Raw genomic sequence first — 267,448 nt, 5'->3', positions numbered from 1 at the left:
ACATGGATGGAATCACACATCACGTGTCCTGTGTCTGGTTCTCTCACTGAGCATTGTGTGTTCAAGGTCCGTCCACGGTGTGGCTGTGTCAGGGCTTCACTCCTTTCATGGCTGTGTCATGTTCCAGTGTGTGGATGCGCATGTTGAGTTTATAGCTCCACTACCGACCGACACTTGGGCCGTGTCCACTTGGGGCTTCAGTGGATGGTGCTGCTGTGGGTGTGCACGTGCGGGTGTCTGTGGACGTGTTCTCGTTTCTCCTGGCTCATACCTGGAGCGGAGTTGCTGGGCCAGCTGGTAACCCTGTTTAACCTTCTGAGGAGCTGCTGGCTGTCCCCGCACTTGCTGGAGGGCCCCTCTCCTGTGCAGACTGTTTGGAGAGATGGAGTGTCAGGAGCCGTGTTCAGAGCAGGCAGTGCTGGGCTGGCCCTTGTCATAGGCCGGCAGGCGGGGGCGCTGTGGCTTCTGTTCTGGCAAGACCAGTTGGGCCACTTCCTCCCCGTGCCTGTTCCCGGAACAGCCGTCCATCCTGTGGGGTGCGGGGTGCAGGGTGTGGGGGAGAGGACAGGAGTCCTCTTGGAGACGCTCTGGCTGTGGCTCAGTGCCAGAGGCTTCACTCCCTCGGGGTGCTGGGGGGCGGGCACTGCGGGCCTTCTTGTGTGATGGGGCCCCGTCTCCCGCACGCAGTAGACGCTCGTCTTGCTGTCCCTGTGCTGCTGTCGCCGTGGTCTCTCATAGAACAGCAGTGTCCCTCCTCCGTGAAGATGGATACAGAGTGTCCTGGTTGTGTTGTCCCCATCCGAGCCCCTCGGCTTGGGCAGCGACTCTGGTGCTGAGCTCAGAGGGCAGCAGCTCAGCCTTCCTGGCTCTCCTGGCGCCCGCCCACTGCTGACCTGGCGTGGTCTCTGACCACGCGGAGGGCGCGGGGCATCCTGAGCACACGGGGCGCCGGCTGTGGTCCCAGCGGGTCAGCTGACGCGCTGTCCTCTCTCTCCAGGGAGATCCAGCTCCTGAGGAGGCTGCGGCACCGGAACGTCATCCAGCTGGTGGACGTGCTGTACAACGAGGAGAAGCAGAAGATATATCCTCTCGGGGCCTGGGCCGTGCAGGGGTGGCTGGGCTGTCCTGGGAGCATCCTATCCATGGGGCTGGGCGCCATCCTCCTGACCTGACCCGGGGTGAGTGCCCTGTCAGCTCTCGAGGCGCACCACCCCCGTCAGGGTGCCCTGTGGGCCGCTCCCAGCTTGCAAGGTCCGGCAGTCAGCCCTTTCCAGCCAGTGCCCGCGGGCGTGGCCGTGAAACGCCCGTCCATTTGTCCAGTTACTCCGGAATTAGCCCGCGGGTCCACGTATTGTCCCCAGACCTGCTCTCGTGCACGTGCTGGGCCCACCCATGCCCCGTGCCCCAGAGTGGGGGTCTGGGTCTGGACAGAAGGCTGTCCCGGCCTCAGTCCGGGTGACCATGCATTTAGGGGCCGCGTGGTGGGCGCGCTCCCTGCCTTTGGCATTGGGGCTTAGCCTGTAGTGGTGGAACCCAGTTGGGGGAGGGGGCGGCGTGTCATTCTGCAGGAATGCCACACTGAGAGTGTCCTCGGCCGAGCCCTTTACTGCAAGGGACAGGCCCCATCTCCGGGGGCATGGCCCTGGCTGGCTGTGGCTCCGGGCAGCGGGTGTGTGGGGGCCGCGGGTCCCATTGAGGGGCCGATGTCGTTCCACAGAGGTGCCATCACTGACTCGCTGGGCACAGGGTCCTGGGGTTCGCAGCGCGAGGCTGCTCTTCACATGAGTCTCAGGGCCCGGCCGCCCCCAGTCTCCTCCCACCCCTGCCTGAGCCCACGGTGGTCCCCCCGAGGGGCAGGCCCGCCGGGTGGGGTCTCTGAGCGTGGCTTCCTTAGCGTGGCACGTATATGGTGATGGAGTACTGCGTGTGCGGCATGCAGGAGATGCTGGACAGCGTGCCTGAGAGGCGGTTCCCCGTGTGCCAGGCCCACGGGTGAGCACACCAGGGCCCCACGCCTGCCCCGCCCACGTGGGGCACCCATGGGCCCAGGGCCTTCCGGGATCCGGCCCTGTGGTGCTCAGACAACTTTTTCTGATTATTGGTGAAACGAAAGCTCTAGTGTGTTCTAAAACTCGGAGCTCTGGGGCCCTGGTTTGCGGTGCCTCAGCTCACCCGCTCCGGATCCCCCGCTGACAGCCCCCAGCCGCTCCGCTCTGCGCGCCTTCCTGGCCCACTGTGCCCGCTGGCCACAGCTTTGGGGCCTCCTGGTCCTTGGGAAGCCCCTGACAGTGGCCTGCACTGCCACCGCACAGCTGGCCCTCTTGGGGAGTCACAGCCCCTTCTCCTCTTTGCTGCAGGACCAGCTGGCCTGTGGCACGAGGAGAAGGGAGGCTGGCAGGGCGAGCCTGGGTCCCTGGCCCCAGGGAGTCCACGGCTGGGTTCAGGCCAGTGACCCAGGGGACAGCACAGCCCCTGGGCTGATGGGGGTGCTAAGCTAGGGCTGCCCGGGCCGGGAGCCCTCCTGTGCCCCCCCCAGGTGGCCCAGGTGGGAGTGACCACAGCCCTCGTGGGCCCGGGAGCAGCTCCGCCTGGCCCTCTGGTCCTGAGGGGCCGCCTGTCCCGTCATTTCTGTTTGCCCGACTCCGACGGCTCCTGGGCTCTGGCCTCCTGTGCTTGGTCCTGGTGGGTCACCCTAGGTGGCCTTGGTGCCAAGGGGACCAACGGAGGCCGTGCCCCACAGGTACTTCTGCCAGCTGGTGGACGGCCTGGAGTACCTGCACAGCCAGGGCATCGTGCATAAGGACATCAAGCCGGGCAATCTGCTGCTCACCACCGGCGGCACGCTCAAGATCTCCGACCTGGGCGTGGCCGAGGTAGGTGCCGCCCTGGGGACCCGGGGGCGGGGCCCCGAGGCCTTGCCCTGAGGGCCGCCTGGCATTGCCGCAGGCCCTGCACCCATTTGCCGAGGACGACACCTGTCGGACGAGCCAGGGCTCCCCTGCGTTCCAGCCGCCCGAGATCGCCAACGGCCTGGACACCTTCTCTGGCTTCAAGGTGGACATCTGGTCAGCGGGGGTCACGCTGTAAGTGCCTGTGGGCCCTGGTCTCCCGCCCTGCCCCAGAGGCCCCTCCTCTGCCCACCCTGGCCCCGGCACCCCACCCTTCCCACCCTGGTCGTTTGGGCTGCCTTCTGTCTGGGTCACACATGGCCACGTTAGTTGTTTTGGGGTGAGTGTTTCTGTGCCGACGCTTCATGCTGAGAATTCTCAGATGCAGCAAGTTGAGTGTTGCTCGGCCCACCGCCATGTACCCCCCACCCCCCATTCTGTCACGTCCGTCCATCCGTGGGGCGCTTCCCCAAGCACTTGGCATAAGCAGCTGAGTGGGCTCAGTGTTCTCCAGAACCTGCCTCACTCCTGAGGTTGAGCTGACGCTGCAGAGCCGAGTAGCACAGGCCCCGTCAGTCCAAAACCTTCCGTCCTGCCCCTGCTGGGCGTTTTATGTTGTTGGGAGACAATTCGTGTACCACGTGACCCACCTGCTGAAGTGTGCGATCCAGTGGTTTTTGGGGCTCCGGAGTGGTGCAGCCGCCACTGCATCTGTTCTGGAATGTGCCTGTCACCCCACGCGGGGCCCTGGGCGAGGGTGGTTGAAGGCCGGTTCCAGCCGGGCCGCAGGAGAAGCCCCGACCAACAGTCTCTCTTCTCTTGGGCGAAGCTACAACATCACAACGGGCCTGTACCCGTTTGAGGGGGACAACATCTACAAGCTGTTTGAGAACATTGGGAAGGGGGACTACACGATCCCGGGCGACTGCGGCCCCCCGCTCTCGGACCTGCTGAGAGGTGAGGCCCTCGGACGGCGACCGCCAGGCCCCAGGGGAGGGCAGGCTGTGGTGTTGGTGGGCTGCCAGCAGGCAGTCGGATCCTGGAGTTTTTCTGCTGACCACCGGCGTCTCGAGAGCTGGGTCTCTGCGCAGCCCCCACGCCCCGCCCCTCTGGCCCGTCCCCGCTCTACAGGTGGGGCGGGGAGCGCAGCGGTGGAGAGCTGAGCCCGGAAGGTGCTCACGGGCTCCCTTGGGCTCCAGGCTTGCTTTGGGCCTTTGTTCCACCCTGTTCTGACCCCCCAACGCCCAGGGAGAAATGGCAGCCTGGACCCCAGCCCGCCTGCTGCGTCGAGGTCCCTGCGGCCATGGGCCTGGTCTCATTGGCCTCTTTCTGCTGCATTTCATGGGCGGTGCAGCAGGTGGCGCTGTCTGTCCAGGCCAATGGCCTGTGCAGGCGTGGGACCATCCAGGCGTGGGTCTGTTCAGGTGTGGCCCGTCCAGGTGTGGTCCCGTCCAGGTGTGCCACGTCTAGGTTTGCACTGGCCACTGTTTAGCATCTAGACTCATAACTGACAGCTGGAGAAGTGGGTTTACTTTCCGAGTTGCTGCAAACACATCCGGGGTTTCCTAATACCAAGTCTAGCTGGTTCTCACGTTTGACTTAATTGAAGTGAAATGAAACTACAGTTGGGCTCATTTCCAGTGCTTGGCGGCCCATGTGGCCTGGTCCTCTGGGCGAGGGCCCCGGCACCTCCTCCCCGCCTAGGCCTGCGTTGGCAGCCGCCCCAGGACCCTCCAGGAAGGCGGCCGGGCGCTCGGCAGGCAGCCGGGTTATTCTTGGAACGTGGGAAGGAGCGGGCTGTTGTTTCCACTGCGAGCTGCCACCCCACCAGCTGGCTCAGGCCCGGTCTTCTCCCTGTCCTGATGGGACGGGGCCGTTGTGAGTGCTCTACCCCCGTGCTCGGGCTGTTCCGTTCCCGGTTGTCTCGCCCTGCAAGGTGGCTGCAGAGGCCTGTGTTTTGGGCTCTCCTTCCCTCTGTGGGTCCTGGTTGGTTGGCGTTTTCTCTAAGCGAAGCTTTCTTTGCTCGTGTCTACAATGAGGATCTTTACTGCCCCTGCTCTCAGTGATACTTGAATTGGCCCAAGTTGGGCTGATGAGATGGCAGAGGACATCCACGTCTCCAACCCCTGATCTGGCAGGGCAGCCCCGTCCCTCATTTCCTTTGCACAGCCAGCGCTGGCCTGGAGGCTCTTCCCGGCTCTCCCTCAGCCGGGCAGGTAGGCCACCTCCCCAGGTCTCATCGGCGCCACCCTGGCCTCAGGTCTGGTGTCCCCCCTCCCCGTCCCCCCAGCAGCGAGGTCACAACCCCGGATCTTTCCTCCTCTCTAGCACCACTCAGATCTTCAGTTCTTTGAGCCACAGATCCCAAAACTGCTGCTCGTTTCCTAACAAAGCCACCTTCCCGCTCGAGGCATTGGGAGCTCTCAGAGCTGTGCTCCCTCCTCTGCGTCATGCTCGGGAGGCACGACTCCCAGTGTGTTCTGTCCGCCCACGGGGAAGGGGGTAGGAGAAGCGGAGAGCACAGGCTCTGGGCTCCCTTGCGGCCCTCAATGTGGCGATGCCGCCTCTCACTGGGTTTGCCACTTCAGGCAGGGCCAGCCCAGCCAGCCTGGGGGGACCCGCCCGAGTGCTGTGCAGAAGGCCCTCGCAGGAGCATCCACGACGTGTTGCCCTGGCGGCCTCTGGTTGTCTCCTGCTGCCGTCTCGGGCCTCAGGGCCCTGGCTAGAAAGGCTGGGTGTTGGCTTCGCTGGCCAGAGCTGGCCAGGCGCCGCTGAAGGGCCTCATGAGCCTCGTCCCCCTCAAGTGTGTGGACGGGGTGACGTCCCTGGGGGGGACTGTCCGTCTTGCGTCCTGGCTGTTCTGGGCTCGGTGTGAGCAGCAGCCTCGTTCTCCCGTTGTCTGCCCAGCCTTCGTGGTTGTCCACCAGGCAGCCGTGTGCAGCCTCGGTGCCTGGACGGCCCTCGTGTGGTGACCGGGCTGTGGGCCGCGTCTGCCTGTGTTCACACACCTGTGGGCTCAGCGTCTTTGCCCCGGTACCCTGGCCGCCTGCTGCTGGCGGCCAGGCCCTGGGGAGGGGCGCCTTGGAGCACTCTGGGCGCGGGGCTCTGCTCCCTGGGGTCCTCCAGGCCAGGCAGGGGTGGGCGGGCCGGGCCTGGGGCTGTCTGCCCACTGCTGACGCGCTCTCCGTGCGCCGGTCTCCCCGGCAGGGATGCTGGAGTACGAGCCGGCCAGGAGGTTCTCCATACAGCAGATCCGGCAGCACAGGTGAGCTGCCGGCCGCGGCAGGAGGGCCGGCCCCACTCCCACTCGGGGGTCTCAACAGCCTGGCAGGTTGTGGCATGGGGGGCAGGGGCCTTTCTGCCTTCTTGGTCTCTCCGGGCCCCCCTACCCCTTCCTGGCGGTTTTCGGCGGTGGGCAGGCACCCCTGTCCTGAGCACGGGGCCCGCGTGGGGAGCTGGGTGAGCCCCCGGCTGTCCTGACTTGCTGGCGTCTGCAGCTGGTTCCGGAAGAAGCACCCGCCGGCCGAGGAGCCGGTGCCCATCCCGCCGAGCGCGGACTGCAAGGACCGGTGGCGCGGCATGACGGTGGTGCCCTACCTAGAGGACCTGCACGGCTGCGCCGACGACGCGGACGACGACCTCTTCGACATCGAGGACGACATCATCTACACTCAGGACTTCACGGTGCCCGGTGAGTCTGGCAGCCGCAGCGGCTTCGAGGCCCGGCCTCGACGACCACCAGCTGTGGTGCCAGAGCCCCCGTCCCTGACGTCCCCAACGTCCGCGAGCCCTCGGGCAGGTCTGTCCACACCAGTGCTGACCCCAGGCCCGACCCTGACGCAGAGGGGCTGTTGAGGGCACACAGTCAGCTGAGGGGCAGGGCCGGCGCCCCCTCCCCACAGGAGCAGGTGGGGACCCCGGGTCGGAGGCCGCCCAGGGCTGGCCCTGTGTTCTGGGGAGTGCGCACTGCATCAGTGGCACTGCGAGACAGGGGAGGCCCCTGGTGGCTCTGAGAGGGTCCAGTGGCCCTCCTGGTGCTGGCCGCCTGCCCTGACGCACTGGCCTTGCTTCCCCAGGTGGCGAGGAGGCGTCTGAGGCAGGGCTTAGAGAGGACAGAGGCGCGTGGACAAGCCAGTGCTCAGAACTTTCTGGAGAGGAGGCTGAGGCCGGGGGCGTGGAGGAGCTCGAGGCCTTAGTGTAGCCCTGACCCCGCCCCCGCACTGCCCCGTGCCCTCGAGGCCAGGCCGCGGCACCATCCCTCGGGCCTCCCTGCCCCTGCCCAGGTGTCCGAGGGAGGCCGGGGCGGCTGCCCCCGCTGCCGGCACGCGCCCCACCCCCACTGCGTTGGCCCTGCTCTGTTGCGGGGCCAGCCGCGGCTCCCGAGATAAAGGTCTGCCCCGTGAGCGTGCGGTGCTGCTTTCTCCCGTCGTGGGCTCGCTGGCGGGTGCAGGTTCCCACCGTAGGAAGAACTGCAGTGTGGGGGCGTCCTGCGGCTGGGCAGGCGCCGTGGTGCTAGGCCCAGAGCTGTGCCTGTGGCAGACACGTGTCCCTGCGTCCCACTCTCAGGGGGGCACGCTTGGCGTCTGCGGCACCATCACAGTCGGCCGCAGGGTCAGCCGGGAGCCTGGGGAGGTGACGCGTGTGTGGTGCCCCCGGCCCTGGCTGAGGCCTCTTGGAGCCTGTGTTTCCTCCGTAGAATAGGAATGGGGCGTCCTCCTTTTCAGAGGCTTGGGGCCCCGAGACGGGTGCTGGCCGTGACCCTGGTGGCCAGCGGCCTGCTGTCCCACAGGGCCGCGTGAGGACCTCGCCAGGTCTCTAGAGCCTTGCCGGGCACTGACCACACGCTGTCCCTGGCGCCTGCGTTGGCTCATGAGTGTCCCGCAGGCCCGTGTGTGAGGCCAGGGCTGCCTCTCTTGGGGGCGGAGGGCTCGTCTGAGGGCTCTCCGGGCTGGAGCCAGATCTCCGAACAGGGAACGTCTCCCCTGCCAGACGTGGGACGGTCTCGCCTTGAGGTCAGGCAGCCACTTCTCTCTGACCTGCGTGTGGGTCAGCGACGGGCCGTGCTGGAGCCAAGACCCCACTTCTGGTCCCGGTCGTGTGGTCACGCTCAGAGGCTCTCAACTGCTCAGCCTCGCTGGACTGTCCCTACCGGGGGTCCTGCCGCCCACTCTTAGAGCTGGGCGCTGGGCCTCGGGCTGGGGTGTGGGTTGTCTGCGGCACACAGCTCCAGTGCCTTGAGGGCGAGTGTGGCAGATCGTGCCCGCTGGCCGCCCTCCCGCCACGGTCTCTGTGCTGGTGGTGGGGCTCCTGTGACGTGTGGAGAGCTGCTTGGCGCCCCCCTCGGCCTCCCCCATCTGAGCAGGGCGCCTGACCGCCCACGTGTTCGCTCCAGGGGGAGCCTGTGAGCAGTGCCTTCTGTGCACGTGGGGGGACTCGCGGCAAGTTCTGGAAACTGCTGAGTTGGGCACTGGACATCCTTGGTGGCGTGGGGGCTCCGCACTGGAGAGGAGGTGGGCTTGAAGCAGTGGAGGGCCATTTCTTGCTGCCAGCGCAGGAGAGGGGCGCGGGCAGCAGCCGGTGTGCAGTGTGTGCTAACAGAGCGGCGCGGGCTCCTGGCGGAGGCGGCGGCCGTGTCTCGTGCGCCGCTTCCCCCACTCTCAGTGGGAGCACAGAGCCCAGGCGGGCATGCAGCCCCAGGCCCGTGGCCCCAGATGCCGGTGAGCACAGGCAGCCAGCCCAGGAGGCGGGCACAGCAGGCCCCAGGCTCCGGTCTCTCCTCTGGTGCCCACATGGGAGCCGAGGCGGTCTGTGAGGGACAGACGGCATGTCTCACACCACCGGCCTGAGCCCAGCCTGTCCCCAGTCCCTCAGGGCCCGGCCAGGTCTGGTCTCCGCACAGGTGAGAGAGCTGGGTTCAGGGCGCCCCAGGACCCTGCTCCTTCACCGTGTGCTGGGCAGAGGGGGAGCAGGGTGGCCCGGGCCCGCCTGACACTGACCCCCAGCTCACACCTGAGTGTGGGCTGGGCCCCCATCCTGGCCAGCCAGCTGTCCCTCCCCCCGGTTAGGGTCTTGCAGACAGGGCCTGGGCAGGGCAGCTGGTGGCGGAGCCCAGGCCCCGCTGGCTGGAGAGGCCCCGGGCCCCAGGGAGCAGGACGGCCTGGGGGTGTTGGTCTCGGGCCCCAGTCAGCCCCCGCTCGCCCTCTCTCCCCTAGGACAGGTCCCGGAGGAGGAGGTCGGTCAGAACGGACAGAGCCGGGGCCTGCCCAAGGCCGTGTGCATGAACGGCACGGAGTCGGCCCAGCTGAGCACCAAATCGAGGGCGGAGCGCCGGGCCAGTGCCGCCTCCAACCCTGCCCGCAAGGCCTGCTCAGCCAGCAGCAAGATCCGCCGGCTGTCGGCCTGCAAGCAGCAGTGAGCACGGCTGCCCGCAGGTGGGACACGGTGGGGAATGCCCACCACGGCCGGGTCTGCCCCTCACGGTCCTGTCGGCGTGCGCTCACCACCACCAGGGTCTGGGTGGGGGGTGGAGGAGGTCACTTTCCGCAGGACACTGGCCACTCAGGGAGAGGGCGGGGGCCCGTGTGCAAGAGAAGGGCCCCTCCCGCCAGCAGCCTGTCCTGCAAACCCCAGGGGGTCGCCCCTGCCCAGCCCTAGGCAACTCCCGGCACAGGGTGGTGCTGGCCAGGCCCAGAAGCACGGGAGGCTGCTGCGTGGGTGGGGGGAGGTTAGGAGGGCCTGAAGGGGCCGGGGCTGTTGGCCTGGTCACTGCTCTGCTCCTGCGTCTGCCTGCCGCACTCTAGGAAGCGGGAATGGGGCCCAGAGGTGCTGGAGACCCTGCTGCCCACTCAGGGTGTGGGGAGTGGGGCGAGGGCCTGAGGCTGTGGCCCCAGCGCAACCACATCCCCTCTCCCAGGGAGCTGCCCCTGGACCACCTTGCGGCGCTTGTCTGCCAGCATCAGAACCAGCTTGGAGGGAGGCCCGCAGGCAGAGGTGGGAGCAGGGGGTTGGTCCCACCAGGCGGGGAGACTCACAGGGCAGCCCTCGCATCAGCGCAGCCTTTCCTGGGCTCCAAACGGCTGACGGCCCCGTGTGATCCCGCCTCAGTCTCCCCGCTCCACAGTGGGCCTCGAGGATGCAGAGCGTGTTGCTGGGCCAGGAGTGACCCCTCTTCTGCCCCTGTCTACAGCCTGTCTCCAGGAGCCCCAGCCAGGCGCCACGGCCTGGGTCCTCCTCCGTCTTCCTGCCGACTGCTGGCCCACCACCCAGGAGGGCCGCCACACTGTCCATGCCGACCGCCTGGGGAAGCCGGGGGTCCTGGAGGGTGGGGCTGGGGACAGCAGGGACTGGGGTCCGGCCCCCCTCGAGGCCTGTGGACATGACCCCCTGTTGACTGCAATCCTGTGCTGAGCCCCTCCCCTGGCCGGGCGGAGGGCGAGGGCCCGGCGGGGGCCTGGAAGCCTGCCACGCACTTTAAGTCCAGACTACTGGTCCCGCCGCCCCACTTCTCTTCTCACTGGCCGCCTAGCACCTCCCGCCTAGTGAAGCGTTCAGACACAGCCAGCCCAGCCAGAGCCGGCGAGGAGCAGGCCTGTCCACTGAGATGCATGCCCAGCGCCAGGGAGCCTGCGGCCATCTTGTTTTTGTTGTTTGGTTCCTTTTCCCTTTTTTTTTTTTTTTTAAGAAAAAATAAAACAGGTGGATTTGAGCTCTGGTTGTGAGGGGTATTTAGGAATCGTGGGGTGGCAGGTGTGCTCCCAGTGGGCAACCTGATGGGAGCCTGGAGGCCCTGTGGACCCCAGCGCGCAGGGGCTGGCCGGGGCTGCGGGGCTTGCCGGCGGCGCGGCGGGGCCTGGGCACCTTTCAGCGGGTACCTGGCCTCCCCGGGGCTCCAGGGCTGGCGGCTGCACGGTGCGGGGGTCAGGGCCTCTCCCCCTCGAGGCCCCCGTGCTCCCGGGTCCCCAGAGAAGACCCGGGGCGAGCAGGAGTATGCAGTAAATATTTATAACCAACCAGAAAACAGAACACGACAAAAAACTCCATCGCGGGGGGGGACACGGACGGCATGAAGCTGGGGGCGGGGCGCGGCGCCCCATCTTTTGGCAATAAATAAAGCTTGGGAAACTTGACCCTTCGCCGCTGGGTTCTGTGCGAGTGCGGCGGCTCTTTGGACGGTGGGCTGCAGGGCGCGGGACAGCTCGCATGCGGGGGTTGGGCGCGGGGGCGTGGACACGGAGGAGGGTGGCGGGAGGTGTCTGGGAACCGGAGCAGCAGCGGCGGCGGGCGCGGTTATTGCTCGGAGGGGGCGCGGACTGCCGCGAGCACACGCCGCGGTGAGGTAAACGGCTTCGGGGGGTTGGCGGCCGCGGCCTCCAGCCAACCTCCCAACCTAGGACCGGCGAGCTCTTCGCGGATCCTCAGCGCCCCGCGGTCCCTGCCCATGCGGGCTCGGCGCATGCGCCCTGGCGCGGGCAGACCACACGCACTTCGAGGCTCAGTTGGCCCTGGGAGGGCCGTTCTGCGCATGCACCTCGCGCAGTCGGCCTGCTCGGTCTTTGGGATGCAGGCCCCGCGCATACAACTCCTGTCTATGCGCCCCAGACGCGGTGCGGTGCGCACGATGGACCCCGCCACCACCCAGAGGCCGCTGTCTGGGGTCCAGGGCAGTTGAACGTGGTCCTCAGGAGCCCGAGGAAGCCGATCTGCCACGCTCCCTGCAGTCGACCCAGGGTCCTTGAGCCTCGCGATGCCGCAAGGACCCAGCCAAGTGCTCGGAGGAGACTGTGCGCGTGCGCACCTAGGGCCGGCGCGACGACCTTGTCGCAAAGAAGTGCACCTGCAGGATGTGCGCCTGCCCACCCGGGGCGCGACAGGCGTCCGGGACAGTGCGCAGGCGAGCAGGGACCCCCCCCCCACACACACACACCCACACCGCGGTCCCAGCGCATGCGCGCCGGGCTTCGCGCCCCAGGTGCGTCCCGCTGCAGGGGCCCCGCGCGGCGCCGGCGAAGCTGACAGGTGGGCGCGGGGCGCGGGGCTTAGGCCGGGCTGTGGTCGGGGGACGTGGGCGCGGCGGTGGCCAGCACGGGGTCCGCGGTGACGGGCTGCATGAGGCGCGGTGGGAAGAGTCTGTCTTCGAAGCCGACCGCCAGCTTGTCCAGCAGCGCGCCCGGGGGTCCGGTGCACAGGCCCGAGCCAGGGCAGCCACCACCGGGCTCCTCCTCGATGGCGGGGATGGCGGGGGTGGCCGGGTCGTCCGCGCGGCCATCGGGCGGGCAGTCGACGCTGTCCCCCCGGCGCAGGGGCGCGCGCACGGGCCGGGGTCGGCGCCCGGGTGGGCCGGGTCGGAGCGCCGCGCGCCGGGGTCGCTGTGCTGCCGCCGCTGCGCCCACTGTTCTTGCGCGCGTCTTAGTGCGGGTGGGCGTCTTGGTGCGGCGTCTTGGCGATGGCGCCTGCGCGGCGAAGCGCGTCGTCGGCGCGGGTCGTGGCGCAGGAACTCGTGGAAGAGCGCGTCCGTCTTCTCGTCGATGCTGTAGTCGCGGGGAGGGGCGCGGCGGGGCCAGGCGCGCGGGCTGCGGGGCCTGGCAGGCGCCTCGGGGGGCACCTCGAGGGCAGAAGTCGCGGCCACCTCGAAGCTACCGCCCACGGTGGCCACGCGGCCGGCGCTGGTGAAGGAGGAGCGCTTCTCGGAGGCGCTGGGCGGCCCGTCGTCGCCCGCGCCGCGGCCCTCGATGCTGGCGTAGCCGCTGTCCATCTGCAGCAGCTTGCGCGGCCCGCCTGCCTCGCCGTCCGCAGGCCGCGCGCGTGGGCGGCGGGGAAGGCGGCGGGAAGGTGGGCGCCGCGCCCCCGGAGCCCGAGCCCGAGCTGTCGCCGCTGCGCACCGAGTCTCGGTCATTGCCGCTGCTGCTGTGGTCCGAGGCGGCGGCCGCGTGCAGCTCGAGCGACGCGCGCAGGCTCCAGATGTCGTGGTAGATGGTCTGGGCTTGCTCCGGCCCCGCCTCCCGCTCACCGTCTGACTCCTGCGGCTGCTGCTGCTCAGGCCCCGCGCTGCCGCCGCTGCGCTCCGGGGGAGACTCGGGGCTCACTCCTCCCGCGGCGCCCGCCTCCTCCGCCGCCTCTAACCTGCAAGCCAGGTGGCAGCGTCAGAAGCCTGTGCGCCCCCGCACCCACTCCCCGGCCACCCGCCTCTGGGTCGGAGAGGGTGGGCACGGGTGGGGACCTTCCGGGCCTGACTACGTCCTGTGAGAAATTTTTGAAAACGCTGCCTGTCTTTTGTGCAGGAGATGCTTTTTGGATAAACCTTGAACTCTCCTGGCACCTGCTTCTCAACCAGGGCGCCTCTCATATGTATCTGACCCAAACATCCACTCGCACTGAAGGTGGCTGGTCCGTGGCCCAGAGTTAACACTCTCTTTGGGAGCCGCCTTCTTTCTAATATCTTAGTGTGGGAGGTGGTGGTCCTGGAAGGACTGCACCAGGTGGAGTCCAGCTCTGCCCCTAACCCTGGGTGACTCTGGGGTAAGCATTTCACTTCCCATCTTGATTGATGAGGATCCAGGAAAATGACACAGAAGGATTAAGTGCTCTGGATCCATCCCCCACCCCAATGACGTCCCCTCCCCAGTGACACTAGCTCACAGCTTTGGGATAGTTGCCCTTGGGCTGGGGGCGGGGGCCTACTCGCAGAAGTAATCACAGTGGTTCCTGAGAAAGGGTGGTCCAGACCTCAGGAGCACGGGCAGTCAGAAGGGGGCCTGGGGCCACAGCAGAGCCTTTCAGGCCTTGAACCACACCAGGAAGCAGCAGTATGCGGGTGGGCACACCCCCCAGTGGCCCTGTCTGGGCAGGCATCCCGTCTTGGGGACCCTGGGGCCATCGTCCGGGGCCCTGCCCGCCTCTCCCCCCTTACCCATCTTCCCCCTGTTTCCCTCCTCCGGTCCATGCTGGAGAGGTGGCCCCAGCCAGGCAGCCTCCGGGAGGAACGAAGCCGCCTGTCCACAGGGCAGGGAGAGCACTCTCTGGGCCACCTAGGGGGGACGGGTCGGGGCAGGGGCCCACAGGTCCACCTCTAGTACCTCTATCTACTGAAAAATACCTGCCGAGAGCGGGGGGCGGGCTGGTGGGGCTGGCCAGAAAGGGGCGGGGGGGTGGGAAGGCCACAGCGTCGCCTGCGCTGGCGATGTATTGGATGAAGTCCCCCAGGGGGGCGTCCCCGTCCTCCTGCTCTGTGCTCTCGCTCGCTGCCCGCTGCCTCTGGAAGTGGTGTCGTTTGGGGGAGCCTGTGCGGGGGAATTCGGGTGAGCCGGCCTGAGCCCCTCCCAGCCCCACCCCAGGGCAGGCCCCAGGTACACATGTGTCCTGCTGTGCGGATGGAGAAACCGAGGCACAGAGAGCAGAGAAGCCAAGGCTACAGTAGCTGCCCTGAGAGGCCCCAGCAGACAGGTGTGGCCAGAGCAAGGCCTTGCCCTGGACACCAAATGGCAGAAGCCAAAAGGTGTGTGGGGGGGGGGACAGGCTCCTGGGGGGCCAGTGAGGTGCAGAGAGGAGGCACTCTCGTGCCAGCTCCGCCCCTGTCGTGGGCCCCCTGGGAGGCCTGGGAGAAGCCTAGGTGGGGAACAGTCACCCCACAAACAGGTTCTGGGTGCTTCTTTGCTTGTGTGTGACGGTAATCATGCTCAGGAATCTCGGCTCCGCAAGGGCTCCCACAGGTGGTGGGACCAGCCTCCCCCTCCCACCCTCCCCCGGGGCCAGGGGCACCCCAGCCAGACCTGACGCCCCTGCTCGCTGGCTGGAGCCAGGCCCCAACAGGGAGGCTTGTGCTGTCACCAGCCACATGCCATCCCTTTCTCTCCAACACTGCTTGTCCCCTCTCCCCGCCTCTCTTGGCCCTGGGACCCGCCACCTCCTCCTCCCCTGAGGCCTGGCCGTGCTGAGCTCCCGTGAGCAGGGGCGTCACAGCTGTCAGTGCCGACCCGTCGGGGCGGCCACCTCCCCACTCCCTACACATGTTCCTGCTGTGGGCTGAGGGTACGGAAGCCCTGTGTCCGAGGTCCCATGTGACTAGGAATCTGCAAGATTGAAGGGCTGCTGTCCTCAGTCCAGGGTGGGCACACAAGGGCTCACAGGCCAAATGGGTCCCCCACCTGTTGTTGTCAATAAAGTTTTATTGGCTCATGGCCCACATTTACACACTGTCTATGGGTGCTTCCGTGCCACCACGGCAGACAGACTGTGTGACCACGCGGCCAGAATGCTTCCATCTGGCGCTTCATAAAACAGTTCACCTGGCCCCGCTCCAGCCTGACAGGCCCCTGCTTTACTGGGCCCCGGCGTGTGGCCCAACCGGATGTGAGACCTTGGGCAAGATGCCCACTGGCCAGCACAGGGCGGGTGCTGGGGCCCCCCCGGGAGCACCGACCCCTCCCCGGGTGCAGAGCCTGTGCCCTCTGGACCTCGCTCCCCACCGGGGGGCCGCCGCTCACCTCTCGTGTCCAGACTGGATGCTCGCTGGCTGGGCTCCAGCTTCCACTTTTTGACCCTGAAGTATGGGCTCGCCCCGTCCAGGCTGGCATGGCGCCGCAGGCGGGTGAAGAACTGCAGGACGGGGCCCGCCCCGGAGCCTGGGCTCGTCTCCCCCGGCCCCGCTGCGGCCCCCGGCCCGCCAGCCTTGGCGCTCTGAGCAGCCGCGTCCAGCTGGGAGGGAAGAGGGGCCTTCTCAGGCACGCAGACCCCTCCCTGCCGCCCCCGGCGCTGGCCCAGCCTGGGCCACAGCTCTGTACCCACGGGAGCAGCTTCAGCCCGGCAGGTGGAGTGCAGAGGGGAAGCAATGGCTTGAGGTGGGTGACAGCTACGCTAAGCCCAGGGGTCTGGACCTCCTCCCCTGAGACCCCCAGAGGCTCAGTCAGGCACCGGCCAGCCCTGCTCTCCCCAGCCCCGGACAGAGGAGATCAGAGGGGATCAGAGAGTGACCATCCAAGTGTGCTTCCCCCCATGGGCTAGGTCCTGCGCGCCCTGTGCATGTGTGAGCACATGCAAACGAGATGGCTACGCAGAAGTCCTCTGTGTTGCCCGCCCCCCTTCCTCCTATGTGGGAGGACCAGACCAGGACAGAAGACCGTGGTGGGCAGGAGGCCCAGGCTGGCCCATCCTGGAGTGGGGTGGTGGGGGGACGCTCTGGGACCTCACCGAGGTGCCTTCCCCAGAGTCACTGGATGCCGAGGGGCTGATCTCAAAGTCGGCAGGGCCGGCAGCCGAGTTGTAGGGATCACCTGGCAGGGCGGAGCTGGGGCCCACGGAGCGGCCGGTGAGGGCCTTCCCCGCGGGCTGTGGGACAGAGCCAGGGTGGGGGAGGAAGCAGTGACAGGTCAAAGAGCACAGGTGGGTGAGGGGGCGTGCGGGGCCCAGCCGCCCTCGGTGCCCACCAGTTGGGCCCCCTCCTTGCCCTGAGATGAGGGGCCCGGCCAGGTGGGGGTGGGGGGTCCCACCCGCTGAGCCTGGGCCAGCTGCTCCCTACACTCACCTGGAATATGGCGAGGCTAGCCTTGGGAGTGGCCATGGGGTGGGGTGTGGTGGCCGCGCTGGCCTCACCCGAGTCACACTCGTGGATGGTGACGATCTTGAGCGGAGGCAGGTGCAGGTGGGTGAGGCGGGCGTTCTTCAGGTGGTGGAAGTCCCCCTCCGTCAGGGTGTACCTGCAGCCAGCACACCTGCCGTCACCTCGGACAGCCCTGTCCCCCAGCCCACGCTCCGCCGCCCCCTCCATCCCCATGGTGCCAGGTCTTGGGGGAGCAGGCAGGACCAGGCCCCTAGCAGAGGCCAGCCTGCCAGCAAGCTTGGTCTCAAGTCATGCTGGGACTCTGAGTGGCAGTGCCCCCCTGCCCTGCTCACCGGCGGCCCTTGTCATGCGTCTTCCGGCTCTGCTCAAACAGAGCCGCCTCATTGAAGGACACACGGCGGCCGGTGGAGCCGGTGGACAGGAAGCGCTCCGTCTCGGCATCTTGGCCCTCAGGGTCCTCCCCCCTGAAGTCGGGGTCTGTGAGGAGAACCAAGAGAGGGTGGGCCTCGCCCGGCGGGCTGCTGGGTGGGGTGGGTCCGGGAGGGAGCTCTGGCTGATGGACAGACCGCCAGGGAGACTGACTGCTGGGGACGGGAGGGGCGGGGGGGGCGGGCACTCGCTCATCCGCTCACACACTCACTCGCTCGCTCAGCACGCGCCTGTGCGCACCTACGCGTGGGCTTTAAGGAAACAGAGATGAGTCGGAATCGAGCTGCGCCCAGTCTGGTGGGGGAGACAGACAGACACAGACGGTCAGGTGGCCCGAGGGGGGCGGGCGGGCAGCAGAGTGTGGACGGGAGGGCGGGGCCCTGCCAGCGCCTCACCTGGGGTGGGGTGAGCCCCGTTGTCCAGGTAGGTGGTGGTGGTCTTCTCTGCCTCCTCCATGGCTCTGGGGGGGGCAGAGGAGAGCAGGTGGGCGAGAGGACCTGGATAGCACCACCCATGGGGTCCCTGCAGGGCTCATGCCTGGGGGAGCAGAGTCCCAGCTCCCAGGAGCCCACCTGCTCCGACCCGACCCCCCGCACAGACACCCGGCTTGCATACACACATAGACACCCATTGCACTTGCACACGTGTGCACCCCTGCTGCTCCAGGCACACTCTCACGCTCACCCGGCTGGAGCCCCGCCCCCGCAGGCAGGGGGCCCACACACCTGTCCAGGCGCCGGTGCACGGCCCAGCAGCGCCTGCACAGCAGCAGCACGCCCGACAGCACCACGAGCGTGCCCCCCACGAACAGCGACATGACCACCACCAGCAGCACGTAGTTGTCCAGGATGGGGTCAGGCTCCGCCTGCGGGTGGCAGGGTCAGGTCCTCCCCGGGGACTCACGTCGCTCCGCCCCCCCCCGCCCTTCCCACCCGCTCCCCCTCCCCGTCACTCACGGTGGGGCGGCTGGTGGCGTTGTCCCAGGTCGTGCTCAGGGCGGCTGTGGCGATGGTGGTGGCGGCTGTGGCCATGGTGGCCGTGGGCTGCATTTCCACGCTAGGAGGAGGGGCCTGGAGAGGCAAGGCCTACTCAGCTCCAGCTCCTCCGCCGCGCGCCCCCTCCGGCCTCCCCGGGTGCGGGAGCCCACCCAGGGCAGTGGCTCACGGGGAGGTGGGGGAGCCCCAAGCAGCCCCCCGCTCAGGTCAGCGCCGAGCGCTGGGGCCTCTCTTTCCCCATCGTTAAACGCGGGAGGTGTGTGCACGTCAACCGCCTCCCCAGCCGGTGGGGCCGGCCCGGCGAGGTAGTGCAGGGCCCAGAGTCCTCCCCAGGACGGGGGAAGCAGCCCCGTCAGGAACGGGGAAACTGAGGCCGTCAGCTCAGTCTCGCGGGGACCCGGGTCATCCCTGCGGCCGTCCCCCGCGGGAGGGGCGGCGGGGCCGAGCGCAGTGGTCCCGGGTCACGACTCCGGGAGGTGAAGGTCCCCCCTCCGCCAAGCGCTAGTGGGAGTGGAGAGGCCAAAAAAGGCGCATCTGTTCCCAGCCCTGAAGAATCCGGTTCCCATGGCGACATAGCGGCGGGCCGAGCTGGGGGGGGGGGGCGGGTTGCCAGGGAGCCGGGGGGAGGCGAAGGGATGGGGGAGGGAGAGCAGGGAAAGGGGAAGGGGAGGCCTCTTGCAGGGCGGCGGGCCGGCCCCGGGCGCAAGATGGCTGCGCCGCCTCCCGCCGGTGCCCGGCGCGGCCAGCTCGCCTGGCCTCCGCGCCTGCCTTCCGCCGGGGACGGAGGCCGGGAGGGGCTGCCGGGACACTGCACCTGAGCGCGTCCCCGAAGCCCAGCTCCTCGCGGCGGGAAGGAGCGGGGGGCGCTCCGGAGTCGCATGGAACAGAGCCCGGGGCCGGGGTGACCAGCAGCCCCGGGTCGGCGCGGCGCGCGCGCGGTCCTTCCCCCGAGAAGAGGAAAAGCCTGTGCACAGGCTCCAGCGTCCCCAACCCTCTCGGGCTTTGACCCCACTCGACAACGGGGGAAACTGAGGCTCAGACAAGTGGGGGCGCTCCTGGCGAAAGCCAAGTGTCCTCAGCGCTCCGGGTCAGAGTCTGGCCGCGGCTCCTCGGGGGGAGGGGGCGCGCATATGTAGGTCGGAAAATGAGTTCAGGCTGGAGAAGGAGGGGGCAGGGACGATGACAGGCGGGCAGGAAAGATGGCAGGAGACCGAGGAGAAAGAGAGGTGGGCTCTTCGGGGGTAGGCGGGGACGGCAGCAGCCGAAGGCGGAGGTTCCCCACGGGCCGGCCTCCGAGGTCCAGCCAGGCCTCGGCTCCCCGAGCGAGCTCGCCACCGCGCCCAACCGCGCGCCCCCAACCGGCCCGGGGGTGGGGATGGCGAGGGAGGAGATGCAGAGAGCCCGCCTCCGGGCGCATCTCAACCTCGGGCGAAGCCAGGAGGCGGAGACGCCATCGCCCTGGCTGGATCTTACAGGGGGAAACTGAGGCCGGGGGAAGTGTGGGCGGGGGTCTCTCGGCCACCGAAGGGGGATGCCGAGCCCCGCAGATGGGCCCCCACACCCGCTCTAGCGCCTGCGCTCCCTCCGTCTGGCTTCTCCGCCTCGCGGGGCAAGGCTGGGGGTCCCGAGCCAGAGCGGGCCCCGGAGCCGACCCCGATCCCCGCCGCGCGCCCCGGCGCGCCCCCCGCCCGCCCCGCTGCAGCCCCGGGCCCGCCGCGCCTACCTTAGCGCCGGGGCGCGCGGCCCATGGGCGGCGGGCGGGCGGCTGCGCGGCGCTCCCGGCTGGCTCGGGCACCCGGCGGCCGCGGAGCAGGCGAAGAATTTATGAATGGAGAGCGCGGCGCGCGGGGGAGGCGGGCGCGCGGGGAGGGGCCGCGCACGTGACCGCGTTGGCGGCGAGCCCGCTCGGACCCGCTCGGTGCAGCCCGGTCCCGAGCCGGCCGCCCCCACCGCGCTCGCCGCCCCGTCTGGCTCGCTCCGCGCCGGCCACCGCCTCCCCTTCCCTTCCGGCGAGGGCGGGGGGCGGAGCCTGCGCTCCCGGGCGCCCCCTCCCCACGTGGAGCCACCCTCTCCCGCGGCAGCTGAATCTCCGCCCCCGGCCCCCGAGGCACGACTCCCGACCCTTCCCGGTCCCAGAGGGAGGGGGGACCAGGAGGGGTGCTGGGAGGCACGACTCCCCCAGCCCGGGGTCCTAGAGTGCATTGACGACTCCTTCGCTTCCTCCAATCTGGGGGTCCCCAGGGTGCACAGCCCAGGGGGTCGGGCACACGTCCCCATGCGGGGGGGCGGCACTGTCGGGGCTCACCATGCGCCCTGCCTTGTCGAGACGAGCAAAGATAACAGAACACAACCTGTGCTGAGTGCCACCAAGGCCTGCCGCGCCGCGGGACATCAGGACTGCCCCGACAGAAACCCCATGCCCTGTTAACCCAAAAGTTCCCCCTTCTTCCTCTTGGACAATTGTGCCTCATTCTTCTAGGTGCTTAGATCACCAACCTGCCACCAGCCTGGTCCAGGTCCCATCCAAGCCCGCCTGGCCCTGTGCTCAGCAGCCCGCAGTGGCACCCCTTTCTCCTCCACTGAGTCAAAGGCCCCGTTCAACTGCAGGGCCTTTGCACCTGCAGGTGCTGAGCCTGGAACGCTCTTTATCAGCCTCAAGATTTCCTCCCTCACCTCTAACTCTTACCCAACGGCAAAATCTCCGTGTGTCTCCTCTTGAGTGCCTTTGCCAACATCGCAGCTCCCGCCCCACACTCCCATCCCCCGCTGCACTTTGCTTCTCTCCGGGGCCCCGCACGTTGTCTGTTACTTGCTCCTGTGTGTGGTGTCCCTACTCACCCCTGCCCCCACTACACGGTGAGCTCCAGGGATGGGAGCACAGGTGACACCTCTAAGGGAGGGCAAGGGGTAGCCAAGTGGACAAACACCCCAGAGAGCTGGCTCCGAGCGAGCGGGAACTGCATGTGCAAAGACGCTGAGGTAGCAAAGTGTGTTAGCAGAAGAAGCTCAACGTGTTGGAGGGAGCACGGGAAACCATCTTGCGGTTCCCAGCAGGTTCCTCCGACTGTGGGCGAAGACATCCGTGGTGAGGCCAGCGGAGGAGACTGGGGCCACCCAAGCCTGTGATGGCAGCTGCAGTGGCCGAGCTGGGTGGGTCCACCGAATTCCAGGACAACCCCCGGTCTGGGACTTGAGTAACCACCGTGGAATGGGGATTGGAGAGAAACCGTCCAATGGATGGGTTTGAGAAGCCGATTACATGAGGCCTCCATATGGGGTCCGGGCTTAGAGATCAGGGCTGAGCACAGGACTCCCTTCCACCCCAGGGCCAGAATGCCCAGGGCATTGGGACTGACGCCCCGAGTGCCCCTCACAGTGCTGGCCCAGAGGAGGGGTGTGGGCGCCAGGCCGGGGCCTCCTTGGACTGCGCGGGTGCTGGGAGGCCGGAGCGCGGGGCAGCGCCTCGGGGATCGGGCAGGGAGCCGGGCGCACGCTCCCTGGGGTCGGGGGGAGCAGCTGCAGAGCACCTGCCCACCCGGGCCCAGCCGTGACGCCGCTCCCCTGCGCCCCGCACCCTGCGCCCCCCGCTCCTCCACCCGGTGCAGCCCGGACTCCGCGTTTTCCCGGAGCCCGAGGTGGGGGCGGGGGCCCGGCCCGGGACGCGGACCTGCGTGAGCGCGGGGGCGGGGCGGTGACGCCAGCGCCGCGAGCGAGGCTGCGCGGGCCGCGGTGACGCCAGCAGAGCCCCGGGCCGCCCGCGCACGCGCCCCTGCGTCAGCCGCGCGCGGGGGTGGCGGCCGGGCGGGGCCGCGGCCAGCGCATCTCCGGACGCGGGGCGCCCTCTGCCGACACCTGTGGGGATTGCAGCCGAGCCGTGCCTGCACCGCCGGGCGCTTGCCCCGGTTGGATCCGCCGCCTGGGATGCCGTTCCTGGGAAGCCTGCAGCTGCTTCATCGCAGCCTGCCCCAATCTCCCCCTCCACTCTGCTTCTTTTTTTTTTTTTTTTAAAGATTTTACTTTTATTTTCTCCCCCCAAAGCCCCAGTAGATAGTTGTATGTCATAGCTGCACATCCTTCTAGTTGCTGTATGTGGGACTCGGCCTCAGGATGGACGGAGAAGTGGTGCCTGGGTGCGCGCCCGGCATCCGAACCCCGGGCCACCAGCATCGGAGCGCGTGCACTTAACCACCAAGCCATTAGGCCGGCCCTCTGCTTCTTTTTTTTTAAAAGTATTTGTCAGTTCGTAACATACTATAAGATTTGCTTATTTATTACTTTGAATGTCCATTAAATGCCCCCACCGCCCCAAACCAGAGCAGGAATCTTGAGATTTCCCTGATGCAGGTTTCTCCAGTGCCTGGCATCCAATGAGTGCCTCCAAAATATTGAATTCAACTCAAGTGTCTTCTCCGCCGTGCAGGCTTCTGGTTCTCCCAATGCAAAACCTTCTAACCTGCCTTCCACGGGACCACCAGGTTGGGAGCCGGAAGGAAACTACAACCCCCAGCAGGCCGCGCGCCCGGACGCCGCGTCGTCGTCAGCGTCGCGCGCGGCCCGCCGGGAGTGGTAGTTCGCAGCTGCGCTCTCGCCCGGACTCCTTCTCCCAGACGTCCCCGCGCGTCGTCCCGCTCGCCCTCCAGGCCGCCCGCGTCTGGCCGGAATCTGCCCGCCGCCGCCGCCGCCATGCTGCCCGCCGCGCTGCTCCGCCGCCCGGCCCTGGGCCGCCTCGTGCGCCAGGCCCGCGCCTACGCCGAGGCCGCCGCCGCCCCGGCTCCCGCCGCGGGCCCGGGACAGATGTCTTTCACCTTCGCCTCCCCCACGCAGGTTCGGACACCGGCCGGGCTCGGGACCCCGCCGCGGCCGCCGCCCCCTCTCCAGACCCCAGACCCGCGACCCTCTCCTGCGTGGTCTGGGATCCGAGCCCCCCAGCTCCCGGGTCTCCGCCGTCCATTCCTGATCCGCGCCCTGTGCCCTTCCCTCGTGTGGTCCATGATCCCAGCCCCCTAACCCCCAGGTCACTGCCCCCCATTCCTGACTCGCCTCCTGTGCCCTTCCCACGTGTGGTCCGGGATCCTGGCCCCCAATCCAGGTCACCAACCGCATTCCTGACCCCGCTTCCTGTGCCCCCTCCTGTGTGGTCCCGAATCTTAGCCCCCCAACCCTGGGTTGTGGTCCCCCATTCTGAACCTGCACTCCTCTGCCGTGTGGTCTGGGATTCAAGCCCCTCAACCCCCAGGTTGCTGCCCCCCCATTCCCCACCTCACTTTTCATCCCTCCCACCTGAGATCGAGAATTTAAACTCCTGGACCTTCCACCTGGAATCCCACACCCAAGGGCGGGAGCAGGGCCAGAGTCCCTCGCACCTCTTCAAAGATAAATTCCTCGTGTGCCCCCCGGGCTGGCACACTTTGCTGTTTGTGCCTTTGGAGCACGTTGGTGTGCAAGGGTGGCTCAATTTCATCTGTTTCTTGTGGACAGAGAGTCTAAGGCCCTGCCCAGAGACCAGAAGTAAAGCACCCAGCCCAGTGGTAGTTCCCAGGTCATTTCACTGCAAGGGACACTGAGTCCAGGCTGCATGGGCCTGGCCTGCGGTGACCCATTCCCGGTGTGTTCTCTGCAGGTGTTCTTCAATGCCGCCAACATCCGGCAGGTGGACGTGCCCACGCAGACAGGAGCCTTTGGTATCCTGGCTGCACACGTGCCCACCTTGCAGGTCCTGCGGCCGGGGCTAGTCGTTGTCCACGCGGAGGACGGCACCACCTCCAAATACTTCGGTGAGTCCAGTGGGAGGGCAGAGGGGCGGGGCTGGGCAGGGGCCACAGGTCCAGGAAAGTCTGTCCTTATCTCAGTTGAGGCCACAGCGCAAGCAAGCCCGACTCACCCGCATTCCCTTGGTCCTGGCTGTGGTTAAGTAGCGTGTTGTGGGGTGGAGAGGGACGGATGCCAAGAAGAGAAGTAAAACTTTGTCGGGGCAGCTGGTTTAAAAGAGGAAAGAGGCCTGTGTGGGAGGAACCACTCTAAAAAGGCGTGCACCAGCATTTTGTTCACTCGTACAGCCGGTTTTGAACCCAGGTCTTCTTCACCCCAACCCCAACTCAGCTGAGCGACTGGTGGGTGAAGGAGCTCTGTTCTCTGTGGATTTCCATCCCCCGTGCTGGACCCCAGGGCCACCCTTTGGTGCCACTCTCGTGGCTCTGGGGCTGACCGCATCCCACGGGCCTGGATTCGGAGCCCTCACTCCCCACTTCTCCCGCAGTGAGCAGCGGCTCGGTCACCGTGAACGCGGACTCCTCGGTGCAGTTACTGGCCGAAGAGGCTGTGACACTGGACATGCTGGACCTGGGGGTGAATATCCCGGGGAAACTGAGGCACTGAGCAGGCGGGCGCTCCCAGGGTGTGGGGGAGGGAACTCGAGGGAGGGGCAGGCACCAGCCCTGGGTCCCTGCTCCGTCCTCACCCGCCACCCACCCCCCGCAGGCAGCCAGAGCGAACTTGGAGAAGGCGCAGTCGGAGCTGTCCGGGGCGGCGGACGAGGCCGCCAGGGCCGAGATCCAAATCCGAATCGAGGCCAACGAGGCTCTGGTGAAGGCCCTGGAGTAGGCGGTGCGTGGTCCTCGCCGGCAGGGAAGCGGAGGGGGGAGCTGGATATGGGCGGCCAGGGTTGGTGGAACCCACTCCTGTGGGTCCAGACTGGAGGGGGGTGTCCTTGCAGAGGAGGCCACCAGGGGGCAGTGCAGGGCCAGGTTCTGCTCAGAGCGCACCCCCAGGGCCCTGTTCCCTTGTAGGCTCTGGCCGGCCTGGGGGTGGGAGTGACCAAAGAGACCTTGCCCTGTCCTTGGGGGGACTGTCACCCTGGGGGCTCTCATCCCATCTCCCAACATCCCCCAACCTGACCTGCCACCCTTCTGCTCCTGCAGAATCCGCCGAAGAGACTTCTGCTCCAGCGTCCCCGTGGGACAGCCTGCCCTCGGCCCATGCCCCCATTAAAAGCTCGGGACCCGCCTCGTGTGCGCTGGTTTTGTCTCCTGCTGGAGGCCGTGGGCTTGGAACCGGCCTGGTCTCTCCCCTAGCTCTCGGGTTCTTTCTGTGAGGTGGGGCGATAAACATCAGCTCAGCCTCAGCGGTCCAGAGGCTGTGGCCACAGAGGTCCTCGGAGGTCTGCAGCAAACCGGAGAGTGGGGGTACAGGGGGAACAGCCAGTGAGCCCAGGCCGGGTAGTGGGCGGGCTGCCGGCCTTCAGCCAAGAGGATGTGGGTGGGCAAAGGTGCCCGCCAGGTCTGGGGACAGCGGGGTTGGGGGGGTGGCGTGGTTGAGCTCCTGCTGGACAGACATCTGGGGGTCTGCCCTCCTCCCAGCCATGACGCCTGCCCCTGGGCTCCCGGCCGCCCTAGCGTGCTGGGAAGGGGCGGGTCCTGCTTGCTCCCACGGAGGCCCCGCCCTGTGCTCACCCCGCCTGTGGGTGGCCCGGGCTGGCCTGGCGCCTGATCCCCGGTGCTGTTGGCACCTCCGTGGCACCCAGTCCCTGGGCCGGCCCCAGATGGGGTGGGGCGCTGGGCGGAGGCGGCTCTGGCACGGCACAGCCCCAGTGCTGCCTCACCTCCTCCCGTTTGCAACTGTGGGGGTGGTCAGACGCTGGCTCCAAGGGTCCAGGTGGCTAGCAGGGCACTTCAGGGCTGGGGGTCTCTTTGTCCTCCTCCCCTGTTCTGGGCTTGAGCAGGGCTGATGGGGGATTCCAGCGGGGTGAGTGTGAGGGAAAGCCTGGGCCACCCTGTGTGTCACGGGCAGCCAGGAGGTGACGGGAGGCCACCCTGGGGCACGTCATCACGGATGGGCTGTGCACTCGTGTGTCACGGTCCCGTGTGAGTGACTGTTCCTTTGCGCTTTCAAGGCTGGACACGATGGGAGACGCATGCGGGGGCGCTGAGGCAAAGTGGTAGCTGTGGGGCATCTGTCTGGGTTCCCCTTAACTCTTGGCCACTGAGGCCCAATCAGCCGCCTCTAGATCCCCAGGAACCCGCAGCCCCACCCCTCCCCGTCCCGGGCTCTAAGCCCAGGTCCTCGAGTTCCTGGCCACCCCCGGTGCTATAAATAAGACCAAGGACACTGCTGGGGGTGGGCGGGGGCCTGAGGGGGGACACCCTCACCAAGTGGCAGGACCAGTGCCCCCCAAACCAGGCACCCCCTGCCCGCACCCCCGTGCCCTGAGAGGCCTCGGCCCCTGGCTGGGGGACATAGCCAGATGCAGTTAGGACCCCCCAGCACAGCACAGGCCCCCTGGGGAGGTGTGAGCCTAGGGGACACGCACATCTGACGTGGGCTGGTGGGAACAGCCCGTGCTAGCCAGGCTGTGTCCCAGGGCAAGAGAAAGCCAGGGTGGGGCACCTCACAGGGCCAGGAACCAGAGGTCGTGACCCCTTCTGCCAGGGCAGACAGGCGCCCGAGGGTTCGTTATCCTCCTGGGAAGGGGGGCCCTCGTGACTTGTGTGTGCTCACCCTGGGACTGCCCGATGGAACGTGGGGACACCAGGCGGGAAAAAAAGTAGGAAGCGTGTCAACTTAGCAGGTTTATTCATTGGGCCTGTAGCGCCAGGCCGGCCCCTGCCCCTACCCCAAGTGTGACCCAGGAGGGCCACCCCCCTCCCCCAGCAACCAGAGGTACAAAGTCTTAGATCCCCTGAAGCCACACAGCCCTGCCGATCCCGGAGCCCCTGCAGCGTGGAGTGGACGTGCTCCGGCTCCAGGAAGCAGGGCAGACCTGGCTCCCAGGCCCCTCCCAGGCCCCCAGGCACAGCCCCTCAGCCTGGCCCCCGGTGTGGCTCAAGCACCCAGAATTTCAAGGTGGCTGTTCCTGCTTCCTGCAACCCCATCCTCTTTGGCAAACTCCTATCTACCCCTCAACCCCTGCCCCAGTGATCCCCCCACTCCCAGGGTCTCCCCCAGCTCCTCCCTCCGGCCCAGCCCTGACTGCGAGGCTGGGAGTGTCTGGGTGTGCCAGTATCAGGGTGGGGGGCCAGAGGCTGCAGGAGCGTTGGGTGGGAGCAGGACGGAGGCCTGGAAAGGAACACAGCCCTGGGAGGGGCACCCAGGGCCAGGGTGGGGGTGGAGGTGGTCAGGCCAGATAAAGGGAGAAACCAGATAAGTGGACAGGGGGTGGGGGATTAGGGCTGGGGACCCCCTCCTCTGGGCAGAGGGCACAGGGGGACCCACAGGGCCCCACCCCAACCAGGATCATTCTCCACCAGAAAGCCCCCTAACCCAGGGCACCCTGCAGGGACAAACAGGACATGCCAGGTTTCCTCTGCTGCTGGCTGCGTTGCCTCAGTTTCTCCATCTGTATGATGGGTAGGGTGGTTGTGTTCACCTCAGAGGCTGGGTGCCAGCCTGTGAGCATGCGTTAAGGAGCAATGACAATGTCGCTGGGCCTAGGGGAGGGCCCTACATCCCCAATCCCCAGAGTGAGCCCTGCTGGACTCTCGTTTGTTTCATTCCACGCCCTGCCCCCCACCCGGCTGGAGAGACTGAGGCTCAGAGAGGCTAGTGTGCCCCTAGGTCACACAGCCCAGTGAGTCGTGCTCGCGGCACACGGCAGGCCTGGCGCAGGTTAATCGCTCCATAAATGCCCTCTGAGGTCACCGTTAAGGGATGCAGGAGGCCGGGCTGCTGGGGCAGCTGGCAGGGGCACCCCCACTCCAGGCAGGTGACTCCGGCCTGTTTTCCTGGACCGCAGCCGCTGACTCAGGACCCCCTTCCTGCCCCCCCACGCGGGCGCCCCCAGGCGGAAGCACCAGGACTGGGACCGCAGGAAAGGGGGTGGGGCAGGGAGCTCGGCTGTGCACCCCGAAACCCTGTCCCGGGGGCCCCAACAGGGGTGCGTCCGAGTGGTCGACGCGGCCGACCGTAACTGCGGGTTCACCTGCATTCAAGGAGCGCCCCCTCTTCCACGGGCGAGGCTGGGGGGGCGGACGGCCCAGGCGCCAAGGCGCCCCAGGGCCCTGGCCCGCAGGCAGGGGCGGGGGCCGGCCTGCGTCACCGCCCGCCCGGCCCCCCGCCCCCTGCCCGCCCAAACTCCACCCCGAGCGAAGGCGGCGCGGATAAAGGCTCGGGGCCGCCGGCTCGGCCCCAGACCGGCCCCGCCAGCGCGCACTCGGCCCGGACGTGGGTTCGCTCAGGACCGTGGGGACCTCGGACTAGCCGCGCCCGGTGAGTGCGGGGCGGGACCTGGCGGCCGGAAAGGGGGGGGTCTCCACTCCAGGCTTTAAGGGTGTCCCACTTTTCTTTGTTCTCGGGGCAGCCACGGTTCGGGGTGTCTCCAGTCCTGGGCAGCCCCCCAGGGGGTGGGGTGGGAGGAGTTCGGCGCAGCCAACGCTGCCCCGACAGGACCTCAGCCCCCGCCCCGCCCCCCGGGCACTCCACCTCCCCGAGAGTGACCTTGAGCTAGTGGCCATTCCGGCCTGAGCGTCCCCGGTTGTGCGGCCCCAGTCTCCTGACTTAGACGGTGCACGCTCCTGGCGAGGCTGCCCCCACGCCCGCAGCCCGTCGGCCTCCCCCGGCACCGGGCAGCCCCGCGCCCCCTCCCCGGTGCCCGGGCAGCGCTCCCGGGCAGCGCTCCCGGGCGGGGCCGGCAGAGGGCGCGCCGGCGCTGCTGACTCACCGCAGCCCGGAGCGGCGCGCGCGGGCGCAGCCGGGGACGCCGCGTCACGTCACGGCTCGGGCGGGCGCGACTCGGGGAGCGAGCCGGCCCGCGGGACGGGGGTGGCACGCGAGGTGGCACCGGCGCGGGAGGGGTCCTCCCGGCACCGGCCACGTCACCGGGTCGCAGGCCCCGCCCCTCGCCGCGATCTCACGCCCCCCGGGTAGGGGCGCCGGCCAGGCCGACCCGCCGGCGAGCCGTCCCACCGGAGCCCGGCCACGAGGCGCGGGGGTCGCCTCCCGCTTCCGCTCGCGGCGGCTTCCCGGACGGGCGCGGGGGTAGGCCCCGCGGCTTCCTGCCCCTCCGGGCACGGGGACGACGCCCGCGCCCTCGCCACGCCGCCAGGGCCGGGGTCCCGTGCCCCCGGCCGCCCGCCCTTTGTTGCGGGCGCCGGGCCTTATGAATGGCCCCCGGCGCGGGCGGGGCGCGGGGGCGGGCGGAGCGGCGACGGCCCCGCCCCCGCCGCGCGCTCCTTGGCCGCCGGGCGGGGGGCGGGGCGAGGGGGCGGGCCCGGCGGCCACGTGGGGCAGCGCCGCGGCGGCTCCCATTGGCTGGCCCGCGCGGCCGACTGGGCGGGCGGCGCGCGCCCATTGGTCGGCGCGGCGCCTCGGAGTAAGTAGTGAATGGGAGGGGGCGGCGCCCCGCCCCTCGGAACGTTGATACATTATAACTTTTTTTTCTTGTTACTTTCACCCCCAGATCCTCGGAGCGGCGGCGGCGGCGGCTGTTGCTAAGGGAGGGGACGCGCCGGGAAGCGCGGCCCGAGCGGCAGACGACCCCGAGCGCGGCCGGCCGAGCGGCGCCCCCTCCTCCGAGACCCCCCCCGCGCCCGCCGCCCCGAAAGGAGCCGCGAGGGCAGTCCCCACCCGCGGAAGGCGCCCGGACGAGCCGCCGCGACCCCGGAGCGCCGCTCGGATTTTTGATTCCTGACTTGCCTTCCGTTCCCGGGACCTTCTCGACGGGGGCGCGCGCTGCCCCCCGCCCCCAGGGACCCCGAGGACCCGCGTGTGGGGAGCCCCCCGCCCTGCCCGGAGGCGCGGCGAGGATTGGCGGCGCCCCGCGGACCCCAGCCCCCCAGCGCGGGCCGGGGATGGAGCCGCAGCCCGGCGGCGCCCGGAGCTGCCGGCGCGGGGCCCCCGGCGGCGCCTGCGAGCTGGGCCCGGCGGCCGAGGCGGCGCCCATGAGCCTGGCCATCCACAGCACGACGGGCACCCGCTACGAGCTGTCGGTGCCCCCCGACGAGACGGTGGAGGGGCTGCGCAAGCGCCTGTCCCAGCGCCTCAAAGTGCCCAAGGAACGCCTGGCGCTGCTCCACAAAGACACGTAGGTGCCGCGCGCCGCTCCGGCCCCGCGCCCCCGGCCCGCCGCCCCCTCGGGCCCCGGCCCCCGGGCGGGAACAAAGAGCGCGCCGCTCGGGGAAGGAAGGGGGCGGCCAGACGGGGGGCGGGGGCGCGCCGCGCGCTCTCGGGCGCCCTCTGCTCGGCCTTGCCTGCCGCGGCCCCCTCCCCCGCCCGGGGTCGCTGCACAAAGGCGGCTGCGAGGGCGCCCCCGGCTGCGCTTAGGCAGCACCCCTCGCGGAAGGCAGGAGTCCCAGGCGGCGCGGGGGTCCCGGCTGCGGGGGTGGGGTGCGCGGCCGCCGCCTCCTCTGCCCGCGTCCCCGCCGGCTTCCGCATCTGCTCGGCGGCCCCCTCTGCGTCTGGCTGGCTCTCCCCCTACTTGCGTCTTCCTGCCCCCCTTTGTTCTCGCCACCGAGCGCTCCCCGCAGCGTCCCCCTCCCCCATGGTATTTAAATCGCCTCCAGGCCGGGGAGCCCTCCCCCCGCGGGCCTCCAGGGACATGCAGTGTCCATCCCCAGCGGAGGGGCCCCATGGGGGAGGGGCGGGAGGAGGAGGGTCTCCTTTGTCTGAGCGGCGGCGGCCTGCGCCGGGGAGGGAGGGAGAGCGGGAGCCGGCCGGGGAAGACCCGAAGGCTAAGCCCTGTGGAGCCCACAAAGACGAGCCCAGGGCCGGAGTTGGTGATTTACAGGCAGGGCTGGCCTCGGGCTGGGGGGAGGGTGGCACTGGGTGCATTGGTACCGGATGATGAAAAAGTGCCTTGCTGGGGTGCAGAGGGGGTGCCCCAGTGCCGAGTTGGGGTTCCTAGAGACAAGGGGTCTGAACCACCAGGATGGGGGTTCCCAGGGCCAGACCTTGAACCTCCCCCGCCGCTTGCTCAGAGCCCTGGATCTGGAGGCCAGGAAGGGGTGTGGGTGGGAGCACAGCCCTCCCTTGCGGCCTCCGCTTCCGCGTCCCTGCCTTGTCTCCGCATAGCCTCACCCTCTTCCTTCCTCCCCCCAGCCGGCTCGGTTCGGGGAAGCTGCAGGAGTTCGGCGTGGGGGATGGCAGCAAACTGACGCTCGTCCCCACCGTGGAGGCTGGCCTCATGGTAAATGGCTGGGGCAGTGAGCTCTGCAGGTCCCAACGCAAGCGGGTAGCCCCCTTCCATGCGAGCTCGCTCCCCATCACATATGTCTGGGTCCCCTTCCCCACCAGGGCAGCCCACCCCCGCAGGCAGGGCCCTCCCCACCCTGGTGCCCCGGCCGTGCGGCCACAGCCCATGCTCAGGGTCTCCTTCCTCTGTCTTTGTAGTCTCAGGCCTCCCGGCCAGAACAGTCTGTGATGCAGGCCCTGGAGAGTTTGACTGAGACGCAGGTGAGACTCCAGCCCGCCCCTCCTAGCCCTGGGGGGGGTGGTAGCAGGCCCGCTGCCCGGCCGCTCTGGGGAGCCTGGGGGTTGTTTGTGCTCCCAGGAGGCCCACGGGGAGGGGAGGGGAGGGGAGGGAACGCGCCGCCCCGCCTTAGTGCCAGCTTGGCCTGGTCACCCCGCTTCCTCTTCCTCCTCCCCTAGCCCTCACCACCTGACCTTGAGAGCCTTGTCTCCCACGGTGGCCGCCATGGGGGAGGGGGCTGGGCTTCCACAAGCCTGCCCGCGGGGTGACCTTGGCCCACGCTCCCACCCCGGCCTGCGTCCCCAGCCCCACTGCTCCGCTGCGGAGCCCCTCCAAGACTGATGTGGTTTCCCCAGAGTGATTTTTTTTTTTAATTTTTGCTGGGGGGGAGGGGAGAAGGAGGGGCCAGCTTTCCTGACACTTCTTCCGCCTTCGGTGACCCCGTTGTGAGGGGTGGGGAGCCGCCCCTCCCCCTCCTCCTTCTGGCCTTTGTTCTCTGCCCCAAAAGGGGGCGGGGGCGGGGCCCCAGGCCCCAGGGCCAGCGCGGCTGGGACAGGATGTTAGGAAAATATTTAGTAACCTGCCAGGAGGGAGGCCGGGGCTGGCCCACACCCGGCTTCCCGGCTTCGTTGCTGCCTTTTTTTTTTTTCGTTCCCAGTCCTTTCCTCATTTTTCTGGTGGCGGGGCCCTCCGCCCAGGAGGGTGACACAGGCCTCAGCTATCCGCCTGCTGTCAGGGTGGGGGAAGCAGGCTGCTGCCCGCCCCGGCAAAGGGGTGGGCGGGTTCCCGTCCTCCTTGGCTGGGCTGGCCCCAGGAAACCTGCTCAGCCGCTTCCCTTCCTCCTGCCCCGAGGCCCTCGCCCCCTCGCTGGCATGTAGCATCCTGCCCTCTCCAGCGGGCTGGCTCGGAGGAGGGGGCCGGGAGCTGGGTGGTCTGCCATCTTTGGGAGAGCCGGGGGGTCCCGGGAGCCGGCTTGGTGCTGCACGTGATTTCCTGGGGCAGCCGAGAACTGAGCGTCCTGCTCCTGGGGGGGCTGTGGTTGGTAGGGGGGCCCGGGGCGTGTTTGGTTCACATCCGCCCCAGGGTGCCTGCGTCAGGACGGGGGCGCTGGGCGGAGTGACGGGCTCCCAGGGCTGCCTCCCCGCCGAATCATGCCAGCCGGTTCACCCTCCCCAGGGAGGAAGTTGTAGGGCGGCGGCAGGGGGTGGGGGGGACACCCCAGCTGCTTTTGGGAATCTACCCCAGGCCCTTCTTGCAAGGGGTGTCTCTGGGGTGGGGGGCTGCCATGCAGCCTGGGCTTCGGGGTGGGGGGCGCACTGCCCGCCTCCCTCGCCTCCTCCCCACGGCCCCCCGAGCAGAGAAGGTTACGCCAGCCACTGCCAGTGGAGAGCCGGGAGGCGGTGGTTCTGACTCATCCCGGCCTGTGTCACTTCTCAGAAACCTCCGCCCCCCCATCCCGGCCCCTGGGGAGAGCTTGGTGCTGGCCAAGCCCCAGAGGAGGGCCAAGTGCAGCTTGGGGTCAGATGCACCCCCTCCCCCGCTGTGAAGGGAGAGCCAGATTTGACGGTTCACGTCTGTGTGGGCCGTGTCCAGGCCCCAGGGGACCAGTCAGGGCCCCCCCTCCTGCAGTGGCCAAGCCTCCCCCTCAGCCTCCGCCCCGCCCAGGACAGATAAATATTTATCTTGAGAAAGCAAAGGTTAGGAGGAAGAATTTGTCCAGGAATTCCACCCACTCGCGGCCCGGGTGGCTTCACTGGGAGGGGGCTGAGCTAGATCCCCCTCCCATATTCACAGGCAGGCAGATTGGGGGCCATGGGAGTGGGGGAAGGTGCGAGGTGAGGGTTATTAGAGGGCAGTGACCGATGGCTGGGCCCCGCCCCCTCTGGCCTCAGTTTCCCCTTGAAAGAACCAAGCTGGCCAGGGAGGGCTAGGCCCCCCGTCTGACCCGCCTCTGTCCCCCACAGCCCCCAGCGGCGCCCGGGCCGGGCCGGGCTGGCGGAGGCGGCTTCCGGAAATATCGATTCATTTTATTTAAGCGTCCGTGGCACCGACAGGGACCCCAGAGCCCAGAGCGGGGCGGCGAGAGGCCCCAGGTCACACAGCGCGGGGGGCCGGGCAGGGCCGGGCTGGGGGCGCCGCGGGCTGGGGCCCCGGGGCTGACGGCCGCTCTCTGCAGGTCAGTGACTTCCTGTCGGGCCGCTCGCCGCTGACCCTGGCGCTGCGTGTGGGTGACCACATGATGTTCGTCCAGCTGCAGCTTGCCGCCCAGCACGCCCCGCTGCAACACCGCCACGTACTGGCCGCCGCTGCAGCCGCCGCCCGCGGGGACCCCAGCATCGCGGCCCCCGTGCCCTCTCCCTGCCGGCCAGTGTCCAGTGCCGCCCGCGTCCCCCCGGTGCCCACCAGCCCTGCCCCTGCGTCCCCCTCGCCTGTCACAGCTGGCTCCTTCCGATCCCACTCGCCCTCCGCTGCCTGCCCTGAGGTGAGCCAGAACCCGGAGGGCCGGGACCCGGCCGCTGGCGGGTCCACCCCGGACCCTGATCTCAGGCTGTCCTCGAACCCCCAGCTCACGGACCCCTTCCTCTCCTCAGCAGATGGACTGTTCCCCTCCCGCCAGCGCCAGCCCCACATCCACCCCCGGGGGCAGCCCCGCCTCCCGCTCACGCAAGCCGGGCGCTGTCATCGAGAGCTTCGTGAACCACGCCCCCGGGGTCTTCTCCGGAACCTTCTCTGGTAGGTGTCCCAGCCCCCAGGCGTCCCTGTGAGCTGTCACGTGTACACATCAGGGGGGTCACAGCCTCCCCAGTCCTGTCCTGGGGTCTCCGTGCACACGCGTGACTGCATGGCAGGCCACGTGCCTGGGTGAGAGTCCCCGCGTTGTCCGTCACTCGCTCCCATCCTGGGGTCCCGCTGTGCACATGGACGGCGTGCACTTCTGGCCCCGGTGTCCCCCGCTCGGGTGCTCACTGGCACCCCCCACGCCCCCCACAGGCACGCTGCACCCCAACTGCCAGGACAGCAGCGGGCGGCCGCGACGCGACATCGGCACCATCCTGCAGATCCTCAACGACCTCCTGAGCGCCACACGGCACTACCAGGGCATGCCCCCGTCGCTGAGCCAGTTGCGCTGCCACGCCCAGTGCGCGCCCGCCTCGCCCGCCCCAGACCTCGCCCCCAAAACTACCTCCTGCGAGAAGCTGGCGGCCACGGCCCCGGCCTCCCTGAGCCAGGCCCGCGTGTGCAAGCCCCCCGGTAAGCGCCTGCTGCCCCCCACCCAGCCTCGGCTGCTCAAGGCCCCTCTGTGCGCTGCTGGGAGCAGCTGACCCATGGGGGGCCGGGGGGGCTGCCAGCTGCCGATCGCCCTGCTCTGCGTGAGCCCGGAGAGAAGGGAGCGTGTGTGTCGGGTGCACAAAGTGTCCTTGTGCCCTCCCAAGGGGGGTCCGTCCTCACTTCCTCCTCGCCCCCCTTGGCACCTTCTCCAGATGGCGTGCGGGGCCGCTGTGAATGGCCAAGTCAGGCAGAGGAGGGGGCCGGACTTCCCCTCCCACGTGAGGGCAGGCCGTGCCCCCGATAAATCCAGAGACGGGCGGAATCAGGCGGAACAGTAACTGTGTTCAGCCTCCCCGCCCGGGTCACAAAGGGGAAACTGAGGCACAAGCCCGAAAGCCTCTCCTTGGTCAGGGATGCAGCCCAAGGGCTCCAGCTCCAGTTAATTCCCGCGGTGGCCGCGTCCTGCGAGCGCTGCCCTCGGAGCGAGCTGGGGCCGGAGACTGTGAGCTTGTGGGTGTTAATAACCTCACAGCCCCCAGGCGGCCCGATTCAGCGCGTGCTCTTGAGCCCCCACTGGAGCGAGTGTCCAGGCGGCTGCGCCTGGGTCTCGGGGTCATTTGCTGGGGGTTCTCCTGTTTGGGGGTGTCTGGTCTCTCCAAGGGGGCCTGGGAGTCACGGCCACCGTCTCCTCTGCAGGGGACCGGCTGCGGCAGACGGAGAACCGCGCCACCCGCTGCAAAGTAGAACGGCTGCAGCTCCTGCTGCAGCAGAAGCGACTCCGCAGGAAGGCCCGGCGCGACGCCCGGGGCCCCTACCACTGGCCGCCCAGCCGCAAGGCCGGCCGCAGCGACAGCAGCAGCGGCGGCGGGGGCGGCGGCCCCAGTGAGGCCGCGGGCCTGGGCCTCGACTTCGAGGACTCCGTCTGGAAGCCCGAAGTCAACCCCGACATCAAGTCCGAGTTCGTGGTGGCCTAGGAACCGCGGCCCTCGCCCCAGCCCGGGTGGCCGCACGCCTCGCCCAGCGCAGGACGGCAGGCGGTGGTGGTGGCGCAGCCGGAGGCCCCTCCCTCCCTGGCCGCCCTCCTTCTGGTTTTCTTTTTCATTTCACTTCTTACCATGGTTTCCCGAACTCTCTGTGGACTTGCGTTCCTGCCTCCTCGGTTCAGCTCACACTTCCCCCCACTTCCTCCGTCACCCCATCCTCGCCTCCTGTCCCCGGCCCGCGCCCGCGCCGGGTCCCTCCCCGCCCACCTTCCCCAGCTCGAAATATGTAGCAGTCTTTCCAGATGGTTCAGCGGAGACGAGGAAGCCGCCCCCAGCCCTTCCGCTCCGCCGCCCTGCCGCCCTCCCTCACCCTCTTCAGGTTTAAGTTGAACATGTAGATGCCTCATTATGCACTTTACAGCCGAGGGGAGGGGGCCGCGGGGAGGAGAGCCCCCTGCACCCCGGCCTGGGCTCCCACACCCCACTCTCGGGAACTGCAGGTGCACCCAACCGACCAGGGACTGTTCCTCTTCACGTCTGTCCTCTTTTCTCTTCTTGGTTTTTCATTTCCACTTTCCTCTTTCCTGGAAAAGAAAAGGAAAAGCCCTTTCCGGGCAGAGGCTGGCCAGAGCCTGCTTGGGGTTCGGGTCGGGTGTGGGGCCCTTTCCTGGCAGGAAAGGGGGGCAGGGCGCAGGCCCGCCGCCAGCCTCCGCCGTCCGCGCACTGTGCGATTTCCTCCGACGCTGCCCCTCCTTTCTGAGCTGGGGGTATTTATAGACTATTAATTTTCTGACTGAGCCAATAGTGGTTGGGAATCTGTTGAAAATTCGGGAGAGAATTGGCTGGGGGGCGGGGGAGACGCCCCCAGCCCTCCTCCCGGCCCAACCTGAGGGATCTGGGCCTGTGGACTGTCTGGGGGCCCTCGGCCCGGCCGCCGGGAGTGGGGGGTGCTGAGCTGTGAAACCCCCGGCAGGGGCCACACTGTGTAGCATTAACCCCCTTGGGGGGGGTTCGCTGCTGGTCTAATTTGGACCCTCCCCCACTCATGCCCATGGTCCCCGGGGCAGAGGGACAGACCCCCTACTGGGGCCATTTCAGTGGGGGTGGAGTTTTTTTTTTTTTTTTTCATTCACTTTTATTTTTTACTGATAATGGAGATGTTTGGGCCCTGCCCCCCACCTGTCAAGTCTTGTCCTGGCCCCACCTGTCTGTCCTGCGCGACACCCCCCACGCCCTGCCTGTCCCCCTCCCCATCCTACTCGTAGGTGAACCCAGGTCCTCACCCCCCCCATTATATGTTAATGGTTTCAGATGTGAACATCATGTGTTAACTGTAGCTCTGTAAATTTTTTTGTGGGGGGGGTGGGCAGGGAGGGGTCAGAGGGTAGGGGTCAAGGATTTGTTTTTTTGTTTTTGTTTTCCAAAAAAAAAAAAAAAGAAAAAAGAGGCGGGTTTGTTTTTGAAGAACTGTCTTGGAGATCTATTTAAATGTGTGTTCTGTTTTTTTAACGATTTTTAAATAACGTCTGTGCCTCCGCGGGTCCAAGGGTGGAGGCCCCAGGCAGGAACCGGCCCGCCCCCCTCTGCCCTCCCCAGGGCCCCCTCCCCCAAGAAAGCATTACCCGCCCCCAGGGGTCGGGCTGTGGGGTGTCCCGGCACCTTGCGTGAGTTTACTGTGTGAAAACATAAAATTGGAAAAGAAAAAAACTTTCAGCGACACCGTGATTTCAAGGAATAAACAGAAAATGAAACTCAAGTGAATGTCCTGCCTGCTCGCCTGGGGAGGTCTTGGCCATCACAGAGGGGCCTCCCAGTTTGCTAGATGGTCTCACAACCACTTCAGGGAGTGGCCTGAGGGGCCTTTCCGAGGAGGAGCCTGGGACGGGATGCTGGGGTCCCCCACCATTTCAGGAAATGGGAGGTGGAAAGTGGGTCCTGGGGCGCCCCGTCAGGTGGTGGGGGTGCGTCCCAGAACAGTTCCCACGCCCCCTCCCCGGGTTGGGGTGAGGGTGGGCAGGAAGCCGCCTGGTGGGGGTGGGAGGGGCCGGCCACTTCCCAGTACCCAAGGCCGGAAGTCCTGCAGGGTGTGGGCACGGGGCTGCCCGCTTGCTCTGTGCCCTGGGTGGGGCCTTGCCCTCTCGGTTCCTGGCTCTGTGAAGTGGGCTGGGACTTGCCCACGGGACTTCGTCTCCAGGGAGACCTGGCCTCACGCTGTGGGCCTTGGTTTCCCCAGCCAAGGAGAGGGGGTGGCGGCTCCTACAGTCTGCCCACCTGCAGCACCAGCCGTGGGGGCACCACTTGGGTGGGCCCCTGACCAGAGCCCCTTCCCTCCCAGATGCCACCAGGGCCCCCCTAATAGGCCGCCAGGCCTCCACAGCCACCAATCCTCTCTGGCCCCGAGTCAAGCTGGGGGCCTGGGACTGGCGTTCAAGGCCTCCTGGCTTGGCCCGGCCCTGGGTGAACTCGGCCCCTCTCCCGCCTCACCCCAGCCTTGCATTCCAGCCCTCCCTGGCCCTGACCTGACCGTCAGGCTTCAAGCGGCCAGGCCTTTGCCCGGGCCTTGCCCTACCCAGCAACACCCCTCTCCCGCCGCCCCTGCTCGGCCTGGGAACTTCCTCCGTCTGTATCTCCCACCCCTGCCCGCCCGAGGGGCTCCCTGAGGGCCAGGCCAGGGGCGAGTCCTCTCTGGGGTCCCACCTCCACGCACTTGGGGCTGGGCAGAGACAGAACAATTGTAATAACACTTAATGCCATTTTACATGTATTTCCTCACTTAGCGAGCACCGCCACGGTAGAGTTAGAACTAATTCTACTCCCATTTGATGAGAAAACTGAGGTCCAGAGAGGAGGACTGGAGTTGTTTGTACAATTAGTGACAATCGGCCGCTTCCCGGGCCGATTTCTGATGGGCCAAGCCCTGGCTCCAGGGACCCCATGGAAAAGGGAGACAGGTACCTTCCGGGGAGTGTCCTGGAGGCCTCCTGCGGAGGCCCTTCTGCCCCTCCCGCCGCCCAGTCACCCCCAAATCATCGCACGCCCACGGCAGGTGGATAGGACATCCAGGTCAGGCTGACCCCTCCAGACCTCAGTGTGGGGGACGCGAACAGCCCCGCGGGGTCGGAGGCCCACACGGTGGAGGTGTGGGTGGGACAGCTCAGGTCGAGCCCCGCCCACGCAGCCGGGCCCGGGGTCAGGCCGAGGGCTGCGCGACCGGGGTGGCCGCCGCGGGACTGGGCGCGGGCTGCGGAGGGAGGTGTCGCCCGAGCACCTGCTGAATCACAGGGGCTGTGCCTGCGCTGCAGGGTGTGCGCTGCGGGGCGGGGGCCATGCCCTGCAGCCCGGAGCCCACCCCAGTCCGGGGTCCGAGGGTCACGGCCTGGCCCGGGGGTTCTGGGAAGACACCATCGGCTCCTCCCCCTGCGCGGGTCCGCAGCGCGCACACCTGCAGGGCGGTGGGGAGGGGGGCTCGGCCGAGCGGGCACAGCGGCCGGGGTCCGGGGCAGGCCGGGCCACGTGGGAGGGAGGCACAGAAAGGTAAACTGAGGCCGGGAGAGGGCGGGGACTGGGGGATCGCGGGGGCGGGGTCAGCCGTGCACAGCCCCCTTCCCCCATTGAGGAAAAGGCTGAATGGGAGGGAGGGGGCGGCCCCCGGAAACCCGCGGGGATGAAAACGCGGTTTCCAGGGCAACGCGCCGCGAAACGGGCCTGACGTCACCGCGAGGCGGGCGCTCCGCCCGCCCCGGCCGCGCGTCAGAAGGCACAGGCCCCGCCCACCCCACCCGCGGACGTCTCATTGGTGGCCGCGCCTTTCGCTCCTCCGCGCACACCAATAGCAGCGCCGGGTTGCCACCCGGAGGGGGTGCTGCGGCGTGGCCCGGCTGAGTGCGCAAGCGCGGCGCGGAGGCGTGCCCCCCTCCACCCCCCCCCCTCAGCTGCTGGTTCGCAAGCTTGGGGGCGGGAGGCACGCCGAGGGTCTGACGGCGGCCGCGCCGGGACGGAAGAGGGGGTGTAGCTGAGGGTGCCGCACCTGGACCCCCCCCTCCCAGTACCGGCGCGCTCACGTGCACCGGTCTTCCACGTCCGAGCATTGCCCGCTGCCCCTTCCCCACGGCCGCGTGTGCGCGACCCCCGGGGTGGGAGAGCGCTGCAGCCCCCGGGATGGAGGAGGGCACTTGGACTGAGGCTTTGCCGAAGGAATAGGAGTTGGCCAAGTGTAGGAAGAGGGGCCCCAGCTGGGGGACACGGTGTGTGCAAAGGCCCTGAGACCGGAAAGCGGATGCATGGGGGGTGGCAGCCGGGAAGCCAGGTGGGGAGGATGAGGAAAAGGCGAAGGCAGGGACCCTGGAGGAGCAGGTGGAGAGAGCAGAGGCCAGAGCATCCAGGAGGTGGCTGGACGCCCTGCCTGGGCTTAGGAGCTGGCCTGAGGTGGGCCAGAGAGGCATCTCCCCTCTGGTTCACAGCGAGGTGGTGGGCAGGGGCCTGCAGGGAGCTGGGAACCTGGAGGGAGGAGAGAGAGTTGCAGATGCCCCTATGAGCCCCTGGCCAGCCTCTGGGCCAGGGGCAAGAAGAGATGAGGACCCGGGGGAGAGATAAGGGCACCAGGAAGTCCACTGCGGCCTGGCTGTGGCTCAGTTTTCCTCTGTCCACGCAAAGAAGGCAGCAGTCAGCGTGAACAGCAGTGGCTTTGCCACGTGGGGACGAGGGGAGCCCCAGCCTGGGCAGAGGGCTCGAGACTGAGGCAAGGGTCAGGGCTGGCGCTGTGGACACGCCTGCAGCCCAGGCTGGAGGCCTGGGTCCCAGTGGTGGCTCACAGGTGGGCCGCGCTCCTGGGGTGATAAGGCAGCTGTGGGCGGACAGGAGAAGGTCACTGGGGTCACAGCTTTCTGCTTGAGGTCAGAATCCCCCGGGCGTGGCCAAATGGGTAATTGGGGCTGACTTCAGGTTTCTGAAATGCCAAAGGCCGCGCTCAGGGGGTGGCTTGGGGTGGACAGCAGGGAGGAGCCAGGCCCCTGGCCGGGAGCCAGCAGGGGAGCTGGGAGTGAGCGCTGCCCTGGCTGGCCAGCTTCTGCACCCCCAGCACTGGGCAGGTGCCCTGGGCACAGCCGCCCCCACCTGCCTTCCTCTCCAGGCACCTTGGGAACAGGAGTTACCACGCCACTGCGGCCAAGGGCGCTGGGGCCCAACCCAGGAGTCTTGACTCCAGCCCCACCCACGGCCGCCCAGCCCTGGGAGGGCAGAGGACAGGCAGCCTCTAGTGTCACTAGGGCCAGGTGAGCAGCCCAGCCCGTGGGTGGGGGCGGGGCCGCTGTCACCTGGGGCCCTGCCTGGGCGACTGTCCTCCCACTGGGCCTCTGTCCCCCGCCATGTCTGCCTACCCCTCTGTCAAGTTCTCTTCTCCGTGCCCTTCTCTCTGTTTCTCTTTCTTTTTGTCCCCTTAGTCTCCGGGCCAGTCACTATTTCGCTCTGGGTCTCCATCTCTCTCTGGCCGCCTCCCTCTATTTTCGTCCGTCTCTGTCCCGCCGGCTCCTCCCCCGCCCCTCCCCCACTTCCGCCCCCTCCCCCACCCCGGCGCGCATTCCAGCCTCCACCCCGCCTCCCGCCCTTCCCTGGGGCCAGCTGCTGCTGCGTTGGGTGCCCAGGACGCAGGGAGTGGGCTTGCAAGGGGGTCAGAGGTCGAGAGCCGGCTGTGGGGGCCGGGGAGGGCACCCCCTGACCCCTCTGGAATGTGGGCGGGGTCCCCCGGGGGCAGGCGGAGCTGAGGGCCGAGACAGCTGGCTACAACTGCATTGCACACACCCCACACCCCAGACGCTGCCCGCAGGCCTGGAGAATCAACACAGCCCCAGACTGCCTCACAGGGCCCCTTAGAGCCCCAGACACACACCAAGGCGCAGACAGCCCTCAACAGTAAGCAGGCCGATACCAGTCGCCCCCTGAAGGCTGGGCTCCTGGCTCTGCAGCACCCCCACGCAGACACACCCCAAACCGGCCCCAGCCCACACTTTGCCACCATCACGACCTCAATCGACTGTGCGACCCTTGAAACGAACGGCGCCCCTGTTCTCACCCCGGGCCAAGACCTCCCATTAGAAAACCACAAAATTGAAAGTCACACCCGGCAGCCCGGACTCACATCCTCGGAGGCGCTGTGCCAACCCGAGGCAGCACGCTCCCCCAGCACGCCCCGTTGCTCTGGCCGCAGACACTGCCCACACGCCCATCACGTCCTCCTGGCTGCAGGCTCCCCCAGAGCGGAGCCCGGCTGATCTGAGCGGTGACAGGTGCAGGGGGGTGTGCACGCCCTCACTGCTCCATGGCTGTTGGGGACATGAAGAAGGGGGCCTTCTTTATGCTCACACACAATTCTCTGTGTGTCCTGCGACACCAGGAAAGATAAAAATGAAGAGCCAGGAGCTTCTCCTGTCACTGGCTGTCCTTCCCTCCCACACACTGACCCCAGGAAGTGCCGCTGCTATGCCCACTTCTCAGATGAGGCAACTGAGGCCCAGAGAGGGGCCTGGGCGCTGCCTACCTGCATAGCTGGGCACCTGGGCCGTGGCTGACCCCCAAGGGATGTATCTGCCTGCTCCGGGGTGGGGGCTAGGATGTGCGCACGTACCCACTGCATAGGGAGGTGTCTTCCCTGAGCCCCCCCCGCAGCTTCCCCAGAGAGGGGGCACTCGCTCTCCATTTGTGCCACGCCTGTGTTCCCTGGAGATGCCACAGCGCCAGGCAGGGGTCCCTCTGCACCCCTTTCTGCCTGCAGGGAGCCTGTGTGTGGGTGACATCCTGTGTGTGGTGCCAAGGTCGGGTGAGTGGACAGGGCATGGGTGGGGTCACCTTCTCCTGCCCCTGCAGGTGGGGGCTGTGGCCTTCAGCCCTTCCCCAGGTTCAGACACCCAGTGGGTCGCATGTCCCCAGCCTCCTCAAGGCAAGCCTTGGGGTTTTCATGAACCTGCAGGGGCCTCTGTGCATGTGCAAGCTCTGGCATTTCAGACACCTGGTAGGTGTCATATGCATGAATGCTTGTTCTTGTTGTGTGCTCACCCGTGCCTCAGTTTCCCTCAGTCCAAGGGGTCACCATCTGGGTCTCTCTGGAGCATCATGAGTAGGAAAGAGCAAACACACGTGTGACCCGAGGGGCAGGCACGTGGCTCCCACAGGCCTTCTGCCTGGCCACAGGTGGGCCTTGAGCACACGACGTGTGTGTCTCCATGTGTCTCCGTGTCCCACTCCACGGCCGGTCGAGTGTGCGTGCAGTTGGCAGGGACTGTGGTCACCAGCACGGCCCATTCATGGCCCGGCCTTGGCACTCCTGGGATGGGGGGGCCTAGGCAGGAGCAAAAGAGTGGCAGCCTCCGCCTTCCTGGGCTGTGAGTCACAGGGAGCGCTGCCAGGTGCCCCCTGCACTGCATCTGCATGTCCTCCCCCACCGTGGAGACCTCCTCCCAGGAACAGGAGGGACACTGAAGCCAGGGTGCAGCCTCATCTCGCTCCTCTGTGGACAGGCAGCTGAATCTCCTGTGTTCACAGCTGGCAGCCACCTGGGGCCTCCTAGAGACCTCAGAAGTCCCCACCTCCTGGTGCAGGTGTGAACTGGGAGGGGTAGTTGAACTCTTCCTCCTCTGGCTTCTGGCCTCCTGTAGCTCCCCACCGCCTTCGAAGGCACTGGCCGCTGCTGACACAGCATGCCTGCGTGCCACCCCAGGGGCGTGAGTCACACCACCAGCCATGAGCACATATGCTCTGGATATCCCGGCCCACCGGAGTCACGCACACCCAGCCCTGTCCCCGGCTGCTCCCACATCCACATCCCGATTATGCACACACTTTGGGGTCCACGCACAACCCCGTGTTCTTGCACGTGGGGCACCGTGCAAACATGTTCCCATGTGTGCGCATGCACGCACACACCTCGGCACCAGTTTGCGCACACACACAGATACGTGCGAGTTCCAGGCCCACACTTCCACACCCGTGCGCACATGCGCACAGCCCCATTTTCGTGTCCACACAAGCACCTGTCCCCAGGAATCCCTGTTTCTCCATCTCTGTACCCCGACGAGTCCCCTGCCGAGGGGCACACATGTGCACCACACCTGGCAACGCGCACGCACGCACATCCAGTCTCCGCTCCCCTCACTCTGGCTCTGGGCCCCGCGGATTTGGGCGAGGCGGGCGGGCTGGGGTCTCTGCAGGGCGGTCCCACTTCCCCGCCCCCGCCGGGCGGCCGCCAGGTGCACTGTCCCGGCTCCCGCCTGGCCGGCCGGGAGGGGGCGGTAATTACGCGGCCCCGGGGTCCCCCCTACACACGCGCCTTTCATCCTGGCCACGCCCGGCCCAGGCCCAGACGCTCATTACTGCCTCCCGCCCGGTCATTAGCCGGGGTCGGGGGAGGACCTGGCGTCCGGAGGGCCCGGCCCTGCCGGGAGGGCTGAGGGGCGGTGCGGGAGCGAGGTGGCCCCACCCCCGTCTCCATGGCGACACCGGCGCGGGGGCGGGGCGCCCGGCGCGGGGTGGTCCAGGAGGCGGGCGCCCCCTCCGCCCAGGCGGCCTCCTGGGGAGGGGCGATTTGTGAATGCGCCCACGGGGGACCTCCTGGCCTAATCCCAGTTCCCGCCAGGCAGGCGGCGAGCACCGCGTCCGGGCCGCGAATAGCAGCCTCGCCCCCGCCCGCAGCTATTTTGAGCCCCTTCCTCCCCCGCCACCCCCGGGCGCTCGGGCCGAGGCGCGGGGGCAGGCCAGGGGCCCCCTCCCACGCTGGGGCCCGCGGCCGGCGGTTGCACCGCGGGGCGGGATCCGGAGCCCCCAGCCAGGCTGACCGCGAGGCCGCAGCGCCCCCTCGTGTCGGCGGGGAGAGCGCGGTGCAGCGGCCTCGGCTGGAATGAAGGTGGTCCCAGCCCCGTGAGAGCGCCCCACGGGGACGCACGGCTCTGGTTCCACACCGAGTCACAGAGACACGCAGAAACACAGGTGCGAAGACAGATAACACACCTGAGACGCAAGCACAGAGTTCCCACACAAGGCCCGGTGCCGGCGCACCTGGCGACAGGTATCCACAGGTATGGGGCCACGCCATGATGGAACCCAGGACAGTCGTGGGTACACGTGGAGCCTGGTACCCAGCAACTGGCTCCCGTAGTAAACGCTTAATGAATGTGTGCCGGCGGGATGAATGAATGAATGAATGCACCAGGGCACTTCACAAAACCAGGAGAAGGCGGACTCAGAACCACAGAACCGTGGGGGCGGGGCGGGGGGCAGAGAGTGATAGGGCCGCCGCGGCTGCAGGGACCCCCTGGGCTAGGCTGGGGCGAGGAGCCGGCGCCTTAACTTTGCTGGGAGAGCAGATCAGAAAGGGTGGGCGGGCATTGCTCCTGGACTGGGCACGCCTGACCCCAGGCGCCGCCATGGGCGGCCAGCGGAAGGGGGGAGCTGAGCACCGATGTCTCTCTCTGCTCCTTTTAATAACCACCCTGCGTGAGTGGCTGACGCAGCAGCAGGCTGCTGCTGACGGGGAGTTGTAGGGGGGGCCGCGGCGTGGGGGGGCGAGGTGCAGAGGAGGCAGCCATGAGTCATGAGCGGCTGCTGGGGGAGAGGGGTCCCTGAGCCGAGGAGGAGTCCTAGGGACATTGTCACGGGAGACAGTGTCTCCCATGCCCTGCTGCATCAGCTTAGACCCACCTGAGAGTGGGGGAGAGTCTGAGGCCTGCAGTGGGGCAGGAACAAAGTGGGGGTGGGGGGGGTCTGTTCTCAAGTTCCCCTACCTCTTCTGCAGAGGGTCTGTCTTCTGAAGACTTTCTAGGGCAGGGCTATGGCTTGGGCCTCTGATCTGCGCAGGCAGGGGTCCCCACTAGCTTCTTCCATGCTCGGGGGAAGGCAGCAGGAGCTGAGGCCTGGGCAGGGGGCGAGTGATGGCCACAAGAGGGGCTCCCCAGGAGGAGCCGTGGGGGTGAGGATCTCTCTAAAGCTGGTTCTCCTGATAGGAAAGGTCTTGGGACCCCCCAGAGAGGGAAAGGACACAGGGGAGGAGCAAAGTGGCCCTGGGGCTCCCGTGGGTAGTGAGTGGGTTCTGGGTGTGCATAAGTAGGTGCTGGAGGGGGGCTGGAGTGCATGGGGGAGGGGAGGCCGAAGGCTGTGCTGAATGTTAGGGTGCAGTGGGGACTGGAGGGCTGGCGAAGCAGTGAGTTTGGGAGCCCAGGTGGGGGATCAGCCTGTGGTCTGGAGCAGGATGCACAAGTGTCTGGCCCGGTGAGTGTTGGGATGTGGACGCCTCTCCAGGTAAGGAGAAGTCAGAGTTGGGGTCGGAGTTAGGTGTGAGTGCGGGTTGGGGTTTGTAGGGAAACTGGGTCGGGTGAAGTTAGGATGCCCCAAAGTTGGGAAGCAGGAGGAATTGAGATCGTGGCAAATATTGGGGTCCACATACGTGAGGGTGTCTCAGGATGGGGTTTGGGTGGGATGTGCGGCCGATCGCGTGAAGTAGTGTAGTCATTCATTCATTCAGGATCGTTGGGGTCCTGCAGTCCTGAGTGCCGGTTATGTAGGCAAGTATATCATGACTGGGGTTAAAGTTCAGATGAAGTTGGGGTGTCTGAGAGCTGGGACTCGGGTGAGTGGGGGACTTGGATGAGGTCGCTATGTCGTCGATTGCTTGGAGCACAGCAAAGGTCGGGGTTCGAGCGACACCTGGGGTTCCCACGAGACTCGGACCCCTGGCAGCCGCGTCCGGCGGCCCTTTTGTTCCTCGCCGCAGACCGGGGGGCGGGCACGCGGAAGTGGGTCAGCCCCGCCCCGCCGGGCGCCGGCCACGCCCCCTGCACGCGGGCCGCGGGCTGCGGGCCGTGCGCGCCCCCGCCAATCACCGTGCCCGGCGCCGGAGCGCGGAGGGGGCGTGGCTGATGCAAGCCCCCCCGCCTCCAGCTCATGAATATGAGGCGCGGCCGCGGCGTCCGGGGCCAGGGATTGGCCGGCGCGGCGCGCAGGGCGGCGCAGGGGGGCGGGGCCCGGCGGCGTCGTACAAAAGGCCGGGCGCCAGACTGCCCCCCTCACTCGCGCGTTAGAAGGCTCGGGTCGTTGTGCTGCGCCGTCTTCCCGCCTGCGTCAGGGACCTGCCCGGCTCGGTGGTGAGGGCCCTGGCGGCGCCGGCTCCGCGAGCTCGGGGCGGCGGGCGGCCTGCGGCCGGCCGGACCAGGCGGGGCGGCGGCGGCACGCCCCTGGGCGGGGGCGGCGCCGGGGCGGGCCCGGGGTGGAGTGCGGCCCGCCGGCGGCGCGGGGCAGCGGGAGACCAGGCCGAGCCGCGGCCGGGGGGCGCCCCCTCCCCGGGCCGGACCCGCCTGTGACCGGGGCGCCGCCGCAAAATGGCGGCCGCGAGCGCGAGGCTGCGCCCAGCGAAATGGCGGGAGCGCCGAGGGCCCGGATGGAGTGGCGCAGGGCGCGCGCGGGGCGCATGCGCGCGGCGGGGGCGGGCCCGGGGCGGGGCCCTGCTCCCCGGTGTCCCGCTGGAGCCGTCCCAAGTTGGGGCCCGAGTCCGCGGCACCGGGCCGCCCCCTGGCCTGCGTTCCCGGATCGGTTGGGCGGAGGTTCCCCCCGCCTGTGGAGGGTCGGCCCAAGTCAGCAGCCGCCCCCAGCCCCAGCCCCCTACAGTGGTCCAAGCACTCTCTCCCCCCCCTGCTCCCCGATCCCGGTTGTGAGTGAGGCCCCCTCTTTGTGGGGGCGAGGCCCGAGGCGCCGTCAGCCGGTGGCCGCGGAGGCCGGTGCCTGCTTTCAGTGTACAGTCCCGAGCACCCCCCTGGGCGAAGATTTGGGGGCCTCCGTCTGGGCAGCGCCGCGGTGTGGCCCCAGTCTCGGGGGGCGGGGCTGGGCCCAGCCCAGGAAAGGAGCGAGGGACCCCGAGTGATCCGAGGAGTCTCTAACTCGTTTGAATCCAGCGCCAGGCGCGGGGTGGGCACGGTTCCGGGTAGGGGGGTGGTCGTCAGTGCCCCCGCGAGCACGCGCGGGGGTCCAGTACTCCGGAGGGTCAGCGAGCGCGCCGCGTGTCCGCCGCAGGCCGCCATGGCGTCGGACGAGGGCAAGCTCTTCGTCGGGGGGCTGAGTTTCGACACGAACGAGCAGTCGCTGGAGCAGGTCTTCTCCAAGTACGGGCAGATCTCGGAAGGTGAGGCCGGCCCGGCGGGCGGGCGGGTGGGTGGGTGGGCGGGCTGCCCCGGGGGGGGCGCGCTCCATCTCAGGCTCTCTCCTGGCGCAGTGGTGGTCGTCAAGGACAGGGAGACACAGCGGTCGCGGGGCTTCGGGTTTGTCACCTTTGAGAACATCGACGACGCTAAGGACGCCATGATGGCCATGAACGGGAAGGTGAGGGGCGGCCCGGGGGTCCGGGGTCGCAGGGCGGGAGCCCCCCCCCCCCCCCCCCCCCGACAGGGGGGCGCAGAGGCTGACCCTGCTCCTCTGGTCCGCAGTCTGTGGACGGGCGGCAGATCCGAGTGGACCAGGCCGGCAAGTCCTCCGACAGCCGGTCCCGTGGCTACCGCGGCGGCTCTGCCGGCGGCCGGGGCTTCTTCCGCGGGGGCCGCGGCCGGGGTCGCGGCTTCTCCAGAGGTGAGCGCGCGCCTGGGGGCGCGGTGGGCACCGCTGGCAGGAGCTGGCGCTCACTTTGGTCCTTGTCTGCAGGAGGTGGGGACCGGGGCTACGGGGGCGGCCGGTTCGAGTCCAGGAGTGGGGGCTACGGGGGCTCCAGAGACTACTATGGCAGGTGAGGCCGCGGGCCTGGGGCGCGGGGCCCGGGGGCGGACGGGTGCACTCAGCGCCCACCTGTGTCCTCCGCAGCCGGAGTCAGGGCGGCGGCTACGGCGAGCGGAGCTCGGGCGGGTCCTACAGGGACAGCTACGACAGCTACGGTAAGTGGCGCTCCCGGGGCCTGCGGCGGGAGCTCAGCCAGCCTGGGCCTGCGCGAGTGACGCTCAGACCTCGTCGCTGCGCGTGCCCGTAAGGGCCGAGTCTGCCCTCTCGGGTGTCTGGGCCAGCAGCTATGTCGCCACCGAACATAGGACACAACCAGATGAGCGAGCAGGAGAGGGAGAGCGAGGGGCGCACCGAGCGGGCAGCCTCAGTGCATGTGTGGCCCGCCCTGCCCCCGTGGGGGGTTGGTGGCTCCGGCCCTGCGAGTCCTCCAGGTCTGGCCCCGGGAGTGGAATGCTGCCTCTGGTCTCGCGCCTCGGTGCCTTTACACTGTGCCTGCTTCTTGTTCTCAGCTACACACAACGAGTAAAAATCCTTGCTGCTCGAGATCGTCCTTCCATTGGCTGTATATTTAAAGATTTTGGGAGCTTCGCTGAACCGTTAATGTGTAGTGACCACATCTCCCTGCACCCCACTTTTGTAGTTCTCTCGGTTCTCATCTTGTCAAACAGCCTGACTGCTGCAGACCCCCATGGCCCCCTCACTAGATTTTTCATTCTAAGGAAGCGCTGTCCCTTTCCAAGGCTTTTAAAAACGTTTTGGAGAGCACTTCAGATTTTGTTTTTTTCCCTTTACCGTGAGCCATGAGTGTTTAGAAGATCATCGGGGGTCATGTGGGTTTGTTTTACTTTAGGCTGTGTTGCCTTTTTGGTTCCTTTTTTCAGTGGGCTTGGTCCTGTGAACTTGAGGGCCCCGATTCGTTTCTCTTTGAGATCGAACGGATTCTGAATCCCTTCTCATTCGGAAGCTGAGGGAGCTGGGGCTTTTTCCACCTCCGTGTCCCGTTTCTGAGGGTAGCGTGGTAGGACCACCCGGGGCAGCAGCAGAGGCGCCCCACTGCCCCAGGTCCGGCCTGGACGGCCCGTGCGTGCTGTGTGACCCACAGTAAATGGGCAGATGTCCTCGGAGAGGTTCTGGAAACTGTTTATTTATATTGTCCTTTTTTACTGGAAGACGTATGCATATGCCATTGCTGTTGTATTTGAAGTGGGTAAGGAATCCTTGTACGCAGTTTTCTTTGGCTTTACGAAGCCGATTAAAAGACCGTGTGAAACGAACCTTGCTCTGACAACTGCCCTTTCATTGCACAGCACGCTCCCTGCTGCGGGCTCGCGCAGTCCGCCCTGGGCAGAGAGGGCAGCTTGAGAAGTAGGTCTGCAGGCCCTGCCGGGGCCCGCGGAGAGCTAGACGAGGAAGGCAGAGTCAGGTGACGCTGGCTGGGCCCCTGGTGACAGCTGACTGCCACGGGTCCCCATTAGATGAGCAGGCGGGTGACGGGATGGGCAGCTCGGACCACAGGACAGCCCCGGGAGGCTTCTGGTGGAGGAAGCCAGAGGGCTCGACGGGGCGGGCAGCTTAGCCGAGACGGTGGACACACGGGCACCTGACGCCGACCCGGACGGGACCACCTTAGTCTAGAGGCAGGCCAGAACGGATGGCAGCCGAGTCCCTGGGCGACCCCAGACTGATCTATCAGTAGCTAGTTCTGCTGTTGCTTCACAAGTTCTGAGCGTTCTCTGCTAGCCTGTGGAAGCTGCAGCCTCGGAGGACAGAAGTGTTGTGCGCCCAACAGAGCCTCTGAGACGCGAGCCGCTCCCTTGGCTAGCTCTTTGTGGAAATAGCCCTGTAATTGAGGTAACGCCCTTTGCTCGTGTCCGCATCCCCCTCTTGTCGAGAGCTCGTTTGAAAGTAATGTACCCGGGGAGAGTTCCTTTGACTGTTTTTTGCTTTTGTATTTTTTTTTTTTCAATCAAGTTAGAAGTAAAGTCAGACCCTGGCCATTTGCCCTTCCCGCCTGCGGCCAGGGGAGCGGCCCGGGCAGTCCCATCTCACGAGTAGGTTCGATCCGTAAGCAGGATTGGAGACCCTGAATGCCCTGCCTTTTGGCTTTTTGTTCCTGAGTTGACAGTCTTTTCCGAGCTCCCCCAGTCATGCTCCTTACAGCTTTCTCATGTCTGTTGCCACCGTGTGTTTTTGCCCAGAGCCCACGCCGCACTAAGCAGCTCCATCCCCACTGGGAAGTGGCTCTGCTTACGGGTGGACAGAGGCACAGGCCGCCCTGGGCACGCCGGCTGGGACAGCCCCGAGGACTAGGAGGCCCTCCCAGGAGCTGTGGATGGTTTCGGGGGAGGCGGGGAGGGGCAGCTGCCAGCGAGGCCAGGATGGCAGGGTAATGCTCCTTTGCTTTGGCAGGTTGAAGGGAAGCCAGTGTGACTTGGAAGGGTGGCCTGAAGGCAGCGATGACCTGGGGTCAGCGTCCCAGGAGGGACTTCACCTGGGAGCAAGAGTCAGAGACGCAGCCACCTGCCCTCGAGGCCTGTCACCTGTAAGTGCTTTACCCGGTGGGTGATGTGCGGCCCTTTGGCCCTGGCAGTGCCCGGCCCTTCTGGTGGGTTCTCTCCTGGGCCCTGGCAGTGCCGGGCCCTTCCGGTGGGTTCTCTCCTGGTCTCCTGCCCAGTGGGCCCCAGCGGGGGGCAGTGTTGTTTGTGCCTCCAGGTGGAGCCAGCTCTGTTTCCCTCATTGCCTGGTCTTTCCAGCAGGTGCTTCGTGACGAGGCTGGGGCGTGGGGCTTCTAGTCGCTCCAGGAGGATGGCTATGTGGTGGCTGCACGGTGGCCAGTCCTCACCCACAACAGCGTGACAGGACGTGGAAGTCGGATTGGAATAAAGGACTGGTGTGTCTACCCAGAAATCCGACTCTGGTTTGGGGTGTGGCTGTGAGGGTGGGCCCCTGATCCTCGGGGAAGCTGCGTGGGACGAGGTGGGGGACGTCCACTAGGGAAAGCCCTTTTGGACCTTTGTTCCTGGCATGAGCTGGACCCAAACCATTGACCAGCGGGTCATTTCATTGTCCTTTCGGCCACTTGTCTTGGGGTCCGAGGGACATAGCCTGAGAGGAGGAGGAGGTCTCTGGGCCCCTCATCTGAGGTGGGCATCGTCTCCCAGGGCCCTGGCCGAGGTCTCGGCAGAGTGACCCCTGGGCATCTTCCTCTGTGCCGCCCTGCAGGCTGAGTTCGCTTCCCCGTCTTGGGGTGCAGAGCGTTGGAGTTGAGCCCTGGTTGTGCTGCCTTGGGCCCTGGGCAGGTCACTTCGACTGCCACGGGGTGGGGCAGACGGTGGTAGGGCGTACAGGACCCAGTCGCTAAGCTTGGTCAGGACGGCGACGTGGCCAACTTTTTCCACCGGTTAGGTCTGCTGGGTCCTGGCTCGGCGAATGCCAAATTCTCTGGCCCACGGGACACGGGGGCCGCCTCTCGGGGACGGCCCAGGCCACAGCAGGGACACTTTGCTGGTCCCACCGGCCCCCGGGGTGCACAGGGGCTGGGAGGACAATTTCCGACCGACTGCAGGAAGCACGGAGCAAGAACAGCATTTCCGGGCCCGGACGGGAGGGAGGCCTGGGGTGCGGCGCCGAGCCGTCCTGCGTGGCCGGGCCTCGCCTCCGCTGTGCGCCCCGGGGCGGGGACCCTGCGGCCCGCCGTCCGCCTAGCAGGGGCCTTCGCGCTCCGGGCGGGGAAACGGTGCAGCCGGGCGGCGCGGAGCACGGTGGGAAGTGGCCGGGGGCGGGACCGAGCGTTTCCGGACAGCAGGCCCCGCCCCCGTGTCCCATTGGCCAGCACCGCCCCCGCGCCAGTGAGTGACAGGCGGGGCGGGCGCAGCCTCCGCTTCCGCCTGGCCATGGGGCCGCGTGAGCTGCCGCCGCCGCTCCTGCTGCTACTGCTGTTGCTGCCAGCGCTGCTGTGCGGAGGCCAGGAGACCACGTCTTCGCGCCCCGCGCAGACCACGCTCTCGTCGCCGCCCGCCGCGAGGAACGGGAGCCAGCCGGGCGCGCCGCACAACGGCACGCACCCGCAGCCGCCGGCCGCCTCGGGCTCGCCGCTGTTGCGCTCCTTGTACGTGCTCACGGGCCTCTGCGGCCTGGCCGCGCTCTACTTCCTCATCCGGGCGTTCAGGTGCGTCGGGCGCACGCCGCCGCCGCCGCCGCCGCCCTGGCGCGGCCAATCAACGCGCGCCTCGCGCCTCACGTGCTGGGGCGCGAGAGCCCCGCCCCCCCGGAGCGGGCGGGGGCGAGCGGCGCGTGGTCGTTACGTGGCTGTGTGGGTGGTCACGTGACGCCCCCGCTGGTTTATGAGGCCGCGGCGCAGGTACGGGTTTTGCAGACGGGGCCGCTGCGGGTGGTGCTGCCCGCTTGTGTCGCTGGCTGCTGTACCCACCCCCCCCACAGGATTATTGGTCTGTGTTGCGCCACTTCTCCTGCCCGGCGGCGGTGAGCGCGGCCCCCGCCGACCCCAGCGGGGTCTCGACCGCGCCGTCAGCCTCCTCCGCTTTGATTAGTCTCCGCAGCCGGGGAGGGGAGCGGAGTTGGGGGCCAGGCTGGAGCCCGCCCCAGCGCTGGCCAAGATGGGTCTCCGTGGTCTCCCGTGCTCCCCTAAGAGTGAGAACTTCTTCCTTTCCGCGGCCTGCACGCCCTGCCCGGGTCAGGCCGCCGTGGCGCCCTGCGCAGGCCCCTGACCTCCGCGTTGGCATCCTCTCTGGGGCTGGCCAGAGGTGTGACGCCTTTGTGGCACAGCTGCCCACGTGCAGACGCTGTCCAGGGGCCCTTCTGTCCTTCACTGACGCTCCTGTGGGTGCCCAGCTCTTTTCTCTCTTACGAGTCTGCTGCTGCAGCCGCCGCAGAGGGAGCCTCTTCTCTTCCTACTGGGGGCGGGGCGGGGGGCTTCTGTGAGACAGTCCTCCATTCGATGTCGCTGGCAGACCCTCACCGCGTTTCTGAGACGCCACGTTGTTATCAGTAAAGCAGAATAAAGCACTCTCTCGAGGGTTCCTGGCCCGGGGGTCTCCGCCCGGGGTATTTGCTTCCTGTTAATGAGAAGAGAGCAACAAATTGTTGTGACCGTTATGACGCCAAAGAAACGCGCTCTTAGACCAGGGAGCTTCGCAACAAGGGTTGGGGGTCGGGCAGAGGAGGCTGAGTGCCGGGACTGGGGGGGGCAGGGGGAGCAGGACCGGCTGAGACGGCCCTGAGCGCCTGGGCCTGCTTCCAGGTTGAAGAAGCGGCAGCGGAGGAGGTACGGCCTCCTGGCCAACAGCGAGGACCCCACGGAGATGGCCTCGCTGGACAGCGACGAGGAGACAGTCTTTGAGACCAGGAATCTGAGATGGTAGCGCAGCCCTACCCCCCCCCCCCCTGCAGGGGGCTCCGCCTCGGGGGAGCTGTGGGGGGCAGGGCTGGAGAGGCGGGAAGACTCCCAACCCATGAGGTAGTTGGTCATCACAGGGCACGGCGCGATCGGGCCTGGAGCACTGGCTTGGCAGTCACTAGCTGTGTGGCCTTGGGCAAGGCGCTCCCCCTCACGCGCCCAGGCCTCAGTTTGCTATTTTTTTAAGATGGGAGTGGGCCACAGCGCTTGAGTCTGGGCCCAACGGTGAAGGCAAGATCGATGTCAGAGATGGAGAATTAGTTGCTGGGTGCTGCTGAGGGGGCCCCGGAAGAGCACCTCAGGCACAGGGCTGCAGGGAGCAGAGCTGGCAAAGGGGGAGCAGACAGGGACGGCCTGTTCAGCTCCAGCGTATTGGGGGGGTGCCGGCAGGAGGCGGCGAGACCAGGGTATGGTTCTGACTTCCCGAGCTACCCGAGGGAGGTGCCGGTGTGATTTGGGAACTCCTCTGGCTCCCCACCTCTATTGGCGGGGGGGATCCCCTTTCTCTGCGCCAGCTGAGGGAGGTGGACCTGGGGCCCGGGCTGCGCAGGTTAGAGCTACTGCTGCCCTTTAGGAGGGGGAGCCTCAGGCACACGCAGGGGCAGGGGAGCGGGCGGGCCCCTCAGTCCACGCCTCTCACACCTGTCCCTCATCTTCCAGATGCTCAGGGCGAGGAGGTGGCGTTTTCAGCCGTCCTGGGGGAAGAACAGACACAGGGCCTGTGCCCGGTGCCTGGCGCACCCCGTGATTCTCCTGCCGGCTTTGCTGCACCCTGAGAGCTCGTGTGGGGCCTGCCCAGCCTGCCCGAAGCCGCTTCAGTCCCCAGTTGGACGGGACACCCAGGATGCCAGGCAGAAGCCAGAGAGGCCCTGGCAGGCCTCCCAGGACTGAGGCCCCTCGCTGGACCGTGACTCGGGCTGCTCACCCTCCCCCGGGGGCTGCAGCTGCCCTGAGCTGAGGGGCCGGTCTGGGAGCACCTTCCCCCTGGGCTGGGGACAATAAAGGCACCAGTGGCTCTCGAGTTGGCCCCCAGCTCCCCACTGGGCCAGACCCGGCGTCTTGGCTCACGTCCTTGGGGCGGGGGGGCAGCAGAGCGGGGCTCCATCCTGGCCTGACTTCTCCCACCTGTGACCAAGCTGGCTTCTTCGGCCTTGCCCCCAAGTGTCCAGACAGTCCAGTGGGGGATCCTACGAGCTAGACGGAGAGGTGGGGGAGACCTGCCCACACCTGCCTGGAGAAGCTCTGCTGGTCATTGTTTCTGGGTCGAGACAGAACTCATTCATCCGTCGAAGTCCTTGCTTGAGGGCGTTCCTCTGTGCTGTTTTCAGCCTGGGGTTCTCAAGGGCCAGATCCTCTGGGATCCTTGTCTTGCCACACTCATACCATCAGCACCTTTGGGGGCGTTTCTCAAGGAGCCCTAAGGATGTAGTGTAGGGGAGCTGGAGCTTCCTGCAGCCTGAGGACCCCTGTGCCCACCATGTTCTCCCCCGTGAACCTCATGTGGAATCATTAGTGAACCTGAGCCCCCATCCTGGGCATCAGAGCACCTGAGGCCTCATGGGACACCTGAGCCCCCATCCCAGGCCCCTGATCTCCATCCTGGCACCTGAGCCCCCATCCTGGACACAGGACCCCCACCCCGGGTACCTGACTTCCATCCTGGTACCTGAGCCCCCATCCTGGACACGGGACCCCCACCCTGGGTACCTGACCTCCATCTGGGCACCCGAGTCCCATCCCCTGGCGCTGGACCTGCATTGGAGCACTTGAACTGCCATCGTGGGTATCTGAGCTGCGTGGGGACATGGGAACCCCCATCCCCTGCGAGGGGCTCGATGGGTTCTTCTGGGGTCCTTGTTTTCCCTGTAAGTTGCTGTTTCTGGGCAGAGTCCTCCCCCGTCACCTGTAGGTTTGGAGGGGAGGGGGCTGGCTAGTGGTGCCGGGAGCCTGGGGTCTCCCTCAGGCCACCGACCAGACACGACAGCCATGTCATTAGGAGGAGCCGCCACCAGGTGGCAGCCATGCGCCACTGGCCGGCTGGGCCCAGGTGTGGCCTGAGCCTTCTCCCCAGAGCTAAACGTGGTCCAGGTAGAGAAGTAGGTCCACGTAGGGCCGGATTTCTCACTCTCTTGAGCCCACTTTGTATCCTTGTCCACCGTGGGAGGGGCCAGCCTGCTGCCCACCTGGGAGCCATTGGCTCTTGGGGCCATCCACCCCTCAGCCCGCTGACCTTCCCTGCTGCCCTGAGCCTGGGTCCCTGCCCACCAGCAGGGTGCAGAAGAGCTGTCTCTGTCGGGGTCAGCTGCTCACCCCCTTGTCTAGCCAAGGTCGTTTGCACTGCTCCCCAGTCTGCTTCTTGAGAGCCTCTATTGGCTCCCCAACCCCAAGTTTGCTCACACTGCCCCTTATTCCTCTGGTGTCCAGCTGCCGCCTCCAGGAAGTCCTCCCTCACTGCTCCTGCTTTTTTGGGAGGGTCATGCCCTGAGGGGCCAGCAGTCTTCCAGGGAAGTTGAGGTGAGGCCAGAGTCTTTGGGAGGCCTCGAGAAGTCACTCCTAGGTGAGCCTGTCCCTCGGGCTCTGGTTGTTGTCTCTCTGTATCTTCCCCCTGTGGATCTCTCTTTGTCTCTGCGTCTCTTTCTCTGAACGCCCCCTGCCCCCTGTTGGTGTCTGTCTATGCTGCTCCTCTTCCTCCATCTCCGTCTGTCTTTCTCTGTCTGTTCCTTTCTCCGTGTCCGACCCGCTGGGACACGTTTTTAGCCGGCGCGCAGCCCCGGCCCGGCCCCCGTCTGTAATCTGCGTCCCCTTCCCAGAGCTCTGAACGCTGTCTCCAGCTTCAAAAGGCACGTTAATTACTCTAATGAGGTCAGGAGAGACCCGCGCTCTGCCGACTGGATCCGGGAACTCGCTGCCCACCCCCGTCGGCGCGGAGAGTGCCCGCCGCCTCCGGCCCAGCGCCCATCAGCGCCCGCGTGGGGGGCGGCAGCCGGTGGCCCCACCGAGGTTAACGCGCCGGGAGCGGGACGCTCTCGTGGCCAAGAGCCGGGCGCGGGGCTGTGGGCGCGGGAGGAGAGGCCACGGGTCCCGCCGCTCCAGGGCCGCGTGTGCGCACTGGCGAGCCCGGGAGGGCCTTCCGGCACCTTCAGCCACCTTGCCACTGCCTTGCAGGCACAACCACACACATGGCCACAAGGCCGCGTGACACACGACACCGACAGTCACGCACGCAGGGTGGACGCGGGACCCACGAGCACAGGCCTGCACGCGCGCGCACACACGGGTGTCGCCTAGAGCCCACCCCAAGCCCGGGGCCAGGTGGCGGTGTGCAGACCTGGCGCCTTGAGGCCCCTCCCCCTCCTCCGTCCCCATGGGCCGTGCCCACTGGACACGCAGCGAACCGGTCCCCTGGGCTGGGGGCCTCGCTGTGCCCCCCGTTCTCCATCCCGGGAATGGGGGCAGCTGGGAGCTGGAGAAGCTGCATGCCTTGGCTCATGAAAGGGGGGGCTTGTGGCCGGCCTGCCTCGGGCCGGTGGCCGGCCGTGGTGGTCGAGGCGAGGCGATTTCCTGGAAGATGGGAGGCTGCTCTGCTGGTCCGACATGCCCAGTACCCAGCAGAGCCCCGTCCCACCACCTGGGGTCAGCAGGCGGGGCGGCTGTGGCCTCCCTGGGGTTCCCAGGACCCCTGACTCCTCTAGGCCCCCCAGCGCCCCATCTCATCCTCTCTGGGGTTTCTGAGCTGCAGCCCCCCACTTCACGCGGCCTTCGGTGGCCTGGTCCCAGGCGAGTGTGCCCGTGCAGGTGCCCAGGTGCAGCTCTGAGAGGCTGCAGAGGTGCACTGCCCAGGATAGTAGCCACGGGGGCCTCTCTATACGCAAACACGCGAATTAAGAGTACGGGAAGCTCGCAATCCTGTTCCTCGTGGTACTGGACACACTTCTCATGCCCAGGAGCCACGGGAGCTGCTGGCGCCTGTTTTGGACAGCCGTGGTCAAGTCCCCAGACTGGCGGGTGGTCGCCATGGGAGGACAGGGTCTGTGTCCAGGCTCTGAGGCTGGGAGGGTGGGAGGGGAGGAGGGAAGGTAGGAAGGGAGAAGAGTGAGGAGGAAGGAGGGAGAGGCCGGAGGGGAGGAGGGTGGGGAAGAGGAAGGGAGGAGGGAGAGGTGGGAGGGGAGAAGAGAGGGAGGAGGGAGAGGGAGGGAAGGAGGGAGGAGGGAGGAGAGGAGAGTAGGGAAGAGAGACAAGAGGGTGGGAAGGAGGGAGGGTGGGAAGGAGAGAAGGGAGACAGGTGGGGAGGAGAGTAGGGACAAGAGAGGAGGGTGGGGAGGAGGGTGGTGAGGGCAGAAGGGAGGGGAAATAGCAGGGATGGGGCGCCTGTTCCGGAGGTCGGGGGCTGGGGTGGGGGGTGCAGGAGTCTTGAGTGGGGGCTGAGATTTCAAGGGCCTGGCTGGACACTGGACACGAGAGTGGGAATTTTAATTCATCAGCAAGATAAGGGACACATTTTCATTTTCAGTGACAACTATCGACAGCTTCGGGCCTCTCCCTGACACCCCCGCTCTCTGGCCCCGGCTCTAGTGAGGACTCACCCCAGCCTGGCTCTGACCGGCTTTGACCAGGACCAGTGGAGCCCCAACCCGCGGAGGCCCCACCCTCCCCGCGACCCCTTCCCCGCCTGGTCCCCGCCCGGCGGAGCTGGGGCTTCTGAAAACCGCCAGCGGGTTTGGTCCAATTTATTCTGTAATGAGAAATTTCTCCCCGAATATTTTTAGCTTTCTCCGCAGCCCTGTGGACTTTGAAGGCTGAGGGACACTGGACGCTGATTCTGAGCCCTGGGGACTCGCCCTTCGGGCCAGGGTGGTGGGCAATGGGTGGGGGGTGTGGGTCAGGGGCCAGTGGGCGGCGGGTCAGGGGTCAGAGGCCCGTGGGCGCGGGCAGCAGGGCTGGGCCAGGGGCGCTGGGCACAGCCTAGGGGCTGGACGTGCGCCTGGCCCGGGCAAGACCCTCCTGGAGATTGGGGCAGACCCTCGAGCCCAAGAGTGTAGACCAGGAGGGATGTGGACAGACCCCTGTCCGGAGTCTGAGCCTGGGGCTGACAACGACCCTGGATGACCCCTGACCCTGACTGAGCCTTGAACCCAAGACTGACCCCTGTCCCAAGCGTGAGCCTGCTGTCTGACCTTTGACTCCAGAATGACCCTTGGGCTCAGCTGATCCCTTGCCGCTGAGCCTGGAGGCTGGGACGGCCACCAGCCGTGGGAGGAGACAGGGCCTCTTGGGTGCCCACAGCCGCCCCCCATGGGGCAGGGGTCCCGGTGAGCAGCGGGGCAGCTGTCCCCGCGCCCCCACCCCGCCTCGCCCTGGGCCAGGCCTCAGAGCCGCCCTGCCCTCCCCCCGGGGCCGTCCCGTGGGAGCAACCGCGGGCTCCGGGAGGTTGAATGGGGCCGCGCGCCTTTGTTCCTGCCCCCGCTCTGGCTCTGACCTTGAGAGAGACGAGAACAAGGAAAACGGAGCTTCTGCTCAAATCTGCGCCGCGGCAGCGGCGGTGGCGGCTCTCGCCTCGGTGGCCCCTGCATGCAAATGAGGCGACCCATCGCCAGGCCTCTGCCGAGGCGTCCCCGCCGCCCGCCTGGGGTGCCCTGCCCGCTGGCTCTGTGAGGGCCAGGTCCTGTGCGGGGGGGCGGGGGAGACCCCCGCCCCCTCTGGGAGGCCCCGTAGAGCAGAAGAGGGATCTCGTCCAGGGCGGAGGGAGCTTCCCGAAGGCTCCCCTTTGCTGGGCAGGATGCTGGGCTGGCCAGGGCCCCTGGGCTCATGGCCACACTGCCCGTGCCTGGGTGCGGGAGGAGCCGCCCTCCGGGAGTGGCCGCTCCCCTACTCCCCAGAGAGCCGGACCAGCCTGGGCCGAGCGGGGCCTCTGTTGCTGGAACCCCGGGCCCTCGCTCCAGGGGTGTCCACAGGGTCTGTTGGAAGGCCCTGCCAGGTGCCCCCGGGCCAGTTCTGGTCTTCTCTGGGCCTCCTGGGCCTGCCTCGGCCACCAGCTGAGGACAGGTTCCCGCCCTTCTCTGCAGAGCCACCCGGGCCAGCCCAGGACTTCAAACTCGGGCGCCTGCAGCTGGGTCCAAGGACAAGACCCAGAAGCCAGAAGGCCCAGGACCGACAGGCGGAGTGCCCCAGAGTGCAGAGGACAGAGAGCCTCGCCCTGCAGGGGGAGGGGGCTCAGGGTGGGACAGGCCTTGAAGGACGAGCAGAATTTTAACGGGAAGAGAAAGGAAAGGACTGCCAGACAGAGTACAGGATACAGCCCAAGCAAAGGTCGGGAGGTGTAGCAGGAGGGGAAATGGGGGGAGGAACAAGCTCAGGGAACACGTGCAGAAGCCCCACCACATCAGAGGTGTGTAGCTGTGGTGGGTCCATCTGGCGTCCTCGCCTTGCTGGAGTGAAGGTCAGTTTACCAATCTCTGGCCTCTCACGGTTCCTGGGAGGAGTTTCGACAGTCGCTCACATGGGGAGCCTCCAGTTCAAGAGCTCCTGGCTCCCGGAAGCTGCACCAAGCCTGGCCACTGAAACAAACCCAGCCAGCACTTGGTGACAGCGTACCTCCACAGGCTCAGAGTCTGGTGAGGGAGGCTGTGGCATGAACAAAGACAAAAGCAGAGGACGGGCCCCCAGTTCCTTGCCTGCAGTCAGACCCCCAGGAGTGATCACTCTGAGTCCCCTGAACAGATCGGGCACTCGGGGTGTTTGCTCAAGCCTCACCCTCTGCCCTAACGTCCTTCCCATCCGCCTCCCCGTTGGACTTCCCCTGCGTGTTCACTCATCTGCTCTTGGCCTGGATCCCATACCGGGCTGCTCAGACTCAGCATATATGGAGCACCTGCTGTTTGCCCAGCACCCTTAGGGCCTGAGGTGCGGACTCCTATTCTATTTCCCAGATGAGGAAACAGAGGGTCAGAGAGGAGAAGTGACTGCACTGGGCCCCCAGGGAGGCAGCAGTGGACAAGCCCTTTGACTCTGGTCAATCCAACTGCAAACTCTTCACCAGGCGGGCCCAGGAGGCCCGGAGTTGGCCCGCCTCGGTTAGGATTTGGGGGTCTGGGTTTGAATGAGGGGGTGAGACAGGGTGAGTCATGTCTGCCTTCCACTCCTCGCGTGCGCCCCCAGGCTCTGCAGACCGGCTTGGTGGTGGTCGTGGAGGTGGTGGAGAGGAAGAACTGGGACCCTCCGCCAGGCCCCGGGGATGACGAGGGGGGCGGGCGCACAGCCCGCGGAGTTGGGGGTCGCCGGGGGGACGGGTCTGGGCCGGTTCGGCCGGGGTGGGGGGCGCGAGGGAGGCAGGAGCCCCCCCGCCCAGCACCGCGCGGCCGGGGCACGGCGGGAGGGGGCGCCCGCGGCCCTCCCGGCGCTCGGGCGGGACAAAGGCCGGAGGCCCGGCCCCTCCCCGGCGGCGGCGGCGGCGGCGGCGGCGGCCCGCGCTCCGAGAGTCCGCGCGGCCGGGCCGGCGCCCGGGGCCACCCCGGCGCCCCGCCCGCCGCCGCCTGACTTCTCGGCGCCCGAGGTCGCGCGCGCCCAGGCGGGGGCGGCCGGGGATCTCCAAGCGCCGGCGCGCCCTCCTCCCGCCCGCCCCGCGCCCGCCCGCTCGCGGCGGCGGAGGAGGCGGAGACGGCTGGCAGGCGGCGGCCAGGCGAGCGCGGCGGCCGGACCGGGGCCATGGCGCCCGCGCAGCGCCCGCTGCTGCCGCTGCTGCTGCTGCTGCTGCCGCTGCCGCCGCCGCCGCCCTTCGCGCGCGCCGAGGACGCCGCCCGCGCCAACTCGGACCGCTACGCCGTCTACTGGAACCGCAGCAACCCCAGGTGAGCGCGCCGCGGGCGGGGACCGGGCGCCAGGGGACCCCGGACGCCCCCCGCCCGGGCCGGGCCTCCCCCGCGCCCGAGCTCGGCGCGCCCCCCGCGCGCGCTGCTTCTGGAGTGGGGGCGCCCGGCTCCCGTGGGAGCCCTCGGGGAGTTCCAGGCCCCGGAATTCGGGGGACCCCGCGGCTCGTGCATTCTCCCTCAGGGCGCCCCACTGCCGTGCAGACTTGGGGGACTTGCGCCCGGCGTGCCCCAGAGCGCGCCGGCCCCCGGAGTTTGGGGAAGCCTTCTGGCACCCTCAGAAGTCGTGCAGACCTGAGTTTCCTACCCGGACTTGGGGGACCCCCATTTTCTGGCCTCTCCAGGGACCCTGCCAGCTTTGGAGTTGGCGGGGATCCCCAGGAACGTTGGCGCTGAGCTGCGCCCGGAGGTGGGGGCCCCCCGGGGACAAGGGTTCCAGGGATGCGTACTGCTGGTGGGTCCCCAGATGAACTTGGGGAAGTTGGAATGTCCTTACCAGCCGAGCTGCCTCTGCCTTTCGCTCTCGAGGGGCCCTGGTCCCGGCTTCGTGGGGATGGGGAGACTGAAGCACCGAAGGGGCTGGGGACCAGTCCTGAGAGTCTCCACCGAGCAGTGTCCTCTCCTGTTCTCCTGGCACTGATGGGGAAACTGAGGCGCAGAGGGGACGAGTGGCTGGTTCAAGGTCACGGCGAGGGGAGCAGAGCTGGGGCAGGGACCCAGGTGGCCTCATGTCTAGCCTGCCACGCCCAGCCCAGGTGCCCCGCCCGCCCACACAACATCTTCAGTGCCGGGTGCTGAGTACAGTTTGGGGGGCAGCAGAAGCCCCCATTAGTCGGATCAAGAAAAGTTTGCTGGTGGCTGACCACATCCTGGACATCGGCAGAAGCTTCTGGGCCATCCCGGGGTCTCGGATGCCGGAGCTGTCTGAGGGTCCCGTGGGAGATGGGGCTCCAGGTTCAGCCGCATTCAGGGTCACGCGGTGTTCCCGTGGGGGCTGCGCTGCAGACCTCCCCGCCCTGCTCCTCTGCCACCGGTCACTTTCTCTCCGCTCTCAAGCGCCGGCTGAGCTGCCCTCCGGAGCCCGCCGTCGTTCCGCTGTCCCCTGCCGTCCCCGGTCCTGGGCGGAAAGTTGCATAAAGGGCCATCTTTGAGGCGGGCTCGGGGACAAGGGTGGCCAATGTCCGCCGTGGGGGCAGGGAGCGCGCCCAGACACCCCCCTTGGCCGCCCGGCTGTGGGGTTGGCCCCGGGGCCGAGGGCAGAGACCCTGGGCCGCGGAGGGACGGCCGGGCCACCTCGGAGCCGGTCCCCCGCACAGCCCGCCCTGCTGGTCACATGTGGCTTTGATTAAGGCTCTTCCCTGCGGCCAAGCGGGGAGCCCAGCGGGCAGCGCTTCCCCGGCCCAAGTTTTTGGTTTCAGCTGTGGAGTCTCCGTCCCCAGTGTGGCCTGTCCTTTGTTCTAGCAAACGCCACACACGAGGAGCCTGCAACGGGGATGGAAGGGGGTCGTTCAGGCCGCCTGCTGCCCCCCTGCCATGGAGCCACGGGCCGCGGGCAGGACCCCGGGCAGGAGAAGGAGGCGGCCCCGGTGCCTGGCTCTGGCCGGCTACTCGGCCACCTCCTGTTGCTGACTCGACAGCTCTGCTCTGACCAGCTGCCCGAGGGGACGGCCTTGCTTGTCCGGTGCAGACCCTGGCAGCCAGGGCCTTCCTCACCCTCCTTTCCTTCTCCCACCTGGGGCCTGATGTCCCTGACATCTTGTGATGGGGCCCAGGGCCCAGGTGATCACCTCGCCTAGGAAGCCCGGATCGGTCCAGAATTGGGGCTCCATTTGTCACCGAGGTTGGGGGCTCTGCCACAGGGGGCCTCGGCGACCCGGGGACCCCTCCAGAGGTTTCACGCCTGGGGTGGCTGGACCGCAACCTGCGGCCGGGCGGGGAGGGAAGGGTGGCGTGGGCCTCGGCATCTGGGGCACCCAGGAGTGGAGATATCCCGAGGGCGCCCTGTCCCGGAGACACTGGCTGGGGGAGAGGCGCAGGGTGGGTGAGGAGGCCTGACGCGGAGGCGGCTCCACGGGCAGAGACAGAGACAGGCCTGGGTGGGGAGAGACGAGGATGGGGTGGAAACAGAGAAATTGGTGGCGGCGGCAGGTGGAGGAGAATGCAGGGACAGAGGGCCGTGCCTGGGAGACCGTGCACACAAAAGGCACCGGGGGGAAGGGGCAGCGCCAGAGTGGGCAGCTCGGTGTGGGGAGAACGGGCAGTGAAGGACCTGGAGGGATGGACGTGCTCGGATGGGGACATGCAGGCACGGGCGGTGCCGCACTGAGGCTGGCCACTCTCGCCGGCTGGCCTGGTACCTGCGGCGAGGTAACGAGTATGTGACTGTCTCCCAGATCGCATCCTCCTGCTGTGCCAAGCATTTTTACGCACACGCGGCTGGCGGGCGTCGCTGGGGGAGCCCCATACCCACCTCATCCACCGCCAAGGGGTGGGGATCCATCACCTGGTCCAGCCAGCGGCCCTGGAACCCCCACCGGCCAGCTGTCCAACCATCTGTCTGAGCCGCCCCTGCCTGGGCTGGGCACCCCTGGGCCGGCCGCCGGGCATCTCTGGGCCTGTCCTGAGCCAGGCTGGGCTGGGCCGGGGGTCCCGGTCCAGCTGCCCTCACCGGGTCCGGCCTCGGGGCCGAGCGTGGGGTCGTGTGTGCATATGCATATGTGGGGGTGCGGGGGCGACTGGGAGCCTCCCTGGGCTGCAGGGCGTGTGTGCACATGTCGCCGCGTGTGCTCGTCCGTGACACGCGGGGGTCCTGGGGACCCCAGGAGGTGCGCGTCTGTGTGTGGTGCGCACGCGTGTGTGTGTGGCAGGGTGATGCGTGTGCCTGCTGCTGCATGGTGGCCTGGCGTGTTGGCACATGTGTGTGTGCATGCCTGTGCCTGGAGTGCGTGCGTGTGGAGGGTGCACGCGCACGTTTGCAGGAGCGAGTCTGCGTGTGGAATGCATGTGGTGGTATGTCTGCGTGTGGAAGGTGCTGGCGTATCTGCGTGTGCATATCTGTGCACGGGGAGCACGTGTGCGTCTTTAGCGTGTCTGTGCACTCGCGTCTGGTGTGCAGCTTGCCTCTGCCTGTCCGGGGCCTCCGTGGGAGAGCGGACGGTCCACATCGACGATGGCACAGCCTGCCCTCCCTGGCCGGCTCCTCCTTCACGCCCTCCTCTAGCTGGGTGGGTCCCTGCAGGGGAGACGTGTCCAGGTCCTGTGGGTCCCGGGCTGCCCTTGGTGCAGAGGGGCCATCGAGGCCGGGAGTGGGCACCACGCGGGGCGCCCTCTGTCCCTGAGAGTCACCACCCTACTGGAAACCCGCAGCCCAATGGACCCAGCCGTGCTGACCCGGGTGGGGGCTCTGCGCGTCTCAGGCTACGGCGCCTGCCCCCGGACCCCCGCAGGCCCATCCCCCCCGGGTGCCCCCTGCACAGCGGTCCCCTCTCCGATGACGGGGACATAAACATGGCACCTCGGGAAGCCTTTTCCCCGTGGTGGAGGTGATGGGGCGTCATGGGTCCCCATGGCCCTGCCTGCCTTGCCCGCCTCCGGGGGACCGGCTTTGAAGGGGCGATGGCAGGTTTTGCTGCATGAGGGTTTTTTGTTTTGTTTGAGAGAAGCTCGTCCACCCGGCTTTGGGGGCTTGGAGAGCGAGGCACGGCAGGTGTGGGGGACTCGGGGCCGGAGAGTGGGGTCTGGGGGGCTGTGCGGGGTCCAGGCTCAGATTTGGGGGTCCCCGAAACCTGGGGGTGACCCCAGGTGGGCGGCTCGGCTGCCCGGAGCCCCCGTGTCTTCTCCGTGGAGTGGGGCCGGCGGGCTGTGCCGCGCGGCAGGGCCCGGGGTGGATGGGCAGGCGCACGCCTGCTCCGGGGGGCACAGAGGGAGGCTGGCAACGGAGAGGGGAAACTGAGGCAGCTCCTGCGGGCGAGAGGAGGGTCTTCTGGGCTTGGGCCTCCCAATCTGTGGTGACAGCGACGTTCCAGCCCGACCCACACACCAGGGGCCACCAGCAGTGCCGGGGGCTGGGGGTCTGGCTCTGAGACGCCCCCCCAGGAGGCTGGGTCTTCCTCCGTGGGGTCTGAGCTGGGTGTGCAGGCTGCCTGGGCTCTGGTGGGCGGGCGAGTCTCTCCTGTCCCCGGCCTTGGTCCTCCCGCCATGAACTGCCCTGGGCGGCCTCCATGGTGGATGCGCCGGGGGACCCTCAGCCTCCACCTGCCTGGGGGGCGGCCGGGAGGGGCTGGCCGCCTGTGACCTCCGGGCCCCCAGCAGATGTGTCCGCCACAGGGTCACAGGTGGAGGTGACGGTAGTTCTCGGGACGGCAGGTGCGTTAACGGGGGGCTGGGAGGCCGTGTTTTCTCAGGGCGATGACTTCCTTTCATCGACGGTTCCTCAGCCCCTGAGCCAGGCCCGGGGAGGGGGCCTCCCCCCACGGCCGTGTTTTCTCCGTGACCCCCCTTGCCCTTCTCTCCTGCTCGGGGTTGGGGACACGGCCGACTGCGCCCCTCGGTGTTGCTGGGGGACTTTTCTCCTCGGGAGATGGGTCCGGAGGGGGAGCCTGGCCGTGTCCCCACCAGGTGGCCATGCCGGGAGAAGGGGCCAGAGCCACCCCCAGGCCGCCCCATCCCAGACACGCGGATGAAAGCCCGGTGCGCGTGCGCGCAGAAACCAGCGGGGTCTTCTTTCCACCTCGACCAGACTTTGGACCCTGCGGCCGGGGGCTCGCGGGGGTGCTCAGCGCCGTGCCTCAGTCTCCCCGTCAGGCCCGGAGGCCTTGGTTTCGAGGGGCGCCGTTCACCAAGTGGTCCACGTTACCCCTCAGTCGCCCCACTCCAGCCAACACGTGGGTCCCGCATTATGCCCCCGTTTCATGGACCCCGATAAGGTGACTCATTCACGGCCACAGGGACAGGGGGCCCCATCGGGGCGGCCCCCTCCTCCAGGAGGCAGCACGTCTGGGGCCGTCCGAGGAGTGTCAGGGACACTGCGAACGTTGTGGGGGCGGGGGAGACAGGCGGCCCTGTGGACTGTGTTCCCAGCTGCGTCTTGCTGGAGACCGAGGCCCCGGAGTGGTGGGGGGCTGACCCTGCGGCCCACCCTCCCTTTTGTGCCCACCCTGTTCATTCTTTCTCTGTTGCTTCAGCGCTGGATCTTGCCTCAGTTTACCCCCTCCACCCACAAGGCCATACTTGATCTTTCTCGGGTTGACCCAGCACCGCCCTGGGGGTCCAGCTTTCCCTGGGGTCCCGCCTGGCCCCCCACAGGAGGATGACGGCTGGGCGTCGGATGGGGAAGTGTCTTCTTGGCCCCTCAGAAAGCTGAGGGTGGGTGCCGAGGCCTGGGGGTCCACTGCCCCCTCGGGGGGCCAGCCTGGGTTCGTGCTCTGCTGGGCTCTTCGCAGGCGTCTCGGGCCCTTGCCTGGGAGCTGTGAAGGGGCTCAGAGCCAGAACACGAGAGGCCCGGACCCCCCTGGGGGCAGGATGGGCGCACAGGGCCCACCCGTGCCTCAGTTTCCAGTCTGGGGAGGCGGCACGGCCCCCTACCCCCATCCTGGGTGAGACTCCTAATTAGTTGCTTTGCTATTAGCGTCTAATGACTCAACAGTTGCCCAGTTGGAGCTAATTAGCTGCGGGCCGGGGGGTTGCCGGGAGAGGGTGGCTGGGGAGGGCAGGTCGGGGAGCCCTGATGGGCGGGCGAGGGTCCGTCGGGGCTGGGAGGGCTGCCTGGAGGAGTGGACACTGGCACGAGGCCAGCAGGGCAGGGTGAGTGGGGGCAAAGGTGTGGCCGGCGGGGGCGGGGAGCCCTCTGTCTGGGAACCATCCCGAGTCAGTCATTAACCCCTTAGTGAGAATTTCGATCTCTATCTGCCACTCCCGCGGAGCATCTGCATATCGGGCTTTGGCACTGATGGAGGACACGAGGGCTTTGTCTCCCTCCTGCCGGGCTCGGTGTTGGGCTGGGCCCCCTTCAGCGCACAGGCGCCACCCCGAGTGGGGGCGAGGCGCCTGCCCCTGGCTCCCCCGCCAACTTGGAACCGAGAATGCCAACGCAGCAAGGCTGTGGCTATTTTAGAGCCGGGAGGGGAGAGAAATGGCCCACTTAGGTGGCCAGAGCTTGGGTGGCGGTGCTTCTCCTGGGATCTCCCTGCCTGGGGTCCTTGCCCCCCAATGTGGCGGCTGCTCTCTGCTCCCCACAACTCTAGTGCCTCCAAGATCTGAAATCATCGGCTTTTGTTTGACCAACAAACATGTATTGAGTGCCATTGTGTACGGGGCCTGTGCTGGCATGGGGGCAGGAGTGGAGAAGGAGACCGACCCCCACAGTCCCGGAGGGCAGACAGCGGACTTTGTAAAGGTATAAATGTGATGATGTTGGAAGGAGATATGTGATGAGGTGGGGGAGGCAGGGAAAAGCATGCCAGGCAGGGAACAATGTGTGCAAAGGCCCTGGGGTGGGAAAAGGAACAACCAGGAGACTGGTGTGGCTGGAAGGGGTGAGCTGGGGAGACAGAGAGTGATGAGGGTTGGGGCCGCAAGGCCACACGGGGCTTCATGGGCTGGGTGTGAGTTTTATTCTGAGCGATGGGGAGCTAACGGGGAGCTTTGAGCCAGCGGGTGACAGGATCTGACTTATATTCAGAAGAGCGAGCTCTGGATTTTGGGAGGCCAAGAGTATGGCCAGCCTGGTGGGGCCGGACGTCCAGCCTCTGAGCCAGCAGAACAGCCTCGGTCTCTGCTGTTTTTCAGAAGATGAACTGGGACGGGGGATAATGGTGGTGTCGGATGCAGGCGAGGGAAGGCACGGTAACCGGGGAGACACAGGCAGAGGCTGCAGGCCACCCTCCGTCCATTCCCATCTCGAGAAAGGCCTTAGAGAGCCCAGTTCTGCTCTTTCAGGCCGAGTGCGCGTCCCCAGGCATCATGCCAGGGACGAGAGGGGAAACTGAGGCTTGGGGGGGGACGGGGGCTGGGACGGCGGTGCCCCCAGCTCAGCCCCTCCCCCACCCGCGGCTCCCCCATCGTGGCCTCCCCCGCAGAGCCCAGCCTGGGTGCGGCGGGTCCCGGGGGCGCTTGGCCGCGCCATCATCGATCGGCTGATCAATGGGGCTTTCAGTGGGGCCGGGAAGGAGCAAAGATGACTTTTCAAAAAGCTTAGAGCGGCTCCTGCATCGATCGCGCCCAGGGAGCCGGAGGACGCAGCTGGTCAATGAGACACCTGTGCCAGCCGGCCGTGGGGCAGCCAGAGGGATGTGCAGGGTCCGAGACTGGTCGGGGTTCCAGCCTGACCCGGGGCCACCCCGCATCTGTGCAGCGCCTGCTGTATGCACGCCCAGAGTTCTCCCGTCAGCCTTGAGGACCGTCCCCACTGCACAGAGTGGAAAACTGAGGCTTTGAGTTTGGCTGAACCGAGAGACCCAGCTGGGCTGGAAAGCGCCTCTGAGCCCAGAGCGACGCGGTTCCTCGCCCCCTGCTGACCCCGCTGCCCCCGTCTCACTCTCAGACATGTTTATTCTGCAGACACCTTCCTGCCTCCGTGGGAGCGGGGTGAGCTCCCCATCCTGGGGCGACCCCGACAGAACCGGGAAGGGGCTGGGGGCGAATCTGCTCCCCCGACTCCCGGACGTGAAATTCTACCAGCCTCGACCTCAGCCACAGACTCGAAATCATCAGGGGATTTCTGGTGACTAGTGGGGAAACTAAGGCACGAGTGAGCAAGGTGTCCTGTCTGCCTCACTCCCGCCTCTGGGACCCAGGAGCCCTCGCCTCCCCCCGCCCCGGCGCGGCATCTCGGGCGGCGGGGGCCAGCCGATGGGATCTGATCATCCAGCCGCCCCCTCAGGTGCTGGCTGTGCCAATTAGTGTGCCCGGCATGGGGGCTGCGCCGCGCTCCCTCCCGCGGGCTGGGCGGCTGGCACGGGGGGTGCAGAGGCAGCGGCGGGGCTGGGATCCGAGCAGCCTGCGCCCTCCCTGCTGCCGACCCCGGCTGGGCCTCAGTTTCCCTGCCTGTGCAGGGAGGGAGGAGGCGGGGGCAGCCTGGGGAGGCTGCCCCCCAACCCTCCGCTGCTCGGGCCTTTTATGTGCTAATAAGCCCCTCTCGGGAGGCCCCCCTTGTCCCCCCTTGGTCCAGGCCGCGTTTACATGACAGGGCCCCGGGGGACCACGTCTGGGAGATCTGAGGGCTCCTGGTGCCGTAGCCCGAGGCAGTGATGGGAGGGGAGGCGCCGGTCCCTTGCTCAGCTGACCTCCATCCTCGCCAGACGAGGCTGGGTCGGGGCGCAGGCTGCGTGAGAGTCGGGGGGACTCCGGGGCCAAGGCTGGGAGGCAGGGCTGGGGGGCGGAGGTGTCAGGGTGGGGGGACCTGGGGGTAACCAGGAGCACGGGGAGCAGATGTGGGATTCTGGAGGCCCCCCAGGGAGGGCATGGGACCTGCTGGGGTCACACAGAATGGAAGGGTGTGGCTGGGGGTCGAACCCAGGGCACCGCTGAGCTGAGCTGAGGGAGGGAGGGCCTGAGGGGGTTTTTCATGCCAAGCCCCATCCCCTGTGGGGAAACTGAGGCTAGGGGTGGGGGCAGAGCATGCCCCAGAGGGGCCTGGACCCCCGGGCCTGTGTCCCCACACCGCCCTGGGCCCTCTGGGCAGGCAGATCTGCAGAAGGAAAGCTAAGGTGGCTGCATCAGGTGGGCAGCATGGGGGGCTGCCTGGAGGAGAGGACGTAGAAGTCAAGCAGTAATTTCCTGGGAGATGGACTTCCTGGTGGGGGAACACCTTGTGCAGGGCCTGTTGCCACAGAGGGGCCCTGATGTCGGGCCTGCTGGGGTGGGGGGTCACGAGAGGCCTGTTCCTTTGCATGCGGTTACCCAGCATGCCGGGCAGCCGCCCCTCCTCCCCCAGCGCCCACCACCTTGTGGGCCGGGGGCTCAGGGCTCACCGGAACCTGAGGCATCTGCTGTGGCCTGGGGGGTGTGCCCGGCAGGCTCCGTGGGCTCGAACCCTGGAGCCACCCTGTGAGCAGGGTGTCCGCCCAGCGGTCCTGTTCACCTGGTCCCCTCCCCAACCCCTCCCCGCATCTCCTGGCCTGCCCCCTTCCCCTCCTGTGCTGACCCCCCCCCCCCCGCTGACCCCATCCCTGCCCACCCCCCCCGCCGCTGACCCCGGCCCTGCCCCCAGGTTCCGCGCGGGCGCGGCGGACGACGGCGGGGGCTACACGGTGGAGGTGAGCATCAACGACTACCTGGACATCTACTGCCCGCACTACGGGGCGCCGCTGCCGCCGGCCGAGCACATGGAGCACTACGTGCTCTACATGGTGAACGGCGAGGGCCACGCCTCCTGCGACCACCGGCAGCGCGGCTTCAAGCGCTGGGAGTGCAACCGGCCCGCGGCGCCCGGGGGACCCCTCAAGTTCTCCGAGAAGTTCCAGCTCTTCACGCCCTTCTCGCTCGGCTTCGAGTTCCGCCCCGGCCACGAGTATTACTACATCTGTGAGTGGGGCCACGGGGCCACTGCCTCCGTGAGCGGGGGGAGACACGGGTGCCACCGCATCCGTGAGGGGGGAGCGTGGGATGGGGCCAGACCCAGGAGGGGCGTGGGCCTGGTGCCGGCCTCTCGTCCAGCGCTGGCCTCTATCCCCAGGGGTCAAGCTCTCGGATGGTCTATTTGTCCTCTCAGCGAGCCCCGCGGGCCCCGCTGTCAGAGTCCCCATTTTGCCGACGGGGAAACTGAGGCTCAGAGCCAGCTGAGACCCCCCACACACACCCAGCTGCCTGTCTGTGACCTCCGTCCCTGGATCAGGCCACTGGGCCTCTGGGCTGTGGGAGCCGATGCCCCACTGGTCAGCTTGTCCCACGCTGAGACCAGGGCGCCCACTCCCAGTGCACTGGGGAGGGAAACTGAGGCATATGGATTCTGGCCGTGAGGGGAGCATGGTCAGAGCCCTGGGAGGGGGTGCGGGCAGACCCCGTGTTCTGCCCAGCTCTGCTGGCCTGGGCAGGGGTCTCCCGGGCCCTCCCCATCACCCGCCCACCCCGAAATTCCCCGAGGGCCGTGGAGGCTGCTTCTCAAGGTTGCTTGGTAGCCTGGGGACACGCGGGCACCACGCCCCCACGGTGGACGGGGCCGGGGGTGGCTGCCCCCCAGCTGTGCAGCTGGGGCGTCCCGGGGGCCCCTATTTCCTCCCCATGAAGTGCAGACGGGGCAGGGTGGGGAAGGCAGGTGCAGCCGCGTCAGGCCAGGTCGGCGTCCGGCTCCGCCGCGTCCCCGGCGGCCCCTTCCGCTCCGGAAGCTGGGCCAGGATCCGGGGTCGGGCATCGCCCCGCCAGGATGGGGCATCGGGGAGCCCGTCTGGGATCCTGCCTCCACAGGATTGTGGGGTCCCCTTTCTCAGCGTCTTAGGGGCGGGTAGGGAGCGGGGTCTACCCACCGGGGCTGCAGGGAGGTCCCCTCTGCTGTGTCAGATTAAACTCGAAGCCCCCCTTCCTCCTTTCTCTGCCCCATTTGGATTTTTTCCATTTAATTCAGGGAAGAAGCAGGCGGTGGGGGGGGAAGGTGTTTAAATTAAGTCCCCGGAATGTAAGAAAAATTACATTTTTCTTTCCGAGATGGGAGTTTCATAAAGATAATTATTGGAATTATTCGTCCTATCTCTGTGATGAATGTTATTTTTATTACGTGTTTTTTATCTTCATCTCCCAGCATGAGGGGCTTCAGGGGGCGAGCGGAGGTGGCGGCCGCCGAGGGGACAGGCCGAGGGGACAGGTGGGGACGGGCCAGCCTGGTCTGCGTGGGTGCCCACGCCTGTTCAGGGGTGCGAAACTGCTGGCCCCGCCAGGCCTCAGGCCTCCCTCCCCGTGCCGTCCTGTCCCCGAGCCCCCGGCCTCCTGACTCATCGCTGACACGGTGGTGCCCCCGCTCCCCGGGCGCTGGCCGTGTGGCCCAGAAGCGGGGAGCAGTAACGGTGGCACGAGGACCGAACGTCTGCCGCCTGTGTGTGAGCCCCGGCAGGGCGGGCCCCTCTGTGGGTGACGCAGGAAGACTGCCCCCCCCCCCGGAACTGGTTCCCGTCACCTCCCAGCTGGACATCATTTCTGAAGCACCTCCTGTGCGCAGGATGAGGCCCAGACAGGCAGTGACTTGCTGACAGGCGCCCGGAGAGCGGGGATTTGACTCCCGCTTAATCACTGGGTTACACTGATTTTTTTGCTCATCAATTGAAAACAAACGTATTTTTGTTCGTCACCTCTGAACCTGGCCCTGTGCTGCCCTGGGGTGCAGTGGAGCCGGACACAGACACCCCAGTCTCTGGGGTTAGGGTTCGGCAGAGGGAGGGGCAGGAGAGATGTGCAGGGGGACTGCTGGGGAACAGGGGGCATGGTGTCTGGGGCTTTGATGTATGATTAGGAGTTTTATCGGTGGTTCCCTACCTGGGGTCAGGGTTGAGTCACTACTGTGGGGAAGAGGGTACAGCCCCAGGAGGTCTCGGGCACCAAGAGCCCCCACCCCACTAACTCCCAGCCCCTCTCTGGCAGCTGCCACGCCGCCCAATGCTGTGGATCGGCCCTGCCTGCGGCTGAAGGTTTACGTACGGCCGACCAGTAAGTGCTCAGGGGGTGGGGCAGGGTCCAGGACCCCACCCTTGTGTCTTCAGCCCTCAGGACCCATTGAGTGGTCGGTAGAGTCACAGGGTGGTCCCCGCACAGCCTCAGGAGTCCCCTAGCCTCCGCCATGGCTGGGGCAGGCCCTGCCCCCCAGCCTCGGTTTCACCATCTGCAAAGGGGGCTGACATTTCAGTCCTTCAAGGGTGAAGGTTCAAGTCCCCGGTCAGGCCCCCCTACTGAGGCCACCGCCCCCTCACCCGGAGAGCGGGCACAGAGATGGACCGAGCACCGTGTTCTGAGCCCTCGAAACATCACAGCCGCACTCGAGAGGAGAGGGGGCCCCGCAGCCTCGCGCCTTCACCCAGGCGCCAGGCGTGCATGCGTTGGGCGCCTGCTGTTTACCACGCTCTGCGCTGGAGGCACAGCCCCACCAGGGTGGACGGAGTCTCCGGGCCCGGGAGGGGCAGCCGATCCTGAGGGCAGGCCGTGCCGGGCTCGAGGAAGCGGCCGCCTCGGGAGGGGGTTCCGGGCCGCCCGCTGACCACGCGTCTCCGTGTCCCCCCAGACGAGACCCTGTACGAGGCCCCGGAGCCCATCTTCACCAGCAACAACTCGTGCAGCGGCCTGGGCAGCTGCCGGCTCTTCCTCAGCACCGTGCCCGTGCTCTGGACCCTCCTGGGCTCCTAGTCCGCCCCGCGGCCGCCTCCGAGACCAAATGCCCTCGCCTCTCTCCCGCGACTGGTGCTGCCCGCCGCGCCCGGGCCCGGCCACCCGCCCCAGGACCGGCCCCCGATGCCCGACGGGCCGGGAGTCGCCGAAGCCCCTGGCCGAGCCCCGCGTCCGGGGGCCTGGAGAACTTCTCCGAGATGGTTTTTTTTGTTTTTGGTGCGTTTTTCATGGTTGGATCAGAAAGACTTGAGTTTTTATTTAATTTATTCCTTGCTGTCTCCGGTGACTTTGGGAAGGAAACAGAATGGCAGGGTAGGAGTCCCTGGCCCCGTGGGGGACAGGGATCTGGGACCCCTCGTCTGGTACTCCATGTGTTGGGTTCTGGCTGGAGCCCCCTGCACCCCCCCAGGTGTCCCGGCCTGAGGCTGGAGGGGCGAGTCCCCCCTGAATCTGGTCCGGGCACCTCAGACCCCCCACCCTCCTCATTCCTGGTGACCGTCTCCTGGAGTGGAATCCCACGACGTGCCACCCGAGCCCACCGAAGAATCTCAGTGCCCACGTCTCAGACACCGCGTAGGCCCCACCCGGTCCCCCCAGCCTTGCCCGCTCGCCTCCGAGGCCGAGAAGACGTCACATTTCTGTAAATAGAGCCAGCAAGTATATACTGTGATTTATTTTTACTGTATTCCTGAGGACGGACTGGAAATTTTCCTTTTTTTTTCTCTCTCTCTCCTTTGTAGGGGGGCTTTTATTTTGGCGGGGGGGGTGGGGTGGACTTTTTAGAATAGAAGCCGCACTTCGCAATAAGCTCGTTCGTCTGTCGGAGCCCCTCCCTCTACTCTGCGACCTGATGATGTTTATAAGAAAAGAGTAAACAGGACGAAACAGGATGGGGGCGGGACCGCCACCCAAAACAGACCCCCCCCGACACTTAAATGAAGCAAACAGCGCATTTGTACAAATTTCATATTTCTACCCGCCTTTCCTGCTCTGTGTTTTATATATATTATATATAAAAATGTATGGCGCGAGGCCTCCGGGAGACGGCCGGGCCCAATGGGGGGGCTTTTGTAGGGGTCGGCGCGGGCGGGCCACGGGGCCTCCCCCCTCCCATCACACTCGACTTTGGATTCTGTATTTTTTATAATAAAATGAGCGGAAACCTCGGGGGCGTGCTCTTTGTTGGGGTCTCGGGGGGAACAACGGGAGTCGGGTCTGGAATCCGCGGGGAGGGTGGGGAGACCGTCCGGGGACCATCATGGTCAAGTCTTCAGTTCTGCACATCATTTGGGGGCTGGGCCCTGGAATGAGCATTTAGGCGGCACCCTATCCTTCACCCTCCGTGTGCCTCAGTTTCCCTCCTGGGCGAAGGAAACAAGCCTCCACCCCCTGGAGCAGGTGGGCGGATGCCAGCTCTGAGTACACAGCAGGGGCTGAATAGATGTCCGTCACCCGACTCACCTGAGCACCTTGGAATCCTTGAACCCGGGGCCAGTGGAGGCCCCCCGTCCCCTCCTCCATGTTTGGGGGGTCCTCGGTTTCCATGATGGGTCTCTCAGGAGCCAACCAAATTCTGTGACATCTCCGTCACCAAGCTCCACTGCTGTGACTCAGTTTCCCCAGCTGCCCCAGGCCAACTGGGGGCCAGTCTGTCGTCTCTTCATCCCCTTCTGGCTTTGCAAAAGGCATGTGTTGCTGGGTTCCGAGGTCCCGGTCTCCACCCGGCCTAGCCCCGGGTGGAGGACAGAGAGGCTGCGACTGCCTGGCAGGGCCGAGGGACTGGGGTCCTGGCGCTGCCCGACGTCCTGGTGCCACCCGCTGGGCCGCAGCGTCACGGGACAGTTAGTGAGAGGAAGGCTCGCAGCTAATTAATTCGGCCGCACTGGCCCGGAGACGGGGGCTGCCTCTCAATGAGGCCACCGAGTGCACAAAGACCCCTGTGTGTGCCCTGCACGGGGGACGGCGGCAGACACTGGGCTGTGAGCCACGGAGGGCCACCCAGGGGTGCCCGTGCTGCGGCGAGGACCCCGGGGCTCAGAGAGGGAGGGGACCTCCCCGTGTCTGCTCTCCCCAAGACCCCACGTCCAGACAGCCCAACCCAGCCGCGGGGACACGGGAACTGGAGGGGGAATTAAATGCAGGGCTCGCAGGGAGGAATTTTGGCAGCTGACTTGTATTTTGTTATGAAAAATATTTTTTATTGAGATATAATTCATATCCCACGCAGTCCATCCGTTTAAAGTACAATTCCACAATTTTTAGTACATTCACAGAGTTGTGCAACCACCACCTCTATCTAGTTCCAGAACATCCCATCACCCCAAAAGAAGCCCCATCCCCATCAGCAGTGACTCCCCACCCTCCTCCCCCAGCCCCTGACAACCACGAACCCACTTCCTGTCTGTGGATGTGCCTGTTCTGGACATTTCACATCAATGGGATCACACACCATGTGTCCTTCTGTGTCTGGTTCTCTCACTGAGCGTCATGTGTTCAGGGTCCGTCCACGGTGTGGCTGTGTCAGGGCCTCACTCCTCTTCACGGCTGCATCATATTCCAGTGTGTGGGTGGAGCACACTGTGTTTTTGCATTTATCTGTTGATGGACGTTTGGGTTGTTTCCACCTAGCTATTAAGAGGATTTTATTTTTTTTGACCCCAAGTTTTAACACACATGTGACCTGGATGGATGGGTAAGTGCAAAACCAGCTTTGTCCTCACCTCAGGGCCTTTGCACATGCTGTCCTCCCTGCCTTCCTGCAGATCGCTGCTCGGCTCTCCCTCAGCTCCTTCAGATTAGGTCAAATGTCCCCTCTCGACCTCCCTGTCTGAGAGGCGGCTCACCCCATGCCCCTCACTCTCAAATCTCTGATTCTTAACTTGTCCGTCTCCCCCCCGCCCCCCGGGCTGGGCATCCCTGTAGGGCAGGGGCGGGTCTGTTTCGTCATCACTGGGACTCGGTGCCTGGCCCGCAGTGGAGAGTCTTCCCTGGGACTTTTCCTCTGCCACACGAACAGACACGTGTGCACGAGTGTGCGGAGGGACCGAGCAGCCGCAGGCGCCATGCTCACCCCTGTACCATCCACTGGCGTCTGGGGCCCGGGTCTCTCAGGAACCACCGGTCACTGCCTCGGGGACCACCATCAACGCATGGCGTGGCCGCTCACTCCCGGGGCCGTGCTGTGCACAGCCAGGGCCCCCATGGCCCCAGCTCAGCTGAGACCCCGACTCTGCTCGCTGCCCCCCGGGGGGGCGGCCATGGGTATTCGGGTCCCGCGCGCAGCCTCTCCAGGCCGCAGGTTCCAGAGGAAGTGATTTCCCTCCCACGGCCCATTACTGCCGCCTCGGTGCCCAACGGGCAGGGGGTCCGGGAGTGAGGGGTCCTGATGGCTGCTTCGGGAGGAGCATGCCTCCCCTCTCGGCCCCCCTCAGAGTCCTGGCCGTCTTGGTTTGGGGGGGCGTTTATTCATCACCCTCAGACACCCCCCATATTGATCTTGCTTCTTGTCCGTCTCCTCCTCCCCACTGTCAGCTCCCCGAGGGTGGGGACTTTTGTCTGTCTTGGTCCCCGCTGTGTCGCCAGTGCCTAGAACGTGCCTGGTACACAGTAGGCGCTCAATAAATGCTCACTGAATGAATGCATGTTGTATATATATTTACACGGAAGCTGCACGATCAGAAAAGAGAATATACCATGAGAATTGTGTTTCCCGAGTCAATGCCAGCGCCCCCAGCATGCCTTTAGTGAGCGCCTACTGTGTGCAGTCAGTGCTGGGCCCTCCCTCGGTCGCTGGCGTCAGGGTGAGAATGGTGGGGCTCGCCCCAGTGGCCTCCGGGCCCCGTATTTGGGGGACTTATGGGCCACGGAGGGGGCCACAGCATTGGGGACCCTAGTTCAGGTTGCAGGTGGCCGGGCGGCCACAGATGGATGAATAAAAAGCGCGTTCACGGCCTGGGGCCCCTGAGGAGCCATAAATCACTGTGAGATGACACTCAGGCTGGAAATTAAGTGGCCGGGGCTGGATGTGGACCAGGAGGGAGGGGCCTCGTACACCAAGCACAGGGCAGGTGGCAGGACCAGACTGAATTTGATCTCTCCCCTGTCTTTATGGAGGGGGCAGGGGGCTGAGGGGGGGCCCGATGGCCAAGCAAGGGAGTGGGCAGAGCAGCCACGGGGGCTTTGGGGCGGGACTGGAGGCCGGGGAGGGGGCGAGGACGCTGGTGGCGGCTGCTGAGCCGGGGGCATCCAGAGGCCGCTGGACCCTTCTGTGCCTCCTCTGTCCGCACTGTCGCCTGATCCTCTTCACACGTCTGGGCTCACTTACGGGAGCCAGGAACCGCGGGGCAGCGTCGGCGTCTGGGGCGGGACCCCTCCCTCTGAGGCTAGAGAGAGAGACCCCCTGGGGGCCGCCCCCACCCCCCGACAGCCCCCATCGATCCGGAAATGGAGGCCCAGAGGCTGTCGATGGCCCTAATGGATGGTGCGGTCTGTGGTGGGGGGGCACCGGGCCGTGCGGGAGACACCTTCCCCTGTGCAGATGGGGAAACCGAGGCCCCAGCAGGCCCCACGGGTCCTGGGGTGAAGCCACGGTGAGCCCCGCGCCTCCGTGGGATCAGGAACTGGGCGTAGGGCAGCCCGGGGAGGATGAGACTGGGGTCCCCCCACAGCAGCCGGGGCCTGGGCGGAGGGGGCCGCCCTGCACGCCCCGCCGCCAGGAAATGTGTGTCCACCCACCAGGCTGTCGGGGCCCCGGGGCAGCCTTCTCCCCAAGCTCTGATGTACCCGCATGGGTTTGGGGATGTCCGGGTTCAGGTTCCCGCACCCCGGGCTGTGGGGCCCCCCTCCCTGGGTCTGGGGTCACAGCACCTGACTCCTGGGAATGGGAGAAGCTTCTGGAAGACAAGCTGTGAAAGTCGTTTCACAGGATCCCCCTGCTGGCACCCTGGAGCCCCAGCCCCCAAGGGGCATTGATGGAGAGCAGGGGGCCGAGGGAGGGGGGTCATTATTATTAATGGGCCTTCTGTGAGCCCCCAGGCCTCCCTCTCGGGGCTGCCAGGAGTATTTTCATGATCGGTCACTGACACCTCAAGGGGCTGCCACTGTGGGAGGAGAGGGAAACTGAGGCAGGCATCCGGCGCGTCGTCCCAGCCAGGACGGCTGTCCTGGGGGAGGAAGGGAGGCCGGAGGCGGGGTACCGGCCCTGGGGGATTTCCGGCCGGGCAGGCTGCAGAGCCAGCCGCAACCTCACACCAGTTTGCAACTCTAAGTGCTTAAGAGCCTCCTGCGGCCGCGGGGACCACGGGTGGGAGGGCAGGGGACGGGCAGAAGGCTGAGGGGGGGCCCGCCCCAGGGGAACCCCTAAACCTGAGACAGGGGAACCCGGGGTGTCTGCGGCCCCCACCCCACACCCCAGAGCACAAGTCTCACATCCCCCATCCCTTCCCAGGCTCCAACCCCTGCAGTGCCCCCCACCCCCACCCCCACCACCGTGCCCTCAGCGCCCCCAGGCCCCCTCCCCACCCTCCCTCAGCTCCTCTGCGGCAGCTCCAGGCCAGTCCCCCCACTGTGGACTCTTCCCTGCGAAGGAGCATCCTCTCACCCTTCAGGTCCCAGCTCTGCACCTTGGGCCTCAGTTTCCCCATTTACAAAGCAAGGGCGTGAGCTCTGGTCTCCGAGGAGCCGGCCAGGGAGGCCTGGTTTCTTCCTTCCGCCCTTTGGCTGAGCTGCCTTACCCCTCAGGGACTCAGTTTCCCTGAGTGTGCAGTGAGGTGCGAGGCTTGGGTTCCAGCCCCGACTCAGGGTGGGGGGCGTTTTCCTTTCTGGGCCTCAGTTTACCCCTCTGAGACCCATTTCACAGATAAGGGAGCTGAGGCCAGAGGAGGGGCGGGCCAGCGCAGACCCACAGCCGGGACCGCACGGTCGGTGCCTGAGCTGCCCGCACAGCAGCAGGTGGCGAGAATCAGAGCCCATTATTATCCTGCCGTGGGGTGGGCACCCTGCAAGTGCCCCCCTCAGACAGCTTGGCCACACCCACTGGCCACTCGCAGGGGAGAGTTCAGGCCCGCTGCCCGCCAGGCGCGCCAGAGTTGTGGTTTGCAATACCCCGGCCCCCTCCTGGCCGGTGTTAATGATGGCACGGCTGCACCCTCAGCACCCCCGCATGCCCGGGGGCCATTATTAGCATTGTCCATCGTGCCCGCAGCCCAGCTGCGTTCTAGACGCCCTGTGGCCAGGAGGGGAAACTGAAGCACAGAGCGGTTAGTTTCCCCCCGACTGAGGGCACAGCTGCAGGGGTCCAGCCCTGCCTCTGCCTCCTACTTCATATATTTTTTTTTTAAATGTTTCATTTTATTTATTTATTTTTTTTGTGAGGAAGATCAGCCCTGAGCTAACATCCATGCTAATCCTCCTCTTCTTGCTGAGGAAGACATGCTCTGCGCTAACATCTATTGCCAATCCTCCTCCTATTTTTCCCCCAAAGCCCCAGTAGATAGTTGTATGTCATAGTTGCACATCCTTCTAGTTGCTGTATGTGGGACGTGGCCTCAGCATGGCCGGAGAAGCGGTGCGTCGGTGCGTACCCGGGATCCGAACCCAGGCCGCCAGCAGCGGAGCGCGCGCACTTAACCGCTAAGCCACGGGGCCGGCCCCTCTGCCTCCTACTTCAGACGAGCCCCCCACTGTTTGCAGAGCCCTGGTTTCCCCATCTGGAGAATGGTGCCACGGTGGCACACGGCGGGGCCTCAGATCCTGGGGGTTCTCGATGACCGGAACGGCAGGCCCCACGAGGGCGGGGCCTTTCGTTCTCCCCTCCCTCTCTGGGGCCCCGGTGTCTGGCACAAAGTCAGCCCGCCCTCAGTGAATGTTTGTTGACTGAATAAGTGTGTTGTGTGCACAGACTCCACATTGAGTGCTCCTTCTCACCTAACGGGCGGGCGAGGCTGGAGGCGCTGGCCTCATCCTCCGGTGTCCACTCCTGGGAGAAGGTGGGGGTGGGGGGTGGCGGGGAACAACTTCTCTCGGAGGAGGGGGGACAGCGGGGACTCCGCGGGCGTCAGCCGTGCTGGCTGGCAGATCTTTAAATTAAAATATATATATATACACCAGATAAATAACGCGGCCCACATCCTGGTGACAGGAGGAATTAAGTTGCCGGGTTGGGGACCCAGCGGCAATGGTGGGGTTGGGGGGCGGGGACACATCACAGGGTCCTGGCCCCCAACCGCCCCCCATTCTGTCGGCAAACATCCCTGCACCCCTGCAGCCTGGTGGGGGCCAGGGGAGGCACTTAGGGGGTCCAGGAGGGAGATCTGGGGTCCAGGACCTGAATTCTGAGCCCCAGCGTGGGAGCCCAGGACATGGTCCCATAGACCTGGGCTTGAGTGTGGCCAGCTTCTCAGCCGGGGGCCCCTGGGTGGGTCACGTGCCCCCATCTGAAGCAGGGAGACCCCTGGCCCCCCAGGGCTGTGGCAGCATTGGGCGTGGGGCGTGGGGCGTGGGGCATGGGACAGCCGGGTTCGAGTCCGAGCTTGGCCCCTCAGGCTGGGCGGGCAGCAGATCTTCCCGGTGAGGTCCTGGCAGCCAGGGAGACCCCATTCGAGCACACGGGGAGCCCCCGCGGGGCCTGCGCAGCTTCGGGGTACCCCCGGCCCCTTCCCTCCACCGGCGCCCGGCAGAGAGGGGCGGAGGGGCGGGAAGGGAGTTTTCAATTAAGGAGCAGCTAATCGCCCGGCGAGGGCCGTTCTGGGGCCCGGTAAATCTATTATGAAAAGCCTCTAAATGTATGTAAAACCGGCCTCCGACAATCCGGGGATTAGGCCTCCGGGAGGGGAAACCGAGGCGCGGGCCGGCTGGTGGATTAGCGGAGCGGAGTCCCCTGGAGGGCTGGGGGGAGCGGTCCCCGGGGGTCGGGGCAGAGGGAGACGGGCCTTCCTCTGCAGAGCCCAGCACCCGTTTTATAGCTGGGGAAACTCAGGTCCAGGTGGGCCCAGACTCAGAGTGAAGGGTCCCCGCCCAGGGCGTCCCACAGGGGACCCCGTCCAGAGACGGTCACGAGCGCCTTCCACGGCTGTCCCTTCCCTAGGTGGATGTTCCCACAGGTGGCAAGGTGGGTCTGAAAGATGGGGGACCAGACACGGGGGTCTTTGTCCTGACACAGCTGCCAGTGAGCCCAGGCCCCAGCCGGCAAGGAGGAGCCGCTCGGGGAGGGCAAGGATCTGGGGCCGTGATTTCAGGGTCCCTGGACCCAGTGGACGTTGCCGCGGACGTGCCCACGCCTTTCGCTCAGCGTTCCGGGTACAGCAGGTGGAGGGACCTGCCTAAGCAAAGGCCCTGTGGCCAGAGGGAGGACTGGACACAAGACCTGAGGCCAGGGTGGGAGGAGAGGTTGGCAGAAAGGGATCTCCCCTCACCTCTGAAGGTGACAGGGAGCCCCGCCAGGGTTATTAGCCCATGTAGCCCTGGCCTCCCTCCCAGCATCCCTTGCGGGTACATTAACCCCCCCCCCCACCGAGGCCACCGCCCTCTGGGGCTCAGTTTCCCCAGCCTGGCCCCACACTCCCCCAGCCTCCAGCCGACCCTCGTGGTCCACGGGTCTGCTAAGTATCCTGCCCCAGGCCCTTGCCCCAGCTGTTCCATCCTCCCGCACGCCAGCCCCACCTGCGGAAGTCCTCCAGGTGCCCAGTGTGGGGAGGAGGGACGAGAGGCGCCCTGTGCACCTCCATCCAGCCGAGAGCAGCCCTGACCGCCGGAGAGACCGAGGCTCGCGGCAGACGGCCGTTTCCCCGGGCTGGGGGCCTTCCCGGGGCACCCGTCTGGCTCTGGTCCAGCCACCTGTGCGTGCCTGACGCTCAGGTCCCGGGGAATGAACAGGAGGCGAGTGATTCGGGGACTCAGCCGGGCCCAGGCCCCCAGATTCCTCCAGGTCATGGGGGGCTGTGCGGCCGTGGGGGCTGGGGAGGTCCCCGTGAGGCCCACCCTGCGGTCTGGGCCTGGGTGGGTGCCTGGCCCTCGCCATGCGACGTGGGAGGATATGTGCGCCTCCCCATGACTCAGTTTCCCCATCATCGTCGTCAGCGATGGCTCAAAGCTGTCCCCAGCACTGGGGGGCTGCTGGGGGGCTCCATTCCCCCCCACCCCCGCCCGGCCGTCAGTCAGGCCCTCGGGCCCCTTCAAGTCGTCACGGCCCAGCGATGTCTCAGGAGGGATTATTCCGGCCTGTCCAGGATGGACTCATGTGGAACCAGGGCTGACGAGCGGAACGCACCCCGGCGGGCCCGGCCTGCCCGCCTTTGTCCACCGCCCCCCGCCCGCCACTGTCACGGCCACCGCCTCCAGTGCCGTCCGCCCCGCCGGGGCCCCCGCGCGGCCCAGGCCGGCACAGGACGCCACCAGACCCTCAGCGGAGGGCCTTTGCAGCCTGGCAGCCCCTGCTCTGTCCCTTCCCAGCCTCAGTTTCCCCATCTGCAGCGTGAGTGCTCCGTGTGGCTGCTCGCTGCTCCTTTGAGGACCCGGTGGGGGCTGGGGGGGCAGAGACCGCCCCTGAGCTGCAGGTTTTCCCAGGGGTTCAGGGCCGGCCCCCGCCTGCTCCCTCCGCCCAGCCTTTGTCCAGGAAATGCGAGGTGGCAGGGAGAACGGATCTGCTCGCGGCCAGAAAGGAGCCGAGGCAAATGCTGTTGACCCCCGACCCCGGCCCCCTAATCCCGGGTTGAGACCCTCGCCGGGAGGGGCCCTGAGAGATGGGCCGGGCTGCGACCCCCGCCCCAGGCGCCGAGGGGGGCTTCCGGGTCAGGGGCGCAGGGCCTTAGAGGGAACATGGTTACTCCCCTGGCCACGTGTCCGGTCACCACCCCGCGGAGGCCCCGGGAGAAACTGAGGGCAGGCAGGGCCCTCGGAAGCCCCCAGGCCCTGGGTGGAATCGGGCCCTGCCACCTCCAGGCTGGGTGACCCCGGGCCAGCAGCTGCCCTCTCTGAGCCTCAAAACAGGAAGTTCAAGGGAGGTCTGGCTGGTCCTGGAAGGCAGCCACAGCCACGCTGGGCATCTGGTGTGGGGGATGGCTAAGGGGGTACACGGCCCAGGTGTCCCCACTGAGAAGGCCCCGGGAGACCCTCACCCGACTGCCCTCCCCTGCTCTAGACTCTCCATAGCTCCCACCATCTTCCATGCAGTTTTTCCCGCCTGGACACGGACAACAGAAATAATGGCAAAAGCTTCTGCCCCGGGCTTCTCAGCTCCCCCTCTCCGGGGGCGAGTCCTCGGGCGAGCCCTCTCTCCTCTCTGCGCCTCCCTCTTGGGACAAGGATGTGAACAGCACGGCTGTTGGACACATAAAAGGAGGAACCACATTAACCAGGCTGAGCCCTGCATACAGCAGGCGCTCCAGAGATGCCACTCAGAATGGGTGGACTCCAGCCCCGGCTGTGGCCCCTCTCTCTGCTTCCAGCGACCCGGCAGGGCTGGCGGAGGAGGGACAAAGACAGCATCCAGGTTCGCACACGGCGGTAAATGCTCCAGGAAGAGAGGGGTGAATGAACGAATGAGAGAGGAGGTGTCCTCGCTGCTGCCAGCTGCGGCGACTTAGCCCCTCGCCCCCCTGGCTCCTCGGAGGCTGCCGCTAGAAGCTTCCACTGAACATTAAACGATTCTCCCTCGCTGGCCGGGATGCATCGGCACGCTCGGGCACCCCTGCGCTCCCCGGCGGCCGCGTGTCTGTTCCACCCTGCCGAGCTGTTCCCCATGATCAATTTCAATTTGGCCTGGTCTCTGCCTCTGCAGCCTGGCCCTCCTCAGGGGCTGGGGGTGGGGAGGGGGAGGCGGGGGCTTCCTCAGCCTACCCCACCAGGTGACCCGAGGGCTCTGCTGTTGCTGCCCCTTTCTGGGCCTCCGTTTCCCCGGAATCATGGAATGAACGGGTGGGGAGGGGCGGTCTGGGGCCAGCCCTGTTTTCATCCGACCTCATGCGTTTCTTGAGCGCCTGCTGTGTGCTTGAGCCGGTGCCGAATGCTGGGGACACAGGGGGAACCGCAAACAAACTGCAGGGGGAGGTAGTCAGGGTAAGGGGGAGGGAAGGGCGTTCCTGGCAGGGGGAATAGCCCGTGCAAAGGCCCTGAGGCGGCAAGGAGCAGAGTGCCCTGGGGAACACAAGGAGGCCTAGGTCAGGAGCAGGCAAGGAGAGGGGAGACGGGGAGGGGGACGAGCCCTGGTGACAATATTACTCACTGGTAATCAACAGCCTGCATTTATCTAATGCCTACTGTGTGCAGACATCGACCTTCCCCTCCCTCACCTCCCTGGACCCTCAAAAATGTTCTATGATTACACCCATCTTACCCACAAGGAAACTGAGGCCACGGAGACCAGGTTGCTGGCCAAGGTTCCTGAGAGGGGGGTTGGCAGAGCTGGGGTTGGTCTCAGCTCAGATCTGTCCTCAAGTCCAGCATGACGGCGGTGTGGACGGCCCCCTCCTCAGCATGACTGACCACCTGGCCACACACACCCCTGCCTCCCCCTTCGCCGGCGGCTCCAGGCCCCTCTGTGTCCCTGGGGTGAGGAGTGGGGATGTAAATGGGGTCCTGAGTTCCTGGAGTTTGGTTTGAACTCGCCTAACCTTCTGTGTGACCTGAGGGGGCAGGCCTGTCCCCTCCGTGACTCAGTTTCCCAGCCTTGTAACAAGAGACTGTGACTTTTCCCTGTCAGACTAAGGTGCGCAGGGGTGGGGTGAGGCCCCACCTGGCATAGCTGTGCGCCCCCGGCGGCCCCGCGCCCTCTCTGGGCCCCGCGCGGCTCCGGGCTCCGGCCGCCGCTAGGTGGAGCGAGGAGGCCAGTGGAGACGCAGCGCGGGCAGACGCGCGCTCCGGAGCTGCGGAGGCCGTAAGCGGGTGGGTCGCGCGGGCACTGCGGGGTGGATGCCTGCGACCCCTTGGGGCTCGGGCCCCGCAGACCGTGGTCGTAAGAGAGAAGCACTGCCCGCGTGCCAGACAGCCTACGAGGGGTACGTGGGGAGCAGGAGGGGCGGCGTCCAGAGGGCACCGTGAGGGCTTGGCCTTGACCCCGATCCCTGACCCAGCTGCTGCGCGCAGAGGCTGGTGCCAGACCGAGTTCAGAATCGCCAGCTCCCGGGCGCCCAACCGCAGCGTGGCGCCTGGGGAAACCGAGGCTTGGTGCCTGGCCTGTGGGTGGGGGCTGAGCGCACACGGTGAGTTAGGGCACTCCTGGGGTGGGTGGGACTTCTCAGGGTCCTCAGGATCCCCTCCCCACCCACAGGCATGACCCAGTGACATGGAGGACAGGTGGGCTTCTCGGAGGAGGTGACGTTTCTGCTGAAACCTAACGTCTGAGAAATACTGGGCGGTGGTGAGCATTCTGCACCAAAGGGACAGCTTTGCTGTGGCCCCGAGGTGGGGCCCAGCATGTCGAGGGGACTGGACACTAGGTGAGAGGTGGGACAGGGCCAGCCCCCACCCCCAGGCCTTTGTAGGCCAGGGGAGATTGAGTTGTATGCAGAGGGCACTGGGGAGTCATGGTGGGTGAGAGCAGGAGATACGATCCACATCACTTGGTCTCCCAGCTCCCTGGGGCTGCCCGGGGACAGGCTGTCGGGCAGTGTGGAGGCCGGGGAGGACCAGGGAGGAGGCTGGGTGGGGTCCAGGTGGGGCCTGGGCAGGGAGCAGCGGGGCCGCGGTTTGGGGGCAGAGCAGGAATGCTCAGAGACGTGGAAGGCCTGCGTGGGCTCGGGTGCTAGTGAGCCCCAGGCTGTCGCCTGCCTACCGGAGCCTCAGAGCGGGATCTCACCCCGGACGGGAACCCCAACCCGCTCTGTGCCCCCTCCTGCCTCTGCCAGCTCCTCAGTTGCTGCTTGAGGAGTGGTTTCTGGCTTCATACTCTTGGGAGACCCATTTTCCAGAAAGGAAACTGAGGCATAGAAAGTCTGGTTACTCACAGCACATCTGGGGCTCCGATCTGTGAATTAGCACATCTGGGGTGCCATTATGTGTAATTAGCACATCTGGGTTCCCTTCTGTGTAATTAGCACATGTGAGGTCTCCTTCTGTGTAATTAGCACCTCTGGGTCACCCTCTGTGTAATTAGCACCTCTGGATCCCCCTCTGTGTGATTAGCACATCTGGATCCCCTTCTGTGTAATTAGCACATCTGGGTCCCCCTCTGTGTGATTAGCACCTCTGGGTCCCCTTCTGTGTGATTAGCACATCTCAGTCCCCCTCGGTGTGATTAGCACATCTGGGTCCCCTTCTGTGTGATTAGCACATCTGGATCCCCTTCTGTGTGATTAGCACATCTGGATCCCCTTCTGTGTGATTAGCACATCTGGATCCCCCTCTGTGTAATTAGCACATCTGGATCCCCATCTGTGTAATTAGCACCTCTGGGTCCCCCTCTGTGTGATTAGCACCTCTGGGTCCCCCTCTGTGTGATTAGCACCTCTGGATCCCCTTCTGTGTGATTAGCACCTCTGGATCCCCTTCTGTGTGATCAGCACCTCTGGGTTCCCCTCTGTGTGATTAGCACCTCTGGGTCCCCCTCTGTGTGATTAGCACATCTGGGTCCCCTTCTGTGTGATCAGCACATCTGGGTTCCCCTCTGTGTATTAGCACTCTAGCACATCTGGGTCCCCCTCTGTGCGATTAGCACCTCAGGGTCCCCCTCTGTGCGATTAGCACCTCAGGGTCCCCCTCTGTGCGGTTAGCACTCTGGGTCCCCCTCTGTGCGGTTAGCACATCTGGGTCCCCCTCTGTGTATTAGCACCTCTGGGTCCCCTTCTGTGTGATCAGCACATCTGGGTCCCCTTCCGTGTGATTAGCACATCTGGGGGCCGTTTTCTGCATCCTGGACCACAGACAGGCCACAGTGCCTGGGACCCCACTCTTGTTTTCATTGTGGGAGGTGCCCCCGATGCCCCTGGTCCAATCCTCCCTCAGCATGTCGTCCATTTTACACATTCACATGCCCTTACAACACCGTGGGGACTGAGCTGACTTGAGGGTCCAGTCCTGGGTCAGATCCAGCCCTGAGGCTCTGGGAGCCAGGGGACAGCCTGAGGCTGGTGGGTCCAGCATCTCTGAGCCGTCCTGCTCTGTCCCTGAACCATGTCCTCGACCACTTTTCCCATATGGGCTCAAGGCACCAAGAGTCATGAATCCAGCCCCACCCAGCCCCCACAGGCCCTGTGCGCCCGGCCCTGCCCCTCCCCACGTGCTCCCTCCGACCCGGCCACCCTGTTCCGTCTTTGGAACAAATCAATCCTGTCCCTGCCTCAGGGCTTTTGCACAGGCTGTTCCCTTCCCCGTGTGCCAGCCCCTGGCCAGCCAGGCAAAGAGCAGCGTCCCCCACCAGCTGCCCACCTGTGGCCAGTGCACCCCCCTACCTGTTGGCACCCAGTGTTATTGTCACTTCAGCAATATTTACTACAAATGGATCAGCTGGTGTGCTCCATGGCTGAACGACACGTGGTCCCTTCCCTCCTGAAGTCACAGTTGAGTGCAGGAGACACACATGTTTAAAACTGGACTGGCCTGTACACACACGGCTAGGACAGACAGATGAGTTCTTATCTGGGAGAGCTGGGGATTCGTGTGTGTGTGTGTGTGTGCGTGTGTGTGCGTGTTTTAATTGAGATGTAATTCACGTACCGTTAAGTTCACCCATTTAAAGTGGTTTTTAGTGCATTCACAGGGTTGTGCAACCATCACTTGTATCTAATTCCAGAACATTCCATCACCCCAAAAGAAACCCTGTCCCCATGAGCAGTCACCCCCCCACCTCCCTCCCCAGCCCCTGACAACCGTGACCCCACGTTCTGTCTGTGGATGTGTCTGTTCTGGACATTTCACATCAGTGGGATCACACACCGTGCGTCCCTCTGTGTCTGGTTCTCTCACTGAGCGTCGTGTGTTCTGGGTCCGTCCACGGTGTGGCTGTGTCAGGGCCTCACTCCTCTTCATGGCTGCATCATATTCCAGTGTGTGGATGTTCCCAGTGTGTTTGTCCTGCCATTTTTCTCCACGTTGCTCAGGGTCCTGACGAGGTTCACACTGAACATCGTAGGCAGCCGAATCTGGCCCTTCCTCACTCTGGACCGGCCCCCCGGGCTGGGGTCTGACCCCCCATCTGTCGCAGCCTGTACAACACTCCTGGCGCCTGCCCACTGCCCCCATGCCAGCCTCTGCTCTGCTCTGGGCCAGGCCCCATTAATGGCCCCACGCTTCCTCTTTCCTGGGGCGACCAGGGAGACTTCAAAACCTCAGATCACACCGTGATCCTCCCCTGCCTGAATCGTCCTGAGGCTCCCCGCTGCTCTTGGGGTTAGTCTGAATTTCGGGGCACGGCCGGACACCCCTGCTGACCACACGGCGAGGCTGGGAGATTCTCTGGAGGGTCCCGGCTCGGGGAGGAAGGGGGGAGTGGGACGGTCCCCACTTTCCGGGCTGGGGGGTTAAGGTGTAAGTCGGGGCTCCGGTGAGCCATGTCCTCAGCCCCGTGAAGCCGTGTCAGCTGAGGACGCGCAGACCCCGCTGCCCACCTGGGGTTCCTGCTCTGGAGGGCAGGGCCCCGTGGGCGGCGGGCGGGGAGGCGGGAGGGTCCTTGTCAGAGACCCTCTAAGACCTGCAGGAACGTCGTCGGCCTAATGAGCGTCCCCGGGGCCCCCGGCCGGCCCGGGCCGGGAAGAAAGGCCGCGTCTTCCATTCCGCTGTTTCTCCGCCCCTCACCGTAATAGGATTGGGACTTTTGAAGTTCATAGGCAACAAGGAGGCTCCCACGTAGAGAATACGAGCAGAGGGCTTAGAGGGGCCTTTGTGAGCCGGGCCGGCCGTGATGAAAGCACCGTGAAATGCACGGTGTCACCGATAACCCGCGACCATGACGGGCCCCTCGACTTGATGGGGAGAGGGCGGAAAATGCCCCAACAGTTCTGGGTGTGCGTGTGAACGTGCATGTGTGTGTATGCAGTGCCCGGCCGCGGCAGAGCCCCGAGGTGCCATCTCAGCCGAGCGCCCCTGCCTGCTACCCCCATACCAGGCGGGAGGGTCGGAGACGTCGGGTAGCTTTAGCAGCCAGGAGTTTCCGGGTTTTCCATGCCGGGCCTGAGAATCAGAGGCCGCTCGTCACCAGGGCAGGGAGCCCCACCCTGGGCTTGCTGCTCGCTGCTTGCATGCCTCTGGGGACGGGAGGCTCACTATCCTGCAAGGCTTCCAGACAAGGCTCCCTTGGGTGTGACCCAGGGGGAAGGTGCAGTTGTGCCTTACGTGGGGGTGCACTTCCAAAGTCAGGGGGGAAGGGTGACTTGGGGCAGGAGGGAATGCCGTGGTTTTTTTTGGTGAGGACCATTGTCCCTGAGCTAACATCTGTGCCAGTCTTCCTCTAGTTTGTACGCAGGACACCACCACAGTGTGGCTTGATGAGTGGTCTAGGTCTGCGCCCGGGAACTGAACTCAGGCCACCAAAGTGGAGCGGGCCAAACTTAACCACTATGCCATGGGGCCAGCCCTGGGAATGTCGTGTTTTTAAACAGCTTTGTTGAAATATTCGCATACCTTATGGTTCATTCATTTAAAGTGTATGAATGATTCCAACACAAATGATTCCAGAACATTCCATCACCTCCAAAAAAACCCCGACCCCATCAGCAGTCACTCCCCATCCTCCTCCCCCAGCCCCTGACAACCATGAACCCACTTTCTGTCTGTGGATGTGCCTGTTCTGGACATTTCACATCAGTGGAATCACACACCGTGTGTCCTTCTGTGTCTGGTTCTCTCACTGAGCGTCGTGTGTTCAAGGTCCGTCCACGGTGTGGCTGTGTCAGGGCCTCACTCCTCTTCATGGCTGACTAATACTCCAGTGTGTGGATCCATTCATCCATCGGGGCAGTTGGGTTATTTCCCCTGTTTTGGCTGTTCTCGAAAACCCTTTAATTGGCCCTTGTCTTGGGCATTAAACCCTCATACGAGGTCAAGGCCCCCCAGGCCAAAAACAAAGGGTGAGCTCCCTGCCCAGTGTGGGGCGACTGGGGCACCAGGGAGGAGCCTCTCGTGGGCTTAGAGGTCCGGGCCCCGAGTCTCCCCGGGTGCTGCCCCCTCTGACCCAGCGTCTCCATCTGACACTGTGACGGGCCTGATGCCTGCACCTCAGCAGCCACAGGACAGCACGGCGCACAGACCTGGTTCTCCGAGTAAAGGGAGATTTTCGGGCGGTGCCTGCTCGCATGCTCCCGCACACGGGGGTCTCACCACCGCCAGAGGCACAGGGCAGGCTGGGCCTGCAGAGAGGGTGTCCCCTTGTCCACGGGGATTCCCTCTGGCCAGCGACTTCCCTCCTGTGGTCCCCGATGTCAGAGCGGTGGTCTGAGTGGAACGACTTCCCGCCCTGCCCCCACTGCGGGGACTGGAGGGGACAGGGCAGAGGGCAGGGCGGGTGGGGGTGCGGAAGTCCGCAGCCCGCTGGGCGGCACCACAGCTCCCCTGTCCTGGGGGGCAGAGGCGGTGCAGGGCCCCTCCCTGGAAGCGCCTTGCCCTGCCCAGGGCGCCTGGGGGAGGCCCAACCTCCCTGGCCCGGGGACACGCGTCCCCTCAGTCCCTCGGAGGGTGGGGGATGGCCGGGTCCCAGAGTGGGGCCATCTCCTTCTTTTCCTAAAGCAGATCTCTGAGACAGAGCCGTGACTGCGCTAGATGGAGGCCAGGGAGGACACGGGAGGCCAAGGGTCACACGGCAGGTAGGGGACAGAGAGAGACACAGAGAGAGAGAGAGAGAGAAAGAGAGGCAGAGAGAAATAGAGACAGAGACACACAGAGAGACACAGACACAGAGGGAGTGACAGAGAGAGACAGAGACAGACAGAGAGAGACACAGAGAGACAGAGAGAGACAGAGACACAGAGAGAGAGACACACACAGAGAGACAGAGACACAGAGAGAGAGACAGATACAGAGAGAGGCGCCAGCGCGGGGCTGTGTCCGAGGTTTCCGGGCCCCCAGCCTTACCCCCGGCTTCCCCGGCCTCCCTGAGCCCACCTCCCCGAAGCCCTGGTGTGCTCGGTGGCCTCGGGCGGCCACCTGACCCCTCTGGGTCTGGGGTCAAGGGTGAGTGGATGCTGCCCGGTCAGGACACGGGGCCCAGGGGCCGCCTCACGTCCCGCTCCCGGCGTCCTGAAGTTCCGGGGTTTCCCCGGCGCTGAGCACCTGCTGTGTGCCTGGCGCGGCTGCAGGGACTCGGGAAGGGCCGCCCGGCCTGACCCTGGGGCTCAGGGGGCCCCTGAATGTCAGGTCCCAGTATTACAATCGGAGAGCCCCTGGCACTGCCCTCGGGTGCTCGCAGCATCGCCCGACCCCGAGGGGCGGATGAGGGGCCAAGGGAGCTTCACGCCGGGGGATGGAGGAGGAGGGGCCGGGACCCATGGACGTGCTGCTACGGGGAGAACTGTGTCCCCAGAAAGAGGCGTCTGGGTCGTACCCTCTATGGAATGGGACATTACGTGGAAATAGAGCCCTCGTGGATGTGAACGAGTGAAGGTGAGGTCACGAGGGTGGGGGCCCCAATCCAACCACTGGAATTATCATACATAATACACATGCATATATTGAGCACTGGCTGTGTGCTCGGGGTGCTGAGCAGCGAAAGAGACCTGCGCCCTTGGCCTCAGTTTCCACCTTTGGACATCGGGGTGACTGGGGGGTTATGGGAAGCAGTGAGTTCATCTTTGTAATGCACCTGGAACAGCGTGTGGCACAGAATCAACGTGCACTGTGTCTGGAAATGAAATGAAATGAATAAAGATAAAATAGAGAATGGTGCCTGTCCTCTGGGAGCTGGCGGTAAATGAGCTCGAAAGAACTGTCTCTTTGTCTCTGTCTCTCTCTGTCTCTGTCTCTCTGTCTTGACAAGTTCTAAGGGAAGGGACAGGAGGGCTTCTCAGAAGAGGTGTCATTTGAGCTGAGACCCAAAGGGAGAGAAGGAGCTGTACTTCTGGGGAAGGTGACCTCTAGGCAGAAGGAACAGCAGGTGCAAAGGCCCTGAGGTGGGACGCAGCCTGGTGTGTATGCAGGGCCTCTGGGAGGCCCGTGTGGCTGGAGCAGGAGGAGGCAGGTGGGGGGCAGAGAGGCCCCCCAGGGCTTGGTGGGCTGCCGAGAGGAGTTTGTTTCTTCCCCAGAGGGCACTGAGGAGCCACAGCAGAGTTTAGAGCAGGGGAGGGACGTGATGGGGCAGTGTGCCCATCAGGAGGGGCAGGCAGGGAGGGCTGCCTGGAGGCGGCAAAGGGGCTCAGGGTAGAAATCCTGCCAGAGGGAGGCTTTGAGGAAATTTCCTTCTCCTGTTCTTTTCTTTGTTTCCCTCATTGGTTGAGAAATCGGAGGGACGGGCTTGGAGGGTGGGGTCCTGCGCCCGGGTGTCGAGGGTCCCGGTGCCCGCAGCCCACTTCTAGGTGGGGACGCGTCCAGCCGAGCCAGCTGCCCTCTTCCCGCCCGGCTGACCCTTGTCTGACCCCGGAGGGACTGCCCAGGGCCCAGTGATGACCTCGGGCCTGGACGGGCATCCAGCCATTGGGAGGTGGCCTTGGCGGGGATCCCTCAGTCACTCCTTCCTGCCCTTGGGCAGGAGACTGCAGCGTGGTTGGCACAGTGTGACAAGCGGGTCCCGACACCGTGGCCTGGCAGTGGCCTCGGGTTCAGGGACCTGCCGGTCACCTCTGCCCGCTGGGCCGTTGCAGCATCCCACCTTACAGATGGGGAAACTGAGGCTGAGGTGCAGATCTTCGCCGACCGAGGCGTTGGCTGACTTCCAGGCCCCCCGGCGGAATGTGCGTTTCTGATGCCCTCTCCGGGAGGCACGCCGTCCCTTCCCCAAGTTTTGGGAAGCCTGAGCCGCCCGGATTGAAATTCTCGGGCCGTGCGCGCCGCGCCGGCAGAGAAATCCATAATGCATTGTTTAGACAGATGCCTTTAAACCGCTCCGCGGCGGGGGGGCGGCGGCGGGGAGGGGACTGCGTCGGGAAGGTCACCCTTTATTTCTGCACAGGGGTCAGCGCAGACCGTTGCCAAGGCGACGGCCGGCTTAAAGATGGAGGCTTAAGGAGAACAGACGATTCCCTCCCTGCGATGCTCCGAGCGAGGGGCCCGGCCGGCCGCGGGCTGGGGGGCTCGGGGGGCTGGAGCAGAGTGGGAGGGAGTGGGCGACCTGGGAGGGACGTGGTGGCCAGGTCTGGGGCCCTGCCGAGGCGGCCATGCGCCTCAGTGTTCTTGGCTGTGAAACGGGAACAGTGTCCACCCGGGAGTGGGAACCTGCTGGCCGGCCTGGTGGTGGGATCACTGCAGAGTCTTGGGCCCTCCCGGGGGCTCCGTCCAGGTATCCCGCCGGCCACAGCATGTATGGGCAGCACCGCACAAGCCTGAGATGGGGCATGGGGGCGGCCAGGGTCCCCTGTCCCCTCCCGGAGCCCGGAGCAGGGACTCAAATCCCCTCTGGGTCTGGACCAGGCCTGAGGCTCGGATCTGCAGACCGAGGCAGCCGTCCCCGCGGAGCAGGCCCCAGGATGGAGGGATGGGGTGGGCCTGAGACCCTCGGTCAGAGGCCACCTCTCACTCTGCGGGATCTGAGGATCTTTACAGCCACCAGGGGGCTGGACGCGAGCTGACCTCTGCTTTGGGGACCAGGGGCCTTTGCTGATGCTGCTTTCCAGCAATTACATAAAAATGGCATCGCCCACACAGACCCGCTCCCGGAGGGGACTTTGAACGCTGGTGGGTCTCCATCGCAGGCTGGACTTCCATGACCACGTCAGTGAACAGCAACCACGCCTGACTTTTGCGTTATAAAGATCGGAACTAGGAAGGTAACTTTTTCATTGACGTGAAATTCACATAATGTAAAATTAGTCCCTTTAAAGTATACAATTCAGTGGCATTTAATTACACTCACAGAGTTGTGCAATCATCACCTCTGTCTTATTCCAGAACATTCCATCACCCCAAAAGGCAACCCCATCCCCATCAGCAGTCACCTCCACTCCTCCCCAGCCCCTGACAACCACGAACCCACTTTCTGTCTGTGGATGTGCCTGTTCTGGACATTTCACATCAATGGAATCACACACCGTGTGTCCTTCTGTGTCTGGTTCTCACTGAGCATCGTGTGTTCAGGGTCTGTCCACGGTGTGGCTGTGTCAGGGCCTCACTCCTCTTCATGGCTGTGTCGTATTCCAGTGTGTGGATACAGAAAGGTATCTTTTTTTTTTTTTAAATAATTTTATTTATTTATTTATTTTTCCCCCAAAGCCCCAGTAGATAGTTGTATGTCATAGCTGCACATCCTTCTAGTTGCTGTATGTGGGACGCGGCCTCAGCATGGCCGGAGAAGCGGTGCGGCGGTGTGCACCTGGGATCCGAACACTGGCTGCCAGCAGCGGAGCGCGTGCACTTAACCGCTAAGCCACGGGGCCAGCCCAAGAAAGGTATCTTTTTACAAAAATCTCTGTTTGGACGTGCATGCACAGGCTGATAGCACCCTCCACCCGGCTGAGTCCTGGGTGTCTCAGGGGAGCGGGGGGTGCCCCAGATGATGCTCACGGCCACAGGTGTCTGGGCCTCTGCCCCAGGCTGTCCCAGGCTGGCTGGCCCTGTCTGGGGCTTGCAGGTCAGCGGGTGGATTAAGGCGGAACAACAGCTGGTTCTTGGATGTTTACTGACCTTCTACTATGGGCTGGGCCTTGCGCTGGGCGCCTGGAAATCAGGGCGGCAGGGCCGCTCCCCCTCTGGAGGCTGCAGGGGAGGATCCTTCCTGCCTCTTCCAGCTTCTGGAGGCCCAGGTGGCCCTGGGCTTGTGGCCGCCTCCCTCCAGCCTCTGCCTCCGTCTTCACACAGCTTCTCCCCTGTGTCTGTGTTTGTCTCTCCTCTTCCTCTGTCCTCTCGTGAGGACACTTGTCATTGGATTTGAGCCCCACCCCAATAATCCAGAATGATCTCATTTCGAGATCCTTGACTTAATAACATCTGCAAAGACCCATTTCCTAAATAAGGTTGCACTCACAGTTTCTGGGGTTTACACCATGGACATATGTTTTTGGGGGTCACCATACAGAGCAGAGAGAGGCCGGACACACAGGCCTGCGTCCCTTGGGGGTGGCTTGTGGCCAGGTATGTTTCGGGACGCCCTTGGCCCCTCTCTAGTCCGTGGGCAAAGGCTCGGGCCGGGCTTGAAACTCCCAGCTGTTTGCGGCCTGATTCCCGGGGGCGCGCTGTCTCGGCCGCCACCCCAGCCTCGGCCTTGGGACGGCGCGGACACGCAGCAGCACTGTTTCTACAGCTCCTGGGATTCTCCGCGTGGCCTGTAGGGACCAGAGAGCAGAATTCCGGGCGGTGGGTGTTTAACTCGTGCTCTCCAGGCAGATTGCCGCCTGAGCGGTTGGGGACACCAGGTGGCCGAAGCACCCCTGCCGAGCAGCCAGCCCACCCCTTGGACACGCGGGTCCAAGCTCCTCCTTCTTTTTCTTTCTTTTTTTTTTTTTTTAAAGACTTTATTTATTCATTTTTTTTCCCCCCAAAGCCGCAGTAGATAGTTGTATGTCATAGGTTCACATCCTTCTAGTTGCTGTATGTGGGACTCGGCCTCGCGTTGGACGGAGAAGTGGTGCCTCGGGGCGCGCCCGGGATCCGAACCCGGGCCGCCAGCATCAGAGCGCACGCACTTAACCGCTAAGCCACAGAGCCGGCCCGCTCCTTCTTTTTCTACTTTTAAAAATTGTGATAAAATACACATAGCATAAAATCTACCATTCTCACCATTTTAAGCGCACAGCTCTGTGGCATGCAGCACATTCACATTGTTGTGCAACCATCCCCACCATCCGTCTCCAGAACTTTGTCATCCTCCCAAACTGAGACTCTGTCCCCAAGAAACACTGACTCCCCGTCCCCTCCCCCAGCCCCTGGCCCCACCGTCTACTTTCTGTCTCTGTGGATGTGACTCCTCTAGGCGCCTCCTGTGAGGGGATCACACAGTGTCCGTCCTTCTGTGTCTGGCTCATGTCACTGAGTGTCATGTCCTCAAGGTCCATCCACGCTGGAGCAGGTGTCAGAATCTCCCTCCTTTTTAAGGTTGAGTAATATTCCAGTGTGTGGATGGACACATTGTGTGTGTCCATCATCCGTCCGTGGACACTTGGGGTGTTTCCCACCTTTTGTCTACTGTGAATCATGCCTCTGTGAACATGAGTGTGCAGCTATCTCTCCATGTCCCTGATTTCAATTCTTTTGGGCATATCCCCAGAAGTGGCCTTGCTGGATCATATGGTGCTTCTCTGTTTAATTTTTGAGCATCCGCCATCCTCCTCTCCACAGCGGCTGCCCCATGCACATTCCCGCCAGCCGTGCACGACGCCCCCCTTCTTCCTCCGAGCCCCAGATCCAGAGTCAGCCTCGCTTGGTTGCTGAGCCTTTATCTGCTGTTTCATAACCAGTGTGGACGTGGGGGACTGGCCCGCAGGGGTGTCTGGAGAGCCGCCTGTGAGGGACTCCCTCTTGGAGCTCCTGTGCGATATAGCCCGTCGGAGTCCCTGGCCCTCGCCTAGTGGCCCTCCCGGCGCTGTGCGCCCAGATCCGTCCTGAGTGCCTGAGTGTATCCGTTTCCCAGGGCTGCTGCAGCAAATGACGATAAACTGGGTGGCTTTGAACAACAGGAATTTATTTCCTCACGGTTCTGGAGGCCGGAAGTCTGGAATCAAGGTGTCGCAGGCTGTGCTCTCTGGAGGCTCCAGGGGAGGGTCCTTCCTGCCTCTTCCAGCCTCTGGTGGTGGCTGGCAATCTGCGGCGTCTGCCGGCTTGGGGACGCATCCCTCCAGACTCTGCCTCCGTCGTTACATGGCTGTCTCCCTGTGTGTCTGTGTCCAAATTTCTCTCTCTTATAAGGACACCACTGGAGTAGGGCCCCCCTCTCCAGGACAACTTCACCTTCACTCAGTCAGATCTGCAGAGACTCTCTTTCCAAATAACGTCACGTTCACAGGTTTTGGGGGTTGGGACGTGGGCTTGTCTTTTTTGGGGGACACAATAGAACCCACAACGCTGAGGGATGAGAAAACGCGCATTCTAAAGATTAGAAATAATTTGTGTAAATGCCACTGGGAAAAAAAACAAGCGGATTCTTCTATCACAATAAGTTCTGACCAGAGGAGCCAGGCGAGACGTGACAACTGAATGCAACGTGAGATCCTGGATGGGATCCAGAAACAGGAAGAAGATGTTAGTGGGAAAGCTGGTGCAAGGGACGAAGGCTGGTTCCTCCACAGTGGTGCCCCCGCATCGGACAGGGGGACCGCCTCGGGGGGGCTGGTGTTTGGGACTCAAAGTTGCTAGCTTTGCAACTTTCCTATAAATCTCAAATCATTCCAAAATAAAAAGTTCACTTAAAGAAATACATTCAACCAAAGTATGATGATGTCCACCTGAAATTTATACAATGTTACAAACCAATGTGACCACAATAAAATTAAAAAAAGAAAAAAAATTTTTTAAATACATTCCAGGGTCATTCATAGAACCATAAAGTCCTAGAAGAAATTCTGGATAAATATTTTTTTAAATCTTGGGGTGAGGGAATCCTTTCACATGCTCTAAAAGCCAGAGCACGTAAAGAAAAAAAACAAACCTTCAGAGGTTTGACCACTGAAAAGTTCAAAACAAATTAATATGTGTTACAGTTGGGATGCACAATTAATATTCTTCGTATAAAACACCTGTCAGGAATCAGCAGAGACCAACGACCCAGGAGGAAAATGAGCCAAGTCTGTGAAAATGCAGTTCTCGGCGGGAGAAACACAACAGACAGGAAGGGACGGTCAGCCCCGATAACCAGGGAATTCACCCGAAAGGAAATGCCTTTTTTGTTGTTTTTTTTTGGGGGGGTGCGGGGGGTGCATGCATGACTGATAGAGATTTAAACAGGCTACAATGTTTATGTATATATCCTTCATATACTATATAAATGGTATATATTGGTAAAAAAAAAAAGCTTAATTTTTTACCAATGTCTGTATCATCTATTTTTAAAACATTATGCCGGGCCGGCTCCGTGGCTTAGCGGTTAAGTGCGCGCGCTCTGATGCTGGCGGCCCGGGTTCGGATCCCGGGCGCGCCCCGAGGCACCACTTCTCCGTCCAGCGCGAGGCCGAGTCCCACGTACAGCAACTGGAAGGATGTGAACCTATGACATACAACTGTCTACTGGGGCTTTGGGGGGAAAAACTGAATAAATAAAATCTTTAAAAAAAAAATAAAATAAAATAAAACATTATGCCGACTGAAATAAATCAGACAGAGAAAGACAAATACGGTGCGCTGTCACTTCTATGTAGAATCTAAAACAAAAACCCGAGCTCATAGATACAGAGAACAGACGGGTGGTTGCCAGAGGCAGGGGTGGAGGGTGGGCGAAATGGGTGACCGGGGTCAAAACGTACAAAATTCCAGTTATAAAATAAGGAAGCGCATGGGGGCTGGCCCAGTGGCATAGTAGTTAAGTTTGCGTGCTCTGCTTTGGCAGCCCGGGGTGGGAGGGTTCGGATCCCAGGCACGGACATACGCACCACTTGTCAAGCCATGCTGTGGCAGGCGTCCCACATATAAAGTGGAGGAAGATGGGCACAGATGTTAGCTCAGGGCCAATCTTCCTCAGCAAAAAGAGGAGATTGGCAACGGATGTTAGCTCAGGGCTAATCTTCCTCACCAAAAATAAAAATAAAAAATAAGTCAGTCCTGGGAATGTAATGCACAGGGTGGCAACTGTAGGTAACACATTGTATCGCATATTTGAAAGTTGCTAAGAGAACAGATCTTAAAAGTTCTCACCACAAGAAAAAAATTTGCAACTATGTATGGCGGCAGATGTTAACTAGACTTATTGTGGTGATCATTTTCTAATGTATACTTGTATCCAAACATTATGTTGTACACCTGAAACTAATACCACGGTGTATGCCAATTATATCTCAATTTACAAAAAAGGCAACATAAAAAACAAGTTGAAATTCACGGGAGGGCACGGGGCATATGTATCAACAAGAATCTGTACGTGTTTGCAAGAGTCCGGGCCCGGTGGTTCCACTTCTAGAAACGCATCATCCGACAGTGGCGGTATTCCAGGGTGCCCTCTGTGTGTCCCATGTGGCATCCCCCTCCTGCAGCCAGAACAACCTGCGCGCTCCTCTTCGGGGAATCTGGGAGACACCGCCGCGGGGAGAGATGCCTAGAGGCCACTATACATGAGAAGGCACGTCCTCCTCCGACGATGGGGCACGCTGTCCCTGATACACTGGAGGGGGAAACAGCTCACCGAAAAGCGTGTAGAACGCTTAGGCCGTGACCCAGCAAATGCCATGTTTATCCCCAACATTCATCCCAGAGGAATGAAAATTCACATCTACCCCAAAACCTGTGCTTGAAGGTTTACGGCAGCTCTGTTGCAACAGCCTGGAAGTGGGAACCAGCCCAGGCGCCCCTCGATAGGTGGCTGCTAAGCCAGCTGGTACACTGTGCCGTGGAATATTACTTGGCGTGACAAAAGAACAAATGATGAGGACGGCGGCACACTGGTTGCACCCCGGGATGGTGCTGAGTGGAGAAGCGCATCTCCAAAGGCTACGTGCTGCAGGATCTATAGAACATTCTCAAGGTGGCAGAACGACAGAGACAGAGAATAGACGCGTGGCTGCCTGGGTTAGGGAGACATGGGGTGGATGGGGAGACTATTGGGGCAGCTGGAGGGAGATCTTTGCGGTGATGGAAATGCCCTGTGTCTGACTGGGGATCGGTACGTGGGCCTACCACGGGGTGCGAGGGCACGGGAGTCACACACGCTGTATCAGCGTGGCTTTCCTGGCTCAGATGTTGCATCAGCTCCGTGAGATGTAACCATGGAGGAAGCTGGGCCGTGGGGACAGGGGGCCTTTCTGTACTGTCTCCCCAAGTCCCCGTGAATCTTCACCATTTCCAAATCAAAAATTAAAAGAATTAAAGCAGCATAAAAAGTACAATCCCATTTGTGTAAAAACACACGAACTCCCCAGCGGGATGTTCCCGGGGCGCTGACACGGGTCCACCTCTGGGGATCGTCTCCTGGTGTCTTTTTCTTTCTCCTTTGTCCATTTTCTGAATTTGAAAAAGCATTTTCTACAAGGATGGATTTTTACAATACACAAAAAAGCAGTTTTTAATTTGGGGGACGTGCATGCCTACATTTTGGAAGCCCGTGCATTTGGTTTTCCAGCCCCGAGTGAATGAGTGATCACCGTCATGATCTGAGGTCCCCCCTGACACGACAGTCTGTGATTTTACAGTTGTCACCATCGCCGAGGAGGGTCACAGGAGGGCAGCGCTAACCCCTGCTCCGACACGGAATTAGTGTCAGAGCCGGGCCGGGCGCGAGGCCGGCTCTCGGACACCTGCCCATCGTCTCCCGTGCCGGCGAAACCCAATCTCTCTGTGCCTCGCCGCCGTCACAGAATAGGACGCCGGCATGGTGGAAAACACAGAAAAGCACCCAAACACAACCGCAAAATTCTCACCCCACACGTCTCCCCCCAGAATCCACGGTGGCACCGATCGGCGCATCGCCTCCGCGTCTCCGCCCGTCTCTGTGCTGGAGCTGGGCGCTCACTCAGCCACTTGTCTCTCCCCAGACAGGGATGGCGTGCCTGCAGGTTTGTGACTCATTTGTCACTTATTGGTGTCACGATCACGGCCCTCTTTTGGCCAGACTGTTCCTGTGGGACACTGTCCCTCTGGTCGGGCCATGACTTCTCCCGGAGGCAGACGGCCCCAGGTGGGCTCGGGACAGCTGTCGCCTGCCTGCCCCGCCGGGAGGGCGGTGCGCACCCCACGGAGGACGGGAGAGCCCTGCTCCGCGAGGCTGGGGGCTGATTTCGCTTTTCATCTCCGGCCAATTTGAAAGGCCCTCAAGGTAGGTCACGACTGTAACTCGGGTGTGACAGTGGGAGACGCTGATTTTTCTTTCCTCCCCGCCCCTAGGTATTTTTAGTCATTTGTGTTGCTTTTTGTCACCTGCTGCCTCGTCTCGGGTCTGTTTTAATTTCCTCTGGGCTCTTTGTCTCCTCTCTCCCGTCCTGGGCCGAGTCCTCTCGTCCAGCTGGACGGAGGGAGTGAGGTGTCGTGTGTTTGTGCGAGGCACGGTTTGGGGGTGGTGGGGGCCGTGGGCGCACATTTTGCCATCTTCCTCGATGGCCCTAGACACTGCGGGCTGGACGTGGCCTGTATTTGGAAGTGGAGGGGACGAGTGGCCGAGGGGATACACGTTGGCTGCCCACCCTTGTCCCTACCCAGGCCTGAGAGCCACCTGCCGCCCCTCGCCCACCTGCCACTCCTCCTTCAGACGAGCAACACTGTGTCTTGTTCTGAGTTTTTTTTTCTCTTTGACTCCAAGCAAAATGTTGCTTCCTTTGACCTTTTGGAAAATTCCCCTGCAAACTGTATTAAACTCTCCCCAAAAACCGCGCACACAGTAACCCACAGAAAGCAGGCAGAGCCTTCCTGATCAGCGCTGACGGGAGGGAGGCCCTGGTGGGTTCAGAGGGTCCGAGGTCAGGAGAGTGGGTTGACTGGCCTGCTGGGGCAGACCTGCCACGGCTGGTGGTGTGACACGCAGGTGAGGCCCAGGCCGCCACGTCCGACCCCGGGAGCTCACTGTGGGGTCCCTGTCTGCACCCCAAAATGCCCTGGGCCCCAGCTCTGACCCTGTCGCAGCTGCGGGGCTGTCGCTCAGCGGGGCCGTTTCCCAAACAGCTGTGCCGACGCCCCGCGGGGTCTGGGCCTTAGGAGTCCTGGCGGGGGCTGCGGTGGGCCGAGGTGGGGAGGCAGGGACACAATGGGCCGGCTCAGCTCTCCCCCGGGGTCCGGTTCTCCGGGAATCGGGCAGACGCTGCAGAAAGCCGCGGCCTGTGGCTCGGGGAGGCGGCGGGGGCACAATGGCGCTGTCGCTCCGAGTTTTCTGCCCGCCCTCCTGTTGTCTGCAGGCCCCAGGGCCGCTGTGGAAATGGGGGGCTGAGACCCCCTCCAGGCAGGCTGTCTTTGTCGCCGTTTTGTGCAACCCTTTGGGGAGACAATAGGGAACACCTTCCTTTCCACCCACTGGACAAGGCCGGTGACAGCTCTCGGCCAATGAGGTCACGGTCGGACCCTCGTGCGTCCGGGCACTTGAGGGCTTTATGGGGAGGAGGGGGAGGGCCTGCTCCCCGTCCTCGCACCCGCTCTGACCACTGTAGGCTCTGCGGGCACCGGCCACCCTCCCGCCCAGCAGCATCCTGAACTGTGACCGGCGCATCTAATTCCCCGTGAGGGCACCGGGTCCCCCCCAACGCCGACCAGCTCCAGAGGGGCTGGCTGCAGCGGGTGGTCTTGGGCTGAGCCACAGATGGAGCTGGCCCGGTGGGTGCCCCCAGATGGGAGGGGGGCCCTGAACCCACAGCCCAGCTCAGGGCCCAGCCCTCGGAGCCGCGCCGTGCAGAATTACAGAAAATGCCACATTCGGCCAAGGAGAAAACAGCGTAGAAAAGAAACCAGGGCAGATGCAGCTCTCGTGACTGCTCCAGGGCAAAGACGGGCGGCGATGAGCTACAGAGCGTATTTTTTTTTTTTTTTTTAAATAAGAAGCCTGCTCCCCCTCAACAGCCAGTTCCGGAAATTACCGGGGTTGGCACATTTGCCAACCAGAGCTCGTGGTTCTGGGGGCAGAATGGACGGTGGGCGGCCGCGCTCGGGAGGCGCCCGTATTCAGGAGCGTCGGCGGCTCTGCCTCCCCGACCTCTGAGAGCCCTGCGAGCATCGTGACCACAGGTAACCGGTACTTTCCATCCTCGTGCCCGCCTCGCCTTCCCTGCTAAAAACGGTAATGGTTACACGGAGCCCAGAGCCATGAATAAAACACAAGGCCGCGCACCGGCGTCTCCTCTCCCACCTTGAATGCATAATCAGGGCACAACTGCGGTGCTGGGCGGGGGGCTGCGCATCCCAGGCAGCCGCGCCCAGCGACAATCAGTGATTCCTTCGTCCTCTCCTAATTGCCTCTCAGTCGGCCCTGCTCTGATGCATCTGACGGGACCAGGGGTACCTGGGTGCCCTGTGGCCCCCCAGAGGCCCAGGCTGCGTCCCCCTTCCCCAGGGGTGGTCCGTACTTCATCCAACTGGGGGTGCGAGTCAGCGGGAGGAGAGGAGATGCTGGGTGCGTGGGACTTACTTGCAACAGGAGCGATTTCTGCACTGAGAGGTGGTGGCGGTGTCTGGAGGGGGGCTGCGTTCACACCCCTGACAGCCCCCGTTTTCTGTGAAGCCTCGTGGGGGTGTCAAGGCTCCCCACTTGGACCTCAGATCGCCCTACTTGGGAGGGCGGCTGGTGTCCCCGATTCTGGGACAAACTCCCTCTCTAAAGTGGACCCTGATTTTTTTTTTAATGGAGGTGAAATTCACATAACATAAATGTAACCGTTTTAAAGGGAACAATTCAGTGGCGTTTAGTGCATTTGCAAGGTTGTGCAACCACCACCTCCGTCTAGTTCCAGAACATTCCATCACCCCAAAAGGAGACCCCGTCTCCATCAGCAGTCACTCCCCGGCCCCTGTCAACCAGTGATCCACTTTCTGTCTGTGCATCTGCCTGTTCTGGACATTTTGCATCAATGGAGTCACACTGTGTGGTTGTGAATAGTCTGAGCATAAGTGGGTCCCACACGCTGCACGGCACATACTTATCCTAAGGGTATTTGCCATTTCTCTGGAGCTCTCTTTCTGTTGGCTGTCCTGGGTTCTTACTTGCTGCATCGGCGGCCCATCCGGGCAGGGCTGGGGGCCTGCACACTCCATGGGCTCAGGCCTCTGCTCACCGTCGGGACCCCCCTGGCCTGTCTCTGTGCCACGAGTGGAGGAACGACCCTGGGACCTGCACCGTCCATCCAGGGACTGTCTTGGCTGCAGGAGGTCATTCCTGTCGGCCATGGGTGTCTCTTGCTTTCTTAGAGAATCCACCAGAGAAGGCGCAGGCGTGAGGCCGAGGCCAGCCTCGTTCCCGTCTTCGGCATCGGTCAGGGCTGCTAGGACCGTGCTCTGTGCGCCTTGGGGAGGGAGACCTAACCTGGGGGAAGCAGATGGCTCCCGGCCGCAGGGCCCTGGAGCTGCTGCACTGTGTGAGCCTCCAGCATAGAGCAGGCATCCGCCGTGTGGACAAAGCCTTCCAATGAGCCTGGGAAGGAAGATCCAGGCTCCGGCCCCCAGAGCTCCCCAGGTGCGCAAACAGTATGAGGGAAACCTGCCTCTGAACCGCACGCTGAGGGAAACCATCACTTCCTGGAGGGGAAAATGTAAATGGTTTCAAAATTGCATCGGGCGGCAAGGGAGACAGACACCCTGCGTGCCGCCGGGGCACGACCCTGGTGCCTGTCGTCACAGCGGGAACCCCGACTCCCAGCACAGGCCTGGGACTCCACCCCACCCCGGGTCAGGGTGGCCCCTGGTCACCTGCAGGGGCGGGCGGGCGGCCTCCGGTCCTAGGAAACAGGTGTGCAGCACAGGCTCGGTGCCCACGGGCCCCCAGAAAGTGACCCCTCGGCGGTCCCCGGGACCAACGGGGCTGACGGCTTCACAGGCCAGGGAAGGCCGTGCTTCTAAAGCATTTTCTGGATCTTTTATTGTTATGATTGCTATTATTAACGGAGTTTATTTTTTAGAATGGTCTTAGGTTCACAGCAAAATTGGAAAGCCAGCACGAAGGTTCCCGAGTGCCCCACGCCCAGCTCCCTGCGGTTAACGTCTTACGTGGGTGTGGCACGTGTGTCCCCCTGATAACCACTATCAACACATCCTTGTTAACTAGAGTCCATGTCATATTCAGAGTCCTCGGTCTCCCCTGCTGTCCTCTGTCCTGGGACCCTATCAGGACCCCACGTGCGTCCCTCTGGGCTGTGACAGTTCCTCAGACGCTCCTGATATCCTGGGTCATGAGGGGGACAGGGCAGGAGGGTGGTAGGACGCCCCTCTACTGGGGTTTCTCTGAAGTTTTTCTCATGGTCAGGCTGGGGTGATGGGATTTTGGGAGAAAGACCAACACATTGTACGTACCAAGGGTCCACAAAACATTTTTTATTTTTTTTAAATTTAATTGATTTATTAATTAATTAATTTGCTAGGAAGATTCTCCCTGAGCTAACACCTGTGCCAATCTTCCTCTTTCTGTATGTGAGCCGCCACCAGAGCATGACCACTGACACGAGTGGTGTAGGCCTGTGCTGGGTAACCGAACCCGGGCCACCGAAGTGGAGCACGCCAAACTTAACCACTAGGCCACCAGGGCTGGTGCCACAAAGCATTTTTTAAATTATAAAACTTTTCAGTGATAGGAATTTTTGAGACAATAAATCTCAGAAAAGAGAGCAAAAAATATCCACTAATTATATGTATACATACATACATAAAATATACACATATATGTCTATATTTTTAAAATAAAATATATAACAAAAAATTGAGACCATATATCATCATACCGTTTTTTTTTTAAAAACAGTTTTATTGAGGTAGAATTCACATACCATATAATTCACCTGTTTGGAGTGTACAATTCAATGGTTTTTGGACTATTACATTATTATTTTTTTAAACTGTGGTAAATATATGTAACATAAAACGTGCCATTTTAACTGCTTTCAGGGGTACAATTCCTGCACAAGTTACAGTCTCAATGTTGTACAGTCACATAAGCCTGTTTTCCAGCCTGTTTCTCACTGACAGACATTGCGAGCATTTGCCAGTAACGCATCGACACCAATTCTTGAGATTTATAATTTTATTTATTTATTTATTTTTCCCCCCAAAGCCCCAGTAGATAGTTGTATGTCATAGCTGCACATCCTTCTAGTTGCTGTATGTGGGACGCGGCCTCAGCATGGCCTCAGAAGCGGTGCGTCGGTGCGCGCCCTGGATCCGAACCTGGGCCGCCAGCAGTGGAGCGCGTGCACCCAAACGCTAAGCCACAGGGCCGGCCCTAATTCTTGAGATTTAAAAAAAATTTGACAATTTGAGGTTAGCCTCTTTTTAAAATTTGCCAGAGAGTATAAAACCCTTTTCTCCCGAGTTTATCAGCCATTTGTAAGCCTTCTCTGAATGGCCTCCTGCTAATCTTTACGGAGCGTCCTCCTTTTCCTGGGGATCTGATGGAGTGCTCCGGAAGGGGGTTATTAAGCTCTTCCCAGCGAAAACCTGCAACTGCGTTTCCCGGGCGGAGAGCACCGAGAGCATCTGTTACCAGCCCTCCATGTCCCTGCAGCCGCCTCCCAGCTCCCGGGAAGTAGGCCAGGGTTTTAGTTCATGGTCTATTTCCAAGGACTCTCTGAGCTCGTCAGAGGGTGGCTGAAAAAAACAGCAACTTGGAAACCGGTGGACCAATCAGCGTTATCAGTTTCTCGTCAGGTCAAGAGTTAAGTCGGGGAGGAAAGGAGGCTGCCTGCCCCAGCCACTGTGCAGTAGGGGGACGGCGTCTGGGCGGGCCCCGTGGGAACCCCCCGAGGGTCTCGACCACCCACCCAAGGCCCCCGACTCGCGGCACCCCTGCAGGGTCTCCCTGTCCCCAGCGCGGGCACAAACATGTACAGACCCCCCACGAGCAGGCGCTGTTCTTTACTGTCTAGGACAGGCTGCGAGAGGACCATTGGGTCCTTGGACCCGGAGGGAGCTCCTCGTGGCTCCTCAGGCTCTGTTCTCTGCGGAGCTGCTGTGTCGTTTTCCTATACAAATCACCACAAACTCGGTGGTTTCAAACAACACACGTTTGTCATCTCACGTTCTGGGGTCAGAAGTCCTGAATCCAGGTGTGGGCAGGGCTGTCCTCCCGGAGGCTCCAGGGAGAACCGTCTCCCGCCTTTTCCGGCTTCTAGAGGCTGCGTCCTGGGCTCGGGGCCCCTTCCTCCGTCTGCACAGCCCTCAGCGCAGCATCTCCCGTCTCTCTCTGCCTCTGACCCTCCTCCTCCCTCTGATGAGGACCCTGTGATGACCCTGGGCCCCCGGGGATCCAGGGTCGTCCCCCATCTCATCCCCCACCTTGACTTAATCCCACCTGTGAAGTCCCTCTGCCACATGAGGTGACACGTCCACAGGTCCCTGGACCAGGACGGGGTCATCTTTGGGGGCCGTATTCTAACACATCCACTCAGTGAAATGCGAACCTTCTTTCTTTCTGTCTGGGCTCGCTAGCATCCATCTCCGTGGCCCCGAGACAAACTGTATAAATAGGTTTTTATGAGCCGGGTGGCCAGAAGGGTCTGGGGAACACTTGGCTTGGCCTGGGGGCAAACACAGAGAACCCCTCCAGCCCTAAGCCTAGTCCAGGGGCCCAGACAGAGACCCGGGGCGCCTCTGAGAGGAGGCTCCACGTCAGGCACCATAGGACGGGCCATGGTGAGATGAGATGGGGCAGCTGAGCCATTCCCGGGCCCAGGTCCACACAGGCCACCAGCTCTGAAAAACCAGCTTATAGAAAAGCTACATCCCCCTGTGGGGGATCAGGGAGATGCTGCAGAGGTGCCCAGTGGCTGTTCGAGGAGGAAGCTGCCAGTGCTGGGGCCTGAGGTGGGTGATCCAGACCACCAGCCTCTGCGCCATCCTCTCTCCTGTCCTGCGCATGGTTTTAGGCATCTTTCCGGGCTGTTCCCGCCTCGCTGCCAGCTGGAAATGGGGTCATTGCAACAGGAGCCGTCTGAGGGGTAGGACCCCGGCGGGGGCGTGGGGCGTCAAGGTGGACCGGGGACCTCCAGGACCAAGATCACGCACGACGCCGGGGTGGAGCACCCAGCGGAAAGGCCGAGCTTCCCAACGGGGCCCTCAGAGCCCACGGCGGAAGTCCACGGGGCAGCCATTGGAGAGGAGCACACAGGGCATCCAGCAAGCGGCTTGGAGACCGTGGGCGAGACACCTACGTCCCATGGGTGAGAAGCCACGCGGCCCCGTGGAGCTAGGAAGACGGGGCCTTGAGCCACGGGCCGGGAGGCAGGGGAGAGAACGCTTCTGGGGCACGCAGCCCGAGCTGGCCCAGACTACGTGTGGGTCTGCATCCTTAGAGCTGAGTTGTGTGATGGGTTACATTGTGTCCCCTCAAAAAATCATAAGTTGAAGTCCAAGCCCCCAGCACCTCAGAATGTGACCTTATTTGGAAATAGGGTCTTTGAAGATACAATCAAGTTCAGATGAGGTCATTAGGGTGGGCCTAATCCAATGTGACTGGTGTCCTTATAGAAAGGGGACATTTGTCACAGACACACAGGGAGGCCGCATGAAGACAGAGGAAGAGATGGGGTGATGTGTCTATGAGCCACAGGATGCCAAGGGCTGCTGGTAACCCCCAGAAGCTGGAGAGACACGGGACAGATTCCCCCTCTCGGCCTCAGAAGGACCCAGCCCTGTGACACGGGACTGGGAGAGCACCTATTTCTGTTGTTTAAGCTGCCTGGTTCCTGTGCTCTGCTATGGCAGCCCCAGCAAAGGAACGCAGGTATTTATTTTATTGTTACTGCAGAAGTAAGACATGCTCATTGGACACATTCGAACTCCCAACCGAGTCGAGATGAAAGAAATCTGCCAAGTCACTGCCATCCACAGAGGGTGTGTAGGCCCCGATGTCCTTTCACGGGGAAACACACTGACATGGCTGGATCAGAGCCACAGTGAGGGGGCACAGCCCCCAAGGGTTACACTGCACGGATCCTTGGACCCAGCCCTGCCCCACGCCCACTGCTGGGTCTGCTCACCGCCCTCTGCCATGGAGGCCAAAGTCCTCCTCTGTCGGGACTAAAGAAAGAACATTCCGGCAAACCAACCCCGGGTGTGAACGATCCACCGACGGACAGCACGGGACACTGAAAAGGTGCCACCCTTATCAATGCTGTGCGATGGCCTGATGGGCTCCCCAAATGGAGAACTGTACCCAGTCCAGACCCGGCCTCCCTGGGAGTGCCCTGAGGCCACACAGCCCGTGCCCCTCCGGGGGTGGCCGAGTGCGGTCCCCGCAGGTGCATTTCCACCTAGGCTCCCACTGTCCTCGCATCTCCAAGATGATTTCTCAAGGCCAACTCAGTTTCCTTGTTGCTTTTGAATAAGTTTTTAATTCTAGAGCGATTTCAGATTTACATCAAATCCTGAAGACAGCACAGAGTTCCCACGTGCCCCCCCACCCCGTGTCTACGTGGCCGACCCTGGCGTTAGTGGGGCACAGCTGTCATGGTTAATGAACCGATGCTGATTCTCCATTACTAACTGAAGTCCGTGCTTTATTCAGATCCCTTAGTTTCCCCTGATGTCCTCTGTCCCGGGACCCCATCAGGACCCCATGTGAGGTTCAGGTGTCGCGTCTCCTGGGGCCCCTCTGGGCTGGGATGGTTCCTCAGCTGTTCCTGACGTCCTCGCCCATCATGAGGGGGAGGGGACAGGAGTCTGTAGGACCCTCCGCTACGGGGGCTCCTTTCCTGTGTTTCTCACGGTCAGGCTGGGGTGGGGGTTCAGGGAGGAATCCTCGGCCCAGGCCAGTCTCCGAGGTTCTTCTGCGAACTTCTCGGGCCTCGCCTCCTGCTCTCCTGGATCCGGGTCCTGGGGGAGGTCCCGGAGTACGCTCACCCCCTCGCACATCTCATGTTGCCAATAACGGGCTCTTCGGTCTTCTAAAATCATTTAGCTTTGGAGTTTTGTGTGTTTTACTCATATTTCATGACCTTTACACACTAAAGGACACTACCTGTACCCATAATCCTAAACGAAATGCCTTGGTTTGAATTCTGAATAGAAGGAATCAGACGCTGAGAAACAAAAATTAAAGGAAAACCTCAGATCGCAGGATCTGAAAATAAAAACTAACATTTTTGTGTCCTTAAAAAAAAAATTCTCAAGGCTTTGGTCATTCACATTTAAAAAAAACAAGTGTCCTTTCTTGGATTTCAGAAGGAAATACTTCTTTGAGTAGTTGGTGGCTTCTCTCTAAGACAATTTTTTAAGAAATTGTAGGGCTGGCCCCGTGGCTTAGCGGTTAAGTGCGCGCGCTCTGCTGCTGGCGGCCCGGGTTCGGATCCCGGGCGTGCACCGACACACCGCATCTCCGGCCATGCTGAGGCCACGTCCCACATACAGCAACTAGAAGGAAGTGCAGCTATGACATACAACTATCTACTGGGGCTTTGGGGAGAAAAAAAAAAGGAGGAGGATTGGCAATAGATGTTAGCTCAGAGCCGGTCTTCCTCAGCAAAAAGAGGAGGATTAGCATGGATATTAGCTCAGGGCTGATCTTTCTCACAAAAAAAAAAGAAATTGTATGTTCTTTGTACGTGAAAAGGCAGCGCCTCAGCTGAGACTCCTTGGATAGAGATTCACCCACAGCAGGGTCTCACTGGGTGATTCTCCCCAGTGGACACTGGGGGACATCTGTGGTTGTCACACTGGGGGTGCTCCTGGCTTCGAGTAGGTGGGGGCCAGGGATGCTACTCAACCCCCCACAGTGCCCAGGATGGCCCCCCACAGGATGACCCCCTGATATCACAGTGCCGGGGGGGAACCTACCCTACCCTGACCGAGCATTCCCCTGCGTTGGGGTCTCTGTCTAAGTGTCCCCTTCTTATCAGGACATCATCATATTGTGTCAGGCCCACCTCACTCCAGTGCGACCTCATCTGCGCTAATTACACCTGCAGAGACCCTCTTCCAGATCAGGTCACCTTCTGAGGTCCTGGAGGCTGGGACTCCACCAGGCGAATTTGAGGGTCATGATTCAAGCCCTAGACCGCCTTCTCTTTGTACATTTGAGGCCCTGCCGCCACCGCAGTGCGTCTTTAACTTGTCAAGGTCGTCCGGATTCCAGTTCTGTCCTCCGGGGGCATCTTTGTGTCGGGACCATTGGCTTCAGGAGGCGGGAGCGGCGCTTAAAAGCTGCCTTTCAACTCGGCTCCTCCATCCCGGGGAACTGGCACCGCTTTTGGGAGCTGGGAAGGGCTGTGAGCGCTCGGAGGGCACCGTCCTGCCGCAGCGGCCTCAGGCCCCTCGGGCCTTTCATCTCTGCTGGGAGCCTGGAGCGGCCCTCACCTGCTGCCGGTGCTCCCCTGGTTCTGGAGAGACGGTGTCCTGATGGGACGGGCTCCTTTGGGGAGCCGCACCGCAGTCCCCATGCTCTGCAGCTCCCAGGCCCTCAAAACGAGGTGAGGATGTGGCAGCCGAGGGCCCCCCGAGTGGCACAGCTGTCGCCCCCCCCCCGCCCGGAGTCCTGTGGGTTCTGTCTTGGCTGCGTTTTCAGAAGAGCGTTTCCCTGTTGCTTCCGGAACTGCCGGTTGCCCAGTGGAATATTAACACTCTCCTTCGTGCTCACAAGGACACGGGGCGTTTGTCTCTGCACAGGTGACTCTGGTCTTGACACGGGTTTGCAAACACACAGTGTGCTGCGGGGTTTTTAAATACATTACAGGCTCCTGTCCCCGCAGAGCTGGGGCCCACGGGTCCGAAAGCTTCCCCGCCAGTGAACACCCACAGGCCGGGTCCCCTGAGCTCGTCACTCGTGTGTCTGGGCGGGGGCAGACGTCCTGGGAATAGTGAGGTCAGGAGGGGCCTCTGGGGGGGTAGCTGGGCTGCTCCGAGACCCCTGAGGTCTCCCGGACAGAGGAGAATTCGTCCTGACTCTAATGGGGTGTGGGGGGGACACAGTCAGGAACAGCGCTGCTCTCCAGGCGGAAGGCCCTGCCGGCGTCCCCACAGCCTCACCCCACTCCCCACCCCGCTGTGGGGGGCTCAGAGGCCTCCACACGCTGTGTGGCCACACGGGCGCCCACTTGCCTCTGTCCACAGTGCGGCCCCGCCGGCTGGGGAGAGAGCTGATTTCCAGAGCACTTCCTTTATATCTGTTTTTTAATGTAGTTTTAAACCTTTTATTTTGAAATACAGTCATTGAAACGTGCAAAGAAATGTACAGGAAGATTCGATGCACTCTTCACCCAGCCTCCTCCAGTGGTAACATCTCGTACATAGAGTAGCCAGATACTAGGGTACTTAGACACTAGGGTAACCAAATGCTAGAGTACTTAGATACTAGAGTAACCAGACGCTAAAATCCCTAGATACTACAGTGCCTAGATACTGCAGTACCTAGATACCAGAGTACCTAGACACTGGAGTACCTAGATAGTAGAGTACCTAGATATCGGAGTATCAACTCCAGGACCCTGGCGTTGGTACAGTCTCTCACCAGTTTTACACGCACACATCTGTGTGTGTTTCAATGCCATTCCATCACACAGGCAGATGCGAATCACTGCTCCTGTGGTCAAGTTACAGGAGGACGCCGTCTCCCTCCAGCCCTCCCTTCATCCTGAGAGGCTTGGGAGCCACTTTTGGCCACGAGTGCTCCGGGGACAAGGCGAATTACTGAGCGAGCGGAGAGCAGCCACACATCCCTGATTTAGGGACATCCAAATGTAAGTTGTACCAAAAAAAGTTCATTTTTATTATTTTTCCTTCCATTTCCCTCACTGCCTTAGATTTTGATGTATGGCGCTGTTGAAAGCAGGTGTCAGAGTCTAGAATTTTCAGACAACTAAGAAAAAAAAGGGAGTGTTTACGGAACATTTACAGCTCTAGCGTACCAAGAGAGCGGCGCGCGTCTGGAAGGGCTGCGTGCAGGCAGAGCGTCGCGTTTGATGTGTGAACCTCCCTAATGAGGACAGAGGGTCCTAATGATGGGAGGATGTTCCACAAACAGACCCAATGCGGCCCGGGAGACGGGGGACCCCACCACCAGTAAACAATGTTTCTCTTCCTGACATCCTCATCTTCATATGGGAAACTCGACTGTTTCTCCGGCTTTTATCACTCTGACACGGAGATGTGAGTTTTTTCTATTTTTTATTGATCAGTTTCACATTCACAGGATGAAATGCTGGATGGTAGGGAGACTGACACCTCCCGACAGCGCCTTCCACTTCGTTTTAGTAAGATTGTAAAGTGAATTCATGTGGTCCTGATTCAAAGCGTTAAAAACCGTACACACACTACGGCTCCCATCGCGAGCTGACCCATGGACCACGATGAATATAAAATATGAGTCAACTAAAATAAATGCCTGCAGTTTTCATTTCTGAGCCAGATCCGTGATGGAACTGCTCTGTCTGGACGGGAGATGCGTAAGAACACGGAAAGGAGAACACAGGTTTCAAAATGCCCCGTGTCTGAGGGAGGGGATGGGAGTCAGTGTTTCATGGGGACAGAGTCTCAGTTTGGGAAGATGAGAAAGTTCTGGAGACGAATGGTGGGGATGGTTGCACAACAGTGTGAGTGTGCTTCATGCCGCTGAGCTGTGCACTTAAAAATGGTTAAGATGGTAAATTTTATGTGTATTTTATCACAATTTTAAAAACTGCCCGTGTGAGAGAAGTAGACATAGAAAGAAACAAGGTTCCTTTGAATCCACATCGAGTCCACACTGCAGAGCCGAGGTGCATCCGCCCCGGTGAGAGGAAGGCGACAGTCAGTATGACTCTGCACAGAGGGTTTGGTTCACGGCCGGGGTCCAGCCCAGGAGGGAGAAGCCAGACTGTGGGCACCATCAGTGCTTCTGGGAATCTCCACGGAGCCGTGCGCGCGTGAGTGGGGGCCGGGGCTCTGGGGCACTTGGAAAGGCAGAATCCAGGTTTCCACTCAGTGTGTCCCGGACGGAATCGAAACAGGGTTGGGCACCCCTGGGACATGTGGGTCCTCGGTGCCAGGTGGGCGCTCGCTGGGACCCCGGGGTTGGGGGGCCTGGCAGGGGTGGGCGTGCGGGACGTGCGCGTTCGTGTGTGAGAGTTTGACAAAGAGGAAAGTTACTGCCTGGGAACAATGAGAGATGATACGATAGAGGACCTTGAAGAAAACAAATAAAAGACGGTTGTAGATTACCGACGTCTGGGAGAAGAACAAGGAAACAGAAAGAAGGACGAAAACAAATCCTCGCAGCGGCGCCTGTTTGAAATGCAGATGGCACCGCGCGGGCTGCCCTGAAATGCCTAATAGTGGAAATGAAAGGCTTTTTAAAAAAAATCAAAGGCAAACAGGATGGAAACTCAACGGGGCCTAATCCTTGACTCTTTGTTGAAGAGACACTGCAGCGCGCCCCCCTCTCCTGGTCCCGGACAGCGGGTCTCAGCTGAGTGGAGGACGCGGCGGCTCCGAGGACAAGTGGAGGAGGCCGGCGGCGGGTCACGTTCCCGGTGGGGTGTCTGTCACCCTCTGATGCGGACAGCGAACACTTCAGGAAACGTCCCACACGGTATGGGAAATGCTCGCTTGTAGGGATGGGTTTTTATTTATTTTTTTTGAGAGAAAGATCAGCTCTGAGCTAACATCCATGCCAATCCTCCTCTTTTTGCTGAGGAAGACTGGCCCTGGGCTAACATCCGTGCCCATCTTCTTCCACATTATATGGGACGCCGCCACAGCATGGCTTGCCAAGCAGCGCGTCAGTTCGCGCCTGGGATCCGAACCTGCAAACCCTGGGCCGCCAAAGCGGAGCGCGCGCACTTCACCGCTACGCCATGGGGCCAGCCTGGGGTGGGGTTTTTTAACAAAAAAATTTTTAATGTGTGCAACAAAATTCACCATCCTCACCATTTTAAGTGCACAGCTCAGTGGCATGAAGCACATTCACACTGTTGTGCAACCATCCCCACCGTGTGTTTCCAGAACCTTCTCATCTTCCCAAACTGAGACTCTGTCCCCATGAAACACTGACTCCCCTCCCCTCCCCCAGCCCCTGGCCCCACCATCTACTTTCTGTCTCTGTGGATGTGACTCCTCTAGGGGCCTCCTGTGAGGGGATCACACAGTGTCTGTCCTTCTGTGTCTGGCTCACGTCACTGAGCAACGTGTCCTCAAGGTTCATCCACGTTGGAACAGGTGTCAGAATCTCCTTCCTTTTCATGGCTGAGTAATGTTCCAGTGTGTGGATGGACCACATTGTGTGTATCCATCATCCGTCCATGCACGCTTGGGGTGTTTCCACCTTTCATCTACCGTGAATAATGCTGCTGTGAACATGGGTGTGCAGATATCTTTTTGAGACCCGCTCTCAATTCTTTTGGGTCTATACCCAGAGGTGGGATTGCTGGATCATATGGTCATTCTAGGTTCAACTTTTTGGGAAACTCCCAAACTGTTCTCCAGAGCAGCTGCACCGTTTTACATTCCCACCAGCAGTGCACGAGCCTTCCAATTTCTCCACGTCCTCGCCAACACCAGTTATTTTCCGTTTTTTTTCTTGATAGTTGCCATTCTAATGGGTGTGAGGTGGTATGACGTGTTTTTGAACTGTGTTCTTTTATAGTATCACCATGCTTAGTCTTTTCAGTATTTACAAAGGTAAATCAGAAGTACCTAAAATGGGAATTATGAGAAAGTTTGGATAGTTTTCTTCTTATTCCAATGTCCACAGGTATAATATTTTCAATGTCTTTTTTTTCATAATTTTATTTATTTATTTATTTTTCCCCCAAAGCCCCAGTAGATAGTTGTATGTCATAGCTGCACATCCTTCTAGTTGCTGTATGTGGGACGCGGCCTCAGCATGGCTGGAGAAGCGGTGCGTCGGTGCGCACCCGGGATCCGAACCCGGGCCGCCAGCAGTGGAGCGCGCGCACTTAACCGCTAAGCCACAGCGCTGGCCCAATATTTTTAATGTCTTAAAACAATACACATTTATTCTTTGACATTCTGGAGGTCAGAAGTCTGACGCAGGTCTCCTGAGGTTAAAACCCAGGTGTGGGCAGGGCTGATCCTTCTGGAAGCTCCAACTTCTAGAGGTGCCCACCTTCCTTGGCTGGTGACACACTCGTATCTTCAAGGCCAGCGATAGCTGGTTGACTCACCAGTGTAATTTTTTTTAAATGGAATAATCTTTTTAATTTCAGTAAAATACACATAACATAGACTTTGCCATCTTAAGCATTTTTAAGTGCCCAGTTCAGGTGTGTTAAGTATATTGACACTGCTATATATCGCCAGAATTTTTTCATCTTGCAAAACTGAGACTCTATAAACAGGTATAATTTTTAAGGTGAGTTTATTTTTGCATCATTTATTTTTATTTATTTTTTTTAAAGATTTTATTTATTTATTTTCCCCCCAAAGCCCCAGTAGATAGTTGTATGTCATAGGTGCACATCCTTCTAGTTGCTGTATGTGGGACGCAGCCTCAGCATGGCCGGAGAAGCAGGTGCGTCGGGTGCGCACCCGGGATCCGAACCCGGGTCACCAGCAGCGGAGCGCGAGCACTTAACCGCTAAGCCACGGGGCCGGCCCTATTTTTGCATCATTTAACAGGTGAATGCCTAGCTAACATCCCCGCCCCCCCCCGTGCACCCCGCCTGACTCAGGAGGCTCCCTCCCTCCTGTGCAGCCAACCCCATTCCCCAGTGGCTGTTTTAAGATCTGCCACCTGGCACTGTCACCACAGGTGGGAACACGGCCCCCAGAGGCCCTGGGGACAAGCCTGGAGGCCACCGGGCATTTGTGTCCTTCCACATTTGGGGGACACTGTCCCCCTAACGCAGCATGTCTCGTGGTGGCTCCAATGTAAGGAATGTTGATGGAGTTCCAGGTCCAGGCGACGAGGAAGGCCATGTTGTCTCCTGCTCTCCTCTCCCCAGATGCAGGCAAAGCCGCTTGGACGGAGAGCAAGTGCGGCCACCATGAGTACAGAGCAGGGCCGTCGGTGGAGCGCAGCCTGGCTGCGGTGGACAGGCCGTGTCCCTGGGAGGCGTGGGAGGGCCACTCTCCGCGCCTGCAGCTCAGCTCCCGCCGGGTCAGCAGAGGGTGGACTGCGGGACTGTGCGTGTGCACAGCATCCCCGGGAGACCAGGGGCATAGTCTCTGGAGCGCTGAATGGGAACGGCCTGGGGACAAGGACTCCAGGCGAGGGGAGGCCGAGTGGCAGCAGGGACAAAAGAATACGTTGGTTTTAGCCACCTCCGGCTGCTGTATTAGTCTGCTTGGGTTGCCAGAACATAACCCCACGGACAGGGGGCTTGAACGACAGACACTGGTTCTCTCCCAGTGCTGGGGGCTGGAGGTCCCAGGTGTGGGCAGGGCTGGTGCCCTCTGAGGCCTCTCTCCTTGGCGTGTAGACGGCCGTCTCCTCCCTGTGTCCCCACGTGGCCGTCCCTCTGTGCGTGTCTGTGTCCTCCTCTCCTCTTTTTGTTTTTTTAAAGATTTTATTTATTTATTTATTTTCCCCCCAAAGCCCCAGTAGATAGTTGCGTGTCATAGCTGCACATCCTTCTAGTTGCTGTATGTGGGACGCGGCCTCAGCGTGGCCGGAGAAGCGGTGCGTCGGTGCGCGCCCAGGATCCGAACCTGGGCCACCAGCAGCGGAGCGTGCGCACTTAACTGTTAAGCCACGGGGCCGGCCCAACACAGGAATTTTGAGGGGACACAATTCAGCTCTTAACAGCTGCTGAAACCAATCACCACAAACTGGGTATTTTCCTAAACAAGCCCAGTTGCGACTCTAAGATGAATTCTGGTGCCAGCTGGTAAAATTAATTTCTCCCCGTCCTCTACGACATAGTAACGAATGACGTGCAGTCTCTCATCTGCAGGAGGTCAGCGTCTGGGGGAAGACGAGTACGTAGACAAATAATTACATTACGGCGTGCATCATCGAGGCTTCGCGAGGCACCGCTGCAGCGACAAGCACCCCGCAGCTCAGGACTAGCAACAATGAGGGTTTACGTCTCCCCTCCACCGGCTGGACCGGACTGAATGGTGTCCCCCCAAATTCACGTCCACCTGTAACCTCAGAACGGGACCTTGGAAATAGGGTCTCCGCAGATGTCAGTAGTTGAGATGAGGTTGTCCTGGAGGAGGATGGCCCTCATGCAAGGACTAGTGTCCATGTAGGAAGAGGAGACACAGACACGGAGGAGAAGGCTGCCCACGTGAAGACAGAGGCAGACAGGGGAGGATGTGCCCACGAGCCCAGGACTGCCAGAGCCCCAGAAGGAACCAGCCCTGCCCACACCTAGAACTCAGACTTCTCCAGAACCGCGAGATCATAAATATCTGTTGTTTGGAGCCAGCGGCTTGCAGTACCCTGTTACAGCAGCCACAGGGGACTCACGCCGCAGCCACACCGCAGTTGGTGGGGCCGGGCTGTCCATCACCATCCTCCTTACGCTTGGACCAGGCCGACAGGGCAGCCAGCGTCAGGGGCAGAGCTGGTCCCTGGGCGGACAGGACGGGGACGAGGGGAAATGCATGCTGGCCCCGGCGCCTTGCTCACGTTTCATCTGCTGAAGTGCGTGCCACGGCCACGTCTGCGTTGAGTGGGGCAGGAAGTGCAGGTCACCACGTGCCCCGTGAAGGAGAGAGAACTAAACAGACGGCACGGTGCCAGCGGCCGCCACGATTTAGGCGCAGACCAGCTGTGGGCTCAGCGGGTTTCACAAAAGAGCAGAAATTGAGCTGGGCCATTGGAGGGCGAGGTGGCGGAGAGAGCACGACGACGGAAATCGAGGAAGGTGGGAGAGGGAACTTGGTGGTTCCACCACAGTGGACGAAGGGACACCCGTGTATCTGTTCTCTGCTGCGACGTATCAAGTTATCACAAACTTAGCAGCTTAAAACAGCACCCATCTTAAAGTTTCTGTGGGTCAGGGGCCCGGCACACTGGCTGGGTCCTCTGCCCGGGGTCTCCCACGGCGGCGATCCACGTGTCGCATCGGAAGCTGGGGCCTCTTCCAAGCTCACAAGGTTGCTGGCAGAATTCCTTCCCTGGCAGCTGCATAGCTCACGGCATCCTGCTTCTCTCAGGCCCACAGGAGAGCCTCTGTGGCCTCAGGAGGACCCCAGTCCCTCCTCTAAAGGGCTCCTCTGATTGGGTCAGGCCCACTCAGGATAATTTCCCTTTTGATTAACTAAAGATCACCTGATTAAGGACCTTGATTCCATCTGGAAAATCCATTCACCTTTGCCATAAAATATAATCAGGGACACGACACCCATCACATCTCAGGTTCACACCCAAGGGGGGAGAGGGTATGAGCCATTGGGGACCCTCTTAGGATTCTGCCTGCCACATGGTCAGAGACACTGAGAGCAGGTGGGAGACCAGACGGGGATCAGCCAACAGGAGGCCTGTGGGACGAGAGCTGGAGGTGTGGCTGCTGGCTGTTGGCACCTGAGGTCTCGGCAGGAGTGATTTGGGACATGGGGGTGTCTTTCTCTTTGGGGTTTGTTCTCGGCTCCCCAGGATCACAGCGCCAGCCTTCCCTCTATTTTACATGTTACAGATAAGGGTCCCGAGTATCCAAAACTCTGCTCTGGTCTACACAGGGCTTCCCTGCACCATCACAGGGCAGCCCCATGGGGAGGCCTCTGTCTACTCCATCACTCACTCCGTCACTCCCTCGTCAACTCTTCAGGAACCCGCCCCTGGGCTCCATGCACCACAGACATCGGGGGGAAGGCCCCTGCCCCCCCCGGCTGGGCAAGGAGCAGACATGCCACCTCCTCCACCACTCTGAGAAGGGCTACGGGAAGCGGCAGCCGGAACACACGGGAAGATCCAGGAGACGGCACAGCTTGATGCCTGGCGCCGTCTCCCAACTTCACAGCGGGCAAACTAAGACACGGGCGACGAGCCCAAGGAGCAGAGCCAACCTGAATACTCAGGTCTTCCGTCCGCCCCACAGCACCTGCCTCCTGAAATGAACCCCGCTGTGCCCACCAGAGCCCCCACTGTGGGGTGCCAGGCACCGTAAGAGACACTCACGGGGAGGGCCCAGCGAACCCTCTCAACCACCCACGGGGCAAGGTGTGGACGGGTTCTGTTGTGACAGGGTTTGCTGCTATCCTCCGATATCCTTCTCCCCCGGGGAGTTGAACCCCATTTATGACTGGGCACGTGGCCCCTGGCACAGAGACAACTTTCCAGCCTGCCTGCAACAAGGTATAGCTATGTGGTTATGTTTGGACCTGTGAGACGTGGGGCAGACGTGGTACGTCCAGCGTCTAGATCATGCTTTCCACTCCCCCGTGACCCCCTGCAGTGGGCAGAGGGGCCCCAGAGATGTCCACACCCTCCTCCCCGGAAACGCTGTATATGTCACATTCCATGGCAAAGAGGACTCTGCAGATGGACTGAGGTGAGGGACCTTAAGACAGGGAGATGATCCTGGGACTCGAACACCGTGGGCTAGCTCTTGGCAGTCAAAGGAAGGCGCTCCTGATACGTGCGGGAACTTGGCTGCATCTCAGGGTATCGTGCTGAGTGGAGAAGCCAATCTCCAAAGGCTGCCTGCTGTCAGATCTATAGAACATTCTCAAAGTGGCAGAACTACAGAGATGGAGAACAGACACGTGGTTGCTCGGGTTAGGGAGATGGTGGGGTGAGTGGTGGAGACTAACAGGGGCAGCTGGAGGGAGATCTTTGTGGTAGTGGAAACGCCCTGTGTCTTGATTGGGGTGGTGGGTACTCGAATCTACACATGTGACACAATGGCACAGAAGTCACACACACACCGTAGCCACGTCAATGTCCTGGTTTTGATATTATACTACAGTAGGATATAACCTACTATATCCTATAACATAGATATAACCATTGGGGGAAGCTGAGTGATGGGTACAAGGGACCTCTCCGTACTACTCGCCACCCCAGGGCCTTTGCACAGGTCCCTAAGCTCTGAAAGCTCTCTCCCAGCCCCTCGCCCACTCAGACATCAGGATTTAGGATTAAATGTCATTTGTTGATTCCTCCTCCTCCAGATAAGGCTGTCTGTTATTCTTGTACGTCCCTGCGCTTTTCCTGTATTAACTTCGTCAGGATTTATTGACGGTGTCGTGGTCTACAGTCTGGGCTTTGGAGCTGGACTCCCTGTTCCAAATCTTAGCTCTGCCTTGGACAAGGGACTTAATGTTCTTCCGTCTTGGTTTCCTTGTCTGTAAGACGGGCGTGGTGGCCCCCAGCAAATCACATCTTCTAATCTGCTAATCCACGTGGTCTAATCCTCTCTCTCATATCTGAGCTGGCCCCATGACTCGCCCTCACCAAGAGAATAAAGCCGGCTGTGCCGGTCCCCAGCCTGTGCCTGACGAAGGCCTGGCAGCATCCACCGCTGTGCCCTCGGGAACCTTGAGCGGCCACGTAAGAAGTCCGCTACCCCGCTGGCGGGAGCAAGTGCAGAGGCCACGTGGAGACCCAGCCCGACTGCCCCGGCTCCAGCCGACCCGCCAGCTGCGTGCACACAGGTGGCCGCCGGCGAGGCCAGCAGCAGCACTGAGCCCAGACCGCTCAGCTGTGAGCAAGCAAACCTGGTGCTGTGGCTAACGGGCTTTGCAGTGCTTTGTTGTGTGGTGACAACCAAAACAACGGGGCTAATTATCACAGCGACCCGTTAGGGCTCTTACACTGAAGAGAGTTAATCATTATAAAGCGCTTCCACGTTAGCCGCTATTTTATTAAACGTCTTCTCCATCAGGCCGTGAGTTCTCTGAGTGCCGTTTTCCTCACCATTGTACACCCAGTGCCTGTCACCAAAGTCACTCAAATATTTGTTTAAAGAATAAATATATATCCCAAATCATTGGGACTCACGGTGCGCGAAAGGGTCGACTTCGCAAGCCGCACCAATGACGGGCGGAGCCGCCGGGACGACATCCCTCAACAGGATCCGGCCTCCTCGCCAGTCTGGTAGGGCTTTAACTAAAACTCTGCCCCTTCTCCTGGAAACGTACCAGAGGCGTTTCTGTTGTTACTTAACACGCGTAGAAAAACGGTTTCCACCCTCTTGTAGCTAACCACACCTCTGCTGTTGGCCATCTAGGGGACTCGCCATCTTTTCCAGGAGGTAAATAAGACGGCAGAAAACGTCGCGGCACGTCCATCTGTGCCACCTGATTACACCCCATGAGAAAGCCTTGCAGTGGAAATGGCGGGCTGAGGGTGTGAGACGTTCTCGAGGCGTCTGACAGGTAACGTCAAGTCGCTTGTCAGAAGGGTACCACTTCACGTTTCCCGGCAGCCCCCGGGACGACAGTCCATCTCAGCCCCCGCCAGGGCCAGGGCCAGGGCCAGGCCGGCTGCTTTCCTCCTCTGTTGACTCGATGACGGGCGGAAAGTGCGGTGAGTCTGTCGCCAGACCACGAACTCCAGCGGAGACAAAGGCGTGCCGCGCACCTGGCGAGCCACCCATCCACGGCGACCCAGGGCTCAGACGACTCGCCTGCCACATCCCAACGGCCTCGGAGCGACTCCACGCGGGTTCCATCCGAGGCCGCGATCAGGCCGGAGGGGACACACCGGGGACCTCGCCCTTGCTAGCAGGACGGCCACGGCAGGTGAACAGGCCAGACTGCCAGGCCCGCCCACGGGAGCTTCCCGGGCGGCCAGGGACGGCCTGGGACCCGCCATGCGACACAGGACACTCAGGGAACAAGAGGCACGGGTCCCAGCCGCGCCAGGGCCAGGCAGACAAGGGCCCGGGGGCAGGCCTGGGGACGCATGGGGACCCGAGAGGCGCTAACCCCCTCGATTCGTGTCCACCTGACAGGACGCGTCCACGCCGTCCCTGTTGGAGCAGCGCTGAACCAGGTGGGCAGGTGAAGGAAGACACCTCAGAGAGCGGGTCGTTGTGCGGCACACCTGAAACCAAGAGGGCGGCACATGTCACCTGGGTCTCAGCAAAAAGGGACATCATCGTGACAATTACGTTAAGAAGAAGAGAGGCCAGGGGGCCCTTCGACAGCGGGGTACCTGCTGCCCTGGGGACTGGACGGAGCACGGGAACACGTGCAGATGCACGCCCGCTTCGGGGCCCTGAACTCGGGCCGGCGCTCGGCGGTGAGGCGGGAATCACTTCTTCACCTGGACGCCTCAGGATCTCGAAGCTTCCGGAAAGATCTCGAAGGTTCCCTCAGCGTCTGCACCAAGCCGCGCGGGTCTGACTAGAGGCAGAAGCAGGAGGCAGCGGACGAGGGAGGCGGGTTTACAGAGAGAACTGGGGCCAAACCCGCTCACAGACGCGCGCTTGGGGGCCGGCCGCGAAGTTCGAGCCGCCCGCCCTCGCCCGTCAGTCAGTCAGTCAGCCGGCCAGCCAGCTCGCGACCGCCTCGCGCCCGCCCGTCAGTCAGTCAGTCAGTCTGAGCCCGGCCGCCAGTTAGTCTGCTCGCGACCGCCTCGCCCCCGCCAGCCTCGCGGCCGCCCGTCAGTCAATCAGTCTGCGCCCGCCCGCCCGTCAGTCAGTCAGTCAGTCTGAGCCCGGCCGCCCGCCAGTCAATCTGCGCCCGCCCGCAAGTCAGTCTGTTCGCGGCCGCCCGTCAGTCAGTCAGTCTGCGCCTGCCCGCCCGTCAGTCAGTCTGCGCCCGCCCGCCTCGCACCCGCCCGTCAGTCAGTCAGTCAGTCTGCGCCCGCCCGCCTCGCGCCCGCCCGGCAGTCAGTCAGCCTCGCACCCGATCGGGCGGAAGGGGCGGGGGCCTCGGCGCGAGCGCGCGCGCCCCATTGGTCGGCGGCAGGGGCGGGGCTTGGCGCCGCCGCGAGGCTGGCCCCGCCCCCGGCCCGCGGGGAGCGGCGGCGGCGGCAGCGGTGGCGGTGGAGGCGGTGAGCGCGGGCGCGGGCAGCTGGGGCGGCGCGGGTGCGGCCGCCGTTGGGCCGCCGCGGCCTCCTCTGCGTGCGCGCCGGGCTCGGGGACGCCGCGCTGGGCGGCCGGGCGTCCTGTGAGCCTGGCGGTCGCCCGGGCCGGAGGCTGAGGCGGCGGGGCCGTGGGGGAGGGGCGAACCCCGAAAGAGGCTCCCCCGGGGCGCTGGCCCGCGCCGCCGCGGGAACCCGCTCCTCTGTGCTGAACCCCCCTCTGCTGCCTGAACCCTCGCTTCTGTGAACGAACCCCCTCCTCTGCTGATTGAATCCCTTGCTTTGCCGCCTGAATCCCTTTTTCTGCTCGTCTGTTCCCTGAACCCCCTGCTGCCTGAACCCCCTGCTGCCTGAACCCCTGCTGCCTGAACCCCCTCTGCTGCCTGAACCCCCTCCTCTGCTGCCTGAACCCCCTTCTGCTGCCTGAACCCCCTCCATGCTGCCTGAACCCCTCCATGCTGCCTGAACCCCTCCTCTGCTGCCTGAACCCCTCCTCTGCTGCCTGAACCCCCTCCTCTGCTGCCTGAACCCCTTCTGCTGCCTGAACCCCTCCTCTGCTGCCTGAACCCCCTCCATGCTGCCTGAACCCCTCCTCTGCTGCCTGAACCCCCTCCTCTGCTGCCTGAACCCCTCCTCTGCTGCCTGAACTCCCTCCTCTGCTGCCTGAACCCCTCTGCTGCCTGAGCCCCTCCTCTGCTGCCTGAACCCCTCCTCTGCTGCCTGAACCCCTCCTCTGCTGCCTGAACCCCTTCTGCTGCCTGAACCCCCTTCTGCTGCCTGAACCCCCTCCATGCTGCCTGAACCCCCTCCTCTGCTGCCTGAACCCCTCCTCTGCTGCCTGAACCCCCTCCTCTGCTGCCTGAACCCCTCCTCTGCTGCCTGAACCCCTCCTCTGTTGCCTGAACCCCTCCTCTGCTGCCTGAACCCCTCCTCTGCTGCCTGAACTCCCTCCTCTGCTGCCTGAACCCCTCCTCTGCTGCCTGAACCCCCTCCTCTGCTGCCTGAACCCCTCCTCTGCTCCCTGCACTCCCTCATCTGCTGCCTGAACCCCTCTGCTGCCTGAACCCCTCCTCTGCTGCCTGAACCCCTCCTCTGCTGCCTGAACCCCTCCTCTGCTGCCTGAACCCCTCCTCTGCTGCCTGAACCCCTCCTCTGCTGCCTGAACCCCTCCTCTGCTGCCTGAACTCCGTCATCTGCTGCCTGAACCCCTCTGCTGCCTGAGCCCCTCCTCTGCTGCCTGAACCCCTCCTCTGCTGCCTGAACCCCCTCCTCTGCTGCCTGAACCCCCCTCCTCTGCTGCCTGAACCCCTCCTCTGCTGCCTGAACCCCTCCTCTGCTGCCTGAACTCCCTCCTCTGCTGACTGAACCCCCCTGCGCTGCTGTGGTGAACCCCCCTTTGCACAAAGGAGCCCCTCCGCGTCGTCTCCGCTCCTGTTGACAGGCAGGCCGGTCTTTCCCGTTGCTGGAGTGGACGGTCTGCAGCTGCCCCGGCCTTTCAGGGACATGGCAGCCGAGCTGTCCTCCGATTTTATTTCTCTGCTCGATTTTCTTTCTCCGCTCGGTGGTCAACTGGGAACTCCCGACGGGGGGAGGGCTGTGAACTCCGATTGTTTAGTCGCAAAGCGCCTCTTGTGCTGGGGTCAGAGGCAGGCCTCAGCACAGAGGTGATTTATTCAGGAGCCTTTTAAAAATAATCTAGACAACACCGTGGGGAGGGCATCTGGCTGTATTTTATTTATGAAAAAAATCCGGGCGCCTCCCGAGGTACCGAGGCCAGTCATTTCCTTTTGGCATCAAGCATCTCAGCGCAAGATGACGGAATTGAACCATCTACTTGAGGCTAAGCCCTGCTCACCTTTGTCCTTGAGGGCTGCCTCTGCGCTCCCGGCGCCAGCAAACGATGTTATAAACCACCGTGCAAATTTCGTTGCAGGGCACAGCGCGTCAGACCTTCAAGTACTTTGTGCCAAATCATTCCCGCTTGCCACATGAGTCTAAATCATGACGGATGCCAAGTATGTCCTCTGCAGATGGAAAAAGCGATCATGGCCTGCAAAGGTGACAGCCATTATTCTGTAATTTCAGGAATTAGAAATGACTTTCGAGTGACAAGTAAAATCTTTATCAGGAGATACCTAGGAGTTGCTTCAGTGAAATAATTGAGCCTGAACAGTTGGCGCTCGGATCTGTTGGCACTGATTCTCATTCCCCATTTAATGGGGTTTTGGTCGAGTGCTTACAGGGTTACACTTCCAGAAGTGTCTTTTTTTCCTCCACACTGAAAAAAAATTCACAGAGTCAGTTATAAAAAGGCATGTAAGGCTGTAACTCAAGGAACTTTCTGGCAAGGAGCCCTGTGATGGTAAATAATGGGAGTCTGTCAGGGAGACATTCCAGCGGCGCAATAGGAGGAGTGCTGAGCCACAAGACAAAACCCCGGGGCCTTGTCTGGGTCTGCCACTGACCTCTTGTGCCTCAGTTTCCCCACCTGCAAAATAACTGGGATTAGACAGGATATCGCTGAAGTCCTGTGGTTGTGTGCTTTAACAACAATCTGTTACATTTGTATTAATGTTGCCACTGCTTCTTACTTTGTGTCAACTGTTTGTTGTATCTTAATAAAAGGATCTTTTTTTTTTTTTTTTTAAACATAGGTTTTGGCCAGACCTAAGGCGTCAACAAAAGATAAGAGAAAAAAGGAATTTTTTCTAAATGTTCAAATACTCTCCGTAGACAAAATGTTAAGTGTTGTGTTTTTGTAATACTACTTTTTTTTCTATATGGGATTTCTGATACCGCCCCCTGTCCCCTCACCCTGAAAAAAAGCAAAGTCCACTCTTAAGGCCTTATCAACTCTTTAGTTTTTGTAACTATTAATGCTCATGATAACCGTAAGAGGAAAACAGCTGATTTTATTTTATGTAAATTTGGAAACTGAAGATCTATATGAGGCATTCTCTGTGATCTCCAGAGAGATCAGTACAAAAATGGAATAAATATAAATTATACGCAAGGTAAACTCTCGTTGGGGTTCAAATAGGGATATTTCCTTCCCACAGCTTTATTTGTGTGTCTTTTTTTAGACGCTTGTGTGACAGGCCTATCAATTTTGAAATATTTGATGTTTGGGCCTGTTCCTCTAATAAGAAACTATTATTTAGTTTTCAAAAGGCGAATAGACGATGTGGCAGCACATTACTGTTCTGCTCTTGATTATCCAGTGATGGAAGGACATAAGATCATTTAGAATGATTAAGATGCCCGGATCGTGTATGATGATGGTACGGGTATGTCTAATGGAAGAATTCCCAACTCTAAATAGAGACGAAAACCAAGCCAGCTCCAGTTACAATTTCCCTGGGTCCCCGTCCCTCTTTCTTCAGAGCTGCCTCCTAAGCTCCCTTAGTCCCCAGCTCGCACTCGCCCTGCGGCTGGGAAGGTAATTGAATACTCGAGTTGAAAAGGGAAGCACATCCTTTTAAACTAAAACACACCTGCTGGGCTGTAAACAGCTTTTAGTGACATCATCTACTCTGAAAGTCTAACAAAGGAGGTATTTGTGCAGTTGAAAGTAGGATTTGCCTCACAAAAGTCACAATTTGAATTCATTTTTACTGCTAAATCCAGCCAACCTTTTCTGTCTTAAAAGGGGAAAAAAAAAAAATCACATTCGCCAGGGTCCTTCCTGCCTCTAACCTCAGGCACGTGAATTCCTAGTCGGCTGTGACTTCTGGTTTAAGTGGGAGGTTGAGAAGGAAGAAAATGAATCTAATTTCTTTGTCATCTAAAGAAAAACATGTTTGAAAATGTCTTCCTGGCCTTGGCTGGTGGCATATAACGGTTGTTTCTGTCCCTGCAGAATTCGGGTGAAAAGCACGCAAGTCGAGATCCTGAAGAAGTCTCACATTGACGAGATTGCTGACTTATTAGGTAAGAGCACATCTCTAAGGAACCGTTAGGTTTTAACAAAGTAAGAGACAGTTTGGGAGGAGGTAAGACTCGGCTCTCCAGGTAAAAAGTGACCCTGTTCACCATTCTTCCTTTTGTGCAAGGGAACGTGAATTCCGTGAGCTGAAGGAGGGGAAGAAAATGGATCTACTTTCTTAAACCTTTCTAGAATTTGCTCCTAGAAGCGATCCTGTTCTTGACTCCCAGAATGGCCAGCTGCGAGCATCAGGATCGGCTGGTCCCATCCGTGGCCTCCGGGGTGCACAAGACGTGGAATGGGTTCGCTTCCCTGAGGAGAGGGGGAAAGACTTTTCCTCTTTTTTTTTTTTTGCTCATCCCATAGTAAGACTGTGAAATGGTTGCTGGTCTGGTCTCTGCCCAAGGTTTGAGAAGCGGTTGGTCGTGTATTTAAATTCCGTAGCTGAGCCCAGGGGAGAAAGAACCGTGTGACCGGCATCAGCATTGCTGGCCGCCCATTGTCTGCTGGGGCCGTCGTCGGTGGGGGCGAGGCCGGTCGGAAATGGAACTCAGTGACACCCACCCCCTTTGCATTTCATAGGTGAGAGAGACTTTGAGCCCAGCCACGCTGGGGACCTATCATGCACACACACCACTAGGAAACAGCAACCGCCTCCCTACCCAGTCGCAGATCTGCAAACCCAAATGTAAAAATGCTTTTTCTCTCCTCAAAGTGGGAGTGCTTATCCCATGTGCAAAGAACTGTTTGTCTTGTGAAAAGATTGACCAGAATTCCTTGCAATGGTGTGTATGAAATAGGGTCTATTTTTCTCTTGTCTTTGGAAAAACAGCTGCTGTTCAGAGCAGGGGCCACCCCCACATACCTTAGGTGGTGTCGACCATCACCTCTCGGACGCCATTGTCATTGTTCGCTCAGATCGTGTCGGGGGCTGGTTATTTATGGGTGCCTTTAATATTAAACAGGGGAAAATAACTGTGTTGATTGAGGTATTATGCCTGCTGAGTTGCGATATTGCATCTATCATCTTGTTCAAATAAATAGCACCATATCTATGTGTTGGAATGAATAAATAAAACTATTGCAGCAGGGAGGTCAGGCTGAAATCTCAAGGCCCGTGATGCTCTTTTCTGGCTTTGAAATGCCCTTGCAAAGAAGTATGGAAAATGTACCAGCCCACAATGAGTCCTTTTCATCCGCTAGTCCTCACCCCCACCCCCAGCCCAGAATACATTGGCGGCGGAGTTCTTTATTTAGTTGGCATGGGTTTTTATTGACCCTGATTGAATTTGAAATTGAAGACTGGGAGAGGATTTGCGAAACATCTGAATACATTTTGCAGGCGGTATTGTTTTGTAACCTGGAGGAATTTATTTCTGTAACCCAATCAGGTTGGGGTCAGTCAGTTTGTTTTATAAAAAACGGAGCCCCACAGCCCTGAATGAACAGCTGTTTTGTAACCTTGTCCTCCTTTGGGAAGATGTAGGTGAGAAGTGTTAGTCCTCTCTTTAGTTACAAAAACTAGCAGTCAAAATGAAATGGCCAAGCTTGTAGAGTGCTCTCTGCTAGCAGTGGCCAGGTATCCAGATGTCACCAGGCTTTGTTTATTTTCCGTCCTTCAGGCTCAAAGAATGAGGTTCGCGAGGACCCCCTGGAGGAGCTGACCTACAGACGGTCGCTTCGAGTGGCTCTGGATGTTTTGAACGAGGGAACCAATTCTTGTCAAGAAAGCTCTTCAAGGGAAGAAAGAACTGCTGTGTCTCCAAGAGAGCAGCCCAAGGAACTGGCCTCCTCGCTCTGTGATCCCAGCTCTTCATCTTTTCTCCTCAAAGGCATGTCAGGCAGTTGTGGACCTGAGAGGAGGAAACGTGTAGACCAAAGGCTATCAGGTTTGCCCGCTTGTGAAAAGGACCCCCAGTGCAAAGTGGACCACAAGAAGTGGTTTGGGAAAAGTGAAATCCCACGAGCCCTGGTGCTCTCCGCAGCCGCAGGTGGTTCTCAGGATGGTAGTGGATCAAGAATACACCAGGAAGATCGGAAGACCCCAAGTAAAAGGGGAAGAAATTCGACACAGGAGCCCAGCTTGTGTCAGAATGCACGTTTACTTTCAGAGGGAGATCCTGAAAAAGAGAGGAAGATAAAAGCAGGCAGCCCGTCGGCCCCTCGCTCGCCTCCTAGAATTGAGGAGGGTCTGAAGGCTGAAGGGCGAGACCCAGGTCTGCCTTTGGGTGGCCCCACTCTGCTCCTGGCCCCGGGGTGCCCGGATGCCCGAGGCTGCCCCTCCAAGGAGCTGTGCCCAGACGGCAGCCAGCAGCCAGGGCCAAAGGGACGCATGACTCTGCGCAGTGCTGCCAAACTCGGCCCACCTCCCCTGCAGTTCCCCGCAGAGGAAACAAGCAATTTTCACCTCCTGGAGGAAGGTAAAAGTCCGTTGGTGGAGCGTGGTGTCTCGGTGCTGGGCGAGCCACAGAGGGTGGCTGTGGTTCTCCGACGGCTGGCTTCGGAGCCGGGCACTCGTGTATTTTTAACCAGATCTCGATGAGATCCTTACCAAAATAGATCCAGAGCAGAGATTTCCTAATTCCTCGTTGTTTGTCCCTCCCACGGGGCTGTAATTACCTCAACTGCTCCCGAGCATTTCTGTCTTTATTTTTGTTTTGAAGCGGAGGGAGGGGATGGGGCAGGGGGCCCGTGGCAGAGGCTGGTGGAGCCCTGTTGTCGAAGCAGGCGCCGGGAAGCCTTGTGGCTGTAATGATGCTGCATCTGCTCCCCGGGGATTAACTCGTTCATTCTTAACTGTTGCAGAAGCGATAATGCACTCCCGTTAAATTGGCAGGAATCTCAAAAGTGATTAACTCGCTTAAAAGGCTCCTGACTTTGTGAGGATTCCCGTGTAGATACACTTTTTGTGTGGTTGCAGTCATGCGCTATGAGCTGTTCCATTTTAACAGTGTAGCATCCCACTTATTTTTGAAATGCTAATTCGGAAGTCTTAATTTCTGCGTGGTGAGGTGTCTCCGGGTCTCCTCCCCACACACTTGCCACATAGGTCTCTGCCTTTCTTCTAAACTCCTTTCATGAGGTCGTCTCCTTCAAGCATTGGAAGGCCGCAGGGGCCTGATCCGCACGCAGCTCCTTGCCATTTTCTGAAGAGAAAGTGGCTGCACTGCTGCTCACCCCGTGGTTGCACCCCACTCCCTGTGTGTCCACCGAGCGCTTCAGAGCGTAAAGGAATAGCCACACAGAAGGAGTTCCCCTCAGTCCATTCAACGCCCCGTAACTTAGGTTGCTGCTCCTAACGCTCGCCTTTCCTTTACGACGTGAAAGGCCTTCTCTGTCTCTCTCCCTCCCTCTCTTTCTTGTTTTTCTTTCTTTTAAATGTACTTTAATCGAAGCAAACCCTATTTGAATCTGGCAGTGCGAAACTCTGTGTAACACGAGAGCTTTCCCTTTTGTTGATGGTCACATATCATGAAATGTTTTTCTTGGGATGAGTCACCAAGACGATGACAATGAAAGTGTAATCTAACATTGTTGGCAGACCGTCAGTCCTCTGAAGAGTCAGTGGAGTTTAATTCCATTAATTCTCTCCTGGAGGCAGAGGAGGAAGATGAGGAGCCACCACGAATCCTTTTATACCATGGTAAGCCATAAGAAGTGCCCCGTGTGCTCTCAGTTGTGACGATCCGCTGGAAGGAAACGTGGGCTGGCGGTCCTAAACCATTTCTGGTGTCTTCAGCTGAAGGTCTCTTGCTGTTGGATTTTTCTCCTGCTGAACCGAGACCTTAACAAGTGCCGTGTTTTCGTTCCTCTGTCTGAAGGATAACCTCACAAAGGGAAGAGGGACTCCCTGGGAAGAGATAGCCCAGCCCTCCCTGTTAAGCACACTGCTTCCTCCGTTGGTCCTGTCCCTCAGTGGGAACGAAGGACACTGAGGGGACTAGATGGGCATTGTTGGGGTGTGGCCTGGTGGTGCGGTCTGGCACAGCCTCACAGGGCCTTTGGGGATGGCATTTGCAAGTCTGTCCAGAGAGGCAGGATCTCCAACCTGAGGGACCCCCACCCCCAACGTGCTGTCTGCACCAGGGCAAGACATGCGTGTAAGTGCCACTGACCATCTGCGTGGAAGGATCGGGAATAGAGACCCACAGATCCCGAAGCAGCAATGAACAGAAATCAGTTTGCTTTGTGAACTAAGGAATTTAGAACCAATTACATTTTTAGACTCACCCCTTAACCATTCATCCTACATAGTCTAGTCTCTTGTTTTTTTTTAACCTTTTTATTTTGAAATAATTATAGATTCACAAGATGTTGTAAAAATAGTACAGAGAGGTCTGGGGGACCTCTCCCTCAGCCTCCCCAGCAGCAACATCCTGCAAATCCAGGACGCTGATGTGGGTGCAGCGTGTGGGGCCTCTGCACGGGTCCCGTGCTGCGTGCATGCTCTTGGTGCACAGCTCTTCCTCCCGAACGCTGAGTGTGTTTCAATCGCTGTATCAGTGTACTTACGGGTTTGTGTTTTCCTTTTTTTAAGTTAATGACAACTCAGACATTCTTAGTGGCGCCTAGTTACTGTTTACTAGGAGAGACGGGTGTTCACATACTAAACCTCCCCCCCCCGCCGAGTATCTAGATTGTTCCTGGGGGACTACAGCGCACATGACGTGTGCTTTTGGGAAATAACTGTAGGATCAGCTCCTGGGAGTGGAGCTTACTGGGCCACAGAGAAGGGGCACTGTGCCTTCTTCCAAAAGGGCATTTCTGTCCCTGCCGCCACCAGCCGGGGTCAGGTCACCACAGCCCCGAAAAACCTGGGTGTTTGCTCTTTTCCTGTTTTTTGCTTCCATTTGGTTTTGTTTGTCCCCGGCAGCCTGAACGTCTATCTGGTGTTTCCTGGCTGGCCCCTGAACTGGCCGTCTGGGCCGTGGGCCATTGTCCTCATGGGGGCCGGCGGTCCCTCTGGGGTGATAACCCTTCACGTGTTTGCTGCAAGCATTTCCCAGTTTGCGTCCTCTTCGCTTGGTCTCGTTTTTCACCCTGTGGACCTTTTAGCTGTTAGATAGTCAGGCACTGCAGCTCCCCCTTTCTTCCACAGAGTGTCAGAGCGAGAGGATCTTGGCTCCGTGTGGAGAACAGCCTCTGTTTTCTACGAGTTTTTGTTACCCGATTTTTTAACATCTCTATTGTTTACTCATTCTGGAATTTTTTGGTTAGAAATAGTTAAATTTAGGCTGGCCCCAATAACTGTTTTTTTTTTTTTATGCACATCGGACAAGAGAACCCCAGTTTTGTGTACTAACAAATGCTTTCCTTCTGTTTAATTCTTTTTAAAAGAATATTGACTACTTAACTGTAAAAAAAAAAAAAAAAAAAAAAAAAAGAAATAGTTAAATTTTGTTCCGAAATAATTTTGTAGTTATCTGATGATTATGTAAATAATTTTTTTTTCCCTCTTAAGACTCCAGTTACTCAGACAGATGAGCTTCTTAGAAATTAGGTTCTCCTGTTGGGGCTTCATTGTGCCCCATCGTCTCCTTTCTGGTTTTGTGCCACACTTTCTAAAAAAATGTGTTTTTTTTTGTGAGGAAGATCAGCCCTGAGCTAACATCGGCCAATCTTCCTCTTTTTGCTGAGGAAGACCAGCCCTGGGCTGACATCCGTGCCCATCTTCCTCCACTTTATATGGGACGCTGCCACAGCATGGCTTGCTGAGCGGTGCGTCGGTGCACGCCCGGGATCCGAACCCGCGAACCCCGGGCCGCCGCAGCAGAGCGCGCGCTCTTAACCACTTGCACCACTGGGCCGGCCCCTAAAAAAAATGCTTTTTTTTGGAATAATTGGAGATTTCCAGAGAAGGTGCCGAGATGGGACAGAATCCCCACCTACCAGCTTCCCGTCATGTTACCACCGAGGTGACCACGGCACGTTGTCCCCACTGAGAAAGCAGCGCTGTCCCTCGCTCCCCGCCACTCAGTGCGCCCGTAATCGGCACTGGGATTCCAGCGGCAGGAGTTATGAACCCACCTTCCAGATCCTGGTCTTTAAGCGAATTGTGTCAACATCGAGTTTAAAGAGTATCACGATGATTGTGTTGTCTCAAGCTGTTGCATTTGCTGCCTGATGCGGATCTGACGTATCTGTTCTGTCTTTGTTTTTCTTTTTCTCTTTCTTTCTTTTTAATTCCAGAACCACGCTCGTTTGAAGTAGGAATGCTAGTCTGGCTTAAATACCAAAAGTACCCCTTCTGGCCGGCGGTGGTAAGAACAACTCCTCCTCCTTCTAAGGGCAGTCAGATTCCACGAGGTTTTTTCCGCTTGTCCTCAGTGCCCCACAGTTGGACCGGGCCAGTGTTCTCGCCGTTTCGTTATTACTGGAAAGAACGATGGGCTTAGCAGCAGGATTGCTGGAGACACATTTACCTCAATAAAGGGAGTTTAGTCATTTTCGCCTCCTTGAGGGTAAGGTTCACAGGTCAAATTTTTACCAAGCAGGCTCTGAAAAACCTGCCTGAAGAAAAAGTCTGCAGTTTGCTCATTTTAAATATTGTGCATTTCAGACTTTTTCCCCGTTGGAGCTTTCTAACTACTCAGATTTTAGGGTAGGGCCCAGGTGTACGTGTGAAAACAAGTATGTGAGATTCTGTCCCAGCCCCCTGGTGTGGTGGATGAGCTTAAATGCAGCCAAATTCTTGGCCCTGCTCTCTCTTACTCCTGGATGGTATAAATTGTCAGTTTATTTTCTAGGCAGAGGCACCATCCCAGCTCCTCTCGGCCCTCCGTTTGTCCCCCTGCCTCTCCCCCCGGCAGAGACGGGTCTGAGATTCTAGCTGTAGTTCTTGGCTTCTTACTAAGAGACCGTGGCGGGTAAACCCGGAAGGTGTCTGCAGCAGCCGAGAAGCTTTTGTTGTCTCGTGAGTCTGCTCTCTCCGAGCCAGCGAGGCCTGCTCACACCAACCGGCCGCAGTTCAGGGGGATGGAACACAAGCCTGTGCCGCGTTTGCTGTAAGACACGCGGCTTGAACAAGTGGACAGGTGAAGGAGATTTCAGTGCAGGCCCTGCTGCAGTCGTGGGGGACCGTTTATGGGGGCCTTGTGCTCCCTTGAGCACTCGCTTCCCAGGAGCCGCCCGTGTCCCCCCATTTCCCGGACCTTCCAGCCCTCTCCTTGTTCTCACCACTTCCCCGGGGGCCCTGCTGGTGCACTGGTCACCAACGTGACAGATTCCTGGGGCGAGAGAGTCTGCGGCCACGTTGGCCACGTGAGGCGCTGCAGAAAGGGGGGCCGCCTGAGGCCGCGGGGGGGCCGAGCGAGGAAAGGGGCTGTTGGAGTGGGGTGCTGCCGCCTCTGGGTGCCCTTGCTCATCCTGACCTTCCTGAGCTCGCCTTGCTCATCCCACACATGAGAATGGGCCTGCCCTGCGGAGCCACTGGGAAAATCAGCCGGACGATTTGGTAAAGGGGCGATGGGCAGCAGTATGCAGTTCCCTTTCTTTAAAAACAAACCACACCAGCCCCTGTCTGGTTCTGCTCAGTTGTGAATCCAGCTCGAGTGAGGCGTGGGGCACAGCTCGGGCGGTTTCTGAGCGTCCGAGGGTGTTAACGGCCTCGGTCACCCCCGAGCCGCCAGCTTTCCGGGTCACACGTGTCAGTCGTTCACCAGAACACCAAGAAGATGGTGTCAGAAGAGTGTTTTAAAAACCCACGGCCTCCTCCTGGGTTCTCGACACTTTGTTTTCTTGGATTTGCTGACAGGTCAAGAGCGTCCGGCGAAGAGAGAAGAAAGCAAGCGTGCTTTTTATTGAAGGGAACATGAACCCAAAAGGGAAAGGGTAAGCCCATGTTGGTCTCTGCTCTCTGAGGATGGCTCCCAGGTGCAGGCCTGATGCGGGGGTGCTGGCCCGGGGAGCGGGGTGCAGGACTCCGGAGCCCCGCAGGGTCCACGTGCCCCCTGTGAGCCGCCCCCAGGAAGAGGACTCCAAACACAAGCAGTGTTTAAAGGAACTGGTCAAACAGTCCAGTTTTCCAAATTTCATTTTATTATTTTTTTTGCTGAGGACGATTTGCTCTGAGCTAGTGTCCGTGCCAATCTCCCTTTATTTTGTATGTGGGCCGCCATCACACCATGGCCGCTAACAGAGCTGTGTAGGTCCACACCTGGGAACCAAACCTGGGCCGCCAAAGTGGAGCCTGCTGAACTTAACCACTAGGCCACCTGGGCTGGCCCCAGTTTTCCAAATTTTATTTGCCAGCTTTGAAAGGCAATCCAGCCTGGCACTCATTGGATCGCCCTCAGTTTCCGCAAACTAGCAAAATGTGGTCACCGCAGGGGCCGTGAGCAGTGACCTGCCTCTGCCTGAGTTCTGCCGTTTGGCTGGTTGCCCGGTCATTCTCTCCTAATCCTTAATCATGGGATGAAAATGCACTCAGATGTATCTGCCTGCTCAGAGCGGCTTTTTTAAAAACAACTGCCCCGCGAGTTTCAGAGGGAATGTGCAGGGTCGGTCTGCTCTGACCCTCTGGCACTTTGGTGTTGCCTCCGCCTCCTACCAGTGGCCGGGGGGATGGAGCGAGGACCAGGCCCGGGGTCTGCCTGTCCTGAACGGTGGCCCAGCCACATCCCCCTAGGGACCCACTCAGGGCGTCCCTGTCGCTTCTGGGGCCTGGCTCCAGGGGGCTTCCTCGGGCCGCTGGGGACCACAGTCGCGTTCGATAAATAAACGGATGCCGGCAGAGGCGCCAGGGGCCCCCACTTGTTTTATCAGAGGAAGGGGACCTTTTTTAGGTCCCGAGAAGGAGTTCATTCACGTGAACCTTTGCCTCTCTCTGTCCATCCAGTATCACCGTGTGTCTTAAAAGACTGAAGCACTTCGACTGTAAAGAGAAGCACGCTCTGCTGGTAGGTGGACCCTTATTTGTGCCTCTCTGAGTGGCTGATTCGGTGACTGATAACGGGGTCCTCTGCGTCGCCTGTGAAACCACGGCTGGTGTGTGCATGTGAAGGTCGTGGGAGTCAGGGCAGAGCATCTGCCGGGCTGGTCTGGCCGTTATTCTGGGGGATCACGGCACTGGGGTCTCACCACCGCTCTGGGGGCTGCCGGTGCGGAGCACAGTTTGCCCAGGGCCGTGGGGTAAGGTGGCGGAGAGCCCAGGCGCGAGGCCCACTCCTTCTGGCTCCTTGCACGGGCGATTGTTCTGTGGCCGCCCCGCAGGTTGGGGTGTGGTAGACCCCGGCTCCTTGGAGTGGGGGACCCCACCCCAGCCCAGTGCTGCGAGCACCATGGGCCCGCAGGTGTGCGGAGGGAACCTGAGCACCTGTCTGTGTGGGTAGCGACGGCGCCCTACCAAGAGCTCTCTGTGCTCTTCAGTGGCTGCCGCCCCCTCGGTTCTGTAATCGGCTTCCTGTCGTACACTGAGTGCACGAGCCACAGGGAGCTGGTCCGTTCAGAAACGATGTCTCTTCAGCTCTGAAATGCCAGCTTTCAACGCAGACCGAACTGGCCAGGTGGGGAGGGTCTGTCAGCCTCCGCACAGTGTGGGTGTTTCCACGGCTGGTCAGTGGGGCTCCGGGCTCATGTCATGGTGCCGCCTTCCTGTCGGGGAAGCTGTTCCCTTACGCTGTGAGTGGGATCGTGGGGCTGGGGGCCGTCTAGGGAGCCTCCTGCCGACCGGCTGTGCTGTTGCTCCAAGGGCAGCAGGCCACGGGCTTCGGGGGTGGGCTGGTGTTGGGAGGGCTGGCACGCAGACGGGACCCCAGCCTTCAGCAACGTGCGCGTCTCCACGACGTGAGCCTTGCTCCCTGTCTGTCTCGTCTGCTTGAGTTTGTTCACTGCAACTTCTAAGCCGCCACCAGCGCTGGGCGCCCAGTCCCCACCAGAATGCCGGTCAGCGGGTCTGGTTCTGGAAGAGGGCTGGTGGCGGTTGGGACAAGCTGCCACGCTCCCCGAGGTGCAAATCCATGAGCACGCGGAGCCGACAGCCCAACTTTCCGGGGCCGGGGACATTGCCCTGACTCCTCTCAGCCCCTTTGCTCTCTGGGGGGTCCGGGTAGCCACCCCAGAAGGGAGGGGTGGGCGAGAAGCAGAGCAGGACTCGTGCCTTGAGGCCTGTGTGCCTTAGACACATACAGAACATGTTTTGTCACAAAGCAGCCTGGGTTACGAGAAGATGGTGCACGGGCCTCCCTCTCGTGATGCAGATGCTGGAGGGTGTCCGCCGGCCACCTTCCTGTCCTCTGAGAAATGTTAGTTCAGGTCCACTCGTGAGGTGGGGTGCGGAGGGGAGACCGAGGGGCTGGTCTACTTGAGTGGCAAGAGCGTTGCCTCCCAGGAGGGGCTGTTCCGCCTGCGCTGGGGGTGTTGATGGATCGGCTCTTGCGTCCTCTGTGGGCCCTTGTGTGACCATCACAGCTTGGTGATGTCTGTAGGGCCCCGTGTGTCTCTTTCCCTGAGGAGCCCCACAGGGCGCTGTCCTAGGTGCCGGTCAGCAAGCCTGGCTGAGGCCCTGAGCCCCTCTCAGAGCTGCCCGCTCTGCTGCCATCCCACACCTGCGGCGACTGCGGGAGGAAGGCTGGGCTGAGGTGGCGGTACGCAGGAAGTGGGTCTCAGCTTAGCCTCAGGCCTGTGGTTCCTAGGAGCTCGTGGTCCCAGCTCAGGGATCCTCACTGGGGCTTCTCACCAGGGTATTGTCCTTGGTTTGCTGGTGAGCACCAGGAGGCCGGAGGGTCCCGCTGCGGGTGGCTGAGTGTCCCTCCCTCCTGGCTGACCCTGCCTTGTTCTAAGTGATGGGCATGAGAATGTCTCGTAGAAGGATTCATTTCACACAACTGTTAAAGTCTTTGTGTGGTTGCCACGTAGGCTGCCTTTTGGGGTGTTTTTTGCTTTCCTGTACTTAGAGTCTGCGGTTCACTCTCTCAGCCCAGAGCGATCGGCTCACAAGTGACCGTATTCTGAGCAGCCCAGCCACATACATAGGCCTGGACACGCATTTCCCGGTCTGGACTTAGGAGCCCTGAACGGGGGCATCTGCCGGGTCCCCTTTGTGGGTGAGGGAACTGAGGATGCAGAGGGAATGTGGGCAGTGCTCCCTGCAGCTTCCTGTTCACACTTGCTGTCTGGGTCTTGTTACAGAACGAAGCCAAGGAGGACTTCGACCAGGCCATCGGCTGGTGTGTCTCCCTGATCACTGACTACAGGGTCCGGCTCGGTACGTGGGGCCTGCGCGCCCTCGGACAAAGGGATCAGGCAGGGATCAGGTGGGGTCCTCCTCTGAGGACCCCCGAGCGTGAGGGCAGAATGAGGCACGTTCCCGGTAGCCGTCTGGCCTGGCCCATGACAGCCTCCTCCCTAAGAAAGGCAGGTGGGTAGGCGCCCGGGCAGAGGCCGAGATGCTGGGGAGAAGCAGAAGACGGGGTTTCCTGTGAGTCAGAGGTGGTTTCCGTCCACCCCGAGCCTGGCTGCCGGGAGTCTGTAAACCGTGGCGGTGTCAGTAAAAACGTCCTGGCCTTTCTCGGTGCCTCTGGGGACCTCGCGGCTGCTTTGACAGCAGTTCTGTGTCCCACTTGCTCTCCCCTGGGAAAGGGTCTGCTCGGGGCTTGGACTCGACCCTGCAGGTATTTCCCGGGTCTCTCCTCCTGCATGTAAACAAGGCTCTCTCCCCTCCTGCCTCCTCTGCAGGCTGTGGTTCTTTTGCCGGCTCTTTCCTGGAATATTATGCGGCCGATATAAGTAAGTCCACCAGCACCTCTTTAAAAGCATAACCGGCTTTTAGTCCTTCAGAAGCAACGGTCTTCCAGGGGCCAGCCCCGTGGCGTAGCGGTTAAGTGTGTGCACTCCGCTGCTGGCAGCCCGGGTTCGGATCCCGGGTGCGCACCGACGCACCGCTTGTCAGGCCACGCTGTGGCGGTGTCCAACATAAAGTGGAGGAAGATTGGCTTGGATGTTCGCTCAGGGCTGATCTTCCTCACCAAAAAAAAAAAAAAGGAAGCAATGGTCTTCTATGTCCCAGGCTCTGGAGGAGATGTGTCAGGCAGAGGTGATGTCGCGTCCCCAGCCTGTTCCTGGATCGCAGACCCAGGCTGTGCAACCCGCCGCAGTGTCCGCCGGGCACCCACAGTCTCGTCTCCCTGCCGTGGGGGCCGGGACGGCGGTTCCGTGTCCTCAGTGTCGACACTGCCCCCCGTCAGTGCTAGTGGTGACACGCCGAGGATTTTAAGACTGTCGCCTGGATGCTGAGACGTCTGAATGGCGGTGCTCTCCGTCTGCCTTCCCTGTGGCTTGGCATTTTCAGTTAGCTGACAGCCACTCGGTACCCCGTTCCTCTGGTCGTTACAGAGTGGACACAGAGGACGTGATGCTGCTTCGGCGGGGCTGGGGCAGGTGGGGGCTGGGCTCTGCTCTTTCGGGTCACACTTGGCTGTGGGGCAGAGCTGGGGACAGAGGTGCGGGATCCCGTCAGAGGAACGGCCCTGTAGGACTGGGGCAGTTCTGCGCAAGGGGCTTATCGCAGACGTCGAGGCCCCATGGGCCTCTCCGTCACCCCCAGGCTCCGCGTGATTGCTGAGGGCCTCACAGTGAGCGAGGGGAGGCTGCAGGGACCCGAGGCCAGGCTGGCAGTCCCACGGACGTGCGCTTCCTCTGCAGGCTATCCCGTCCGCAAGTCCATCCAGCAGGATGTGTTGGGGACCACGTTCCCTCAGCTGAGCAAAGGGGACCCGAGGGAGCCTGAGGCGGGGAGCCCCCAGGGCCGGAGGCAGCCATGCAGGAAGGTCCTCCCTGACCGGTCGCGGGCCGCCCGGGACCGGGCCAACCAGAAGCTGGTGGAGTACATCGTGAAGGCGAGGGGCACCGAGAGCCACCTGCGGGCCATCCTGAAGAACAGGAAGCCGTCCAGGTGGCTGAAGACGTTTCTGAACTCCAGTCAGTACGTGACCTGCGTGGAGACGTACCTGGAGGACGAGGAACAGCTGGACCTGGTGGTGAAGTACTTACAAGGAGTCTTCCAGGAGGCGGGCAGCAGGATGCTGACACGGATCAGCGGCGATAGGATCCGCTTCATCCTGGATGTCCTTCTGCCCGAGGTGAGTGGCCGGCGGGGGTGGCTCTGCACGTGGAGGGTGGGGGTCTGCGGTGAGGGCCCAGCTTTGCCTTGGCAGGGGGGCTGCAGCGGCCACGGGGACCGGGCGGTTTGGTGCTGAGACACTCAGTGTGTAGCCCGGCCCCCCGTGGGGTTTGAATCTCACCACCAGCGTTGGGGGGTGGGGGGTGTTCCCACAGCGTTTGCCTGTGGGAACCGTTCTGGAATACAGGGTGCTCGGGCAAAGGGGGTTTTCACTGCTCAGTGCACTTCAGGTGGGGCTCGGGCTGGGTGAGGAGTCAATGCCACCCCTCCGATTCTCTTGGAGGTTAGATGGGCACTGCTGGGCATCTATGCGCGTTAGAAAAGCGTTATAAAACTCAAAATTTGTGAACTGTATTGTTGTGGTACGTTTCAAATACATACAGAAATAAAATGACCTCATGAGCCGTTATGTGCCCGTTACTTGGCTGGAGTAGTGACCTTACTCCATCTGTACCCCCAGTCCACTCCCCTGGATTATTCTGGGGTGGCAAGGGACTCAAGTATTTTTTATCCATAAATACTTAAGTGTGTATTTCTAAAACAGGCATTCCTGCCCCAGGAGACACTGGGCGATGTCTGGGGACATCTGTGGTCCTCACGACTTGGGAAGTGCTCTTGGCATCAAGTGGTGGGGCCAGGGATGCTGCTCAACCCCCCACAGTGCCCAGGACAGCCCCCCAGAGAATGACCCGGCCCCAGTGTCTGCAGTGCCAAGGGCGAGACCCTGCTCTAAACTATAAGGACTCTAAAAATACTTTTTGACATAACCACAATACTATTGTCTCATCTAAAAAAATTAATAATGATTTCTTGATATTATATGTCTGTTGTGTATTTAAATCATGATGATTGTGTACTTTCATTCGTTTTTTTATTTATTTGTTTATTTTTATTTTGTGTGTGAGGAAGATTGGCCCTGAGCTAACATCCGTGTCCATCTTCCTCCACTTTATATGGGACGCTGCCACAGCATGGCCTGACAAGTGGTGCGTCGGTGCGCGCCCGGGACCCGAACCTGCGAACCCTGGGCCGCCACAGCGGAGCACGAGCACTTAACTGCTTGCCCCACCAGGCCGGCCCCTCATTCGTTTTTTTACAGTAAACAATTTTCAAAACCGCACTTGTTGGTTGGGGTCCTGCCTTTCAATCTCTGCTTTTAGTGACGTGGACTCTTGTCTCTAGTCCACGGATAATGTTATTGATGTAATTCAGAAACTTCGCTGTAAGCAGAGATTTCACGGATTCCGTACGTGTGTTTTGAGCCATAAACCGGGAAGTGTCCGGAGGCTGATCTGTGGTTGAAATGGGCCCCCTGCAGATTCCTCGGAACGTGCCGTGCCAGGCCCTGCCCACGGTTGACTCGCTCTGCCCTCTTACAGGCCATCATCTGTGCAATTTCTGCAGTCGACGAGGTGGATTACAAGACGGCCGAGGAGAAGTACATAAAAGGACCTTCACTCAGCTACCGGTAGGCCGCTCAGAGCACTGTTCCCAAACTGTTTGCAGTTTGTTTTCACAGGCTTGTATTTCCACACTCACTGGTGTCGTGACCCCCTTCCTGACACGCTGGTCCAGATGCCTGGTTGGTAAATGAACCACGTGAACTTGAAAATGTTTCATGTTAGCACTTGGCCAAGGAATCGCCCGACGTGAACGTTCTTTCCTCCGGCCAGCGTGGGCAGTGGGCCCAGGGCCTCCAAGCTGGTCGCAGCGGGCAGAGCTGGATGCAAGCCCAGGCCCCGCGTCGCCGGCCTGCAGGAGCGCCCGGGGCTGACCGCCGGACACGTGCTCGGGCCTGCTGTGCCTGATCCCTTCTGCAGGCGCTCACGTTTGCGTTTCGCACTTTCTCCCCCTCTTGCTCCAACGCCGTGGCTATTTGAGAAAATGCAGCAAGATTAGCAGCCGCAGTCACCCTGGCCGGTTCCTAGCTGGTCAGAAGAATGCTGTGATCAAGATGTTTCCCTCACATCGAGTGTTTAGCCACCGTTGGATTTTTGGCCCCCAGAGCCCCTAATCCGTCTCTGGGCGTGCTGCCAGGCCTGGCTGGGAACAGGCGCGGCCCGCGTGGCACTGACAGGCTGAAGACTCAACTAGAGTCACAGGCCAGGGTCTCCGTCCAGGGCTGAGTGTGCACACCATCCCGGGACGCTTGACGGTAAAGACTCATGGTTCCCAGGAGGCCTGAGTCCTTCCCGGGTGGGCCCAGGTGTGTGCCAGGGCTGGTAGGAGGCCGCCGACTGGGCTGCAGTGGATGGGAAAGCCTGCTTGACTGTCCACAGACGAGTACATTTGGCTCTGTGTGCAGGAGCTTTGATCCAGCTGAACTGACCGGACGAGAAGGGCCTTTGGAAACAGAGACTTGGCACGTCTGTTCCTAGAACTCGAGTCTGGCCTGGCACCCTGATAGACGAATAGCGAACGGTGATCCTGGCAGGGTGAGGTCGGAGCTGGCCGTCTCAGCTCCGGCCAGCCTCTTCTTCTCCCTCCCTCACGTCCCGGAAGCTGACCATTCTGCTCCGGTGATGGCGCCTCTCCATCTGCGAGGTTTTCTTTTCGCAAGGAGCCGTGTTCCAGGTTCCCCGTGTCACAAAGCGTTACGAGTCCTTCGCAGCCTCGCCCCGCTGTGAACGTCTCAAATGCACCGTAGACAGGACGTTCAGCGCGCTCTCAGAGAAGGGGATTAGATTGAACACGCAGGCCACCGTTTGGTTACCCGGGGGACGTGGGCTGAGTGGCGTGATGAGTGAGCGGCGGCTGTCTCTCCCCTCGGCCCCTGTTTCCAGGGGCGCAGTCTCTCGTCATGGGATCCGTTCGCCCCGACGTCAGGAGCCATTCGTTCACATCCCCCTTGTCCCTGTTGTAGTCGTGTACAAACCTGGCTTTATTTAAGTCCACGCTGTATGGTTGTACCGTAAGCAGTCTTGGCGCTGTTTCCATTGTGGTCATTCCTAAGGTGACCTTGTATCTCTTCTCCTGCGAGGGCACACTCGCCAGTATCTCGCCCACCGTCTGGTGTTTCTCCAGGTCACTTTCAGAATAGGTGTTCCCTGCTTGTCTCTTTCTATCCTGGGAGGGGTGGCTAGCCAAGTAATTGTTAATATAATTTTTTTTTTGACAGGGAAATTGCCTAAGAACAAGTTGATATTTCACACTCTTTTATTTAAAAAATTGTTTTTTCTTTAATTGTAATAAAATAGCAACAACGTAAAATTGACCGTCCTCACCATTAAGTGCACAGCTCAGAGGCCTTAAGCACATTCACATTGTTGTGCAGCCATCCCCACCATCATCTCTAGAACTTTCCTTCCTCCCGAACTGAAACTCTGTCCCCATGAAACACTAACTCCCCTGTTTCATGCCCTTTAAAACTGGATTAATTACTAAAATGAAGTTATCCCCTTTTGTTTCCTGAAGGGAAAAAGAAATATTTGATAACCAGCTCCTAGAGGAAAGGAATCGGCGATGCTGACACCGGAGGAGGCTGCGCCCGCGTGAACACGCCGTCTGCCGGTAGTAAGCGCTGCCGGTGCCCCGGTCTCCGGCCAAGAGCACCTTCTGGAAGTTGGGGACTGGGGGTGTGTTTCCACGGCTCTGAGAAGTCGATTTCGTGAACACGCCGAGACCCGGTTCTCTTTTCCCGGCTCTTTTGGGAAAGTACAGTTCCCAAAAAACCCGAAGGTTTTTCAAAGGACAAACGTGCATTTTATTTTGGTTTAGGTCATTACTTGTGGCTGTATTATATAGTTTAATATAAGGTACACGTGTTATTTTGTGTTAAAAAGCAGCGTATCTGATAGTAAACAGGCGTTTGAGAGAGGAGTCTGACGTGAGTGACAGCTCCAGGAGCGTCAGTGTATTTTTCGTGGTTTCCTCTCGATGGTTCCTAAATTTGCGCTGCCCGTCTTAACGTTTGTGAAGAAAACCGGTGTTTGTAGGAGACAGAACAGAAGACAAGCTGCCCTCAGGTTTTAGCGTTTGCTATGATTGCTTGTGCAGGAGGACATGGACGTCAGTGGCTCCAGTGGCCTTTCTCCGCTCCGTCCTGTGTGGGGACCCCGCAGACGCCCCGTCCCGCCTAGGTTTCCGTGCACAGCCGCGTCTCTCCTGGCGCCAGCGTTGTCACCACCCAGCCAGCCCCTGCAGTCTTGGTCATCTGCCCGGATAGCTGTGACGATCCCGCGTGCCCGCCGCTGCCACCGGGGGCAGCCGACATCACTGTGTGGCCGTGGAGTCGCAGCATAGGGGACACGAGCTCATCGCCTGGGCCTGGCGTCTGCAGAAACGAGGCCATTTTCTGGAAGGCAGGCTCGAGTTCCCGCCCAGGGCACAGAAGGCAGGTCTCCGCCGGTGAGTCGCCCGACGCCCGAGGGTCCCCAGCTTGGGCTCCTGGCCCTTGGAGTCAGCCATGTGGAGGCCCGTGACTCAGTTTTCCTCAGCCAGTCCTCAAACACGGTCATAGAAAGTCTAAGTCAGAGCCACACGCCACTGAATTCTTCTAAGCTGATGCGAGACTGTATGTGGAAGTAAACATTGGAGAGGTTCATTTTGAGAGCCTGTCCCGTCTTCTCCACCCTGGCTGCGTTGTCACGCCTGGCAGGGGTGGTGGCCCCACTGTAATGACTGGCAGCTGCGTGTGAGGAGGGACGGGGTCCCCTCACCTGACAGCCGGCACCACAGAGGAAAGTTGGAGTGAGATTCTCATGGGACGTGGTGGGGGCACGTGAGCCCCAAGAGGCTGGTGTCTGAACAGGAAGACACCGCAGAGACATCTCCGGTCGGTTCGAGACTGAGATGTTCCAGAGACGGCGTGCTGACCTCGTTGCCCAGAACCCCGCAGGCCATCTTCGTCCTAGTTGATTTTGCTCAAATCGAAGAGCAGAGCATCCAGGCACGCCCGGCCCTGGTGGTTCTGCCTCCGACCCTCCCGGCTTGGCCCTCAGGGTGTCCCATCTGGGGCCCAGGCTCGGGAGGGAGGGGCTGGAGGCGCTGCGGTGGAGGCCGCTCCCCATGGCTGGCCATGTGCAGAGCTGAAACCACAGAGGGACGATGGTTCCTCATCTGACGGAAAGGCCCCTGATGCCGCGTAGCCCGAAGCCTCAACGCGCCAGTCTGGTTGGCACCTGGCCCTGCTCTGGTCACTCTTCCTGGGACACAGAGAGAGGGCCCCATCCCCAAGGAGGATGGCCCTATTGGCGTCGCCAAAATGGGCCTTGCTTCCTTCCAGAAAAGTCCGACTACACTGTCCACCAACAGCAACCCTCATTGAAAGTGGTCGGTAGCGCGAGCAACGTCCGCCTTACAAACATGAGGGATGTTCTCGTGGGTCGTGGGTTAGAAACATCCATGAGGTTTTGTGGAAACCTAGTGGCTCGTGTGGGAATATTCCATTGTCGTGAAGTATTTTTATATCTGTTTCTTTGCTAATCTTTGCCGTGTTCCTAAGCTTTGATTGTGGAATTGAACTATTCAGGCTGGAATTAAATGTCGTTTTGGAGCCCTGGCTTTTCTTTTCTGAACCCCACACGTGGTCTACCTTGGGCCGGCTGCACCGTCCCGGTGTGTAACTTTCCGGAAGGATCCGTCCCCGGGTGCTTGTGGGGGTCTGCCCCCCAGCCCCATTCCCACATCAGCCTGAACAGAGCAGATGTCTGTCAGACACACGCTGCGCTGATCAGCTGTGCTCCAGGCTTCTGATGTGCACCCCACGCCACATCCCGGTCCTGCGCCCCAGCAGGTGTTCTCAGCTCTCGCTGTGGTACTGTTCTTGTGGACTCGGAGGGTGACTGTCTTAAAATTTTCTCCTAAGGCCACTGGGGCAGACGGTGGTGGGGTGGGTGGGGGTCTGTTGACGCTCCAAATTGATGGCTGGGCAGTAGATGAGGAAGTCAGAGCCAGCTGACCTGACTAGCATGCCAGATGAGGAATGTTCTAGAAGGGCCTGAGAGGTGACCAAGGACCCCCTGGGGAAGCCAGCACAGCTCGGCTGCTTCTGAAGCTTCAAGAAGACAGACTTCACCCAGCACAACATGGTGCAAGCAGGGCACCTCAGCCGCCCGAGCCCTCCTGCACCCCCATTCTCCATAGCGACGGCTTCTCTCCACCCACCCCTCACTCCCAGGAGCCGAGCCTGTGTCCCCTGCTCCAGGTCTGCCCCTTGGCACTGGCCGGGTCATTCTCTGGGGGGCCGTCCCGGGCTCTGTGGGGGGTTGGGCAGCATCCCTGGCCCCACCCACTCGATGCCAGGAGCGCCCCCAGTCTACAAACTGATGGTGTCTTGCCGCCTTCCCCTGTCGGTGACTCCTGCCTGCCGCCTCTGCCCCTTCCCTCTGGGCTGCCCCCAGCTGGTGTCTCAAAGCCGCCCACACCTTTGTGCAGCCTCCCTGCTGCTCCTTGTCCCTCTCCCCTTCCCAGGGCCTCACTGGGGCTCTTTCCTCTACCCTGGTCTTCCTCACCTCCCGCAGCTCTCCAGCCCAGCCCTCAGCTGAGCCTCTGCCCGTGCAGACCCCCAGCCCTGCGGAGGCTTCTCCTACAGTCAGGTTCCTCTCCCGCCCCAGCCCCCACAGCGCAGAGGCGCAGTCAAATCCCCCCCAACTGAAAGAACAGCACGCTCCAACATAACCGCTTCCCGGAATGGGGATTGTCATCGCGTGCACGTTGGCACCTCCTCAAGTCTATCGTTTATCTAAAAAATTGATTGTAAAAAATGCACAGGGCAAGGGCCGGCCCCGTGGCTTAGCGGTTAAGTGTGCGCGCTCCGCTACTGGCAGCCCGGTCCGGATCCCGGGCGCGCACCGACGCACCGCTTCTCCAGCCATGCTGAGGCTGCGTCCCACATACAGCAACTGGAAGGATGTGCAGCTATGACATAGAACTATCTACTGGGGCTTTGGGGGTGGGGGGGAAAGGAAGAGGATTGGCAATAGATGTTAACTCAGGGCTGATCTTCCTCACAAAAAGAAAAAAGAGATAAAAAAAAAATGCCCAGGACGAGAATCTCAAACCACAGAGAAGCACCTCTGCCCAAGGAACGGTTGAGCCCCCTCCTGCCCCTGATTTGCAGCCTCCCCTGCCTGAGGTTCCCCGTGCCCTCCTCTCTCCTCTCCGTCCCCCTCCCCCTCCTCCTCCCCTCCCCCTCCTCCTCTCCCTCCTCCCCTCCCCCTCCATCCACCCGTCTCTCTCACTGGCCCTTACTGGCCCTGGAGTCATGGTGAGCCCTCTGCTCACCCGATTCACCAGGCCCCGGGTTCCTGAGCCAGGCCGTCACCTCCCACCTGTCCCCCATCCAGCCACTCAGCCTGACATGCTGATTGCCCCTCCCACGTTAGTTGCTTATTGCTGCATAACAAACGACCCCAGTACTGGCGGTTGGAAACAACATTCTCATGGTTCTATGGATCGGGAAGCCAAGAGCGGCTTGGCTGGGCGGCTCTGGGGTCTCAGGAAGCCACAGTCGGATGTCAGCCGGGCTGCATCATCTGAAGGCTCGGCTGGGACTGGGGCAAGGACGGTAGGGGAAAACAGGAAACCTGATAATGTATCCACACCAGGTCCTGAATGGTGATGAAGGTACCGCACTAGCATAAAATGTTAACAGTAGGGAAGACTGGGTGCTGGGCACAGGGAAATTCTCTGCAACTTCTCCATGAATCAAACTGTTCTAAAATACAAAGTTTACTTAAATTAATAAAAAAACTCAGCTCCACAGGACAGCCAGCTGTGGGAACTAAAGGGGAAGGAGGGTTTGCGCATCCACCGGAGTTTCAGATTCCCATCAGATGCGCCCGGCCTTTCCTCTGCTCTTTTCTCCTGTGCATCGCCCTTCAGCGGCCATGCTCGGCCTAGGTGACACATCCGGTGCCCTCCCGGCGCCCCTCGCCTCTCGTTCCCAAGGGGCCTGAGCTCCCTAAGAACAGGGGCCCGGCCCTGCTCAGCACTGAGTCCCCAGCACAGAGCAGGAATTCGGTAAATACCTGGAGTGGTCCTCACTAGGAGGCCAGCCCTGTCATTCGCCCGTGTTTGCCTATTTGATCCTCAGTTTCCACGTATGTAAAATAGGCAGAACAGATGCCCAGCAGGATTGTCAAAATCAAATGGCATAGAAGCGGAAAGTGTTTTCTGCAAACTCTATTTTGCCAGTTTTGGTGTTCAGTAGAGTTCATTTTTACAGTTAGCACTGGTTCTAATCCTACCACTTAAAACATACTGGAAATCGGGGTGGGCAGAGGGGGATGTTTGGGCTGGCATCATAGTCTAGCAGTGGGGACTGGGGTTGACGGCTTGTTCTGTCTGAGCCCTCCCAGGTTGGCATGAGCCAGCAGCCCAGCTCCTCGTCTGCAGAATGGAATCACATTCTGGGGAAGAAATGTGAAAAAGGACACGTTCTGGGGAAGGGAGAGCTGGGAGCAGCTAAACAAGCCCGGAGCAAAGGATAACGATGCTCACCAGGGGCGCCAAAATGCCTGCCGAAACCCGGGATCGAACCAGGGACCTTTAGATCTTCAGTCTAACGCTCTCCCAACTGAGCTATTTCGGCCGCGCTGCAGGGGTCGCGCTCGCCTCAACTCCGCCCCGCGCCTCACCACCCGCGCGCAGGCGCAGCTCGCTCTGAGCGTGCGGGCCGCGCATGCCTCGTAGGGTCGCGCGGGGGGTCGGGCGGCAGCGCCGTCTCTGTGGCGCAATCGGTTAGCGCGTTCGGCTGTTAACCGAAAGGTTGGTGGTTCGAGCCCACCCAGGGACGCGCCGTCGTTTTTGCCTCCCGGGGTAAGGAGGGAGTGGACGGCGCACGTGCTTTTGCCTGGTTCTCCCCACGCACCCCCACGTCCTTCTCTCCCGCGTGGGGCGTCCAGGGGTGCGCGGCGTCCACGCAGGCGGAACGTCCCAGGCCCTCGTTCCGGTTTCCGCGCACGAGCCGAGCCGCTTTGGGCGACGGCCCCGGGGACCCGGAGCGCTGGAGCGGACGGACCGCAGAGGTTGTCTGAAGGCCGAGGCCAAGATGGCGGCGCTGGCGGGTGAGCGGGTCACGGACGGCGGGGTTAGGGGCCGCTCGGGGAAGCCGAGGCCCACCCTCAGAGGGTGGCCGGGGCGGGGCCGGAGGGCCCAGAGCTCGGCCGGGGAAGCTGCTCTGGACCTCCCGCGGGAGGCGGCGGGGGTCGCGGCCCGACGGGCGGGGAAACTGAGGCCCAGGGAGGGCCGGGCGGGGACGGGCCCCGGGGTGCCTGCCCCCCGCCCCCGGAAGTGACAGGGACCTGTCCTCCTCGGATCGTGATGGGACGCGTGGAGTGACACCGTGGGGTCGCGAAGGGGGCGGTCACACCGAGAGACCATCCAGGGATCGTGTCCACACCGGGGGGTGGTGTGTGGGCTCCGTCCTGGACGCCCGAGCGCCGGTCCGGCGGCAGGTCCGGTCCCGCTGGGGTGGTGGGGCGAGGACAGGACGCGTCACTCCGCGGGGACGTGTCCGTAGCCCCTGGATCGGGTCTGGGACTCGTCGTGGTTTGCGTGGGGTCCCGCTGATAGGGCTGTGGCCTGTCGGCCACTCTCGGAACTGAAGGAAGGACAGTTTGCAGTAAGGCGTTGGGGACAGCAGAGAGGGTGTTTTTCTTTCCGCGCAAGGTCACGGGTCTCACCAGTGGCCCCGTGTTAATAGTGTCCCTCTAGAGGTGCGGGGTTTTAAGCAGGGCACTGACACCGTGGGGTGCATATTCTGCAAGAGCCCTCTGCACAAAACGTTTGTTAAGTGGAGTTCAGACAGACCGAGGGTAGGAGGGAGGGTGTCCCAGGCGGGGGCCTGATGGGCAGACACCCGGAGGCTGGACCCTGCGGGCAGATCCCGGCACCTGGGTTTGTGGCCTCTGGTGCTGCCCACCGCTCACTGCCCCCGCCCTATGGTTCTCTCTGCAGCTCCCGGCCTGCTCCGCCCCATCCTTGCTCTGCGGTGAGTGCCTGCGTCTGGGACCCGGACCACCCGTCCAGAGGCCCTGGCAGGGAGGGTCAGGCAGGGGTCTCACAGTGCCTCAGGGCTGGGGGGGTTCTTGAGCAGCATCAGACAGGGGCCTGCCCGCTGAAGGTCACACGGCGAGTCACGGGCAGCTCTGGGGCCGGCAGTGTACTCTCCAGCAGCTGGTGTTCAGGCCCTCGGGGCACAGTCTGTGTCGGGGCAGAGCCTGGATTCAGACCCACGTCTGCCTGCCCTGGCACCCTCTGAACTCACTTGGTAGCTGTCGTGGAAAAGCATGTAGTGCATTTGCTCCGGGTCGGGAAAGCAGGTGGCCGCCGGGCCCTGTGTGTGAGCAGAGCCCAGAAATCAAACCCCCAGCACTGTGGGGCCAGTGAGTGGCAGATCTGAGTCAGGGCCTGCCTAGTGGAGGGGAGTTGGGGGGGCTTCAATGAGGGCTGACTCTGATAGGGCTTTTTTCCTAAGAATAAAATACATGTTTTCTGTAAAACAAGGGGGGGAATGGGAAAAATGAAAGACACATAAAATGAAAACCAGACATCCTCTAGACTAGGGGTTGACAGACTTCTTTCATAAAGGGCCAGAGGGTCACAGAGCAGCAATTACTCGGCTCCGCCAGTGTGAAAACAGCCACAGACAGCGTGGAAAGGGGTGGGCACGCCTGCGTGCCAGTGAAACTTCTATTTATGGAAACAGGCGGTGGGCTGGATTTGGCCCCTGGCCTCAGTTTCCCCATCCCTGGTCCAGGGAAGCCCCTGTCACAGCACCTCGGGGCGCCCCGGGTGCCTCTTCACGTGTCCCCTGTCTCCCCGCAGCTCCGGCGTGGGCGCCGCTGTGCAGGTGCGAGATGTCCATCCCAGCGTGGCCACTGAGGGCCCGAGCAGGTGAGGCCAGCCTTCCCCAGAGCCCGAGCGCCCCGCAGCACCCCCTCGGCACAGGAGCAGCTGGTGGTCACCGGGGCCCTCCCACCCCTGGGGGCGATGTGGCCAGGTCTCTGCCCTTGGAGCCCTACCCAGCCCCCTCCTGGGCATCCAGGCCCCTGGCTGCGCTTCCCCAAACCAGAACGGCCCTCGCTAAAAAGTGTGTCAGCCGAGCCCGTTTTCCAGATGGGAAGACCGAGTCCCTGAGAGGACAGGGGCCTGCTGGGGCCGCAGCAAGGCAGGCCGAGGCCCTCCACGCTGTCTGTCATTGCTTTGTTGTGCAGGCATGTCCTGCCCCAGATCTGGGTGCCGGGACGCCGCAGGCCCCCCGGGGCCAACCCTGGCCCCATGGCTTCTCCCAGTGCTGCCCTGGGACCGGGCCATGACCATGGCTTTGTCCTGCCTTCCGAGATGCTGCTCTGGGCCGGGCCCCGGGGTGGGGGCTGTGGTGGTGGTTGGCGCCTGCCTCGAGGGGGCGCTTGCCGGGCTAACGTCTCCCCATGTCGTGTGTCCCGTGCGCAGCACCCAGCCCGCCATGTCCCAGGCCAGAGCCGTGGTCCCCAAGCCCACCGCCCTTCCCAGCAGCCGGGGCGAGTACGTGGTGACCAAGCTGGATGACCTCATCAACTGGGTCCGCCGGGTGAGCCCCTCCCCTCCCCTCCCCCTTGGGCCCCCCCGCTTCGCGCTCACACACGCACGAACACACACACACAAGCACATGGGTAATGCACACGCACACACGGACTCTCCTGGAGGCCCCTCCACGCGGGGACCCCTGTGGTTGTCATTCCCTCTCAGGTTCACGGTTCACATCGCCCACCTCGGTGCCCCTGCCCTGCCTCCTCGTCCCTTCCTCCGCCCCCAAGGAAGATGGCCGCCTCCCTTCTGTAGCTCTCCCTCTTTTCTCTTTTTTCTCTCTTTTAATGTAAAAGTAGTTTTTTTAACTGGAAAGGTAGCTCCTTCTTGGCAGGAATCCTGATCCCGGTCCATGTCAGCCACGGAACAGTTGGCGTGTGGCGCCCCTCCTGTAAAGCGTGTTCGCATCTGTGTCTCCCGCTGGACACGTGTCCCGTGTACGGGACAGTGGCTCCTCTCACGGCCCTCGGGGGCTGGCGGGGCCAGGCTGCAGGGGACAATGCCCCATTGATGGGCGGGCGCTGTGTCTGTCTTGTGTCTGCATAACGACGACAGCAAAGTGGACACCCTACCAGACCCACAGCCCCAGGATGCCGATGTCCCCTGCGGCCTTGTTTATGACTGGGAACCCCCAGAGACACTGCATGGCTGAGGCCTGTCACCCGCGTTAGCACGTCTGTGGGTCACCGGGGCCACGTCAGGTCCAGACTCGGCACAGACGAGCAGAGGAGCTCAGCTGTGGGGGAAACGGCACCAAACGGCCGGAGGGCACAGTTGGAGGGCAGCCAGGAGGGCTTCCCGGAGGAATGGGCACCTGGAGTCCTCGGACACCAGGAGGCGTTGGGAGCAGGATCTTTGCAAGGTCTGAGCCCTAGGGTCCAGACTTGCGCATGTGGGGAGCAGCGAGGGCCCGTGTTGGACGAGGGGACGTAGGATACAGTGGGTCACGTGAACCACATTAAAACTCATCTCAGGGCCTGGCCCGGTGGTGCAAGTGGTTAAGTGCACGCGCTCTGCTGTGGCGGCCCAGGGTTCGCCAGTTCGGATCCCAGGCGCGCACCGACACACCACTTGGCAAGCCATGCTATGGCGGCGTCCCATATAAAGTGGAGAAAGATGGGCACGGATGTTAGCCCAGGGCCAGTCTTCCTCAGCAAAAAAAGAGGGGGGTTGGCAGATGTTAGCTCAGGGCCGATCTTCCTCACAAAAAAAAAAAAATCATCTCATCTGGGTTTTTTCAACTTTTTTTCGTTTCGTAACGGGGCTGCTGGGAAGTGCTGGCCCACAGGCGTCGCTCACTGCCTTCTTGCTGGGGCAGCGGACTCGGGCCGGTGACAGGGTCTGGAAGTCACACGGTTGCCCTGGGGGGCGTGGTGGACCCGTTGTTCTTCAAGAAAGGCTAGTTCTAGACTTCTCTGTGCAATCGCCCCGTTTCTTTAAACACCGTGGGCCTGGCGCCCACTCGCGGGCTAACCCCGGCCACCCCGCAGAGCTCGCTGTGGCCCATGACCTTCGGCCTGGCCTGCTGCGCTGTGGAGATGATGCACATGGCGGCGCCGCGCTACGACATGGACCGCTTCGGCGTGGTCTTCCGTGCCAGCCCCCGCCAGTCGGATGTGATGATCGTAGCGGGGACGCTCACCAACAAGATGGCCCCCGCGCTCCGCAAGGTAGGCCCGGCCCCGCCTCCCCCCCGCCCGCCCGGCTGGGGCCGCACGCAGACCTGCCGTGTCTTCCAGGTCTACGACCAGATGCCGGAGCCTCGCTACGTCGTGTCCATGGGGAGGTGAGTGCCGGGCAGGGCCGCGACACCTGGCTGTTTCCTCCCGTCTGCGTTCCGTGCGTCCCTCTGATCAAGGTGGTCGGTATACGTGACGCTCAGTCAAGTGCCCCCTCTGCAGAGAGCAGGCCGGTGGCTGAGGCGTCTGCGTGAGCGGCCCCTGCTGTGGTCACAGTGGCTCCGCCACCCCGACGCCCGTCCAGTTCCTGTCCATTTCTCCGCCTTATGAACAGAAACGCCGTCCTGCTCTGCAGAGTGCTCTGCTCTGCACCCTCCTCTGCTCTCTAACTCGCCGTCATCTCACGCTCGTTTCCCCACGTCGTTAAAAGCCGGCTAGTCACTTAGTTTTTTTGTTGAGACAGAATTCATGTACCATGAAGTTCACCCTTTTAAAGTGGGCAATTGTGTGCATTCACAGTGTTGTAAAACTGTCACTTTTATCCAGTTCCAGAACATTCCATCACCCCAAAGGAAATCCTGTCCCCATCAGCAGTCACCGCCCCCCCGTCTTCTCCCCCCAGCCCCTGACAACCAGGAACACACTTCCTGTCTGTGGCTGTGCCTGTTCTGGACATTTCACATCAATGGGATCACACCCTGTGTGTCCTGTGTCTGGTTCTCTGGCTGAGCGTCGTGTGTTGAGGGTCTGTCTCTTTGCTCCTGCTCCGCCTGGTCCCACAGGAGGCCTTGGGGCTGTGTCCTTCCTGTGGCTTCCTGTCCCGGTTCTTGCCCTTTCCTGACAGCCCGGCCCCTGCCTGCAGTTGGCAGCGGGGTGGGCTGGGCAGGGCCCCAAAAAGGGGAGGTGGGCGGCTGGCGCGGCCCTCACGGCTCTCCTCTCCTGCAGCTGCGCCAACGGAGGCGGCTACTACCACTACTCATACTCCGTGGTCAGGGGCTGCGACCGCATCGTGCCCGTGGACATCTACGTCCCAGGTGAGCCGACCCCACGTCTCGGGCAGGAAGGGGCCCGTGCCCGGTGCTCACCCCCTTCACGGAGGCCGCACGTCCCCTCGGAGGCGGCAGGCTCGCCCCGCTGGAAGGATTAGCGGATTTGGGTCCGAGCAGAAGAGTGACAGCCAGCCTTCCCCTCCACGGTCCCCCAAGGGGCTCCCCGACTGAAGTGCCTTCGATTTTATGCAGACATCAGACCACGCCGGGGTCAGGGGGCTTAGACTGAGCCATGCGGAACTGCCGATACTCGGCCGGTTTTATAGGGTTCCGCCTCATGGAAGCAAAACCAAAGAAAGGCCGTTTAACAACAGAAAAATGTTCCTGGAGGTCTGCACCGGTGTCCGCGAGTTCTCCCAAAGGGTGGGCGAGACTCTCAGACGCCGGGGTCACCAGGGGGCCCAGTTAAACGCGAACGTCAGGGAAACAACGGATGATTGCCTTTTAGTGTAAGTATGTCCCCTACAACATTCGGGTACGCTTATACTAAAAGGGGTCAGCTGGCTGGCTGAAGTTCACATCTAACTGGGCATCCTCTATTTCATCTGCCGCCCTGTGTGGCTCCCACGCCGTGCATGGCGGTCAGCCGGGGGCCGTCCCCAGGCGGCGGTATTTACCCCCGGGACAGGACAGAGAAGCTTAGCTCTTAGTGTGGGCGCAGAGAGCCCACCCCGGTCTCCAGAGAGCAGAGGACATTCAAGGTCATGATTCCGAGTCGTCCAGAAAAGTCTCAGTCACTTTCTGGCACCTCAAAAAGGTGCAGGGACAGGTTTTCACATTGCATTAGAGCTAACTGGAAAATGGTGTTGACATGTTTAGCGTTCCGCAAACATTTATTGAGTGCTTTTGCAGGCCTGGACCTGTGTTGGGCAGCACTGGGCCCCAAAGAGGTCTCAGGCTGGGGGGACAGAGGCTAACCAGCACGCCCAGCCCTGCCTGTTGGGTGGGGTGGGCACAGTGGATGGGGCTTCTAGGGATGCATAGGAGTATACCCTGTGGGCTTGTGAGCCTTGACCAGAAGCCAGATCCTTGCTCATTTCCTGCTTCTGGCACACCTGACTTCTGGCAAGTCTCCGTTCCTGTCAGAGCCTCAGTTTCCCTATCTATCCAATGGCCTGTGGTGACAGTACTGCCATGCACTGAGCCTGGAGCCTGGGTGGAGACACGAGGGTCAGCTGGAAGTAGATGACCGTGACAGTTGTCTGTCTGGCCACCTGGGGCTGTGGTTGCCCTTGCAGGCGTGTCAGGTCCTGGGCTGTTCCTCCAGGTGGTGACACGTCCCTCTGCTGCTTCCAGCTGGGGACGGGGGGCCGTGGGGGCGCATTTCTCCAGGAGGTCCCTTCTTAGCCTGGGGACTGTGTGGGCCTCCCCACCTGGCCCAGCCACTCTGCGCCTCTCATCTCCCCTGCCCGCACTCCTGTCCAGGGCTCCGCCGGGAGGGGCCAGCGTGGCCTGGGCTCCGTCGGCACTCCTCCCTAGGCCAGGTCACGGGGGCAGGGGACGGGGCAGCTTGAGCCTCCACGCCACCCGTGTCGTGGCCGAAAGGTCAGTCCTCGGGGTCACAGCTGCCAGGGTCACGAGCTCGGGTGCTGCCCACCTCGCTGGCTCCTTCCCCGCGTGGGGCCAGCCCCTGCGGCCCCGGGTGTGGACGAAGGGGATGCTGGGCTGGGGGCCCGCCTCACCCCTCCCCACCTGGGCGCTGGCCTGGACGTGCCCGACTCCGCCGGAGGGCTGGCCGGCGGCAGACCAGCGCTGGGCCTGGCGGGGAAGCTGAGGCGCGCCCGTCCCGCCCGCAGGCTGCCCGCCCACGGCCGAGGCCCTGCTGTACGGCATCCTGCAGCTGCAGAAAAAAATCAAGCGGGAGAAGAGGCTCCGGATCTGGTACCGCAGGTAGCGCCCGCCTGGCCTCCCCGCCGCGTCTGCCGCCTCATCCTTCTGCCAGACGGTCAATAAACCCGACACACCCACCTCGGCTCTGGCCTGTTCCCGTGGTGTGTGGGGAAGGGCCTGGGGGTGGGCGGGGGCGAGTGTGGCCGGGCGGGGTCAGTCCTCACTCGTCTTGTGCATGGGGACTCGGCGGCCCCGGGGGCGGGTGGCTGGCCCCGCACCGGCCCTCCTGGGGACCCTGAGCAATGGGGAGGGAGCTGGGGCCCCGCCCTCCGTCTCCCCCAGGCCCCACCGTGAATGAGGGCGTGGATGGTCCGAGAGCTGTTGTAGGGGGCAGCCAGCTAGGTTTGAGGGCTCAGGGCACCCAGAGCCGGCGTGGGTGTCCCCTGGGGCCGGGGGGTGCGGGCTGCCCCTGCACTGGGGCTGGAGGGGCGTCGAGTCAGAGGAAACGAGACATTGGACAGTGGGAGAGTCGTGGACCTCGTGGGGCAGTGTCCGGCAAGTGACACGTGGCTCGTCCAGGGGTCGGAGAGGGTGCTGGAGAGAGAGGCCGGGTTTAAAGGTTCTGCTTGATTTCATGGTTCGGCCTGAGCGGGGTTGACCAGAGACCCTCAGTGGCCAGAGGACCTGGGCCTCGGGGCTGCCCTGAGCTAGTTCAGCCCTCGGTCCCAGCTGCCCACAGGAGGGGCGGGGGGCGGGGCGGGCAGTCTGCATCGACTCCTCCACCGGTCCCGGCTGCCTGGGGAGTGACCGGTGCCATCTGCCGTGGGCACGCGGGGCCTGGGCAGGCTCGGAAACTTGGAGCGGCATCGCCCGCCGTCTTCCTGAAGGTCCTTTTAACATTTTTTTTTGGAGGGGCAGGAACGTAAAGGAAGCACACGTCTGCGTCGTCCTGCTGACTGGTGAAGCAGCGTTAGGGTTTATTTCATCCTCATCCCCCATGCCCCCCCCGGGGAGGAGGCACTGGGGTCCCCTGGCAGAGGTCAGGGCTGCGTGCCCGGCCTGGTGTGGCCCAGCGGTGAACCCGGGCCGTGAGAAGCCAGAGGCAGCGGGCGGGGGCGTGGGGGTCCTGAGGCCCGGAGGCCGGGCTCAGTGCTTGGTGACGTGTGGCGTGATCATGCGCGGGAAGGCATAGTAGCGGCACTCGGCGGGCGGGACCAGCTCCAGCACCTCCGTGCGGATGTGCTCGCGCCGGAAGCCAGCCTCCAGCAGGGCCGGCACCTGCGTCTCCTGGGGCGGGCGGGGGGGGGGGGAGGTCACCCAGGAGACGCGCCCAGCGCCCACCCCGCCCCTCCTGGGACAGCGTGTACAAGTCCCGGGCCCCCCCACCCCGGGCCAACTGCTGACGAGGAGAACCCCGAAGCCCAGGTGGGGTGACTCTCCAGGTGTCTCCACTCCTAGACTTGGGCAGCGGCTTCCTGGCCGTCACCAGGTGTCACCAGGCTGCCCACCCACACATCCTCTCAGGCAGAGGGACCAGCGTGGCTGCGCCAATAATGATGCCCCCGGGGCGAGGACGCAGGGTGAGGGGTGGGGAGCTCACAGCTGGCCATGTCCCTGGATCCCGAGGACACGGGAGGGACCCTGCCTGGTTCCCCAGTGGAGGCTCAGCGGCCACCCTAGATCAGCCCCGGACCGCCCCAGGTCACAGGCGAGCCCGGGTCGCCAGGGGTGGGCGGGGCGGCGCACCTCAAACATGGTGGTGATGTCTGTGTACTGGGACTTCATCAGCTCCCCCCAGGACGTGAGGTTGCAGTAGGTGAGCACGCCCCCCGGCTTCAGCAGGCGGAAGGCGTGGGCCTGGGGGGGGACAGTGGTCAGGAGGGAGGTCCGGGGAGCGGTCAGAGGCACGGTGCGGGGAGAGGTGCCCCGCGTGTGGATGGCAGCGCCCCCGCTCTGCCGGATCCCCCACGCCACGCGCAGTCCAGTCCTACCTTGATGAAGTCGAACTGGTGCGTGTGCCACTTCTCCTCGGACAGCGGGTATGTGTCATACAGGATCCCTGCGCAGAGGGCGGCAGCCACACGGTCGGGGCTGGGCGCAGGCCCACCGAGACCGTGGCTGCAGGTGGGGGTGGGATTCGGGCCCACCCGGTGGCCCAAGACCCCAGAGGCTGCTCTGAGCTCCCTGTGCTGCCGCCTCCTCTAGGAGTTGTGCCCCACCCAGCGGCTCCTTCAGGGATTAACCACAGTCCTGAGAGCCAGGCCGCCCCACACAGGCTGTCACCTCAGGTGACACATCAGTGTGGGTTAGAAGGTCCCTCTGCCAAGGACGGGCTAATGGTGGGAATCCAGGCAGAGGCCCCCCCCACCCCCCGCTCCCAGGCCCCCTTACCATCAAAGTGACTGTCTGGCAGGGTGGGCGCCACCTCCTCCCACATGCCTTTCAAGGGAACCACCTTGGGGCAGGGGAGGAAAAAAGAAGGCTGAGGGTCAGAGAGGCCCCTAGGATTTCCCCACCTGCTGCCAGGAAGGGGCAGAGGAACTCCGGGGAGAAGACCGCCTTCCCTACCTCTGCCGCGCCCCAAGCCCCCAACCCCGCCGGGGGCAGGGCCTTGGCTTCCAGGAGCCAGGCTGACGGGGGGGACGTGCAGGCAGAGGCGGGCACCTTGTGTGGCTGCCGCGGGGCCCAGTCCTGGAGCCGCTGGAAGACGCCGTCATTGCACTCGATGATCCAGTGCTCCTCAATGGGGGCCTCCTGCAGCCTGGAGGCTGCGATGGCCATGCCGAAGCCCACCTCCAGGACCCGGCCCCCTGGGCAGACAAAGGGCCCGGGCATCACACGCCAGGCGGGGGCTGGGGAGGCTGCCTGGAGTAGGGGGCACAGGGGCGGGGCCTGGGCAGAGAGAAACATTTGCTACCAGGCCTGGAGAGCACGTCAGGACACGGGCGGGCAGTGGGAGGGAACACAGTAGCCCTGAGAGGGAACAGCATGGGTCCTGGCCAGCGGCCAGAGAGGGTGACCAGCCAAGGAGAGTGGCTTTGGGGCCCGGCCCCAGGGGGAGGTCAGACCTTGGACTTTGAGCCCTGGCCCTCGCTATTTGCACTGGTGGTGCTTATCTCTTGATTCGGTTACTTCCCCCACCCCCCAGTGAAGTTCACTAGAGAAGGGCAAGGGAGGGTTCGAGGCCGCCACCTGGAACATGGTGGGGTCTGGTCCCCACTGGGCCACAGAGGAGGCAGAGAGAAAACCCCCAACGGGAAAAGTCCCAATCTCATGGGACACGAGATGTGCCCACTCGCCAGGTGGGAACACGGAGGCCCAGAGGCCGCAGGCCCAGCCCTGAGAGACCTGGGGCGCCTCGGCACCCCTCCGCTCTGACACCGGCCGGACAGTTGTCTCGGGGCTTCAGCTTTCCCGAGCTATTCTTAGCGGGGGCGGGGACTCCGGGGCAGGAACATGCCCCACGTGCGCCCAGGCAGCGCCCTGCGCCCGCCGCCACCGCGTCCCGGACCTCAGGCCCCGCGGGTCCCGCGTCGGAGGACCCGTCCCCTGACCCAGCCCGTCCCCACCTGGGGGCGGGGCCCTCACTGTGCCCGGAGAGGAAGTCCCCGGTACTTAGGGGGCGCCCACTATGTGCAAACCCCGTGCCTGCAGCACCCGCTTTCCCCCCGCTGGCAGCCCCGTTTTCCAGGCGAGGAAACAGGCACGGAGCGGCCCCGACGCGCACCGGCCGGAGGGCCGGCTGGCCGCGAGTCTGGGCGCCCCCGGCCCCGCAGTCCCCGCGCGCCTGGCGGGTGCGGCGGGCGGGGCTACCTCTGGAGGCGGCGGCGGCCGCGAGCGCGTGCATGTAGGGGGTCTCCCAGCGCTCCATCACCGGCTTGCCCAGGATCTGCAGGTGCGTGTCCGACGCGTCGTAGGCCGCGGGCGCCGCCTGCCACGCGGGGCTGCAGTTCTCGCCGGGCGCGAAGATCGGGGGCGCGGCGCGGGCGCTCATGCTGCGGGCTGGACGGCGCGCCCCGGACTCGCTCCGAGGCTCCGGCCGCGGCCCTGCAGGGCCTTGTGGGCCGGGGGCGGGGCGGGCCGGGGCAGGGCCGGGGGCGGACCCGCGAGCGCACTGCGCGCCCCTAGCGGCCGCCCGCGGAAGGGCCGAGTGGGGTCCGGGGCCCCGGCCGCGCGCCCTCCGCGCTGACCCTCCCCGTCTCGTCGGCAACGTGCGCGCAGCCCCACCAGCTCAGGGTCTGGCCGCGCGTTCGAGTCCTCGGCTTGCCCTTCTCGTGCCTCAGTTTCCCCATCTGTCACCACCGCATGGAACCCCCGCCTTGCTGGGGTGTGAGGATCTCCTGGTTTTTCAGTCGCAGTTGGAAGTGCCTTAAGTATCTAAAATGGTTTAGTCTTCAGAGATGCTGCAGTGGGTTTTTATTAACCTCATTTTACTCATGGGGAAACTGAGGCTCCAAGAGGCAAAGCTGGCAGTCTCGTGGACACGAGGGTGGCGGTATGGGGACCTGGGGTTAGAACCCTGGCCGCCCCACTGACCACTACCCAGCTGCTTCTCCCCTTCATGAGCTCACTTCACAGCTGCATAAGCTGGGGGTCACCTGAGACCCCAGGATCCTGATGGGGAACTCGGTGCACAAAGGTCTCCAGTTCTGGGGCTGACGGCCAGTCCCAGCAGGCTCCTGACCCTCATGCCTGGGGAAGTCAGGGATATGGGGCTCACCCCTACTGCCCCACCAACCCAGGGCAGCCCCTCGGGTCAGCTGCGTCCTCTGCTTGCCTCCTTGGGACCGACCCCAAGCTGAGCCGGGTAAGCCTCCAGGCTCTGAAACGTGACTTCCCCATCCCATCTACCTGCACACGGGGCGACCAGTCCCGAGCCCTGGACATTCCATTCCTGACAAGTCTTTTGCACAATCCATTGAATATGTGGGGAAACTGAGGGCCCGAGAGGCTGAGGTCACAGAGTTTGAACCCAAGCAGCCTCCTAAACAGCTGTGGAGTTCAATCCCTTCCCTGCACCTCTGTGTCCATCTATGGATGGCTGCTCACAGCCCTGACTGGCCTGCAGACTCCTTCCCACGGCCCCTGTCCACCTCCTGCAGGGCTCCTGTGTCGCTCCTGCCCCAGGGCTTTTGCACATGCTCTTCCCTCTGCCTGGATAGCTTCTGTTCTCCCCTGGCCTGGATGCCTTCTCATTCTACTTCATGCTTGAGCCCACACCTTCTCTGGCATCTGGGTGGGGCTCACGCTGCTGTTTGCCTCCTGTGACTTCATCCTGTCTGGTTTCCCTGCCCCCAGCCACCATGGTGGGCACTTTGCAGGCCTATATCCCAGCATCCTTGTGCATCTTGTGCAGACAGCCGACACTCACTAAATGCCGCCAACTCAAGGAATGCCCTGCCCAAGATGGGAGAAGGCAGACTGTGTCTGTCAGCTACTGCTGTGTAACAAATGACCCCAAAATGTAGCCGATTAAACACCACACGTTTATTATCTCAGTATCTGCGGGTCAGAATCCAGGCGGAGCTTAGCTGGGTCCTCTGCTCTACAGGCTCTCTCGAGGCTGCTGCCAAGTGCTGGCTGGTGCTGGGGGCTCATCTGAAGGCTCGGCCAGGGAAGGGTCACCTCCAAGCTCACCCACTGGCTGTTGGTAGCATTCAGTTCCTTCCGGGCTGTTGGCCAGAGGGCCTCCTTGACATAACTTGCTTCTAGCAAGACAGAAGTCAGAATGGTTGGCAAGCTAATCACACAGGTGACGCCCCTACCCTGGCCGTATTCTGTTGGTTAGAAGCCGGGTCCACAGGGGTGGGGATCACTCTCGGAGGCTGCTGACCACACAGACCCTGAGAGGGAGCTGTGAGGGGCGGTCAGCTGGGAGCCTCCCCTGTGGCTTTGGTGCCCCGGGGCATAAGGGACCTCCCGGTGTCTGGCCATGGTGCTACCTCCCAGTGATCACCTAGATACAACCTGGGCTCCAGCCCCGAGAGTGGCCGAGGGTGCGGTGCAAGCCAGCTGGCGACCCGGCTGAGTGGTTCTGCCCCACTTTCTGCTTCCTCTTCTCAAAGGCAGTGATCACTCTTGCCCCGCTAATGGCCGCGGATGATTGACACGTGGTCCTTCCTGGTGTCGGCTCTTCCCTAGAGAGCCCGGCCTGTGCCGTTATTATCTGCGCCTCGCAGCCTGCAGACCGAGAAGCGGAGAGGGAAGGCGGCTTCCTCAAGGACACACTGAGTCGGTGGCAGACGGGATGCGAACAGGGGTGTGTCTGCCTCCAGACCACAGTCTTAAAGGATTAAAATATATATATTTATTTTCTCACTAGAAAGGTGACACATTGGATCAAAACACTGGAACGTTATAGAGCTGGCAGAGGACAGCCTGGGGGTCACATCCCTGTGCTGTTTGTTTTGGTTCATCCTGTGAGCTGAGAATGGCTTTTACATTTTTTTTTTTTTTTAATTTTTACATTTTTAAATGGTTGAAAAAAACCCAAACATTTACTATGTGGGCCTTCACAGAGAAGGTTTGCCAGCCCCCGTTACAGAGCAGTGGGTCACGGGAAGTTCATTCATTCATTCATCGAGCACACATGGAGTACCTTACTTTGGGGGCCCCAGCCTCAGCCCCCTGGAAGTTCAAGAACTCTTGGGGGATGAACAACAATAAGTAATAAGCGAGTGACATAATTACAGGTCACATGGCATCTGTGACAGAACGAAGTCCCCATGGTCCCTGCCCGATGCCCAGGTCTCCACTCTACCAGGCAATGTCCATGTTGCCATATTTTTTCTGTGTATATACTATTATATGTAATTATAGTTTTTAAGTTAAAACAGACTGTACAGATATTTACACAGCCATGTTCACAGCAGCATGATTCACAACAGCCAAAAGATAGAAACACCCCAAGTGTCCATTGACACATGAATGGATAAACACAATGTGGTCCATCCACACGCTGGAATATTACTCAGCCTTGAAAAGGAAGGAGATCCTGACACCTGCTCCAACGTGGATGGACCTGGAGGACGTGATGCTCAGTGACATGAGGCAGACACAGAAGGACAGACGCTGTGTGATCCCCTCACAGGAGGTCCCTAGAGGAGTCACATCCACAGAGACAGAAAGTGGATGGTGGCGGCCAGGGGCTGGGGGAGGGGAGGGGGAGTCAGTGTTTCGTGGGGACAGAGTCTCGGTTTGGGAAGATGGAAAGTTCTGGAGATGGATGGTGGGGATGGTTGTACAACAGTGTGAATGTGCTTCATGCCACTGAGCTGTGCACTTAAAAATGATTAAAATGGTGAATTTTATGTTCACCATTTTATATTATATATAAATTATGATATATATCATATATTACACAATAAAATAAGGAGCACACACTAAATTTTGTGATTTAGGTATGCATATTTTCATGTTGGGAGTAAATTCAGAAAAGTGTCCACACACACTTTTTTCTTGCAACATTTGCTCTGGGGAAATGAATGAGGAGGAGGGAAAACCTCTGTGTCTACTCTTTTTTAAAGAGATCTGAAGTAAACGTAACAGAACACTAACACGCGTTCATCCCAGTGGCAGGTACACGGCTGCCAGTTACTTTACCCTGGGCAGGTGTCTGTAGTTTAAAAAATACATGATTTTCACCAGTTTGTGTCTGGCTTCCTTCATTTGACCAACGGATGGACATGTGGGTGGTTTCACGTTTTCTGCTCTTCCGGTGGCGGGCTGGGAGCGTCCTGGGGCATCTCTGTCTGCACAGTGGGGCAGCATTTGGGGGAGAAATTCCTCAAAGGGGGACTGCTGAGCTCCCATCATGGGAAGGACAATGCCAGCCTGCCCTGGGCTTTTGCTCACCGGTCACCAACGTCACCGAGCTCAGCCTGTCCCCGGTGCACTCATGTCCACATGCCTCTGACATGTCCTTCCAGCTCCCCAAGCCCACCAATGGGGAGCCAGCCGCCACCCAGAGTTACTGATCTCCTTTGACCTGCAAAACTTTACTGAGTGTGTGGGAGGACAGTCCCCGGGGAGGGGACAGAGCACCTGCCTGATGCCCCCTGGGGCCACTCGTTTCTCCCCTGTTGGGCTCTCTTTCCATCTGCAGATGGGGACTAACCAATGGCTCTCCTCCGGTGGCTACTGTAACTGATGAGACGGATACCAACGTGCTTTGCAAAATGTGAAGTGGGCGAGGCAGGTGTATTCTAAATGTTTTATTTTGTACCGTAACCCTGTGCCCTCGTTCTTTCTTTGCTTACATTCATTTCATTTTCTGATGATGAATAAGTCATCTATGGGAAGGCACTAGGCAGCATGTCAACTATACAGGTCAGCTATTTCTTATCCTCAGTGTAGACCCAGGTTTCTCCTGCTGTGGTGACATGTCGGGTGGATTATACTTGGTTGTGGGGGGGGCCATCCTGCGCCCTGTAGGATATTTAGCATCATTCCTGGCCTCCACTCTAGATGACAGTAGGACTCTCCCAGTGGTGACAACCAAAACCCTATCTGGGAGCATCGCCCAGTGTCCCCTGGGGAGTGAACAATACTTGGCGCGTCGTAGGGGCTCAGTATGTTTTCATAATCACTCAATTTTCTTCCAAATGTTGGATTTGATTCCAGTTCTTCCCCTGAGTGATTTTAGGCAGGTGGCTAGCCTCTCTGACCCTCGGTCTCTTCTTCGGTGAGGCCGGAACAGCGGGAGCCGCCGAGGCGCAGGAGCGGAACGTGGTGCCGACGCCTTGCGTGGCCGCGCGCGGTGCGGGCGTGGCCTCTGCGCACGGCTGACCCCACGCGCCTCCGCCGCCTCCCACTCGAGATCGAACAAGGAAGCCGCAGCTGCGCCTGCGCCTCGCGGTGCCTAGCCCGGAGCGCCCGGTCCCGCGCGCGCACGCACGCACGCATGCCCGCGCACGCACGTGGCTCGGCCCGCGCGCTCCCCTCCGCGGGGCGGGGCCTGGGCCTGCGCGCGGGACTCCACTTCCCAGCGTGCCCCGCGGCGACGCCGGCCGCCGCCGAGGAGGAAGGCCGACGCGCGGCGGCCGAGCTGCGGCGGCGCGGACCCCGCCGCACGCCGGCACGCGGTGTGCACGCAGCGCGCACGCTGGCACTGGCGCAGGCGCGCCGGCACGCGGCACGCGGGCGCACCCCTGGCCCCGCCCCCGGAGGCCCCGTGCGGGAGCGCGCCCGGGCGTGCGCAGGGCGGCGGCGCGGGCGCGGGGGCGCGCGGTGACCGTTGGGCTGAGGGGAGGAGGCAGCGCGGCCGCCGCCGTTGCGCAGATCCGGGCCGCGGCTGAGGGGAGGGCGCCGGGGCCAGTGACCTTCCGGAGGCGGGAGCGAGCCAGGGGGCCCGGGACGCCGAGCGCCGCCGCCGCCATGAACAACTCGGGCGCCGACGAGATCGGGTGAGGACGCGCCGGGCCGCGCCGCCGCCTCGGCCGGACCCGCCCAGATCCGCCCGCCGGTCAAGGTCACGCCGCGGGGTCGGCGGCCGGGGCTCGGGGGGGGCCCGACGGGGCTGGGGGACCTCCGCTGTTTCTTGGCCTGGGGGCGACTCCGAACGGGACCCTGAGGGCAGAGGGGGGCGTCCCTGCCGCCGCCAGGCCCGAGTTTGCCGCCGGGGGACCCCGAGTTGGGACCTGGGGGGTTCAGGGGGTCCCCGCCACCGCCAGGCCCAAGTTTGCTGTCGGTGGACCCCGAGCGGGGACCTGAGGAGTTCTTGGGGGAGGGGGCCCGCTGTTTATTTGCTGCGGGGACCCCAAGCGGGAACCTGGGGTTCCTGGAGACCCCCGCTGCTTACTGGCGGGGGGGAACCTCGAATGGGAGCTTAGGGGAGTTCGGGGGTCCCCGCCACGCCCGAGTTTCCCGCTTGGGGCCCCCAAATGGGAACCTGGGGGTCTTGGGTGTCTTTGCTTCCTTCCTTACCGGGGTGGGGGGCACCCCGAACGGAGGTGAGGGGAGTCCGGAGCGCCCTGTTTCTGCGCCTGGATTTGCCGCTGGGGGACCCGGAACGGGAACCGGGAGGGTTCCGAGGCGCCCCAGCTGCTCCCGTGCTCCTCTTCAGAGACCCCCAAGAGGAACCGGGGGGCCGGGGCGCCCCCAGCCCGCGCACGAACTTGGCGGGCCGGCGCACGTGGCGGGCTCGGCCCACGGGTTCCGGTTCGGCCGCCGCCCGACTTCTCCCGCCGGCGACTCGGGGCGCCGTCCCCCTCCTTTCTGCTGTCCTCCGCCCTGAGTGCGGAGAACAAGGAAGGTTCGCAGAGCGAGGGCCCGAGGGCCAAGGTCACGGGGTCCGGGCCGGGCCGGGCCGGCGTCCACCATCTCAGCGCGCCCGCGCCACCTGACGGGGCGGCTGCGGCTGTTGTTTTCGTGCGGCTGGAGCCCTTCCCGCCCGGCCCCCCCACCGGGGGCTGTTAGAGGAAGGAGGAGGGAGGCGCGGCCGGTGCGGAGGGAGGCTCGGCCGGTGCGCGGGGGGCCCGGCTTCCGAGGGCTCCTTGCGCGGCAGGAGTTAGTGGGGGCTCCTTAGAGCTGTCTTCTCTTTAATTACAGCCCTGCCTGATGCTAAGGGAGAGGAGATCCGAGAAGTGCTCCCCAAGGAGCCAGGAACCCCGTTCTGCCCTGGTCGCAGCTGGCCTAGTGTGCTCTGCGGGGATGGGCTCCCTCGGCCCTGGCGTGACTTTACGGTCCTGTCCTCCGGGAAGAGGCGCAGCCGCCGGGCGGGCGTCCGTGGCCTTGTGTGCACTTCCCGCGGCCCTTAGTTTCTAGCAGACACCGTGTTTATAAAGCATTTCGTTTGGAGAGTTCGGTCATTGTCTGCTGGCGGGGGCCGGCCTCCCTGCGCCCCCGTCCGGCGCCAGCTGCAGGTCACACCTGGGGACATAAGATGCGTTTTGTGGGGTCCCCTTTCCAAACACCCCGCCCCGTTTAGAGGACCAGGAGGAAGGCCCTTGGCTCCGAGCCTCGTTTGTTTTGTGGAACGTGTCCAGGCACTAGAAGACCGACGTTGTGTGTTAGCTAAGTGAAAAGTGGCAGTGTTTCTGATGGGAAAGTAGGAGATGGGGAGAAGGGGCTCCCCTGAAATGGGGCAGAACCTGACAGGCTAGTTAGCAGGCCTCCCAGCCTTTCCTTCTCGCCCAGGCGAGCAGAAATGAAAGTTCGGGAAGGAAGGGAGCCTGCAGATCCCTGAGGCCTGCCCTTCAGCAGTGCCTGGCCTCTCACCCCTACAACTTGTCCCAGCTCTTGGGGGATGGCCGAGCCAAGACCCCAGCCCGGGTCTGGAGAGTGGAGACCTGCGGGGAGACCACAGGGGAGTAGCAGACCCAGAATTGGGGTTAGGGACCCTCCTGGCTGTGTTCCCCGCCCACCCCTGTCGAGTCCGCCCAAGGGTCACCTGAGTGTGGAAGTCCAAGGAACTTTTTATTGCTTTGCAGGTAAAAATCTGTTGACCCAAAAGTATTGACCAGTTTATTTTGCGTAGGAACCTTGCTTTCGTTTGGCGTGGGTGTCTGGGTCCTCTCTGACCTCGTTGTTCTGTGTGGCCGAGCTGGTGCAGTGCACGTGATCCCCGCGGGCGCCCTGACAGTGGGCCCTCCTGCAGTTTCCTGTGAGGGCAACGCAGTTGCTGACTCTAGTGGCACCACGTGCTCAGGTAGAGGCCGTGGGTCTGAGCGATCCCTGACGACACGCACCCCCATCTCCAACCTTCTCAGCCCCTGCACATGTGGCTTCCGAGGGAGCACTTCTTTGACAGGCAGGAGGGACCGCTCCCCTTTCCGCACTGGGGACTCACAAGCGTGGGTGCGGGGTCAAGGCCGTGGGGGCCCCGTCGGTCGGGAGCTGTGCTCCGAGTTGAGTCTCTGAGTGAAAAGCGTCGCCCGGTCTCCGCTGCACCTGAGCTAGTCGGAGGTCAGTGTGGAGTCTGGTGCGGGGCGGAAGTCGGCGGAGACCACCAATTTTAATGTTTTCGGCGCCCTGATGGTCGCAGTCCTCCAGGGTAGAGGGACGATAAGAGCAGTGGGTGTCATAGGTGGCCCTGTGTGGCAGACGTGTGAGGGACGGACATCCTCCCTTCTGAGCCAGGCTCAGCAGGGACCGGCCTCCCCTTGCGGGGGGGCATGGGGGCTGCTGAGTGGACAGGGCTGCGTCCTACTTTCCCTGCCATGAGCTTAGAAAGTCAACTTAAAGAAGGGTCTCTCGATTCAGATTCTGGGCACCGACGCCGATGTGGCCTCACAGGGACGGCCGGGGTCTCTCAGTGGGCCTCTGCGGGAGCCTGGCACCCTGACCGTGCTCACAGCGCAGGGGGAGGGCTCGTTCCTGGGCACAGATGGACAGAAGCACCCAGGGGCGTTTTGTTCCACCCGCCTCGGGGGCAGCCGACTGTGTCATGGAACTGGAGAGAAGTTTGTGGAAGATTTTATCTGGCACACGCAGTTCTGTTTGCGTCACCCAGGGGCTGGTGAGAGGGGGACACCTGGACGTTATCGAGAGGGGAGTCACAAGAAGGACTCAGCGGAGGGGAGGGGAGGCAGCATTTGGGTCGTGTGGGGGTGCAGCGTGAGTCCACGGCTGCTGGGAGCCAGACACCCCGAGAGGGGGTGACCTCAGCAGTCCACAGCCCCAGCCCCGGCTGAGTGATGACACGGTGCAGGATGGAGGATGGAGGCCGCAGGGGCGGTCCAGGTGCCTTCTGATGAGGAGCGGTCCCAAAGCAGCGTGCGTAGGTCCCTTGTGGTCACAGCTCTTTCCGGAATGGTTCTTTGGAGAGACTTAGAGGCAGACACTTCTGAGTCAAGCCCTGGCTGGGCTGGAAGGGTGGGAACCGGGGGCCGAGAGAGAGGACTGTCTTCATTAAATGCCTGTTTGTGCTAAGTGCCCGGCGAGGTGGGAGGGGTCGAGGTGGGAGGGGTCGTTGTTGTTTGGTTCAGAGAGATCATGATACGAAGGGGCTGTTTCTTGTGGCATAGGGGGTGGAGATGCTTCTCTCTGGGGCTCTCCTGCTGCACCACAGAGCTGTTCTGGGGCAGGGTCTCCCCCCTCAGCACTACTGACATTCGCGGCCGTCCTGGGAGCTGTGGGGTATTGCGCAGCATTTCTGGTCCCCACCCATGGGATATTAGGAGCACCTCTAGTCGTGACAACCACAGATGTCTCCAGATATCACCCAGTGTCCCCTGGGGGCGGGAACGCTGCAATGAGACTCCCTGTTTGGGAACATCTGCTCATTTCGGGCAGGTTCCCAGTGTGTCCCTGCCGCGTGCTCTCGTGGTTTAGGCTGTGTTTCCTGTGATGGGGGCTGGTTTGACGCCTGTGAAGTTGGCTGTGACGCTAGGAGGCGCTCTCGTGGACCTCCGTCTGGCTTCGCAGGTGGCAGCAGGCCGAACGCCTTGACCAGGTGCCGCGGGAGCAGCCTGCTGCTGCCGCCCCTGGCTAGAGCCCCTGCTGGGAGCTGGGCTGCACCTTCCAGCCCGGCTCTAACCCTTCCCTTGGCAGGGCCACCTGAGGCTTCGAAGGGGCAAGAGACTTGCCCGAGGTCACCCTGGGAGTGGACAAGCCTGAGCTGGGAGTCCTCGAGCCTGGTAGGAAGTCCTGTCCACTGCCCCCCATCCCGGCATCAGGCCCTCTCGGAGTTGAGAGTGTGGTTTCCTGTGGGAGGTGCTTGTGTGCCTGAGGCTCTTGCCCAGTTCCCGGGGTTGTTGGGGCGGACACGGGGTCTGTCTGGGAGAGGGCGAGGCCATGGATGTCGCAAGTTAGCACTGGGCCCCGGGGCGCTCGGGCTCATTCCACGTGCTCGTTCAGCGCACAGTACAGCCGCGTCTGGGTCCTGGAGTTTCTTAGGTGTCACTCGGCTCCCACAGTTCTCTGGGAGGGGATGGTCTGACTCGCTGGCAAGAGGGAAGCCCGGGCTGCGAAGGGCATGGGCTGGCACGGGCGGGCTCACGGCACGCAGGGTGAGGCAGGCTTTGGGGTGAGGCCCGCGCACAACGGCCGCCTTCGGGTCTTCGTGTGTGTCACAGCAGAAGGGCCTGGAAGTGGGGTGGCTCCCTGACTTCTGGGCCAGGGCTCCGCCCAGGGCTGCCTCCTTCCCTGCAGGGCATCGAGGACATACTTAGGGGGACCGGGTCCCAGTGTGCGCCCGCTGGAGAGGCAGGAGGTGCCAGCACAGGCTCTGGGTGGTGTGATCTTGAAGAAGAAAAGGGGCAGCTTGACAACCGTGATTGGTCTTGGGTCTCTGTTTCCTGCCCTCGTGAGTGAAGGTCTGCCCCACTGCTGCCTTTCCAGTGGCCGCCTCGCCCCACCTCGCTGGGGGGCACTTTCTAAAGCCTGCAGCGCACTGCCAGGGCCAGAGCCCGCGGCGCTCGGCCTGGGCCAGGGGAAGCCGCTGAAGACTGACTTTCTGGCAGAGACAGCACGAGGCTGCCCTAGAGTACACACAGCGAGAGCACATAGTCGTCCAAAAGCAGGTTTCGGTTTCAGCAGGGAGAGGAGGGTGGATATTAATCGGAGCCTGGTGCCATGGTTGCTCTGCATAGCCCCTTCCAGGAGGAAGTCACCGGCACCCGCTGTGGACGAGCTGGCCCTGGGAGCGAGTGTGCTGATCACAGACGATCTCTGCCGGATCCCCGCATGGTGGCATTGCCTGTTTCCTGCTTGGGAACCTGAGTCTGGGTCACCCCGGTGGGCCTGATAGAGCTAGGAGGTCCCCTCAAGGGTCTGTGAGGGGCCCTGACTTCCAGCCGCAGGTGTCATGACTCTTGTACCATTCAGAGCAGGGAGGGGCTGGAGAGGGGAGCCACTTGGGGTAGCTAATCCCTTAATCTGCGTGTCCCGTGTGTGCACGCCTGGCAATGCCTTAGTTCGCACGGGGCCAAGGGAGTCTGTGGGGGCCGCCCCTGGATGGCGGCAGGTGGACAGAGCCTCGCGCTCTGGGCCAGTGTGCACGTCCTCGTTGGCCGGTGATGACTCTGCTGCCTGGGTGGCGGTGGAGCCGTGTCTGGCTCGTCCTGCCCAGGGCTCCTTAGTCTCTGGGGCGCCAGGTGCCTCATCTCTCACGCCTGGTGACGTTGGCACCCAGGACCCGTATTATTTTTTTGAGTAAAAAGCCTGAGGCTCAGAGGTTAAGGCTTCATCCTGGAGATGAGCCCTGTCACCACCAGTCAGTGGGGCCTCCCTCTACCTTCCAGAACCTTCTGTCTGCAGCCCGGGGAGAGTGGAGCAGGAGGAAAGGAAATGGAAACCCGTGAAGTCCCGAGTACAGTGCTGGCACGGAGGCTGCAGTCTTTCCTTGAGTAGACAAGTTGTGTCGCAGGAGAGGGGTTCTTGCTGAGTGTCAGATGTCCTACCTGGTGAGACTGGTTTCAGAAGAAACTTCAGTCCTGCTGCTTCCTCAGCAATGAACGTTTTTCATAGCTCACCACTTTATATAACTTCAGACTTGTGAAATTACGAGAATCGTAATAAAAGCCCCATATACTCTCTGCCCAGCCATACTCTTCTGTGGCTCACATTTTGCCCCGTCTGTGCATGCCCCCCGCTGCCCCAACTGTGTGGGTATTCGAGAGTGAACAGACCCGGACCTGGTGCCCTTTGTGGAGACACTCGGTATGTTCTGCTGTCGAAGAACAGAACTGTTCTCTGCAGTGAACGCAGCGTGACCACAGAACCGCCGGGAGCACAGTGTTGGTCCCGTGTTGTTACCCCGTCCGCAGGGCGGGTCCCCGGTTTGCCAGCTGCGCAGGTGACACACGTCTGCTCTTCTCCCCTACCGTCTCATTGTGGAATTGAAGTGAGACTGGCACCTGGACTGGTCAGACGAGTCCCTTACCCCGTGGGCAGGAGGACGCCCGCTTCCTACGTTTCTGTTTGGGTTGGACGCAGTGCTCTAGAGAGGCTGGTGTTGCTCTTCATCGGTTGGCTTTGGTTTTTTGAGAAAGCTTGAGGTCTCTTTTTCCTGCTCAATGCTGCTTTTCCACAGCGAGCCCTCGTCTGTTGCCGTGCCGAAGGACCAGCAGATCCTCCGCAGCACCTGCCGGCCTCGCGGCCTTCAGTCCTGTGCTGCCCTGTGGCGCCCTGTGCCCTCCTGGGTGCCCTGCGCCAGCTGGGGACAGTGGGGCGGGGCCTGAGTCACAGCTTGCTCTGGGCTGCCCCCAGGACGGCCCTCGGGGAGTGGGGCACAGACGGAGGAGGAGGAGGAGGCTGGCCTGGTTCCGAAGGGCTACGTGGGAGACGCGACTTGAAGTTAATGAGGCCTGAATGTGTGCCTCCCTCGGCTGCGTGGTCAGCATGTTTCCCGGAGCCCATCCTTGCACAGCTCCCTGCCAGCACAGCCTCGGCCTACGCGCCCTCCTGAGTCCCCTCCTCAGCCCCCCGGCCAGCACGCCTGATAGCCTGCATGTGTTTGTTGTTGACATCTGAGGATGGCAGTGTGTGCCTGTCTGGTGGCGGGGAGACTGTTGCTCGCACAGAGTTGCCCTTCCTGGGGAAAGAGCCGAGTAGGAACGAGCCCCCACAGTCCTGCTGTCCCAGGCATTTTGCCAGGGGCTGACGCATGGAGGCTCGAGTCACCGATGGAGCAGAGGTGACGGCTACGCTGGCCACCACGCAGGGCCTGTCCTCGGGCAGAGGACGGGGTGCCCTGTCTGGCAGTTCTCTTGGTTGCTTGGGGCAACCCAGGGGGCTGTTCTGTCTTCAAGCCGGGTGTGGTGTGGTTGGCTGTGGACTTGGGGACCAAGCCTGGGCCCGTTAGCGCCCGGGTCCAGCTCCGAGGGGGACGGTGGTTATGTCCCCTTTTCCTGGGGAAGCAGGCAGGACAGAGAGCTGCCTCACTGTTGCTGGAGCCCCTCCCCTGCCTCCTGTGTCCTGCCCGCCTCTCGGCTTTCAGGAGGCCTGAATGGTGCCCCAGGGGCCCGTGTCTCAGCATGCCTAGGGTGCTATGACCCAAGCACGCAGGGTCCCTTGTGAGGCTGGGACAGCCCAAGGGTGGGGCACCACGTGAGAGGGGAAAGGGGGCCGCTGCCCGGCCCACGCTTGTGCAGACGATGGTGTGGAGCCCGCCCCAGGGGTGTGCGGACGTGAGGTGGTTAGGCTGCAGGGAGGGCAGTGGGATTCCTCTCAAAAGTTCTGGTGTGTCTGCCTGCAAGGACACCCCAGGCGGCTCTGGGATGGGGGGCGTGGGCTGGGCCCCAGTGCTGAGTCTGGAGCTGCAGGGACCCTCCCAGAGCTGGGTGGTCCTTACTCGTGACCACGTGCTGGAATCTGAGGCTGTGTCCTGTAGCCCCCAGCCCCACTGTCGTGCTCGTGGATCGCCTGTGATCTGAGGTTCTGACTCAGTCCACCGTATTCGCTGGAGCAGTAGGGCAGCCTGCCCCAGAACCACGCTCCGAAGCTGTCATGTGTTGCGAGCTCCTTTTCTCCCTGTGGCTGTGGTCAGTGTGCACGTGCCGCTCCAGACACATCCTCCTCACCTGCGCATTACAACACGCGCTCCCCTCCGTGGCCGCAAGTCTGGGAGTCATTTCTCATGTCTGCAGCCGGCGAGGCCGAGGCACCTCGTGCCATTGCCGTGACCTGGGTGTGAGTCGGCGGTTTGCACGAGCTTCCTCTGTGGCGTGGCTGCCCACTTTAGGCTGGGTTGGAGAGGCGGCATCTTTAAGGCAAGAGCCATCTTGACCCTTAGTGTTTTCTTGTTGGATTGCAGGAAGCTCTTCGTGGGCGGCCTGGACTGGAGCACCACCCAAGGTAGGTGTGGACGGGCCGGCGTGTCCGGCTGCCGGCAGGCCTGTGACCTCGGTCTCCGCTGTGTGAACTCATCTCTGGCTGCTCCCTCGGGTTTTCTCTTAATTCTTGATTTCTGGGGTGGGGGCATTTGATTACGAGTTGGCTGAGGGCAGAGAGGAGCTGATCACTGGCTCTGAGACTGTTGACGCGTCCTGTTGTTTTACGTCAGAGTTAGGGGAGAGCCGAGAGGGCAGGTTCCCGGCTCAAGGCCGAGGTGGGCTCTGAAGGCAGGGCTGTTGCCGTGCGGAGTGTGGAGGGCTGGGGCTAACCGGGCGGTCACTGAGCTCAGACCTGAGGCGAGGAGGTTTGTGATCACGGCGGCATTCGAAGTCGGCCCTTGGCGTTCCCTTCAGCTTCTGTCGTGGGTGCCCGTGGCTGCTGCTGCCCTCAGCTGCAGCCTTTCTAGTTCACAGGAAGATGTGGCACACAGGTGTAGTGTGGGACCCTCCTCCCCTGTGTGTCCCCCCCCGACCCTCTTCCACTGCCCCCCAAGTTAGCTGATTAGCCTGTTTAAAGCTTTCTAGTTCCATGCTTTCCAGCTCAGCCTGGTGAACCAGGCGCGTGTGCACGCGGGTGTGACACTGTGCTTAGCGCTCTGGTGTGTGTGTTTTGTCCGATCTCCGAGCAGAGACCCTGCGCAGCTACTTCTCCCAGTATGGAGAGGTGGTGGACTGTGTGATCATGAAAGACAAGACGACCAACCAGTCTCGGGGCTTCGGGTTTGTCAAATTTAAAGACCCGAACTGTGTGGGGACGGTGCTGGCCAGCAGACCACACACCCTAGACGGCCGAAACGTGAGTGTCCCTCCTTCAGTGGAGCTCTCCTGGCTCCTTTGCGTTTGCCCTTCCTTCAGCTCACCTCTGTCGCTGCGCTTTGATGGGTGTTCATGTTGAAAACGTCTCCCAGGGGTTGGTTTAGAAAGATTAGGGCTCTGTGCTTAGACTGGCTGTCGGAACGGGAGGCGGATGTGGGGTGAACTGACCCGGGGGTGGGGGCTGATTTGCTGGGCTACTGGCTGCTGTCGCTCTCACCCTTCTTTTCTAGAGAAAATAGCCTCATATTCACAACAGGCTCGTTTGAAACTTCCTACAGATTGACCCAAAGCCATGTACACCTCGGGGGATGCAGCCGGAGAGGACAAGGCCAAAAGAAGGCTGGGTAAGGGGCTGGGGCGGGGCGACCTCTCTGCGCACCCGCGGCGTAAAGGAAACACGTGCCTTTGATCTGGTGTTTTTCCTCGTTAAGGTTGAGAGTGGCAGAAGGGCTTCTAGTTTGACATTTGAGCAGCTGAGAATTTCTTAGATTTATCCAACGCTGTAAGTTTTTTATCTTGTAGCCAAGAAAATTCTTATTCGCCTTAAAATAAGTGGCAGCTCACACCCAGTTGTCGTCAGGAGCCTTGTGTTTCATCCTGGCTGGCTCTCCCAGCTTGCCCGAGGGGGCCGAGTGCAGCCTTGCGAAGTGTGGGAGCGCCCTCAGCTTCGAGGCTTCCACCCGCCCGGCTCTGCCAGCTGCCCTGAGAGCCTGTGCTCGAACAGCTGAGTCCAGGTCTGCAGATGTGGTGACTCTTCAGGGTCCTGTGAGCTGTGTGTGGCCCCTGGAGCTTGGCCAGCTGGAGCAGAACCGTCCTCTGTCACCCCCACCCGGGGCTCTCAGAGAAGACTCCCACCCTGAAGGCCCCGTCAGTCCTCACAGAAAGTCCTGCTGGACAGAGCTGGGCTGGAGCCTGCTCAGAGGCCCACGTGGCCCCCACACCTATCTGGGCAGCAGGGCTGGGTGGGGGCCTGAGAACCTGCATTGCCAGCGGGATCCCAGCTACTCTGGTAGACAGGGGCCTCAGAGCCTTGAAACAGTTCTTATTTTTCCAACTTTGTGTTAGGAAACTTACCAAATACAGAAAAATTGGAAGAAGAGTACAATGAACACCTAAAATACACCTCCTAGGTTCATAGTTGTTTATATTTTGCCAAAGTTACCTATATTCATGTCCACCTCTGTCTGCCTGTACCACTCCTGAACTCTGGAGCGTGGTCTCCTGAAAGGAGCTCCTCACACCTGCCGCGTCCACACCCATGCCCAGCCTCGCCCGTGTCCACACAGCCACAGGCACGGCGCTGGGGTGCGTTCACAGGCATCTGTCCTCGCCCTGTCAGTCTGGACTCCAAGCAGGGTTCCGATTCCACTTGGTTGTCAGTGTCCTCGAGTCTGAGCAGATTTATTGAGGCAGAATAGGCACGTGGGAGAACCTGGGCAGGGTGATGGATGTGACCCCGTGTGCCCCCGTGAAACCCTCACCCCCAAAAAGTGAGTCTCTGTCAATCCAAAGCAGTTAGGACATCTTAACCCATGAGCTCCTGGGAGAGCAAGAAACAAGGATCCTAGGAATGGAGACGGAGTGGGAGGAGGCAGCGTCACAGGAACGGGAGCCAAGGTCCCCTCCACCTCTGCCCCCAGGTGATGAGCTTGGGGCGAGCGTTTTCCTCCGAGGTGTGAGGTCATCCCACGGAGAGAGGGAGAGGAGGCAGAGGATTCAGGTGGCCCTTCAGTTACTAGAACTTTTTGTAGTCATCTTTTGTCACCAGCTTAAAAGCTACCACCTGAAAAACCAGTGTTGTCTGTACCAGTTTTAATCGTTGAGGCCAGTTTGTTTTTTCTTACCCTCCTAAAATCCTTAGTTTCACATTGTAGAGCTTTTTAGGTCTGTAGCTGTTGTAATTCAGAATAAGTGAACACAGGACCCCGGGCATGCTGTGTGTGAATGCATTTGAGGTGCAGTCCTGCCACGTGTGGATCCCTGTCCCCTCGGGTCTCCGTAGGAAAAGGAAAGAGAGTTGATGCTGCTTGCTGTTGGGGTCTCTGTGGACTTGCTGGGTTGTTGGAGTGTGCAGCCTGGCTTGTCGCTGGCTCTAGAACCGCTGCCGATATTGTCACACGCAGCCTGGGGAGCGCCGGGAGGGTCCCCACGTGGACTAACCGTCTTTTCCTTCTTGAAACAGCAGAAAGGACCCAGGAGTGATAACAGTAAATCAAATAAGATATTTGTCGGTGGAATTCCTCACAATTGTGGTGAGACAGAGCTCAGGGAATACTTCAAGAAGTTCGGAGTGGTGAGTGCTTCCCAGCAGCGGCGTGGCGGCTGCGTAGTGGGTTGTCGGGGTGGGCGTGGCAGAGCCGTGCGTCCACGGGGGGCAAGCCTGGCAGCTCCGCTCTTTTCCCTGATCCCCTCAGAACGAAACAAACCAAAGCCCCGTCCTTTCCTCTGACGGCCATTCACCGTCCAGGAGGCATTTACAGCTTTTCCAGGCAAATGTGCACTTGCCATGCTGGCCTCCTGGAAGGCCCCTCTGGGTGGTTGTAACCACCGCGTTGTAAAGTGCTAGATAGTGTTAGGGAGAAGTGGGGTTTGGTTTGGCCGTGGGGGCTGGCGTGCTGGCCCTTGATTTCAGGAGGGAATGTTCTAGACTAGGTCCGCCTGGGACCTTGGGCTGACTCCTCTTCCCCTAGAGGACCCAAGACAAGGTGCCCACCAATGGTGGCTGTGGCCCGCACAGGGGCGAGCCTGGCCGGGGTAGAGTTAAAGAGCAGAAGACCTTTTCTAGATCCGGGTACCAGCAACGCGCACCGCACCTGGGAGGGAGGTGGCCCGGCCCCGTGCTGCCACCCTGCCCTGGCGCCTCACACCGTCCCCTCCCCCTCAGTGACGGCAGACCTCCCCGGGATGGTTTTGTTTTCTGGAAGAGGCTAAATCCTTTAGAATGTTGTGGGGGTCGTACAGGGTGCTTGGTTCTAGTGAGGCAAACAGCAAGATGGAGGCTAGGGAGTGTCACCTGAAACAGGCACAGGTCCCCCTGGGCTCCCGCGGGGTCTCACGCCCACTCTCATTTCAGCATATTTGTCTGGTGGTGCCTGCCTGTGCTGAGGGCCTGGGCCAGGAATTAGGGGTGCCAGGGCCCACGGTGTGGCGCACTCCATGAGCCTGGGCCCGGGAGAGGGGAGTGCCAGCTGGTGGATGACAGGCGGGGAGGGCCGAGTTGAGTGCCGGTCAGCAGGTCGACAGGGATGGTGACCGTGGGAGGGCCTGGCGCACGGCCCGGCGTCTGCGCCTCAGTCCCCTTGTCTGTGAAGGGAAGGGCGCCCTGGGGGCACTGGGGGGCGGAGGGAGCCTGTGCGTCCAGGGGGCCTGAATCTCAGACCCAAAGCCCAGGAGGCCAGCCTCACCTCAGGACTCGCAGACTGCAGCCGCTCCCAGGCGCTTGCTCGGCCCGGGGCTGCTATAGCCAGAGGTGCCCATGGCCCCCGGATCCTCGAACGCCCGTGTCTCTTCCAGGTGACGGAGGTGGTCATGATCTACGACGCCGAGAAGCAGAGGCCTCGAGGTAAAAGAGATGGAGTGTGCCCCTGACCTCCCTCAGATGGCAAACTATTTCACACTTAGGTGGTGGTTGTAGCGAGCATTGCCAATCTCAGAAAGGGGCATTCGAAACACACAATTAAAGCCGAGGCTCCTCTGTGCGGCCCCTCCCGGCTGTGCTTCCCCAGGTCAGACTGGACCGTCTTTTTTTGTGGCTTGTTCTTTTGAAGTTTTTACAACTTGACATGAATTGCAACATGGTTTCTGTTTTTAAATGTGTACTGAAAGATTGGTGGTCCTTTTAAATGGTGAACCTGCTCACTCAGGACCGTCCCCTGACTAGTCCACACCAGCATAGTCAGAGTCTCGTTTCATGTTGCCAGGCTAGATGTGCCCCAGCTCGGCTTGAGCATGGACCTTCCTGTGTCCGTCCTGGGCTTCTGTCTTGTTTTTCTTGTTCTTTTTCCCCTCAGTGAGGGGGGCGGGCGGCAGGAGGGGTGAGGAGCCGCTGCAGCGTGTCCCTGCCAGGTTTCCCCGAGCTGCCCACACGTGCCGTCCAGATTGATTTCCGGGGCTGGCACTGCGGGCACACCGTTTCTGTGCCCTTGTTTTTGTGGCTGCTGCTGTTTGTCCCCACCCGTATGTTTTTTTTGGTTCATCGGCCCCTTTTGGACGGCCGTGGGAGCTGATCTGCCAGCCTGGGCCCCTCGGCCTCTGCCCGCCCCATCGGAGCCCCTAGCGGTGCCGCCCGCAGCATGCGCCCGCCATGCTGGAGAATAGTTTGCCATTTGAACCGCCACCCTCTTCCTCCTTGATTAAGTAACGTATATTCTCACTTCATGTCGATTAAGCTGTTAAGTCTTAGTCTTAATCTTAATTTAGACATACACGCTTAGTGACGTACTTAAGTGTTTCATAGTCAAGTACAGTAATGTTAAGTAAGGTGTTTTCCTTTTCTCTCTGTGAATTGTTTGTGATTAACGATATCTCTTTAGATTTCTCTTCTCCAGGTCTAAATTATATCACACAGGTACAGGCCAGTCCCGCAGTCAGAGGAGGGAACGGGCTTTCTCCAGTGGGGTGTAAACGAAGTTTCAGTGTGTTTCTGTGCCACTCCTCAGTGGTGATGTCGCCTCTTGACAGACAGACGCATCCCTAGACGCCCCGCCCCGGGCTCCTTCCCCACGACTCAGCGCCTCTTGTGCTCTAAGGACCACGCCAGCCCTGTGGTTTCAGACACTCCTGCACTTTGAGAAAATGTTCGCCCTTTCACATGCTGTTCATCACCCATGTTGTGTTCCACCATTTGCCTCGATCTTGTGAAGCCGCGGGCGCGGGAATCCTGAGGGTGGCTCTTAGATCCCCTGCTCGGCCCCCGAGGCCGTGCACAGCTGCCTGCCGTCCTCGCCCGGGCCCGGTGAACAGGCCGGGCAGGCCGGAGGTGTGTCGGGGAGAGTGCTTCGGGCTGGGCCCTGGGCCTCGCCTTCCCGTGCGGCTCCCACCGTCTCAGCCTCAGGCTCTGAGAGTCCCCTCGGGTCCCCGAGAGCCAGCACTAGGCAGGCGGAGGGTGGGAGCGATGCCAAGAGCAGCGGTTGGTCAGCCAGGGCACAGAGAGCTTAGTCCTGTTTTCTCACCTTCCTTTCTCATCTCCTGAAGGCTCTGCCCCGAGCCCCCCCTCCCCCCCTCCCCCCCATTAAGACGCTGTCCCTGCCCCCGCCCCGCTCGACCCTGCGCTGCCTCCACTCGGCTTGCGCCCTCCTCCCGCGTCCCGTCTGCTCTGCTCTCCTCTCCTCGTGTGTGTTTTGCCGTCATGGTTCAGTGGGCGCGATTCTGTTCCTTCTCACGCCACGTGCAGATTCCTTGTGCGTGTGTGTGCAGAGAGCACGTCCGAAAGCCCCAGATCCCCAACAGCCCTCCTTGCTAGTCTGTCACCCCCAGTTCTGAGCTGCCCTCTCCTGTTTCCATCCCTTCCCACCGTGAGTCTGCTGGCAGTCTTTCCACACGGTCCCAGCGGCTGCAGCCCTGGTACCCCTTTCATGAGCTTGAGAGGCCCCCGGCCCCGTGCATCTGCCACGCGACACTGTCATCCTGCGTCCCCCACGCCCGTCTTTAGCCTGTTCTCGGCCCTCGGCCCTTCCTCTCCTCGTCCCTTCTTTCCTCTTGGCCCTCCCCCTCGCCCATCTTTTGTTCTTCGGGGTCTTCCGGCAGCTGTCTGCCCGCGTGTCCCTTTGTGCTCAGAGCAGATGGGCCCCGGGGGAGCCAGTGCAGTAGCCTGAGGACCAGACATGCCACGTTAGCGGGCGGTTGCACTCACCCAGACCAACCAAACTTCGTTTATACTGCCACTTCCTCGTGTTTGGGAAATGCTAAATTTGTTTCCCCTTTAAATTTCTCTTTTGATGACATGGCGCCTCTTGTTCTTGCTGCTCACAGCAGAGTTTGACCTGCTGGAACCCGTTGTGGCCTGTATCTCTGTGTATCGTGTTTACGTAGATACGTACAGATAGATACCTGTATACATACGTACGTTATCTCGACAGGACTCCTTGGGCTTACCCAACAGTGTTGGGCAGGCTTAGCGAGGCGTTAACTGTGGTAGAGACTGTATTCCTGTCTGACGCGCTAGGACGATATATGGCTGCTGTCAGCACTAGCTGCAAAGCAAATTGCAAGCCAAGGGGGAGACTCCTGGGTTTCAGAAAAGCAGAAGCGCACCACGGCACACCCCCGACCGAGGCGGAGCCCTTGCCCTGGCCCCCTGCCTGCAGGGGTCCGCTGCAGTTCTCTCCGTGGAACGTTTTGGCACAGACACAGCGCCGCCCTGCGGTGTTGTATTTTCGAGTGTCAGCGTTCAGGCCCTCACTGTCCCGCTGTCAGGGCTGCAGCTCTCTGAGATGTGCCCCCAGTGCTTCCAGCAGCCCGCTCTGCCCTGCCCCAGGCGTCCGGGCACAGCCTTTCCTACCGCCTCGGTCGCCAATCCCTCAGCTCGGGGCCCGGCCCCACAGCCTCACACACTCGGCTTTGCTGAAACCCTCGGTCGATCCCTCGGCCCGTCCCTAATACTGTTCATCATCCTGTTTTGTGTCACAACACCCTGCTACCTTGATTCACTCTTCGTCGTTGGCTAGGTTTTGGATTTATTACTTTCGAGGACGAACAATCAGTGGACCAGGCTGTCAACATGCATTTTCACGACATCATGGGCAAAAAAGTGTGTAGTTGTAGTTTTATTTTACCTTAAGACCAAACCAAGTCTTAGGCAACTTAGGATTTCACTGGAAATGAAAATTCCTTCTCAGAAAAGGGCAGGGTGCATTGTCCTGGGATCCTCTGCTGTGTGGGGTCGGACCTGGTTCTGCAGAAGCAAGGGATCGTCCTTCCCAAGCGGGCCTGCCCGCAGCGCAGCACCTCGCCAGCTTTGCTCCCGGGGCCCCTCGCTGGGATCACCGGGGACGGGCGGGTGGGTGGCCCCGGGCCAAGGGTGCAGTCCTGGGGGGTCTGGTGGGCTGCCTCCAGTGGAATCACGGGTTGCCTCAGGCTTGGTTTCTGTGACCACTCCTTCAGATGTCTGTATCCGATTGTCTCATGGCGACCCACAGAGTGATGGGCAGCGAACCTCTGAGAACAGGTTCCGTGTAAAACTGAGAGAAACATAAACATCCTGAAGGATTGGTTTCTTAAATTGGGTCACTTACTGTGAACTCCGGTACCAACCACATGCTCTCGATAGCACTTAACTCCATGCAGTCAAGTGAGCTCTGGTTGTCTCATCTTCATACTGTGTTGCTGCCGTGGAGGCAGCTGTGTCAGAAGGTGGCCCCAGCTCCTCGTCCCACCCGGGCCCTTAGAGCTTTCTGAGAGGTCAGCTCTGAAGTGAGGAGCTGGCAGAAATTGTGCAGGTGGGGGTTTCCTCCAGTTAGCAAAGACTCGGGGGTCTGCATTTTTGCAGGATTCCTGTCTTGGTCCTTCTCAGACCTGCTCAGCGCACCCCGGCACAGTCCACAGTGGTGCCACATGGTTAGCTTTTCCTCGTTCCAGTTCAGCACGCCCAGCCCTTTTGACGAGACAGTGGCTGTTTTTGTCAGCTAGGATATTTCGGACAGAATCTGGCACCAGTAGTCCTGCCCCCTCCACCCCGGCCACCCCAGCCCCACAGCCCTGCTCCCTGGAAGTTCATCAACGCAGTCGCATGCAGAGCTGTTTTTGTATATCGGTGGCTTAGGATTTGTTGCAGGCTTAATTAATTCCACTTGAACCTGACTAAGCAGGAGACACAAATCTCACTCCGACATTCATTGAAGCTTTGAGTTTAAAATTAGCAAGCAGATTTCAAGGAACACAAGTTCAAAGGAGTCTGCAGCCGATGTTTTAAGGTACTGTGACATTTAAAACTTGGAGGACGCGTGGTCCTGCTCTAGGGGCAGAAAGCTCTGCTAAGCACATAGATCGGCTCCCAAGACGGGCAGCTGCCCCAGCCCCGGGTTTGTAGGACACGGTGCTGTCAGTCTGGTCTGCACGAGGCACAGAGTGGAGACGGAGGTGGCTTCTCCATGTGGGGCTCGACTGCTAAAGTAAGACGCCCACATGCGGACCCCAGCGCCCAGCTCCCTCCCGGCCTCGCCCAGCTCTGTCGCCCGACCTTCACTGGTGGGCTGGACATGGCGTCCCCGCGGTCCTGCAGTGCAGAGTGCGAGGGACTGCTCTGTGTTCCAATAGGAAGAGGGTAAAAGAATTTTTTTTTTAAATTACAAGGGCTTCTTTGCTTTGTAAGCAGGAACAAATTCCCTTAAGGGAAGTGTGTGAAGACTCATTAATTTGAGTTCTTTGAAACGGGTCCCTTGGTCCTGCTGTCGCATTGCCTTGAGCTAAGGGGGTTGTGTTCCCATCCGTGGAGCGTCCTTGGGGCCTCGCAGAGGTGGGGGTCTCTGTGCCTCTGCCCCACTTCCTGTTTGTTCTCTGACAGGAAGGGGTTTAAGGCAGAACTGACGGAATTTGGAATCATGGCGCTTAGCTCACCAGACTCTGAGACCCCAAGGATGGCTCCAAGTGGGTCCGTTGTCTCACCCTTCTCATTACAATTTATCATACAAACAAGAACAACTCAGGGTTCTGCAGTGCGGAGGCGGCCCTGGAATTGGGGTTTTTTGTTGTCTGTCGGCCCATAGTTTGAAGGCTGCGTGAGGGCGGGAGCTTCAGGGCAACCACAACGCTCGGCGTCAGCCAGTGGTCGCCACTGTCCCACCTTCCGCACTGTGGCCCCGACATCCACGGCCAGGAGAGGAGGGTCCTGGGCTGCCGACCGAACACAGTATGAAGATTGCTTACTGATTCAAATGTCCATTTTATTGCATGTTTGTTTACTTTTTTGTTAGATGTAATGTAAGATTCTCTTTATCACATCCATTCCCTCTGACATTATTTTGAGTTAATTGAGATTCTTTAAGCGTTAGCCTGGGGAAGGTAAGTCTTTATTTTCCATTAGACATTTTAGATAAAAACCTAAGCGAACCACTGTGTTTCTCAGGTATGAGCTGAAAGCGCAGGCGGGGTGGGCTCCCTAGAGGCCTGGGTGTCCCTTGGCCCGGCCGTTCCGAGCCGAGCCCCCTCCTCCCCGCGGGTCCCGGAGGGGCCGTGGCGAGGACTATGGTTGTAGCAGACCCTGCGCTCTGTGTCCCGGGTTTTCAAGGCTGGTGAAGGAGGACGCTGCTGTTCTGACCTGGCCCCTTGTCACGCACAAAACGCTCTGGCCCTCCTGGGTCCCTGCTCAGCAGCGGACAGGGCTTCATGTGTCTTACACTTGCATCTGTTGTACCTGAGAAACATTTTTTAAAGAAAAAAATTAAAAAATTTTTTAAGAAAACTACTGGCCTAAATAAGGTTTATAGTTAAGTATTTAGTTTTAAGTCGTAATAAGATGCTAAGTGTAGTCGTAAGTTACCTGAGGGTGTGTCTGAAGGGAAGGGGGTCCGGGACCCTTGGCGTCTTCCTAAACCCACGCTCGGTTTGTCTAGGTGGAAGTTAAACGGGCCGAGCCTCGGGACAGCAAAAGCCAAGCGCCAGGACAGCCGGGTGCCAGCCAGTGGGGCAGCCGGGTCGTGCCCAGCGCCACCAATGGCTGGGCAGGCCAGCCCCCACCCACGTGGCAGCAAGGATACGGCCCCCAAGGTAAGGCTCGAGCATCCCAGACCAGGCGGGCCCTGGGGTGACCGCGGGGGCCAGAGTCCTGAGCCGGAGAGGCAGCAGCTTCCGGCAGGAGCGTGGCTCCCTCCCTTTCCAGCCCCAAAGTCTCCTGCCCAGCAAGTTGGCATGGGTCCTCTGATGCACAGAGGTGCATGCTCGGTCCAGGAGCCGGGACTTGGGCCCTGGGCGGGGCACTTAACAGCCCCGAACTTCTCAACAAGCCCCTGGAGTAGATACTGGCACTTGCAGCTCACGGACAAGGAAGGGGGCAGCAAGGCCATCCCCGGACACCGGGTCCCTGGGTTCCGTGGTGTCACCTGGTCCGTCTTGAGGCGGTGCTGTGCTTGGGCCGTGGCAGACTTCCGCCACCTGCAGGGAGGGCGGCCGAGGCTCCCTGGGCCGGCAGCTGCAGCGAGCATCCTTACCCGAGTGCGAGCCCTGGAGGAGGGCACCCAGGTGCCTCCTGTGGCCATGCTGTTCCTTTGCTGCCCCCGGGGTCTGTGGGTGTGCTGGGGCAGGAGGACCTGGTGGACTTTGGAGGCTGTCACTGTCACCTCTGCTAAGCAGTGCCTGCAGCAGCCATCTCTGCAGACAGCCCACGCACGGTGAGGGTGGGGTGCACGGTGCGTGTGGCCCGGCCGTCTTGGAGGCTCGGAGCAGATGCTTCTGGGGAGAGCGGGGTTTCCCGCAGCCAGAAGGCGCCGCAGAGTTCTTGTGCCTTTTGGGCGCTTTGGTTCTGTTCCTGCTCCCGGGCTGCGGGCTGACGCCAGCTGGGCTGTTGGGCCCTCTGTGTGGGGTCGGCAGAGTGGTTAAGGACAGCTTGGCGGGAGGGTTGGGCTGCCCAGGGGCCCCGGCACAGGATCCAGGAGCCTCCCGCCCCGTTAGAGACCCAAAGAAGGGACAGCATCCAGGAAGGGGCAGAAGCCAGATGAGCCTACCTGCGCCCAGCGCCCCTCCAGGCTTGCAGAGCTGTCTCTACACAGCTCGAGGCTCTCACCCTGGACTCTCCAGAGCTGTCTTTTTAAAAATAGGTATTTTATTGCAAAGGACAGCACAGCGGCGGGAAACCCTTTAGTGAGATCAGACACTCGCATGTCCCCCAGCAGGTGAAGAACTAGCACTTGGCCTGTAGCCTGGCCCTGGGCCCAGCCCGCGGTCCCACGTGTGCACCTGAGTCCCTCATCTGTGGGTGTCCTCTCTAGCCCTGCTGGCAGGTTCTGTTGAAGAGCCAGGGATCTGTGACCAGGGGCTTCTCGGGAGCCTTCCCCTGTGGAGGCAGGACACACACGGCCAGCCCCTCCCAACACCCCGGCGTCTGACAGCTCTGGGGGCCGTCCCTGTGTTCCTGAGACACCACTGGGGCTCCTCGGGCGTCTCCCTGGGGCCTGGGCCGTCCTCCCTGTGCCTGCGCTGTGGCAGGACGCCTGCTCCCGAGAGTGGGGTTCTAGGAGGGCTCTGCCAGCATGGGGACCGGTTGTCGGGGCAGGAGGGCAGGGCACGGCCCCCAGTTTTCAGTGTTGAGCTGACACGGCGCCAATTCCCTTTCTGTCTCCCCATTTAGGAATGTGGGTGCCAGCAGGACAGGCTATTGGTAAGTCCTTGTTCGTGGAAAACCGGGAAAGAATAGAATTGGAGAGGTGCTGGCGCGTGGTGCCGTGCGTGCCCTGCTCTCCCCCCAACCCTGCGTCGTGTGTTCCAGGTGGCTACGGACCGCCCCCAGCGGGAAGAGGAGCCCCCCCACCACCCCCGCCATTCACCTCTTACATCGTGTCCACCCCTCCCGGAGGGTTCCCGCCTCCTCAGGGCTTCCCACAGGGCTATGGCGCCCCCCCGCAGTTCAGTGAGTCGTGGGCTCGCGGTAGGCGTGGGTGGAGGGGGCATGGCCTGTCACGGTCCCTTTGCCTGGAGGAGAGGACGGGGCCACGTGTACATGCACATCTGTTGGCTTCGGCCCCGCTTTGTCAAATGGAAGTGCGCCACGTCAGGGGGTGTGGGCCCTGTGGGTGGTGAGGGCATGTTAATTCTCCAGGGCTGGGGCATCCAGACCTGACCTCTGTCCTTCAGAATTGGGGGCTGAGGGTGTAAACGGCTCTGTGTCCGCTTCACGCTCCTCTGCGCTTTGCCTTATGACGGCAGCTCGGTGTCCCCCGGCAGCTCAGTACGAAAGGGTGCGGCCACACGCTGCTCACGCAGGTTTGCAGCAGTGAAGGGAGACACCTCACCTGCCCCAGTGTGGCTGACAGGCTGTCAGGGCAGCACGGCACTCGGCCAGCATAAGACGTCCTCCCATCTTTTTTCCCACTAAGTCTTGGGATCCAGGTGTGTTAGCCTCGGGCCACACGTGGCCACAGGACTGGACAGTTCTGTGGCCTGGACCAGTGCCCGTGGGCCACATGACGACTGTGTGGCCCTTTATAAGAAAGGTATGCCCACTCCCGGCCTAGGCCACTTCTGGTTTTATTTCTAATAAGACAAGAGGTGGGTAGAAACAGGGTATCTGACCCCAGGAACAGAGCGCAGGGGCGTGACCCCGCCCACCTGCATGGATGGCTCAGTGATTTTTGTCTTGTGCTGGGTTTTTGGTCGGGTTCTGACATCATAAACAGTGCGGTTACAGGGGCCGGCCCAGTGGTGTAGTGGTTAAGTTCGCACGTTCCGCTTCGGCGGCCCAGGGTTTGCCGATTCGTATCCCAGGCTCAGACCTATTCACCGCTCGTCAGGCCATGCTGAAGCGGCGTCCCATATAGCAGAGCTGTAACTGCAGCTCTCATACACTACTATGTAGTGGGGCTTTGGGGAGAAAAACCAAAAAGAGGAAGATTGGCAACAAATGTTAGTGCAGGGCCGATCTTCCTCAAAAGAACAAAAAACCTTTTTAATTAAAAAAAAAAAAAAGAGTGCTGTTACTCCCTCAGCGTGTTGCTGTCTCGTCCTCGTGTTGGGTGTGCATAGCAGCTCTGCCTGCGCCCTTCCAGCCGTCAGCAGTTTGCTTTTTTCCCAAGTCCGTCCTTTCCCTCGAGCGGAACCCGGGCTCTAGGCCCTCGGCCTAGGCAGTGGCGAGCCCCACATCTGTCTCTCTCCCGTTCGTTTGCAGGCTTTGGCTACGGGCCTCCACCTCCACCACCGGATCAGTTTGCCCCTCCAGGGGTGCCCCCTCCGCCTGCCACGCCGGGGGCAGCCCCCCTGGCCTTCCCGCCGCCTCCAACTCAGGCCGCCCCGGACATGAGCAAAGCGCCCACGGCCCAGCCTGACTTTCCCTACGGTCAGTACGGTGAGTGGCCGCACTTGGGCCCTGCGCTCGGCCCTGCCATCTCCGCCTCCCTCCCTCCGTCTTGGTGGCCTGAGCTGTGAGCTGTTGGGGAGCCGAGCTGTGAGCTGTTGGGGAGCATTCACGTGACCCCGGGTCAGGCACCATGTAAAGCGGGGTGTGGTGTCCAGGATGATGCCAGGGCCCCTGTGTAGGAAAGCCTCGGTCAGCAGCAGGTGCCCCAGGGCCGGTGGGTTTGGGGACCTGAGCCGGCACTGGGCCCCCGGGAGGATGGCGGGGGCTGTGCGTGCCCCGCAGCCTGGCCCTCATCTCGGATTCCCAAGTGTTTTCCGAGTGCACAGCATGGGCGGCGGGGTCGGCCAGGGGCCCTCGCTCTGGTCTGTGGCGGGCACTGGCCTGGGCATCAGCGTCGTGCTTTCCTTGAGGGGCTGGTCCTGGAGCAGGTGCCGCCGACCTGTGGCCTGAGGGCATGGTGCTTGGGGTCCTGGCTCAGCGCTGGGGCCGCCTGTCCTGCCGGCCGACTGGGGCTTCCTGTCCTGACGGCCAGAGGCTAGGCTCCTGGGAGGGTTTCAGCCCCACGTTTCCCTGGGGCTCTGCTGTTCCCGCTTCGTTGCTTGAATTGGGTTTCGCCCAGGACCGTGGTGTCTGCAGGTTGAAGCTCTTGCCTTCCTATGCCCCGGTACCCCCACATTGCACACTCTTGCCCCCCTTGGGGCCTCTCGGGCTGCGGTCACCGAGTGCATGGGTTCTCGACCCCACCCGGAGCAGGACGCCTTGGCGGCAGGTGCATGAGCGGCCCCAGGTGGGGTGTGCGCCAGCACGAGCGTGTCCCCCTCCACCAGGGCTGCCCTGGGGTAGTTGCCTGGTCTCATCTCTTATGGGCCTGGGTCCCTATTCTCGGGACCCGTCAGGTTGGGGGCCCTTTGTTTACCCTCTTGTGTCAGGCTGAGCGGTGGTGTGGCGCCTCCTCATCCACGGTCCCTGCTCTGCCTGCACCTGGGCGGTGGGCAGCACTGTCTCTGCCACCCGGGTTGGGGGTAGGCCTGGCGGGGCCCTGTCGGGTGAGGGTCTCAGCTGGCCCAGGGGCCTGCTTCCACAGGGCAGCTCGCACTGACCTCCGTGCCTTCCTGCACCCCCAGTGGGGAGTCCAGAGGCCCTGCCATGGGCCTTCACCCAGAGTGTGCGGTCCGGGTGGACAGGGAGCCAGGAGGGTGCTGACCCCCTTTCCCGACGTGCCTCCTGTGCCCTGTGCCCTCTGGGCCAGCGGTGCAGCGTCGGCCCAGGGTCAAGAAGGAACCTGCCCGGCCCAGCCAACATGAGTCCTTTAGACCCACCACTCGGTGTGGAGTCCTGGCCCCACCCTGAGCCAGTCAACTTTACAGAACCCGCCAGGTTGGGCCACCTCTGCAGGGCGGGCCGGCCGAGGTCTGGGTGGCATCTTTGAGGGAGGCGCAGGGCTGGTGTGCCGTTTCCTTAAATCCTGAAAGCTGTGCCTGAGTTCACCCTCTGTTCCGTTTGAGAACATGCTTTCTAGAAGCCCGCGGTCCACCAGGGCTGGCCAGATAGTTGATGTCTCCAGGCTCAAAGGCCTCTTCAGCCACTCGGCTCTGCCACCAGGGTGCCCCAGCCCCGAGTCTTTGAGAATGAGTGGGGAGATGGGCCGAGGACCGACAGGACAGACCACGGGGTCTGCGAGGGCGCAGAGCTGCTGCTGTTTCCATGAGGAGACAGTTGTCCAGGCTCCTGCCAGGGGTTCAGGGGGGCTCTCTGGAGACGAGCAGTCCTAAGGCCTTGCCCGCCTGCCCGGTCCTTGCCCCAGGGCCCTGGCTGCGGCACCAGTGGCGCCAGGCGGTGAGGGAGCCTGGTCTTGCTGGGAGCAGTGCCCGCACTCACTGCTGCATCCCTGCTCACGGGACTCTCTCCTCAGCAGGTTACGGGCAGGACTTGGCTGGCTTTGGACAGGGCTTCTCAGACCCCGGCCAGCAGCCCCCCTCCTACGGGGGCCCCTCAGTGCCGGGCTCGGGGGGCCCCCCTGCCGGCGGAAGTGGCTTTGGACGAGGTCAGAACCACAATGTGCAAGGATTCCACCCCTACCGACGCTAACCGGCCAGCGCCCCGAGGACGGCGGGACCGCTGAGAGCCAGGATTCGGAACTCGTGAACTCGTGACAATCACACACTTGGAGGAAAAATGGCGACTCAACCTGGGGGGTGGGGGGTGGGGCGAGAGGCTTTCGCAGGCGCTGTGGGTGTCTGGACTGAAGTTTTTAAATATATTTCTTTCTCTAACCCATCAGCACAATAAAAAAAAAGTCACTGGTTCAACAACAGGGTTTAAAAAAAAATGTCTTCAGCTTTAATTCAAAACTTCAGGTTTCTTTTTCTTTTTTTTGAAATTATTTTCCTGAGCCTTTTGTTTTACCGTATATTGTAAACTTTTATGTTAAAGAAAAAAATATACATTTACAAATTGTGAGATTTTTAAGAGAAATTTTCTACGATGTATACTGGCTTATTTTTTAATTTAAAACAGGGTTTCCGTCGGCACTGGTGGAAGTGGGGGCTGTTTTTAGTCCCCACTCCTGGCTTTGAGGGTTGGGACTCGTGGGTCCAGAGACTCTGGGAGCTTCAAGAAGAATCTACTGAGTGTGTTTTGTTTTTGTTTATTCCTTGCTTTTGTCGACTGACTTGCCTGGCAGTGTCTGCAGGTGTGCTGTCCGCCCCGCGTCCCACCCGGGCATCGAGGACACGGAGGAGGCCTTGTCAGCCCATCTCCTGCGCGCGTGGCTTCAGGGCATCCCCGCTGGCCAGTTTGACCCTGGTTTGAATAAAGAGAAGTGCGTTTGGATTAGAAACCCACGTGGTGTCCGTGTCTTCCCTCCTGCCTGGGCAGGGCCCTCCCCGGGGGTCCTCTGTTGGCCGTGGGCTCCTCGGTGGGTTCAGCAGCCGCTCGGGGCCTGCTTCATGGGTGAGCTGGAGTGGGGAGCCCGGGCCTCTGTCTTGGCGAGTCTCTGGGTCTTGGGGTTCTGGCAGGTGTGGGTTTTAGGATGGTCTGGGGGTGAGCTGCAGATCCAGTGTTCCGGAGTTCAGTGGCCATCTGCTGGGTACTGAGAAAAAGGCATCTAGACAGATCAGGGGGGACTGGACAGGCCTCCCCCATCCCTGTGGGAGTGACGCCTGGACTGTGGCCTTGGGCCGGCCACTCACATTTCCAGGAACTGGGCTGTTGACCTGGGTGGTGCAGGCGTCAGGACAGCCAGTCCAGAGCCGGCACTCCTGGAGCTGAAGGTGGCTGTGCTGGACACCTGGGGGCACTGGGTGGGCCCAGCTGATGTTCACAGCCTGAGAGGCAGGGCCAGGCTCGAGTGCAGGCGAGGGTGGCCCCTGGAGATGAGTTAGGGCTGGGGCAGTGGGTTGGGATGAGTGCTGGTCACGCGTGGGCCTGGCCCGTGAAGCCCATCTGCAGGGCCCTTCCAGCCCCAGTATTTTGGTGTTGTACCACGTGGTTTCTGTCCATTTGCTTGACTGCCCCCCCACCCCAGAGGCAAGGGGCTTTGACCTTCAGCGAGCCCCTATTTGCAGCCCTGAGAAGGGAGGGGAGTCAGCCAGCTTGCACGCAGGACTTCCTTGGCCTCTCCTCGAGGTGGGGAGGGGCTCCTGGGTCCCGAGGAGGCTGGCCCTGGCAAACAGCTGTGACAAAAGGGGTGAATCCCCCCTTGTTCTAGTGTGGAGGGGTCTCCTGTGGCTGCTGTGACAAATCACCAAAACTTGATGGCTTAAAATAACACACACGTCGTCTCACGGTTCTGGAGGTCAGGAGTCCGACACAAGCCTCCCCAGGCTAAAGTCCAGGTGTGGGCAGGGCTGGTCCTCCCGGAGGCTCCAGGGAGAACCGTCTCCTGCCTTTTCCAGCTTCTAGAGGCGCCGCATCCTGGGCTCAGGGCCCCTTCCTCCGTCTGCACAGCCAGCAGCCAGCGCACAGCCTCTGACCCTCCTCCTCCCTCTGACGAGGACCCTGTGATGACCCTGGGCCCCCGGGGATCCAGGGTCGTCCCCCATCTCAGGGGCCTCAAGTTAATCCATCTGCAAAGTTCCTCTGCCACGTGAGGTGACACGTCCACAGGTCCCGGGACCAGGATGGGGACGTCTTTGGGGGCCGTCATTCTGTTGTAAGGACCACAGTCGAGGTTTTAAAACATAACACAAAGAGCCGATTCATCCAAAACATATGGCTGCCTCCAGTGTCCCAGCTTGGGATCAAGGGAGGGACAAAACAGGCCCCCCCCAACGCAGCCCAGCTCACGCCCCATGTCGGGCAGGTCAGCTCAGCTCAGAGATAGTCAAGAAAAGGGGCGCCCTCCCCACCATACCCCAAAGGCCCCTTGGAGACGGCACCCCGCCACACACCCCTCGCACCTGGAGGAGGTCCCTCGTTCCCCTGTCGACGAGCCTTTCGAGCTCCCTCCGAGCTGAGGAGCGGGAGTGGCCTTCTCCCGGCCTTGGGCGCTGTGCAAACCTTGAAGGCATTTCCAGCCGCTACGAGCTCCCTGCCAGTCTGACCGTTTGCTCCCAAGAACGTGGGCAAGCCAGTGCCACACCCTCACACCCCGAAGGACACCTCCAACAGCCCCAAACATGTTGGTGACGGGGAGGGACGGCCCCTCCTTTGGGTGCAGTTTAATTGGCTCTCCCCCGGGATTGTGAAATTGGCCGAGGAGGGCTCAGCTTCCTTCCAGACTTCCCGTTCCCTCCAGGCCAGCCCCAGCTCCCCACAAAGCTGCTGGGCTGAGCCAAACCCCACCCAGTTAGCTGGCCTGAAGGCTGGGATGGGGCTGGAGGCTCAGTTGCTGCCTGCCCCGCAGGGAAAAAGAGGCACAGTGGAGTCAGATGGGGGCACTGGCCTTTTCCCTGGTTCAGCAGCACCCAGCTCATTCTGACCTCAGGGCCTTTGCACGCCTGCTCCCACTTCCAGGGCTGGTGGCCTCCTCAAACCATTGGCATTTAATGTTGTGACCACCGGGCCCAGCTTTACCTCTGCCATTTCGCTTTGTTTTCTGTGTGGCACATGTCTTTTTTGTGCTCGTGTGACTCTGTTAATGCTTTCTTTTTCATGAAATGAGTATTCCTTTGATAATTGTTTTCACTATATGTTTTGAGTGATTTTCTTAGTGCTCCATAGTTTACCATATACATCTGTTTGGTTTTTTATTGTGGCAAAATATACATAAGATTTATTATTTTTAACCATTTTTAAATGTATAATTCAGTGTATTAAGCACACTCACACTGTCGTGCAACCACCCCCACCATCCGTCTCCAGAACTTTCTCATCCTCCCAAACTGAGACTCTGTCCCCATGAAACACTGACTCCCCATCCCCTCCCCCAGCCCCTGGCCCACCATCCACTTTCTGTCTCTGTGGATGTGACTCCTCTAGGGGCCTCCTGTGAGGGGATCACACAGTATCCGTCCTTCCACGTCGGGCTCATGTCACTGACTGTCATGTCCTCCAGGTCCATCCACGTTGGAGCAGGTGTCAGAATCTCCCTCCTTTTCATGGCTGAGTAATATTCCAGTGTGTACATACTATTTTCTTTATCCATTGATGGACACTTGGGTGTTCCCACCTTTTGGCTGTTGTGCATCATGCTGTAATGAACACGGGTGTAGAAATCTGTTCGAGTCCCTGCTCTCAGTTCTTTGGGCTGTACACCCGGAAGGGGGATTGCTGGGCCATATGCTAGCACATACCTCTTAATGTACCAGAATCCCCTTCAGATGGACACTAACTTAGTCCCAGTGAATACAGAAACAGCACTCCCATACAGCTGTAGCCCTTGATCCCTAGCCATTGTTAACAGTTGTTATTTTATATAGTTTTGTCCGTTAAGGGCTGGCTGGTCCTTATCAGGGATGCCTGTTCTGACCATCTGTGTGAAGCCAGTGTCCCACCCCTCCTGGCTTCCCTCTCGGCTGTGATATCTGTATGACCTTGTCTCTTATGTGTCTGCCTCCCCTACTGGACGCGAGAGCTCCCTCTCGAGAGCAATATGGGGACCCGAACCCCCTGACCGCGCCTACTGCCAACAGTAGGTGCTTCGTAAATCTTGCTAGGTGGGTTCCATTATGCGGATTACAGAGCACGAATATGAGGCTCCGAAAGGGGAAGCGAGGTGCTATGTCCCCCAGTTGAGGAAGGGGCTCCCAAAGACTAGGCGGCCGGCCCCAGCCCTGAGGTCCGAGCCCCCAAGAGACAGTGGCCCCTTTAGTCTTCGCAGCCTGCGCTTTGCCCTCCGGACAGAAGAGGGCGCCCGTCCTCCGCCGGAAAGCGGAAGCGCGTGCGCGTACACGGCTGATGGGCGGGGCACGTGGGCGCCCTCGCGATAACTGCGCAGGCGCACTGGGGGTAGTCCTCTCTGACAAACCGACAAGATGGTGAGTGCCGCGGGTCGGGTGTTTGTGCCGGATGCATCCTTCGCCATCCGCGGTGCAGCCGCGCAGTAGAGGCCGGGGTCAGGCCGCACGGCTGCGGCAGCCTCCTCCAGGCCTCCGGGGCCTCCAGATATGGGGCGCGGGGCGGGTGTGGTGGATGTCGGGACGACCCGGAGCAGGGAAGGCCTGTGCGGACCGGCATGTCCCAGCCGAGCTCCCGTAGCCCGGAACGGCGCGTGCAGCCCAGGGACGGGTTGGAGGTGGTGTGTCCCCGCGGGCTTCCGTACCCGGCGGCGCCGCGCGGGTTTGGGTGGGCGCCCCGGTGACCGCGCCGCGGCCGTGGGGCTGGGAGGTGGGTCTCGGCTCCCGCTGACCGCTCCGGGCCCGCGCAGGCGGAAGTGGAGCAGAAGAAGAAGCGGACCTTCCGCAAGTTCACCTACCGCGGTGTGGACCTCGACCAGCTGCTGGACATGTCCTAGTAAGGGGCGCGGGCCGGGCGGGGGTCCGGCGGGAGGGCCCCGGGGTTGGGGGCTGCAGCCCGAGCTGTGCGCGCGGCTTAGACCGAGTGTCAACGATGGGCGGGCCGGCGTGCCAATAAAACTTTATTAGGACACGCTGAGGTTTCAGTGTAACGCTCAGCACGTGTCTTTGGACGTGTTTCCAGGCGCTAGGAAACCTAAGAGCGCTCTCCCGCTCGCGGGAAACCCTGTAAAATCCTGGGGTTTGGCACGTACGCGGGAATCGGCCAACCCCCTGGCCTGAGCTTGGGCAGGAACCTTCTGGGCAGGGCTGGGGTGGTCTGACTTTTGCTTTTTAAAAACCTGCCCTCGGGTGCAGAGCGGGTGCGGGGTCCGGCCCCCAGATGGGGAGGGAGGCTATCGACAAGCAGGGAGCACCTGTCCCCGGCAGGTGTGCTTGGGTCTGGGCGCGGGGGGTCGCACAGAACAGGCTCCTCGTGGGCTGGGGGCTTCTGGGGGTCTCCGCTCCTGGGTTCTTGAGGCCTGTCCGCCGGGGTCCAGCAGCTCGGCCACCTTTCCCCTGCCTCGGTTTCCTCTTCTGCACACACCGATGTGGGGGTTCTTGCCTTTGCGGGACTCGTCCCGAGTATCTGGCACGGGCCCTGGCCCGGCCGTGAGGGCGGGTTGGGGGGCGTCACCGGGCGCGGGGGTGTCCGGCCAGGGCTCAGGCCGCCGTGCCCCCCGCAGCGAGCAGCTGATGCAGCTGTACAGCGCCCGGCAGCGGCGGCGGCTGAACCGCGGACTGCGGAGGAAGCAGCACTCGCTGCTGAAGCGCCTGCGCAAAGCCAAGAAGGAGGCGCCGCCGATGGAGAAGCCCGAGGTGGTGAAGACGCACCTGCGCGACATGATCATCCTGCCCGAGATGGTGGGCAGCATGGTGGGCGTCTACAACGGCAAGACCTTCAACCAGGTGGAGATCAAGGTGCGTCGGGGCGAGCGGGGCTGCGCCGGGCCGGTGGGGCGGGTGGGGCCCGTGCGCCGCGGTCGCCTAACGCCTAACGCGGGCTGCTCTTCGCCTCCGCAGCCGGAGATGATCGGCCACTACCTGGGCGAGTTCTCCATCACCTACAAGCCCGTCAAGCATGGCCGGCCCGGGATCGGGGCCACCCACTCCTCCCGCTTCATCCCCCTCAAGTAGGCTGCGCGCCAATAAAGGCACAGACTCCGGAGTCCCGAGTCCGCCCCGTCCTTCCCGGCGTCCGGCGTCCGGGTGGGGGGTTGGGAGCTGAGTGACTCGGGCCCCGTGACGCGTCCGGGGGTGTCCAGGGTGTTGTGCCCCAGCCCATCTGTTGTTCCGCTCTCTTTGCCGTCTTAACACGAACAGCTGTTGCATTTGGTCCCAGGCCCCCAGGTGCAGCACCTGGTGTGTCCTGGGTGCCCGGCAGCCTCTCCTGCTGTGAGTGCCGCGTCGCCCCTCAGCCCCCATCCCCTGCTGGGGGCCCCTCCTCCCACGGTCCCCAGTCAGGGGTGGGTGGTGTCCAGTCGAAGCTTACGAACAGCGGGAATTTGTGCGTGATCTGAACCTCCTCCTAGCTCCCTCCGACCTCGCACACCTGCCCAGGGCCCCTCAGGATGCTCTTCACCTGCACCGTGCTGCTTGTGTCTGTCCCTCTCCCTGGACGCTGTGCCCCTGATGAGCTTCCGGGAGCCTTCCGCAGTGACTCAGGTCCCCAGCCTTGGGGCGGGCCTTCCCCAGGACTGACGGGTGTCTGTGGGTGGGATTGCAGACCACCCCATGGGGTGTGATGAGGGAGGCTCCCAGCCCTGGTCCCGCAAATTTGCTTGGTTTGTTCCGTTCACGTGGAGGGAAATGTGGACTGTAGGGGGCCCTGGGAGAGCAGACAAGACGACACGCGGGTGCCTCAGGAGACTGGGCAGGGGCTGTCCAGGCGGCAGTAAGGCTCAAGGGAGCCCCCAGCTCGCTGATAGTATATGGGAGAAAGTCAAGGTGACACCTGGGTTTGGGCTGAGCAAGCGGAAGGTTGAAGCCCTGTCACCTCGGATGGGGAGGTTTGATGCCTCCTGAATGTCCTACGGCCCTCGAGGTGGCCCCCAGAGGCCTGGGTCTGCGCCTCAGTTGGGGATGTGAGGGATGGCCAGGCGATGAGCCGGAGTCCAGACGGTGAGGTGAGAGGGGACGGGACACGATGAGGAGCCTCCTGCCTCGCTGTCACCCCCTCCTTCCGTGGTGACTGCCAGCTCCCCTGGGCTCCTTCCTGTTTGGAATTAGTCTCTGAATTTCAATGTCATTTGCTTATACAGTTATTTCTTGATTTGGAGTCAAGTAAATGGTTAAACAGCGTGGGTCCTTGTGTTTATGTAGTTGAGAAGGCAGTGGATGTAACAGCAGGACAGACTGCATGACGAGGTTAGACACTTGCCTTCGTCCAGTTCAGCACAAGGACCCACGGTGTTGAGAGCAGAGGGGCGGGACACGTGCAGCCCGTCTATACCATCCCCAATAGATACACGGAGTCTTCACAAAACCCCGGAGAAGAACAGCAGCCCCCGAAGCAACGGGGCCGAGTGTCTGGCAGCCGAAAGTCAAATTACCTGTGGTCCACCTGCGGCTGCTGCTTTGGTGTGTGTGTGAGGAGGATCAGCCCTGAGCTAACATCCATGCAAATCCTCTTTTTGCTGAGGAAGACTGGCCCTGGGCTAACTAACATCTGTGGTCATTGTCCTCCACTTTATGTGGGAGGCCGCCACAGCATGGCCTGACAAGCAGTGCATCGGTGCGCACCTGGGATCCGAACCCCGGCCGCCAGCAGCAGAGCGCGCGCACTTAACCGCTATGCCACGGGGCCTGCCCCACCTGCGACTTCTAATGGCCTTCCCGGGAACCAGGTGCCTCCCCCAGAAACAGTTGATTCTGGGTCTGGGGCCAAGAAAAGAAGACCAGGGAAGGAAGGCAGGGTGGGGCCGACGTGAGGGGCCTCCAGCTCCCCAGAGGGAACACGCGGGTGATCAGAAAGATTAGGGACGGGGCCGGCAGCCCATTAAATATCTAAGATACTGTAATATTTTCTTGTGGATGGCCCCCTGAACCCAATTGGGCTTCAAACCAACCAGCTAGAAACTTCCAGTCCGTCGTGGGAAGCTGGGAGTGTGGTTTGGGCGTTAGATGGGAGATTCAACCATTAACAGGCAGGTCAGTGCTTTGCGTTTGGTTTAAAAGCTTTTGTCAGAGCTGCCCACTGGAGGGTCTCTGGGTGACACTGGCCAAAGTCACTTCCATCGCAACAGCAGAAGCCTTTGTGCGACCCCAGGTGAACCGCCTCCCGGGCCAGCGAAGAGCAGGTGAGGGCTCACTGTAGTCTCAACTGCCTGTTTTTTGGAATTAACATAATTAAGAAAATGAAATGGCTGAAGTATAAGAAACATATTTTCCACGGTTTTATCCAAAAACTACTGGAAGGTAGGTTTTGACCCTGAGCATGAAAAGCCATAGAAATGGGCAGAGCTTTCCAGCATGAGGTCCAGCTGCAGGAGCAAAAGGCAAGTGCAGACCATGTTTGAGCCCCTCCACCTCGGATGGTGGGCTAGTGGAAGTGGGAATGGCTGCTCACTCGCGAGCGTCGGCAAACTAGAGCTAAACGGCCCGCCATCTGTTTTTGTCAATAAAGTTTTATTGGTACACAGCCACACCCCTTCATATCGTTTATGGTGATTTAGCACAACAGCGGACACTGGCCCCTGTTGCTTCAATTAGTGGACCTTTCACCCAAAGTTTCTTGTTCTGTAAAAACGAGCAGGACCCTCCCTGGGACAGCAGCGTTGCTGTCACCCCCAGTCAGCCCCACCACTCCCCCCTAGCGTGTGTCAAGTTTTGAGCCTTCATGGGAAGCTCGCTGCCTGGCCAGCAGGGGTCACCTGGGTGGGCTCCGGGTGGGGGTGGCCAGTGATCATTTCTAATTTTCTGCAGCTTGGATTTTCATAACAATTGCGTATGATGAGAGGCCAATGTATATTTTAGTAATACAAGGAAAAACCGTGTCCTTTTCAGACTGAGACGCGCCAGCCGCCAGGGGGCGCCCTAGTCCAGGAGCATTTTCGGGGAGTCCAGGGGGCGGGACAGGAGCCTCTAACCCCAGAAGTCTGGACTCAGTCCACTGTCTCCAAACCTGCCCGGCCCATCTGCACCGTCTCAGTTAGAGGCAGCTCCTCTGGGGCTCTGGTCTGGACACCCCCACCCTCTCTGTGTCACCCCCTCCCAGTCGGTCCTAGATCCGGCCACTTCCCACCACCCCCACCGCTACTGCCCTGGAAGGCCTCAGCCATCTCCCACCTGGACGTCACTTTGAAATAAATACACCCGTCATGGTCCCCTGACTCCCCCAGGCCCCAGAATAACGCCCAGCGTCCTCGAGGGGCCCAGGAAGCCCTGCCTGCCCCCTCTCCTCCCCCAACTGGCCCGCCTCCCCGCTGCTCGGCAAACTCTCCTGGCTTGTTCCCACCTCCCAGCCTTTGCATGGGCCGTGCCGCCGGCACGGATGCCCTTCCCACTGGTTCAGGGCACCTGCTCACTCCAGCCTGCCCTCTCCACCCTTTTCTCTTCTCGCTGCTTGTCCTCTGCCTTCCCGGGACTTAGCACAGCTCCTAATAACACCCCCTCCGCGACCCCTACCGTCCCTCCACCACCATCCCTCCCCAACATCCCCCCATCCATCCCCCCACCGTCCCTCCTGGACCAGCGCCGTCCCCTCCTCGCCCGGGTCTCCGGCACCGCCCTCGGTCTGTTCTCCCCGCGGCCGCCAGAGGGCGCCGTGGGCACCGAGTCGCCGTCCCTGCTCTGCCCGCCGCCCGGCGCGGCTCCCACGTCCCCCGGGGGGGAAGCCCGCGTCCCCCCGCCCGGCGGGGCCCTGCGCGGCCGCTCTGTCCCCTCCGTCCCCTCCCCGCCCCCGCCTCCTGCCCCCTCCCTTGGCGCTGGCTGTTCCTTCTGCCGGGATGCTCTTCCCACTTGGGTCCCCATTCGAGTTTCCTTCCTAGCAGCCCCCCACGCACCCCACCTCCCCTGCTGTTTCTTCCTCAGCGCTAACCTCTGGCCAACCTATTGTCCTCGTGTTGACTGTCGGTCCCCACCCCCCGTGTCAGTTTCCCACGGGCGGGGGTTTTGACTGTTTTGTTCGTTGCACAGGGCCCAGCACACAGTAGGTGCTTATTATGAGCGTCTGTTAAATGACTGAATGAACGTTTGTTTACGTGCGGTGGCGCCCCATCGGGCCCCTCCGTGCCCACCGCCACCTCGGAGCCCGGCAATCAGCAGGCGCGCAGCAAATGTTTGCTGAATGACTAATGAACCTGGGCGGGCTCGGAAGAGGTGCCCGGGCTTCCGCAGGGACAGCGGTCAAGCGGGCAGCTGACTACGGCCGCAGTGCTGCGCCTCCCTTGGTCCCTCCCAGATCTCCATTCTCCGTGGGTCGCCTCCTCCCCGGGTTCCCACCTCCCCTTCACCCTATCTCCCCGCTCCCCCTCGGGGGTCCCCCAGCCCCTGCAGAGGGAGCCGCGCCCCGCTCCTCTCCGCCGCCAAGGACCCCTCCCGCACCTCTCTAGGGACCCCCAGCCCCGTCGGACCCCGGCCCCTCCCCCTTCCTCCTCTGCTCACGCGGGTCCCCCTCTCCATCCCCCTTTCTCGGGATCTCCTCGCGCTGCCCCTCCGAGTCCTCAGTCCCGCGAGACCCCCTCCTCCCGCCGCTGCGAGGTCCCCCAGACCCCCCCTCACTCGCCCCCTTCCCGGAGGAGTCCCCGCCCGGCCCCGCAGTGTGACCCGTCCCCGCCCCTCCCTCCGCGCAGGCGCAGGGAGCCCCGGCCGCCCCCACCACCACCCGGCGGCCGAGGGGCGGGGCGCAGCTGGTCCGAGGCGGCCGCGGCTCCATGGGGCTCCTGGGGCTGCTGAGCCTGCTGCACTCGGCCTTCTTCGGGGATCAGGTAGGGCGCGGGGGTCCCGGCCGCGGGGCCGGGGTCCGGCCTGGGCGCGGCTGGGGCGGGCGAGCCGCCGCCCGCGATGGGGTGCGGACCGCGGGAACGGGGACCCGGCGGGGGGCGCACGGGCGCGCGCACCGAGGCTCCACGGGTCTGGGGTCTCGCGCAGTCGCCGTGGAGACCATTGCCGGGGAAACCGCCTCGGGATGTGCGCAGGGCGGGAGCCCCTCCCCCGCGCCGCAGCGACCCCCTCCCCCCGGTCTGCGCAAGCGCGGCCTCGCCGGGCCCAGCCCTCGGCCTCGGAGGGGGACCCCCGGACCCCTCCCCACGGTGCGGACGCGGAGACCGGCTGGGGCGGTGGGGTCTGCGGCGGGGGCGCGCCGTGCGGAGGCTCCGGCCGGCACAGGCGGGTGGGAGGGCCAGGCCACGCCCTTCACCTCTCCGGGCCTCAGTTTCCCCTTCTGGGCGCCGAGCGTAGGGCCCACTCCGAGGTTCACTGACCCTGATGTTCGTAATAACACCCCACCGGACCCGAGCGCTTTGCCGGCCTCTGTAATCGATCTGAATCTTGGGGCTATAACATCCCCTGTTTAAGAGGAAACTGAGGCTGGGGTGCAGCGGGGCTCCCAAGGTCACGCCTCGAGCAGGGCCGGAGCCTGAGCGCGGGGCCGAGGCGCCCGCAGAGGACGCGGCTCGGAGGCCGCAGGGAGCTGTCCGCGGTGCTGACGGGGCCGCGCGCCCGCCCCTCCCCGCCCGGGAAACTGAGGCCCAGAACGGGGTCAGGCGACCCACCCCGGGTGGGGATGCGAGGGCGCGTCCTGCACCGGCCCCCCCACCTCCAGTGGCAGTCCTTCCTCACCGGTCAGGGCCCTCCCTGCCCGGTCATCCAGCCCGCACCCCATCTCTATGGTCGCATGACGATCTGGTGCCTTCCTGTTCCCCTCTGCCCCCAACCCAGCTCCGAGTCGGGGGCCGCCCTGGCTCCACTTCCAGTCCCTGGCACAGCGGAAGCTCGGTGGGGAAGGGCGGGGCACCGAGGGGGCAGAGACGCCCGAGGTCAGGCTCAGAAGGCCCAAAGATACTCAGAGAGTGACCCTACTGTGTGCCCGACCACGTGCTGGGAGGGCGGGGGAGGAGAGGGGAGGGTCTCAGGGTGGGGATGGGGAGAAGCGAGCCCCGTGACTCCACTTTCCCCCTGGAGAACCCAGCAGCAGTAGGGGACGCAGAAGATACCAGGCAGGGAAGCTAGGAAGGGCCCCCCTACTGGGCCTGGGCACTGTGCAATGGAGGGGGGCTGTCTCAGCCCCTTGAGATTGGGCTTGGGGTCCCCGGGGGCTGTGGGGTTTCCCGAAACTCTATGGTTCTAGAATTGCCTGTGATGTCTGTGTTTGGCTGTGGCTCAAAGATTTACAGGGTCAAGGATTTGGGAGGTGTCAGGGATGTGATGTTCCAGAGGCTTGAAGACAAGGCCATCTTGCCTTGGGGTCTCAGCCCCCCCGTGCCCTCAGCCTTCCAGGCCCAGCCACACCCAGATGGGTGAGCGAGGAAGGCCCAGGGCCTGGTGAGCCTCATGTGTGAACTCAGGCAACATGCTCCCTGGCCCGAGCCTCAGTTTCCCCATGTGTACAAGGACAGGACCGGCCATTAGACCCCCAAGTCCCTGCCAGCTCTAAGGTTTGGCTGAGAGGGGCCTGGGGAGCGGTGACATCTGAGACTGGGCGGGGGAGGTGACACTTAGTTCCACGGTGTGCGGGGGCACAGATTCTCCAGCCCACCCCCCAGTGAACAAAACGGGAACCTGAGGCCAGAGAGAGCCATGTCCAAGGTCACACGGGGATGTCAAGGTGGAGCTGAAGCCGGGGCCCTGCGCCCCCACTCTGGCCTTACCCAGCCTGCCCTGCTCTCCCGTGGTCAGCTCAGCCCCGTGACTCCTCCGAGGGGACTGCCCTGCTCTAAACCCCTCCTAACCCCGCCAGTCCAGCCCCCTCGCCTGCTGAACTCCTTGGCCCCACCAGAAGCCCCTATCCCTGAGTGGGCGCTGCCCTCTCAGGGCTCCCTCAGCCTTGATCCCGTGGCTGACTCTTATTCATCCCGAAGAGGCCCAGCACCAGTGTCCCCTTCTCAGTGCAGCCTTCCCAGCTCCAGAGGAGCCCCACTGCCCACTGCACCCCCTCCCCAAGCCCCACAGGCTGGGGACGCCTGGGGACACCTGGGGACGGCTCTGGAGTCTCCCGGACAGTCAGGCCTGAGTCCTCTCGGGGCCCCAGCATTGCCGGCCCAGGACACGGGGCCTCCTGCAGCAGACCTGGTATGAAACAGCATGGTCCCCCTGCCCTGGGCTGCCCCTCCTGTCCTCCCTCAAACCAGCCCTCACAAAGGCTGCAGCCACCTCCCCATTTTACAGAGGGGGAAACTGAGGGTGTCACGGTGAGCAATTTGCCCTGGCCCCCCCAGCCAAGATAAGACAGAGGCAGGCCCCCAACCCGCCTCCCCTGGCCCTGGCGCCTCCTTCTCCATCCCTCACGCACGTGTGCACATGTCGGCAGCAGGAAGGTCTGAGCCACAGCTGCAGGTTCCGGCTCTGGGTGTTAAACCCTCAAGTGGCCTCTGGGGACCCATTGAGGATCTGAGACAGCTGGGGACTTGTACTCTTGGGACCCCAGGCCCCTCCCTCCTTTGGCTTCCCCCTGTGAGGGTGAATTAGGGGTGCGACGAGGGACAGAGACACAGGGTGACAGAGATTGAAAGAGCCTGAGGGACAGAGGGACGTGGGGAAGGACACAGAGTCAAGGCAGATGCCAACGGAGGAGCTGAAGCTCCGCCAGGGAGACAGGGAGAAATGGGGAGAAATGCTGGGTCCCTGGAGCTGGCCACTGTGCCTGCCCATCCCCCACGCTCCCCCCCCCACACCAGCCAGGACCCTGGGGGGTCTAGCCTGGATCCCGAGCCCTGTCTCGCCCTGACCCATCCGCACAAGGCCGGCCAGATCCGCGGGGAGGGGTTCCCCGGGAGCTTCCCTTCCCCCCTCCCCTAAGATTCTGATGTAACACCCAGAACTGGATATTTTACTCTCCAATTCTGCGGATCCAGCCGCGGGAGGTTCTAAGAGGCCATCTCACCCCGGAATGGCGTGGGGCACACGGGGTCCTGGTCCTCAGGGTGCCCCCTTCCCTTGGGGGGGCACCCCCGCACACGCAGCCCCTGGGCCCGCGCGGAGGCCCGACGCCCAGCGGCCGCCGCTGGTCCCCGCCCCGGGCCGCCATTGGCTGTTGCCATGGCACCAGCCCGTCTTCCCGCGCCGCCATTGGCTGCCGCGCCTGCATCCTGCATCCCGCATCCTCCCCCGCTCGCGGTGGTCTCGCCCAGCTCCCGGAGCCGGGGCGCCGTCTGGCCAGGCCTGGATCGGGCTTTGTCCGCCCCGGAGCCTCCTGCCTGCGCCGCGGAGACCCCGGAGTCCAGGAGCCCGTGCCCCGCGGCCGCCCCGGCCCAGGAGGGCCGGGATCTGGGGCGGGGCCCGCGGAGCTGCGCCGAGGGAGGGGGACCTAGGCCCGTGGCGCCGCCGCCAGCCCAGCCCGAGTGAGATAAAGTAAGCGCGCTCCCCTGGGTGGAGGGCAGGGGGCGCGGCCGCCGCCTGTACCGGGGGTCTCCATCCCAACACGCTCTGTAGCCTCCGTTTTTCCTGGGTGGAGCCCCCGGGGAAACTGAGTCCCAAGGAGGTGGGCGTCTGCGGCGCTGCAGCTGTCCCACGCACACACCCACTTACAGGCTTCATCACCCGGGTCTCCCAGGGTCTGCGGGCAGGCCTGCTGTGTGCCTTGGGGAATGGCGCTGCACCTCTCTGGGTGTCAGTTGGATTAGAAGACAGGGAAAGGCCCCCTTGGGCCACGAATGTGCCTCCCTCCCCTGAAATACATCCGCTCACTGCTCCATCAGACGAACCCCAGCTATTGGCGCTTTCCTGTCGGTGATGGAGAGCTCTCAGGGAGGCCCCTGATGCAGCCTGGGGTGAGGGGCAGGCAGGAGGGCTTCCTGGAGGAAGCTGCGCTGTGAGGGATGGCAGGAGTCAGGAAAGGCAGGAGAACTGCATGTCAAAGGGCGGGAGGAAGAGTTGCCAGTGGCGGTGATGCGGGGCGTATGTGGAGGAGCCGCATCTTATGCTGAGGGCACTGGGGAGCCACAGGCGGTATTGGAGCAGCAGAGAGATGGATTCCGGCCAGTGACTTTCAAAGTGGGCGGGGTGTGGGGAGCTGGGGGAGGGAGGGTGTAGCTGGACAGAGCTTGAGGGGCTGGTGAGTGTGTGCAGTTTGGGACCCAGGCTGGAATGAGGGGACACCTGGTGGGTGACCCTCCTGCCAAGCTCAGTCTGATGGGGGCGCAGGAGTGACCGCTGGATGTGGGGGGAGTGAAGGTGTCCGCGGCTCGGCCTGGGCCATTCCAGAAGAGCCCCATGAGGGCAGCCCCGGGAAGGGCTCGGGGGGTCTGGGTTTGGGCAGTGGGAGGGATATGCTGGGGATTTTCCTCCACCTCGAGCTCGCCCCTGGCTGGGCACGGCATGGTGGCCTTAGCCAGGACTCAGGGCTCCAGCCGGACCCCAGGGATCTTGCTGCAATCCCGGGCCTGATCCCCAGCAAGCACCCCCAACTGAGCCTCGGGCGGGATCAGTATGGGGCAGGAGGTGAAGGCTGTGGTCCCCAGGTGGCCAGCCTCCCCCGCCTGACACGCTGTCTCCCATTCTGACCATCCCGTCTGCCCTGTGACTTGCAGATTGCTCCGAGACACGGGCCCACCCCCTCTGCAGGCCTCAGCTTGCACATCTGAGGCATGGGGAGAAGTCTGTCTGCCAGGCCTGTTTCGTGGGCTGATGCGAGGAATGAGTGGGGGACCCCTGCCAGCCTGAGCCCCCTCCCCAGACACTGGACTTCTGAGCACTTCTGGGGCAGTTTTTGGGTTCCATTTATGCCTTGTCTGTCCCCTGGGACTCAGTTTGTCTCTCTGGGAACAGCCCAGTGGTGGTCCCTGCGACTCAGGACTGTGAAAAGAAGGTCAGATGATAGGGCCAGGCTGGCAGTGGGTCCTCCCCTCTGAGCCTCACCCCATTCTCCACCTGGAGCTGAGCCCCCCACCCCTACTCCAGGCCCAACTGTGCCCTGGGGGACCCCAGGGTGGGCAGGGGGCTTCTGTGGGTAGGAGGAGAATGAATGAGCAAATGAATGAATGAGTGTGGCCAGGTAGGGGAGGAAGGGGAGAGGAGCAGGTGCCCCCCACACCCCGTGGGCAGGGGAGGGCTGGCTGATTTGGGGAGGGGGCTCAGGCTGGCAGGGGGAGGTGGCTCCCAGGGAGGAGGTAGCGGAGGGGACGGGCTGCTATTGGTGCGCCTCAGACAAAGGCGGAGGGAGGGGGCGAGTGCTGATGGGAAGGGAACAAAGAGGGAAGGGGGGCTGTGGGGCTGGACGGCTCTGGCTGGAGGGCCAAGCTGAGGGAGGAGGCGCCGGCCAGCTGGACAGAGGGAGGAGGCTGGCCCGATCGAGAAAGGACAGCCAGACACACAAAGGAACAGGCGGCAGTGGCAGAGCCCAGGGGAGGGACATGGGGCGCCGGGGGCCAGCAGAGGGCTGACGGCAGGGGTGCCGGGCCACGCAGGTAGCTACCCTGGATCCAGCCGCTGATGGAGAGGGTGTGGGGCTGCAGGGCATCCAGCCTCCCGACCCCCAGGGTGACCGTGGTGAGCTTGGGTCCATCTGTCCAGCAGCAGGGGCGCCACCATCATCCCGACCATCGCTTTCTTAGAATCTTCACGGCATTCTCATTGTCCATCAGCTGGGCCAGCTGGCGGTCTGTCCACTTTGCCTCTGGGCAGCTGCGCTTCTGCAGGGGAGGGTCTTGGCTGTCCATCTGTCTGTCTGTCTGTCTGTCTCTGGCTGTGAGTGTGTCTGTGAGCCTGGTGGCACTGGGCTGGCCAATCCGTGTGCTGGTTTAGACTGTCAGGGTCTTGGCTGTTTATCTGTCTGATTGTCTGGCCGGCAGTCCGCACGTGTTTCTGGGAGCCCGGCAGTGAGGGCAGACGTCTGTCTGTCGGTCAGTTGGGCGTTTGAACACCCATTGGACGGCTCTGCCCCTTTGTCTCTCGTTGTCCCTGCCTATGTCTGTCACTCCATCTGCTGCACCGTCTGTCTGCCGGATTCCCTGGCCTGGCACCGAGGTCCATGCCAGCCCCTCCCCTGAAATCCCCGCAGGGTTGGGAGGGAGGGCTGGGGCTTAGGTCAAGGGCTGTCGCCCCCCGACACCCTGGGGTGAACGCTCTGACCCTGTGGCCCCAGACGCTGCAGGAGCTGAAGATGACGAGCTCCGTGGCACCCTACGAGCAGCTGGTGCGGCAGGTGGAGGCCTTGAAGGCCGAGAACAGTCACCTGAGGCAGGAGCTGCGGGACAACTCCAGCCACCTGTCCAAGCTGGAGACGGAGACGTCCGGCATGAAGGTGGGGGCGGGGGCTGGGCGGAGGAACGGGCTGAGGTCGCAGGGACAAACACCGGGGCGCTAGACCCAGAGATGGGCAGGCAGGGGCCTGGGGCATCCGGTGGGCGGCGTGGACCCCGGCAGCCCAGGGCAGCGGCCGATGCCCACCAGCTCTCTTTCCTGCCCTCCCCCGCAGGAGGTCCTGAAGCACTTACAGGGCAAGCTGGAGCAGGAGGCCCGAGTGCTCGTGTCCTCGGGCCAGACGGAGGTGTTGGAGCAGCTGAAAGGTGAGGTGCCGGCCTGGGGGCCCCCTCTGCACACTGGGGCAACCCCCGGTCCCCCCACGAGGGAGCTGGGAGGAGGAGGGCCGGGGAGGGGTGCTGACCTCGCCCTCTCCCTCTGCGCCCACCCAGCCCTGCAGATGGACATCACCAGCCTGTACAACCTCAAGTTCCAGCCCCCCGCCCTGGGCCCCGAGCCCGCTGCTCGGACCCCTGAGGGAAGCCCAGTACATGGCTCCGGGCCCTCCAAGGACAGCTTTGGGGAGCTGAGCCGGGCCACCATCCGGCTGTTGGAGGAACTGGACCGGGAACGGTGAGACTGCGGGAACTTGACCACCCCACGGGCAGCTGTCACATAGCTCTGCTCCTCCAGACTCCGCCCACAGCAGTCTCTGCCCTCTGATTGGCCCACCGGCATATGCTCCTCCCACTGAGCCAGCCCCACCCACCTCGTGAGCCGCCCCTGCCCCGTTTCCTGGCCCAGGACTTCACTTGGAGGACAAAGAGGAGGATGCATTCCCAGCAGAGGGGAAGGCTCCTGGGAGACGTCCTCAGGGGTCCCCGACACTCAGGCGTCACTGGGGACAGGGGTGTGTCCAGTGCCAGGGCTCAGATCAGGCCTGGAGCCAGAGGGGCTCAAGGCAGCCTTTGTGGAGAGAGAGCTGCGGCCCAAGAAACCTGGGCCCCGGGCCAGGAGAGGGAGGCAGGGTCCGGGCGCCCAGCTCAGCTCGGCTGGGTTGTGTGGGATCAGATGGAGCAGTTCCAGAGCGGCCTGGAGTTACGTTCGTGCTCTGCTTTGTGACCTCAAGCAAGTCCCCTAACCCCTCCCTCCCAGCCTCAACCTTCTGCTCTGTAAAATGAGAATGGCAGTGTCTCCCCACAGAGATGTCCAGAAGGAGACTCTGTTGCACCTGGAGCAATCTGAGCCTGAAGCTTGCTTTGTGTAGGCTAGAGGGAGATTAGCAAGTGTCGGAGAGGTGTTAGAACATTTCCCCCCCCAGAATCTTTCTCTGAGGACCAGCATTTACAAAGGAATTACCTTCTCTCCTTTTAATGAATTTTCTGCACCCCACCCAATTTACCCTAGCCCCACCCCCACGCCATCCCAGTGCCGGGAGCGCCGTGGGTGAGACTTTGCCACACTGCCTATTAAACTCGGCACACCGTAAGCGCCCAACAAGTGATTACAAAATAAAAATAAACAGCACATATTGACGACTCCCCTCTGGGAGCCCGCCCCCACCGACCTGCCCCCACCCCCCCAGGTGCTTCCTGTTGAATGAGATTGAGAAGGAGGAGAAGGAGAAGCTATGGTACTACTCGCAGCTGCAGGGCCTGTCCAAGCGCCTGGACGAGCTGCCGCACGTGGAGACGGTGAGCGGGCGGGGGTGCCGGGGGTCGGCCGTGCCCGGCCCCGCCCAGGGCGAGGGGAGCGGCGGGGAGGCCCCGGGCGGGCACGCCTCACCGCGGCCCGCGCGCCCCTCCCAGCAGTTCTCGATGCAAATGGACCTGATCCGGCAGCAGCTGGAGTTCGAGGCCCAGCACATCCGCTCGCTGATGGAGGAGCGCTTCGGCACCTCGGACGAGATGGTGCAGCGGGCGCAGGTGCGGCGGGGGCGGGGCCGGCGGGGGCGGGGCCACATGCCGGTGGGCGAATCAGAGTGCAGGGACTGCTGTGGGCGGGGCCTGTGGGGGCGGGGCCATGTGCCAGTGGGCGAATCAGGGGGCAGAGACTGCTGTGGGCGGGGTCTGGATTAATGGGCGGAGTTATATGCCTGTTGGCGAATCAGAGCACAGAGACTGCTGTGGGCTGGGTCTGGATTAATAACCAGAGTTATATTCCTGTGGGCCAATCAGAGGGCAGAGACTGCTGTGGGCGGAGTTTAGATTAATAAACATACGCCTGTGGGGGAATCACAGGGCAGAGACTGATGTGGGTGGGGTCTGGATTAATGGGCGGAGTTATATGCCTGTGGGCGAATCAGAGGACAGTGCTGTGGGTGGGGTCTGGATTAATAAGCAGAGATATGTCTGTGGGTGAATCAGAAAGCAGAGACTGCTGTGGGCGGAGTTTGGATTAATAAACAGTTATACACCTGTGAGGGAATCAGAAGGCGGACTGCTGTGGGCGGGGTCTGGATTAATGGGCGGAGTTATATGCCTGCAGGCGAATCAGAGGGTGGAGACTGCTGTGGGCGGGGTCTGGCTCAGAAGGCGGAGCCAGAAGCTAGAGCTGTTTGGGGGTGGAGCCAGAGGAGGCTAAGGGCGGAGAGCCAGGGGGGACAGTGGGCGGAACCGAGTTTGAACAAGCCCTAGGTATTGACTCAGTGGGCGGGGCAAAGCCAGGGAGTGGGTGGGTCTAGAAAGATGGGGTGGGGCCAAGTCAAGGAGTGGACGGGCCTAGAAGGGTGGGGCAGGGCCAAGTAAAGGCGTGGGCAGGTCTAGTGTGGGGCTCAATGGGGAGCAGCAAGGACCTACAAGGAGGACCTTGTAGGACCTCCCTACAAGGTCAGGGAGTAGGTGAATCTAGAAGGATAGGGCAGGGCCTCCACAGTGGGTGGGACCATTAGAGGATGCGTGGAATCAGAGTCAGGGGTGGGGTTTGGACAGTGGGTGTGGTCATACTGGGAAGTGGGCGGGGTCAGAGAATCAGGGCGAGGTCTTAGTGGGTGGGGCCATATCAAGGAGTGGGCGGGGTCAGAGCGGGAGGGGCGGGGTCAGCCCCTGCATGCGTGATGTTCCCTGGCAGATCCGGGCTTCGCGCCTGGAGCAGATCGACAAGGAGCTGCTGTCCGCGCAGGATCGGGTGCAGCAGACGGAGCCCCAGGTACCGGGAGGGGCGGAGCCATGGCCCTAGAGAGTGTGACAGCCCCAAGCAGCAGGGAGCCCCAGGGCCCTGCCCAGGGTTCAGGGATCTGCCTGCAGTCGCCACCACATGGGCATGGGAGAGCGGCCGCCATCAGCAGCCTGGGCACGTTGTGGGGTACTCTCGGACCGAACCCCTAGGTCTGGCATTCTCCCCACAGGCCCTGCTTGCAGTGAAGTCGATGCCAGTGGACGAGGACCACGAGACTGAAGTTCCCACGCACCCCGAGGACGGTGCCCCTCAGCCGGGCAACAGCAAGGTGAGAGGGAGTCCAGGTGGGGTCGCTGAGTGGCGGGGGTGGGGGCGGCCCGCTGGGTTGGGATCCCTGCGGGATGTGGCGCCCCCTCCCTCCCCAGGCCTCCATCCAGCGTCCCCAGGTATGGGAGGGCACCTGGGGGGGGTGCTTCTGATGAGCCTGGTGGGGATGAGGGGTCCAGGCTTCTGATGAGCCTGGTGGGGCCTGTCAAGGTGGGCAGGTATACCTGTGTGTGTCTGGGAGGCAGTCTAGACTGAGATGTAGGGGCCACCCCTTGGAGTGCTCGGTGAGGCCATTGGGGCGGGCATTTGGCTCTGATGGGCTGGGGGCATCTCGGCAGTGACCGACGCCCCCACCCACTCCCCAGGTGTGTGTGTGGTGGCCCCTGAGGGGACGCATGGCGAGGGCAGTGGGGGTGAGAAGACGATTCTCCTGGGCTGGGGTCGCAGTACTCCCACCGTGTTTAGGGGGATCACCAGGGCTGTGGGGGCCGTCCCTGGCTGGGGAGGGTCGGCGGGCTGGCTGGGGCCCGGTGAGCCGGGTGGGGTTCCGCACCCTGACTCCATGCCCTGCCCCTTGCAGGTGGAGGTGGTCTTCTGGCTGCTGTCCATGCTGGCGACGCGCGACCAGGAGGACACGGCGCGCACGCTGCTCGCCATGTCCAGCTCTCCGGAGAGCTGCGTGGCCATGCGCCGCTCGGGCTGCCTGCCGCTGCTGCTACAGATCCTGCACGGCACTGAGGCCGGCGCTGGGGGTCGCAGCGGGAACCCCGGGGCGCCGGGAGCCAAGGACGCGCGCATGCGCGCCAACGCGGCACTACACAACATCGTCTTCTCGCAGCCCGACCAGGGCCTGGCGCGCAAGGAGATGCGCGTCCTGCACGTCCTGGAGCAGATCCGCGCCTACTGCGAGACCTGCTGGGACTGGCTGCAGGCCCGGGATGGCGGGAGCGAGGGCGGCGGCGCCGGCGGCAGTGAGTGCGCGGCCTCGCCGGCCACCTCCGCGCAATGGGCGCGTGGCCTGGGCTTCCCGGGTGACATCGTCAGCAGTAACGGCGGCCACCGGCCTTTGCTGTGCACCTTCTCTGTGCCACCTTGTCCTGACAGATGGGCAAAGGGATAGCCATGGGTGACCGTCGCTGGGTGCATGGATAGATTGTGGGTAACCGCGAAACTGGGGTGCAAACTTTCAGATTCCTAGTTTTTGCAGATGATTGAAAAGTTAATGGATTGGGCCGGCCCCGTGGCTTAGCGGTTAAGTGCGTGCGCTCCGCTGCTGGTGGCCCGGGTTCGGATCCCGGGCGTGCACCGACGCACGGCTTCTCCGGCCATGCTGAGGCCGCGTCCCACATACAGCAACTGGAAGGATGCGCAGCTATGACATACAACTATCTACTCGGGCTTTGGGGCAAAAATACATAAATAAAAATTATAAAACAAAAAAAAGAAAAGTTAATGGATGACAAAAGCACCCCTAAGAGGTCCCGAGCCCCAGGCACGGCCTTGTCTCCCTTTGCAGGCGGAGTAAGGCACGCATCCCCTGCCTCATTTCAGAGAGGTTGGCACAGGAGGCTGGCTGCTCTGGGAGGCCCCTGTGCCCAGCATGCACGGTTTGCAGAGCTCTGGGGTCCCTGCAGGCCTGCGGGGTGGAGAAGGCAGGGAGGGGCAGGGATCCACCAGGGGACATTTCCTGGAGTGGGAGGGCCCTGACCCCATCCCCTCGCCCACAGCCCCCGTCCCCATCGAGCCGCAGATCTGCCAGGCCACCTGTGCCGTGATGAAGCTGTCCTTCGACGAGGAGTACCGCCGGGCCATGAACGAGCTGGGTGAGTGTCCCCCTCGCGGCCTCCACGAGCTGCACGCCACCCCCCGACTTGGCCCGAGGCCTCTGGCCTCCTTCAGCACTGAGCAGGCTGTTGGCCCTAATGGTCCTGGGGCTCTGAGGACAGGGGGGTGGCCGGGAAGCCAAGAGCAAAGGTGAAGGATCCAGCTTAATACACGGAATCGGACCTACTGACTGGTTTGGGGGCAGGGGCGACCTGGCGAAGTACCAGGCTTGGGAGCCTTACGACACCTCTTTTTCCATATAAAGTAATCGAAACATGGACAAAGGAAATACCAGATCCCAAAAATCACATTGATGTGCCCAATCTTACTCGAATTATTACAAAATGAGATGGTACTCCTCACTCAGCAGATGGTCAGACACTCCAGGGTTCTATGAGGTCCCCCAGGGTCTGGCTGCCGAGGGAGAGCACCTTTCTGGAGGGGGCTTTGGCAACATGGGCACTTACGAGAGCACACACCTTTTGAGTCATCCCTCCCCCAGTTGGGAATTTATCCTCTGCCCCAGTTTACCCACAAAGATGCAGAAAAATGGGGGAGGCAGCAGCCGACCCAAATAAAACCGCAAATTCCAGAAGCAACCTAAGTGTCCAACAGGAGGGAATTGGTTAAAGGCAGTGGCATCTTATGCAACTGCTTAAGTTCTCAATGAATCCTAGGGCAAAAGTGGCGTATGTGGTATGGTCCCTTTTCTCTAAAATACACCCGCACACGCGTGCCTCAGAATAAGGGGGGCTCCTGGGCCGTGCTTCCCGCTGGACGAGGCGGGGCGGGAAAGCAGAATTTCAGTTGTCATCACATCCCTGTCTGACCTTAAACATTTGGACTATGAATCTGTGTCACTTTTGTGTTATAAAATAGTGGTTCTCAAAGTGCAGCTTAGGCACCCCTAGGGGTTCCCCAGACCCTTCTAAGAGGTCCCCAGGGTTACAGTTATGTTGATAATAACGTGAAGGCAGGATCTGCCTTTTTCACTCTCCTGCTCTCTCGTGTGCGTGTGTGTTCAGTGGGGCTTTCCGGATGCTCTAACTCTGAGGACCGCTGAGCTGTGCATTCTGGGGTTTAAAGGGTTTCTCTGCTTTCAACTCTAGTGTGGTAAATATGGAGGGCTCCAACCCACGTGAACGAAAACTCTTTGGGGTCCTCAAATAACACTCAGGGCGTACAGGGGTCCCGAGACCCAAAAGCTTGCGTGCCACTGGTGTCCGTCAGGACCCCCCAGATGGGCTATCCCTAGTTCCAGACCGGGCCCCGCGCACGGCTCAGATCACAGCCCCCTTCCCTATTGTTATGTTTTTCCTTCCTGTGGGTTCCCAGGAGTGGAGTTTCCAGATTAAGAAGCATAAAGGCCTTGGAATTTTCTCCCCAAAAAACTTCTAATTACGTATTAAGATTTTTTAATCGTGGTAAAATATATATAACATAAAATTTACCACCTTAACCATTTTTAAGCGTGCATCTCAGTGGCATTAAGTACATTCACGTTGTTGTGCAACCATCCCCACCATCCATCTCCAGAACTTTCTCATCTTCCCAAATGGAAACTCCCATCCCCTCCCCAGCCCCTGACAACCAGGAACCCACTTTCTCTCTGTGGATGGGCCTGTTCTGGACATTTCACATCAGTGGAATCACACACCGTGTGTCCTTCTGTGTCTGGTGTTCTCATTGAGCATCGTGTGTTCAGGGTCCGTCCACGGTGTGGCTGTGTCAGGGCCTCACTCCTCTTCATGGCTGTGTCATATTCCAGTGTGTGGGTGGACACGTTGTGTGTATGTGCAAAGGCCCGGCAGCGAGATGAAGTGTGAATGGAGGCCGAGGGCTGAAAGGAGGCGGGTGTGCTGGTCGTAGGGTACCCAGGGCCTGCGCCCGCAGGCTGCCCTGGAGGAGGTGTCCTCGGAGTTGGGCTTCGAAGGTGGACTTGCGGAGGAGGGAATGGAGGGGAGGGCATTTGAGCAGCGGGAGGCCCACAGGCAGAGGCTAGGAGGAGGGCAGGTGGGGTCGTGTGGGGCGTCCACCTGCCCGCAGCCTCACCGAGCCCCCTTGTCCCCACAGGCGGGCTGCAGGCAGTGGCGGAGTTACTGCAGGTCGATTACGAGATGCACAAGATGACCCGGGACCCACTCAACCTCGCCCTGCGCCGATACGCCGGCATGACCCTCACCAACCTCACCTTTGGGGACGTCGCCAACAAGGTGCCCGGGGCCAGTGGGTGGGGTCGGTGCTGCCCCCAGTCTGAGCCTCCCTCCCCCTCATCCTGGCTCAAAATGGCCTGAGAGCTGGGAACTGCTATCCTCAGTCTGCAGGCGGGTAGACTGAGGCCCAGGGAGGCTGGGGAGGGGAGGGCTGTGGCCAGACCGCATCCTCGTGGCCGCTCTGCTGCTGCCTCTGCGGAGAGTGGGGACCCCGGGCTGGGGGAGGCTGGGTGTCTGCTGTCTGAGCCTCAGTTTCCTCATCGGAGCAATGGGGTAACTGCTCTCCCTCCCCCGTGGGGTGAAGATGGGGGCGGGGTTCCAGCTCTTGCACACAGTAGGTGCTCAGTTACTGCAGGAGGGAGCTGGGAGGTGGGGTGGCCTCCCTTGTGCCCCCAGCCCTGCCCACCAAGGTGTCACTTTCCTGTGTCACCCACAGGCCACCCTGTGTGCCCGCCGGGGCTGCATGGAGGCCATCGTGGCCCAGCTGGCCTCTGAGAGCGAGGAGCTCCACCAGGTACCCTGGTGGGGTGGGGCGGGGCGGGGCGTCACGTCCCACTGCCTGGGGCCCTGCCGGCGGAGCCCCCTCCCCAGCGGATGTGATGGGCCTCCCGTGAGGGCCGTCCCCGCCAGTCTCCGTGGTGGAGGGCGGGGGTGCGAGACCACCGTGGGAGCCTGGGCCCCGGGTCCACCTCGCCCGCCTGCACCCGCCCCAGGTAGTGTCCAGCATCCTGCGAAACCTGTCCTGGCGCGCTGACATCAGCAGCAAGAAGGTGCTCAGAGAGGTCGGCAGCATGACCGCTCTGATGCGGTGCGTCCTGCGGGCCACCAAGGTGGGCACCGGAAGGGATGGCGGGGCTGGGGGAGCAGGAGTGAGCCCCGGGCCCAGGGAAGCGGGAGCCGCCACGGCTGTTCAATGCCAGCCACGCGGCAGGGAGATACCGGCGACAGGTGCTGAGTTCTCCGTCTTGGGGGGAAATCGAGCCAAACCCCCCACAGCTTAGCAGGTGGTCCAGCCTCAGGCAGGCCTGGGGCTACCTCCCCTGCACCTCCAAGACCCCGTGATGGCTGATTTTATCACTTTTTACTTTTTTTTTGTTTTGTGAGGAAGATCAGCCCTGAGCTAACATCCATGCTAATCCTCCTCTTTTTGCTGAGGAAGACTGGCTCTGAGCTAACGTCTATTGTCAGTCCTCCTCCTTTTTTCCCCAAAGCCCCCAGTAGATAGTTGTATGTCATAGCTGCACATCCTTCTAGTTGCTGTATGTGGGACGCGGCCTCAGCATGGTGGGAGAAGCAGTGCGTCGGTGCGCGCCCGGGATCCGAACCCGGGTCGCCAGTAGCGGAGCGCACGGACTTAACCGCTAAGCCACGGGGCGGCCCCTCACTTTTTACTTTTACCGGAAAACCCATCTGGTCCCTTTTCTTCCAGCCTTTATCGGCGGCTTGATGGGCAGGGCTGGGGGGTGGGGCCGGCGCCTGGCCCCTCCCCCTGGCTGACCCCCTCCCCCTGGCTGACCCCCTCCCCCGCCGTCCCCAGGAGTCCACGCTGAAGAGCGTGCTCAGCGCGCTGTGGAACCTGTCGGCGCACAGCACAGAGAACAAGGCGGCCATCTGCCAGGTGGAGGGCGCGCTGGGCTTCCTGGTGAGCACGCTGACCTACAAGTGCCAGAGCAACTCGCTGGCCATCATCGAGAGCGGCGGCGGCATCCTGCGCAACGTGTCCAGCCTCATCGCCACCCGCGAGGACTACAGGTCGGCCTCCCCGGTCGCGGTGCACGCGGTGCACGGGGGGCGCGGGGGTGGGGGACCCCCAGGCGCGGTCTGGGGCAGGGCTGGCCAGTCCCGCTCTGTTGTGAATGGGGATACGCCTCGGTGTGTCCTGCAAACGGATGTCCCCGATTAGTCACCTGGGACTAAGTTTTTAGTATAAGCATATCCCAAATATTGCATGGCGTGCATTTATACCAAACTTTAGATTATTAAAATAAAAATATGTAGGGGCTGGCACAGTGGCACAGTGGTTAAGTTCACGCACTCCACTTTCACAGCCCGGGGTTCGCAGGTTCGGATCCCGGGTGTACACCGATGCACTGCTTATCAAGCCATGCTGTGGCGGGGTCCCATATAAAGTAGAGGAAGATGGGCACAGATGTTAGCTCAGGGCCAGTCTTCCTCAGCAGAAAAGAAAATAAATTAAAAAACAATAAAATAAAAATATGTATTATTTGGGGCCGGCCCAGTGGCGCAGGCGGTTAAGTGCACGTGCTCCGCTGCGGCAGCCTGGGGTTCGCCAGTTCGGATCCCAGGCACGCACCGACCCACCACTTGGCAGGCCATGCTGTGGTGGCATCCCATATAAAGTGGAGGAAGATGGGCACAGATGTTAGCCCAGGGCCAGTCTTCCTCAGCAAAAAAAAGAGGAGGATTGGCAGATGTTAGCACAGGGCTGATCTCCTCACACACACACACACACAAAGTATTATTTTCTAAATAATAATAATAATAAATACTTGTTCTTTATTAAAATATTTACTAAGTAATATTAATAAATAATGTTTATTAAAATAATATTATTTACTAGGTAATATTAATAGTAAGTAATGCTTCTGATGTATGAAGATACATAACATTTATTTTTATAAGAAGTATGTTCCCTAAATTACATGGGATATACTTGTGATAAAGATTTTATTTATTGAAATAAATAAAACATGTATTGATTAAATAATGTTAACAAATAGTACTTAGCATTTTCAAAAACAAATAAAACTGACCTTTAGGATAAGTATATCCCAAATACCACGTGAGACAGACTGGTGCTAAATCGAGATATACTCAAAGTAAACTTTATTTTAAAAAATAAGTATGATTAATTTATTAGTAGTATTATTTCATAAATTTTTTTTGTTTCAATAAATAAAGACTTTAGCACAAGTATATCCCATTGGGTATTTGGGATATACTTATACTACACACTCCTTTTTCCTGAAATTTGAAATTACCCGGGTGCCTAATGTTTCTTATTTGCTAAATCTGGCTGCCCTGTACCTGGTGGGATGGGGACGGTGGTGCTGGGAGGGACAGGGACACGGGCGAGGGGCGGGATGGGGAGGCCGGCACGGGGCAGGACGGGGAGGCTGCCCCGTTCCTGGAGGGATGGGGAGGCTGGCGCGGGGGGCCCACCCTGACGCCCGGTGCTGCAGGCAGGTGCTGCGGGACCACAACTGCCTGCAGACGCTGCTGCAGCACCTCACCTCGCACAGCCTGACCATTGTGAGCAATGCGTGCGGCACGCTCTGGAACCTGTCGGCCCGCAGCGCGCGCGACCAGGAGCTGCTGTGGGACCTGGGCGCCGTGGGCATGCTGCGTAACCTGGTGCACTCCCGGCACAAGATGATCGCCATGGGCAGCGCCGCCGCCCTGCGCAACCTGCTGGCCCACCGGCCCGCCAAGTACCAGGCGGCGGCCACCGCCGTGTCCCCGGGCGCCTGCGCGCCCAGCCTGGCCGTGCGCAAGCAACGGGCGCTGGAGGCCGAGCTGGACGCGCGGCACCTGGCCCAGGCGCTCGACCACCTGGAGAAGCGCGGCCTGCCCGAGGCTGAGGCCGCCAAGAAGCCGCTGCCGCCCCTGCGCCACCTGGACGGGCTGGCCCAGGACTACGCTTCTGACTCGGGCTGCTTCGATGACGACGATGCGCCCTCGCTGGCCGCCGTGGCCGCCACTGCCGAGCCAGCCAGCCCCGCCGTGCTGTCCCTCTTCCTGGGCAGCCCCTTCCTGCAGGGCCAGGCGCTGGCCCGCGCCCCGCCCGCCCGCCGCGGTGCCCCCGAGGCCGAGAAGGAGGCGGGTGGCGAGGCGGCCGTGGCGGCCAGGGCCAAGGCCAAGCTGGCGCTGGCAGTGGCGCGCATCGACCGGCTGGTGGAGGACATCTCGGCCCTGCACACCTCGTCCGACGACAGCTTCAGCCTCAGCTCCGGGGACCCCGGGCAAGAGGCGCCGAGGGAGGGCCGAGCCCAGTCCTGCTCGCCGTGCCGGGGGCCCGAGGCCGGGCGGCGGGAGGCGGGCAGGCGGGCTCACCCGCTGCTGCGGCTCAAGGCGGCCCACGCCAGCCTCTCCAATGACAGCCTCAACAGCGGCAGCACTGGCGACGGGCACTGTCCCCGCGAGCGCGCCCGGCCCTGCCAGCTGGCCGCGCTGGCTGAGCACCGCGAGGGGCCCCTGGGCGGCCATGCGCGGCCCAGCCGGCTTGACCTAAACCTGCTGGGGGGCCAGGCTGAGCCGGCAGCCCGGGACGCCGCGGCCACCGATGCCCGCGTGCGCACCATCAAGCTGTCGCCCACCTACCAGCACGTGCCACTGCTGGAGGGCACGGCCAGGGCAGGCTCGGGGCCCCCGGCGCCCGGGGCTCGGAAGCAGGCCTGGCTGCCCGAGGAGGCCCTGAGCAAGGTGCCGCAGAAGCTGGTAGCGGAGGCTGCGCCGCCCTGCCTGTCCCGCTGCAGCTCCCTGTCATCGCTGTCCTCCGCCGGCCGCCCGGGCCCCAGTGAGGCCGGGGACCTGGACGACAGTGACTCTTCCCTGGAGGGGCTGGAGGAGGCGGGCCCCAGCGAGGCGGGGCTGGACGTGGCCTGGCGGGGGCCGGGGGCCGCCTCCCTGCCCATGGCCATTCCAGCCCCCCGGCGCGGCCGGGGCCTGGGGGTGGAGGACGCCACGCCGTCCAGCTCCTCGGAGAACTGCGTGCAGGAGACGCCGCTGGTGCTGAGCCGCTGCAGCTCGGTGAGCTCGCTGGGCAGCTTCGAGAGCCCGTCCATCGCCAGCTCCATCCCCAGCGACCCGTGCAGCGGGCTGGGCAGCGGCACGGTCAGCCCCAGCGAGCTGCCCGACAGCCCCGGGCAGACCATGCCGCCGAGCCGCAGCAAGACGCCGCCGCCGGCCGCCGCGCCGCCGGGCGAGCGCGAGACCACGCCGTTCAGCCTGCAGTGGGAGAGCTACGTGAAGCGCTTCCTGGACATCGCCGACTGCCGCGAGCGCTGCCGCCTGCCCTCTGAGCTGGATGCGGGCAGCGTGCGCTTCACTGTGGAGAAGCCCGACGAGAACTTCTCCTGCGCCTCCAGCCTCAGCGCGCTCGCCCTGCACGAGCACTATGTGCAGAAGGACGTGGAACTGCGGCTGCTGCCCCCCGCCTGCCCCGAGCGAGGCGGCGGCGGGGGTCCCGGCCTGCACTTCGCCGGGCACCGTCGGCGGGATGACGCCAGCGGCCGCCGTGAGGGGCCGACGGCCACCGAGCAGGAGCTGGAGCTGCTTCGGGAGTGCCTGGGCGCGGCCGTGCCCGCCCGGCTCCGAAAGGTGGCCTCGGCGCGGGTGCCCGGCCGCCGCGCGCTGCCCGTGCCCGTCTACATGCTGGTGCCCGCCCCGGCCCGCGAGGACGACTCGTGCACTGAGTCGGCTGAGGGCACGCCAGCCCACTTCTCCAGCATGGCCTCGCTCAGCGATGAGACGCTGCAGGGACCCCCCAAGGACCCGCCCGGCGGGCGCTCGGACGGGCAGAAGCCCGCAGGCCGAGTGGCTCCTGCCAGGCAGGCGGCCGGGCACCGGCAGAGGGCGGGGGGTCCAGGCCGGAGCTCAGACCAGGCCCTGGGGTCGGGCAGGAGCCGGGTGGGACTTGAGCTGCCCCTCCGCAGGCCCCCGAGTGCCCACGCAGACAGGGACGGCTCCCACCTGGGCCGGGCGCGTGCGGATGGGGCGCTGCAGTCGCTCTGCCTCACGACGCCCACTGAGGAGGCCGTGTACTGCTTCTACGGCAACGACTCGGACGAGGAGCCGGCCACGAAGGTGCCACCCCCCCGGCGGGCGTCCGCTATACCCCGGGCAGTGAAGAGGGAGCATCTGGCCGGCAGGAAGGAGACGCAGGCCGCACCCAAGCCAGTGCCCAAGCCAGTGCCCAAGGCTGTGCCCAAGATCGTGCCGCCCGCCCGGGCCCAGCCCAGCCTCATCGCCGATGAGACGCCGCCATGCTACTCCCTGAGCTCCTCTGCGAGCTCCCTCAGCGAGCCCGAGCCCTTGGAGCCGGTGGCCGGCCCGCCCCGAGCCCAAGAGCCAGCCGTCACCAAGGACCCCGGGCCGGGCAGCGGGCTCACCGGCTCCCCCAGCCCGAGGGCCGAGGCGGAGCTGCTCCGGCGCTGCATCGGCTCGGCCATGCCCCGGCGCCGGCCCCAGGCACCGGCCCTGCGGCGTCGCAAGCCCCGAGCTGCCCGGCCAGACGAGCGGCCAACAGAGGGGCCCCGGGAGCGCGGCGAGGAGGCGGCGGGCTCGGACCACGCCTCGGACCTGGACAGCGTCGAGTGGCGCGCCATCCAGGAGGGCGCCAACTCCATCGTCACGTGGCTGCACCAGGCGGCGGTGGCCACCGGCGAGGCCTCGTCTGAGTCTGACTCCATCTTGTCCTTCGTGTCCGGGCTCTCGGTGGGCTCCACCCTGCAGGCCTCCCCGCACAGGAAGGGGCCCCAGCCGCGGGCCGAGGGCCAGGCGGGCAGTGCCGCACGGCCGGAGAAACGGGATGCAGCCCTGGCCCAGCGCAGCAGCGGGCCCCGCTTGCCCTGCGGCCCCGAGAAGCCGCGTGGCGCTCCGAAGACCACGTCCGGGGTGCCGGCCGTGCTCCGGGGGCGGACGGTGATCTACGTGCCCAGCCCAGCCCCCCGGCCCCAGCCCAAAGGCGCCCCTGGCCCCCGCGCCGTGCCCAGGAAGATGGGACCGCCCAGCCCCGCGCAGCCAGCAGCCCCCGCCACAGCCCCCGGGCTTGGGCAGCCGCGGTCGCGGAGCCTGCACCGGCCCGGCAAGATCTCGGAACTGACGGCGCTGAGCCCCCCGCAGCGGAGCGCCACGCCACCCGCCCGCCTCGCCAAGACCCCCTCGTCCAGCTCCTCGCAGACCTCCCCTGCTTCCCAGCCCCTGCCCAGGAGGTCGCCCCCGGCCGCCCAGCCTGCGGGGCCCCTGCCCGGCCCCGGGACATCGCCGGTGCCCAAGACGCCCGCGCGGGCACTGCTGGCCAAGCAGCACAAGACGCAGAAGTCGCCCGTGCGGATCCCCTTCATGCAGAGGCCTGCCCGGCGGGGGCCGCCACCCCTGGCCAGGGCAGCCCCAGAGCCCAGGGCCCGGGCGGGGAACCAGGGGGCCCCGGGCGCCCGCGGGGGCCGCCTGGGCCTGGTGCGCGTGGCCTCGGCCCGCTCCAGCGGCAGCGAGTCCGACCGCTCGGGCTTCCGGCGGCAGCTGACCTTCATCAAGGAGTCGCCGGGCCTGCCGCGCCGCCGCCGCGCCGAACCGTCCCCAGCCGGGGCTGCCGCCACTGCCACCACCTCCACCTCCCAGGGCGGCTCGCCCCGCCGCGGCCGGCCCGCGCTGCCCGCCGTCTTCCTCTGCTCCTCGCGCTGCGACGAGCTGCGGGCGGCCCCCCGGCAGGCCCCGGCCCCCCGGCGACCCCCCGCGGCCCGGCCCGGCCCCGGTGAGCGGCTGCCCCGGCGCACCAGCTCCGAGAGCCCGTCCCGCCTGCCTGTCCGCGCGCCGGCCGCCCAGCCCGAGACGGTCAAGCGCTACGCCTCCCTGCCCCACATCAGCGTGGCCCGCAGGCCCGACGGCGCGGCCCCCGCGCCCGTGGCCGACACGGCCCGCCGCAGCAGCGACGGTGAGGCTCGTCCACTGCCCAGGGTGGCCGCGCCAGGCACCACGTGGCGGCGCATCCGGGATGAGGATGTCCCGCACATCCTGCGCAGCACGCTGCCCGCCTCCGCCCTGCCGCTGAGGGGCGCCTCGCCCGAGGAGGGCCCGGGTGGCCCTCCGCAGCGCAAGACCAGTGATGCCGTGGTCCAGACCGAGGACTTCATGGCCCCCAAGACCAACTCCAGCACGTCCCCGAGCCTGGAGAGCCGGGAGACCCCCCAGGCCCCCGCTGGTGGCCCTGCCTCCTTGCTCGGCAGCGACGTGGACGGGCCCGCCCTCGCCAAGGCGCCCACCTCTGCCACCTTCTCCCACGAGGGCCTGGGTGTGGCTGCGGGGGTCTTCCCCGCCAGTCGGCACGGCTCCCCCAGCCGCTCGGCCCGCGTGCCCCCCTTCAACTACGTGCCCAGCCCCATGGTGGTGGCCACCCCTGACTCGGCTGTGGAGAAGGCCCCCGCTGTTGCCTCCCCCAGCATCCTGGAATAGCGGCCCGGGCGGGCCTTCTGGAACATCCTGTCCGGCCCTGCAGCCGTGCGGCTGTCCCGAGGGTGGTCCCAGGGTCCGCCCACCCACCGAGCCCCGGCCCTCGGAGCCCCCCCCCCCCCACTAGCTCGCATGGGCCTCACATCTCACCCGTAGATGCTTGCTTCTTGCCCTGGGGGCTCCAGAGGGACAGGGGGCCATGGGCTGGACCTCGAGTCCCAGCCAGGTAAGCCCATGAGGGTGCCTGCCCCCAGCCCGGCCCACACGCGGAGACCACCCTGCACTCCAGGCCTCAGCCCGGCCTTCCCCTCCGGGGAGCCGGAGGGAGGTGGCAGTGGCCGCCCAAGGTGGGGGACAGGGCTGGGGAGGGTGGTGCCTTCGAGTGCCTGCCAGCGCCCGGAGGAAGGCGGTAATTACCGCGGCGGCTGTGTAATTTGTTAATGATGGCTTTGCCGGTCTGCCTGCCTTCTCAGCCCCAGCTGGGGGAGGGTGTGGCTGAGCCGGGCAGAAAGTCGGCTCCCACCCCGGATGGTGACGTTCAGAGAGCCTGGAGCACCCCGCGGCAGGGGGACAGAGAGCGGGGCCGTCAGAGCAGCCTGGTGCCTCCCACCCCTTGGAAGGAACAAGGAGAGGCGGGCGTGTGGACGACGGGAGGGGGCTCTGGTGCAGACACCAACAGGAGCCCACCCCGTGTCCTCGCTCCTGACTCGGGGAGGGACCCCGCAGTGGGTACCACAGGAAGGAGGCCGAGGAGAGTCAGGGCCGTGACCCTCTGGGAGCTCCTGGGGGCGGGGACGCGAGCCTGTGCTGGCCTCTCTCTCTGCCCACGCAGAGGGACGACCCCATGGATGGGATCGTTCCCGCCCTAATTTCTTCTTTGTGATGCATGAAGCTCGGATCTGCAGGCTCCCTGCCAGGCACGGCCGGCTCCTCCCCTTTGGGACAGCACAGCTGGGGATTGGCGTGGAGTCGGGGTCTGGAGCCCCAGGGCCACAGCCCAGCCAGCTGGACACGTCGAGGCCGGGGTGCCGGCCAGCAGGTGCTGGAGTGTTGGTGCCAGAGGCGGCGGCGGCGAGACGACGGGGGACAGTGAGCCCGGGAGGCCGGGAGCGGCCACTCCGAGGACCTCCCTCCTCCCCTCTCCCCTGCCAGCGGGAGGCGGCCGGGGTCTCTGCTCGGGGGCCCCGGGGTGCGTGTTCGGTCTCGGCTCCGAGGGCGCCTTCCTGTGGGAAGAGCCAACGACCTCTTTCCTGCGGGACCGGGAAGGAGCTGCTCTCGCAGGCGGGTCTGCGGTCACAGCCGCCTGCAGAGATGCTGTTTGAGGAGACGAACGACGCCCGGCTTTACTCCTCTCTCTGGGAGGAGGGGAGGCGGGGTTGAGGCCACTGGAAGGTGCTGAAGGACCGTCCCCGCCCACGTCCCCCACTGTCCCTCCCCGTCCCCCACCCCCGGCTGGAAGGAGCTGACCCAGGAGCAGAAGCGTTCCCTCTGGCAGGACCGTCCGCCCTTGGCGGACCCTGTGAGCCGTGCTGATCCCAGACCCCACGGACACCGTGCTGCTGCCAACACACTCACGCTGCGGCCTCCTCCCCAAAACGCCCCGTCCCGCAGCACGGGCGCCAGGGCTGAGCAGGGCATCTCGGACGGACGGCCACAGCTGACCCCCAGGACACACAGGCCCTCAGTCGCGTCTCAGAATCTCCCCATCTCTGTTGCCATCCGTGGGCTGAAGGGCTGGGACTGGGTGGTCTTCCGAGCGCCTTTTTGGATTTGGGGGCTGTTGGACGTTGCCCACTGTCTTCCTAACCACGGACCAGCCGCCCCCAAAATGGCCTGGTTAGGGGGAAAGTGGCGGCAGATCCACCGCCAGCTCGCCCGGCGCGGCCACGCACTGTGAGAGACCCTGGGCAGTGTGCCCGCCGCTGTGCCTCAGTTTCCCCATGTGGGCCGTGGGGAGAACTCCCAGAGCTACCTCTCGGGCGGGCAGGGGGGCCACGTGACTGGCGGGACAGGACCCTCGGCCCCGGGTGTTCCTCCACAGTCAGGACCAGCGCCAGGGGGCTTGTGCTGGCCCGTCCACGGCCACTCTGCCTTCTCCATTCCCTGCAGTGGGGACACAGCCGCCCCTCGTAACCCAGCCTAGGCGGGATGGGGCCTGGACCGCTGGGAGGAGGCGGTGGTCAGCGGTCACTGGACAGTCAGCCCGAGGCGGGAGCTGGAGGACTGAAGCCTTGGTCCCCTGGATGCTGCTTGGCCACCTGGCTCCCCCGCCGAGGGGACACAGGAGCCGGAGCTACATGGGGACCTGTCTGCTTCTGGGGGACTCCCGGAGCCAGCCCGAGGGGGACGCCTGGCACCCCCAGCCATGACCTCGGCCCCGGGACGGATGGACACCCCCACCAGCTGGGTGCTGAATTCAGGGCGCGGCATTACCCCACCCTGCCCGTCTGTCACCCAGCCGGTGCCCGCGGCCTGAGCCTGGTTGTGTTGGTCCGTCCCCTCTGCTGCCCGCATCCCCGTCTGTCTCTGCAGTGTTACAGGAGTGTAAATATCCACAGCCCCGTCCGTCCGCCCGCCCGCCCCTCTGAACGTAAAGCCATTGTCAGGGGAAGGCGGCCGGGCACCGGGGGCTCGCGTGCGCCTTTAATAAACAGAGCTGTCCGAGCACGCTCCCCGCTGTCTGCAGATGCGTGAGGGTGGGACACGGCCCTCAGGAGAGCTTTTCGGGGAGCCTGGGTCCACGTGCAACGTGCTGACCGCAGAGCCTCGCGCCCGCCAGGAGCAAAGAAACAGTGACCAGGCGTCGAGTCGCCGCCTGAGGGCAGGTCCTGGACGCAGAGCCGAGATTGGGGGGATCTGTGAGCTCAGGACGGGCACCGGGGGCCAGGGCCATGCAGGGGAAGGTCAGGGGCAGTGAGTCTCGGGCGGGTGACCGACCAGCTCGTCCTCTCTCGGGAGCCGAGTGCCCGCGTCTGATGGAACCCCACAGCTAACAGGCTGGACCTGCACCCTGACCAGGAACCAGACAGACAAGCGCCTGCCCTGGGGGGTCGCGAATGCCTTAGAGCAGGGGGCTCGGGACCCTGAGGGGTGGCACCACTGGAGACCCCATCTCAGATCTGGGCCCTCCGGACAATCGCTCCTCACACGGCCACGGGGGGCGGAGGAGGGGACAGAACCCCCACCCTCTTCTAGAACCTCAGGGGGCCCCCAGTCCACGCAGAGACGGGCAGAGCCAGCAGGGTGGGTTGTACGAGCTCAGTTTAATGGGATGATCCGTGAAGCAGGGTCACAGAGGAAGGGAGGGAGGATGGACGGACTGTTCTCGGGCCCCGGGACCCCACGTGAAGTCCAGTCTGGGCTCGACGGTCATCAGGGTCCCAGGGGAGAAGCCCTGGGGTGAGCGGCATTCTCACGGCCCCAGACCCGACCCTGGGGAGGGCACCGTGCCCGGCAGAAGCAGGCTGTCCCCACAGCCCATGCTGTCCCTGCTGAAGCCACACCCCGGGCAGGCTGTCCCCTGGGGTCTCTGGGTGCCAGGGCGTGCCCAGGCCACGGAACAGAGCCCAGCATCTGCTCCTGGGACCCAGGAGCCACGTCTGAGGTGCGCCGGGTCAGGCGTCCTGGGGAGGGCGGAAGGTTCCGGCGAGCCGGAGGGCCAGGTCAGCCGGAGGAGGCGGCCATGGCCCCGGGCAGCGCCACATGCGTCACCTGGCCGACGGCCCCCTGCAGCTCCTCGCCTGAGCGCCGCAGGTCCTCGCACTTCTCCTTCAGCCCGGCGCCCGCCCACCGCAGCCGCTGGTTCAGGGCCACGTAGGCCCGGCTCTGCTGGTAGAGCTGCTCCGGCCCGGCCTCCGCGTCCTCGGCCCTCTCAGGGGGGCCTGGGGGGTCTAGGGACAGGACACGGCCCGCCGGTCAGGGAGGGGGGCGGACAGAGGACTCAGTTTACCCCCCAGCAAAGCACGTGACTGGAGGGGACGGGTCACAGGACGTCGCGGCCCTGCCCAGGGTGCCTCGGCCCCGCGAGGGAACCACAGAGCAGGCGGGCTCTCATCCCGGCTCCCGGAACCTGTCCCATGCCCGGACCACCTCGTGAGGAGTCAGAGGCGGCAGAGGCCAGGAGGGAGTGGACACGCAGTGCCCGGGGACCCCGCTTCCTAAAAAGAGCACACTCGGGGGCAGGGGGGCAGGAAAAGCACAGCGTCAGGGCCTCCTGGAGACACGTCCAGGCCTCGCTCTGTCTGGTCCCTGTGACGAGATGACCTGGCCCGCCCTGCGCGGGGCTGTCTGCACTCACATGGGCCCCGAAACTCTGGTATGTGGTTAGAACCCACTTTTTTTACTACCTGCTTCAGTGAGAAGGCGGGAAATGCCAGACAGCCTACGTGGAAGCCAAGGGCGCTCCCAGACACCGGCTGGCAGGGGTAGCCCCCTGTCCCCCTAGCGCCTGTGCCTCAGTTTGCCCACCCTCTGGATGCAGGCGGACCTGGGCCAGCGATTCTTAAGCCGAGACTCAAGCAATCAGGAACAACTCGGCTGCGTGCTGGCGATAAATACAGTTATGTTCCTAGGGCTGCCCTGTCCGATGGAACTTTCCAGGTGATGGAAAAGTCCTCCAGCTGAGCCGGCTCATAGAGCAGCCTCGAGCGGCTCCTGAGCACTGGAAATGCCGGATGGAGCAAAGAACTGCATTTTTTACTATTACTTTAAAAAAACGTTCCCATAGTGTCTCGCACCTTCTATCACCCCATGTGACACGTTTAAGGGCTCTTCCCGCTAGATCAGCCCGAGGGCTGGCCTTCTCGCCTCTTTTGCTCCCCTCTCCGCCCCAGCGCTTAGAAGAGAACCTGGCACAGCACAGGTCTTGGAGGTTTGTTGAATGAATAAATGAGCTGCACAGAGCAGAACACAAAATTCACCCAACGACTCATTGGTCAGGGACCTGCTTGCACCTTCTGAACCAGGAATCAACAAACCTTTTCTGCAGAAGGCCAGACCACACATATTTCTGGCTTTGCAGGGCCAGTCTGTCAGACTACTCAACTCGGCCCAATGTCATATCAGGAAAGCAGCCCGTCCGCACGTCAGCGACCTGGGTGGCTGGGTGCAATACGCCTTTATGGACACGGAAACCCGAATTTCACACCATTTTCACCTGTCACAAAATAGTCTCCCCGCGGAATAAAAAAGTGTAAAATCCGCTCTGAGCTCCCTGGCCTTACGGGAACAGGCGGGGGCAGGACTTGGCTGCGGACCCCCGATCTCGAAGCCGCTCTGAAGACGCCCCCCCTTTACCGAGGAGGAGGGGGAGCCAGGGTCTACACTCTGATCCCCGGCTGGAGCCGGGGTGCGCTTCCCCCCGCCCGTGCAGCTGGGGTCCTGGGCTCCCCCTACCTTCCGGGGCCAGGGCGGTGAAGACGGGGTCCTGGGCGGACGCCCCTCGCACGTCCTCCAGCATCTGCTCCACCGTGGGGGGCGCCGGCCGGGTGGGCAGCACCACGCGTTTCTTGGCCTTGGAGCCCATGCCTGGTGGCGGGAGAAGGGGGCGCTGACGGGGGCGTCCACCCCTTCGCCTTTCCCTGGGCCGTTCCTCCCGCCCAGCGAACTCCTACACACTCGCCGGAGCCCAGCTCCCGCGGAGGCCCGCCGTGCCCCGCCCCTCCGGGTTCACCCCGCCCCTCCGGGTTCACTCCGCCCCTGGCCCTCCAGGCGCCCCACAATTCGGGGCCAGGGGCTTCAGCGTTCCGCTCCACCTGGGCCTCGGCTTCCCCGCTGAACCCCTAACGCCGCCTCCCCCTCACCCAGGCGCGCGCCCTCAGCCGCCGGCGCCCCGGCGCAGCCAGTTCCGCTTCCGGTCAGAGCGCGGCCCCGCCCCCGGGCACGTGACGCGCGCGCTTCCGGCTGCCTCCTGCTCCCGCCCCCCGCTAGCCGCGAGGCCACGCCCCCTATTAAAGGGACCGCGCCCGCGAGGGTGCTAGAGCGATCCCAGAGGAGAAGCGACTGGACCAGAAGGTGCTGGGGTCTGGACGGGCAAGGGGTGGGCGTGGCGTCCAGTCCTGGCTCTCTTCGCTGCATAACAAAGCATCTTAGGACCTGCTTTTCTGCAAAAGGGGGACACAGTCCCCAACCCACGTGGCTGTTGTGGGAACAAAGTAAATGTCCGCACAGGGTGGCCCTGCGCACAGTGACCGCTCGGTGAGGCAGCGTGTCCTCTGCCAGATCGAGGTCAAGGTCACCCCTCCATCTCCAAACCCCCTCCCTACCCGGGCGGGGGGTGCTGGACCGTCATCGTGGCCCCTCCGCTCACGGCTGAGAGATGGGGAGACAGGCTCAGAGCAGAGGGCAGATTTTGTGTTTTTAACAGCTTTACTGAATGTAATTTACAAACCATCAAGTCCACCTGTTTGAAGTGTACCAATTTAATAGTTTGTGGTTACATATATATATGTATTTAGAGTTGTGCAATCATCAGCACAGTCTAACTCTAGAATATTCTCATCACCCCAAAAGTAACCCTGTCCCCATGAGCAGTCACTCCCCAACCCCTCCTCCAGCCCCTGTCAACCACGAACCCCCTTTCTGTCTGTGGATGTGCCTGTTCTGGACATTTCACATCAATGGAATCTCACAATGTGTGTCTTTCTGTGTCTGGTTCTCTCACTGAGCATCGTGTGTTCAAGGTCCATCCTTGGTGGAGCTGTGTCAGGGCCTCACTCCTTTTCGTGGCCGAGTAATATTCTGTCGTTTGGATGGACCACATTGCGTTTATCCATCCAGTGATGGACATTTTGGCTGTTTCCACCTTTTGGCTGTTGTGAATCGCGCTGCTGTGAACCTCCACCCACAGGTTTTATTACCGGAGCAAACGTGGGTCCTGTCTTGGGAGTTAAACTGCACCAAAAATAGTTATTTCACAAAGTCTACTTTTATTTTATTTTATTCTATTTTATTATTTTTTTGTGTGAGGAGGACTAGCCCTGAGCTAACATCCAATGCCAATCCTCTCTTCCTTTTTTTTTTTTTCCTTGAGGAAGAGTGGTCCTGAGCTAACATCTGTACCCATCTTCCTCTACTTTGTATGGGACGTTGCCGCAGCATGGCTTACCATGCGGTGCATTGGTGCGCCCCCGCGATCTGAACCTGCGAACCCCAGGCGGCCGCGGAAGCAGAGCGCACGCACTTAACTGCTTGCGCCACCGGCCCGGCCCACACAAAGTCTACCTTTAGTTTGCAGCAAAGAAAAATGGAGACCATAGGGAATAATTTCACAAAGCTATGGCTCCCAGAGCACAGGGAGGTGGGTATCTTTATTTGGGGTAGGGAGTGAATGAATATTCAAAGGGAAGTTTCATCATCGCATGTAGAGGTGGGTATAAGCTTGCACATGCGTGGTTTGAAATCATGCTTCTACATACATTGCATGACCTAAAAATGGCTGCTTTGCCCCTTCCAGAGGAGAACTTACGATGTTAAGGAGGGCAGATTACTTTCGCACAACTCTCTGCCTATCTGTGCAGGTGTCAGTCTTGTGGTTGTGTTCTGGGCTGTCCTGGTCCGTGTCACAGCGACTGGGTCCAGGGCGGTTGTCACTTAGAGATTCTGGAACATGGCTGAAAACCTCAGGAGCTCAAGGTCGCAAGGTGTCAGATAAAGGAACACCTGCACCTTTCAAGAAGACGAGAGAATTAGGTCAAACACAGAGCTTAGAGTTTAGGCAGGACAAGAGGAGTGGGTTAGGGTCTACGTCTGGTGACGGTTTGTGTGTGGACGTGTGTTTTCAGTTTTCTCGGGCACAGAGCTGTGAGTGGAATTGCGTGGTCACGTGGTAACTCTATGTTTAATCGTCTCTAGAACTGGCTTGCTGTTTCCCAAAGTGGGTGCCCCAAGCTGGCGTGTTTTGGGCACTTCCTGTGTGCCCGGAGCCAGGGGCTGAGCTGGGTCCCCCCACCGCTGGTGCGTGTGAGGACAGAGGAGGGACTCTTAATAGCTCGCTCTGCGTCCCAGCCCTGCTTTCCCATCTCCCACGTGCCCCCACCTCAGGTTCCTCTGTCTGTTCAGAGAGGTGGAGAACCCACTGTACAGATGGGGAAGTGGAGGCTGGGGTTGGGGGTGAGGACAACGTGCCTCCAGCCCCCCCACGACCCTCGGAGAACGGAGAAGTACAATTATCGGAAACTCGCAGACCTGGCCAGTGGGTGGAACCACAGCGTCAATTGTCACATGCGAATCACGCTTGTGTTAGTCCTCGAGAAACGCGCCCAGCAGGATGGAGGATGGCACCGTGGGGAACTCGGGGAGAGGTAGGGCCGCAGTGGCCGTGTTCTGGAAGCTTGGCATTCGCAGCACGTGAGCGTCACTCAGGGACCCCGCACCCCGCTCCCACCCTTCTCATGGCTGGGGTCTCTGGGCCCCGGGCTGACCCCTTTCCTTTGTGGGCCGCTGGGTCCTCCCGGGGGCCGATGCCTGGGGGAAGGCAGTTTCCAAGCAGGGCACAGGGGAACCCCCAACCATGCCATGGGGATGGGGGCCCGCTCATGCCCCAAAGAAGATGGCAGCCTTGGCACCTCCTATTCAACCTTTATTTGAAAACTCAGAGGTGGGACATGGTGCTGAGATGCGGACCGGTGTCCTTTTTTCTCCCTCCACCTTCCCCGCGATTCTGGGGCCTGGAAGGGATGGTCTGGGGCCAGGAAGGGATGGTGGTCGGGGGCCTGGCCTCTGCCCCACCCCCACCACCCCCAACTGTGTACTAGACTTCTCTCTCTCTCTGTCTCTTTCACCTGGACCTGCCAAGTCCGGGGTGCAGGGTTCCCCGTGGGTCCCCCTGGCCTGCGGGCCTTGGTGGCCAGCCAGAGCCTCGCAGGGGCAGGTTCTCGCCCCCGGGGGCCAGTCTGGGGAAGGGAGTGGGACAGCGCACGTCAGCTCCCCGAGTCCGACATGTCCGGGTTGCAGCCAGCAGCTGGGCCTGGGGAGGTGAACAGGGTGGGCCCCAGCGCCGTGGGGGCTCACCCACGGCGGGGGGCAGCCCACGGAGAGGATGCTGCGGAGGAGGGGGCTCCCCAAGGCCACGGCCAGCAGGACCAGCACCATGGCCTGAGCTGGGCCGCGGCGGCAGTGGGGACGGGCAGGGGTGGCGGGGCGGGCAGGGGTGGCGGGCCAGTGGTGGCCGCGGGGGTGGCCGCCGGGGGCGCGGGCCCCAAGCAGGAGCCCCGACGCCGGTCCAGCGTGTGGGGCGGGGGGCAGGCGGTGCAGTCGAGCGCGGAGCTGCCGCGGCAGGTGTGGCACGACGGGTGGCAGCTGGAGCAGACGCGAAGGGCGGGCGTGGCCGGGCGCCCCGGCCCGGCGGTCACTGGCTGCCGCGTGTGGTTGAAGTACCGTGGTGGGCAGGAGGGGAGGCAGAGGCGGCCCAGGAGGTAGGCGGGGCTGTGGCACTCTGCACGGGGACACGCACACGGGGGTGAGGCCGCGGCCCCGCCCCCCATCCCCTGTGCACACGCACACTGCCGCCTCCCAGCACTCACCCTGGCACAGCCCCGCCGTGTCCCGCTGCACGCACACGCTGCTGGTCACCTGGGGGCCGCGGGGCCGCGCCATCATGTCCTCCGCTGTCCCGTACAGCAGCAGCGTCGAGCGGTACAGCGTCCCTGGGTACGGGTTGCGATAGGCACGGGGAGGAGGGGGGAGGCCTTTGGTGGCCCGGCCCTGCCATTCTTGGCCCCTCCCCCCAGGGGACCCCCACCCCACCCTGGAGCCCCAGACTTGGATGTGCCCTGGACACCCTGCACCCACTGTGCGCTGGGAACCGGACACCTACATCTGCCTGGTGGCTGGACACCTACTGTGTGCTGGCGGCTGGACACCTACTGTGTGCTGGGAACTGAAAACTTACTTCTCCAGAGTAAGAACACACCTACTGCGCACTAGTAGCTGGGCACCTACTGTGTGTTGGCAGCTAGATACCTACTGTGTGCTGGCAGCTAGACACCTACTGTGTGCTGGGAACTGGACACTTCTCCAGAACAACACACCTACTTCACGCTAGTAGCTGAAAACCTACTGTATGCTGGTGGCTGGACACCTACTCCTTCCCAGTAACTGGACACCCCCTGTTCACAGCCAGGCCTGTTCCGTCTCTCCGAGGAGCCCCTTTGCAGTGGGGTCACGGAGGCCGGCTCCAGAGCCCGCGGGGGAGGTCAGGGGTCACCCCCCCGGCTGCACCTGGCTCTCACCCGTGTTGAAGTAGTAGCCCTTGTTTTCTAGGCCCAGGGTCCACAGGCCCCGCGGGTCCTCGTCCCAGAAGTGGGTGGACATGAAGACCCAGTTGTTGTAGCCCTGGCTGCTCACGTCCAGGGGTCTGGGATAGAAGGTGAAGGAGGGGGGCGCTTTGCAACCACAGGCCGCTGAGCCACAGCACGTGTCTGAGCACGGGGCCAAGTGCTGGCCACGGACCGGCCCTGGGAGCAGGGGCTGGGGGTCCAGCCTGCACAGTGCGCTTGGCCCCTCCCCGGGCGGACCCGCAGGCCCCGGCCCACACCTGACGGCCACGAGCGTGGAGCGCGTGCCCATGGGGCTGGTGAGCGCTATCTCCAGGTCGCCGCGGCGGCTGTAGGACAGCGACAGCTGCACCTGCACGTGCTCCAGTGAGCGGACTCGGTTGACACGGCCGGCGCAGGCTGACACGTTCCTCCTCACGCGCAGCAGCGGCAGGATGGGGCTGCGGGCGGCGCGCAGGTGAGGCCCCCCTGCTGGCCTGCTGGGGGTGCGCAGCCAGCAGGCGGGTTTGGGCTCCGACCAGGAGGCCTGCCTACTTGTTCTACAGATGGGGAAACGGAGGCCTTGGGGCCTGCCTCCCACCCGTCTGCCCCCTGGGTGGTAATGACAGGTGGGGGGGAAGGCTGGGGAGGTGGCAGGTGTGGGGAGAGGGCTGGGCAGGTGGCAGGTGTGGGGGGAGGTCTGGGGAGGTGGCAGGTGTGCATGGTGGCTGGGGAGGCGGCAGGTGCGGGGGAGGGTTGGCGAGGTGGCAGGTGCGCATGGTGGCTGGGGAGGTGGCTGGGGAGGTGGCAGGTGCACGTGGTGGCTGAGGAGGTGGCTGGTGTGGGGGGAGGTCTGGGGAGGTGGCAGGTGGGCATGGTGGCTGGGGAGGCGGCAGGTGCGCGTGGTGGCTGGGGAGGTGGCAGGGGCGGGGGGGGGGTTGGCGGGGTGGGAGGGGCGCGTGGTGGCTGGGGAGGTGGCTGGGGAGGTGGCAGGTGCACGTGGTGGCTGAGGAGGTGGCTGGTGTGGGGGAGGTCTGGGGAGGTGGCAGGTGTGGGGGAGGTCTGGAGAGGTGGCAGGTGTGGAGGGAGGTCTGGGGAGGTGGCAGGTGTTAGGTGAGATCTGGAAAGGTGGCAGGTCTGGGGGAGGTCTGAGGAGGTGGCAAGTGTGTGGGGAGGACTGGGCAGGTGGCAGGTGTCGGGGAGGGCTGGGGAGGTGGCAGGTGTGGGGAGGGCTGGGGAGGTGGCAGGTGTGGGGAGGGCTGGGGAGGTGGCAGGTGTGGGGGAGGGCTGGGGAGGTGGCAGGTGTTGGGGAGGGCTGGGAGGTGGCAGGTGTGGGGAGGCTGGGGAGGTGGCAGGTGTGGGGAGGGCTGGGAGGTGGCAGGTGTGGGGGAGGCTGGGGAGGTGGCAGGTGTGGGAGGAGGGCTGGGGAGGTGGCAGGTGTGGGGAGGGCTGGGGAGGTGGCAGGTGTTGGGGGAGGGCTGGGAGGTGGCAGGTGTGGGGGAGGCTGGGGAGGTGGCAGGTGTGGGGAGGGCTGGGGAGGTGGCAGGTGTGGGGAGGCTGGGGAGGTGGCAGGTGTGGGGAGGGCTGGGGAGGTGGCAGGTGTGGGGAGGCTGGGGAGGTGGCAGGTGTGGGGGGAGGGCTGGGGAGGTGGCAGGTGTCGGGGGAGGGCTGGGGAGGTGGCATGTGTCCGCGGTGCCCGGGGCTGGCGGGGGGTGTGCAGGCCGGGGCCAAGGAGGGTGCTCACGTGGCGGCGTGCACGATCCGAATGGCGCATTTCTGCTGGGGCTGCGTGGGCAGCCACGTGCGAGCCATGTCCACCAGCTGGCCGGCGTCCAGCAGCCCGTAGCCGTAGTGGTGGCTCACTGCGTGGAGGGGCGGCCGTCACTCGCCCGTGGGCGTGGTGTCCCCACCCCCGCCTGGCCCGGCCGCACCTTGGCGCCCGACGCCGTTGGTCCTCCAGTCCTCGGCCTGGAGCTGCGCGGGCCTGGACGCGCGGACCACCAGGTGCTGCATGTCTCTCCAGGTCAGGAGCGGGCTAGAGGGGGCAAGGGCATGAGCCGGGGCCACACGGGGCGGGGTGGCAGCGGGGCCCCCACCGTCACCTACTTGGCCTCCAGCGCCAGGGCAATGATGCCCGCGGCCAGCGGGGCCGAGGCCGAGGTGCCCGTGTGCTTGTCCGTGCACTGGTGGTGCAGGTCCGTGGTGACCTGCCGGCAGATGGGACTCAGGGGGCCCGGGCCCAGGAAACCCGCCCTCGTTCAACAATACCACCCACTGAGCTCGGGAAGAACCAGGGACTTCAAGGAGACACGGCAGGGCAGACCCGGGACGCAGGGCCCTGGGAGGGGCGACAACGGCGGGGCCTGGGCCCGTGTCTGTGTTCCCGGCACTGCAGGGCAGCCCTGGGAGGAGGGGGGACAGAAGGGATGAGGGACAGGAGGGATGGGGGACAGGAGGGACAGGGGACGGGAGGGAGGGCGGCAGTGGGGACAAGAGGGACGGGGACAGGAGGGCGGGGGGAGAGGAGGGATGGCAGGGCAGGGACAGGAGGTGGCGGGGACAGGAGGGTGGTGAGGGAGAGGAGGGCAGGAGGGGGGACAGGAGGGCGGGGGTGAGGAGGGAGGCGGGGGGACAGGAGGGCGGGGGGAGAGGAAGGGGGACAGGAGGGCGGGAGGACAGGAGGGATGGGGACAGGAGGGACGGGGACTGGAGGGAGGGCGGCAGCGGGGACAAGAGGGACCGGGACAGGAGGGCGGGGGAAAGGAGGCATGGCAGGGGAGGGACAGGAGGCGGTGGGGACAGGAGAGGGGGACAGGAGAACGGGGGAGGAGGGCGGCTGGGGACAGGAGGGCGGGGGAGGAGGGCGGGGGACAGGAGGGAGGGAGGACAGAAGGGAAGGAGGACAGGAAGGAAGGTGGGGGGAGAGGAGGGATGGCAGGGGAGGGACAGGAGGGCGGGGTGGGGGGGGGACAGGACGGAGGGGCCGGGCGGCCGCTGGACAGCCCGAGGGCGCGGCCTCACGATCTGGGGGTCGGGCGCGGCGCCGCTGCTGTAGGTGGTGGTGAGCGTGGAGGCGCAGGCCTCGCTGTACCAGGGCACGCGGCCGCGCCAGGTGGCGCTGCCCACGGAGAGCGTGTGGATGCTGTTGGTGTAGCCGTCGCAGTTGCAGTCATCGTAGTGCAGCCCGCCGTTGCCCGATGCCCAGACAAAGAGCGTGCCCAGCCCGCCGCGGCCCTGAGGACGGCACACGGGGACACAGGGACGGGGCGTGGGCCTCCGCACCCGCCCGCCCGGCCCCCGGCCCCCGCCGGCTCACCTGGGTCACACCGCGCCGGAAGGCCTCGTGGGTGAGCGCGCCAGGGCCGTCCACCGTGCGGCCGTCATCCTCGGGGCCCCAGCTGGCGCTGTAGACGTGGATGTACTGGGGCTGCAGGCTCAGCGACTGGGCCTCGATCACGTCCGTGATGGTGCCGTCCAGCATGCGCACGCCTGCGGGGGGCACTCTGCGTCACCTGCCCATGCCCTGTCCAACCCCGTGAGTGGGGTGTTGTGTGGGGCCCAGCTCCCCCCGGAGTCGGGGCCCGGGCATCGCCCTGCATCCGGGATGCCCTGCATCTGCCAACTCCCCCAGCGTTCCCGGCCACCCAGGGCCACCGGGTCCGACCTCTGTCCACGGGCAGGAGAAGAGGGATCCTGGTACCTCCGATTCGGGCATTGTAGGCCACGCCTGTGCCACAGAACCTGTTGTTAGCCATTGCGGCCACCTCCCCAGCACAGCGGGTCCCGTGCCTGGCGTCAGGGCAGAGAGGGGTGCCCGTCAGAGCCCCCCGGTCCCCCCAGGGCCATAGGGGCTGCCCCCACATGGGACGCCGGGCTCACCGGTTCTCGTTACTGGGCGTGTATCGCGGCTGGGGGTCTGGGTCGTAGTCGTTGAAGTCGTAGCTGGCCAGGGGGTCCTGGGGGCGGGGTGGGGATTGGAGGCAGCTGGGACCAGCCGCCAGCTGTGGGGCGGCCCCCACCCGGCCCCCCATGCGCTCACGTAGTTGGCCCAGAGGTCCGGGTGGTCCTTCTCGATGCCGTCGTCCAGGACAGACACCACGACACCCTGGCCCGACAGCCCTTGGCTCCAGACCTGCCGGATGTTCAGGTCTGGCTGCACCTCGTTGTTCTGCGCGGGGGGCGGTGCGGGGCTGGGTCAGTGGGGCTCCAGCCGGCCCGTCCCCGCCGCCCGGCCTGGCCTGCTTACCATGTACCACTGCTTGGGGAACCAGGGGTCTGTGGGCACCACCAAGGAGCGCTTCACCCGCCGCCGCAGGGTCTGCTGCTCGAACCACTGCACCTGGAGGGAGCAGGGGGGCTCTGACGGGCACCCTTCTTTGCCGTCAGCGGGAGGGGCTGACCCACGGGCCAAGGGGGCCTGCCCTTCCCAGCCCTTCCCAGCCCTTCCCACCAGTTCCCGGGCACAGGGCCCAAGTCTGCTTCTAGGGTCTGCGTGGCCTCTTTGTGGGTGTGCCAAGGGGCACCCGTCTGGGGGGCTGCAGTTGGAGTGGGATGTGTGTCTGGGCTGCCCACTGCCTGTCTGGGGCCTCGTGGTGTGGGCCGGGGCCGGGACCCCATATTTGCTAGGGCTGCTCGTCGGGGTCCCCCTGTGCCTGGGGCTCTGCCTTCAGAGGGGACCGAGGCCTTCAGTGAACCCCTCCCACAGAGCACAGTGTGGTTGCTCCCCGGGGTGGCTGGGGCTCCTGGGGTCCCAACCCTGCCCCTTCCCCTGGCCCTGTTCCAGAATCTCTCTGCCCAAGGCCTACCTATCTCCCCCTACACCTCCCATTCCCCTGTGCAGGACATCCCTGCCTGGCCATACCCGCCTCCTCCCTGGTCCTCCAGCTGCCCCCCTGCCTCTCTGCAATCCACTCTCAGCACACCCTTCTGTGGCTCCCCACTGCCCTCTCCAGGGCCACAAAGCCCCCTGTTGTCTGGCCCCCACCAGCCTCCCTCTGCTGCAACCACAGTGGCTGCCTCACCCCAGAGCGTTTGCACATGCCGTTCTGCCTGTGCAGGGCTGCTGTTCCTCAGACCTTTGCCCTTCCTCCTTCTTCCGGGTTGATCTCCCACCCCCGAAACCAGCTCATGTCTCCCCGCCCCCATCTCAGCAATCAGGGCCATCGTCTCCCCATTTGTTCAGCTCCAGACTTGGGAGCTGGCCCTGATTTCTCTCTGTTGCACACATCCAATCCGTCGGCAAGCCCTGACCTCTCCTGCAAACCACATCTTGAACATGCCACTTCTCTCTGTCCCCAGTGCTCCTGGCATGTTTCCAGCTGTCACGCCTCTTGCCTCCTTGCCCATCAGTCCTTCAGCCCAGCCCACAACCCTTCGTGGCTCCCGAGCGCTTGCAGACTCAGCCCCAACTCCTCTGCTGGGCATCTAAGTCCTTTTCCCAATCTGGCACCTCTCTGAGCGCCTGGAGACTGGGTTCTGGTCCCAATTCAGCCCCGGCACAGCCTCATGGGTGACTTCAGCAGGATTCCGAGTCTTTGGAACTATTTCCTCCATCGTAAAATGGGCCAGTTCCACCCGCCTCCATCCTGTGAGCTAGAACGTTATCTGCCTCTCTTTACGGGGTACCTGGGGACCCTGATCTCTCAGGGTGAGCTAGAGGAGGAAAGGGGGCTGAGCAGATATGCTGACTGTGTGCCAGGCCCTGGGATGAGCGCCTTGCCCACATGTGATCTGTGGTTCTCCCCATGTGGTCCCCACTGTATAGACTGGGGGGCCAAGCAGAAACTGAGATTCAGAGAGCAGGTGACTTGTCGAAGGTCACACAGCCATTCATGCTAATCACGAGAACAAGAGGTGGCCGGGACCCCCAGGGGGCAGCCCTGAGGCCAGGCTCACCTTGGGGTCTTTCTTCAGCCGAAGGCGGTGGCCCCAGTGCGGGGTCAGGGACTGCTGGACCACGCCCCGGTGCCGCAGGTGGAAGTACTGCCCGTCGGGGAAGATCTGGGAATGCGGGGGAGCAGCCGCATCGCTGGGACCCGGCTCCCCGGAAACTGGATGGTGGGCTCCGCTGGGGCCCACCTCCCCAGGACCGGGGCCAGGCCCCTTGCTTGCATCCGCCCCCAACCAGGTGCCCAGGTCGGGGCTTCAGGGGTCCCAGCGTCTGAAGTTGGTCGAGGCAGGGGTGGACTGCGTGTTCTTGATATGTGGGGGACCTGGGGGAACCCCTCCCGTCTGTCGGGGTCTGGGGTCGTCCAGCCCCCAACCCCTCCCGTCCATGCAGGGCCCGCCCACCTGCCCCAGGTTAACGAAGCCGAATTTGCGCGCCAGGCGCTCGGCCTCCTGGTAACCCTGGGACACCCGCACGGCCCAGCTGTTGACATAGATGGGGGCCCGGGCAGAGGCCCAACCCACAGCCAGGGGGCCAACCAGGCCCAGGGCCAAGGCCAGGCGCAGCCACAGCGCAGTCCAGGCGGGCCGCATGGCGGCGGGGGCGGGGCCGGGGGCGGGGCCTCTGGAAGCTCCTCCCCCTGGCCAAACCGCCGAGTCGGCCCACGCACCCGCCCCGCCCCCCCGGTGCCATGGCAACCCATGCTAGGCTTCAACTCCCAGGGGGCCTTGCGGCTCCCCACTGGAGGGGAGCGAAGATCCGACAGAAGTGGGGGTCGACACAGTCCCGCACTGGTCTTCCGCAGACCCTAACCCTCTGCAGCCTCAGCCTCCCCGTCTGTGCAATGACTCAAACCTTCTGACTCAGGGGAGCGAGTTCACTGTTGCTACAATTGACCACGCCCCATGATCTGGCCCCGCCCACTTTCGTACACACCCCTCCCTCTGAAATCAGCCCTGCCTCCTCTCCGGTCCAATCAGAATTGTGCTCTTGAGTAAGCCCGTCTCCTCAATTTAGCCCCGCCTCCATCCGCACCGCTCGTATTCCGCCCAGCCTCCTTTATGCTTAGCCCCGCCCCTCCTCTGTTCTCGCCAATGAATCCCTTGCCGTTTTTCCAATCAGCGCTGGCCTTTCTCCGGCTCCACCCACTAGCACACGCCTCTCTTCCCCTCCAGCTCCACCCCCAACAACGGCGAAGCCAATAATCCCCGGCCATGACCACGCCCCTCCAATCAGCTACGTCTCGCTCCCGCTCGGCCAATCGGCGCCCTCGGCCGCCGCGCCCCGCCCCCTCCCGGGGGAGTCGCGGCGGCGGCGGCGGCGGCGGCGGCGGCCCGCCAGAGGGCCATGCGGCGGGGGAGACGGGGCAGGCCCCACCTCCTTTGTCCGCCCTGCCCTCCCATTGGCCGGGGCGGGGGGCAGGGGGCGGAGACCGGCCCGGGGGCGGAGCGGAGCGGCTCGAGCGCGGGGAAGGCGGCGCGCGCGCGGCGGGGCCGGTGCGCGGGGCCGCGGTCGAGCTCGGGCTGCCGGGCCCCGGCCCGCCGGTGCCATGGACGGCCTGCGCCAGCGCTTCGAGCGCCTGCTGGAGCAGAGGAACCCGGCCGCCGAGGCGCTGGGGGCGCTCGAAGCCAGGACCGGTGTCGACAAGCGGTACCTGGCCGCGGGTGAGCCGTCGGGGGGCGCTCGGCGCCGCCGCCCCATTTCGCCGACGGGCACACTGAGGCCCTGGGCACCCGGGCCTCGCGCCTGCCCCGCGCCGGCCGGCCCGGGCTGCGGGGTCCGGCTCGGACGGCGGCGCGCGCCCTGCGTCCAGCGCGGAGACCCGGGTCCCGCGGAGGGGTCGTGGGCGGGACCCCGGGGCCTGCCTGCAGCCCCTCCCCTGCGCCCGCCGTGCTAGCTCGGCCGAGGGCCTCCCCCTGTCTCGGCCCCTCCAGCACCCACACTCCGGCCTTGGGTCTGCCCCCTCCCTCGGGGCCCTGGGTGCCCGCCAGGCCGAAGTCCGGTTCATCCAGTTGTCCTGCCGGCCACCCCCTCCCCCCTCACCCCCCTCCCGTCAGGGGCCGAGGAGGCAGCCAGTGCCCTGCGAGTCTCACCACCCCCTTCCCGGACGGACCTCAGCCTGGAAGCAAGTGCAGAGAACTTCCCGTTTTCCCAGGGGATGCTCCAGGCCCCGGGCGGGGGGGGGTGTCACTCCCACCTCCCCCCTGGCCTGCCGTCTCCCCTCCCCCGCCCAGTGGCTTGGCCCACTGCGCCTGAATAGTTGGGTTGGAATTGGGTTGTTTGACAGCTGTGGTGGGGTTGGAGACTGACTAGATGGGGCCCACGAAGAGGGAGGTCCAGCCAGCCCTGATTGCAACTTCTTCCCCAATCCTCTTCTCCCTCCCTCCTCAGTGACGTTGAGTGGCCCCTGCCACTCTCCGAAACTATCTAGTCAGCACCCTTCAAATGCCTCCCTCCCCTCTTTTGTGGTGCTCCAGGCCCGTCTGCTTTGCCGCCTCTTCCAGGAAGGCCCCCTGGAACAAATCACAAGGACATTTTGTCCGGACGCTGGGCGGGGGGGTGGCTCTGGATGAGGACGCAGCATGTGTTTTGAGAACCTTCTTCGTGCAGATCCTGGGAGGTCGCTTTCCCCCCGTTTTCCCGCCAGCTGGCGGATTCCCATGCCAGGCAGCCCCAGGAGGGTCGGAAATCCATACCCCCAGGTCCCCGGTGCCCAACCCACGTCTGCTCAGCCAAGGACCTGCCCCTGGGAGCAGGCAGTGACCTCCGGCCTGGTTTTCCACATCCCTGGTACCAGTGGGCGGGGAGTTTAGGTCATAGAGCACTGGAGAGGGGCCCGCCGGAGGGGGCTGGGGGCCAAGGGGAGGAAACTGAGGCCCAGAGAGGCAGGGGCTGTGTGGGAGGCTGACCCCCCTCCCACCCCCCGGGGCCCATCTGTTGCTGATCTCCAGGGCTGCGCCCCCCCACCCCCACGTCCAAGGTCATCCTGCTGTTGCTGAGGCTGCAGGAAAAGGGATCAAAGGGAGGTGTGCCCGGGAGAGCCAGGGGAAGGGTGGTGTCCCCCGCCCCCTCACCCGGATGTGGGAACTCCTGGGCCCCACTTGCCCCAAATGGCAGATCCCCTGCCCCGGGGAGCAGGCGTGGAAACTCAGAGGAGGCGGTGACCCGGCCTCCTTCCCACTCCTGACCCAGACCTCAGTGGATAAAGGTGAATGGGGCAGAGAGCAGCGTGGGGTTGTCTCTGCCCTTTGGTCCACAGTGGCCACTATGTCTGGAGATAACAGCCTCGGGGAGGAGGCGGAGGCTGTAAATGCTCCCAGGAGCCCCGTGACCGCGGGGAGTCCCCCTCCCCCCAGCTTCCATTCTGCTCTGGCCATTGCGGGAGATAGAGCCCCGCATACAAGAAGCACTTAATAAATGGGGCGGTTGCCACCCTCCACCCCTCACGCTGTCTCCTCTGAGCCCTCGGGGCTGGGAGCCTGTGTGCGCGGCCGGGACGCGCTCAGTACAGCTGTGGAAAGGAGTCTTCTCTGCCGAGTTGTACTCACCTAACCCCACAGCAGCCCCAGGAGGCAGGGCCACTGCCACCCATTGACAGATGGGGAAACTGAGGCTCCAAGCAGAGAGAAATGCTGGTGTCGCGTGGAGAGTGAGTGTGAGAGCTGAGGGCTTTCCTCAGTCTGGGGACTCGAGACTGTGCTTTGCTGTCTGCACTAAGACCAGCGTTCTCACACTTGGCCATGTGCCCCCCTCAGGACACCAGGCGCTGTCTGGGGACGTCTGTGGTTGTCACACTGGGGGTGCTCCTGGCATGGAGTGGGTGGGGGCCAGGGATGCTGCTCAACCCCCCACAGCGCCCAGGACGGTCCCCCAGAGAGTGACCCGGCCCTGAGTGTCCACAGTGCCGAGACCGAGAAACCCTTGTTGTCAGTGCCATCGAGTGGGTCCCGACTCCCCGCGCCCCTGTGTCCAGCAGAGCGGTACCTGCCCGGTCTTTCTGCGCCACCCTGTCCCCTCCCGGCGCTCTATCGGACGATGCTCCACTGCTGTTCACAGGGTTTTCATGGCCAGTCTTTTGGGGTGTGGGTGGCCAGGCCCTTCTGCCCAGTCTGTCTAGTCTGGAAACTGCTGGCACCTGTCCTCCACGGGAGACCCTGCTCGTGTTTGAAATCCTGGTGACATAGCTTTCAGCATCACAGCCACGCGGGGCCGCCACAGGATGACAACCGACAGACGGGGGTGTGCTTCCCTACTGGGACTGAGCCCCGAATCTTAACCCCTAGACCCCCAGGGCTGGCTTGCAAAGCCTTACCCTAAAATAAAAGTGCAAGACGCTGTTGGCTTTCTCTGCTCACCAGGAATCACATCTTAACAACAGAATGGCCTCACTTTCAGGTTATTCTCCTGTTACTTTTATTCACACGCTGGCCTCTCGTGCCCAGCCCCTTCTATAGGACCTAGAGTGAGGCGGGTATAATTGCAGACGATCACTTATTCACTCAACAAACGTTTATTGGGCAGCTATTCTGTACCTACCAGGGCCAAGGTCCCTACCTGTCCTTGGGGAGCTCACAGTCCTGTAGGGGAGACGGATATGTTAACTGGTTGCAGATACACGACTTGGGGTTCAGGGCCACACTGGGGGTCGCCCAGGTGCTGTGGGGGCAACTAATGCATCCTGGAGGGGTCGCCGAGGCTTCTGGGAGGACCGACAGCTGCGGACCGCGGGGGCCAGGCCAAGAGGAGCCCGGGGCGCTGCAGTGCGGGCGCAGAGTGCGTGGGAGCCCCGCTCACGCCTCTCTTTTCTGCAGGAGCCGCCACTCTGCTAGGCCTGTATCTTTTATTCGGCTACGGGGCGTCTCTGCTGTGCAATCTCATCGGCTTTGTGTACCCTGCATATGCATCGTGAGTGCCGGGGCTGGCCGGGCGGTGGGGCGTCCGGGGGCTCCGGGCAGCCCCTGACCCCTGCGCCTCCCCCCAGAATCAAGGCCATCGAGAGCCCAAGCAAAGAGGACGACACTGTGTGGCTCACCTACTGGGTGGTGTACGGCCTGTTCGGGCTGGCCGAGTTCTTCAGCGATCTGCTCCTGTCCTGGTTCCCTTTCTACTACGCGGGAAAGGTGGGCGCCGCCAGGAGACACGTGTGGCTGTGGTTCCCAGCAGCGGGCGGGTGGCCAGGAGACCGGGGGTCTGAGGGGGCCCTGCCTGCTGCCTCCTGGGGTGTGAGGGGGAAACTCAGCCCGTTCTCCTGGGAAACAGGCCCGGCCAGGGGCGTGTCTGACGGGGGAGGCCCGGCCCACCCCAAGGGGTGTCTGATGGAGGAGGCCAGGCTCATCCCAAGGGGTGTCTGACGGGGGAGGCCCGGCTTATCCCAAGGGGCGTCTGATAGGGGAGGCCTGGCCCACCCCAAGGAGCTTCTGACGGCGGAGGCCCGGCCCACCCCAAGGGGCGTCTGACGGGGGAGGCCCAGCCCACCCCAAGGGGTGTCTGATGGAGGAGGCAAGGCTCAACCCAAGGGGTGTCTGACAGGGGAGGCCCGGCCCACCCCAAGGAGCTTCTGACGGCGGAGGCCCGGCCCACCCCAAGGGGCGTCTGACGGGGGAGGCCCAGCCCACCCCAAGGGGTGTCTAATGGGGGAGGCTAGGCTCATCCCAAGGGGTGTCTGACAGGGGAGGCCCGGCCCACCCCAAGGGGTGTCTGACGGAGGAGGCCAGGCTCATCCCACGGGGTGTCTGATGGGGGAGGCTAGGCTCATCCCAAGGGGTGTCTGACGGGGGAGGCTAGGCTCATCCCAGGGGGTGTCTGATGGGAGAGGCCAGGCTCATCCCAAGGGGTGTCTGATGGGGGAGGCCCGGCCCACCTGATGGGACCCAGGGCAGGCCCACGTGTGACTGGGCCCGTGCCCGCAGTGCGCCTTCCTGTTGTTCTGCATGGTGCCCGGGCCGTGGAACGGGGCTCAGCTGCTGTATCACCGCGTGGTCCGCCCACTGTTTCTGAAGCACCACGAGGCGGTGGACAGCATCGTGAGCGACCTCAGCGGGCGCGCCCTGGACGTGGCGGCCGGAATCACCCGGGACGGTCAGTGCCTGCGGGGTGTGGGGTGTCCGTCATCCCGTTCTCCGTCTGTCTGTCCATCCATCCGTGTCCCAGCCTGCTGCCCCCCTCACCTCCACTCCCGCCTCCTCGCTCCCGACTGTGCCTCCCTCCGGCTGGCGCCTTGGCCGTCCGGCGCTCCGCCTTCCCCTCACTGTCCGCCTCTCTCTCCCACGCTCTCGGGGACCAGTCCTGCAGACCCTGGCCCGTAGCCGGGCCCTCATCACCCCGGCGGCCACGGTGGGGAGCCCCCCGCTGCCCTCGGAGCCGACCGTACGTAACCCCCGCCCCTGGGGGCAGGGCCTCTGTGTGTGCTCGTGTGCGCCTGTGCGCGTATGTGTGAGTGTGCGCGCGTGTGCATGTGACTCTGTCCCTGCCAAGGATGGCCGCTGGCCCCGTGAGCTGACCCCACACCGGCCCCCGCAGCCTCCGTCCCGGCAGCTGAGCGCAGCACCAGGCCCTCACCCCACGTCCTCTCTCTGCAGCCAAAGCAGCCGTGACCCAGCTCCAGAAGGACCAGTGAAGGCCCCGCCCGGCCCCAGCCCAGACCTGCCGGCCGGCAGGCTGGACAAGACGTCGAAGCCCAAGTCCGCGGACGCCTCGGCTGACGCCCCGGCGGAGCCCCCCACGGGTCCCTCGGCCCCTCGGCAGCCAGCCCCCGGGAACGCCTCGCGCCCCGCCGCGGGCCAGTCCCAGCCTCGCTCCCAGGCCGCCCGCTCTGCCAGCGGCTCTCAGCTGCCCGGCAAGTTGCAGGGCCGGCCCCAGCCGCCAGCTGACGCCCCCAGCCGGCCCCCCGCCCCCGGCCCGCAGCGCCCCCGGCCCTCTGCCACTTCCTTGGGCCCCTCGCAGCCGGGCCGCCAGTCCTCGGGCTCCGGGCAGCGTCACAGCCCCTCCTCCAGCCAGGCAGCCCCCCTCGTGCAGTCCCCCAGCGGCACCGCCATCCCCAGCAAGACCCCCAACGAGCCGGGGGACTGGGCCCCCGAGGCCGCCGAGTCCAGCAGGCCACATGAGGAGCCGTCGCCCACGCGGCCCCCCGGCAGCCCCGCGGTGTCCGAGCGGCCCGCCACCTGCCCGTCCCAGTCCTCGCTGGAGTCCAGCTCCGAGTCCACCACGGAGGTCACCACAGAGGTCACCTGGCCCCTCCACAGACACGGGCTCCGCTACCTGCGCCACTGCTGGCGGCTCAAACACCTGGTCTGCTAGCAGGGGCCCCAATAAAGCTCGGGGACCAGCCTCGTCTCCCGTCTGTCCTCAATGGGGGGGCTTCACGGCAGAGTCTCATCTCATCAGGACCCGAAGCTGTGCGACACGCTTTACAGATGAGGAAACCGAGGCCCAGGGAGGCGAACTCGCCTGCTCGAGGTCTCCCCAGGTGGCCGAGCCGGATCCAAGACGGGAATTGGAGTCCACGTTGTTTCTTTGAGAGGGGGCCCCGGGAACTCCAGTAGGGAGCGGGCCTGGGCCATTCCGTCCAGGCAGCGCCCCCTGCAGGCAGCTCGGGGCCGGCCCAGAGAGCCTTCTGCGCACAGGCCTGCGGGCCAGCCCTCGACGGCAGCCCGGCATTCGTGGAAACAGGGAGAGGGGAGGCGGGTGGGCACCGACAGGCCCCTCTCCACCCGGCCCCTGGATGCCTTTCTGAGGCCAGCGTGACCCCGGTCGTAAATGCAGGCGGAGACGGGACAAGCAAGGAAGGCGACAAGCCTGACGAGTGGATATAGATGCAAAAACTCCGAGCAAAAACCAGCCAATCCGATCCAAGAGTATATCAAAAAATAGAGCCGCCTCTGTTTTGTTTTTTCGTCTTTTTTTTTTGTGTGTGAGGAAGATCGGCCCTGAGCTAACATCTGCCAATGCTCCTGGTTTTTTTTGCTGAGGAAGACTGGCCCTGGGCCAACATCCGTGCCCATCTTCCTCCACTTTATATGGGATGCCGCCACAGCATGGCCTGACAAGTGGTGCGTCGGTGCGCGCCCGGGATCCGAACCCGGGCCGCCAGCAGCAGAGCACAAGCACTTAACCGCTCCGCCGCGGGGCTGGCCCCGGAGCAGCCTCTGTTTAAGTCGGGGTCCCAGGAAGCAGAGCCTGAGTTGGAAACTGGGCGGCGGGGGGAGCTGAGCACATGGTAGTGTTGGGGGGGTCCCGGGGTGTGCACTGGACCTGGAGCTGGCTCCACCTTGAGCCTGGGGGCCGGGTTTGGGGTCTCCCCGTCTGTCGGTTGCTGGCTTCAACCCATCCCCGGCGGCAGCCCCGTGCGTGTTTCCGTGGGAGGCAGCCCCCGGGTGAGGCGTGTGCAGCCGCAGCTGGGGAGGCCCTGGGCCCGCAGCGTCATCACGGTCCGGCCGCCCACCCGGGCCTTGCGTCCCCGAGACTCCAGTTAGCCACAACTTGTAGTGGACACACAAGAGGAGGGTTCCGAAGATAAACCTGCTGTCCCGGGGGCCGTGACTCGGTGGTTCCCAGCCGGGTGCGATTGTCCCAGGGATGGTGAGTGGTGTCTGGAGACACTCTTGGTTTCTGCCCAAGCACATCAGCCATGTCCCACAATCCTCTGACACGTCACATTCTCCCCCCTTAGCAGCCCAGCTTGTCCCCAGCTGCTGGTGGCCCTGTCCATCAAAGACGGCTTTCCCACAAAGAAGGCAGCCCTGTGCGGCCACCACCACCACAGCCCGTGTCCTCGTCCTTGAGACTCCCCTGGGTGGGGGTAGGGGAAGCACTGGGCGCTTCTGGGGAGCAGTGGGTCCAATTCACTCCTTTGATCCCTCAACAAATACTGAGCGCCTACTGTATGCCAGGCCTTGCTCCAGGAGCCACGTGTACAGTGATGGCCCAGAGAGGAAAAAGTCCTGGTTCCTGAGGATTTGGGGAGGCGACAATCGATATGATAAACATATGACACATCAGAAGGAGGTGAAGGTCATGGGGAAAAAATGCAGCCAGGAGTTGGGGGTGGGGCTCAATGTGAGGAAGAGTCAGAGAGCCCCCTCTATGGAAGTGACATCTGAGCAAAGAGATGACTCAGATGCAGGCATGGGTCTTGTGAATACCAGGCGGAGAGAAGAGCCCGTGCAAAGGCCCTGAGGCAGGATGGTGCCTGGCGGGTGGAGGCAGAGCAGGGAGGCTGGTGTGGCTGGAGCCGAATCAGTGAGGCGATGAAAGCCGCTGAGTCTGGGGGTGGACCGTGCAGGGACCTGGAAGGCACAGCGAGGACTTTGGCATTTTCTCGGGAACGGAGGCTTTGCCAGGAGGGAGGGGTGGAGGGTAATCATTAATGAGCCCCCGCCCTGCAGAGAAGTCCACGAGGACGTCGGGGACAGGGATCTCAGAATCTGCTTATCTCCGGCCCAGCTGTTTGGAGAAGGCTGTGTGGCTGAGGTCCAGGGGAGGGGACGGCACTGGCTTGCTCTGCACCTGCACCAAGGGTGTCCCCTCTGCCTCACTGAGGTGTGGGGCGCTCAGGCCGTGCCTCTCCAGGACTGTCCCCGGGCTCAGCCCACCAGGGAGCCCAAGTGGGAGGGCACACCTGTCTCCCCAGGTGGACACTGTGACCTGGGGCCCTTGGATTTGCTTGGGCTTTAATTTAAACATAGAGAGAAGCGTGCCCAGCACTCAGCGCTAGTGACAGCCCCTCCCAGTCCCTTGCCCCCAAGGTAGCCCCATCCTGACTCTGTTTACTTTGTCCTTGGACGTCATTTACGTCACCCACACTGTCTCTGTCCCTTCCTGTCTGACTCAGAGCCGTGTCTGTCCGACTCCCGGCTGCTGTGCGAGTTGTCAGGACCTCGTGCTTTCTCGTTGGTGGGTGGCCTGCGGTCCTTCGGGGTGGCCGAAGCTCATGCGCCCCGATCCCCTGCCGATGGCATTTCAGCTGTTTCTAGTTTGGGGCTATTATGACTAAAGCTTCGGAACATTCTAGAACTGGCCTCCAGTGAGCAAAGGGCTCCTTTCCCATGGCATGTGCCTGTCAGAGATCACAGGGTGCAGGGTGAGTGTGTGAGTGTCCTGGGCTGGCCGGAGCAAATGACCACACACGGCGGGGTTTAAAACAACAGAGATTTATTCTCTCACATTCTGGAGGCCAGAAGCCTGAGGTCACGGTGTGGCGGGGCCGCGCTCCCTCCAGAGGCTCCAGCGGAGGGTCCTTCCTGCCTCTCCCAGCTTCTGGGGGCTCCAGGCGTCCTGGGCTTGTGGCCACATCCCTCCCGTCTCTGCCTCCCTCAACACGTGGCCTCTCTGTCTCCTCTGTGTGTCTCTTATTGAGGACATTTGTCATTGGGTTTACGGCTCACCTGGATAATCCAGGATGATCTCATCTTGAGACCTTTTTTTTAAGTTTTATTTATTTATTTTTTCCCCCAAAGCCCCAGTAGACAGTTGTATGTCACAGCTGCACATCCTTCTAGTTGCTGTATGTGGGACGCGGCCTCAGCATGGCCGGAGAAGCGGTGCGTTGGTGCATGACCAGGATCCGAACCCGGGCCGCCAGCAGCGGAGCACGCGCACTTAACCGCTAAGCCACAGGGCCAGCCCTCATCTTGAGACCTTTAATCACATCTGCACAGTCCCTTTTTCCAGATAAGGTCCCCTTCACAGGGTCTGGGGGTTGGGACATGGGCCCAGCGATTCAACCCACTACAGCGAGGGGCCATCATCCGTAGCAGACACGCCCAACTGTCTTCCCAAGCGGCTCCTCCGCTCGCCCCCGCACGCCCCCGTCCAAGCCCGGGGCTGTAGGACCGGCCGGGGCTTTCTGCAGCTCTGTGACCGGGCACGTGTCCTCCGGGGGGTCAGCCCTCTGGGCCAGGGTCCCCGGGAGAGGAGGGCAGGCGGCTGCAGACATGGGGCTGCCCTGTCTGTGGAGAATTAAAGACAACAGGACGAGCATCGGGACCCTGGAGCCAGCCAACGTTGTTGCAACAATCCTTCCCGGAGCTAATGAAACAATTGTGGCAACTGACATTGTTTTAGTAACAGAGATGCAAGTTCAACCTTGCTCATTTGAATTCTTTATGAACCGCCTCCTGCAGGAAGCCGATGGGGAGAAGTCCCCCTCCGCACCGCACGCGAGGGCTCAGCTGGGCGCCTCCTGGGAGAGGACGTTCCGCCCGCCGTCACCGTCATCTCTGGGCGCTGTTTGGGTCTCTCACGCAAAAGGGCACCGTGCATCCTCCGGGGACACAGTAAATAATAAAAAGAGCCGGGACTGGAGAGACGCAGAATCAGAACTCAGTCACTCCGTTGCCGTCAGTCTATGGAACCGCCTGGAGTTTTTATTCGCGTTTAAATGTAAAGCAGCGAAACAGGGCATAATATTTTCTCTTGGCGAGGGCGCATGTTGGTGCCGCGTGAACTCTTGCTGAAGTGGAGCATCTTTAGAATTGCAATGTTTTCTTCTCTCTTTAAATTGTTTTAAAGCTAAAGAGCAAATCAGGAAAACATTGTGACATCTGCTGCCTGCTGAGACAGGATCATTACTGGACACATGTTGCCGCACGGCGGGGCTGTAGAGAGACAGGCAGGAGTCACTGCTCGTGTGGCCACAGGCCATCCTGCCGGAGTGGACATGCCCTGGCAGGTGCCCTGCCCAGCCGGTAGGTCCAGCTGGTTAGGGGGCACCCATCTGAGAGCTGGTGGCAGGGCTGTCCCGTGAGCTCCAGGGCTGAGAAGGCCGAGACCGCCATCCCTGACACATCTCCACGCTTCAGTGAGGCAGAGGGGACACACTGGGGCTAATGATGGGGGGCACGGTAACGGCAGTAGGGGCACGAAGAGGGGCCATGGAGTGGGTGCTGGTGAAGGAGGCCAGTGGGTGGGGAGGGGCATTCCCAGGGAAGGCAAGCGCCCGTGAGAGAAGTGGGTGTCGATGGGGGTCATGGTCGAGGGGCCCCAGGGGCTGCAACAAACATAGGGGCCTTGACTCTCTTCTTCCCCTGGCCTGCCACCAGGGGGCACCCAGCCCCCACACCTCCCTCCAGAACTGCACCCCTCTTGGCCCGGCAGGAGTGGGGGCTCCAGGGGGTCACCACCTTCCACACTTGGGGCAGATGACAGGGCCAGGCCTGGGACGGCCCAGGCACCACTGGGCCCCTGGCATACAGTAGGCGCTCCATAAATATTCATTGGAGGAATACATGAATGAACAAGGGGCTAGGGAAGGAGCTCGGAAGAGGTCGGGAGGGACTGAAAGGGTGCTCACAGAAGGGGAAACTGAGGCCCAGAGTGGGAGGGGCCTGGCCTAAGTTCACCCACAGTGTCAGGGGCTGAGCCCATGGAGACCCGCACGTCCTCCTCTCCGTGCCCACTCCCACCGTCCCTCGCACCAGAGAAAAACACAACCACGGATGGTACAGAGGAACAGACTGCCCCAAATGACAGCGTGAGCCACCCCGTCTGGGGGGGAGGCAGAAAGGGAGCCCCTCAGGGGCGCTCCATGGGGGAGGTTTGTTGAGCGACTGTGTGACACCCCACAGACACCCCCAATTCACACACAACTGAGGTCTGTCCTCCTGGCTCCAGAAGAATATATGAGGAGGAACACACGGGGACAGGGACAGGCTGAGAGCAGGGGCTCTGACCTGCCTCCCCCACTGGGGAAGGGTCTGAGATGGCCTGAGATGAATGGTCCCCAAAGGGGCACAGGGAGGGGGCTTGGGACCTATAAAGCCCTGTCGACTCCTCTCCTGCCCCCCATCCTCATATATTTCCTGCTCTCACCCCCCACACAGGGTCATGCTGAGGGGAGGTGGGGGCTGGAGCAGGAGGAGGAGGGGACGGGGTGGGTGTGATCACGCGTGGACACGCTGTGACAGCGCGATTGTGGATCGGATGACCAGTGCGTCCCCACACCTCTGTGGCCGAGTACATTTAACTGGGGTGCCCTTGTGTAAAAAACTGCTTGTAAAAATTAAATGGAAATAAAAAAGGGTGAACAGCAGTGTTGCCTGGAGGAAACCCACCTACAATTGCTAAGGCTGTCAAGACGATCTCTGAACTTTCTGGTGGCCAGAGCAAAAGGGGAAATTGGTACATTACAGTGTCTGGTTTGGCGGGTCTTTTAAGGGCATGCCTGCTTGTGATGGTGTCTCTGAATACGTGAGGGTGTATGTGTAAGTGGCAGCGAGAAGGGAGAGCACAGAGTGCCAGAGAGTTAAACAGTGATGAGCTTCCTGGCAGCCAGTGCAAGAGGGGAAACTGATACGTTACAATGTCTTGTTAGTCAAGTCTTCCTCTGGGCCTTGCTAGTTTGTAACGGTGTCTCTAGGCAAGTGAGAGTGAGGCAAGGGGAATAAAAGCAGACACAAAATTTCTGAGTATAACATAGCTATGAGTTTCCTGGTAGCCAGAGTGAGAGAGGAAATAGGAGTTAGAGTCTATTCAGTGTGTCCTCACCAGTGCCTACCTGCTTATGACAGTGGATCTGACTGCGTGCAGGGGTGTCTAAGTGTGTGTGACACAGAGTCACACGCTTCCGGTGGGAGATATTTCTGAGCCTCCCAGAAGCCAAGGCAAGAGGGGAAATAGGTTGAGTTTGAGCCTGGTCAGGCATGTCTTTCTTGCTGTGTGAGGCGGGGGCCTGGTCCAGGGGCTCAGACAGGGCAGTGCCGGGCGACCAGGCGTATTCGGCTGTCCTCAGCGGGACTCCAGGGTCGGGCATAGCCAGCATGGGGTAGCAGCAGCCGGTCCTGAGTGCCATCGGGGCTGACGAGGCGCTGGGCGGCCAGCAGGTACTCGCGATGGAGGGCCAGCGGTGGGCAGGGGCAGCGGCCCGGCGCCCACACGTACTCCAGGGCCTGCAGTGGTGAGCGGTTCTTGTAGACGAGCTGCACACGCACCTCGTAGCGGGTCTCCTGGGCCTGGCGGAGGCGGCCCAGCACGCGGGCCTGGAACACTGTGGGCAGGGTGGTGCTGAGGCTGGCTGGACGCTCCACCCTGGGCACCCATCCACACACCCATGCCAGACGAGGGAACTGGGGGTCGGGGGAGGGAGCACTGGGGGCCCCTTGGGACTGTGGAGAGGGGACCGGTGTCAGGGTCAGGTCAGGGATCAATAATGGGTGAGGGGTCAGATTAGGGCAAAGGGTCAGATTGAGGAGTCAAATTAGGGTCAGAAGAAGGGGTCAAGTTGGAGTCAGGTCAAGGAATCGAGGGTAAAGTCAGAACAGGGTCAGAGTTCGGCAGGACAGGGGCCAAGTTCAAGTCACTCAGGGGCCAGGCGAGGGTTGGGGTCAGGGGTCTCTCACCAAAGTCGCTGCCGCAATAGTGGAGCAGCCGGTGGGCGCGACCGCGGGTGTCGGGGCAGGGTGGGCAGGGGTCTGTGGGGGCGGCGCAGTCAGGGGCACAGGCCTCTCCTCCCGGCTTCCCCTACCCTGGCCGGCCCCACCTCACCTGGGGCAGGGGTCGGGGTCCTCGGGGGGCTGGCAGCGGGCCCTGCGGGAGGCTCGGGGGGCCGAGGTTCCACCTCCCGAGGCTGCGGCTGCCGCAGGGACCAGCCCAGGGCCTGCGCCTGCGCCTGGAAGGGGCCGTAGCGCTCCCGAGGGAGCCAGAACTCGAACTCAATGCCGGGGTTGGGCTCCTGCAGGAGGACCTGGAGGGGTGTTGCACACTAGGGAGCCACACTCGGACCGATGACCCAGCCTCCCCTCTCTGACCCCTGCCTCCTCCCTCTGACCCTCTACCTCAGCCTCCCTCCTCTGACTTTCTACCCCAGCCTCCCCCCTCCGACCCTCTGTCCCCAGCCTTCTCCCTCTGACCCTCCGACCCCTGCTGCCCCCCTCTGACCTCAGCCTCTCCCCCTCTGACCCCAGCCTCCCTCCTTTGACCCCTGCCTCCCCCCGGATCCTTTAAACCCCCCCTCCTGTGCCCAGCCGCCCCCTCAGAGGCCCGCCCGCACCTGCAGGAGCAGGTCTTGGGAGGTGGGCCCCACCGCGTGCAGCGTCTCCTCCGCTGCGGCGCGGGTGTAGACCACGAGGGTGCCCGCCGCCTCGTAGGTCCCGGGCGGGCTGACCGCCCAATTCCCGTTCAGCACGTAGCGCCCGTCGCCCCCCATCAGCGCTGTAAGGGAAAGGTCAGCGGGCTCCCCGGGCCGGCCCCTCCCACCGCCCAACCCTGGCGTCCCTCTCCCCGAGCCTCAGTCTCCCCGGCTGCACCCGGGCGGCGAGCAGGACACCTCCCCCCTCGGACCCTGATACCCAGGTGGTTGCGGCTCCGGTGGGCAGCGCGGATGTGTCTGGCGCCCTCGGGGATCAGAGTCACGTTCCAGTACCCAGCGAAGGCACCTGGGAGGGAGGGAAGGACGGTGTTGGGGTGCAGGCGGGTGTGTATTTGAGGGATGATTTGAGGATTAAATGAGATACTGCGGGTCCTGGCACTCCGAAAACGCTCCGCAAACGTTTGGAGTTCTTATTATCGCTTAAGTGCAGCAGCGAAAGGGTTAAAACCCCATCTGTTCTGGGAAAGGCGGGGCAATCTGGGAGTGGCCAATCAGAAGGAAGAGCGAGGGGCGGCTGGGCCGCACACTGCCCAATCAGCACGGGACTTCGCTTCCGGGCCCGAGGCTCGTTAAAGGGCCGGCGTTGCGCGGGCTCGTAGGATGGGGCGGGCGGTCACCGGCGTCACGGAACACGCGCTGCACGAAGAGGCACGAGTCGTTGGCGCCGCCGCAGCGGCCGCAGTGGTCCTCGAGGGCGTCTGAGCCGAGCAAACCGTCACAGCCAGCGCTCTAAAGGGGTGGGGAGGCCACGCACGCGCTCACGGACAGCCACCCGCCCGGGGCCGCCCTGGGGGCGGGGCCTGGGGTAAGGGGCGGGGCTTGGAATGAAAGAAATTGGGCCTGGGGTGGGTCCTGGACGGAGGATTCTGGGGGCGGAGCCCAGGGAGGGGCGGGGCCTGGGTGGGACGGGGCGGGGCCTAGTGAAGAGGGCAGGAGTACAGAACTAAAAGGAAGGGATCTGGGGGCGGGGCCTGGGAGTAAAAGGGAAGGCCCTGGAGGGAAGAGGCTTGGGGGTGGAGTCTACAGAGGGGCGTGGCTTTTGAGGGCGTGGCTTGGTGCAAGGGGCGGGGCCTAAGGAAGAGGGGAAGCCTGGAACTAAGTGAATGGGGCCTGGGGGCGGGGCTCGGACGGGAGGTGGGCGGGGCTGGGCGGGGCCTGGCGAGTCCTTACGAGGCAGCGGCCAGCCACGCAGAGACCCTGGGTACCCGGGCTGCAGGGGGTGCCGTCCAGCACGCGGCCGAAGCTGTGGTAGAAGGCGTGCCCCTCGGCCAGGCAGTTGAGGTCGCACTGGTTGGGCGCTGGGGGGCAGAAGGAGTTGTTGGTACGATCCAGGGACCTCCATCCGAGCTCCGGCTCCCTCCCCACCAGTCTCCCCCAGGCAGCCCCCTTGGGCAGATGAAGCCAAAGCTACACATGGAGGTTGAGGCACAGCCAGGATCTTAGTGCCTCCAGCTGCCTGGGCTCTCCCAGGCAAGTGTCCTGGGGCTGCATTCATGCATTCGTGTTAAGTCCTGATATTAGGAGTCCTTAAATATTATCCGTTGTTAACATCGCTACCTGTTCTGCATCCATTCGTTCATTCTGCAAACACTCATTGAGCGCCTACTGTTTGCCAGACACACTTCTGGGCTCTGCGGTACAGCAGTGAGCAGAACTCACTCAGCACTCGGACACCCAGCAGGTGCCCAATCAAAAGTGTTTGTGCAGTGTTGAGTCCCTGTAGCCTGGGTGTGTCGCCAGCCCTCCTGGGGCTGTAATGGGCAGTCCGATCACACCCTGCCAGCCCAATCTCCCTCTGGGTCCCCCTTCCCTGAGCCGGGCTGGCAGCCCCTGCCTGGATGGGAGCCCACGCTGGCCCTGGCGGGCCTCTGCGGGGGTGGGATCATGGCAGGTTTCCGCCAATTCTTAGAGTGAAGGAAAAAAACACCCCTGAGGTTGACGGATGGAACCTTTCTCCGTTCTGGGCTTTTCTTATCTGTGTCTGCCCCCACCAAGGCGTCTGAAGCTGCCTGTCTCCCTTAAATCTGGAGGCGCGCTGCCCTGGGCACATGCTTATATAACTTGCTATTTTCGGCTCAATGCAGCAACATTTCCTGCTAGCGGGGCAAGTTTGAGAACTGTTGGCCTCTGGATACAGTTCCAAGTAAATCCTCAGCCTGGTGTTGGACCCTGTGCAGAATAGACCCTGCTTCACACCCTCGCACAAGCTTTTTCCACCCCCTCACTTCACCAACTCCTATATATCCTTCAAAGCCCCAGTGCTAATGCCCCCTTCTCATTGCAACCCTCCAAGTCCCCTTTCCTTCTTAGCGGCCTCTTCTCCCTGCCAGCTCTGAGTTGTTCCCTCTGGCCCAACAGGAAGGCAGGCTGCTCACCGCCGTAGAAGGGCACCCATCGGTAGGCCTTCTGAGAGCCCAGGACAGGGTGGCCATTGTAGAGGGCACACTGGAGGTCTCGGAAGGGCACAGCCCCTGGGGGACAGTCCTGGGGACAGAGATGAGTAGGTTAGAGGCTGGGACAGCCCCGGGGGGGGCCCAGGGAACGTGGCAGGGCAGCAAGTGTATTTGGGGGCACGCGTGGGGACCAGGTGAGCTTCAGGGCAGACTCATCTGGGAGGCAGGCAAGCTTACTGGCAACTGGCAGAGGCGATACTCGTGGGAATCCCCCCAGCACGGCTCCTCCTCAGGGAACCTATGGGGAGCAGGGTGGCCAGAGTGTGGTCAGGAACCCCCTCCCCAGGGCCGGCCTGCCCACCCATCCACCCCCGCACCCCACCCACATTCCAGCTGGATCAGCGGGATTAAAAGGCACAGCGTGTGTGGGCAGGCCGAGGGTGCGGCCAGGGCTGGGCCCTGGGGCAGCAGAGGAGGGGCAGGGAGCCCTCCCGCACCGCCCGGCCGAGCCCAGCTGCCCACTCACCGGACGCACCGGCGGCTGCGCACCGAGAGCCCCCGGCCGCAGGAGCTGGAACAGCGACTCCACGATCGCCACGGAGTCCACTCACCCGGACCCTACTTGGGGCGAGAGAGGCCCGGTCAGCCTGGAGGGAGGCGGGCGCCCCACACCGCTGGCCGGGTGGGTCCCTTTGCCCCCTGCCCTCATGTCCCCCCTTACCTGAGCACTGCCCCCCAAACCACAGTCCAGGAGGGTCCACAGCAGAAGCAGGAGGTTCCGGAGGGCACGGGGTCTGGGGGGGCAGAGGGGTCGCTGCAGTGGGGGCTGGTGAACCCCAGCTCTGCCCTGACTGGCTGCGTGATTGCGGACAGTAACTTAACCTCTCTGAGTCTCCCTTCTTATGTCTGAAAAATGGCGTGATAACAGAGCCCCCCTTACAGGAAAGTTTGAGGGGTCTGTCGGATCAGGGAAGGAAAACGAGGGGCACAGAACCTGGTATGAAGAAGGAGGACTCAAAAATTATTATTATTCTTATTGGTTGTTTCTTGTCTTAAGATGCACACAGCACGTGCTTATTCAGTGTCTGATGCTGTAAGGAATCACTCCGGGATAGTGCACGGGTGTCTCCAGGCCGGGGCCCCTCACACTCCCACCGTCATCGCCTCTACCTTCCTGTATGGCCGGGGGTCAGCCGCTCTGCCTCCCTAGGCCTCAGTTTCCCCATCTGTGCAGCGAGGACCAGCTGGGCTCAGTCCAGGACTCGATGAGACCTTGCAGAAGGGGCGGCCAGTGGGGGCTGGCTCAGGGGCCGGTCCCGGGCAGAGGCACCCCAGTAGCACCCCGGCCTCCAGGGCCCCCTCAGCTCCCAGACCCACGGCAGCAGGGAGCCCCTGGATTGGGGGACGGGCAGGGAGGGGTGACCTGGCCCCGGTCCAGTCGGTGCCTCATGGCCTCATGAGCAGAGGGTGTGGGATAGAGCACCAGGGCGGCCTGCAGAGGGAAAGGGCCACGGGTGAGATGACGAGGGACAGAGGTGGGAGGGCTGGAGGGGGAGACTTCGCCTCCGCGGCCTCAGTTTCCCCATCTGTCAGGGGAAGGATGGAGTCACTCGCCACCCACACCCTCCACGTGACCACGGCCTTGGCGGAAACAGGGAGGGAAGCGGCCGCCTTGTGAGTCCTCTCTCAGGCCAGGGCCAGGGCCAGGATGCCCAGCGGTCGGTCAGCAGTGCGGAAGGACACGCAGGACAAGCTGGCGTCCTCCAGCGCCGGGGCCTGTGCACTGGGCAAGGGAAGGCTGGACCTGCTGACCCAGGGCCCCTCGTGAGCTTCAGTCTCCTGGGTTCTCAGGCCTTCCTGGCTCTGACATTGGGACCTGGGCACCAGGGCTGGGCCCGAGGTGGCTCCAGGTGCTGAGAACCTGGGGGCCGCGGGGCAGGTCCCCCTCTCTGCCCAGAGCTGGGCCGCCAGCTGCATCTCCGCCCCTGTCTGCACCCAGAGCCCCGGCCGGCCCAGGAGACAGGACCGGAGAGCCGAGATAGGGGAGGGGCATGGCCTTCCGACACCCGCTCCCAGCTCAGCACGGTTGTGGGGTGGGGGTCCAGGTGATGGAAAGTGAGGGGCTGGAAGGACCACTCTTCCCACTGCCCAGAGCCCCCGCCCCCGGAGCAAGACACTTACACCTCCTCGTGTCTGCACTGCTGACCGGCGGTGTGGCCGCAAGACAAGCCACGCCTCCAGGCCTCAGTTTCCCCAGGAGGAAGTGGGGACGAGCTTTCTCCCACCCTGGGGATTGCGGCCCCGTAGCCTCCAGCCCGCGCGGGCCCCGGGAGGGGGAGGAGACGCCGGCCGGGATAGCGGGCGGATTGGAAGAGGGACTTACCGGCGACGCAGAGCCCAGGCGGCGCGTCTGCCTCCCCGGGCGGCACCAGGGCGAGCGGAAGCGGCGGGGCCCGCGGGGAGGGCGGGGGAGCCCGGGGCGGCCCCTCCCACGCGGCCTCCCAGGGCGCGCCCGGCCCGGGGTCCGGAGGGGCGGCGGCCCGTGCGCCCCCGCGCGGCCATGGCGCGCTCCGCGCTGATCTGCGGCAGGGGACTGCCCCGCGCGGGTCCCGGCCCCCGGAACCGCGGCCTCGTGTCCGAGCGTACGGATCCCGGTGACCTTGGGAAGCCCGGGGCAGGGGAGCCGCGCGGGCACTGAGCGCCCCTACCCCCACCCCGGGGCTGCTATTCCGGGCGCCGCGCTCAGGGCCCGGGAATGCGCGCCAACCGAGGTCGCCCTGCCTCGGTGCCAGGAGTCCGGGCGCTGTCCCCTCTCCACCAGCGCCCAGATCGCGTCCCCGCGAGGGTCCCCTTTCCTGGTCGCTGCCCCCTCCCCTAGTCCTTCCCCCCGCCCCTCCCTCAAGGTCACCCTACTCAGGACCCCGAGCGCCTGGGTTCCCATCCTGGGGTTCCTGCCCAGGGCCCGGCCACCCCCAGCGCAGGGCCCCAGCGCACTGGGAGAAGCTCAGCCCGGGGCCGGGCGCGGGGGGCGGGCGGAGAGCCCCCTCCCGGCCGCGCATTCCCGGGCGCTGCTGTCAGCGGAGGGCGCGCCCCACCCTGCCTCCCGCCCTCCCTGCCCGGCCCCCCGGGCCTCGAGCTGCGGCTTCGCAGCCAGACCCGGGGCCAGAGATCCCTCTCCCACGTGGCCGTGGTCCCACCCTCTAAGGCCTCAGTTTCCCCATCCCGGCAATGGGGCTGGCAGGTTTCCACTGCGACACTCCAGCTGGACCTCGGCTTTGGGTGGACTGGAAGGGACAGGGTTACCCCAGGGCTCCCATCGCCCCAGCCTTTCCCTGCTCAGCGTCTGCACTGCCCCCCACCCGCGCAGGGACACAGCCGGTGCCATCTGCTTGTCACCTCCCCTGACTCTTCACCCCATGATGCTCCCTGGTGGGCAAGTTGAAGGAACAGGGGCACCCAGGGGGCGATGGGTGGACTGCCCTCTGCCCCCTGGGCTTGGCCCAGGCTCAGCTTGAGGGCCCCTCCTCTGCAAGACCACAGTGGGGTCTCCCAGCCCTGACCACAGGGAGGGCAGGTGTCTGTCCAGCTCTGTCTGTCCTCCAGCTGGGGCCATCCAATGCCAGTTGTCCATTCGACATTTACTGAGCTCCTACTGTGTGCCAGTACAGCTCCGGACAACCAGCCCACCAGGTTAAGGAGGGAGGTGGCCCCTTGGGAGTGTGTAACCCCACCTTCTGATCAGGACACACAGAGGAAACAGCTGCAGACAGGGTGGGGATCAGGAAGGCCTCCACTGAGGAGGCGATTGCCACAAGGAGGTGGGGAAGGGCAGCCAGGTGGTGGGAACAGCAGGTGCAAAGGCCCTGAGGCTGGAATCTGAGAAGAAGGGACAGTCGGAGGGCCGCCTGGGTGGGGGCAGAGACGAGGTCAGAGAGGGGCTATGGGGATAGGAGCCGAGGGAGGCAGGAGAGGATGCTCTAGTTTTGGAAAACCTGCCCCTGGCTGCTGTGGGGGCAGGAGTGGGGGCCAGGAAGGCAGTGAGGGGCAGTGTGGGCGTCCTGGGGGCAGGGGCTGTGCTGGGGGCGGGTGGAGGTGAGGAGCTATGGGGGGTGGGGTTGGGAAGAGGGGCTGGCGGAGGGAGGTGCCCCATTAGCCCAGGGGGGCAGGCTGGGCGTGGGTGGGCGTGGCAGGCTGAGTCCAGAGGTCACTTCTGGACGCATCTAGGGTGACACGCCCATGGGACGCCAGGGAGAGGCTGGGAGTCCGGGGACCGTGTCTGGCTGGAGATGGACACGTGGGTGTCGTCCTCGGCTCTCGGGGTGTTTAGAGTTGTGGATGAGGTCACAGGGTGGGAGTGTGGACAGAACGGAGACCAGGGCCTGAGTGTCTGCGAGGGGGGTGGGAGGAGAACAGGGGGCAGGGGACCCAGAGGCTGAGGGAGGACAGGCTCCTGAGAGGATGATGGAGAATGAACCAGAGGGTCCTCGTCCGTGGACCGGTCGTGACCTTGACGAGGTTAAGGTTGGACGGGGCAGAGAAGAGGGCAGGAGAGGGCGTGGGGACGGCCAGTGCAGGCCCCCTCTGCTGAGCACCTGCTGTGTACCGAGCTATGGACTGGGGCCTGGGGGGCATCAGAAATAAATCAGGTTTGGCCCGAGGGCCCCATGACGTGGACAATCACATTCCCCTCGGATGTGCCTCATTCCCTGAGCCCCAGCCCACAGTGCTGTGTGGGGCATGCATACAGCAGGCACTGTGCCCTGCAGGAAGGTACACAGAAGGCACTGTACCTTGCAAGGAGTGTATACAGCAAGTATTGTGTTCTGCAAAGAGTGTATACAGTAGGCACTATGTCCTGCATGGAGCGTATATAGCACGCATCATGCTTATAAGGAATGTATGCAGCAGGCATTGCATGCTATAGAAATGCATACAGTAGACACTTTGCCCTGCAGGGATTGTATAAAGTAGGTACTGCACCCTGCAGGGAATGCGTATAGTAGACACTGAACCTTCCAAGGAGTGCATTACAACAGTCACTGCGCCCTGTAGAGAGCGTATACAGAAGTCACCGCACGCTGCCTGAAGGGTATACAGAAGGTGCTTCCTACAGGGAATGGCTATAGCAGGCATTGTACTCTGCAGTGAGTGTATACAGCAGGCACTGAGTCCTGTAGAAAGGGCACAGAGTAGTCACTGTGCCCTGCATGGGGGCCCTAGCACTGTGGGGTCACCAGGTGGGGTAGCAGGGTCCCCTACCCCAAGCTCCAGCCCAGCCCCCCTCCCCGAGGCAGGGCCGGGATGGGATCCGGCCAAGTGGACTCGGGGCCCGTGGATGTGGGTGAGCCCGACTCCTGCTCCCTCTGTGGTCTTGCGGCCTTGGCGCTTAGGAAACGCCCCCCCAGCTCCCTGTGGCCTCACATGATCCCTTAGGCCTGGTCACGTTGTCCACAGGACCCTTCAGCCTCCTGAGTAGACTGGGTGGGGAGGGTCCCGCCTCCCTAGCCCCAGAACCCTGGGTCTCTGGAGCTCCCAGCTGTCCCTGGGCGTGAGCGTAAATAGAGCAGGAACGGCGACCCATCACAGCCAGGGTCACTCATGTAAGCTAGGATTGCTGGTGCCTTCTCTGCCATCCCAGGAAGAACCGCCCCAGGGAGATGCCAACAGGGAGGCAGGAAGCGGAAAGGGCCAGACTTCTGAGACGGTTGTTTGAGTCCCTGGATCGAGCCGTACCTGAAGCCATCAACCCATTATTTATCACTTTAGCAACTTTAGGTCTCTGTGGCTTCTAATCAAGAGGTTCCCACCAATGGAGAACAGCATCCTTTCCATCACCCTCGTCCCCAACAGTTCCCACTTCTCACACCACTGATCCAGCAACTGAGCACATCATCCGCTTCGAGTCACCACTGCCTTGGGGGCTCTCATATCCGATGTGACACTCTCAGCTGCCCCCCGTGAGAGGAATCCTCACCCCCACTTTATGGGTCAGGACACTGGGGCTCAGAGGGGCAAAGTCACACGCAGTGAGACTTGGAGGTCCTGGGGCCACTTCACGCCCACATCTAAATGGGTGTCCTGAGCTCCTTTTGGGGTGGGGGGCGGGGGGACTTGCCCGAGGTGGGGACACTTGAGGAAGGACCTGGAGGGTGAGGGGGAGCTGGAGGGAAGAGGGCGTGAGGGAGAGGGTGTTCCCGGCAGAGAGAACAGCATGTGCAAAGGCCGGGCAGCTAGAGGAGCAGGAAGAGGACCAGACCTGGTGGGGAGTTCCGTGTGGCCGGAGCGCAATGAGCAAGGGGTCGGCTTCGAGGCTGGAGGGGGGCAGGGTCCTCACACACCTTGGGGGCCGGGGAGCAGGGGAAGGTCACTCACAAATGGCAAGTCGTCTGAGGCACGCTGTAGGGTGAAAACTTAGAAAACTCATGCGTGATGTGATCCGATGCCGTTTATCTAGAGGCAAAGTACACGTGTTGCTATAAACGCGGGAAATTGACGGGAGCAAACCCCTCGAGTTGCCCACAACGATCTCGGGGTGGGGTTGTGGGTGACAGAGTTCCTGTCTTATAGGCTGTGTCTGAATTTCTTGTAACGATCCCCTAATTCTGGTTCTGTTCTTTTAAGAAAATTTTTATTTGGAATAATTCTAGATTTACAGAAAGTTGCAAAGATGTAACAGACTTTCAGTCTACCCTTTGTTGTCAGTGGTATAATACAGTATGTGATCTGAGGACGTGTCACCTCATGTGGCACAGGGGACTTTGCAGATGGATTAAGTCATGGCCCCTGAGACAGGGGATGACCCTGGATTCCCCGGGGCCCAGTGTCATCACAGGGTCCTCATCAGAGGGAGGAGGAGGGTCAGAGGCAGAGAGAGACGGGAGACGCTGCGCTGCGGGCTGTGCAGACGGAGGAAGGGGCCCCGAGCCCAGGACGCGGCCTCTAGAAGCTGGAAAAGGCAGGAGACAGTTCTCCCTGGAGCCTCCGGGAGGACCAGCCCTGCCCACACCCGGGTTTAGGACTCCTGACCCCAGAACGTGAGATGACGAATGTGCGTTTTTTAAACCACCAAGTTTCTGGCGATTTGTTGCAGCAGCCGTGGGAAACAGACCTATTCGTCGCGAGCGAGGAGCTGAGATTGTCATGTGACTGTTACTAATAAATAATGTTAGAAATTACTGTTACTATTGACCAAAGTCCAAGCTGTATTTGGATTCCACCAGTTTTTTTTTCCAACTCGTCTCCTTTCGCTGTTCCAGGACCTGATCCAGGATCCCACGTGACGCTCAGCTATTTCTCTCGTAATTGGCAAAAAGGCCCAACCAGACGAAAAACGAAAGATTCCCGTGGAAATGTGGCCGGCTCGGGTGCCCACGCAGCGCCTCGCACGCAGCCGGGGGCAATCGATGTCACTGAATAGAGGTGGATGCAGCGTCCGGCGGGCGGGAGGTCACTGGGCAAGGGCTCCACCCGGAGGAGCAGTGCCCACTTGGGACGGATTGGCCCACCCTGCAGGCGGGGACTGGGGCAGCTCGGGGAGGGTCTGGACGTGTCCGAGGCCACTGAGCAGGTCAGTGCATACCAGGCACCTGCAGGACACGCACAGACCTGTTTGCCTTCGCAGCATCCAGTCTGGTGGGACGGAAATCAGCGAACCTGCAAGGATTGGCATCATTTCGGTGTGAGGGCACTGCAGAGGGAATCGTGGGTGGGGGCGGCCTCGTGGAATCACAAGTGGGTGGCCTTTGCCTGGGTCCTAAAAGATGAGGAGGAGCCACCGGTGAAGACTCAGGGGTGGGGAGCACTTGGGGCAGAGAGAACGACACGTACAAAGGCCCTGAGGTCGGGATGAGCTTGGTATGGGATCTTGGACCCACAGAGGCCAGGGTGGCCGGACCCTGGTGTGTGAGTGGGTGGGTGGGAGGGCCACAAGGGCAAATCAGCAGGGCTTTGTTTAGACGTGATCCGATTTGGTTCTGGAAGGCTTCTTGCTGACAGAAGCGGTTGAACTTCCTGCCCCTGGGCCCCAGACCACCTCCTGAGCCTGGCTCTCAGCTGCCCCCCTGGTTCTGTGAGCCTCTGAGGCCCCAAACACTCGTGTCCCCTGACCTGGCCAGAGCTGCCCCTGACGCTCCTCACCCTGGGCCCTGGCAGGTCCTGAGCGACGTGCTGGGCCCTCCATCATGTCCTCAGTTCATCTCCTCTGGAGCCTCCGCGGCTCCCCCACCAGGCATCTTGAAGGCAATGTCCCCAAAAATGCGCTCTGGACGCCCCCTCCCTGTCCCTGTCCACCCCCAACCCCGGCCGTGGACACGTGTTCTGGCGTCACCGGTCACAGGGGAGGGTCGAGTGGCTGACCCAGGTGAGGGTGGGGGGCAGGCTGAGCTTCCTAGGGAGGTGGAAGCCAAGCCCAGGTGCTCCCTCCGCACACAGTGGGCCAGTCTCGAGGCCATGTGCCACCGCAGTCACGGGTTTCTGGAGCATGGTGGCGGGGTCCCCTCCTGCCCGCGGCTCACAGGGCCGGTCCCTGGGGACCTGCGAGGTGGGGCCGGGGCTCACGAACACGGGCACAAGGTGATCTCGGCATTTCAAAGGCCGGGAGGCCAGAGAGGGACCCAGGGCCGGGCTGAGTCCCATCCACCTGCCCGCTCCCACTCCAGCACCTTCTGGAAGGAGGGGGCTGTACCCAGGCCGTGCCGCCGCCGCGCCCAGCCCCAGAGTCCCTCGGGAGGCCCCGGAGCCCAGCGCCCGCTGTGTCAGCAGCCGCCCCTCCACCTGCCGCAGGTATTTTGGGCAAAGCTTCCCGGCTCTTCTCCCGGGATTTCTGCTGAGTCTGGGGAGTTATCTCAGGTCAAGAAAGAACAGACCGGAGGAAGAGCGAGCCTGTGGCCTGGATGTGGGGGCACAGGGGGCTCCAGCCCACGACCACCCAGGCCTCTGGCACCCCGGGCAGGGGTCAGCACAGGAGGTCAGGCAGCCCCACGGAGCCTTGCCCTTTGCAAAACTGTGCTCCTCTGCTCACCATGCAAACTGTGCCTCAGTTTGCTCAACTATAAAATGGGGGTGTTAGTAAGCCCCCGAGGGCTGTGTTTTTTTGGGGCATGGAAAATCTGATATGGTTATACCTAACATGAATTTACCATTTTAACCATTTTAAGTGCACAGCTCAGTGGCATGAAGCACATTCACGTGCTTGTGTAACCATCCCCTCCATCCATGTCTCCAGAACTTTCCATCTTCCCAAGCTGAGACTCTGTCCCCATGAAACACTGACTCCCCGTCCCCTCCCCCAGCCCCTGGCCCCACCATCCACTTTCTGTCTCTGTGGATGTGACTCCTCTAGGGGCCTCCTGTGAGGGGATCACACAGTGTCTGTCCTTCTGTGTCTGGCTCATGTCACTGAGTGTCATGTCCTCAGGGTCCATCCACATTGGAGCAGGTGTCAGAATCTCCTTCCTGGGCCGGCCCTGTGGCTTAGCGGTTAAGTGCGCGCGCTCCGCTGCTGGCGGCCCGGGTTTGGATCCTGGGCGGGCACCGACGCACAGCTTCTCCGGCCATGCTGAGGCCGCGTCCCACATACAGCAACTAGAAGGATGTGCGGCTATGACATACAACTATCTACTGGGGCTTTGGGGGAAACAATAAACAAATAAAATCTTTAAAAAAAAAAATGAATCTCCTTCCTTTTCAAGC

At 62.7% G+C, this 267,448-nt stretch overlaps 17 protein-coding genes, 1 long non-coding RNA gene and 2 other non-coding genes across 52 annotated transcripts in view; 14 read left to right on the top strand and 6 right to left on the bottom strand.

Moving 5' to 3' along the window:
- The window catches only part of STK11 (serine/threonine kinase 11), a 20,681-nt gene extending 10,088 nt beyond the window's left edge, over window positions 1-10,593 (top strand). Inside the window, exons 2-11 of one of the 11 annotated variants that reach the window (XM_087425872.1) lie at window positions 998-1,081; window positions 1,903-1,992; window positions 2,741-2,873; window positions 2,947-3,083; window positions 3,718-3,845; window positions 6,096-6,153; window positions 6,386-6,579; window positions 9,106-9,319; window positions 9,802-9,878; window positions 9,993-10,593. In XM_087425872.1, coding sequence (XP_087281998.1) covers window positions 998-1,081; window positions 1,903-1,992; window positions 2,741-2,873; window positions 2,947-3,083; window positions 3,718-3,845; window positions 6,096-6,153; window positions 6,386-6,579; window positions 9,106-9,319; window positions 9,802-9,878; window positions 9,993-10,267 — 1,390 coding nt within the window. In that variant the 3' untranslated portion in view covers window positions 10,268-10,593. The other 10 variants (XM_087425874.1, XM_087425876.1, XM_087425879.1 and 7 more) reach the window with 10 other exon arrangements.
- A 280-nt stretch (window positions 10,594-10,873) lies between these two features.
- On the bottom strand, window positions 10,874-19,792 carry CBARP (CACN subunit beta associated regulatory protein). Its single transcript, XM_087425859.1, is given in 12 exon segments — window positions 10,874-12,231; window positions 12,234-12,696; window positions 12,698-13,007; window positions 13,981-14,164; window positions 15,368-15,578; window positions 16,071-16,208; window positions 16,405-16,576; window positions 16,773-16,917; window positions 17,265-17,329; window positions 17,595-17,734; window positions 17,826-17,939; window positions 19,588-19,792. Coding segments are annotated over 11 exon segments (2,229 nt in total). The 5' UTR covers window positions 17,919-17,939; window positions 19,588-19,792; the 3' UTR covers window positions 10,874-11,923.
- Window positions 19,793-22,522: 2,730 nt separating this feature from the next.
- On the top strand, window positions 22,523-24,866 carry ATP5F1D (ATP synthase F1 subunit delta). The gene is made up of 5 exons (XM_004441361.3): window positions 22,523-22,688; window positions 23,485-23,638; window positions 24,121-24,209; window positions 24,342-24,467; window positions 24,782-24,866. The coding sequence occupies exons 1-4, from the start codon at window positions 22,548-22,550 to the stop codon at window positions 24,462-24,464; spliced, it is 507 nt and encodes a 168-aa protein (XP_004441418.2). The 5' UTR covers window positions 22,523-22,547; the 3' UTR covers window positions 24,465-24,467; window positions 24,782-24,866.
- A 3,099-nt stretch (window positions 24,867-27,965) lies between these two features.
- On the top strand, window positions 27,966-37,269 carry MIDN (midnolin). 7 transcript variants are annotated; one of them, XM_087425865.1, is made up of 9 exons: window positions 27,966-28,064; window positions 29,254-29,877; window positions 30,891-30,978; window positions 31,182-31,244; window positions 33,225-33,353; window positions 33,437-33,742; window positions 33,852-33,993; window positions 34,252-34,512; window positions 35,227-37,269. In XM_087425865.1, exons 2-9 carry the CDS (start codon window positions 29,645-29,647, stop codon window positions 35,502-35,504), a joined length of 1,500 nt encoding a protein of 499 aa, XP_087281991.1. In that variant the 5' UTR covers window positions 27,966-28,064; window positions 29,254-29,644; the 3' UTR covers window positions 35,505-37,269. The 7 variants fall into 7 exon arrangements, with proteins under 7 accessions (XP_087281991.1, XP_087281987.1, XP_087281986.1 ...); XM_087425861.1 differs by lacking the exon at window positions 27,966-28,064 and adding an exon at window positions 29,149-29,166 and having other exon boundaries at window positions 33,855-33,993; XM_087425860.1 differs by lacking the exon at window positions 27,966-28,064 and adding an exon at window positions 29,150-29,166.
- A 9,950-nt stretch (window positions 37,270-47,219) lies between these two features.
- Window positions 47,220-48,925, top strand: CIRBP (cold inducible RNA binding protein). The gene is given in 7 exon segments (XM_087425894.1): window positions 47,220-47,667; window positions 47,758-47,864; window positions 47,969-48,107; window positions 48,180-48,261; window positions 48,336-48,456; window positions 48,459-48,719; window positions 48,721-48,925. Coding segments are annotated over 7 exon segments (870 nt in total). The 5' UTR covers window positions 47,220-47,564; the 3' UTR covers window positions 48,778-48,925.
- A 1,378-nt stretch (window positions 48,926-50,303) lies between these two features.
- LOC147912216 (uncharacterized) lies at window positions 50,304-51,158 on the top strand. Of its 2 annotated transcripts, none has more exons than XR_015550248.1 (2): window positions 50,304-50,793; window positions 51,008-51,158. It is a non-coding gene; the product is annotated as an uncharacterized LOC147912216 (long non-coding RNA). The 2 variants fall into 2 exon arrangements; XR_015550247.1 differs by having other exon boundaries at window positions 51,005-51,158.
- Window positions 51,159-51,596: 438 nt separating this feature from the next.
- Window positions 51,597-54,722, top strand: FAM174C (family with sequence similarity 174 member C). 2 transcript variants are annotated; one of them, XM_087425897.1, is made up of 3 exons: window positions 51,597-52,419; window positions 53,512-53,628; window positions 54,328-54,722. In XM_087425897.1, coding segments are annotated over exons 1-3 (393 nt in total). In that variant the 5' UTR covers window positions 51,597-52,144; the 3' UTR covers window positions 54,329-54,722. The 2 variants fall into 2 exon arrangements, with proteins under 2 accessions (XP_087282023.1, XP_087282024.1); XM_087425898.1 differs by having other exon boundaries at window positions 52,023-52,359.
- Window positions 54,723-61,194: 6,472 nt separating this feature from the next.
- Window positions 61,195-74,590, top strand: EFNA2 (ephrin A2). The gene is made up of 4 exons (XM_087425893.1): window positions 61,195-61,511; window positions 70,738-71,051; window positions 73,095-73,160; window positions 73,729-74,590. The coding sequence occupies exons 1-4, from the start codon at window positions 61,369-61,371 to the stop codon at window positions 73,848-73,850; spliced, it is 645 nt and encodes a 214-aa protein (XP_087282019.1). The 5' UTR covers window positions 61,195-61,368; the 3' UTR covers window positions 73,851-74,590.
- A 49,867-nt stretch (window positions 74,591-124,457) lies between these two features.
- Window positions 124,458-147,039, top strand: PWWP3A (PWWP domain containing 3A, DNA repair factor). Of its 3 annotated transcripts, XM_087425869.1 has the most exons (14): window positions 124,458-124,473; window positions 126,437-126,561; window positions 127,158-127,243; window positions 128,363-128,433; window positions 130,051-130,848; window positions 131,970-132,071; window positions 134,618-134,688; window positions 136,182-136,258; window positions 137,265-137,325; window positions 139,556-139,631; window positions 140,102-140,152; window positions 141,068-141,504; window positions 142,925-143,013; window positions 144,960-147,039. In XM_087425869.1, exons 2-14 carry the CDS (start codon window positions 126,505-126,507, stop codon window positions 145,012-145,014), a joined length of 2,031 nt encoding a protein of 676 aa, XP_087281995.1. In that variant the 5' UTR covers window positions 124,458-124,473; window positions 126,437-126,504; the 3' UTR covers window positions 145,015-147,039. The 3 variants fall into 3 exon arrangements, with proteins under 3 accessions (XP_087281995.1, XP_087281996.1, XP_087281993.1); XM_087425867.1 differs by lacking the exon at window positions 124,458-124,473 and having other exon boundaries at window positions 125,846-126,561; XM_087425870.1 differs by lacking the exons at window positions 124,458-124,473; window positions 140,102-140,152 and having other exon boundaries at window positions 125,845-126,561.
- A 2,966-nt stretch (window positions 147,040-150,005) lies between these two features.
- Window positions 150,006-150,078, bottom strand: TRNAF-GAA (transfer RNA phenylalanine (anticodon GAA)). The gene has a single exon. It is a non-coding gene; the product is annotated as a tRNA-Phe (tRNA).
- Window positions 150,079-150,208: 130 nt separating this feature from the next.
- On the top strand, window positions 150,209-150,282 carry TRNAN-GUU (transfer RNA asparagine (anticodon GUU)). Its single transcript has one exon. It is a non-coding gene; the product is annotated as a tRNA-Asn (tRNA).
- A 198-nt stretch (window positions 150,283-150,480) lies between these two features.
- Window positions 150,481-157,757, top strand: NDUFS7 (NADH:ubiquinone oxidoreductase core subunit S7). 3 transcript variants are annotated; one of them, XM_087425891.1, is made up of 9 exons: window positions 150,481-150,553; window positions 151,446-151,479; window positions 152,316-152,384; window positions 152,943-153,060; window positions 154,547-154,726; window positions 154,796-154,842; window positions 155,681-155,769; window positions 156,051-156,233; window positions 157,581-157,757. In XM_087425891.1, the coding sequence occupies exons 1-8, from the start codon at window positions 150,538-150,540 to the stop codon at window positions 156,191-156,193; spliced, it is 696 nt and encodes a 231-aa protein (XP_087282017.1). In that variant the 5' UTR covers window positions 150,481-150,537; the 3' UTR covers window positions 156,194-156,233; window positions 157,581-157,757. The 3 variants fall into 3 exon arrangements, with proteins under 3 accessions (XP_087282017.1, XP_087282018.1, XP_004441417.1); XM_087425892.1 differs by having other exon boundaries at window positions 150,482-150,553; window positions 156,099-156,233; XM_004441360.3 differs by lacking the exon at window positions 156,051-156,233 and having other exon boundaries at window positions 150,487-150,553.
- Window positions 157,758-158,558: 801 nt separating this feature from the next.
- On the bottom strand, window positions 158,559-161,651 carry GAMT (guanidinoacetate N-methyltransferase). The gene is made up of 6 exons (XM_087425890.1): window positions 161,428-161,651; window positions 160,279-160,424; window positions 160,006-160,069; window positions 159,606-159,673; window positions 159,361-159,471; window positions 158,559-158,901 (listed from the first exon to the last, which is right to left on the bottom strand). The coding sequence occupies exons 1-6, from the start codon at window positions 161,606-161,608 to the stop codon at window positions 158,761-158,763; spliced, it is 711 nt and encodes a 236-aa protein (XP_087282016.1). The 5' UTR covers window positions 161,609-161,651; the 3' UTR covers window positions 158,559-158,760.
- Window positions 161,652-166,859: 5,208 nt separating this feature from the next.
- Window positions 166,860-192,043, top strand: DAZAP1 (DAZ associated protein 1). 9 transcript variants are annotated; one of them, XM_087425889.1, is made up of 12 exons: window positions 166,860-167,018; window positions 175,310-175,350; window positions 176,018-176,184; window positions 176,483-176,548; window positions 178,390-178,497; window positions 179,718-179,766; window positions 182,870-182,952; window positions 185,753-185,906; window positions 187,483-187,512; window positions 187,621-187,761; window positions 189,016-189,192; window positions 191,120-192,043. In XM_087425889.1, the coding sequence occupies exons 1-12, from the start codon at window positions 166,990-166,992 to the stop codon at window positions 191,290-191,292; spliced, it is 1,218 nt and encodes a 405-aa protein (XP_087282015.1). In that variant the 5' UTR covers window positions 166,860-166,989; the 3' UTR covers window positions 191,293-192,043. The 9 variants fall into 9 exon arrangements, with proteins under 9 accessions (XP_087282015.1, XP_087282014.1, XP_087282013.1 ...); XM_087425888.1 differs by having other exon boundaries at window positions 191,117-192,043; XM_087425887.1 differs by having other exon boundaries at window positions 178,387-178,497.
- A 3,497-nt stretch (window positions 192,044-195,540) lies between these two features.
- RPS15 (ribosomal protein S15) lies at window positions 195,541-197,307 on the top strand. Its single transcript, XM_004441358.3, has 4 exons — window positions 195,541-195,623; window positions 196,013-196,098; window positions 196,826-197,060; window positions 197,163-197,307. The coding sequence occupies exons 1-4, from the start codon at window positions 195,621-195,623 to the stop codon at window positions 197,274-197,276; spliced, it is 438 nt and encodes a 145-aa protein (XP_004441415.1). The 5' UTR covers window positions 195,541-195,620; the 3' UTR covers window positions 197,277-197,307.
- Window positions 197,308-201,847: 4,540 nt separating this feature from the next.
- On the top strand, window positions 201,848-227,048 carry APC2 (APC regulator of Wnt signaling pathway 2). 2 transcript variants are annotated; one of them, XM_087425855.1, is made up of 15 exons: window positions 201,848-202,066; window positions 208,378-208,536; window positions 208,711-208,801; window positions 208,928-209,108; window positions 210,061-210,169; window positions 210,284-210,400; window positions 211,545-211,622; window positions 211,822-211,920; window positions 212,500-212,890; window positions 213,647-213,742; window positions 215,817-215,956; window positions 216,393-216,470; window positions 216,670-216,786; window positions 217,494-217,708; window positions 219,160-227,048. In XM_087425855.1, exons 1-15 carry the CDS (start codon window positions 202,013-202,015, stop codon window positions 224,144-224,146), a joined length of 6,912 nt encoding a protein of 2,303 aa, XP_087281981.1. In that variant the 5' UTR covers window positions 201,848-202,012; the 3' UTR covers window positions 224,147-227,048. The 2 variants fall into 2 exon arrangements, with proteins under 2 accessions (XP_087281981.1, XP_087281982.1); XM_087425856.1 differs by having other exon boundaries at window positions 201,849-202,066; window positions 210,287-210,400.
- Window positions 227,049-227,387: 339 nt separating this feature from the next.
- Window positions 227,388-229,990, bottom strand: C39H19orf25 (chromosome 39 C19orf25 homolog). Its single transcript, XM_004441357.3, has 3 exons — window positions 229,945-229,990; window positions 229,538-229,669; window positions 227,388-228,033 (listed from the first exon to the last, which is right to left on the bottom strand). Exons 2-3 carry the CDS (start codon window positions 229,665-229,667, stop codon window positions 227,807-227,809), a joined length of 357 nt encoding a protein of 118 aa, XP_004441414.1. The 5' UTR covers window positions 229,668-229,669; window positions 229,945-229,990; the 3' UTR covers window positions 227,388-227,806.
- On the bottom strand, window positions 229,959-240,876 carry PCSK4 (proprotein convertase subtilisin/kexin type 4). The gene is given in 17 exon segments (XM_087425957.1): window positions 229,959-230,117; window positions 232,871-233,326; window positions 233,329-233,576; window positions 233,665-233,787; window positions 234,373-234,497; window positions 234,678-234,896; window positions 236,141-236,258; window positions 236,328-236,431; window positions 236,503-236,603; window positions 237,418-237,630; window positions 237,713-237,885; window positions 238,097-238,185; window positions 238,276-238,352; window positions 238,436-238,564; window positions 238,643-238,735; window positions 240,292-240,396; window positions 240,688-240,876. Coding segments are annotated over 17 exon segments (2,721 nt in total).
- Window positions 240,877-241,757: 881 nt separating this feature from the next.
- REEP6 (receptor accessory protein 6) lies at window positions 241,758-247,043 on the top strand. Of its 2 annotated transcripts, XM_087425852.1 has the most exons (6): window positions 241,758-241,947; window positions 245,095-245,188; window positions 245,265-245,403; window positions 246,193-246,361; window positions 246,567-246,649; window positions 246,862-247,028. In XM_087425852.1, exons 1-6 carry the CDS (start codon window positions 241,833-241,835, stop codon window positions 246,874-246,876), a joined length of 615 nt encoding a protein of 204 aa, XP_087281978.1. In that variant the 5' UTR covers window positions 241,758-241,832; the 3' UTR covers window positions 246,877-247,028. The 2 variants fall into 2 exon arrangements, with proteins under 2 accessions (XP_087281978.1, XP_087281979.1); XM_087425853.1 differs by lacking the exon at window positions 246,567-246,649 and having other exon boundaries at window positions 241,763-241,947; window positions 246,862-247,043.
- Window positions 247,044-250,374: 3,331 nt separating this feature from the next.
- ADAMTSL5 (ADAMTS like 5) lies at window positions 250,375-259,409 on the bottom strand. Its single transcript, XM_087425851.1, has 12 exons — window positions 258,929-259,409; window positions 258,480-258,552; window positions 258,285-258,376; window positions 257,996-258,056; window positions 257,741-257,849; window positions 256,536-256,663; window positions 255,983-256,094; window positions 255,565-255,651; window positions 255,267-255,427; window positions 254,762-254,960; window positions 254,617-254,688; window positions 250,375-254,264 (listed from the first exon to the last, which is right to left on the bottom strand). Exons 1-12 carry the CDS (start codon window positions 258,982-258,984, stop codon window positions 253,963-253,965), a joined length of 1,452 nt encoding a protein of 483 aa, XP_087281977.1. The 5' UTR covers window positions 258,985-259,409; the 3' UTR covers window positions 250,375-253,962.
- Between the last annotated feature and the right edge of the window lie 8,039 nt (window positions 259,410-267,448).

The sequence above is a fragment of the Ceratotherium simum genome, chromosome 39 (assembly GCF_057802395.1).
Source record: "Ceratotherium simum simum isolate JZ-2026a chromosome 39, ASM5780239v1, whole genome shotgun sequence".
NCBI classification, from domain to species: Eukaryota; Metazoa; Chordata; class Mammalia; order Perissodactyla; family Rhinocerotidae; genus Ceratotherium; species Ceratotherium simum.
The sequence above is the reverse complement of the archived record's forward strand: the minus strand, read 5'-3'. Positions and strand labels throughout refer to the sequence as shown.

Excerpts from the sequence above, each read along its gene's own strand:
- ADAMTSL5 (XM_087425851.1), bottom strand. The coding sequence starts at position 258,984 with ATGGGGAAACTGAGGCCTAGGGAGGCAGAGCGGCTGACCCCCGGCCAT. Across the intron at positions 256,095-256,535 it reads GCGTGGCTGGCCGCTGCCTC|AGCGCTGGCTGTGACGGTTT; the intron begins GTAAGGACTCGC and ends CCACCCCTTTAG. Across the intron at positions 254,961-255,266 it reads CCCAAGACCTGCTCCTGCAG|GTCCTCCTGCAGGAGCCCAA; the intron begins GTGCGGGCGGGC and ends ACACCCCTCCAG.
- NDUFS7 (XM_087425891.1), top strand. Across the intron at positions 152,385-152,942 it reads GCCACTGAGGGCCCGAGCAG|CACCCAGCCCGCCATGTCCC; the intron begins GTGAGGCCAGCC and ends TCCCGTGCGCAG. Across the intron at positions 155,770-156,050 it reads CGTGGACATCTACGTCCCAG|GGTTCCGCCTCATGGAAGCA; the intron begins GTGAGCCGACCC and ends CCGGTTTTATAG.
- EFNA2 (XM_087425893.1), top strand. The coding sequence starts at position 61,369 with ATGGCGCCCGCGCAGCGCCCGCTGCTGCCGCTGCTGCTGCTGCTGCTG. Across the intron at positions 61,512-70,737 it reads TGGAACCGCAGCAACCCCAG|GTTCCGCGCGGGCGCGGCGG; the intron begins GTGAGCGCGCCG and ends CCCTGCCCCCAG. Across the intron at positions 71,052-73,094 it reads CCACGAGTATTACTACATCT|CTGCCACGCCGCCCAATGCT; the intron begins GTGAGTGGGGCC and ends CCTCTCTGGCAG.
- GAMT (XM_087425890.1), bottom strand. The coding sequence starts at position 161,608 with ATGAGCGCCCGCGCCGCGCCCCCGATCTTCGCGCCCGGCGAGAACTGC. Across the intron at positions 160,070-160,278 it reads CCCCGCGGCAGCCACACAAG|GTGGTTCCCTTGAAAGGCAT; the intron begins GTGCCCGCCTCT and ends CCCTGCCCCAAG. Across the intron at positions 158,902-159,360 it reads ACATCACCACCATGTTTGAG|GAGACGCAGGTGCCGGCCCT; the intron begins GTGCGCCGCCCC and ends CGCCCGCCCCAG.
- MIDN (XM_087425865.1), top strand. The coding sequence starts at position 29,645 with ATGGAGCCGCAGCCCGGCGGCGCCCGGAGCTGCCGGCGCGGGGCCCCC. Across the intron at positions 33,354-33,436 it reads GGGGCGGCGAGAGGCCCCAG|GTCAGTGACTTCCTGTCGGG; the intron begins GTCACACAGCGC and ends CGCTCTCTGCAG. Across the intron at positions 33,743-33,851 it reads CCTCCGCTGCCTGCCCTGAG|CAGATGGACTGTTCCCCTCC; the intron begins GTGAGCCAGAAC and ends TCCTCTCCTCAG.
- C39H19orf25 (XM_004441357.3), bottom strand. The coding sequence starts at position 229,667 with ATGGGCTCCAAGGCCAAGAAACGCGTGGTGCTGCCCACCCGGCCGGCG. Across the intron at positions 228,034-229,537 it reads CACCGCCCTGGCCCCGGAAG|ACCCCCCAGGCCCCCCTGAG; the intron begins GTAGGGGGAGCC and ends TCCTGTCCCTAG.
- RPS15 (XM_004441358.3), top strand. Across the intron at positions 196,099-196,825 it reads CAGCTGCTGGACATGTCCTA|CGAGCAGCTGATGCAGCTGT; the intron begins GTAAGGGGCGCG and ends TGCCCCCCGCAG. Across the intron at positions 197,061-197,162 it reads TCAACCAGGTGGAGATCAAG|CCGGAGATGATCGGCCACTA; the intron begins GTGCGTCGGGGC and ends TCGCCTCCGCAG.
- PWWP3A (XM_087425869.1), top strand. The coding sequence starts at position 126,505 with ATGACGGATGCCAAGTATGTCCTCTGCAGATGGAAAAAGCGATCATGG. Across the intron at positions 126,562-127,157 it reads AGCGATCATGGCCTGCAAAG|GTTTTGGCCAGACCTAAGGC; the intron begins GTGACAGCCATT and ends TTTTAAACATAG. Across the intron at positions 132,072-134,617 it reads ACGAATCCTTTTATACCATG|AACCACGCTCGTTTGAAGTA; the intron begins GTAAGCCATAAG and ends TTTTAATTCCAG.
- DAZAP1 (XM_087425881.1), top strand. The coding sequence starts at position 175,133 with ATGTCTGCAGCCGGCGAGGCCGAGGCACCTCGTGCCATTGCCGTGACC. Across the intron at positions 179,767-182,869 it reads CGAGAAGCAGAGGCCTCGAG|GTTTTGGATTTATTACTTTC; the intron begins GTAAAAGAGATG and ends GTCGTTGGCTAG. Across the intron at positions 189,193-191,116 it reads CTTTCCCTACGGTCAGTACG|CAGGTTACGGGCAGGACTTG; the intron begins GTGAGTGGCCGC and ends CTCTCTCCTCAG.
- REEP6 (XM_087425852.1), top strand. The coding sequence starts at position 241,833 with ATGGACGGCCTGCGCCAGCGCTTCGAGCGCCTGCTGGAGCAGAGGAAC. Across the intron at positions 245,189-245,264 it reads GTGTACCCTGCATATGCATC|AATCAAGGCCATCGAGAGCC; the intron begins GTGAGTGCCGGG and ends GCCTCCCCCCAG. Across the intron at positions 245,404-246,192 it reads CTTTCTACTACGCGGGAAAG|TGCGCCTTCCTGTTGTTCTG; the intron begins GTGGGCGCCGCC and ends CCGTGCCCGCAG.
- APC2 (XM_087425855.1), top strand. The coding sequence starts at position 202,013 with ATGGGGCTCCTGGGGCTGCTGAGCCTGCTGCACTCGGCCTTCTTCGGG. Across the intron at positions 211,921-212,499 it reads CTCAGCCGGGCAACAGCAAG|GTGGAGGTGGTCTTCTGGCT; the intron begins GTGAGAGGGAGT and ends TGCCCCTTGCAG. Across the intron at positions 215,957-216,392 it reads TTGGGGACGTCGCCAACAAG|GCCACCCTGTGTGCCCGCCG; the intron begins GTGCCCGGGGCC and ends TGTCACCCACAG.
- FAM174C (XM_087425897.1), top strand. The coding sequence starts at position 52,145 with ATGGGGCCGCGTGAGCTGCCGCCGCCGCTCCTGCTGCTACTGCTGTTG. Across the intron at positions 52,420-53,511 it reads TTCCTCATCCGGGCGTTCAG|GTTGAAGAAGCGGCAGCGGA; the intron begins GTGCGTCGGGCG and ends GCCTGCTTCCAG.
- ATP5F1D (XM_004441361.3), top strand. The coding sequence starts at position 22,548 with ATGCTGCCCGCCGCGCTGCTCCGCCGCCCGGCCCTGGGCCGCCTCGTG. Across the intron at positions 22,689-23,484 it reads CCTTCGCCTCCCCCACGCAG|GTGTTCTTCAATGCCGCCAA; the intron begins GTTCGGACACCG and ends TGTTCTCTGCAG. Across the intron at positions 23,639-24,120 it reads CACCACCTCCAAATACTTCG|TGAGCAGCGGCTCGGTCACC; the intron begins GTGAGTCCAGTG and ends CTTCTCCCGCAG.